Source organism: Phaenicophaeus curvirostris, chromosome 2, assembly GCF_032191515.1.
Source record: "Phaenicophaeus curvirostris isolate KB17595 chromosome 2, BPBGC_Pcur_1.0, whole genome shotgun sequence".
Lineage (NCBI taxonomy): Eukaryota > Metazoa > Chordata > Aves > Cuculiformes > Cuculidae > Phaenicophaeus > Phaenicophaeus curvirostris.
The window spans coordinates 127,236,504-127,521,750 of NC_091393.1; the positions used below are offsets into that span (position 1 = coordinate 127,236,504).

General features: G+C 51.4%; 2 protein-coding genes across 8 annotated transcripts; both read right to left on the reverse strand.

Annotated features, from left to right (window-relative positions):
• Window positions 1-253: 253 nt before the first annotated feature.
• On the reverse strand, window positions 254-58,337 carry CAPN13 (calpain 13). Of its 6 annotated transcripts, none has more exons than XM_069850847.1 (23): window positions 57,101-58,337; window positions 51,468-51,606; window positions 44,877-45,125; window positions 34,472-34,541; window positions 33,618-33,736; window positions 29,816-29,949; window positions 27,859-28,033; window positions 26,450-26,521; window positions 25,035-25,120; window positions 23,601-23,675; window positions 22,557-22,723; window positions 20,926-21,074; window positions 17,799-17,953; window positions 15,732-15,768; window positions 14,459-14,521; window positions 13,565-13,622; window positions 12,480-12,547; window positions 10,832-10,900; window positions 9,713-9,791; window positions 6,755-6,871; window positions 3,965-4,020; window positions 2,957-3,009; window positions 254-1,164 (listed from the first exon to the last, which is right to left on the reverse strand). In XM_069850847.1, exons 2-22 carry the CDS (start codon window positions 51,471-51,473, stop codon window positions 2,983-2,985), a joined length of 2,031 nt encoding a protein of 676 aa, XP_069706948.1. In that variant the 5' UTR covers window positions 51,474-51,606; window positions 57,101-58,337; the 3' UTR covers window positions 254-1,164; window positions 2,957-2,982. The 6 variants fall into 6 exon arrangements, 4 of the variants coding, with proteins under 4 accessions (XP_069706948.1, XP_069706949.1, XP_069706947.1 ...); XM_069850848.1 differs by lacking the exon at window positions 57,101-58,337 and adding an exon at window positions 49,979-50,127 and having other exon boundaries at window positions 51,468-51,811; XM_069850846.1 differs by lacking the exons at window positions 51,468-51,606; window positions 57,101-58,337 and having other exon boundaries at window positions 20,926-21,071; window positions 44,877-45,687.
• A 10,353-nt stretch (window positions 58,338-68,690) lies between these two features.
• On the reverse strand, window positions 68,691-165,289 carry GALNT14 (polypeptide N-acetylgalactosaminyltransferase 14). Of its 2 annotated transcripts, none has more exons than XM_069850850.1 (15): window positions 165,155-165,289; window positions 120,857-121,083; window positions 104,858-104,956; window positions 97,295-97,362; window positions 94,811-94,876; window positions 93,049-93,170; window positions 88,389-88,476; window positions 87,623-87,707; window positions 86,114-86,217; window positions 82,483-82,609; window positions 79,810-79,902; window positions 78,964-79,047; window positions 77,801-77,945; window positions 72,845-72,964; window positions 68,691-72,276 (listed from the first exon to the last, which is right to left on the reverse strand). In XM_069850850.1, exons 1-15 carry the CDS (start codon window positions 165,281-165,283, stop codon window positions 72,118-72,120), a joined length of 1,716 nt encoding a protein of 571 aa, XP_069706951.1. In that variant the 5' UTR covers window positions 165,284-165,289; the 3' UTR covers window positions 68,691-72,117. The 2 variants fall into 2 exon arrangements, with proteins under 2 accessions (XP_069706951.1, XP_069706952.1); XM_069850851.1 differs by having other exon boundaries at window positions 68,692-72,276; window positions 120,914-121,083.
• Between the last annotated feature and the right edge of the window lie 119,958 nt (window positions 165,290-285,247).

The following is a 285,247-nucleotide window of genomic DNA, read 5'->3' on the forward strand; positions in this document are numbered from 1 at the left end:
TGAGGAATGCTCCCCAGGCTGCAGGAGGAGACACTGACACAGACTGAACTCACAGTAACGAAGACGCAGGTTCCTTCTCTAAGTTGTGACGCAGTTGTTGCCCCAGCGTGCAACGTCTCGCTGCCAAACAAGTGAATCTGTTGCTGGCACAGGGATGCCTCGATGGAAACTTGTATGCAAGGTCTGGGTGAGGCACAGCGTGGATTGTATTGCCATGGCAACCCCGAACTACTTTCATCCATCGACATCCACATCCTTCTTTCTGACATTTAACAGAGTCTTCAAAGACTTTTTCCCTGACAGCTGTGTAGATTGTTAGATTTGCTTTTATCACCACAACAAACATGTATGAAAGCAGAATTTGTGTGGGGACTACAGAAATGTTACCATTATCTAGCAGATTTAATTAAAACTTTTGAGCAGGAATTTTATCAGAAGAAGCACAGTATTTTTAGACATTGGAACTGAGAAAGAGAAGGCAGGTCAGATAAACTTCTTTCCTGCTATAGATGATGAAAATCATGAAAACACACTGAGCAATCTGTCCTGCATCTCTAATATGCCTCTTTGTTACAGTAGCAAATAAAATGGGATCCCTACAGTTGATGAATTCAAATACACACAAGACTTTTTTTTATTAACAACAAGTAAAAACAATCACAAAACTCCTTGTGTTATTTATGAATTATGATTAATTCCTTCAACATTTTCTCTGGCATTTGAAAATGGCACACAAGCAAATTAAGAAATAATTCCTATAAAATAGTCTCTTATTGGTTTTGTAACCTAAGCGATAGTCATTCCTTACACACAGATTCTGCTCTTATTTGCAGTGGAGTTAATGGAGCTTTTCCTGACTCCTGTGCGTTAACCAGGAGAACCAGCCATGCTTTTTACAGGAAGATGAGAGGAGACTACAGTCCGCACTTCCAGCTCACTCTGACCAGTTTGCCCATGGATCTCCCACATTATCCCCTCTCCTTTCTCCGAAGCAACTCCACTTTTCCTGGAAATGACTCTCCTTCCAGACACCTGAGTACCGCCAAGCGTAAGCAAATGTCTGTAAGAAACCTGCCCTCACTCCTTCCCCGTGTTTCATTTTTCATGAACGGCTCTTGCATGTGTTTCCTTGGGCTGTGTCACACGGGGGAACAGAAAAGCCACCTAAAACAGAGGTGAAGAGACTCACTCAGAACACAGAGCGCCACCATCAGTCTTTAGAAATCACTAAAGAGAATATTTTCTTCAACAGAAATTTCCCACCAAGCCTTAAGTGCGTTTTCTCATGCGGCCCATGGTTTGCTGGGCTCTAGTCTAAAGAATTCCAGCCCTCTGAGGGGCCCCTACTGTGACCGCCCAGTCCCCAGCTCACAACTGTTTAAGCGAACTGCTTACGAACACCCTACGGGCAGAATTTCATTCAAAACCAGTAAGTGAAAATTATGATTAATGATATATTTGCAGAAGTTATCATCAGTTTATGAATGATTCATGAAAGGAAAAAGAAGACTAAATTGCCTATGAATATCATTGCAAGTAGTAATTTAAACAACTTCATCCCTCAAAGTGAGGTCCTTCCAGCCTTATGTTTATCTAACGACAGCCTGCGGAGCCAGGCGCGGGCGCTGTGCGGTGGATACCGGTCTGTCCGCACACATCACCACATCCATGACAAAGGGAAGGCGCACTGCCCAGAGCACCCCAAGTGCCCTGCAAACAAATAACTGCGTGTAGAACTCAGAGAGGTGAAGGAATCACTGTGCTGAGTTGTGAAGCCCAGCTCCTGCTGCAGATGGACACACAGGATGCAATTAGGAGCCAAGATAGAGGAGCAGCTGGGTACAAATACAGACATGATCTGCCCCTGCTTTAGGTATGATTCTCCCATGCTTCCTCCCTGGGAAGTGTAGTTTAACCCCTTATTGTACATTTTCTCTTTCAGGTTTTCACCAAAGCCAGCATCCAATGTCAACTGCCATCAGAAATGCGATGTGAGATACCAGAGATGCTGTTCATGTATTATTATTCTAATCCCCATCTGGATGCAGTCCCTGAATTTCAATGAAGGTTCTGTTTTGGGGGGCTTTTTTTCACTCAGTTTTTGAACAGGGCTGGTAAGGAAGCATGGGATTTCACCCAAGAATGCGCCATGAGTTCCTGGGGTCAACCAGAACACAAAGGCAAGAGGCTGCTGTCTCTCCACTAAACTTTTCTCTAAGGATTGAGTTTTTCCCTGTTTTCTCCTCAGCGCCAGCTGTCTGGGACCAGTGCTAACGCTTTACCCATCACAGCTGGGAACTGCTGCACGGTGGCTGAGATAGTTTATGGATGTTTAAACAGGACAAGCGTTGCAGGAAAAGGCACAGTTCCTCTCTAGAACCAAGTAGAATTGAAAGTCCAGGGAAACCTCAGGAGGAAAAAACCCCTCTCCAGGTCTGACATGAAGGAAGCAGGTATCACATGAAACAAGGTAGGTGCTATGGTTCAAACTGAATTACCTAATTCAGTTAAAAACATGAAAACAGACTGACCAAGAAATCTAAGTGACTTCATATCCCCACCCTCTACTTGGCATTACGTCTGCTGCAGCCATTTAAGATATGCAGGAGTGAATGCATCCTGTAGAAGACAAAAAAGACAAATTCTGCCAGCTGATCTACTGAAAAAGTATTACTGCAGGTGGGAACAGGGCCATGTGGCCAACTGAGCTGGTGGTGGTGTCAGCAACCAGTAAGGCCACCAGCAATTCCTCAGAAAAAAACTGTTCCAAGTCCGATTGATTCTGCATCCCCCCTCCCACCCTACTCACGCAGCAGTTCTCACCTTTTTTCCTTCTCTCCAAGCCCACCACAACCCCAGGGCTAGCTTTCTGCAAGTCTCCTTTCATGTTAATAGTGTCCACTGTAAGGGCAACTACCCTTTTGTCAGTATGTGAAGGACTAATGAGATTTCTTACCAGCCAGACTAAGCTCTGACAGCTCTTCAGGTGTACATGACAAGAGTCAGCCACTGGAAAAAGAAGAAAAGCTGCATTTAGGTAGTGACACTACACACAGTCTTCAGACACGTGTCTCAGTACCTGCAGGCTGTGACCATGGTTGTTTTGTCCTGCACAGGACAATTCGGGGAGGCTGGAACTGCCTTTCTCCCTTATTACAATTCAGACCCACAAACCCTTTCCATATGTTGCATTCCATGAAAAATTACTGCAGCAGCCGCAGCAGAAGCTGTTGCTGAGAAAGGACGGCACCTGTGTGACTGCAAGTGGACGGGATGACAGGCTCTAGGGAATGTGCTTATCCTATGGACCATCCCATGAAACGGGTTCAGGGCCCTGCTTGGAAACTCTGCTCAGTTCTTGGTGCAACAAAGATGTAAAGAACTGTGAGCCACTGAACTAGCACTAAACTCAACACAGTGTATGCAGGAGCCAGCAAGATTGTAAAAGTCTTTTTAAACCCTATCTTGTCAAATAACAGTCCCCAGACTGATAAACTGCAGCACTTGGGCATATCGCTGTGGAGCACAGCAGGATTTTTGCTTCAGACCAGCTGATAAGGAGCCTGATGTATCCCCATTTGGCCAGCTCTCCTTCAGGCTGTGCTTTTAAGACAAACAGCAGCAGCAAGCACATGTCTGCTTTCTTTTCTTAAAACAAAGATGTTTTGTGATTAAGAATTAACAGATGAGGCAGTAAGAAATGAGGGCATGGATTTCTTCTTGTCACATCCTCAAAGTCACTTTGAGCAATGTTTCCAACAGTGACAGGCTGGCAGCAGCACAGGAAGGTGCTGTGCTTTGGGTGTGATGGCCCCCACTGAGCTGTGCTCACCCCAGCCAGGCTGTGTGGCCAGCGCCAGAGAACCCCAGGACAATTCCTCCCACGGCCCATCAAGTACATCACATCATCTTTAACTTCACCCTTCTGCTAACAAACTCAGAGAAGAGAAAGAAGCATCCTCACCTCCATTGCTGTCATCGAAATTCGCGACTCGCCTTCTGCTAAGTTTTGAAATGCATCTGTGGGTAGAACACAGAAAAAGGTATTTCATGAGTAGGAAGCAAGAATGCAAGGCAGCCGTGAGGCTGTGGCAGCTGAGGAGCAGAGCTGTGGTCCCTGCACTGGGACGCTCTGCTTGGTTCAGGTGTCCACACACATCGTCCTGCCCAGCCACAGGGAGTGCTCAACGTGACTGCTTTTATCTGCTCTCGTAATTTGTTTCAACAGCTGCTCCTGCCTGCAGACTGACAGGAGGACAGGGAGCTAATGAAACACATCTTCCCACAGGGGAACTTCCCGTTGGTCCTCCTCCATCCTCCTGGCCGTAAGCGATCACAGCGTGCCCTAGAGTGAGTGCTTCTCTGAAAGTCATCAGTATGCCTTGCAAGCTTTCTCTGGGGAATATAAATGCAGATGCTGCTGTTATTCAGCTAGAGTTTGAAATTAACGTCGCTGGAAGTTTTCTGACAGAACACTTTGCCTTCAGAAAATTTAAATCCATTCAAATATTGATATTCTAAGTGCACATTTATATTGCAGTTTGTCTAGGAGAAGTGTTCAAACCCAAGTGTTTGGATGAAGTCAAACCACAGTATTTTGAGTTCTTTTTATTCATTTTGAAATTACTTCTTTTCTAGCAATGTGCCATCATAAAGAGTAATAAGAGGTTGAAACAAATTTAAGCCTGTCTATCCTTGAATGAGACATTTCTCCAGGAGCCTTTTCCCCACCCTGAATGGAAAAGGCACTGTAAGATCAGGAATGTTTTGAGACCTGCCCAGCTTGAGACCAAAGTGCGAGGCTGTTGGGGGAGCACAGGGACAGGGCACAAGGGCGTGCTGCTTGCCAGCCCTGCAGGAGGCAACCAGAGCTACCTGCGTGACCCAGGGCAGGGAGAAGGCAGGAGGGAAAGCCAAGCAAGGAAGCACATCTTGCCTATAGGGCTCGGTGTAGGAGAAAGGCACAGAACAACCAAAGCCCCGTGTTGTGTCCATCCCTTGATGAGGCTGCATTTGTGGGGCTGGGTTTGTGCCCAGCAGCCTTCCTAGGAACAAACAGCAGCTTTGATGTTCCCTCCTCTGGGCAGAGGTAAGTGCCCTTTACTGCTTCATTAATTCCAGTTAAATAGAGTTTGCAAAGAAGCTGCTGCTTTTAGCTTGGGTCTCATCTCTGGCTATCCTGAAAGGATAAGTAATGATTTAATAGAAGAGATTTTATCTTCCCTACTCCACTCACATCATCATAAAGGCGGACTGCCTTTTATTCCTGCTTGTCATCCTTATCCTCTCCTGTAAAAATCTTATTCACAATGATTTGAAATGTTTGAGAAGCATATTCCACATTAAACCCTCTGTAAGGCGATAACTCAAAGACTCAAGAGCATTTCAAGGTACTCATTACAGACAGCAATGAAGAGTTTTAGAGATTCTTTTCCGCACAGACGTAATGGAGCTGTCTTTACACCAGCACTAGAAGTGTAAGATGATCTTTTTTAAGATTTAAAAAAACACCAAAGTACAAATGTAGCCATAAGAATTTTCATTATGACATGTATAATCACAAAACATAGGTGTTTTATAAAAGTTGTCTGGTTTTCAATGAAAGCATTGAAATCAGGACACAATCTTGACTTCCTGAGCTGCTTCTCCTGTACTCCCTTGGACTGGGATTTTAGGCAGTGCCATCCAAGTGGATCTGCTGGCTTCTACTGGCCCACAAAACACCAGTGGCAAAAAATGAACATTCATTTCCATGCACTGTCAATACCCAGCTCATTCCAATGACGAACTAAACTGCTGTTCATGCACACAGGTCACAGTTGCTGGGTTTGTTTACCTACGAACATTTCCAGTCAAAATACTAAAAAAAAAAGTATCAGAAACTATGTTTTTGTAAAACAGAATTCTACTTACTTTCATGCAAAGGCTTATTTACAGACACTCCCTCCTTGCGGCTGCCAGACAACAGCCGGACACCACACAGGGCATGGGTTTGTTTATCTGCTGAGAAGGATCTCAGGCCTTCTCCTTACAGAAAGAACTTTGCTGAAGTTGGTGGGAACATCTCTCCATGAACAAACCCAACAAACACTCTCCTTGCTGTGGTTCAGACTTCTCCAAATATTAACCAAAAGGCCTTCCACTTGAGTTGAGCTGCCCCTTTCCTCTCCGCTGACCGCAATCGCGTGCAGCCTCCCCTCTGGTACTGGCTATGCCCCACACCGTCCCCAGGGAAGCTCTGCTGCAGATCAGGATGCACCTTGTTTTCAGAAAATGAGTCTGAGCACGCAGGGGCTCTAAGGACGAACCTGCAGAGGCTGAATTCAGGCAGCAAGGACTGGGAACAGAAGTTCTGGATATCCATTGCCATCACTCCTCGGCAGGGAAAAATACAGAGCAGCGTGGTGCTGCTGTGGCCCTCAGACACTCAAGAACTCTGACGGAAAATGGGGACTGACCTTCCTTCCAGCTCCTGTCAGGGAAGGCATCGCTGTATTCCCAGCTGCAGCTTCCTCCCAGCACTGAACTGTTGTCTACCTGCTGGTTGCTCCAAACAGGCTGCCCAGAGGGATGCCTGGACCACACTTGCACTGTGGACAGGCTTGGTCTTTCCAAGCTACACTGTTAGAAGTGGTTTATCGCGTCTAGCGGGGTGTCCCTCACCTCCTGCCATGCCCTCAGTCAGGCTTTGCAGGGTCCCCTAGAAAGGACACCGCTGCTACCCCCCCTGCCCGACCCTGTTCCCAGGACTCACGGGTCACGGTCTCAAGGCGCAGCATGCAGCAGATGAAGTCCGAGAAGCTGATTCTCCCGGCACCATCGCCATACCGCAGGGCCATCAGGCGCACAAGCTGCTCGTTGGCAACAAGACCTGCAAATGGAAGAGGAGCGAGAGCACTGGGGATGCACTGGGGGAGGATGGACCGGCTCTGCAGGCTTTGGGCACCCTGCAGAGAACCCAGACTCCCCCCCACCTCCACCCTGCCACGCTGGGTCTGCTCCACATCCCTGGGTGGAGCGCACCTTCCCTGGGTTTGTGCATAAGCCTTAGGCAGAGCAAGGGAAAAGGCAAATTTGTTTGTTCAACTGCTCCAATCGTGGCTGAGGCCAACAAGCAGGAAACATAGAGCTAACTAATCTTCTGTGATCTTGGCTTGCCTTTTTAGCTTTTATTTTCCATAAGAAAGGGTGTTTTCTTGCGCTCATAACTGTTAAAGTCTGAGCGAAGCATTTATTCTACAACACCACTGCACTTTCTGCTGAAGAGGGAGACACCGCACGCCCACGCTGTTATGCAGTTCAGCATGCCTGGGATTCTTAATTTTTACATTTTCTCTTCCATTAGAAAATGGTGAAGGGTGCATTTCTTTTTTATGAGCTGATTATTCAGTATTTGTGTCACAGTCTGTTCGGATGGAAATTGGTATTCAATTGAATGAACAAAAATTGCCTTTTTGAATGGTTCTTTTATTAGTTAAATAAAACTACCCTAAGTGCGCTGGCTACATAAGATAAATGATTTAAGTATATTTTGAACTAAAAGCCGATTTGCTAAACAAAAGAGATTTTTTTCTGCAGCAAGCTGGACTGATAGCTTGGGTTTAATGATTCTCCATGACTTCAGAGAAGTCTCATTTTCTCACTCCCAGCTTTTAGTGGCTCAGCTGGAAGAGACAGACCTTTCTTGCCTTTTCAACCAGCTCCAAACTCTCCTGATTTAAATGAACTCATCATGGAGCCAAATGAGTTGAATAAGCAGAAAAGAAGGAAATGATTTCCGTACACCTGTGCAGGGGAGAAAGCCAGTGCAAGGGGGTTAGGATGTCAGCACACTCTGGGTGCAAAAGCTGTGTTGGAGGAGGTCTCCAGCAGGAAACAGACACACAATTTTGAGCATATAAATAGTGGAAATACAGCTGGGTTTAAGATACATTTCAAAATTAAGATAAACCCAACTTCAGGGATTTTCCATGAGAAAAAATAATTTGAAAAAATCTAATTAACGAAATTCCTCTTTGATTCTGGTTTTAAATGACTGCCAAGAACAACTGTAGTAGTAAGCAATGAATCCTGTCTCACTTAACCTCTCAAAGGCAGTAGGAATTCAATCAAGCTCTCTCTGGAGAGCAGATTCCAGCAAGCACTGCAGTGCTGCTTATGAGATGCTATAACTGCGTCTCACACCAGTAAAACACTGACAGTTTGGCCTGGCCAGTGCAAGATATCCCTGCTCTGAAATCTTCTCACTTGCAATGCCTCTGTTAACCTCACTAACAGGATCAACATTCAGTGCTCTCTGTTCCTAAGATGTTTCAGTATGGGCTGCTGTTATTTGTAAAGTTACTCCTACACCTCTTGTCTGCTGGACTCCTCACTCAAGTTTCAGTCAAGCTTCATAACACAGACTTTATGTTTCCCTATTTTTTTTTAATTATCATGATGCATTTAATATTGAGAGTGAGGAGTTTGCACAGCCCCCAGGCCAACGCTCCCGCATGGCAGGCCAGCACTGCTGTGACAGCCGCCAGCCTGCTTTTCTCTGGCAGAAAATCTGCCCCTTAGTCTTGCTTTGAAGCATTAGGACAACACTCAAATTAAGCCCACATTTCAGTGTTTTGCTGGGGAAAGCACTAGACACTGCAGGGAACAGCTGGCTGGGAGCTGTGTTCAGACACATTAGTGCCATTCCCAGCAGCACCAACCTCCTGAACTTTTTATTAGGCTGTTCGCTCCCTCCTGCTCAAAACCTAGGACAGGGGTCATCCTAACGCAAAGCCAGACTCAAGCACAGCTGCCTGGCTTAGAAGGCAGCAAGAATGAACTTATAATTTTCTTTTTTCCCCCACTCAGAACTCCTATGGCCTAACGTGTATTGATTTTGCCATTTAATAGTGCCTTTTTATCCCTTCAAACAGCTGCACGGCTTTGGCTGCCAGGACTCCGCAATGTACGACTTTCCTCCCAGTTTTACCCTTTAGCACCTCTCTTACAGAATGGACCTGACAGCTTCCCATTTGGCATCTGGCACATCAAGGGCTGCGCTCCTCAGGCAGAGGCTAATCGCACCCTCCTCCCAGCGACAAAATCCTGCGTCTACATGCCCCACACTGACGGCTTCACAGACAGCACTTCTGTACCCGGTTCCCCCTGGGGATACCACACAAAGCTCCAGGCAGCTGAACAGGAATGTCTCTACCATCCGATCGCTGTCTCAGAGCTGTATTTCAGGCACAGAGCCTCTGGGGAGTTGTTCCAACCGAAACACCCTGCTCGCACGAGGGTCCCCCTGTGCAGCAAACTGAGTTCCATGCGAACTCGATAAACACCCATCACCGTGGCGTTCCCTTACAGACCCAGTCACTGCCCCCAGAGAAACCGCAGGAACTGGGGCAAGTGTGAGCATCGACCATTCCTTGCTCCTTTTCTCTGCTGGATGTTCTGTCCATGAGCAGGGGAGACCATGGATAAGCCGCTCTGTCCGGTGCTGCGCTTCTCTGCATCCCTGCCAGCAGCCCCGCTGCCGCACAGAGGGTTTCTCCCTGAAAGAAGCTTTCTGCCTCAATGGCCTAAAACAATGCAGACCCTGGAGCAGAGCTATGATCTAACTGGCACCTCTGTGCAATCCAGACTGCTTTCTCCCTGAAACTCTTTCATCCTTTCCTTCACTGCCACAGGAACAAGAAAGGGAGCTGCTCAGCACCTATGGACGTACCTGCTGTCTGTATTGCGCTCCTCAGTTCAGACACATCAAGAAAACCAGAATGATTTCTGTCTTCCTTGCTGAAGATATCCTAAATAAAAACAGTGTAGAAGCAGATTTTAAACTCCTATCAGCACTCTCCAAATTTACTGCTACATCTAATTATGTAGGATGTTTTCCCTCTTTAATAAACGGGCTGTGAGGAAGTTCAGGAGATGAGATGGGCAACTATAGTAAGAAATGTGTTTATAGCAGGCTCAGACAGTATATTACAGTGTAAGAAATCCCAGTTTGGGGCAGGTGGAAGACATTTTGCTCACTCTCCCTGGTTTACATGTGCAGGCAGCAATGGGAATACTCGTACCTCTACAGGCAAAAAAACCATTGTCTATGAGAACTGAAATAAGCCACAAGTCCCTGTGTCCCAGCCTGGTGTGGGGCCATCTCTCCCCATGCACTGCTGAGCCCTGCAGGCAATACTTGAGGTGCTGCCAGTGGGAAAAGCACTGTGGCTAGACGGGGAACTGGCACCCCATGCCCCAGGTGGCCTCAGACCATCTCCAGAGGGATGAAACAAAGGAGAGCCCATCCAGCTTCAAGGCCTCAGGAAATCTTCCCATTCTGCAGCAAGACTGGAGGGAGAAGGACCTGACACAGACACTGACTGAATTTAGGTGGGACCCTAAATACCAAGTTACTGTCCTCACTGCTTCCAGACCTAATGCTTATTCTGGAGCAGAGACATTTCTCCCAGGTTAATTTTCCTGTACATTTCCACTACAAACTGCAACAATGAGAAAGTGACATTTTTCAGATAATTCTGTTCAAGAACTTATTTGAGCTTAGAAACAAAAAGAGATTTTCATCAAATTCTAAGCCTACTTACCCTTCCTACCTTTTCCCGTGTATTCCTCAATATTCCCTGCTCCAGAAAAGCCTCGGCTTCTCGTTTGGAGCACTTCACACGCACCACTGCTTCCTGAGCTCCAGCCTTTGCCTGAGAGGATGGAGCTCTGACCCACTAAGCAAGCAACTGTGCAGTTTTTGCCCGTGGTGCTTTTCCCTCATGGAGCACCTGCACCCCACCAACGCGAAGCGTGAGAGCACAGCAGAGAGAGCAGCCCCATGTACCATGTACTTCGTGAGACTGCGCCAGAGAGTCCCAAATTCCTGCAGGGTGAGTCGTCCATTCGAGTTGAGCTGTGCATTTAGTTAAGAACCGAACAGTTAATGAGAGCAAAACCCGGCTGTCTGTGACGCTGAGGATGCTGCCTTCACACAACGGCCCAAGATGCAGTCTCTTAAATTTGTTACTTCGTGTTGAGAAAGCCAAGGGCTTTTCTGCTCTGTTACACTTACAGGTAAATTCACCTTCCTTGGCACATTTTACAGCTGCTTATACCTGTGCTCACAAACAAGAAGACATTTCCATTTATGTGGTGCCTTTAAGCATATGGGAACCTGCGGTGATCAGTTCAGCTGAGATTTGGTCACCGAGCACAGAGGCCCCTGTGGGTGAACACGACCCCGTGCTCCATGGGCACGAGGCACAGATCCTCCTGGAGGAACGGGAACCGGAGGAGCCAAGAGCTTGAGGAGCAGTAGCAGCCTTTGAGCCACACAAATGCCACAGGCAAGAAACTTTCCCACCATGAGCTGCAGAAACCCAGGGGTGCCAGCAGACATCTCCCAGGGGTGATCGAGGGACTGCTTGTGGGCCTGCTCCCCTCCCTACACCATCTAGGAGTCCTGACAATGCAGCAACTCAGCTAATGCAGCTGAGATGGCAAAAACTCCCTGAAAGCAAAACTCATCGCCAGTGAGATATAAGCAGAGAAGCACCACTGCTACGAAACCTGAATGAAAAAAGCTGATCCTGTCTTTACAGGGCACGACAGGTCACACTGTACACGGGTCGCATGCAGCCCAGAGAATGAAAAATCCATCTTGAATTAAAGCAGAGCAGTGGCTTTGTCAGTTCTTCACACGTGCCATGCATTCACAGCACTCACTTAGCCCACAAGGGGGTCTGGGAATGGAGGAAATTCTCTCACTGGTGAGACACAGAAACCTGGAAAGAGAGAAGGACTTCCAGTCATTTTTATTCATTCCCTGGCAGTTTGTAAGGGTCTCCAAATGTCTGAATGTTATTTGAAGGCATGGAAGAAAAGAGACAGTGAGCAAACAAGGGGGAGAAAACACACGGGGAGAATTTATGTCTTCATGAAGAAGCCCTCTTGTTCTACAACAGCCAGCAATGCACTTCCAGCATTGTCTTGTTATCAATAAAAAGACTGCATGATCCACCTAAATAAGGAAGGCACACTGGAAAGGATGAACAGCCTGCCAGGCAAGTGCCTGTGACTTGGCAGCGACAGGGCTTTTTCCCTTCACACCAGCTTTGCGGGCAGCCTGCTCCAGCTCCCAGCCCAGGCCAGCATGGCTGCAGCCGTGAGGCAAAAGCCAACCTTCCCCTGAGCTCTGTTACCTCCTCACCTTGAGCCCTGCCTGGGACCCTGCGCCCAAGGCTGAAGCTCAGCCAAGCCCCAGCCCTGCAGAGGGGAAAATGAGAGCAAGGAGTTAGCTGGTAGCAGGTAGTTGACCACAGAGTCAGGGAATGCATAGCAAAAGCCCTGCATAGATGCTGGGACATTTATTTACTGAGGACTGTGGATAATATTTACTTGCAGGTTCTCACACTGGGATGCTCAGCTCAGGCATAACTCAAGGCAAGGATGGGCAGCGCCAGGTAAGTTTATTGCTCCTGCTGAAAGGATACATCCATCAGAGCTAAAATGCCTCTGCATGAATCAAAGCTGAATCTTCCTCCCAGGCTGGTCATTTCATCTATAAGGATTGACAAAAGAGAAAGAATCGGCGTGAGCGAGGCGGGTGACAGAGGCACCAGGTCATGTTCAGAGGGCAGAAGAACACCAGCCTGAAGGCTTGTGCAGCTGAACTGCCACAGATCCAGCTCAGGCTCTCAGACAGCAGCAAGAGCTGTGCGTCAGGTCCACTAACAGAGTCTGACGTGTCTCAGCCTGCTCCCTTCCCCAGGGACTGTGCCCTCTTTGGGCTCACAGGCAACTACCGCACAGTCTCTGCCCACCTACCTGCCCCGATGGAAACTCTCCCCTCTTGAAATACAGGAAACGGCAGCAGCAAGAAAGGCCATTTATGCTGAATTAGTGAGTTCTAGGAGACTTGCACATGACTGAGTTGACTCAAGCACTCCAGCTGTGCCCCGTCTCACACCGTTTTCAAGGTGGGCAGGTTAGGAAGGCTGGGCCGTGCTGAAAGTCAGCGTGAGGCCTCGGCAGAGGAGCAGCGCAGGCCTGGGCTGAGCTGGGTGACAGCGAGGAGAGTGGGAGGCACAGCTCCCCAGGTCACTCACTGGTGCAGCCCAGCCAGAGACTGAATTCCTGCTGGAATTGGTGGGGTATGGAGCAGAAAGGGTGCTCGTAGGGGCTGCAGGGACACCCAGGGGAAGGGCAGCAAGGGGCATGGTAGGTCTGTAGGGCAGAGGCCATCCCGCAGCAGAACTGGGAAGGGAAGGTAAAATCTGGCTGTCAAACAGATTCCCAGTTTCGCTGACGGCCATGCATTAGAGTCTGTTAGCTGCTGGTCTAGGCTGCATCCCCTCCCTCATGTGAACACTACTTTGACTTAGAAAAAAATAAAGCCAAACTGTTCCAGAGAAACCCTGGTGGAGGCACTTCTCATTCTTCAAGATCCCACAGCGCAGTAAACCACACTTAGGGGGGGTTTAGGACCATCAGGACAGCACTAAATCCTCTGCTTAATTCACACTAGGCTAAGGACAGGGAAGCATCAAAGACATTAGCTGGGCTGTAAAAGCTTTACCTTGCAGGATCACTTCATTAAGGAGTTGTTGCAGCTGCGAGGCATCGATAACTGAGCCCTAGTGCAGAACAAAATGCAAAAGAGAGGTCTTTGAAAAAAAGCTTTGCTGTATCACTTCTGCCCCAAACTTCTTTTCTCACACACTTTGGCAACCAGGAAGGACCCCTGCCCATATGAGAGGAGCAGCAGCACCCCTGTGGGAGCACAACACGGACTTGAGCAGCCTCTAGCTGGGTGTAGCCACAGGGCAGGCACAGCAGAGTGGGCTGGGAGCACTGGTGCTGCTGGTGCTCGCTTCCCTCTGAGCCACTCAGCCCACCCGTGAACCTGACTCCTGCCCTCAGGCACCCGGCGCTCATTTTCACCTCCACACACTGTTATAAGGACTGACTGTGAGAGGCCCATCGTGCAGTGACTGCTGGCAGTGGTTTTTTTAACTCTTGACCAAGTCGAGGAGTTCTTTATAACAAATTATTAAACCATTAAAAGCATCTCCTGTGAACACAGAGTTTGGCTCAGAAAGAGCAGGAATCAATTACTCAAACACTGACTGATGTCTGGTCTCAAATGCAGCATGAGATGTGGATGAGAGGGGGGAATGCTCAAGGCTTTCTAATTGCTTTCAGTAAATAAACAAGCCAAAGCCAGAAAAAAAAAAAAAAAGAGTACACACTTAAGCCCATCACCAGAACATCTACCCCAGCTGAGTGTCCCATATTTCTGGAGGTTGGCAGGTCAATCAATACTGGTTTCAGGGTACCCACTTGAGGATGGAGCTACATTTCCATAAAACATTTTTTTAAATGGATTTGTATCGACATCATAGATCAGTTTCCTTTTTGCAAGTCCACATGCGTTTTTTATTTTCCCAGCAATACATTTTAGATAGGATACCTGTGTAGCGTATCGTAGGAAGGCAGCCTTATAGGAGCTGTCCCGGTTCTGCTTTGGTACTTCCTGCATCAAAGACAAAGGACGCACATAAATAATTCAGTTACAAGACAGCTGGAGGCACAAATCCACAGATCCAAGCAGCTCTTTAGAAAGGACAAGGAATGTGCACTACAGAGCTCAGTTTTAACCTCTCAAAATTCAAGTGGACTAGGAGCAAGGAACAGCTACTGAAATGAAGGAAGAAGCACGGTTTCGACGTTATAACTTAGAACAGGCAGAAAGGAGCAGCAGAGGCAGGGCCTGAGGAAGGGAACAGAACACATCCAAGGTGGGGACAACAAATCAATACATAAGCACAGAGATACAAAGCCAGACCCTTATTATGGCCCTTAGTTAAAACAGTGAAGATTCATGCGAATCACACAGATAAAGCAGGAATTGACTTTTCCTTTCTCTTGCACCTTCTCAACCCCAAGGCAGGCTTGGCTGTACCTGAGCAATTGCAAACCAATGGCTAAGTGATTACTTTCAATCTCGCGGTGAGGAGATCCATCAGGCACTCACAGGAGCTATCCTTAACATTATAAAGTTTCCCCAAAAAATCTAAGCCTAAGACCAAATGCTTTCAGCTCTGTGTGAGATAATTCACACCACCAAAGTCCAAATATCGGAACAAGAGCAAGAAGTGTGGGTCCCATCATTTGTCCAAGTCAAAACATCAGCTAAGATGATCTGATGGGTCTTTTCCAACCTGGTGATTCTATGATTCTATTCTATGATTCTATAATGACAACAGCCAAGTAAATTGACAGGCTTGTCAGCAGAGAGAAGCCACCATTTACACCACCCCTCCAACAGACCTTAACTGCAGGCTGGAAAATGAATCACAAGGACAGGACCCTGTTTTCTGTTCTCTTGAAGCAGCTTTACACCTCTGGCTTTGCAGGCCTGCGCCAAGTTTGTGCTGCTCTGGCTAACAGCCTCTCAGCAGCAGGATCACACAAGCAGACGGTGAGCCAGCAGCACAGCCAGCAGACACTCCGGCCTCTCCAGAAAGGCACCCCGGCAGGCACCTGCTCTCCCAGCAAGGTCACAAGGAGCCAGGACCCAACTCTGGGATAGGTACTGGGTAGAGAAAGGAGAGAAGAGCAGAGTAGTGTCCATTACGTAGAGAAGGAAGGAGACAAGTCAGCAGAGGTGGCTGCAGAACACTCAGCTCCCAGGAAACAATTCACCACCACTGGTATCTACATTTGTTTTCCCACACTCTTACCATTGGCAGCACTGGGCTGGGCAGGGAGTTTGAATTCCTAGAAAAGAGTTACAAGAGATAAACTGGGAGAGAAGGGGCCTTGTCAGGGTGTTGATTTGCAGATGTGACCAAAGAGAGGCACCAGCAGGAGAACACGTTCTGCTCGTGGCCCCACAAGATGCTCAGCATCCACCCCTCCCAGCTCCAGTTTAGCCAAGTCTGTGGCACTAGTCATGGGTCTCTCTGCACATCCAGGTTTGAGTCTATGGCTGCTCTTGGGCTGCTGCCACAGCCGAGCCAGTCCTGCTGGCACCAGCAGCAGAGACAAGGTAACTTGTCTGACTTGGAGCATGCCAGGACTAACCTTACCTCTGTTGAGGCTCTGGAGCGAGTCCAGAGAAGAGCAACGAAGCTGGTGAGGGGGCTGGAGAACAGGCCTTATGAGGAGCGGCTGAGAGAGCTGGGGTTGTTTAGCCTGGAGAAGAGGAGGCTGAGGGGTGACCTCATTGCTCTCTACAACTACCTGAAAGGAGGTTGTGGAGAGGAGGGAGCTGGGCTCTTCTCCCAAGGGACAGGGGACAGGACGAGAGGGAATGGCCTCAAGCTCCGCCAAGGGAGGTTCAGGCTGGACATTAGGAAAAAATATTTCACGGAAAGGGTCATTGGGCACTGGCAGAGGCTGCCCAGGGAGGTGGTTGAGTCACCTTCCCTGGAGGGGTTTAAAAGACAGGTGGATGAGGTGCTGAGGGACATGGTTTAGTGATTGATGGGAATGGTTGGACTCAATGATCCGGTGGGTCCTTTCCAACCTGGTGATTCTATGATTCTACCACACAGAAGACAGGGCTGCCCTGCCCTGAGCCACATGAAGCTTTCACCTGCTTCCTCTTTGCCTAGTTTAACAGTCAGAAATAAAAATAGCATCTGGACTATTAAAAGGTAGCATCTTTTAAATGTCTGCAGCCTGAAATTGGGCCGGGATCCCCACCGCTTCTGAGACTCACTTAGCAGTAACATTCAGAACCTGGGTTTTGCTTTTGGTACATAAATTAGGCAAGGCAGATGCTGGTTTTATTGCATCTGAGCTACTGGATAGGCACGTACTGCAGAGACCCACAGGAGGGGGATCCTCAAGCTTGGCCCAGCTCAGGAAGGGGTGCAAGGGTCACAGGCTCTTCTGGAGAGACCTGCATCCCAAGGCTGAGCCATCTCGTGTGTGACCCACCACGCCAAAGGCAGTGCAACCCAGAGCACACACTCTCATATTTGAGTTCTATAACTAAGGAGTCGCCTTAGTCAGTTCTGGGCTATTTTTGTCAAAGGCCAAAGCCCAGAAAGCAATCTCATTATTAAGAAAATAATGTGAGGTAGGAGCTGCGATCACCTCCTCTATAAGGCTTATGAAGGAGAGACACTGCATAGTTGATGTTTCAAGGTCACTCGGTAAGGCTGAATGTTGGGGCTTGCTCTTTATATAAAGCACAGCCAGGTATTTACATGAAAATGTGATAATAGCTGCCTCTGAATGAACTAAGATACCATTTTTCCACCAACTTATCTTCAAGGCCCCTCTCACATGTACAGGGAGCCCTGCCAGCCCACCTATGAGGCAGCGGGTGAAAGGTTCAAGGCCTTCTCTGCTCTTTGCTTCCCCAGGTTCTGCCCTGAGCAGAAAGGGACTTGATCCGTCTGGCACCCAGTGGCACAATACAAGAACCACTTATATATAACATATAACTTAACCACTGTTAAGAAAAACAAGCTATCAGTCCTCCATTCACCAGAGAGATTTCCCCACAATGAGGGCATATATCTCAATTACTGCTCGCTTGTGCAGCTCATTCTACCCAAGCTGGGACTCTCGCAGGCTACAGACAAGTTATCACCCTGTTCTGCCGTGGCCACCCCTACGCATCGCACCACACAGCTGATCCCCCCACACACGGTGCCCAACACTCAGCTGCGTCTTCCCAACACGCTCCTAGAGTATGTTAAAACCAAATTGCCCCATTAGTTATCTTGACACTAAACTGCTTAATCCTGGCATACTGTAAGTCTGGGGCCCGTGAGGAGTACTTATCATCTTACTCATTGTAGTCCTGAGTCTTCATGAAAACCCGCAAAAGAAATTCAAATTCTTGGTTTGCAGCAGGAACAATTGCGTAGGTTCCTGGGCTCAAGCTGAAGTAGTTGGTCACATCTCGAGCCATGGAAAAACTTTCTTTCAGAACTCTGGAGTTCTCCTGAAGGAAAAAAATATAGCTGGCTATCTCCACTTCATGTCGGGAACCAAAGTAAATCAGAAGTGCACCGCCAGCAGCCTTACAGTCCCTCAGCTCTCTAAACACACACTGCATCTAATGTGCCTTCCCCTCCCCAGTGGCTGGAAAAGCCCATCCAGGTGACAGACTTCGTTCAAGGACACATCAAAAATGCATAAGGGTGGAAGAACTGAAAGAAACAGAAGGCAAAATGCACACAAGTGGATTTGAAGAGAACTTCAATTAACACAGAGCCGACTGGGGTCTTTGAAGGAATCAAGGATGAACACTCTTATTATACTAAAACCTCCCTGAGAACTACTGGGACTTGGAGTGGTCAGAGAGCTCCCTAAGCAGCTCACCCAGATGAGAACGCTTCAAAAATCACAACCCAAACCTTCCAGAAAGTTTCATCAGAAAACAGAATAGTCTGATCTTTCTTCTGTTATTCCAGTATTTTTGCTGAGATGAAACAAATATAACGTGACAGCTATTACTGTGATGACATGTAAAGATAGCATAATAAAAACCCCTTACTAAACACATTCCCCAAAATACAGCAGCGTGTATAAATTCCATTTAGAATGGTTATACAGCGTGGCAGAGTTATTTATGAGCCATGCCTTTGGGAGAAAATAACATAAAACTGCTATTTCGGGAGAAAAAAAGATGACTACTGTTACAGACAGCTGGGAGCTACGCAGACTGCTGAGTGCTTTGGGCCAGGTCTCGAGCAGATGGAAGTGGGCAGTGCCACAAAGAAACAAATGGTGTGATCCTTTTTGCACTTTTTTGGTCTCATTCCACATTCCTTCTGGTAAAAAGTAGAAGCAGATTAATATCTCAATGGAGTCCAAACTGGTGTGAGATAAGAATCAGCCTCTGCCATAGAACATTCAAACTTCCCTCACAGCCACGAATTAGCACTCCACGTCTATATTAATCAAAGGCTTCCTAGAGCTATCAGATACATCCATTCCAGATGCACTGCATTCCCTCCCATCCTACCATGGGATAACACCCTTTTTTACTCCACAGCAACAATTTAATGCATCTCAAGAGGTACCGAACAATGAACGATGCTGCTAATGAGGAATGGCAATAAAAGCACTTGAGGGAGGCAGAGCAAAGCCACGTGAATCTTAGCGATTTCTCTCTCCCTGCACAAAGAAAACTGCCTGTAAATGTTCATGTGAAGCTGCCACCTGGGACTGCCCCCAGGCACTGAGGCTGGGAAACAAACCGAGGGAACAGTGCAGGACCCCTGGGCTTGGCTTTTGCCACTACCCAGGCAGGATGCTGGGCTGGTAAACCAGCTCTCAGGTTAAAGCACTTCGGCTGCATCTCTGGAGGAACATTTTCTGTGTAATCTGCTGTGTGGGTTTGTACCAGTATCATTACGCTACTAAAAGCTATGGTGTGACAGAGCAGCACGAAAGCTCCCTTCCCTTCTCCGGCCAGGTGCTCCACAGCAATCCAGTGCCCCTGGCAGTGGCCCTGGCCATGCCCTTCGGCTCCTGCACTGGAGATCATCTGGGATCAGCCTGAGTTGAGCCACAGACTGGCAGCCCACAGAGGCCACGTTTCACTGAGTGCCATTCAGCCTTGGAAATATGCCCAGAGACAGGAAAACTAAATGAAGATACCTGAGCATCAACTGGAGGGGAAGAAAGACATTTTAAATATAAAGCAAGAATAGAGCAAATCTGTCCTCTAGTTTACCTCCTGATTAAATGGCCTCTTTCCAAGGGACCCAGACCTGTGCCATCCCCTCCCAGTGAGGGTCCTGTCTGTCAGAGGTGTAACTACTCCAGGTGGGCATGCGTCATGCAAGAGCACACAGAGACCTCCATGTCTGGTGGCTGTTAGGGGACAGCTGATGAGAACGCTGAAGGAGCGAGTTCCCCATTTATCAGGAGAAGCAGCTGCTTCCAAGTGGCACAGCTGGCCCCATGGAATCCTGCAGAGATCCTGTCTGCAGTGGGCAGGGGATCTCCTTGCATAGGAGACAGAGTTCCACTTGCTGGAGGGATGCTCTTTTTATTACGTATTTTATTTCTCAGACACTGTTTTATATGAACTACAAAGCCCATGCTCTGCTTTACAAGGAGCTGTTAGACTTAAGACATCAATTTCTCAAAGTCTGGGACTAGGACAAGCTTCTCCAGGGATCAGTAGGGTGTAAAGTTAGGGTCATACCAATTGCTACTTCCTTTTGTTCTTCAGGTTAAGATCAATTCCTTCCCACCCCCTCAGCTGACAACAGAACCACTTTAGAACCAGCAACTGGGCTTTCCACAAGCCTGGCAATGCTCTGACAACAACTGTCCTTGAAATGGCAGCTCCTCAACAGTCACCAAGCAAAAAAAAAAAACAGGGAAACTGTAGTGGAATTCCAGGTATCTGAGGGAACTGCCAGTGCCAGTTAAAACTCCAGTCTTGAGCAAAGCCTTCCATGTATTTTGCAAATGGGTTTTCACAGCATTTCTGGGATGCAAAAGGGATGATGAGTAAGACAGGCCCACCTGGGGAACAGGAGGTCATTCTCTTCCCTCCCAGAGCTGGAGTACAGCTCAAACGCCGCGGTTAGCGCTGTCTGCTGTGTGTTGTGTCAGGCCAGCAGGAGTGTCACCAGCACTGCATGGCACACAGGACACCACCTTTGCATCTCCTGTAACCTGGGGACTCCCTGCACTTCCCAGGGCTGTTTTGGGATGCCACAGAACTGAAAGTTCAACATTTTCTCTTACATGACATGAATAAAGGAATGTAAGCCTGCTTAACTCTACTTGTCCTGTGATGTTCTAAGATAGATGGCATCCAGAAGTCTACTCCAATCACCAAAGGCTCTCCTTTTAAAGACCAAAAGGCAATTCAGTCTTTCATTTCCACATATGGGTACAATAAGCTGCACAAAAAGCAACCGTGCCTACAGGATACCCGGCTGTGCCTACCCCAGTGATCAAAAAGCCAATCTTCAGGGGTTTTGCATCCTGCTGATCCTCAGCATGTTTTCGCATGAGTGAAATGACGACATTATAGGTTTTGGAGTCATAATCTGGCACTTTGATGAAATACTGCATGTTCGTGGAAACTGCACCTGCTGAGAGAGTGTTAACAGATTAACAGCAGTGACAGAGATATCCCAGCAGTGGCCTGTTGTGTAAGATCTCACTTACATGGACCCCAAGGAATAGGTAGGTACTGCTTCAGGATCCTTCCAAAACAACAGAGCATTACAGTCTGTGCATTACCAACAGGAGCTGAGGCATCTAGAATTAAACTAATTGTGCATTAATCATTCTAGAAACCTCTGGCAAAGTCATAAAAGCCAGATAGATTTCTCCCCCTACCCTTTACATTCTGCTTCACCTATTCAGTACACTTCCCCGGGGGGCAGAAACGCAGTGATTCTTCATCAGCTGCTTGACGCAGTGGCCGAGCTGGAAAGGACTGCAGCTTGGAGCGCATGAACACGTAAAAGAAAAAGATGAAATGGTGCAAAGCAATCCTCCCCTTCCTCTCTGTTAGTGTTTGTGATGGACAAGACAGACTGGTGAGAACCAGAGAGAAGTCTTCTTCTTGGCCAAGGTTTTGTTTAGCAGGAAGGATTCCTGAAAAGAAAGCAGTAATATGCCCAGACTGGGGAAAAAAAGGCTGAGGTGGCAGCACCTGCTTATACTAGGCTAAACTTTAAGCCATGTAGCTCTGTTTGGTTGCCTTGAAAGCTGCAGTTTAGCCCAAGATTGGGCTTGTACAGGAATTTTTCTAGAGGGCTGGTGGGAAACACAGCTCCAAGGAAGACGGCTCTGCCCTCATGCTCTCAGTTCAGCCCCCACACCTCCTCGCTCAGTCCCAGTGCCTGTGAAGTGCAGCAGCACAGGCGTTGCTCTGCCACCACCCCTTGAGATGTGGCCATCAAGGTTAAGGGGGAGGAGGCTGACACCTGTAAGCCAAAACCTCTGTGCTGCTAAGTCAGGAGTCAGCATTGCAGAAAAAAGAAACCCCTTCACTGACCACATGACCATCTTAGATTAAAAACACAAAGCCCAAACAGTGATACAGCTGTAAAAAAAAAAGATAAGATAAAAAAAAAATTGACAAATACTACTAATAATCAGAGATTGCACTGCCAGAAGAGTCCTTGCAGAGTCAGTAAAACTAATGGTCTTGTCTGCTCAAAGGCCTTTCCACCTTTCAAAACAGAGCTTTACAGCTTTTGTTCCATATCCATTTAATTTCAGAGTATTTCTCACTCTGTAAAAGCATCTACGTACTTGCCAGACCAGGCTTTCTGATGAGCTCTCCAGTAACACCTACCGCAATTGGCTGAAAGGAGACAGACAAGCACACTTGGTTTAAGGAGTTCAGGTTTTCTAAATCACAAGTCTTCCATTTTAACCCAGCAGCCAGCGCTGATGCTTTGTTTCTGCCTCGTTAGCTGATAGGTGTGAAAATGGGAAAGGGCAGGCAGTAACAACTGGCAATCAGTGTTCCTGCCATTCGGAGCTCAGAGTGAACGTTTCATGGTGAGGACCAGCGGATAGGAGAAGAGGACAAGGTGACGGCAGTGAGTGTTGATTACCTGGGGAGTAGCTGTTCCTGCCTGTGACACGCACTGGACTACACAGGCTGACGTGCCTCTCCACAGACCATGTGGCACAGTGCTGATCTCCAAAGTTCAGAAACACTGGGGTGCTGTTACATATGTACAGCCAGGAAAACTGTTCCAGGAAGTTTTCACAGGACATCCTGCAAAGGAAGAAGAAACCTCACCCTTCAGGCTGAGATACTGGTCAGGGGGTTGGAAATGGATGATCTTTAAGGTCCCCTCCAACCCAAACCATTCCACAATATTATGTCTTTTAGAGGGGATTTGAGGGCACTACAGGCTGTAGCTGAGCTGGCTGACATCTTGCAGAGGAGGTCAGTTCTCAATGCATTTGGGCTGCCCTAACAGGAGATAAATCTCCAGGGAAATCACAGAGCAAGTTCAGTAGCACTTAGCTGTGCCATCTCCAGTATATCTCTGCCACTGCACCTTGCTTTGTCCCTCCACAGCATCCTGCCATACACTCATGCTTTGCTCAACCCCACCACGTTTCTCAGACCAGCCTGCTGCTCACCTGTGTTCCTCAGAGCCCTGTAATGCAAATGTGCACTTTCTGAACAAAACCAGCTTTTCTGAAGGATGACTTATGTATAGTGACATTGGATCTGAGGGTAATCACAGGCAGTGAAAAAATACAAGCACCTGTGCAGCAGCCAAGTGCACAAGCTCTATGCAGGGTCCCCTTCGAGCACCAGTCAGTCCACGGTTTGAGCCAGGCACTTTGTGGGGAAGGGCAGTGTGACAAAATGACTGGATCTTGGGGAGCTGGGTTGTTACTTCTCTCCTTTCTCATTTTTTTCACCAGTCTGTTACTTAATCTTGGCCAGTTCCATTTCTCCAGGTTTTGGTTTCTTTGAAACTATTGTGTCAGGACAATGCCCAATTTGCTTCTTGCTCACAGCTGACACAGGGAGCCAGGAGCCATTGCTAAGAGCAGAGAACTCCTAACTGACTCTTTTTCTTCATAATAAACACGAACAGAAAATCTAGTAGATGGAAGGATTTATAGGGACATACCAGAATTCTCCATCATCCTTATTCCTGAGGAGGGTTTCTCTGTATTTAGGCTCAACATGGTCCCACTGAGAAGAGCTGTAAAGAGGAACAAATCAACAAGCAGATATGAGGCACAGTTTTCCATCTTTCTGTCCAGCCCGTTCCCCTAAGCAGCCCGTCAAGCCATGAGGGATCAGGAGGGGTGAGCAAACTGCACATTGGGAACAGGGCTGAGCTCAACACCCTCACAGCCAGGGCCAGCAAACAGCCCTGTCCCCTTGTCTGTCTGAGCTGCCCACCCTGACACGGAGACTCCGGCCTCTCCTCCGAGCCCCACGCCGGGGGGGCAGTGATGCACGGAGGCTTTGCACCCTGGAGCGCTGACATTAACATCGATGTGTGGAAGGCGCGTTAGCCAGTCAAATGTGTTGCTTCCAAGCAGCATGTTTATAATTAAGTGATAACTGTAATTTCTGCTGAGCGTAAGATAAATAAACACAGCACGAATCAATAATTTATTGATTTATGCAGCTTACCTGTGAACACACTCCACTGACATTTCAATCATGGTTAGGATTACAGTGCAACCTTCCAAAAAGTGGGAGGAGGCTGGCTGAGCAGACAGATATTATCCCAACCTTAAACACGTCTGCACCACCCACCAAGCCATCCAGACGCAACACGCTAGCCTGGCTTTTCTCAGCAGAGAAATTATGAGTGTTCCTAGCAACAGGGAGAGGTGGGATGCTATTAAATCATGGAACAGTGACACTCAAATGTCTCTCTCTAGTCAGGAAAACACTGATGCAATCCCACCAGGAAAACTAACATCTACTTATTTAGAAAAACACTGTTGCAGTCCTCCTCTGCATCATTCCTTTCCTCGGGAAAGAGAAGTCAGCTTATACACACAGCAGCAAAGAGGTCCCTGCACCATCAAAGCTGCAAGTGGGATCCAGAAGAGCAGTTCAAGCCATCCAGCAACACTTTGCCTTTGCCATAATCAAGGATCCTTTTGGTCTCTCTGTGTTCCATACCGCATAAAACCACTGCCCCACTCTCAAGGACTCAGCTAACCATCCTCTTCCCAGATTCAGACCCATGGAGAGAAAGAAGGAGCAGAAATAGCTGTAGGAGAATTCAACAGAAGCAGCCAGAGAGTATCTGGGGGCATGGCCAGAGCTTATTCCACATAACTCTTCCATCCATGACTTACCTGGAATTATCCACTAGAATAGACAAAAAAAGATGGACCTGGTGAGGAGCATATATAAACCCAATGCTGCACTCAGTTTCCTTGGACTGGATTTCTGTGGGCAGCTGCTTTGCAAATGGAAGTAACTCTTATAATTCACTGATTTAGAAATGTCTGCTTCATTATAATGGGTGCAAGGCAGAGATCCTTTATAATAAGCCCATAAAAGAGTGGTTCTTCTTATGGCTTTAAAACCATACCCATCACTCCAGGGCCCCTTCCACTCTCCATGACCCCATGGATTCCAGATCCTGATTATGTGTTTCCAGCCATTCTTGTAGCGTATCTGGAAAGAGGAAAGAAAAATAAACCAGAACACTCAGTCACAGCTTCTCACAATTATGATATTTAGTGAGGAGAAAGGTAATAAAATGGATTTCCTTCTGCACCTCAGAGGCTTGGTTGGCCTTCTGATCTCACTTGACTGCAGCTAAACCCCAGTGTCTTTTGCTGGTTTGTAAAGGGATGATGTGTGGGAGAGAGTTGCACCCATTGTGCTTTCCTGAGGACAGTGAATAGCGGACAATGAGGAAAGCAGCAGCATTCCTGCCACACCAAGTGACTTCAATGGCCTCAGGAAAATCCAGTGCCTAATCCTGCACATCTGTGAGTCAGAAAGGCAGAAGCTTTGGGGAAACAGGTCACCAGACTGCCTGGAGTGAAAGTCAGCACAGAGGGATGATGACAAACAGAATCTCTGTGCTATGTCTGCAGAACTGTGGTTTCCAACAGCTAGAGCTCCTCCGAGACCCTGGCCAGCCTCAAATAATTCCCCACAGGACACCCTCTGGATGCCTCAACACTCCCACACGGGGGGGCAAGACTGCTCCTCCTCTCTGCACACACCATGAGCACAAGGAGCCAGAACAGCCTGCTTCCTCGACAACAGGATCCTTCCACTCCTTCTTGAGGACAGCCACCTGGGACCTTCTCTGGTGCTTGGCAACGCCCATTATCCCATTTCAGAGCCTCTTGGCCGCAAGCAAGAGTCCTCCAAGAAGCAGCATGCCAACTCTGACAATGGCACCAAGCATGTCATGGCCTAAGGGGCTGTGAGCCAAAGACAGGTGAGAGATGGGAGACTACTAAAGAGAGGGGGACAAAACAGCTCAGGGAGAATAACATCCTCTTTCCAAAGTACTTTAAGTTCCCAGATTAAAATGTGTTGTAGTTATTTGGCTTGACAGTGTAGCCATTGCTGGTTTCCAGCTTGGCCCTGCTCGCTGTTAATGCTCCCTGTGTGCGCCACAGCTTACTGCGGTAAGACACACTCTGACTTAGGGTGGGAAAAAAATCCTTAACTTCTTGTGATCTGCATGATACATTTGTCATGGTTTCAGCTCAGCAATACTAGTATCTAGCCAGGAGAAGTTCTGCATGACTAGAGCAACTTCAAAAGATGGAGAAATGCTGTTCTTGGACTAGTAAGTCATTTACTTTTCACACAGTGATTTCTCCCAGCTGATGACTGCACTGAACAAACGTGGATTTGCATTGTACAACAAATCCCAGAACTTCAGCTAATTAAAATCACTCTGAATGGAGAGCAACGTGACTGCCCTTTAGTGGATCACCAATACAAGATCACCAGGCAGGAACAAGTCCTTGACCTTACCTTCACGGCTCCTGTAATAGTGTAGGCATGACCCTGTACAATCCCATTCCTCAGCTCGATATTCCTCTTCAGCTGCAGAAGGGAGAAAGCACAGCTTTTAGCTCTCTGCCACACTGCCAAGATACAGCCATCAATGCCCAGAACTACCATTTGGTAGAGCAGAAAGAGAGACTTGTTTTGCCTACAGCAGGATCTCAGATACGATGGCTCCAAAGGAGCATGACTTTTGCTCCTACTCCAGCTATAAGTAGTCCAGTAAATTTGACAAGACTACAGGTCTTCAGATATTTGCAAGTTCTTTGGTCATCCAGTGCTGCAACAAACACAGACTGACCCAGAGTGTGCCACTGGGAAGATCAGAGCCCCAGAATCTCGCTGCCACACACAGCCCAGCAACAGCTGCTGGAGCTATGGGGAACAGGTACTACAGGAGCAAAGCCTCACGCTTCGCAGTCCTCCCTTATATGCTGTAAAGGAAGCATTGGCAGCTTTCTAGCAAGACACTTGCTGAGTATCACAAAGCCATAAGCAACTTCCCAGCATTAATATCAGTAGCCTACAAATAACACTATGGTAACAGCACCCTCTCACAGGACAGAGGTGCATTTTGGCCTTGCTAGAAATGATCACAGAGCTGTGAGACCAAAATTGGCCCTGCTGCAAGAGGATACCACTGGAATTAGCCAGGAAAGAAGCCACAGAGCACCCTCTGATAGACTAATCCATCTACATCTACCCAAAAGCCTTTACATTACTTACTGCATAATCTTATATACTTTCTGTTGCCAAGGCCTCTCCAGGCATCCATACACTGTAACTATGATGTTACACAGAGCAGTTATGTACTTCCTTTTTCATAGAATCATAGAACAGTTTGACCAGGAAGGGACCTTAAAGCCCATCCACTTCCACCCCCTTCCATGGGCAGGGACACCTCCCACTGGACCAGGTTGATCCAAGCCCCATCCAGCCTGGCCTTGAACACCTCCAGGGATGGGGCAGCCACCCCTGCTCTGGGCAACCTGGGACAGGGCCTCTCCAACCTCATAGTGAAGACTTTCTTCCTAATGCCTAATCTACACCTTCCCCTTCATCCTATCGTGACAGGCCCTTGTAAAAAGTCTCTCCCCAGCTTTTCCAGAGCCCCTTTCCATACTGGAAACTGTTCTAAGGTCTCTCCACAGCCTTCTCCTCTCCAAGCTGAACAATCCCAATTCTGTCAGCCTGTCCTCACAGCAGAGGGGCTCCATCCCTCTGATCATCCTCATGGCTCTCCTCTGGACCTGTTCCAACAGTTCCATACCCTTCTTATGCTGGGTATTCCAGAATCAAACACAGTACTCACTCAAAGAGCAACCTTTCTGCAAAGAAGGCAGCCAAGAAAAGCAAGCTTCTTGCCTGCAACTCACCTGGCTGGAGGTGCTACACCCCATCAGGCACTGGGATCTGTCAGCAGCTTTGAGTATCTCCTCCAGATCAGGAGGGGGATCCTTCAATGGAAACTGCACTTGGACTCCACCTGTGAAGTCAACTAAGGCATCCGAAAGGCAGCCTCCATGCAAGTTCTGGTAGGAGCCCCGTAACCTGGTGGGGGAGATGTCAGTTAGTCGTTACACCATGTTTAAATCAATGACATACAGGAACGGTTCCCAAAATGCAGGGGGTCTGCAGTGTGTAGACACCGCGGACGGGTAATGAAAGGAGATGGGACTGACAAACGTGTCCAGACACAGCACACACCCTGTGGAATGAATGAGAAAATAGCAACTTTCACCTGTGTATTCACTCACACCTGAGACAGCTGCCAAGTCATTTACAGACAGTGAACATAATAAGGTGCATCTGGTGCCAATGCAAACATTCTAGGGAGGTGACCTTCATCCCATCCCGAAATATCCAGCTTTCCTCTGCTGAAGAGGAAGGGAGCCAAGGGTGACAGGTTCAAATGGATGTTTCAGATCAAATAGAGCTGAACTGCTAGTTTCTACTCGTATCTTATCATGGCTCTTCAGGAAAATCCCTTTTGGAAACGAGAAATAGGAAGAAGAGAGAGGTGGAGGTGTTTGCCCATGCTCCCAAGGCAAGACAGAAAGAAGTTTTCAGCACCGTTCCAAATTCTCCCTGCTAGAGTGCAATAATAGGATAATAATTTAATATTGCCAACACAGTCCTCCTTGTTTTCATCGTGTGCTTTTTATGAGACAGCAAATAACCTGGAACACGCTGTATTTAGAGCAGGTAGAGCATGCTGTTAAACCCCACAACACACACTGTATTTAACAAACGTAATCAAATGAAGTCTCCTGGCTAATTATGTTTTGAAGGGTTGTCCTTGTCCTACATTGATGAAAAGAATTTGTCATGGGCACTGGGGAAAAAACCTTCTCAAATGGGAATCTCGTAAATAGTATCGATTGCAACTTCAATTTAATAGAGGTTTGGTTCGCTTTGTAATTAAAATCCTATGCAGCAAATTGATACTGAATCCTGAGTCAACTTCTCTGAGATATCTCAGGGCAAAATGTACCATATTCCTGAGTCACTCACATGCTGCTTTAGCATCAGATTATTCCTGACTAAATCTGCGAGAATAATTAACGCTCTTCCTCAGCTCCTCTTTACAGCATTGCGAACGTGACACCAGCTCAATGTAGAGCACACATACCAAGTTCCCCAGCCCTTCATGCTGCCCCAGCACTGTGATTTCTCTTCAGTGCTGGGCAATGTTTTACAGATGCTAAGGTAGCACACTCTGATCCCTCCACTCCTCAGGGGATTTTTTATTTTTAATTTTTATCTCTTTATTAATCATTATTAACCTTGCAATATTCTGGGGACACTGGCCAAGAGTCAGAGCTTGCTGCCTGCAGGGAGAGCTGACCAGAGCCATGGGAGCGCATGTGTTATGCCTGGGCGTGTTCTTCAGTTGTGCTTCCTCTCACTGCCTGCTTCAACAGTCTGCTTGATCTCTGATCAGTGGCTCCAAACAGAGGTAACACCTGCTCAGAGTCTGTGGCTTTAAACGGGGAAAATATGGAAAGGAAAATAGAGGCAAAGAAGTTTGAAGTAAGGAGGAGATGCCCAGTCCTTTTTGTGTCACCAGACACTGCCCTGTTCATTTTAATTCTCAGGCATCCAGATCCCAAACTTAAACCGGGCACCTATGGGTCCTCAGCCTGAGCTCAGCACCTCCAGGTTGTGTTGGTTCTGTGTCTGGATTTGGCCATGGCTCCTTACATGAGCACAGCACAGCTGACACTGCTGTTAGACCAAACTCCTCCCTGCGTGCTTTGCATACAGCAGCGGGTGAAACCGCTCAGAGAAAGCATTCAGCACAGGATGGGATAACAGACCAGGAATATTTACTTGGCATATGCTTTTTCCAGCAAGGATGGCCAGAACTCATTTGACGTTCGAGGGTGTACAGACAGGTATCTTCCATTCAGGAATGGCAGCCGGTCATCAATCACTACATCCACCCAGTCTCCGTACTGCCAGAACTGGAAAGGAAAAACCCAAAAGAGGAGAGAAAAGAATGAGCCTCTTTTAAGAGTTAATATTCATGCCAAGCAACAGCTTCCTGAAATAGCACAGGAATTAATCGAAAGCCTGGATATGTGCAAGTTCCCTCCCAGACTGCTTCAGGGTAATGGTCCACGTTGTCAAACAAGCTACTGAGAGGCTGGATGTCCCAGTGTCAGGTGAAGTCACTTGCAAATATAAATAGTCCTGCAGTCACGGGGAGGAAGGATTCAACATGGGAAATATGCTAATTTTATTTGGCAACAGCAAGCATTCAAGATGATAAAGAACAATCATGCAGATGGTTCAGTGAACCTCACTTTCCAGCTGCACTTGGATTTTCCCCGGCAGCACAGCTCTTGGCCTGGGACCCAAGATACAGTCTCTACCTTTTCTTTCCTCTGTGTTTCAGTTAAGAAAGACTGCGGTTCTGTCATGGACAGAGACAGCATAGTGACTAAAGACTGCTTTGAGGCGCTATCCTTGTCCTTGATAGATGAGGAGGACGCAGGCAGTCTCTCCAGCATGTGGACAGAGCAGGTGTTTCTCCAGCTGATCCAGCTGATGAAGCCTTTCAAGGGAAAAGACAGGGAAAGAGATCTGTGGGGATGAACTAAAGGAGCCATTTCCAGAGTCATTAGCAGATTAATGTAGCTTAGCACAATTCACAATCATAAGAGGCCAAGCTCTCATTTCCAGTACTGCTAAGGACTCCAGTGGAAGTGTGCCAGCAATAGATTTAGTCTGGCGTGATTTTATTTCAATGGCTTTGGTCAATGAAAAGTACCAAAATGAGCTGTTCTGTTAGAAAAGCACAGGACCAGACCTGCCCAGCTGCAAAGCAGCTTACAGCCTGCTGAGCTGAAACCAGGCTTGATCCTCCTTACATTCTGCCTCTCACTTTCTACAGTAGCGGAGGCAGAAGGTGGCAGGGTTGGCCTCCCCAAATCTGAGCTCCAGGAGTGGTTTGAGTCTTCCACATGATTTAGTCAAGATGGGGTTTGGGGAAAAGCCTGCCACCAGCTGTACTCTGCCCGAAAGAGAGACGGGCAAAGGATAGTCAGAGAGGAGCTGGAGCTGTCCTTTCAGTCACCCAACGCGCTCCTGTCACCAGTCCACACCTGTCAGCAGGCCCTTACGCAGAGAAGGTGTGACATCCACCACACCTCCCCATGGTGCTTCATGTGGAAACACCACAGGTAAACAAGGGGCGGCCACAGGGATAAACCCAGTCCAAACCCAGAGAGTGATAATTTTTCAGAAGCCAAGTTCCTTGGCCATCATTGCTAGGGAGCTCCCTCTTGGAGGCCTTCTGAACACAGCACCGTATTTTTTTTTCAGCTGGATAAAGAACTGCTTTGACCTGGTTGCCTCAGACTTCCAGATCGTGGTCTCATCTGAGCTCACAAGGACAGGAAAAGAAACAATGGGAATTAGGAGCCTCATGGAAAGCCCTAGGATTCTCTGGGAGTGCAAGAGCAGCACATGAGAAGCCTAACTCCCCCATACACCTTCAGAGAGGGCCAGTGCCTTCACTCTTCAGCTTGAGAGCCTGGCTCCACGACATTTCTTTACACACTCAGGATTTAAAGTACTGCAGCTGGGAATATGACAGTAAATGCAACAAAGAATCCCTCCTTAGGCAGGCTGCAAAGAGGGAAGTTCTTCATTTCCACATTTGTGGTGAGCCTTTTAAATAGGTACCTTATTTCCCTGGGTTAGAAGAGGAGGAAAAAGAAATGGACAATTGCAAGTGCTGCTGGCCGAAGCAGAATGCTGCGTGGTTATTTTCCTTCCTTTTTTTCCCTTAAATAAAGGATCTTAAAGAAATCCAGTTCTGGAAATGATCAAGGTGAAAATGCTATGCCCTTCACCCCTCTTTTTTGCATGTTGTTAGAAGGCACCTTTTGGATGTGTCCTGAAACTGACATCTCAACCACTTATGGCTTTTAAAGATTCCATCAGTTTCTTCCCGAGAAAGTTCCTTCCAGGGACATTAACACTCAGGGAAGATCCTCCATCTGGAGTGTAACCCCCGGTAGTCTCTGAGGAATATTCCTGTTTTTTCAGGAGCTGCGGCTACCTGTCCCAGCACAAACTGCCTCTCAGGTATCTGTATCCATGGCAGAGGTACCAATTCCTATACAAACACAGGACTAACTGAATTCCTGGTGAAATTATGCCATTGTAATTATTCCCTAAATAAGTGTTATCTATACTAACCACAGCTGAATAAGTGCTTCAACACCCTTGACTCTTGCTACCGAACAGCTGGTGTTGTGCAGGAGGACTGAGGCAGCCCTTTGTAATTCCTGAGAGGCAAAGTGCACCAGATCCAAGAGGTGAAAACAAGCTGTAAGAGGCATTTTTGTATTAGCATATGATATGGCTTGTTGCAATTCTTCACTGAACCGAGGACTGGTATCTTAGCCTGTGGATGGCAGTAAAATATCTTTGATGGAATAATTGAAAGGCATTGCCAAGAAGCATTTCCACCCAGAGCAGCTTTCTCAGGGGTTTATTGCTCATGGAAAGCCAGAAACAGTTGCATTGATTTGCAGATGAGATGACAGGGAAAACATTTTCAAATACTGTGAGGTACTTATACTGCTTAGATTTAAGGATTGCTCCTAACTAATCTTTTCAAAGCTTTCATGAAAGACAATCTAGCCTGGATACTTTCAGCGTGTTCTAAGCAGACCGGCGTCCCCTTGGCTGGTTTATCTCATGCAGTGCACCTCTGCATGCCACAAATGGGCCAAGACAGACACATCTGATATTCCAAGGAGCAAAGGAACAGTGCAGAATTTAGCCTGCCCACAAGATAATCCTCCTGCTGCTGCTCCATGAGAGCTCCAGGGGATCAGAGAAGCCTTGCTGTTAGGGCTTTTCGCTTGGTGCTGAACTGCACATGACAAAAAAGATGTGTGAAAAAAGGGAGGTGGTCAATTGCCAAGTATTTATAGATCCTCTCTACATCCAGTTTAACTTCTGCAGCTAAATGGTACAGCAAATGCTTCTAATCCCACAAGGTATTTGGTTGACTCAGCTACAAGCAAGCAGGGCCTGCCAGTTACTATACCAGCTACTCTCCTGAGAGATCCAAAGAATTTGAAGACTTGGTAGAAAGTGGGATTTACTAAAAAGCCTTGCTCTTCTCTCCAAAGCAAATCTCTCTTCAAAATATCAAAAGCTCATCCCTCTGATCTGTCTCCCAACAATTTGTATCTTCAAGTCATCTCCACAAGCTGGGAGAGCAAGGTGAAGTCTATGGGGAAACAGAAAATGATCCAAACAGATATGGAGCACGGGTGTGCTGACAGCCATAACAGAGCGTCCATATCACTGCAGGCACCAGCATGCCTCCCAAAACACATACGTACACAAATCCACCTGAACAGACAGCATCCCCACCTCAGGAGTTATACCTTTCAGAAAAGGGATTCACATTCCCTGAAGAGTGATTGCAGCACCTGGAGCACAGGGAATCATTAGAAAATCTGGGGTTTTCTGCAAAATTCTGAACCGGGAGTCAGCACCAAAGAACCAAAACACTCAGGGCTGTTGAAATGTGGGACTGCAGTTTGGACCCCTATGTAAACACAGTCAGCTGAGCCCAAGCAGTACCAATACAGAGAAGACATACCCGAAAATGAAAAATCCCAGCATAATTGTCCTGGAATCCTTGGTCCTTTGGTAAAACATTTTCTAAAAATTGCTTCTGCAGTGTCAGGGAGCCCAGGGCAGCCAGCATCCAGCAGTCACCTGAAGGGAGGGGAGAGACCAGTGCATTCAGTCAGTTACTCACTGTTGCAGGCCATAACTAACTCTTAAAGAGAGTGGACTTCAAAATCTGAGACGTCTAAGAAACACCTTAGTAAAAGAAGCCAACATCATAGAATCATAGAACAGTTAGGGTTGGAAGAGACCTTAAAGATCATCTAGTTCCACCCCCCTGCCATGGGCAGGGACACCTCACTAGGTCAGGCTGCCCAAGGCCCATCCAACCTGGCCTTGAACACCTCCAGGGACGGGGCAGCCACAAATTCCTTTGGCAACTTGTTCCAGTGTCTCACCGCTCTCATGGTGACTCGTACCTCCTGCCTCTCCTCCCCAAAAACGCTGAGCTGCTACTCAGTATCCACCCATGTCCTTTGGGAATTCTGATGCCACCCAGCCATCTTTTTCCTTTTTCATGCTCCTCCTCTTTTTTTTTGGTCATGTTGTGACTTGCAGTCTGGAAAGTCATAGAGGAAACCTTCAAACCTCTCAGTGGGGTGAAAGATGGGAAGACATTTCCTTCTATATGTGAGCAGAGCTGCCCCCAAAGGCAAACGTGGTTATGGAACAGGATAAAAAAGATGGAACCAATACAAGGTGCAGACATGTCTGGGTAAGTATCAGAGCACATGGATAGAATTATACATAGGCAAAAAATTCACCAAGAGGCAGATGAAGATATTTGTGCCAATCTTTTCTAAAACAGGAATTTAAACTTACCTATTTCTCCCTGCATTATATCAAATCTGCTGATTCCATCAACAACCAAACAGGGATTTCTCTGAAGTTCCTGGAGGGAAAAAAATGCAAAGAGCACTGTGAATACCCAGCCTTTGTCAGCAGTGCATTCCTGTCCCTTGAAGATCTTTGCTTCCCTACCTTTTCCAGAGCAGAAATCTATTTCTCTTGAGCCCTGATGCTTTGTTGCCACTCCCCATTAAAAACAGAGATGATACTCAGGTAGCTCTCCTTTATCCTGCTCAGCTGTTCCTAGGGATAGGGACTTGTGGTTGAGTGCTCATTGAGCTTTCATTTGGGTTTCTCTAATGCTACCAACCCTTTTGGAGAGGGCTCGGGGCCCAGCTGCGAAATCATGCATTTTCCTGAGGGACAGTAAGGCAGAGTCATAGAGGTTTCCAAGCAAAGCAGAGCACAGTCTGTAGTTCGGCTCAGCACCAGGTCTGGAAATGCTTTACTCTTTCCGCCTTTTGTGTTTCCATGCAGGACTAAAACGGGTCAGCCCGGGCTTTCATCACTCTGGTGAGGAAGCTATAGAGAGTGCTTAATCTCTGATTTAAAACCCCACAGGCCTGCATAACTTATTTTTAATTCAGGGAGAATTTTCCTCGTGTTCCTTGAGACTCTTGCTTGTGCAGCAAAGGGGAAACACTTCAGAGCCCAGCTTCACACACAGAAACATGAACCATTCTTCCGCCTGCGTCTGCTATTGGTCTGGGATATCCAAGTGCTCAGGCAGGAACGGACCGAGCATCCCCGCAAGTGACCCCTGGCACACCCCAGCTGGGTACGGCTCCGTTTTGAAAGAGCAACCAGCCTTATACAGGAAACTCACCACACACCTAGGAAAATGAAGAGATAAAAGACAGAAAAAAACATCTGAGTAAGAAAAATAATACAGCAGCTCTTCCTTAAGCAGGCCCTGGCATTTCTTCTCCCCAGCTAATCTGACACACTGCACAAAAACAAGACCAGTGCACAACGTGACTCATGACTCGCACGGCTGCACAAGCTCAGCATTAGCAAAGTCTGTCAGTTTACTGAAACAGGTTTGATGTGATCAAACCCCTCTAAGAAGTTTCCCTGTCAGAAGAAGGTGCTACACAAAGTCACTGCTCCAGGCTAGTGGACAGCTCATGCTCCTGCAGCACGGCTGACACTGGGGAGAGCAGCCTGGGCAGGCACCTTCCTTGACAGATGCTTTCATGCAGCCATCCACACCCATCCCAGGACTTTAGGGATCTGCAGTAAGAGACTGACCCGTAGCATGGGAGCAGGTCTAAGAATTGTGCTCACCACCAGCAGTCGTTGGCCATCGTGCAGGGAACCAGCCTTTCTCCCTTCCCCTCTACCTCGGTCCCAACTTTGCCTTCTCATTGCTGCTGTTTGCCTCCCTCATCTGTGTGAACTCAAAACCTCCCACAAGCAGGAAAGAGCAGCTTTTGTGCCTTTGCGTGTGTGCAAATTGCCATTAGCCAACCCAGAAAACCAAAGGCATAAAAGAACTGCCATTTTTCTCCCCAATCCTTTCTGAGGCTGTTGCAGTCCCGCTTGCTCCAGGTAGGGTGGCTGTGCTCTTACAAATGTGCTACAGCTCACAGCTGCTATGGGGGCAACCACCCTACAGAAATACAAGCCTTAAACTAATGAGAAGGCAGTTGTGTCCTATGGGATTCACAAGGAAAGAGCAGATGCTCTGCTCTGTGTTGGGATGACAAACCTCTTAAGTACACTGCAGATCCTGTCAGCCTGTTACAGAGAACGGCTGAAAAGCCAACCCATCAGATGCCTCAGCAGATACTCTACTGTCCACCAAGATGCTTGACTCCCCCATAAGCAAATGGTGATGAATTGAGTCATTAAGTAGGTCTCTTGCTGAAAGAAACCAGCTATTCTGTCTAAAAAGAGAAAAAAACACCTGGAGTCAGCCCCAGCCAATGTGCCTCGGATGGGCTCACAGACAAGTTTGTGCCTATCAGAAAGAACAAAAGCTGAATCAAACCCTCTGACTGTAATCCCCATTCACAACACGCTACGGTCTGCTTCCACTGGCAGGCACTCCCTACAGACTTAGGGGGCAATACTTGGAAAGCAACGCAGAATGTGCGACTAGCCCTGGAGAAGGGGCCGCTCAGCGGCCGGCCCTCGGCAGAAACCCCACGGCAAAGGCAAGGTGGGTTCCCATGGAGCTGAGGCCAGTGCCCCCAGCTGGAACAGCAGCAGTCCTTGCTGTGGGCACTGCAGCCAGAAACAGCAGAGCAGGTTTTAACAAGAGGTTCGTGCTGCTGGGTGAAGTCACCCCTCTGTGTGCTGGAGGAAACGGGGCAGTGTGGGCATGCTTCATGCTTCAAAAGGACGTGGTGCACAGAGCACCGGCCTTTGCACAACGGTGGGTGTGAGCCAAGGACGGGCAGGGGACAAACAGAAGCTGAACCAAAGGCAGGAGTGGGCAGTGTGGGGAACTGCAAGAACAGATACTCAAAAGACTGTGACCCCTGAAGCCTGAGGTGGAATGGCCATTTCCTTGAAGGATGCTGTGTGGAGCCTGAACTGACCGTATGGTGTTTCCAAGGGGCTTAAAGGACATAATCACGATGGCTGCAGCACATCAGAAATCTTGGTCTTCTCAAGCGGAAGAAAAGGAAGGCTCCAATTAGCTCCTCTGCTTTCAAAGGCAGGAGTACATCAGTCAAAAACACCAGAAACCATCATCTATTGTTGCAAAATAGTTATGCACGTATTCACTGCGACACAGAATGCACAATCCTCCCTATTTGCCAGTGCTTGAACTGTGACAAACAGAGAAACTGGAGATACAACTGCCAGGATGCCCAGAAGCAGTGAGAGTTTTCAGTTTTAGCTGGAGGGGTAAAGAAGAGGTAGCTCAAGGAGGCACATGATCTGTTCTCAGAGCATCTAGCGTGCAGCAGTGAAGGCAGCCATATGGGCTGTGAGTCAAGCGCTCCACCTGAGCTCATCCCCCAGGACAAAGCTCCCATCCCTCACTCTCCCTGGCCCGCTGAACGCTTCATTACGTATTCAAAATAAAAGAGAAGTTCAAGTTCAAACAAGTTCATCCTCTAGACAATGGCCTTACCACAGAAATACTGCTTACCCAAGGGGCAGGATGGAGAAGTAATTCGAGAGGTGGAAGAAGAGCACGTGTACCTGCATTTGGCTCTAAGTTTCCTTTCATAATCACTCAGAATTTTTAAGGCAGAACAAGTGCCCAGAAGAAGCTGGAGGAGAGTGGTGTAGATCACATGCAGACACATGCAAGGGACGCAGTTGGACATTTTGAGGGAAAACTGGACACATGACGTGGGACTCCAAAGGCAGCAAATGCCCAGCCTGCTGCTCACCCAGCACTCTGGCCGGGGCCACTTTGCCACAGGTTTCCCACTGGCCCAGTACAATCCGGAGCGCAGGCACTGGGCACTGAGGGGAAAGAAGCAGAGATGGCTCCTTGCAGAACCACCTCCCAAACAGTTCACCTTAGCCCTGTGGTAAAATCTTGGCCCTGCTCCTGTTCCTGCCACAGCACCATATCCTTCCCTTCTGGCTGTGCTTGTTTCCCCCCTGCTCCAGCTCCACGTTCCCGAGGTGTCCTGCCATCACGCTCCACAGTGCTTCCAGCTCAACACACCAATTAACAAAAGCTAAAAGGCTGCTATTGACTGAAAGCCAAACTCTGCTCTCAGCTGGCCAAATCTTAACACAGCATCACCGCTGTGCCTGTAGTGGTGTTGCTCTGGGTTAAGAAGCAAACATGGAATCAGTTCATACACCCCGTAACCACAGGAAACCTCTGCAGAAGAGCTGACACAGGAATAAGAGAGCTGGAGCAAGGGGGGAGGACAGAACAAAGGATAAGTTGTGCTGGGTCACACTGAGGGGCTGCCTGTTGCAGTGCCTCATCCCTGACAGCTTGGAGAGGGAGCAGTAGAACTGAGCAAGTTGAAAACAATGCTCCTGCACATATTCTCCCACTCCCCATCAACAGGTGGCTAAGGGACTTCCTAGGCTAGAGGCTCCATCCACAGGTTTGTGTTTAAAGGGAATCAGTTTCCTTGAATCTGTCTATTTTTAACTCATATTCTGCTTTTCTTTGACATTTTCGGACATGGGAAAGCCCAGGCTAACCTTTCTTGCGCCACCAGAACTCAATTCCCTGCTATAAAGCAGAACAGCTCAATTCCTTATTTCAGGTTTCCCACACAAATGCCTCAGTCAGTTGGACAAACCTTCCTCTGCTCCTGCTCCCACTCCTGCTCTCTCTCACAACAGAGGAACGAGAGCATCAGACTCAGTGCAGGTCAAGAGCCCACAAGTGCGAGAGTAAAATCCTGCTGGAGGATGGGCTGGTGTTCAACATCAGCAGAAACAGAAACCAGCTCAGATTTTACCTGCAACCTATTTGCTTTGCATGGCACAGTACTAAAAAAACCCAACGACAATAGCAAAGACAGTGAGGAAATACAAGGGGTAAACCAGGGAGGTGGCCCTGCCTTCACCAGGCAGCTTCCTCAGGGCTCTGGAAACCTCCCACTTGGTGCAAGCGTTCAAAGGGCACAGTGTCACGAGCGATTCCTCAGGGGCCACCACAGCCGTATTAAATCCATACACAACCCTGCTGGCTGACTCCTCAGCCCGAAGAACAGGGGAGGTGGCGAGACAATGGATCATCATAGGAGCTGCTTTCCCCTCTATGTCAGCATTCGCCCCCATAACCAGCTGTTTCCAAAAGCAATGGAGCCAGAGGTACTGTGCAAGTAAACCCTCCTCATCCAAAGCCTGTGTAGAAAGCCAGATGTAACAAATAGTGATGCACTGCAGATTCCTCGGCCCCGAGATACAGAATCTGATGTCGAGGTCAGGCGCAATCAGCTGAGTAGGCAAGAGCTGAGACAACAGCAGCCTGGGAATGCTGCTCCCGTTCAATTACACTGATTGCATGCATAAACTCAAAAATAAGGTGAATTCATTCTGATTTTCATCACGATGAAACACTGAACAGGATCCAAGGACCTCATGGCCCCTGGGAAATGCTGGAGCTGTGAACTCCACCGTGAGCAGCTGGCAAGCAGCACTGGCTCAGGCCGAGAACGGCCCCGCAGAGCCGGACTCGCAGGTCATGCAGGACAGTGCTCTCCCTCAGCACCACACACCTCCCGTAATTCACTTGATTAAAGCAGCTCACCTGACAATCCACATTTCATTTTCTCTTTATTTGATGTTTTTTTCTTTATTCCCCCGCTACACTATTAGAGCTCAGTTCTCAGGTTAACATCAAGCTGCTGTCTGGTTTCTTGCCTGAATAAAATCCATCTTTTCTCCCCCTCCAGCTACAGACAGGTGAAGGCTGGTGCAGGAGGAACTCTAGTTCAGCTTATCTGCCTGGAAGGATTGATTCAACATGATTTTTTTAAAGGGTCCCAGTTTTGTTCAGTCAGCTCCTGTGTTGAAAATTCCTTAACATTGATGTTAACTTCTGGGAATTACATGAAATGCCAGCAAACAGTTAATCACCGAAAGCAATGCAGAATCGCAATAGGCACTCTGTTGCTGAAAGGTCACATCTGCTTTGGGAAGGGACAGCAGAAGAGAGGAAAAAATGTGAGGAAGTTCTTTTGCGAAATTACCAAGTCAAATGACAAATTCCTTTTCCCAGCAAACAACTCAAACAACAGACTCAAACTGCGCCATTTCCCCCAAGGCCTTTTAGATACTAAGTGCAGTAGCACAGCTCCCTGAGTCTCTGCTAAGGGAACAAGGCATCCACTTTGCTCAAGTTCATATTAGAGCAGCCTCTCTATGGCTTCTATCCAAGGACTCTTCCCTGACGCTGGAAACGCAAGGCCAGCACCCAAGAAGCCCATGCCCTGATGCTATGGACAGACTGTAGTGACGCAGAGGAAAACCCACACTGGCTGTTTCAGAACACCCTTCCACCACCCCCTCCTACAAGTGAGAAGAGGCATGCAGGGATTTCACTCACACTGACCCTCAAACCTCCGCTGGCCACTTTGCAGCATTTCCCTCTCCTCTGGCTGCCTCCCACACATCCCACAGCTCGTGTTAAGCAGGGGATGGACCCTCCTACGCCAGCTCCTGCTCACCAACCCCTCACTCCACAAGGCAACTACAGGGTCCCCCAAGAGACAAAGCGTGGGTTGCTGCAGCAGCAGTAGCCTGTGACCTTGAAGATCCTTTGGGAAAACTTTCAGCAGCATCGTCCTCTGCCCGTTTCAGCCTCACAAAGCACTAGCACTGAAGATCAGGGACTACCCCTAACAACGTCTGTAATGAGAATCGTATCCAGCACTGCTGGGCGATCCCTGGTGCAAGGCCAATGCACTGCCACCAACATGGTAACCTCCCTCCCCTCACACGCACTGTGTTTGAAAATATAACTGATGTTATCAAAATTAGACATTCAGAATTCAGCCCCACCACAATTCACCTTGTCTGGATGACCCCAATTCAGTTTCCTTTTCCATCTGTAGAGTACGATGCATTATGATCAGAACAGAGTGAAATCTTTAGCTAAAACATCAATTAAAAACTCTGCTTCAAAACAAATAATACACATATTACATTTTAGCTAAAGCTTTCTCTCTGCTCTGATCATATGTCAGATTTTAAAGATGCTCCCTTAAACAATGCTCAGAACTCATTCTGTCATGGTTTGGTGCTTTTGCTTCACACAAGAAACTGAGTGGAACAGAGGAAGTCACAGCATATAATTTAAAATCTGACAGGACTCTTCCAGAAGAGCTTCCCTTTGTCTGATCTTTAGAAAGGCATGCCTATAGAAAACACTTTGTTCAGTCTAAAATGGAACATTTTCCCATTTCTCCCAACTGGGGGTGAACCAAAAGGCCAATGAATTGCAGAGCTCCTGCTATATCTGGTACCCCCAACTCCACCTCCAGTAATGCTTGAAGCACCACACACAAAACCACCATTAGGAACTGCACACATTCCAGTGGACATGGACCAAGGGCCAGAGGTGAAAACACAGCCTGGGAGCACTCCTCACCTGATGTGAAACTGCAGCTACTGCACCATTAAGGAAAAGTGACATTTCCAAGGATATCTTCGTGCTCCTAATCCACCTCCCCCTCATCGGGGACTCCTATATTACATTAGCTCACTTTATAAGTCAAAATCAATTGTTTCTGATTGTTGCTACCAACTATTTCTGTCTGAAAATCAAGCTGTTTTTTCTCTACTGTAAACATTACCCCCAGATAGGAAGACTCCAAACTCTGAACATAGTTGGCAATTCTCTTGACAACATGCAAGGTAAAACAGGAGCAGCATGTTGCTCAGCTGCTCAGTCAGATCTGGAACAATGACAGCAGTTGTAATTGCTACCTACCACTTAAATAACCAGATACTGTGTGACTTGGAGGATGGAGGCGAAGAGATTAATAGGACCAAGATGCCGTTTCTGTCACATGCACATTTCAGAGGGAGCTAATGGCAGAGGCTGCAAAAAACACACAGGTAGTTTAAATCAGCCACACTACCAGCAGGATGCAACTACACTTGCTCGTGGGAAACGTGGTCAGATAGGAACAGCCTCCCTTTGGGAAATTACAGGTATCTTTGCCAAGTGGTTAGGTAGCTTAAACACCTGGGATCACGTATCCTTACAGCTAACATCACAACAACCTCAGAGCAAAGAGTCTATGAACATTTCTGCATGGGTGAAAGGTGCCCAGTGGAAACACTTCAGGTTCAGGACACCGACTCCTAACACTGCAGCCTTCCCTCTTCATTCCTGGGGACCAAGTCCCAGGGGCAGCGGGACACAGCACTGGCCTCTTAGGACTTAGGAAACGCATGTACCATTTAATTTACTTTCTGACCCTTGGCTCAAAACACTTGCAGCGCTCTCAAAAAGCAACCACTGCTCTTCAGCAGCTTCTTCCACCTCTGCTTAATTCTGCCAGGAGACACAGGCCATACTTTGATGTCACCGTGACACACATTGGTGTTATGGTGAAGCCTGGGAACTTCTGGCTGGGCTTCCCAGGCAGCTGGTATCATTGCCTTTCATCTTGCATCTTGTCTAGTAGGATGAAGCCTGAAAATGGCTACAAGTGGAAATCTTGGTCAAACTGAGAAAAAAAAAAATTAAAACAGAGCCGTCTTCAGCACTGACGCCCTGTGTTTCTGTTCCAGACAGACCAGTTAGGTCATCAGTCTCTCTTTCGTCCCTTGTTGTTGTAGAAGAGCAGCTGGTGATGCTGCCTTAACCTCTATAATAAAGGAAAATGCTTTTCAATGTTCACATCAGAAGCATATGGTTTTTGAAGAACTCTAGCAAAGCCAATGACTTTTATCCCACTTCTTCCTAAAACAGCCTCTGGAAAATTGTTGGAAGCAATTTGGTGAAGTGGTGCTGGAAACTGTGTAGTGATCACTGAAAAAAAATCTTCAAATAGGAAATGCTGGGAAGAAGAGGACCTCTGTAAATGTTTTAAACTGATTCCATGAAAACTGTTCCTCATCCGCTTAATCTTCATGGATTCAGCAAAATGGAAGGGGATTCTCCAGCACTTGCCTCACCTGAAAATCTGAAGCTCCAGCATCAACAAGTTCTGCTTTTGGCAAGACTAGTCAGTCTCTTTGTACATGAAAAAACTCTCAGGATATTCAAGTAGCATAGGTGTTCTTCCCATAGTGTGGTGCCTCCAAATCAGTGGGATTTGGGTTTCTGAATTGGTTTGTATGCTTTTGAAGTCCTGTGCTCCTCTGCTGCTCCCAAATGGCAAAAACACCAGGGTGGTCACCACCTAACAGAACTGTGCTCTAACGTTTTATTCCAGTTTATTAATCTTAAAAATGCCCCTGAAAACCCTTTCCAATATCCATGTTTGTCTTCTGTGACTCTAATGCTTAGTTCTCTTTGTCTTTCTCAATCTGGAGTGGTGGCAACTAACTCCTCTCCTTTACATTTTGAGTTACTCTTCTACTATAAGCCCCACTTAAAGAGCGATAATCCCCACCTGCTACCAACCTGTGTGGAGTGCTGGTACTAAAAACCTGGTACTAGCTGCATTCTCATTGCACCTGAATTTGGAGGAAGAACACTTGAGGAGAAGCTGAGATGTTCGGCCAGCAGCAGGAGCTACTCCTGCAGAGAATGATCCCTTCAGGGCAGCCCCACAGAGAACACCCAGATATCCGCACCCAGCACTTCCACACCTACAAAGCCCTGTGACTCAGCACTGACCCAGACTGGAAGTGCTGCACCTCTGCAGACATGATTCCTCTGACACTTGCAGGCCCTGCTGCAGCAGAGGGCAGTGAGAAGTTGGAGCCTCAGGTCCCATCCCTATCACCACAACACTACAACCACAGCCCTGCTGATGTCCAGGCTGCAGCTTCTGCTCCATCTGATACTTCACCACATTCCTTTTATACCAGCGCTTGGGCTTCTCACCTTTCCATTCTGGCATCCACATCTGGCAGCCACACAGGCTCCCCAGGCCAGCCTCCTTCCCTTCTGTGAGCTGTGGCTTCCAACGTCCATGCTGGCAGCAGCCTCTGCCGTTGCAATGCCAAGGCCACCACACTGCCAAGCTCCAGCACACCCTCATTGCCCTGCTTGCATCTGCTGCCCAAATAAATCCTTCCTAGTTGCCTTGTCCTGTCTCCACAGCCTTGCAGTTGCAGTCTCTGCACCCCAAGAGGCTGCGGCTGCCTTCAGGGAGATGGACAGGTCTGCTCCAACCCAGGGAAGCCAAAGACCCCAGGCACTGGCACTCAACTCGGGAAAAGGGCCGTGCACAGCAAATTCACCAGCAGCAAATGGCACACAGCACCACTACCCAGCACAGTTGGACCCTGGAAAGCTTCCCCGAGTTAGGTCCTAGGATAAAAGAGCCAAGTATGCGATTCTGCCTCCCAATTTAAACGTCCATATGTCAGATGGTGACAACTGCCTATTAAACTGCAACTGGGAATCAGCAAACAAACATTCTGCATCTCATGCCTTGTCCCAATTACTTTAAAATAGGCATTGCTGACTGAGTGGCTTGCATTACAGAAACTGGAGATCTTTAATGGCATCTGACAGCTTTTTGGGTCTGCACAAAGCCCTCTGGAAGTAGATCAAACTGCAAACACTTGCTCTAGTCAGGTTCACAGGTGGAAACAAACTTCCTACAAAAATGTACCCAATGAAACCGTTACTGTTACAGAGCTTATCTTCCCTACACACATTCTCCAGCAAGGATCCCGCCTTACAGCATCGTGCTCCTAGTGTTCCCTCAGGGCCTCCTTCCCTGCCCGGCACAGATCTCCTCCCCCGTGGTGAAGGCCTTTAGCCCCCAGCCATCAGCAGGGCCACAGAACCTGGCTGATAACTCACAGTTGGCCTCTTCCACTGTATCCGACGCAGCTTGTCCTCTGGGAGCAGGTTGGGACCAACGGAGCTGACTTGCGCGGGGAAGGTGGCATCCTCAAAAAGTAGCCCTTGGCTCAGACACTGGGCTCGCAGGCGACTGAAGTCCTGATTATTAAGTTTCTTCAGGTTCTGGAGGCTTTCTGCTGCCCGTGCTGTTTGCCAGCCCCGTTCCAGCGTCAGAGCCGAACCAGGGGCGAGCATTGTGCCTCTTTCCTGTGAAGGACAGACAAGGATTGCTATTAGTTTTCCCAGCCCAAAGCGATGCCCTAAGAGCGTGTGGGAAGCCCAACTCCTGTCCCTCTTTGCTGAAGGGATTGTGGAGCAGCGTGCAGAGCCGAGGGCAGTCACAGCATCAAAATCCATATTGGCTGGAAATGCCAACGGAAAGAGCAGACATCAAATCCCAACTGGTTTTTCTTAAACCAGTGCTGTCACGGCTACAAATTCAATTGTGAGTCTTCCCTGAGGACATAGAGGGAAGCTGTCAGCGAGCCACTGCATTAGCACTGAGGCACATCTGAAACATCAGTGAGCACAGGGAGCAGAGTGGGAGCAGCAGATGCAGGGAAGGAGGGAGGCAATGCAAGCTCGGGGGCTGTCCAGAGCTCCCAGGACTCTTCTGGCCATGGATCACACCTGTATCCAGGGTAATCTTTTGAGTTATTTACTTCATTTCAATTCTGCAAAGCAGCACCTGATGGTCTCTCTCTGTGAGACCCAATGAAGGCAGAAATTTGCCTTTCCTTAGGATCTGTTCCAAAGGCTCCAGATAGATTGGGGGTGGCTTCCTACCAGCTCCCACAGACAACCCAGCAGACTTCCCACAGCTGCAATGCCAAGATAGGACCCAGCTGCAATATCCCGGACCCCACTGGCGCTGTCTTCTCACATGAGAGTGCACCAAGGTTTGGGGTTTTGGGACTCGGGAGTTCATTCAGAGGCCAGTGTTTAAATAGATCCGAATTGCAAATTCATGTTTAAACTGGGAAGTCTTTATTCGGCATGTATAGGTATTCCTGTCTGGAGCGTGTTTGAACTCCTCTTCATTAACATGTCTAGAGGAAAAGGGCCATTCCCTGAGGAAAAGCAAGCATTTTGGACATGCAGTGAAAGCCTGGACTGGGCAGACCTGCCAGTACACCTGCTGACACAGCTAGGGAAGGATGCAGGAGCTGAAGCCTCCTGCTGTGGACTCCATCCCTTTTACAGTTATCAAAAAGCGCAGCAGCACTCTTGCCATCAAAGATCTGCCTTAGTTATAAGGGAGGTAGCGCATCTTCCACTGAGATGCTTGACTGAGGGGTGGGAGGGCTTTAAGGACAGGGGTGGAAGAAGGACATGGGAAGGTGGAAAACTTGCATATTTGGAGGGCCAGTGATACCAGAGCTACAAAGAGGAATTTGTGTGAGTCTAACCAGAGCACAGGCTTTCAGGTGGTTCCCCAGAGCCACGTGGGCGTAGAGACACACACATGCGCACCACCACTCCCCCAACCATCCCCCCGGGATCTTCTTCCACCTAAAAATCCCTGTTGTGGATTTTGGGGTTCAGGGAAGTAGCAGGAAGGTTGAGCAGCCTGCCCTGCCTCCTGTTCCTCCAGCACATTTCACCACACAGAATTACACATTGCTGGAACAAACTAACTCCAGGGCCACATCAGTTTTTACCCTTCACTCACACCTGCCCTCACAAAATAAAAGTTTTAATTGTCCTGAGCTATAATTCCCCGTCATTCCCCTTTCCTACGGACAGAGAAGCCCCTGGTGAAGCCCTGTATTAGCAGATCTTTAAGGTCAGGAGGGATTGCTGTGATCACCTCCTCTGGCTCCTTGCATGACAGATGCCACTGCCCTCAACCCAGCGATCCCTGCCCCTGCCTTCCACTTAAGATGCACCTTCTCATCAACAAGCGCAGGGAAACCCTCCACTGCGCCCTGTGTGCTAATTCCTAGCCTGAAGTCACCCAGTTTCCCTTTCAAGCCACTGGATGCCACAGTTGCGTGGGGTTTTTTTTATTTTTAGTAGATGAAAGGGCTCCTTCCTAGCAAACAAATTTATCTACGGATCCGTTGCCTTCCTGGTGCCATACAGAGAGCAGATGGCTCCAGTAAGAGCAAAGCCTCAGATTTTTATTGGGAACCGTTCACACGGGAAACAGACCAACCAGTCATGCCGAAGGGATGATGCAGCCATGCACACACACACACACTTTTTACTCGGTGTCATCACCTTCTCGGTGCTTCACCCACTTGGTCTCCTGGTGTTGTAACAACGCCAGGAAAAATAAGGGGGTTTGCATCTCATTGTTTTAATTAAAAGCCCCACAAAAAATCCAATGGGATTTGGAAATCACCCTCAGCCAACATGAAGAAAGAACATTCCCCTTGGGCTTGCATTTTTTAATACAATGGAAATAAATCTCATGTAATGTACCATAACACGACAAGGGAATGGCTTCTTCTTAACAAATACTCATTTGAAACTGTGCCCAGGCCCCATGCGTGCTAACATCTATTTCTTGCAACAGTGTTCCAGCAAAACTGATTACTAATTCCAAAACTCAAATTAAAACTAACAGAGCTTGAAGGTTCGGTCTGACACACGTTCCCTCTCTTCTGACAGAGAACAAGAGTTTCCAAGTGTGTGTGTGTATGTTTAATTACGTTGTTTTACATATCCGGAATAAATTAGCAACAAGACGGAGGAAAATAATACACTTAACCACTTTTCCCTTGCAGGAATAGCTTCATCAGTGTTGCGTCTGGGGCACACACAGAGCTCTATGTCCATCCACACCACTGCGCAGGCAGCCCGCAGGGTCACACGTGCCTGATGAGCACCGTCCACAGCCGCTTGTTGCCTCCTTCGGAGCAGCATCCCGAGCCGTGGTCACAGGCTGGTTCTCACAGGTGCACCAGCAACAACAGAGATCACAACAGCCTTCAAAAGCAGGATATTGCTTGTCTGGCCAGGGAGCTTCTTACCCTTCATACACCCCGAGGCACAGAGACTTTGGAGGGACAAACCTACAATGCAACGGGTCTCAAGAGGTGTTGCCCTCGGGCTGCTTTCTGCCACAAGACATGGGGAGAGAGGGAAGGATTTCAAACACCCCCAAATGCTGATTCAGATGGATTATGAAACACTGGAGAAAAACAAGAGACTGACTCTCAACAAGAGAAGGAAATTATTATTTAGAAGGGGTTAAACATACATTTACTCAGTCCTGGGATCTCCTCCAACACATTTACTTATCTGAAATGGAGAAGAATCACACCCAACTTTGCATCTACTGCCCTTTTCTGATCCCTCTTCCTTCTGCTTGTTGTCTGTCTCAAAAAAAAAGTTGGTGACCCCCACAGTACCTCACCTGGGAACCCCAAGCACCCCCCATTTTCTGCATTAAACTGCTTAAAAGCCAGCAGCACAGGGTGTGCCTCATCTCCCTCTGGCACTCATTCACGAGAGATGTCAAGCAGCTACTATAATCAGGTACTCAATGGTGGCACATGCAACTGACAGCTAATTACACTTTGCATAAAGATTTATGTCAGGGTACAGACATAATTTCCCTCAATGGCTTCTGATACTTTTCACTAAGTAGGACGTGGAAACAGACAATTAGAAACACACATCTACTTCACAGCTTAACTGTCCCCCTTTTCCTCTCCACCTGTTCTCTCAAAGCATTTCCACGGCACGTTGACTCAGCTGGGTTTCTGTACTTCAGCAAGAGCAGCTGAATTTTCTCAAACACTACAAAGAATACCAGAAGAGCCAAAAAGACGGCAGCCCTTCTTCCCGTTTCCCTCTCACGCACACACAACTATCAACGTACATTTTATCTCACCCATAGCATTCGATACATGCTACTGCAACACAAGCACTCTTTTCCTCTAAGACCCTGATATTCGTGTATTTCAAGCATTGCAGAAACCTCAAGGAGACAAATCCAGAACTGCCTTGCGAGGAAGGAATTCATGGGTTTACAAGCTCTCCTTGCATCCAGAGAAGAAAAAAAATGGGAGAGTGGTGCTTTCCAGCAGCTTGCCCACAGCAACAGCAAACTGCAGAGGCTTGAACCTGGGCACTCCAAACCTCAGACAGACAGTGGCTCCTTGTACGTACCATGTGTGAGTGCCTTGAGTACCTCCAAAAACCAAAAGCAAGACAAGGCACTTTGGCAACCCTCCACGAGACTACTTTCCCAGTGGCATCGTGTGTAATGCCGTGCTCCAAGCGGTCCACAAAGTACTCCCTTCCAGCTATTTATTAAGCCAATTTTCTTCTCATTTTCCATACACAGCATAGGAGAGTTCCAGATACCTTTTTTCTACCTCATTTAACAACAGGATGCAGTAACTATGGAGTCCTCCTCCTCTTAGGATCTCCACTCCCATTTGATCCAATTACTTCTGACAACTTACCGTTTTATTGTAAGGTCCTTCCTAAGGACAGCAAATTCATCTTTTCTTTCCCTCCAGGTCACATTAAGGACAGGGACTCTAATTTATTCTACCTCCTCAGGACAAACCCCTCTCAATGTGTCTGCAGTGCTTTTCCAGCGCTGTTACTTGTATTTCACCTGCTTCATTTTTTACTAAGTAAAACAGCAAAGCGACGTTTTACCTGCAATGCCTCCCGTGTAATGCTCCAGCCAACACCAACAGAGCGACAGACAGGCTGGCACTATCCCCATTCTCCTTTATAAGGCAACTTCTGCCACACCTTAAGTAAACGTAACAAGTTGAAATCAAGTTCAACGCCAAACGTAAGCAATCTGACTCAGGCATAATGGTTTCGTACAGATACCATGACACGGAGATATATACATAAATACATGTGTATATGTACACATTCCTATTAGCCATCCATAATGAAGTATCTATTGACCTATGCTGTCCAGTCATTCCCTGTGGGCAACTGCAGCTTCAGCTGCAGTTATTCTTCTAAGAAAACAGCATTTGTTTGCACCTCCCACATTTCCACATTATCTATTTTCCTCCTCACACCACCAGGAAATGCAGCAATCATCCTAGATCCAGGCACAGCCTGACAGGACTCACCATCAGCCAAGTTATCAGAGCTGTGCGTCATCCAATCTATAAAAGCAGCAGACACTTTTAGGCCAACACCTGACAGCACTTACACTGGGCTCTTACTAACATACCATAGGAGCTCACTCACTTGCATGGTTTGTTTCTTCCAGGATTGCCTGCAGAAGCAAGAGCTAACCATGAATTTAGGAGATCTAGGGGACTGGTCCCTTATCATAGAAGCACAAAGACAAATAATTAAGGAATACGTAGCAAAAGTATAGGAAGGAGGAGGTTATTCCATTCTTGGAAGGCCAAACTGAGACAGCCTAAAGAGGCCCAAAATTCAGGGGAATGGGTGCAGCACACCCTCAGGGACATGTTCCCTAGCAGCAGCCCCAAGTGTATTTCTACAGCCTGCAAACGTGTCTGTGAAGTGTCCTGGTGGGCAGCAAGCTCCACCAGAGTCAACAACACACCCTTGCAATGGGCAAACCAATAGCACCCTGAGCTGCACGAGCTGCAGCAATGCCAGCGGGTCGCAGCAGGGGATCTGGGATCCATTCCCTTTCCACAGGCCTTATCTGCAATACTGCATGTCATTTCAAGCTGTCCAGTGTAAGAAGGACACTGAAAGTACAACAAGCCCAGCAGAAACCCACCAGGATGGTCAGGGGGCTGGAGTACCTGCCTGAGAGAAGAGGCTCACAGCATAGTTGCAGAAACCTAAAGGGGCCTTGTTACAGTCTTCCTCTGACAAAAAAAGCAGTTACAGAACAGGTGGAGCCAAACTATTCCAAAGGTGCACAGCAGAAGAGCAGAGGCAACAGGCACAAGCAGCAGGAAGTAAAATTTCACACGTGAGAGAGAAAAAACTGTTAAGGGAGCTTCAGCCGAGGTAGGAACAGATGCCTGGAGAGACTGGAGCATCTCCAGCCTTGGAGACATTCAGCTGGATGAGGCTGTGAGCAACACCATCGGCCTCAGAAGTCACAGAATCATAGAACAGTCAGGTTTGGAAGGGACCTTAAAGACCATCTAGTTCCAACCCCCCTGCCATGGGCAGGGACATCCCACTAGATCAGGTTACCCAAGGCCCATCCAACCCAGCCTTAAACACCACCAGGGATGTTTTTAAGTCAACCCTGCTTTGAGCAGGAGTGGGACTCAAAGACCTCCAGAGGTCCTTTCTCAGAGAAATATCTCCATGCTTCACTGTTTCTGGAGCTGTAGCTCATGTGGGACATGGCCACAGCAGCATCAAATTCCACTGTGGCTGCAAAGGTGCCTGCAGACCTCACAGTGCACTGAAAGCATTGTGATACGGCATCACTGCTGTCAACACCTGAGCTAGCAGCTCAGGTTTATGCATACACACACAGAACAGGCTACAACTTATCCCAATAAATCATCCTCTCTTTTTCAAGCTACCACAGCTCATTCATCAAGAGAAAAGTTACTCTGTGATGAACACCATGAAGTTTTGCCCGGCGCTTAACAGTTAAAGCAAAAAACTTACCAACATGTAGTTCTTTCTTTACCCAAAGTAACAGAATCACGTGGGTTCAGAAACTCCTTCAGAACAAGGCTCTCGATTTGGATTGCAGTCTCTTTGAGGTGGGATGTCAGTAGTTCCCATAGCAGCTGGTCCCTTGGAGCTTAGGGAGATGAGAACATAAAAAGCACTCATGAAAAAGCCAGTTCAGTCTTTTCAGTTAATTTAATTCTGTAGGTTTCCAGAACTGGATCTTCAAAAGCTGTGCACTGCATCCTACCTGCACACATTTTAGGACTCTTATTTCTGCATGAAAACTCAACTTCTGGTGCTTGCAGCCCAGAAAACCACGTGTATCCTGGGCTGCATCAGAAGTGTGATCAGCAGGGCAAGGGAGGGGATTCTCCCTTTCTACTTGGCTCTGGTGAGACTTCACCTGGAGCCTTGTGTCCAGCTCTGGAGTCCTCGGCACAGGAAGGACGTGGATCTGTTGGAGTGAGTCCAGAGGAGATCACAAAAATTATCCAAGAGCTGGTGCACTTCCCATATGAGGACAGGCTGAGAGAGTTGGGAGTTGTTCAGCCTGGCAAACAGAAGGCTCTGGGAGACCTTAAAGCAGCACATTTAGCAGACTCTAATAGGAAATGTATCTGTGTAAACCAGAGCAAAACCTGTCCCAGACAGCAAAACAGGTGCAGTTTTCCTTTAAGAGTCATTTTCCACAACCACTACATAAATAAAAGCTGATTTTACTAGAAGCAGGGAGCAAAGATTTCCTTCATCATGGGAAAGGAGCTCTGGGGTGATAAATGCCAGCGCAGCTAGCTCATCTGACAGCACGCATGCTGTTAATCGCCTCCTCTCTGGGGAAACTGCAGGTATATTCCCCTCCAGGTACAGTGATTCATTGTCTGGAACTGATATCTCTGCTTAAATGGTGGATTAACATGATTTAAGGAATATTCATTGCAAAGTTGATTAGAAAGCACCATCACCAGCCTGGCAGGAGACTTCAGTTATTGCAGCATGACACCATTCTGAGATTGTCAGCTTTTCTGCGGAAGCCTGTATTGATGTGTCCATTTTCACAGCGGCTCCAGAGCAGGAAACCCAAAAGGCTGAGGGATTCATGCACAGTAATAAGCCTTTGGATTATTTGCTCTCTTAAGTGTTTGTGGAATCCTGCAAGAAAAAAAAAGAAGATGGTTTGAGTGAAAAGCAGAGGGCTGTGCGTGGGGAGAGCAGAGGAGTTTGCTGCTGCTGGCACCCTGCAATACCGTGGCGGATGCAATTCTGCCCCGACCCGAGGTTTGCTTTTGCAGAGCAGGGACATGAATCCACCCCCGCAGCAGCTATGCAGTCTAATCCACTCATGAGCAAAAGGTGCTGAGGAAACTCAAACCTGCCTCTATGCTGCCAGCTGCCACCCTAGGGCTGCCCAAAGCACAGGTAAAGGACAGCCTCACGCTCAGGGCCAGCGGCTACAGCACATTCCTTCCTCTGGTCCAGCAGGCACCAGCCTCTAAAGGGCAAACAGCAAAAAGCACCCTTGAACCCATTTTCTGTGAAGTTAGCACAGCTTGAGAGGTCCCACGTGGCACCACAGGATTTCATGTATTCTGGGATTTAATGAACCTTTATTCCTCTCTGCCCTGGAACAAAAATACAGAGAAAATACACAACCCCAGGGCTGTTTTTACAAGATATTTTAATCCAACTATATTTATCTACTCTTTGCCCAGCTTTCCCGAGAGCAGATGCTGCTTTGTGTAGCCAGCAGCCTCTCTGAAGCAGCAAGCTTTGTATCATCTTTCGGGAAGGGGTGGAGGAGAACAGCATCATTTTCCAAGCACTTGGTGAAAACTCTGGCATTAAGAAAGGCAACTCTCCTCACTCCACCCACAGAGCTTCTGTGCCGAGGTATTAACCCTGCTATCTGCTGCAACATTTCAGACGTATGTCTTCGTTTCTTCCTTCTGCCACTTTTGCCCCTGTGAAGAGCACAGTCTTTTTAGCAGAAGTACTCCTAATTTACACCATGGTAATGAAGAGAAACAGGCTGCACATTTTTACAGGGCAGTGAACACAATTACATTTGTGTAAAGGTGGCATCTCCCTTCCACCTTCGCCTCTGCAGCACAGGTCGGGTGTCCCACTGCTGTGGCACTGCAGGACCGACGGAAGAATATCAACCCTCATTTCCTCATTCATAGTTCTGTACATAGGTCAAGTGTTAGTTTTTATTTGCTTCTCTTGGACACAATGCAGGGAGGCTATGAATAATGTTATTCACAGACCATCTCCTCTGCCCCGTGTTTATGCATTCCTATTTCTGGCAGGACCTGCCCTTCTGGAGCACAATCTTTTACAACCATATAAACTATCAGGCAAACAGCAAAATCCTGCACATCCATTTTTACCCTGTCCTCAACCAGGATTTGCCCCAGCGCAAACTTGCCATGAGCTGCAGCACTTTGCCACATTCAAGCATGAATCATTTGCTGGTAACTAAAATAGGACTGCTGCTGGAGAGAGATGTGGGAGCTGCTTAGCAGCACATAAGGAATCCACACAGCTAGATCCTAGTGCCACTTGAGGGAGGGGGGATGTGATGTGAAAAATATCTCTCTCTGGAGCCCCATTTTCAAAAGAAATATCCTCCAACTTCAGACGACAGTGGGAATTCTTCAGGAATAAAAATAAGAAGAATGAAAAACCCAGGCAGCCTGCTGCTGACACCCACATTAGCACTAGAATTTCCCACTGGAATATTTTTCCTTCACAAAAACGCCTATCTGTCAAACATGAAAGCCGCTAAAAATGAATTTTCACCATGAGAAAGACACAATACATTTCAATAATACCACTAGGCTCCATTTTGATTTTGGAATAGCCTCATTTTTTGCTTATGAAAACCCATCACTTCAGGATCCTCTCTGTATTATCCGAAAGGCTTAACACTGCAACATAGAAAAGATTCCAAGTGTTATTGCAATAGCCCGCTACATTCAGTCTGACATTATTTTTCAGAAGATGGTTCCCCAGGTAGTGTCTGACTTTGATTTTCATTTGAAAGAGAAATGGAATACGAAAGCACTTCAAATGCACTGACCGCCAGAAAACTGAAAGCCCCGTTCAGCCCCATGCCAGCCAGCACTGAAACTCTCCCTGCCCATGAGCCCATCCCCTCACCGTGAGCAACAGCTAAGCGCACTCTAAACAGGACTGTCACTGCGTTATGCTTCCAAGTGGCATGGACTCACTTCGATCTGGTCACAGCACTGCCAATTTGCTTTAACAAAGTGGGCTCTAACAGCTCAGTTAAGGTACACTAAGAAAGTGAAGGAGCACTTCTGCCTTTCTTACCATTGTGTCCATCATCTACCTCTTCATAAACAGGGACTGGGATCCACAAAACAGCAGGGACTCCGGTAGAGCCAGACCTTTGGGGAGAGCACATCCAAGTGTTGTTCTTGTTTTCATCAGCATATCAGCCCTTGTTTGGCATTCCTACGCCCAGCCCTTGTTAAAGCCCTGCAAGCACAAAATCATTTATTTCACGCTTTTTGCTTTGTTTTTCTTGGTGTGAACAGATTGTGACAGTCTCACATTTGTCTGTTTTTCAGAAACATTCTTGTCATTCCCTAATGAAGAATCCTTGGCCTGCAGATCGTTCACTGACAATTTACTTGAAACACATCCAGTTCTCAGTCCTCGACGCAGTCTTTGCTGTGGACAGAGGCTGTCACATCCCCCACATCCCACCTGATGAAAAAAGTCTTGTCCTTCTCCAGCCATCTAATTCCCTCCAGTCGCTCTGATGCTGGTGAGCCATGTGGGAATGCAGAAAGGGAGCAAGTATAGAGCAGGGCTCAGTGAAGCAGCGCTCCTGGCTCACTAATGTAAAAGGCAACACCAACCCAGCAGCTCCCTCCCGCAAGCAAATCAGGGACCTTGACTCTACCACAGGGAGACATCAGAAGTTTGTTCTCTAGGGCAAGAAGATGAGACACTCTGAACTTAAAAACAATCAATCAACACTGACTCCACTATCCCCTTTTTGTTCCCTACTGTGGGATCCGGCCACAAGGCAATACTGAATCAAGCCCCTTGTTTACCACATCCAAGAGAAAACTCTGTACAAGCCTGTGCACAAATTGCTGAAATGAAGACTAAGCTGTTCCTCTCCTGCAGTCTGAATTTCAATTACTGTGCTTGTTGCAGCACACTGAAAGTTGGCCTCGGTAGCTGGAGAATCAGACTGTAGCGTGTCTGACCCAATGCACATCTTAGTGAGTGACAGACTGTGGCATGGAGGAAGAAACACTGCAGACTGATGAATCAGGCTTCTGGAACAAAGAATTACCTTCCTCTTCTTTTTCCTTCATTTCCTCCTGCAAAGCACTGGGGATGTCCTGTTAACAAAGGACAACAGCGAGCACTGTGGCATCAGGCAGGGAAGTCACAGAGGGGTTCCATACTAAATCACTAGGTTGTCAGGGAGAGACAGAGAGAGAAGAGGACGCTGCGCTGATGAAGACAGACTGACAGCAGCATCCTGCACATTCTCTGGGGCCGCAGGGTGAGATTTATTATGTGCTTACAGTGCCTTGTACAATAAGACTTTGATCCCCGATTGAAGCTTTTAGGAACTCTAATCCAAAGAGCAATAACAATTTTTCCATTTCAGAATCATGAGTGGTTAAAAACATTTTATTGTGTTTTAACAACTGGGTATATAAAAAAAAACACAAGGAAGTTTCAGAACAGTTAATCTTTAATTGTGTTTTTATTAACCGAACTGGCTTAGTAAACCTCTGGGCATTTTGTTAATGAGCACAGTTACGTGCTGTGGAAAAGCCAAGTGATTATCATAAAAATTATTTTTTATGGAGATTTCCACGCTGTTTTTCTTGCTGTGTTACCAGGCCTGCAGCACAGAGCTACATTGTGGTATACAGTCACTTTTCAACCCTCCTCCTGTTAGGGCACACACTCTTCGCCCTGTTTGCCACCAATACTGGTGGCGGTTCAGAGGCTGGTCAGACTCTGATCTCATCCAACACTGAGCAGTAAGTGAAGAGCAGAGTCCAGCAGCTCCTCATCACCACTCGAGGCAGACAACACTGAAGGTGGTGGCCAGGACTGCCACGGCTGTGCCCTGCTGGCACTGCTGCGTGCTTTACACCCTTTTATATTTATCAGAACTCCAGAGAGAACATTTTACTGGGGAAACAGCCACAGAGAGACAATCTAAAGCAAAATCAGAAAGCTTGCAGCTGGAAAATGAATTCTCATTTACTTTAGCTCAAACCAGAAGAGTCCACCTCAGAAAGAAACCTGAAATTCTTGTTTCCCAAACCAGGGATTAGCTCAAGGCCTGGATTTCTGAATAAAACCATGCACAACTGCCTGCTGCTTTCAGGATCTAACCTGAACACCACCAGCTGGTAAAATGCTTCAGCAACTTCAGAACACCTTGGAGCATATCTTTTGGGACAAGGCAGCTGCACCCTAGCCCTGCCTGGAGTCAACAGCCACATCACAAACGAGCCATGGACACAGAGACTTCATCCCTGCTGTTAAATACCACGGGAGATGCCAACGGCCTGAGTCTGGCCCTAGGGCCAAGCAGCACATGCCCATTCCAGACTTACCTTTTCCCTGAATGAAGACAGTCTGATCCAGGCTGGCAGTGGATTGGCAGCTGCAAACTGCCATCCAGAAAATAACAGTGCTTTTTTCTGGACAGTGAAAACAACCTTTTTGGGTCTGTTTCAGATCTGAAGAAAAGCTAGTATGCCTGAATGTTTCCCCACTTCTTTTTTACCCCAGCTGTATCAATAAGTCCAACACAAGATGCCACATCTCCCTGCCAGCCTGACCTTGCTCTTCATTTTCACCACTCCTGTACAGCACCTCTCTAACGCTTGCCCTCGTACCTGCATCCGCACAAAGCCATTTGATAAAGCTTGGGCCAAAAGCGCTTGAAAAGTAAATATTTGCAGGGAGCAGGTTCACTGACTCTACCTGCTGATTATTACCTGGGGTTGCGCTCCCGGTGAACAGCGAGCCAAGTGTCACTGCAGCACAGGGGAGTTGTTGTGCGTTGCTGTCATTGTCTACAAGAGGTAAGAGAGCCTGCAACATAGTGCCTGAAGAGGAATTTCAGCTAATGCAACACCCAGAAAGCCTCATTAACACCAAACTGAACACCTGGCTTCAGCCTGAGCTTGGGTTTGACTCACACATGGATCTGTTTATTCTTGATTGAGTAAACCAAACACCTTCAGCCAGCCCTGTGTCCTGGAGAGCAGGGCTGGGCCACACGGTGTCCCGCCCCAAAGTCACACCAAGTCTGAGCTCCACTCTGGCACATAATCAGGCATCTCCCATTCATTTTTCCATCCTTTTCCCCAGTGACCAACAGGACACATTGCCAGGAGGTGCCTGAGGGCAGTCTGAGAATGCCTTTCAGCATGGCAGCAGCAGGGTAGCTCAGCAAGGCTGTGCACATCCCCACCTGAAAGAAAGGTCAATGAACTGGAATTCAATGAAAGTGACTTAAAATCTCCCTGTTTTTCTGAGAAATTATCTTTCCTCCTTTCCAAAGGCTTTGTTTTTTTTCCAGGTTCCTACTAGTTTCTTGTTACTTTTCTGCAGATAATTTCACTAGCAAGAATATATTAAAAAATTGTATTCCAAGCAAGTCTTTCAGTCTTAGAAAAGAGTCACAAAAAATAGACTGAGCATTGTGTCGATTGAGTCACTGAAAAAAGACTGGGCTTCCATAATTTGGGTGAAAATACACAGAATTTCCACATCAACAGACCAGTGCAGTGTCCAGTCTCTAGCTAACGAGATTCAGCAAACAGTCCTTATTAGAGAAGGCATCCACACCAAAAACATGTCATCCTCTTCCACCTGGTTCTTTTCCTGGGAAAAGGAACGACGTAACACATGACAGATGCTGATAACTTTGCTCAAGGCACTTCTGCAAGATGCTCGGATATAGCAAGGCAATGCACAGCACAAAAAGCCATCCCTGGGGAAAGCAGCTGGAGCAAAGTCCACTGCTCCCATTTGTCAGTAGGCAGCCCACAGCTGTCTCTTGCTAACACTGGATCATACTCTTAAGGCACAGGCCAACTACTAAGGAGTTAATGACTTATTATTTTTTGTAGTGCAAAACATTTAAAGGTCACACTCATTTTAGTCAGAAAATAGAAACACATCGAGATCCTTAATGCATTCAGACCAGTTAATCAACACATCAGCACAGCCAGGATTTTGAATCTCAAATATCCTATTTTGAGCTGCTCACGGGCATAAAGATTCATAAATCAGAAATGACTAATGGCCGTATTCAAGCAAATCATTTCAGACAGTGAATACATTTTAGAAGCCCTCAATCTGTCTGTAGGAAGATCAGAAATCATAACAAGAAGTGATTTGGGCCATCCTTCTCTGGGAAATTACTTACTCACAGGAGACACTGGTTATTTGGCTCCCAAACTCCAGCCCTGAGGAGCTGGGCAAGCCTGGATGCAGCTCAGGTCACGGTCTTGGCAGTGACAGCAGATGCCTTACGGAAACCCTCTGGAAAAAGCCTGCAGAAGCAATCATATTTATTTTTAAAAAAACAAAGACTTCTACTGCCCCATCTCCTGCGTTGTCTCAATCCATCAGGAAAAACAACATATGCTCCCGCAGCGGCTGGCTGATCTCTCCACTGTACCACACACAGGGAACAAGCAAAACATTGCAAGGTTTAAAACTAAGTTTACTATGGGACAGAACCTGGGATGCTCAGCAGCAGCTGTGAAGCTGTATCCGCCCGGGAACAGCCAGGCTGCAGGCAGCCGCCACACAGGCACCGCAAAGCAACTCCAAACCCTCTGGCCCAGCATTCCTGGACTGCAAGGCAGTGCCTGTTCAGGGAGATCACATACAAGCTAGAGCACAGAGCACAGACATCCATCTACGCCATTCCCAGGGAACCTGCCTCTTCCCGCAAGGGAGACCTCGTGTGTGAGAACAGGGGAGAGCCAGATCACATGAGCACACAAGGACCACAGCACAGCCACAAGTGCAAGATCCAAATGCCTTACCTCACACGAAAGCACGTGCCAGACCTGCTCACTTCCCCCCTGCACTGCTCTAATTAAAATGAGAAGAAGCCAGCAGATCAGGCCCCACCAGCTGTGCGCTTCGGTGCCAGGTACAGGCATTGCGGTCAGACATACGCATAAGCTGAGCAGCTTTGCAGGATGCTTTTTTTGCTCCCCCTTTTTGTGGCGGCTTTGTTTAGGGCTTCACAGCGCTGGCAGAGTCCTGCCAGGCTCCTGGGCAAATCTGTCACACCAGTCAGTGCTGCCACAGACAGAGGGTTTCCACTGGAGTTCAATGTAACTGCTAGCATTTATCACTTTAATAGCCTAATGAAGGTGAGATGTAATTAGAAACGGTGTCAACTAGAATATGGAGTTTGTTTTACAATTATCTGTACTGTGGGTAACCACTGGCACAGAACAGTGCCTTTTAAAATGCTGGTAATACGTGACATAAATGTTCATCACCAGGTGACTTCAACTGACCCAAAACCACATTCTGTACCTGCTGCTTTTCTTCCTGAGTGCTTGAAAGCAAGTGCAAAAATACCGAGCCCCTCTCAAGGCATCTTTTCCAACACATGAAAATGGTTTATATCCACAACTGAGCCCATACAACTGTCACCTCAACATCATTCCCACTTGCAGAGCAATCAGCAGTGACTTTGCTTGAGTGATTTTTGTCTGTGTAAGCAAACTCAAATGAATGCAACAATATTAAGAACTCCCGGCAAAGCCATTGCAAAAAGTCTCCATAGACACGGCCTTCTTGTCATACACACCAAAAAAAGAAAAAAAAAGAAACAAAAAAATCACTGAGGATTAAAAGCAGTTCATGAAGTTGCATTTCTTTATGTCTTACTCAAAATAAGCGTTCATACGGAGGGTAATGCGAGTTTTATGGAGTCTGCAGGATGGCTGACCCTTATTTAAGGAAGAATGTCTAGAGGCACAAGGAACGCTTCTCCTGGATAAGGAACTCCTGCTGCTAGATAATTACCAGGGTTTGTTGCTTGCTGGCTATTGTGCAGTAAAGTAACGATGGCTGATGGTGCTGTTAGCCGACAGCTTAACACTGAGCAGGAGGGAGATTCAGACAGGCAGAAGCCTCCTGAGCACAACCACATTACAAAGCATGACTCTCCTTAAAGAGCTAATCTTGTTTCTGAATAACAGAGTGTAGTTTTAATTTGCATCATCTCTTCAGGGCTGGTGGCATTACTGGAAGCACAAGCCCTTTTCTCCACAGAATGGAAGGATGGACTTTGGTACTTAGCTGGTATCACGAGTGTACTCTAGCCTAGGCAGCTTTCCCCAGCTGTTACAGCTGTAGGATTAATAACCTGTTGTACTGGCATCCCTCTGACATTATCTAAAATGGATTTTAATTTAGTGCAGAAGACTGACAAGAGGTAATATTGAAAATTTTTATTCAAAAAGCCAGAAACAGTGAAGTCGTAGCCTGCAGCAGTAATAGTTTAGGCATCACTGCTTAAACTATGGGCACTGGAACAGGCTGCCCAGGGAGGGGATTGAGTCACCTTCCCTGGAGGGGTTTAAGGCACGGGTGGATGAGGTGCTGAGGGACATGGTTTAGTGTTTGATAGGAATGGTTGGACTCGATGATCCCGTGGGTCTCTTCCAACCTGGTCATTCTATGATTCTATGATCACTCAGCTCTGCTGCGAGACACAGGCAGAGTCCTGTGCCTGCCTATAAGACGCTTCCATTCTGCTCATCACAACAGGTTCCCCCGGGTCTTACAAACCCACAGCTGGCTCTGCACGGATCCTCCCCACTGCAGAAGCAGCAGCACGTTAGACGAGGCTAGATCCCTAAAGCACTCGCAGACAACAACAGAAGTGTTTCTGGTGACACTCCTATCGCTAGTCCTCATGCAACATTTTCACCACAGAGCAGGAAGCACCTAGGCCTTGCAGAGCATCATCCTAACAGCTATGAACTGAACCCTTTCTGCTTTACGTGACGTGCTATGAGTGCCTCTGAAGAGCGCAGTCACATTAACTAAGAATCCGTCTGCCCCCAGTACCCAGTCCCAACAGCTCCTAAGCAACATGCATTGCACTGCCAGGCGGAACTTACTGGCATCTCTCAAGTGGACGTGGTACAGCAAGTCGAGTCTATGAGGATCCTTAAAACTCAACTGGACACCCAGCTTCCCTGTACTTTCTGTAGGTGTCTCAAGCTACACAGAGGACCTGAAAGATGATTTTCAGAGAGAAGCACACTTCTGCACTTGCCTTGTAGAGGTTTGGGCACCTTTGTAAAGAACAGACTGCGGCTCAGACACACTTTCTTTTGGTCAATTGAACACAATTCTTTGATATCCTCAGAAGAAAGTCGTCCTGCATACATTTACACTGCTGCAGACATGTAGACTGGTCGTTTGGGTTTCATGTAATCATTTTCCACGTGGACACCCCATACATGACAACCAGCACAGAATGCCCCTGCAGAAGTGACAGCCTGCTATAATGTGGAGGCCACATTATGGTAGTGATGGCTCAGAGAAAGTGATGCTGCTAATTGCAGCAATTAAACAGTAATGATATAATTAATGCAAAAACTATGCATGGCTTAAATCCAAGCTATTGGAGTGCAAGAAGTATTCATCACACCTAGATGAAAATCATGCCTGTTGAGATGGTATCAAATCCGCTTTTATGACTTGATCATGGATAACGGTTGTGAGGAATTCAGGGAACAGCAACAGGCTATGTTCACAAAAGGAAACACAAAAGGACTTGAATTTTGATTGGAAAAAATCAAGGACCGAAGGTGAGGAGAACTGACAAAGTCTTTCTATAGCAAGACCCTTCAGATCCACGTTCTAGATCAACAGCGGATATAATGCCTCACATAGCCAGATGCAAAGACTGACTTCAATTTCCAACACATTCAAATGGACATTTGGCACATCTCTTTACAAACGAACGGTAAGAAACAGGACCAGAAAAGTCAACTGGTTCATTTCACTTTTTACAAAGCAACTTTTGGTGAAGAACAGATTTAAAAGACCAGCATTAACTCTGCATAACCCACATCCCGCATTTCCAGTCAATACAGTCACAAATCCCTGTTTTGAGAGATGAAGGAAATTAACTTATACAATGAAATTTTAAGAAACATATATGATATTGCTTAAACTTCAGAAATCAGGTATTCCCAGACAGCTGGCAAAGAAAAGGTGAAAGTTAAAAAGAGTCTGTTATGTTTGCTCCATGCCTGCCCCAGGTCTCACCTTACACTGTGGTTTGGCTCCTAAATTTTGAAAATCCACGTTGTTGTATTTTAAGGTGTCTCCCATCAGGGCCGTTACAGGGACACAGAACGGTTTGGTTGGAAAAGAGCTTTGAGATCATCAAGTCCAACCATACCTACCCACTACTAAACCATATCCCGAAGCACCTCATCTACCCGGCATTTAGACCCCTCCAGGGACAGGGAATCCACCACCTCCCTGGGCAGCCTCTGCCGGGGCCCAAGAACCCTTTCAGTGAAGATGTATTTCCTGATGTCCAACCTGAACCTGCCCTGGCACAACTTGAGGCCATTTCCCCTTGTCCCATTGCCTGTCACTTGGAGAAGAGACTAGCACCCACCTTGCTACAACCTCCTCTCAGGCAGCTGTAGACAGTGACAAGGTCTCTCCTCAGCCTCCTTTTCTCTAGACTAATCAGCCTCAGGTCCCTCAGCCGCCTCTCAAAAGGCTTGTTCTCCAGCCCCTTCCCCAGCGTTGTTGCTCTTCAAGGCAATGAGAACAGTCTACTTGTCAGTACAGAGTTTTCTTGCATGCTTTTCGTGCTGTGGCCCACACGCAGTCACTTCTAACCAACTGCTCTGCGATGAGCTCAGACCAATCTCTCTGGTTTCTTGACAGGTCACTGGGGTGAGGTCACTCAGGAGTCCCGAGAGTCAGAATTAGCATAGGGTGTACAGCTTTTTCCCCCCAGTAGCTTAAAACAGTTTGGTTTATTTGTCTGTAGCTAAACAGAGAAAGCTCCAAGGCCCAGTAAAGCGGAACCAGCATTTGTTCTCATGCAAGCACACAATATATTGGTTATTTGGCTTTATGAACACACCTTGTTTGGTGTCTAAGGAGGAGTAATGGCTCTCCATTTAGACTGTGGAGCCTACTGCTTAATAATAAATACACTCCTGACAGTGTTAAATGATAGCCTGCTTCTAATAAACCCCATGCTGATCCATGTGTTGGTTAGAGTGGGTAATTCATCTTCCTGGGCTGTTAAAACTTTAGCTGGGATTATAGAGACAACATGAATCAGACACGATCAGCATGTCCCCTGCTGCTTTGCTCATTTTCTCCCCGTAACAAAACACTGGCTAGTTTTCTCTCATGCCTTGCAGATCCTGTTATTAGCTGATTTTGTTATTAATTGCTCCTAAGGCTTGGGAGGCCGTTTCAAGGCACGCACATAAGGGATTTGCACAGTCTACAGCAAAAGACCACTACATGCTCACACTCGCACTTCTCCCAGGTTACTTGGTTGTAATCCCTTTGTGTTACTGAGTAGAGGGCCCGCAGCCATGCTCTGACTCCACAAGAACCAACCAAGTGTTCAGATTTTTTCCTTTATTTGCTACCAGAAAGAAACAAAGAAGGGGGACAAAAAGAGGAAAAAGCACCATATTATCCTCAAATCTAATTACGGCCTTAATAGCTCCTGAGGCTTGGCTTTAAGAACTGGCTCATAAAAGCCATCCTGGTCACCCTGCCCCCTAATACCCTTTGGTCTCACATGCTGATAAGGGCTTAGTTTGAGCTGTTTTAAACCAGCTGATAACACGCTGACAAGCGGGCTGCAGGATGCGCCAGGCAGCCAAGCGCCCCAGAAAGAGCAGCCCCGTGGGAACAACATGCAGCTGCCTGAGCAGACCTGGCTTCTCACTCCATCAGAGACTCACCAATGGTAACTGGGCTCCTGCTCCCCAAGGAGCAGCCATGGTGTCCCAGGACAGTGTGGCATTCCCAGGCACGCATGCTCGCCACCACGTGCTCCACAGCCCATCTCTGCAATCCTGGGGAGAAAGGACGCCCCAAGCCCCAGCACAGCCCTGCATGCTGCATACACAGGACCCAAGGAGCAGGAAAAGTGGAGCTTTTAGCTCCCTGTTGCCTCACATTAAAAAAGGTCACGGATGACCTTTTAAATCAGGCTGGATAGTGCACAGTCCCTTCGCACCCACCTACAGCTGCTGCTATTAGCATTTGCCACAGAAAACTGAAGTCAGGTTAAGAACATGATCTCTTTCTTTCCCCAGTCCTGTTACTTCTTACAAAATCCAGTTGGGGCACCATGATTTTCCCTTTCCATACTGGATGCTTATGCTCTTAGGCAGCTTTTGACAACTACCATTAATCACAACGATACACGAACATGGGGCCTCCCACTTCCACAGCTGCACACACGCAAGCCAACAGCAGGTTTGCTCGCTGCCACTGAGGGCAACAAGCTCGGCCATAAGCATCACCCCCGTGCCCAGGGGGAGTCAGCCAGGGCCGTGCCTCCCTGCTGTCTCGGGGACAACTCGAGTTGGCACCTATTGCTAGGAGTCCAGTTGCTCCTGCCTGGGGATAATTGCTCAGTGTTCAGGAGCCAGCCTCTTCAGCCCAGCCCCAACACTCTGGACCAGGGGAAAAGGCAAGACATGACCTACAAAACATTCCCAGCTCGGGCACAACTGCAGCAGGCAGCCGTGTGCCGAGGGAAGAGGATGACTCTAGACAGGAGCTGTGCTGTAAATCCATCCATATTTCCAGTACCAAAGTAGCATCCCAACTCCAAATTCCTCTCAGGTGTCCTAAAAATTAGATAATAGCAGACACCAGGAACACCTGTTACAAAAGGCCAAAAGAAATAAAGAGGTGGGGGCAGGTAGCACAACATTTTTTCCCCATTTAAAGCATCCTTTCTGTCCTGCTGGTCTCTGTAGCTGCAGAGTTCCTGAACAGACAGGCACCAGCTGAGGACCAGGCTAGGAGGACAGAATAAGCCAGAAGAGGGGAGAAGAGATTCAAGACACCGAATCAACCCAGAAAGAAAAGCAAGCTACACATGTGACCCTCCAGGGCTCCACTCACCGACTGGCAGCCCAGGCAGAATCTCACAGACCCGCCTCAGCCTGGTGCTTCCTGAAAACAATTGCAGCAGCCCAGCATCTTATTTGCAAGTCAGCTCCCTCAAAGCAGACAGAGCTGCCTCGCTCACACTGGTAACATGCACTGGGTTACACACCCAGGCCTCAGCAGGTTCTGTAATATGGCTGGGGAATACAATACACCTGTCCCGAATTAGAGTACTTAGGTTTATCTCATTTCAGAACCAACTCACAGATGGGTAGAGAACAGATCAGCTGTAAGAAATTCCTTTTATTGTACAACTTGTTATTCATGGTCGGGTGAAACTGGCTTCAAAGGTGATCCCGTGCACTCTAAGGGATATCTTCTTCTATCTAATGTAGTTTATACAAACCAAATTGGTTTTTGCTTCCAACATCTCTTTGCAGAAGAAAATCAATTTTAAGATGCAGTGGCTGTGATCTTTCAAGCTAAGGCTCCATTGCAAACACAGGAAATGTTTGGCAATGCAAAGCTGCAGACAGGACAAGTAATGCACGTTATCAGCACACGTGCTGTGTCCAGATCAAGGTTTCACTTCTGAGGCACTGAATAATCCACTGCCTCTCTAATAATGCTTTCACTAACAGAAGCAAAAATATGTAGTGACCAGATAAGCAAATTTAACTCCTCTAGCATTCAGAGGCAGATATTTCAAGTCACCTGATCAGCTGTCAGTCAAAATAAAATCTCCTAGAAGTGCAGGGTGCCGACCCAATGCCCACCCAGGCTCTCTGCACCCCTGGAAGCAGGTGGTTTCAAATCCTTCTCAGAGGATTTGTAACATCTCTGATTGCTTCCCAGCCTCAACATCTCCACAACTCACTGTGCATCTTGAGAACTTTACCCACCTCTCCCTCCATCAGCTCCTGTGTCTGTCAGACCACCTGCCAGTGCTTCCCACCACCGCCAAACCTCCATAAAAACTCCCTTTCACCTCAGCTTGTGCACAGCCTCCCCAGATCAACTCCACAATGATTAGTAAGGAGGTGAGAGCAGCTTCACAATGAGGAGCCCTCTCTCCCAACACCGCACACTCTTCTGTGAAATGACTGTTGTTGTCAGTGGCACCAAGCAGCTAAAATCCAGTAAAACTTCATAGAATCATTATGTTGGAAAAGACCTTTGAGATCATCAAGCCCGAACTTGTAACAGCCACCTAAATCCTGTTGGCTTACCCAATACTCAGAGTTAACACCCTTGGATCAGGCTGTGTTTGGAGAAAACAATCTTCTCTGGTAGTGAAATCAGGCTGGATGTCCATGTGACCCAGAAATTGTCAGCAGGACCAGACCTCATGAAAATTGTTCCAAACGTGTCTAACACAGACTCCTCTAAACCCACTTCAAATGCCACAGCAGCATTACAGTACCGGGATGCAGATCTCCATTAAAATAGGCTCAGGCAGCCTTACCAAAGCTGAGAGGAGGCAGCATGGCATTGTATCCATCTGCTCCACAGCTACACAAATAGAGAGGTGGGTTGCTGTGTCTCTCCATGGTCAGAGCTGGCTGGGAGCACACGATGTGTGTTTAATACCCAGTACAAGTGCGGCTGTACTGAAGGGCCCCAACAGCACCGCGGAGTTGCACACTCTTCACTTTGCTCTGGTGCTGTTACAAACCTGAGCCGACGGCGCAGCTCTGAGTCACGGGGGCTGAACATGCAGCTCATCCAGGCACAGCACAGCCACAGCAGCACACAGGCAGGAGGCAAGGCTGCCTGCCTCGTGCTCCCTGAGCATCCTGGCAGAGGACTCCAGCTGCAGCAGACAGCCACTACCCTACATGAAAGGCAACCCTCTCCCTCACACAGAGTAGGTAAAACTAAGACATTTTAAAACTAGGAAGACTTTTATCAACTTGACCTTTAGATGGGAGTTTACTTCTTCCCACTTCTCTCAGTTTGAGCGTCGGGAACAGGCCTGCCAGGACACTTCTGTCTGCAATCATCTCACAGCCCAAGACATGAAAGCTTGGGTCCAGAAACTGCAGGGAAAAGTACGTTTACAATCAGTAAATTTGCTCACATGGAAGATCCCTTCTTTTCCACTTTTCTCTTAAAAATTACTTTAAACACATTTCTACTGGCTTGCAGACTCCAAAACCTTTCAGCCAGAGAACAGCTCTGATATTGCAATTTCCTCCTTTCATTAAATGTATCAGGTTACATATAAGCTTTCAAAGCAACTTTTCCTTTCCCCCTTGGTTGATTGGTTGGTTTTACAATTGAATTTAACCCTGTATAGTAGCAACATGTTGTTTGGACACTTCTTTCTTATAAATCACAGGAAAGCAAGAGCCAACAGTCACTGCAATGGGTAGTTGAAAGAGAATTGCTAGACGAGCACTAATGCAAAACCCAGCCTTGAAATTCAGTCATGTTTTCTTCTGCATATCACACACTATCAGGTGGAATTTCCTTAGTGACCAAGGAATACCAGAGAAAACAGAGTAGCCCCTACGTCACAAAAGTGGCACATCTATATGCCACTTTTCACCAGCTCTAAGCTAAAATGCAGCCTAATTAAAAATTTAATTAGATCCAATTGGAGAGGCAGTAGCTTAGAACAGGTTTTTATTCTTACAGGATTCCGAAGGCACTTCCAGAGATAACAGAACAGTGGACATACAGAAAACATCCATAAACCTGGAATAATTCTGCTGGGTTTCAGCCCTTATGTCAAAACGTAAGCTGGACATGTGTATCAGACTTCCTTAAACTTCCCTGCCAATCGGGGAGGGGGAAAAGAATCAGAAGAAGGGGAAAAGCGAGCAAAACTCATGGGTTGAGATAAAGACAGCTTAATAAGTGAAGGAAAACGGAAGAAGAAAACCAGCTAAGCAATGCACAGGCAGTCGCTCACCACTGCAGACCGATGCCTGGCCAGTATCTGAGCACACCTACCATGGAAGAATCTCCTCTCCAGTTTTATTATTAACTGCACCGTTATATGGCATGCAGCGTCCCTTTGGGTCTGCTGCCCCAGCTGTGCCCCCTTCCCAGCCTCTTGCTCAGCCCCAGCCTCCCCACTGGGACAGCAGAGTGAGACAGAGAAGGCCTCGATATTGTACAAGTAACTACAGTAACTACAACATCACTGCATATTATCACCAGTCTAAACCACAGCACCACAGCAGCTGCGCGAAAGAAAGTGAACTCCACCAGAACCAGACCCTGCGCAGGCAGGCAGCAAGGTCCCATGGGGATAACTTCAAAGGCTGCTAGTCCTTCACCGGTCCAGGACTACAGGTATGGCATGAAACAAAAACTAATACTCAGTCTTCACTAGAAGTTCAGGAAACTGAGACAAGGAGCTGAACTAAGCTATCCCAAGTCACTCCCAGAGGCAGAAAAAGGGATTAGCACTCAGGGCTGGTGCTTGTCATGAACCACCATCGTTCAGACTTCACGCCCCCAGCCCCATTTTCCTATGGTCTCACTGGATAACCTTCTGGCTGCTCACAGCATGATAATAAATGTCTAGGCAAGTAACAAACACAAAGCAAAAAAGGTTCATCTGTCATCAGTGTATTTTAATAAAATACAAAATAAACCTAAAGTTATAAGTTGGATTTCAGCAGCAGTTAACCTTTTGCCAACAAGATGCAAGCAGAAGACTTGCTAAATGCCACATTGGGACTAACTCTGAAGACTGCCGGCCCATTGAGCTTCCCAGGAGCCAGGCTAGTACCCTCTCCAAAAGCACTGCTGATCCATAGGGCTCATCTCATTTCTTGGACCATGAAACAAGCTGCAGTCCAAGAGTTACAGCCAACCACCAGATTGTCAAGTGGCTGCTGCTCCCAGTTCTGTTCAGTACCTGGTGGCTTTGGGGCCTGCAAGAGACTTAGCCAAGTGGTGCTTACTCTCATGGAGGGGCCAGTCTGCCTGCTGTCACCTTCCCCACTGCCTGCCTTCCACTCCCCCCAGACAAGCTCACAGGGATCACTTTAGCACATGCTTTAGAACAGGAGGGGGCTGGCACAGCTTTTGGATTTCACAAAATGCAATAAGATGAGAAGTTGGTCAAATAACTTCTTCCTAGAACACACCCCTGCAGGTCCCACAGGTCCGTGTGCTCAAGCACACACACGTATAGCGAGGTAGCTGTTTCTGTTAAGACAAAGAAGAGCACTAGCTGCTTAGAGAGCTTTGGCTGTCAGCAGAATAGATACTTTTGGCTTAGGAGGATGACAACAATGCTAGATAGGTCTGAGGTCCTGGTACACCCGCTGGGCACTGAACTTCACAACTGATGCAAAGTTGTTCCTCTCTAAGTTCTCAGGACTGAAGTGCCAGCAGCTGGACAGCCCCAGCTGCAAGCTGGTATCGGTGTGGACACGTTAAGCTGCAAGCCCTTGGGAGCCGCCTTCCCTTTGAGACTAGATCAGGAATTACTACTGCTGGCCTGTCATCACCACTGTGAAAACAAGGTTTGATATTTCCCAGCAGGAGCCCAAGGTCACTACCCTTTTTGGTGAAATATTCCATTCTCACACTTCCCTTTGTTTCCTGTGCGAAGTGGTGGTGTGGAAACAATGCCACCACAAAATGACAGCTTTCTCCAGCCCGCCCTAACAGCAGTCCTTGAGGTCTGCACCGAGGGAACCTGATTCGGTTAGAAATCACTGCAGCACACGGAAAGCGCTTAGACCCTGTGACCTTTTGTAAATAAAGAGTTATATTGGCTCTGCCTCTAAAGCCAGGGAGATTTACACAGACAGCTTCCTCCCAGCACTGAGGGAGGAGAAGCAGAGGCAGTAAAATCCTGAAAGCCAGCAATTTACTCGAGGGATGCTGAGAGCACTTGAAGGCTCAAAGCTTGCGGTATTTTACCTACAGTTTAGAGCACAGGGAACAAGGAGGAGGATTTTCATTTAACCCTACATTTTTAGAGACACAAACTGTATTTTTTTGAAGTCACGTTGATGGCCCTGCAGAAGTTCTCTTTGCAAGTTGTTCCTGCAGAAGTGCTGTGTGTGCAGCTCTTGGTGATTCACTGCCTGCTCCCCACACTGTGGTGAGATCCGCTCTGAAGGACAGGCTGGAAAGGACCCTCTGGTCTTCTCCTGTTCCCAAGACCCCTTTGAGGCCTCCTGCCCCATTCTGCATTGGCAGTCACCTCACTCCCACGTACCAATAGTACCTGACCCAACCTCTGGTTAATCACTGATCTCAAAAACCTCGGGAAATTATTTCTACCAAGTCTGCATGCATGCAAAGACTTTGGGAGAGAGCTGTTCTGTGACCTAGGGCTCCCTGTTTACAGGCGTGACTGGGGGATTCCCAAAACTTTCTTCAGTACTTCACATCTTGGGCCACAGGACACCTGGGAAGCAAAACCAGGGCATATCCCCTTTCCTTCCTCAGAGTAGTCTGTAGTTCTAAGTGCCGTCTCCATTCTGGCAGCAGCAGGGCTTCCTCGGAGTCCCCTCTTCTGTAGTCAGGAAATTGGGAAACACAAATATGACACAATTACCTTCAATTACCAAAAATATTAATTGTATGGAAGAGAAGTGAAAATTGGACTTATTCCAGATCTGAAGCAGTGAGAGACACAGTGAGATTATAGGGCAGTTTTCAGTGACCAAAGCTGGCTCGTGGCCTCCAGAGAGGAGAACTAATCACGTTACTGCCTTTTCTACCAGCTTCACAGCAATTTACATCCTTTAATTCCACACACTGAATGCTCTGTTTGCTTGGGCTTTGGAGAATCAACAGCCCCCTGTGCAGCTGGCACTGAGCAGGACTGCCCCATTACTTGCTGTTTTGACCCTGGCTGCAGCTGTAAATGACTGCTCTGCCTCTGTACACACGACAGGGATCAGGCAGGAATTCAAACGTGCAGCATGGCTCGACCCCCACTGTCTGCAGAAGTCAAGTTCATCCACAGCTGTGAAAGTGCAAAGATAATCCAGTGTTTTCCACTTGATCCCAGGCAATGTTCCTTGGCACATCCCTCCTTGCACACTGACCTGACCCCACAAAAGCTATCGAGATGCTTATTTTGCTAAGTCCAAGTTTCCTTTTGGTCCCCAAGGCTCTTCTGCCTGTGTTTCCAGAGAGATTAATAAATACTGTGCATACTGGACTGTTGCAGGGCCCACAGCAGGAGCCCTGGTATCTCCCTAAAACATTTCAAGTTTGGTTTTCTGCCATCCTTCTCTGAATGCATGAGCCTTGACAAGTCAATACCAGCTGCAAGCCTTGCAAACGATATCCCGATATCCGTTTTTCAACCTGGAGCGCCACGTCCTTACTTTTGTTTGAATGATTCTTCTCCTGTCCCATGATACACAAGGACTCTCAGTAGTTTTTCGTTTCAGCTCCACTGAGTGTATCCTGGCTGTATGTGGCTACATCTCCGTGCTCATCCCGATGGTGTAAGTTCTCCAGCAGGTCAAGACATCACCATGTCCCAGCGCTGACTCATGGCGGTGCTCTCACAAGGGTTGATGACAAGCTCTTTGGTGCTCTCATTTGTGTCCCCAATCGTCTCAGTGTCCAAACAAAAGCGTGAGGCTATGTGCTCAATGTGTGACCCAACCTTACCCCATCGCTGAGGAGAGACAGACACAAGAGGAGAAACAGGTGAACAAGTTTGCTCCTTCTTATGTTTTTGCTATACTGGTCCAGCATCACAAGGACAGTCACCACAAAGCCCTTGTGGCCTGGCACACACTGAGTCCTCTATCCCACAACCAAAGCATGCGCCAAGTGTTTCTCTGATCAGGAGCGCGCTCTTTTAAGCTCAGCCTCTGCCTGGCTTCAGGGAGATAATGTACTACTAACAGCTTTTCCCCAGGTCACTGGTTCAAATGCCAGCTCGATGATTAACTGCAGGGAGACGTTAGCATCTGCTGGCTGACTGGCAGCCCATGTGAACTAAATTGCCAGTTCGGGTTTGCCCTCTGTAGATAAGTATCCAGATCACCACCCGCGCTAATAGACACCCTTATCAACACACTCATTTATGAGGCAAAGGGCTGAACAGACCAGAGCCCGTACTCCCAGACAGACGGCGCTTCACAGACGAAGTCAGAGCACGCATCTGGCTTGATGTGCAGCGATACTGTGTTGAGAGAAAGGTAATTGCAAAGAAAATGGGGATCAGTGAAAGGGCTCACCTGCTTGTTGTCACCTTCTCTGCAAGGCGAGAGCACGACCTGGGAGCCAGGGAAGAGGGTGTACACGGACAAGCAGAGCTGCTGCTGACGGACCTGGTGGTTGTACGTGTATGTCCATTCCTGCAAAGAGGGGAGAGGGGAGAGATCAGGATCGATTCTTGGTGCTCTTTCACCTGGAAAGCAACCACTTGGATCTTGCCCCTTCGGAAACCAAGCACAAACCTCACTGACTTCAGGAGGCACCAGGACACGTCACTAGGATGTTTCAAGCCTGCCCCAAAACTGCAGCCATCAGTGGGGATTGCAGGTACCAAAGAAAATATCCACAAAAGCTGCTTGGAGAAAATGGCTCACAAGGGAAAGGAATTCATAGACAGATCTGTGCTGTGGGTAGGGAACAGGAAGTGGAAAAACAGCAGAAGAGACAGAAACGTACAGCACATAATGTGCAATTCTCTTATTCCCAGCAAGAACAGCAAAAATGTTTTTGTGGTCAGCAGCAGGAGAGAGGAAGTGATACATAGCAAATGTTTGCAATTCCCAGGATTCTGTTCCCAAATATCACAAAATCCAGGGAATCTCTCTTTACTACAGAAGAGGGGGCCCTCATGAAGGGCTGCCACTGAAGGAATAGAGGAGACACTTGTATCGAAGGAGAAGGACCAAACTCCAAACGTTTGCTTTCCTGACTTGCTATGACCTGCAGGAGCTATTCCTGCTCCCCTGGGCTGGCCTGGAGCTGTTCATCTCATGCTGCTTTTCATATTCAGCTGCTCTTTATCAGTTCCTCAGCCCAAGAAATAATCTTTGTCCTGTGTAAAGCTTACCATACAACAGGGGCGCTCTCTTGGATTCTCTCTCCCACCCGTGGATAGGTTTTTTTGGGAGAAAAGGAGAAGAGGCTGACCAGGATTTCCAAATCTACTGGACAAAGCATTATATACATACAGATACACAGCTTAGCCCAGGGGCATTTTACAGAAATTTATTCCAATGTTTATTCAAGTTGTACATTTTCTGTCATCCACCTGTGCTCCTATTACCCGAGAGCACCTCCTGAGGCTGTCCAGGCAGGGTCATCTTCCTGCTATTTCTGTGTGGACACAAGCAGGAGAGCCGCTTTGGCTGCTTGTGCATAATCCCAGGGAGTGACTTCTGGAACAAGTTTCTTGCTTAGAACTTAAGCTGGGTCTGGAAAAAGGAAAGGTAAAAACTGCTCTTGGGAGACTGAAACCCTTTCTGGGTGCCAGGGGGGGAAGCAGAGAACGGCTGCCCTGATCTCAGAGCCAGAATGCCTACAGCACCCTCCAAAGCAGAGGCTTTGGGTTGCATTAGCATGAGTTATTAGAGTAGGATAACGCGTCCATCCCTGCATTTGTCACCATCAGCAGCTGTAACGCTTCTCCTTGACTTCACAATAGACACCTATAGGCATTTAATTCCTGGGAATATAAGTCCTACTTCATTCAGTTTCTTAGCCACTAGAAGGGAAAACACGCTTTTGCACAACAGGGCCAGATCCCCAGGACTTCACGCTGTGACCCTCACACCCCATGTTTCCTAGCCTACTCCTTCCCACTATCTAATGGAAATTGAACCTGGCTTCTGCACAGCCTGCCTGCAGGCTTCTGAGCAGGAGTTGCCAGGATGTCGGCACGTAACCAGCATACATTTCCAAAGCCGCAGCCTGCACGCAAAGTGCTTCTGGCAAACCCTTCTTGTCAGATGGAGTAGAGTTTACCTGATCCGATAGCAAACATGTTCCAGACATCCCAACCATGCTCACTGCCAGCTGCTCTCCAAACCACCAGCCTGGGAAATCAGGTGCCAAATTAGCCCTCTGTCCGTGAGGAACCAAGACATGTAGGGCAAGCTCCAACACCTTTTCTCAGTGTCCGCACTTCTACAAGCTGCTTTGAAAACATGCTTTATGTTTTTAACCAATTGTTTGTCATTTTAGCTCAGGACAAGGCCTGAGCTACACCCGTGAGGCTCCTCAGCAGCAGCGAGCTGATCCTGACTAATCCTGCAACTCCTGCACACAACGGATCCCCCAGCTAATGCAGAGAGTAGGACTTATTGACCTCTCTGCCCCCTTGCTTTGCAGGAATGCTGCTCCCAGAGCTTCTCCATGTTCTTTCTCCAGGCCAGGTTCTGTCCGAGCCTTTCCAGGATTCACATCCTCTTAAGGCAGGACCACCCCCTCACCTAACAAAGCACCATGGGATGGACAGGGTGGTGGCAACCATCTCTTCAAAGCTGCTCTTCATTACTGGAATCTAGGCCTACAGGGCCAGACACACGTGTCGTCAGTTCGACAGTGGATACTGGATCTCCCCTCCTACTCCCAGGCTGTCTGGCTACTGTCTTCATCCAACCTGACTGATTTCCACATAGCTCTTCTGTTTTGCTGGAATGGCTTTTAATGGAAGCCAGTCCTGTTGGAAATGTTTTATCCAGTTCTAACCATTTTTTGCTTCCTTTCAGCCCCAGAAGAAAGCCAAAGAAAATGATGCAAAAAACAAAGAAATTCTGAGAGGAAAAAAAGGTCATCAGAACCCAACAGAATCCACTAAAAGCTCTAAGTTAAAATACAGGCAAATGGCCACGCAAGTATTTCTTTTAGTCAATCTCATCCCTCATTTGTATCAGTCAGGATGAAAATTCCTGGGTTTTTTTTCCCCAAGAAACTCCCTAATCATCTGCACGCTGAGCGCTCCCATGGCCAGACAGAGCAGCAACAGCAGCAGCCTGTCCTCACACAGGGTGACGGGCGACAGCTCGGATCTCACATCTGGCCCCAGGATCTCATGCGGGTAGTGCTGGTAAAGGGCCAGGGCAGCCTAGCAGGGAAGCAGCTACAGAAGGGCAAATACTACCAGATTAGTGCTGCTAACACCAGTAATAAAGGACCAGGATGGGCAGGGTATTTCTGCAGCACTTACTGAATGCCAGGAAGCCACAGCTTCGATTTAGCTAAGCCTGTTTCTCAAATAATGAAGCTGAGGGCAAACGAGATGTGACTTCAGTATGTTAAAACTTCCAGGGAAGCTGTGGCTGCCCCATTCCTGGAGGCGTTCAAGGCCAGGCTGGATGGGGCCTTGGGCAGCCTGATCCAGAGGGACACGTCCCTGCTCATCACAGGGGGGTTGGAACCAGACAATCTTTAAGGTCCCCTCCAACCCAAACTATTCTATGATTATTGCTCTATTCTGGTATTCCAAATACAAACTCAAGCAGTATTCAGGACTGCTGCATCATGTCTCCTACACAGCCTGGTGATTACACCCCCCAGGTCATCCACAAGTTCAGGCAGTCTTGTAACACCCGTGTAGTTAAAATATAAAACTAAAATACATGAAAATTCCAATATCCCGCTTTCATCTGAAATATTCTCCATGGGTACGAGTAACAGAGAAGGATACTAGAAAGACAAAGAAAGATAAAAGGAAAGGTTTCTCTGCCTGTGCACCAAGTGTAGCAGTTCAGCAATCTGTTTGCAGTACATTTTTCCACTCCCCTGCAGAGCTACCTCTGGATGCACACAAGAAATGGAGCTGCCCCCAGTGGGAAGCGCTGACCCATTGCAAACTGCTGCAGAGTCAGAACAGGAAGATGAAAAGTTTGTGGCATGAAAAACTCCAAAAAAAACTACTGCGCAAAAATGTCAAAACAAAATGCATTTGATGGGAACGAAACAACCCAACTAGATGGTGTGACATTTTTCATTTTAAAACATCGCATCAAATTGATGTCTCAGAAAGACCAACGTCATTTCATTTTGAAACGCCAGCTTGCAGCAGCGTTTTCCATTCTGCTTTTCCCAGATTTTCTTCAAAGCATCCGATTCATTCAAAGTTGCAATTGTCACTGAAACAGTTTTTTTTTTCCCTTTGGCAGAGTTGGCCCTGCAAAACATGATGACCAGCTCTCACCAGCTCGCTTCTCTTGCTGGGTGCATAAAAAGTCCAGGCAGCGGTGGAAGACAGAAAACGAATTCTAAAACCTGGAAGCCAGTTAAATTGTAAGAACTATAAGTATGTGGTGTAAACATTATAACTACGTGGTGCTTGCATTTATATTTATTATATTTTCTGAAAGGACAAAACCCAAATGATGCTTCGTTTGCACACACAGATCAGGGACACTTCCAGCAGCACCTCCAGGCTGGGCCTGTCACCTGTGTAGTGACCTGATTCCAGTGTGTAACCGTGAGGGTTAAGGATGCACAGTCAAGTGGAAGCAAGCACACACTGCCTACTAAATCACTTCACAGCAGCCTGGAGAAGCGAATGATAGTTATCTCCCTGCTTTACAGACGGGAACAGCGAGAGAACTTTCTGACAGGCCCAAAATCACAAAGGCAGCCTGACACAAAGGCAAGTTTTGAAGCCCTGGCTTCAGGGTCTTGCTCCAGTGACTCCACTGCAAGGCACGTGTGCCTGCTCCTGGCTCTAACATTTCCTAGAACACCAATTCACACAGCTTTTTCTCATCACAATGAGACTGAAAAAAACAAGACCATCCTCATTAAATTCTCACTAGCTTAATGGGCAATCTAATATTGAGAGAACGCAGATGACAAAGTTACAAATACCACTGCGGTTCAGTGCATTCTGAAACAAATAAGGCTGAAAGATGAGATGAAATTACAGCTCTCTGCCTTTCCTTCACCTCCGTAGAAAACAGCGCTTGGCATTCCTGAGCAGCAGTAAGGGCTCAGCACAGAGAACCCGTCAGCCCTGTGCTGTGGCTCCTGCACCCACTCCCACTGCTGCCCTGGGCTCCACCAAAGTGAGGAGGACTTATCACGGTTCAGTTACATTCTGCCTCAGGGAACAGGCTGGCAGAACACATAACCCTCCAACAAAGCTTTAGAAAACCTAAGAAATCATCCTAAATCCACCCCAGACCCTCCTCTTCAGCCAGCATCACGGGATACACAACACAACTTACCTGTGCCGATGCTGCAGTGCCTTTGCTGCTGATACAATGATTTAAGCTCAGGACAGGGAAGTCTTGGGCTTCAGACTTGTGCGACTCTAGGCAGTTCTGCCTTTGCTTGATCATCCCAGTCTGGTAGAGTGATTCCTCAGGAATCCTGCGGGAACAGCATAGAAACATCACCCCTACTGCCCCAGGCACACAGAATACTCCAAGGAAGGGTCAGTGGGTGAGGATGTTGCAGTCCCACCATTTCACCTTCAGAAAACAAGAGTGGGGAGATCTGTTACAGCACCAAACCACTGAGAGCAGGACAGAGGTGCCACAGAAGAAGCACTCAGAGATGGGCAGAGGGGAAAAAATAGCACTGCACAAGGCAATCAGAGGAGCAGGAAGAGATTGTGAGCAGGCTGAAGGTCAGCCTTCAGCTTGCAGGAGTAGGGAACTTTATCACAAACTGCCAGAGTCCTGGCATTCCCTGTGAGTGCTGCTGTGCAATGCCACATGCAACAAAAAAAAGCAAGAAAACAGCTATAAATCATTTTCGCTCTACAATTCTCCACTCAGCCATCGCACTAGCAGATCCTTGGAGGCTTCTCCAGAATTCCACACCCTGAGGATGGCTCCTGATAGCAACCCACAGAGTGGGTGCAATGGTTTCTGGAGTAATTTTGGTGACTAAAAGGGATCTATGCAAGAGCAGCTGTGGAAGCCCTGGACTGGTTGGACTCGATGATCACGGAGGCCTTTTCCAACCTACTGATTAAGTGATTCTGTGAAGCGCACATTAAGGAAAACATCAGGCTATGAGTAGGGCAGAGCCACGTGGATACAGGTCACGAGCTCCTAGAGGGGATGGTTTCACAACAGAGCAGCCTTGAGTGTCACAGAACAGTGTGAAGAGACTGGAACTAGGTGCTACCTTTGTAAGCAAGAGTCATTCAGTACTACAACAACCCACCACAAGCGACAGGGGATTTTCCACCTTGGGATACTTCTGTAAGGAAAACTGGCTGTTTCCCTATGCCACGTGTCCTGCAGTGTGGGCAGGTGGACACCTGAGAAAGCCCCGAGAAGCAAGAGAAATAACTCTCTAAGAGGAAAGCTCCGTGGGGCAGGAGGGATGGGGCATCCCATTGGCCTGCTACAGACACGTAGAGATCATGCATGCATACCGAAGCTCAGGATAAACGTTTTCCAGGTACCACTTGAAACTGTGGCATTTCAACGTCTTCCGCAGCTCCACTCTGCTCTGGATGCTGTGGGAACACAACATCATAGAAATATAATAGAAATCATGAAGGTGAGATCCAGTGCCCCAGAAAAGGGAGGCTGAGAGAAACCAAACAGATACGCCCAGAGACCAAACACAGGAGCATCAGCAGGTCGGTTTTCTGCACCCTTCTGCCTGAGCTTGGGTGGCCTTTTCGATCTCTGTCTCTGGAGGGCTCACTTGGTACACTAGTACAATGACATATTATCGTTTTAACATGGAGCTTGCGGTCTCGTGGATGAAACGGTTCATGGAGAAGTACCGTCATTTAAAAATTATAGCAAAAAAAGGTGTGCTAACTGCTACAAGAACCTCTGAAACACTTACAGTGCTCCTGACAGGGAAGATATTTCTGACTGTGCACAGAACGAATGGCAAACTCCATGCACACAAAGCACTTGCTCCTTTCCAACAGAGCTTTAGTGGACCCAACATTTGATTGTTTTCCTGCCCCTCAGCTGCCAGAAAGACCTCTGAGCTCTTCCCACCAAGCTCCATGCTGGGACCAGAAGTACTTGTGCATAACACCAAGTGCAGGACACAGGCAGAGGGGGTGCACATGGTACAGCCATGGAGTGTATAAATGAGCTGTGTTTCATTGCTGCGCTGACAGTGTCTGCCCACCATCAGCATTTCACTGAGTGTTACTACAGACACAGCGCAGGTGGGTTTCTGCAGGGCGACATCAGCGTGAGCACCACAGCAGCAGGCAGGGTGCAGGCAGGGCGCAGGCAGCAGAGATACTTACTTTCCAAAAGGCCTCCCTTGGGCCGCGGGACGAGCCGCGTAGTAGTACCTCTTGAACTCGTCCATCCACACCTCTGCAGTGCGCTTGGTGTTCCTGAGGCAATGGAAGATAGGTGGAACCAAGGAAGACCCCGAAGTGACATCGTATACAATGCATCCACTAATCCATTCTGCTCTTCTCCCACCCTCAGCCTGTTCTTTGGCTTTGCCCAAACCACCGTTGAGCCAGCCAACCGCCCACTACTGGAGAAGATACTCCTCCTCCCCATTACGCCAGGGACCAAATACAACAGGCCAAAGCTCGGGTGAAGAATTCACCGCTCCAAACTCAGCTGCATGCTTTGCATCCACCAGGCTCAGAACTGAAGCTCCCCTCAAGCATCATCTCCCAGGCAGGCATGCCTAGGGTTTTATTTAGAGGTGAAGATGAAGCTCCAAAAAATGGTGCAAAATCTGCCAAAGACTGAAGGCAAATATTTCCTTTATGTCAATCCTGTATGGACCTTCTTGCTTCACACTCCTGGATGTCACAGAGGCAAATTTCAGCATTCAAAACTTGAGAGAAACCACCTTGGCCACAGTGCTGTAGCATAAATGTCCATCTTCCACACCAGCCAGGTGTCTGCGGAAGGTTTATGAACCTTAGGAAATCTTCTGTTGGCCTCAGACAGCTCTAATTCTCCTTGCAAACAGCTTTGTTGCTCCATGCCTGTCCCTGCCTGGGTCAGAGGAGTCCTCCAAGCTCCTGCTCCAGGGCAGGCCAGTGCCTCCAAGCTACTGCTACACCATGAAGCTGCCAGTGCCACAGGACAGGCTCTGGATCCAGCCAGGTCCCACACGGCCAAAAACAGAGAGAGCCTGCATGTGAAGCCAGCACAGCACGGGAGCCCGAGCTGTCTCGTGCTGAAGCAGAGGCTGCGTGAAGAAAAATCAATATCTGGCTAGAAAGGTGGAGATATTTTTTTGCTAACATCTCTGTTTAAAACAGAAGTGCCATAAAGCATCAGGTTGCCAGAAGCTGCTTCTCCTCTCAGCCTATATACCACAACATTACCTTTAAGACTGATAGATACTGTAAGGTCAAAAAAATCCCAGCTCCTAACACCTACAGATAAATTTCTCCAGACAGCTTTTCAGTCCCTTGCTGATTCATGGTGCTTCTTCCTCTTGCCTTAAAACCACCACGTTAGTCTACAGACTCTTGTTCAAGAGATGCACAAGTCACAGTGCCTACCATCTGTACCTAACCTTCCCCAGAATGCAGGGCTTTTCTGTCGGGCTTCCTGATCTCTTTGGGTTTTAGAAGAGAAACAGGGCTAGATGTCAAGGCTCACATTGAGGCGTTGACCCAGACCTCCCTAAGGTCACCAAGTGCCTGTGCCCAAGGTGCTGCCAGAAAAGCTGTTCCCATTCAAGCTCCCCTTCCTCCTCCTGCGTGTGACGCAACGCCAACGCTGCCTTTTCATGCAGGTTTGCACAACTCTGACAACGGAGTTTCCTACATCCCAGCCTCTTCTGTACAAGTCTTATTTCACTACTAAAAGAAGAGCCCTCGTCAAGATTCTCGCATTTGCGCTTGCCTCCTTGATGTCAGCAACGCCCTGTGCCCCTCACCACCACTGTTTTGAAGCAAGAGCACAAGGTCCCCTTCCTTTCCACACACTGCATGGCTGGAAATCACACATCAGCTGTAACCAAGAGATGCAATCTGCACTCCCATTTGCTGTCTCCTGCACAGTATGGGGAAGCTGCAGAGAGCTGGGATAGCGGTAACTCCGCTGCAGGCGGCTGGGTCTTCACAAACACTGCCGGCTCTCCCCAGCACTGTGGAAGCCACACTAAATGGAATGCCTGGTGTGTAAACACACAGATGCAGTTTAGCTGAGAAACAACCCTGCATTAAGTGTAACAGCCCTTGGCGTTTTTCTTTGTCATTTACTTAACTAACAACCTTCAGCCTCATGCTGTGAAAGAGGAGGGAACCCTTTTCCTAGCTTCACAAGCTCCTCCCGTCACCCTTCCCATGCCGATTCTCACTTCTGGTCTACCTCCTTCCTTGCCTGCTGTTCCCAAGACCTTGGCCCATTTCAGGCAGATGTTCTGATTTGGTCTCTCTTCTTGCCTGCGAGGACAGACCCCCTTCAGCCGGTTCCCCCGCAGGCAAGGGACAGTCCATCACCGCCCCCGCTCCACTGTCAGCCCGGAGGCAAAGCTGCCCACTCAGGAACACTGCTCAGCTCCTCTCTCCAAGAGGCACTGGGAAACAAATTTTCTGGTTCAGCTGAGGCATGCTCAGCGCTCAGCTAAGGCCGCTGGGTGCTGCCAGCCACTGCTGGCAGCCTGGATTCAGGTCCTTACAAAGACATTCTGACCTCAGGGTCAAACCCATCGGCTGTTGCGGTCACTACCGTCCAGGGAGACACTGGGGCTGCCCCTCCAGTGCTGCGCTGACACACGGTACTACACAAGTGTCCTACTTCTGTCATATTCTTGACAGTAAGAAATCCTAAGGGAGAGACGTACTGACTTGCATTTTCTTCAGCTCAGGAGATTCCTGCCTAGGGATATTTCAATTTTTTCCTAACAAACTTCCCTTCTTGTCTTCTCAGCTCCCTCCTCCCGAGGCAGAACTTCATTCCGCTTCACAAAAACTAAGCAAGCATGAAATACCTACCTAATGTATGTATTGGCGTTTCCCTCTGGAAAGACATATGGATGCTTCTTCCGGAAGACATGTCCAACGCGGCTGCAGGGGATGATTTCCAGGCTCCCTCCACACATCCACACACGGAAAGAGATTTCTACAAGAAAAGGAGCTTCAGCATTTTGTCTTTCTGTCCTAGAGCAGGCTGGATCCTGGTGTTGCCTCTCACTTCATTTTCTGCAGGGGTGAATCAATTACCAGATGGGCTTTCCTAGGCACGACTCCCTTAAAAGCACATTTCAAAGTTTCTTGCAATCTGTTTGAAGTCAGTGCACTTCAAACCTACCTACAACACAGCAGGTGCCAGCACAATGGCAGGAGCAAGACAGTAAAGAGGTCCCATTTCATGCAACCCCGCTTACACTGTAGAATCATCCTGCCAGTTTTGTGCTCCTGTAATTACTTCTGCACTGCCTGTTGCAGAGTCACTTCCCACTAAAGGGCTGTCAAGTTGACCAGAAGAGACCATGAATTCTGTTTATTAATGACTGTAACTGTCAGTATTGCTATGAACCCACCATTCATGCTGCAAAGCTAACTGAGAGCTGCGCATCCATCACCTGTCCCAAATCGACAGGCGCTTACCCTGCCCAGGACGTGCTCTGACCGCGAGTGCCAGTGCTGTGCTTTAACATGGCACACGCCTTCATGCAAAGGTCAGTGGTGGGAGGGATTATCTCAAAAAGATCCAGATAAGATGTCAGGATGGAAAACATCTCCCTGCTGTCCCCAGCTACTCTCTGGCTGGTCCACCAGGCCCTTCTGGAGGAAAACGAGCCTGTGGCACAACTGACGGCTGAAGTTACAGGACTCCTGGCAGGGAGCTGGATGAAATCCTAGCTGGTGAGGCAGGATGGGTGAGCAGAATGGCCAATCTAATGGCTCCATCTGCTCCCAGTGCCTGCGACGCTATGAGCCTGCAGCTCTGTTGTCAGAAAGTCACGTTTAGACAGAACCAGCATGGAAAAGAAATGACGTTAAAAAGAAAAGGCTCCTGCGGTTCTTTGCATCCCATTTTATCATTTGTTAACAGTACAGAACTATGTGTAGTGTATATTTACTCCCAAACTACAAGTTCCTTTTCGCTTCCCCCCACTTTTAACTACAGAAGTCAGGCAGGAAGCCACCCACCGGCTCTGCTGGCTCCTACTCGCAGCCACCTCCCCACGTACACCACGTACAAGGATGACTTGTCCCCAGGCTGGATGTGGGCAAAGTGCCTGAACCAGGAAGGCCATTTGGGCAGTATGGACAGGAGTACTCCTCCTCCTTTGCGAACCTGCAAAGCTGCCACCTCTGCAGAAACAACTCACAGCTTCAAGAAGCAAAGGAGAACTGGAGGCCGGACCTCTAAAGCCACATCCTCTTGACATACTCAGCTCAGCCATGAGGTGCACGTTGCTGCAGAGGTGCGAGCCACCTGCACAGCACTCCTGTCCCTGCTCCCAGCACACCTGCCTGCTCCTGAGCTGATGGAAACAGGAGGCTGGATAGCCACAAAGCCCTCTCTCCTTGATGCCCAGGTACAAAAATGCAGGGCCTGAGCCCATCCTCAACAGCTGCCCTGGCAGTAGGGGCCAGCAAAGGCTGGGATGGGAAAACACAGCACAGAAACGTATTGTTTTCCAGAAATCCCTTCCTTCCCTGCTATGTTTACAGGAAAGAGCTGCAACAGCAGCTGGAGCCTCAACACCTTCCCCAGCACTGAGTATACAGAGGCAACTAAAACGTGCCCTTGTGCCATGTCCTGGTGCTATATTGGGAGCAACCTTAATCGCAGCTGCAGGGAGAGGAGATTATAGCAGGATGCGGCCACTCGAAGCTGCTGTGCTTGTTCCCCTCGCACGGGGCTGCTGCTCTCGTTGCTTGTGTCACAGCGTTGGCCACGCCGTGGTGGTGCTCAATGAAAGTGAACACTGAGCCCAGTGGCTGCAAACCACAGCGCGGCTGCTGCTTTGTGCTCTCCCCTCTGGTCCTTCTGCTCAGCCTGGGAGAAGAGCAGCTCTGAAGCACTGTAAGGGCAGGACCTGCAACGCTCAGACCCTGATGAGTGAGACGGGATCTGCCCAGCTGCTCAAACAGACCTGCACTTTCTCATTGCTGCATTAACTTGCCCAGCCCATTGTTGGCCTTTTCCCTTCGTGTCACACCAGCACCTGTTTTTTGGGACCAGCCTCGCGGGGCAAAGTGCCAGTAAGGGAAACATTGTACTCTGTAGGTCAGGCCATAACCCAGGGCTTGGAGCACAACGCCTGCCCTTGCAGAGCCCTGGAGAGGCTGCCAGGATGGAGCTTCCCCAGAGGGCAGACAGGCTGCCCTTTCACTGCTCCTCTCCCAGGAGCATCTCTGCTGGCTGCTGGTGGTGAATAGCGACAAGCAGAAACGGACAGCGGCTCAGGCGCAGTGCGGTAGCCCCTTTCCTGTTTCGTTCCCTTTCCAAATCCTTTGTTTGGGCTGTTGGCCCAGCAGGGTAGGTGGGAGGCCTGCTGCTCCCTCTGAGGTGTTGGAGACACCCCGCTCAGAGGAGCAGATGCTTCAGGTCAGAAGGGCAGTAAGACATCCACCCGCAGAGAGAAAGCACAAGGGCAAGAGATCCCACTGCACAGCAAGATACAAATAAATAAAATAGGGTAGAGGAAAAAGGGATATAAAGGAAGCAACAGTGCTAGGCAGTGATGGGTCACAGCAAGGCAGCAGCATCCCTTCCCTTGGATGACTGACAGCACCGCTTTATGCATTAAGACACAAGATCCTTCCTTCCTTGCCAGCCACACTCCCCAGAGGTGTGAGCTATTAATGCCAGGTTCTCATCTATCTTCCTGATATCAAGTGCCTCCCTCTTCTGTCACAGATACAGACAATTCCTCTGATCTGCAGCATTGCTGCAGCTTCAAAGTGAGAACAGTCCAGGCTGATCCAGCTCCATCTGACACAGGGAACACAGGACAGGCTGTTACCACTTTCATGTGCCCTCTCCAGTTTGCACGCAGGAGATTTCTCAAAGCCTGTCCTGCCCAGTGATAACGGGCAGAAGCGACTGAATTTAGGTCAGCTCTCAATCTTCTTTTTGTGTGCAGGATAAATGATAGCGTGAAGGAGAGCCTGGCAGCGCTCGGCCATCTTGTGACACAGGAATGGGGAAGCAGCCTGGTTACTTTGCCACCTGCCTGCAGCTCACCCATGGAGCTACTGTTCCAAGCACTCTCCACATTCTGTGAGGCGCCGATGCCACAGTACACAGCTCTGAAATGCTGTCATCAGACTATGGAGTGAGATACATCCTTGTATATGAGAAAATAAGATCAGGAAGGAATAGGATGATGTGTGTGATGTTCTCTCATCTCTTGGTAGCACCAAAGCTGAAAACTCTGGGTTTCCAGCTGTTTATCTACAGAAAATGAACACAGCATGGAAGGTAGCAAGTACCAGCAATTGCTCAGCTCCCATTATTTGGGGCTGTTAGATCCCTTACTCACCTGAGACCATAACCTATGAATGCAGAGCATTCAAAGCAAAGTCCAAAATGACTTTGTCTCCATCTGGCATGACACAGCAAGAGAAGCCAACACAGCAAGGTGCAGGAGGAAGCAGAGTGACTCACCAAAGTTCTCACCGCCCCATATGTCCATGGCACTGTCGTACTTCCCCAGGTGGTTGAACCAGGCTTTGTCAATCACAAACAGCCCTCCAGCAATGATGGGAGTCCTGCGGAATGGGTAAGGGAAGAGGAGACACACTCTCAAACACGGCTACAGCACCTGGATGTACAGAAGCAGTCCTTCCCTTTGCCTCCTTTTCCATCATCAGGACACTACCTGCTTATCTCCTTCTAGCCAAATAAGGACAACTCACCTCTGAAAGCATCGGAGGCTTTCTTTCAGCTGCCTTTGTATTTTGCTGTCGCTCATAAATCGCCCAGCACTTAGTGACTGGCTAATGCACTCATCAGCACAACTCCTGCAAGCTCAAAGTTCACAGCACTGATTGTAGGCTTCTGCATCAAAAATGCACTTAGCGCTGGGGGGGTTATTCACTCAGGCGGGCTTTTTGCCTGGAGCCAGCCTATTAAGAGCTACATTCCACTGGGGAGGGGAAGGCAGAGCCAGTTCAGAAGGGCTTTTTAAAAGCCATCTCTAGCTGTGTGATCTTTATTTCAAAACAGGGTTATTTTTCATTCTTAGGGTGAGCTAAGAAAACTGTACAGAGAAGGTCCATGGAGGAGGGGAGGGCAAGCACAGAAGACAGCATGAGGAGACTCGCCATTTCCTGCACAAATCCTGTCTCCATTCAACTGCGGCCACTGTGGATGCCTTGGCAGAGGCTCAGGAGGAGTTGTGGGGTGACTGCTGCGCTCAGGCAAGTCTCCATAGTGCTCTGTGTGCGAGGAGGATCGGGAACACGAGCCTTCAGGAAGCCAGCGAGTGCTCCTGTTAACAGCAGCATCCTAAGAAGCAGCTGTGGTTTGCTCCTCTGTGAGCTTCCCGAGGACCTGAGTTTCCCCTAGAGCACTTGGTCTCCTCCATCCTGCAGAGCCCAGCGCTTCATGGCTGGGTACGCAGATGCCAGCACTCGGCGTACTGCCAGGGAAAGATTTCAGCAGCAGGAAGGACTCCCTCCATCCCATTGAACAGGACAGACAGCATTTCTCCCACTCAGCTTTGCTGTCTCTCCTGCACATCCTGAATTTCTGAGGCTCCTTCAGTGAGGTCCAGAAGAGCCATGCTGAGCTGGAAAGGCTCAACTAGACACCATGTTTGACCCAACTGATTGAGGACACTGCCTAATTTGTAAGCGATAGCTGAGGTGAGAGAAGCAGGAGTCCAGAGCACTGAGATTTTCCTTTAACCATATTCAGCCTCCTCAAAAATAGCAGATCACAACCATAAATACACCACCTTCTATCTTTGCAGCACCTCCAGGCTCCACTGCTGGGAGGTGAAGCGGCACTGTTAAACCCAAGCTAGCCAGGAGCACACTGTAGAAGTATTAGAAGTTCAGGGCTGTCCTAGAAGGAACTGCACCGCTGCAGTGCATGGTGACACGTGAGGTCAGATGAGATGCCCACCCTGCCCCACATTCCTCAGGTGCCTCTTTCCCCCTCTTCACTTACTTAATGGGTTCAGTGGGATCAAGCCGTTTGGCTTTCTGCTCCGGGGAAAGCTGCTCCCATTTGAAATGCAGACTCCAGTCAAAACCTAAGACCAAAGCAGAGAAGTACCACTGGGAAATTAGAACTGGGTATGGATTAGAGGGCAAGGCAGGCTGTAGAAGCTGTTTTTGCTGGAGTATTTTGCCCAATTTTCAAATGCCTTAAGCCACGGCGATGCAGCTCTTGAGAGAAGAGACCAATAACTAACATATTTTACTACTGCATATGAACAAGAACCAACGTATTGCATTACAATTGCAAAGTCAAGCACTCCAAAGGCAGGAAAGCCAGAATTAAAACTGCTGCTGACGCCTCACTTTGCCCCCTTGTGCACACAGATACACGCTCCAATGGATATTGCGTGCTACAAATAGCACAGCCCTACTAATAAGCACTACAGCTGCATCCTCCATTTGTTGCCTAGACACCCCTCACTGCCGTTCTTTGGCAGCCTGGCTTTCCATGCTGCCAAGGGTAGCTTTGACATGACCCTTCTTTCCTGCTTGACTGCCTTATCCACTGTAGCACACACCATTCCTCACGCCACGCTTACCTGTCTCTAAAACAGCCTGGAAACAGCCAGCGGGGAGCACTGAGCAGGGCTAATGTGCTTTTAGCAAGACAGCAGGAGCCAGCCGTGCGGTGCAGAGCCACCAGCTCCTTGGGCCAGCGCACGCTGACACCACAAGATGGATGCCCACGGGGTATGCGCATGGGGTGGACTTACCTCCTCTGAGGTCCGAGGAAGCCGCCACGTAGGCAAAAGTGTCCAGGTTGATGATGTCGATAACGGGGCTGACCACTCGGGTGGGATCCTGGAAAGCAAAAGCAAAATGACCCATAACTTCAGATCACACCATTCAAACTGGCCAAGGGATGCTCTGAACTCCTGGGGATACCAGGTGCCTTAAAATCTCGCAGTCATTCAGGTTTGTGAGGGAAAAGCACCCATCGCTGGCTCCTCCTCAGGCATCACATCAGTTCAAGCAAGGAATTAGTGGCAGAGGTATGGCTGGGAGCCTGGGAAGGCAGGCACTGCCTCTCCTGGGAAAGAGGGCTGCGTGCTGCTGGGCCATGGAGCACCTCTCACCGGCTCTGACTTCACCCACAGTCTCTCCCTGTGCGTGCAGTCAGCACCGAACTCAGCTGGAAGCAAAGCTCTGCCTGTCTTTTGCAAATTCACCAATGCATCCCCCTTTCACTTCCTTAAATCTTTTTGACTGGATTTCAGAAGTCAGGCACAGGCAGTTGAAACACAGGCGGAAAACACAGGCAGTCAAGCAGCTTAGTTCCGGGCATTTTTTAAATGTACAAATGGTGGGGATACAGATAGAGATCTGCCAAAGGTGTGGAAGGGTTAAAAAAAGAGACCTGAATTATTTTAAATCCTTAGTGGCAATTTAATTAACATCTTGTTATGGGCAAAGAGATTACCAACAGTTACCAACAAAAATATCTACAGGAGGAAGAGACTCTGATAGCTCTGACTGGTCTCTTATCTCCCTTTTTCTTCTCAAAAATCCCAAACTCCAATTATAGCTCAAACTTCCAAGCTTTTACCCTCACCAGATCAAATCGCTTTTCACAGCCGTGCAAAAAGAAAGCATCTGAGCACATGTAGGCTTGATGTCTCACTTGGAAAACACTTTGGTTTAGAAATTTAGTCCTAACAAAGAAGTATTGAAATGCAGCTGTCAAGGAGCAACCAAAGGCCAAGAGCTGGAAGCTGCTCTACAGCTCAGATTTTCCAAATGAGCATGACAAATACTTGCTATTTCCATAACAACTCAAGTCAGGAGCCTTAACCTGGCTTTGTGTGAGTCAAACATCCCAGTGAAAGGGCAGGGCCTGACTCGAGTCAGTCCAGGCATAATGACCCTTTCCAGCTCATGGTTCTTCATGATGAGGGTGATGAAGAGCTGGAACAGGTTGCCCAGAGAAGCGGTGGCTGCCCCATCCCTGGAGGAGTTCAAGGCCAGGTTGGATGGGGCTTTGAACTCCCTGATCCAGTGGGAGGTGTCCCTGCCCATGGCAGGGGGTGGAACTGGACCCAGTACACCCAAGCATCCTTTACCTGTCTGAGGGTAGGAGACATGTTTTAAGCAAAGCATCTGCTTTGCCTGCCAAACACTGCAGGGAAAGGATCATATCCACTCATTTAAAACTTACCCCCTTAAGCACCTTACTGGCGAGTGCTAACAATGAGCCCACATGCACCCCAGTTTCCATTCTGCCTCTATACTCACTGCACAGTATAACTCCTTGCAAGAAACTCCCTTCTGCCTCTCGGCTGAATGCATTACTGCAGAGCACTGGCAGCTTTCTGCAGTGCTGCCTTCTCCCTGTCACGGCACAAGGACATTTGTATATACTCAGCTTTCACGATGGTCTCGCTGACCCTCAGCAGCAGAGGATGGCTCGAGAGCACAGCGCTGCTGCTAGAGTTTATTTTGGGTTGAGCACCAGATCTCATTATAGGCAACTTCACCCTTCTGGTTTGTTGACATCCTTCCACGCTAGGGCATGTCAACACTAAGAATGCACAAATCTTCATTCCTCTTTCACATTAAACTCTCAAAAACCTGAGAATGTTTCTCCCACACACTTATCAAACAAATTATATTATGGAACTAAACCACAAAGAGGAAACTCTGAAAACAGCCCTGAGGACAACCATTTCAATGTTGCTGAAGGACCTCGATTGCAGCTCATCTCCCAGCATCCACATCATGACCTTGTAATGGTCAGCAACAAGAGCCAGAGGTGCTCCTCCAGCCCCTCAGCAGCTTCAAGTCAGGCTGCCCCTCGCTGGCCTCTCCCTGCCTCAGGAGAGCATCAGACTGGGAGGATGCTTGAGCTGGAAGTGGGGGCTCACCATCCACTGGTTCATCCCAGTGCAATCTGCAAACCTAGACTTCGGGTGAGCTCATTGATCTATACTGCAAAAGCACCCTGGGGTGGAATATCATATTTTCAGTTGAAATGCTCCATAATGGGTTTTGAGATATTTGTTCCATAAGTAAAGATAAAAGCCTGTGCCCATATGCTCGCAGACACGCTGGTGCAGAACGTTGCTGTCACTGCCACTCCCGGATACCCTTCCCTTCCCCTCTTACCCCTGCTCTTAGACTTTCCAAACCCGCGTGCCAGGCAGGTATGGCCCAGCCCTGACAGCAACCACGGGCCTGGGGAGGAGAGGCCATCGGCTGCTGGGAAAGCTCAACTTGGGGCTTGAAGAGGCACCTGCACGTGTGTCCATGGCCATGCATGGTGGCACACACGGGCTCTGGCACTTCTCACTGTGGAAAGCTGCAGGAAGAGCTGCTCTGCCCAGGAAAGAAAAGAGAAGCAACCCAAAGGGTGGCTGGTGGTGGCCGAAGCACGGGATGTACTTCGAGGCACGTGCCATTCCTTTGCTGGAAACTTAGGTCACATCAGCTCAAATCAAACTGCTCCTAGGAGTAATGCAGTAATAAAAGGCTCTTTCTAGGTGGCTAAACTTCCCCAGAGCTGTCAGATGGGGATGCCTCTTTAGCACAGACTGAAGGTGGCAGCAGTAACATTTCATACACCTCCCTGATCAATATTTTAACCCTGATGGAAACAACAGGAACGGTGAGCCTGGAAGAAGGAAACCCAGGATCCTTGCCCTTATCCTGCAACTTTCGTGAGCAATTAAAAAGCAAGCACACCACTTGGTGTGCAAGCCCTCCAATGCTCTTCATAGTACATCTCCCTTGCTACCCTACATCTGGGCTCAAAGACAACCTGTGGCCGGGGCAGGGTAAGACCAGCAGGAGCAACAATGCAGGCTTACAGACGGCCTTCCTTCTAGCCAGAGAATCACTCAACCCAGGAGAGCAAATAAACAGAAGTTCACGGAGTCAACGTGTGCATTTGATGCTAATTCAGACCAAAACACAGGGAAACTCTTACAGTGATGCCGCACAACGTGCCACATCCAGAGTCACCTACCGAACGCGGGGCACAGTCTCAGAGCTGCACCCAAAAGCAGCTCTGTCTGCCCCCTTCCTGCTGCCACTGCCACCCTTCCTCTGCCAAAACGCACCAAAAACTCTGCCTGGGAGAGAGGCAATTGCTCTGCACATCCCTCACTGAAATCCAGCAGGGCTCTGGCAAGGAATGAGGAAATCCTGTCCTAAAAACACGCAAAGAATCATAGAATCACCAGGTTGGAAAAGACCTCTCAGATCATTGAGTCCAACCATTCCCATCAAAACAGAAACAGCAATGCAGTGAAGTTCCGTGGTGCCCCCACCCTGGGGCAGGCTGGCTGCAAGGAGTGAGTGGTGTTTCACAGTACGTGTTCTCCTAATTCTACCAGAGCGGCAATCAGTAAAGTGAAAAGGCTTTTTATGCATTACACCGTTTTTCTGCAGCTCCATAGCCCAGCCTGGGACCTGCCTGGCGCCGGCCGCATAGAGTGCCAGCACCACCCACTGCCCCTGCCCACACGGAGAAACCCAACCTGCTGTCCCCTCTCCCCTGCCCCAACACTGCCGTGCACGGGGCACACACAGCCCGGCCGGCACAGCTCCCACGGGCACAGGCGCACAGAGCAGGACGTCCTGGATGAGGGCACTGCGAGCAGCAGCCAAGCAGGTCTGTCCATAACCCACCGCTCAGCCTCCCCTCGCTCCTCGCTGCCCCTATTCCAACACCACTCAGTAGTTTTAAAATTACCAAGTAATGAATTCCAGCACTCAGAGGTGCAGTGAGGGTGGAGGAACGAAGCACGGTGAAAGGCAAGGACCTTGCACCCATGACGGAGCCAAAGGTTTCATTGCCCATACCGTGCCAGCAGGACACCGGCACAGCACTCCTGGCATCCCCAGGGACAGGGCACTGGGAGCCTCTCTGCACACGTGTGGCGAGAGCCGCCGGCAGCTGAAGGCGAATGACATTGTCTGCTCCAAAATCAGCAGAACTTAAATCCTATTAAATCAATTTATTAGCGCTTAATTTGCATGAAATTAAATTCGGGCCCTCTTCAAGGAGCCGTCAACTCCCTTAAATCATCAGCACCCAGCATTTTACATGAGCCTAATTAAAAACTCTGCTGGAACACTGCCCACCTATTCCACTTTCCCCCCTCAACTCGTGCTGGGCGGCTGGAGCCCCACTGCCCAGAGGCACCTCATCCCACCACACACCTGCTCTCCCACTCACAGAGATGACCCCACCTGCCTGACCGGTGGAGGAAGACCAGGAAAGGCCGCTTCGCACCCTAGAAGCTCATGGCTTAATTACTCTGACGCCTGCGCACAGACAGTTAGGGCTGGGTGGCTGTGCTCGTTGAGGGGGAAGACAAGGTGGGCATTCGTGACACGTGCCCAGTGCAGCCATGGTCTCTTGGGAGCACCCACCTCCTTGATGCGCTGCAGCAGAGGGAGCAGCCAGTCCTTGTTCACCTCGCAATGGCTGTCCAGGAAGGTCAGCACTCCCGCGTGCGCCGCATCTGCCCCTCGGATTCGGGACCGGATCAGGCCTGTGCAGAGACATGCCATGTCAGCTGCCGGGCAACGTCCCCTGGCCCCTCCAGCACCGCCTCCTGCACTCACACATCTCCTGGGGTCTGATCCCCCCAGATCCCATTCAGACAAAGCGTGGCTCAGGTTCACTGCCTCCTTCCCGGTGCTGCAAGGCACACCAACCATTTCTCAAGCAATAAATGCCTCCACCTGCATTAATGATTTATGACATTTCTGCCAATTCCTAATTTATGCAATTATTCCTGCTGTCACCTTCTGGGGCAAAATAGGACCTGAAATGCTTCCATAGCCCCCAGAAGGCAATAAATCTAATGGAGACCTAATTCAGCAGGCAATGGGCCAGGGGAGCTTAGGGTGGGTCTTCTGTGGGAAACCACCTACGTAGGCAGAAGTCGGCAGCTGAGGCGCAAGGGAACTGCAGCGTAAGGAGGGAGATGGTCTGTTGGGAGAGGGGGACAGGCAGGCTGCTCAAGCGCAGCAGAGCTTCTTGATGAATGAGAAACAGTGGAAATACAAGGGGAGACAGGGGCAGATAATGAGGGACCGGAGGGTTTCGGGAAGTAGCCACACATCAGGTCCACACAGAAGGAGGTTACTGATTTCATATTAAAAAGGGACAAGAGAAAGAAGAGTGGAGCAGAGAAGGAAGCCAAAGTCACCTCCTGCAATGCAGGTCATCCTTGTATCTCTCTCTGCAACTTGCAAGACCCTGTGGGTAGGAAAGGTCTGCTGCATCCACCCCAGCCCCGCCAGATCCTAGCAGGTCCTGAGGGACAGCTTCAGTGATGCATTAAGTGATGCCATCCCTCCAGGCAGGGTTCCCAAATCCCAACTGCTTTACAGAGCACCAACTCCTCCAGGCCCACACAGTGCTAAGGGCGAGCAGATACAACCCCCACTAATGGAGGGAAGAAAGGCCGGGAGGAGGTGCAGAGCTATGAAGACCTCCTCTACCCTCCTGCCAGCATGGATGTGTCCTATATCCACAGGGGTGATGCCACCCTGGCAGGTGACTTGGAGCTGAAACCTTCTGCAGGAAGAATCCACAAACCCCCTCTGCTCCTCGGCCTCCCCAGCCTGAAGCGTGCTTGGACTCATACCTTTGATTTGCAGCATGAAAAAACTTCTTTGTTTTTCATTCTCCTAATACTGCAAAACAGAACTCGAGAACACCCATTCCAACCATGGGGAGTCTCCAAAGGTTGCCAGCAGAAGCCCAGAAGGGCACATACCCATCCTCCACACTTTCCTTCTAAATCTTTTAAACATAATTAATTAAGTTTTTTTTAAAAAACCCCACAGAAGCAGCAGAAGCCGATCTCCTCTCTTTCATTAGAGCAAACATCTTTAAAAATAAGACCCGGGGCTTTGTTTTGCCTGTTCCAATTTTCTGGCTAATAAGCTACAGCTGAGCCTCATTGGATATCTTAATAGTCGCCTCTTTTTCAGCAAGATGGGGGTGGAAATCCGTATCAACTCTCATCCCTTTACTGAGCCTCCTTTCATCAGGGCCCCTGCTCCCCAGCAGCCACCAGCCTCCCTTGTCACCCACTTCATGAGGTCCCCCTCACTCCATCACTCCCATGCCTGCTGAAATTGGGGTTTCCCACCTGGGCCATGGGCTGGCAGCTCTTACCTTCTCGACGACCGTTCCGCAGACACTTCACCTTGGGGAGCCTGCCCAGCAAGCGGCAGTCGTCAGCTTAGGAAATACAAAAGGAGTATGCGTTACCCTCAGCCCTCACAGTGGCTCTGGCAGCAGAAGTGGCACCAGGGAAAGTTGGGAGCAGGCACAAGACCCTGTCATAGACTAGCCAATGTCTGGTTAGGGGGGTGGCACTCCTAGGGTCCAACAACAGCACTCGCACGGCATAAATCAGGGCTGGCAGAGAAGCAGTTTTCACAAAAGGTGCAAACCCAGTGTATTTGCACCGAGAACAGCTGCATTATGCTGTAAAGTCAGTACGGAAGAGTGGCAGTTGGGGTCAGAATCTGACTTTTTGCCCATTAGTAACTATTTGAGGTAGCTACAAAGCAACACATTAGCTGTTTCATGCATTTCTGCCTGGTGGGCAGGAACCCCCCAGGGTGACCTGTGAGCCCTGAGCGATGGGAAAGAGATGGTCAGAGAGCCCTGTGGAGCAGCTGGGGGTTCCCGGTGCCCTGGACAGCAGAAGCTCCACGGGGCAGAGGCCCTGCAGCTGCCCACATCCCAGCTGGGGAGGCCCTGCGATCCTGTGTGCAGTTGCTGCCACTCCTCTCGCCCTGGTGCTGCCTGCAGCCCCAGCATCTTCCTGGCGAGAGCTGGATCTGCTGGCAGACGCAGCCAGCACAGCCCCTCTACCTCTGCACGCCCACGCCGTGACCCCACAGCCCCTTCGTGCCTCTCACTGCTCTGCCTCCTCTTCGTCGGCACTAAAACCACACGCGTGCCCCAGCCCTGCCACCCACCCCGTGCACCTACAGCACCTCCGAGCGCTTCTGTCCCCTCCAGCAATCCTTGCTGACAAGAGGAATCTCCATACCCCTATCGACTCAGCACATGCCAGAGGAGCAGAAGTGGCAGGGGTTGGCTACGGACCTACAGCAGAGACGTGCTGGGAAGAGGGGGAACCTGCACACAGAACAACTGCATCCCAGCCAATACAATGTCAGCAGGCAGAGAGGTGAGAAATGAGACACAGCTGGGCACGAGATAAAAGCACCAATTGCTTTGGTGGGCTGCAGGGGGAAAATTGACCATGTGTGTGTAGCGTATTATGCAAATGCATGTATTTTATGTAAATGCATGCAGCCCAGATGCCAGCAGGCTCAGGGTATCACAGGAAAGGGGACATAAGACAGCTGAGAAGTGCTGGCTTAGAGTAGCTGAGGTGCTGCTCTAAGTTAGGTGGGAACCAGGCTCCCACCGAGCTCCCTGGGATGAGCGGAACCCCAGCCCTGCTCCCTCTCCCAGTTCAGGGCACTGGGCACACTGCGACAGGGGAGCTGCAGTTCTGCAAACCTTTCTCCTTTCAGGAAGACAAGTGCTTTGCCTCTTTAGACAAACAACCAGCATTTACCTCCTGCACCCTTGAAAAAGCTTGCTCAGCTCTATGCCAGGGCAGCTCAAGTCCTTGCACCTCCGTCGTAACTGCTGTCACCCAGCCTGGCCCTGGGCACTGGAGTAACTCTCAAGCCCACCATAAGCCCTGCAAACCTTCCCCCTACTTTCTGCCACTGCCCAGGGAACCTAGAAGCGGGTCTCATCTGAGATCTGCACTGCACTCTGAGGCAGTACCTGTTTATAACATCCAAGAGCACAGATCCTATTTTTTTAAACCTCCCTGGCTTTGTTTTCACGTTTCCCAGGAAGCAGATGCATTTTGCAGCTCCTTGAAATCCACATGCCATGGGCTGCTCAGCTGAGGTGTAGTCTATCATAATTTTTATGCCCAAGACAGCTGTTGAGCAGACTCAGCACCTAAATCTTCCACTCGTCCATCCCACCAGGCAAGGTCTTTAGCTGGGGTGGTTCTCTGGTAGCCCCTGGGGCTTCACCTGCCGACTCCTGCTGGGGGTCATACCCGGTCACACTGTGTACCCGGAGGGAGCAACAGGAGGATGCGGGCTGTTGTGGCATACAGTGCCATTTACGAGGCATCTCAGAAATGGGCAGCCCAAGCAGAAATCCTCTTTGCATGGATGAAAAAGATGGTGAAAAAAATCAATCAAGAGCTGCTGGCCACCTCCATAAATACGCAGACATCAGGAGGGTCAGACTATCCTTATCCTGTCAATCCCAGTGATGTCACTCCAGAGTTGCTCCTGGCTGCAGCTGAGAGCCAGATTAACCACACCATGGCTGCAGTAGGATACAACCAGGTAAGGACTGTATTCATGTCTACTGGGCACAAAAAATATTTCCCACGTGCCTTCCTTGTATTACTTTCATGAGAAGAGGTTTGATCATTTGGAATTTGAATTCTCCACACAGCAATGCAGAACTGGCACAGTGGGGTTTGCTCTCCGCAATCATTTAAATTTCCTTCCACTTGGACAAACTCTTCTCCCTTCTCTGCATAAATCCCAGCCTCTTTTGGTTTGGCCCCTCACTTTTAACATAGAAATGGTCACTTACGATCGTCACTGAAGTCATCCACGAGTATGATTTCATGGACGAGACGCACTGGGGTGCGGTTCAGCACGCTGAAGAATGAAGAGAGAAAATCCATGACAGCTCTCAACCAACTCAACAACCTAACAAACATGGTGGGAAAGCCTGAGATCTGATCCCTGCCAAAGCACAAAAGAGCAGGCTTGGATTTCCAGAAAGCGCACGCTAGATAAGACCCAGAAACCATCCCCCAACGCCGCAATAACCTGCAGGGCCCAGCTATTGGCTCCTGTAATCTAAGAGCCAAGTGCCTGGTATTCCTGGGAAATGGCAGAGATTCACCCTTACCACCTCAGACAGAAAGCAGAGCACCACATAAAGCCAGGAGAAACAGGCTCTTCAGCAACACGCACATTACACCAATTCCCTAACGGGGGCTTACAGCAATGCTGCCATCACCCCGACACCCCTCCCTGGGTAATGACACGGTGTTTGCCAGCAGCAGGACCTGCACCGAGAAAATTACACAGCTCAAACCCATCTTCACAGAGCTCGCAGCCATGCCAGGACAACTCCTGTTTTCATTCATGAGCTGCCTGCGTTCTGGAGGCTGCCAGGAGGACAAGGGCAGGGTTGAGCCTGCCTGCTTAATAACAGAGAGAGGCTGGAGGATGTGGTTCCTGGCTCCCTCCAGGTGGACAGACGCTGTGAAATGTGGCTGAAAACTACTATCTTCTCTGAATCACATCACCAAGCGTATTATTAACGAGTCTAGACCTGTTCTTCCCCTTTCTCACATGGCAGAGGTCAGCAGAATTACACGTGCTTAAAATCCTGCCCCAGCAAATTGTCAAGGCTGACTTCTTGAAACAGAAACCCTAGGGCATCCCCAAAACCTCCTAAGTGCTTGACCTGGGCTTTGATAACACCAATGCAGTAATATGGCTTTTTCCAGTATTTAAACTTCTTTGCCTTCATCCTGAATGCAGTTTCTTCTTCACACAGGGTTTAAAATCTCAGGGTTTAAAAGGTAGAGGAGAGGTAGGTGTTGGTTTCTTCTCCCAAGCAGCAAGCAATAGGATGAGAGGAAATGGCCTCAAGTTGTACCAGGGGAGGTTCAGATTGGATATTAGGAAAAATTTCTTTACTGAAAGAATGGTGAAGCACTTGCAGAGGCTGCCCAGGGCAGTTGTGGAGTCTCCACTCCAGGAGGCATTAAAAAACATGTAGACGTGGCACTTCAGGACATAGTTGAGTAGCCACAGTGGGGTTGGGTTGATGGTTGGACTGGATGAGCACACAGCCCTCTCCCATCTCCTCACCTGTGGGACTCGCCTAATGCACAACATCTTCCCAGACCTCAAACCAACAAAGCCTTGGTTAGGGTGGTCCGAAGACTGTCTCTCACAGCTCTAAGGGAACCAATGTCCACTGATTTCAGTGGGCTTTGAGCTCATCACCACCCTTGCAATCCTGTGCACAGACACCTGCAAGTCCAAAACTGCTGCTGAGCCAAGGGCTGCTTGATGCAGGCACACAGATCCAGGGAAAAGTCTGCAGCGCCATGGCCACATCCTGCTTCCCAATGCAGCTGGGAGCAAGCGCACCAGCTCTGCACCAAAATCAAATTTGTCACCAACACATCTTCTACCTGTGCTCTCTATTGACACAGCAATGCAGCCAGCTGCTGGAAACACAGATTATAAACACTGCACCTTGGCTGTCATCAGGAAACAGCAGCACATTTGATGTTACGGGGACTTTTTTTTTCCCCAGACAGACTACAAAAGCGCTTTTAAAAATTCAAAGCCAGCTTTTCTACTGCTTGTGCCTTTCCTCAGCTTTGATTCTTTTTATACTTTCTTCTCTTTCTTTCTGTGTGGCTTTTCTTTCCCTTTGCATGATCAAAATCAGCAGAAAATATTGTTGTGCTTTGAAGTCCCTGTTATAGATTTTCGCCCCTGAAATCAAACACAGGTAGGTACAGTGCAGTGATGGGCATATCTTAACAAATCAAAACAGCTTTTCAGTTCTGTTGAGCCAGAGACGACAACGCCTTCTCCCTTAAATCACCAAAAGACCCGCTACTATCAAAATGAAAACTCATGCCTCCAGCTCACTCAACCCATCGCAACCAGATTCGCTACTGAATTATCTGGGAACATTAACGCTGAGAAGTTCATTGTTTCAATGGATTTAGCAGACATTATGCAGATGCAGCCATGGAGAATCATAGAACCATAGAATGGTTTGGGTTGGAAAGGACCTCAAAGCCCATCCAGTTCCAAGCCCCCTGCCATGGGCAGGACACCTCCCACTGGATCAGGGTGTGCAAAACCTCATCCCATCTGGCCTTGGAGAATTTAATCTAAGTTTTCATCATAGGATCTTCTGTTCTCAATGGTTTCCTGGGATCCTTTTCCATCTACCCAGACTTAAGTACTGGATCCAATAATTTCATCTCCAAATAAACACTAGTGCAGAAGTCACCCTGACACAAAAGACAGGGAGGAGTTCAAAGGTCAGTCTGGTTGTGCTCATCACCCAGAAGAGCAGACATTGGTGACTGTGGACATTGAACCTGAGGAACTCATGAATCCATTAATTCTCCTCAAGGCAACACATTGGGACTCATTAGGGGGAAAAAAACCACCTTGGTGAGCATAATGAAGTATTGAAAGGGGCATGGGTCACAATTATTGAAATCAGACCTGGAGCACAGAGAGAAAATGCCCGCCAAAATGAACTGCTTCAACAACCCGAAATGGCTAATTACGTAGGAAGAGAGACATCACACCAAGAATAACCATAATGAGCTTTGATTACACTGCGGCTCTTGCATTTTATTCTTTCAAATACCCACCGAGCTCTTTGAAATTCAAGAGTTCTCTTGTGTTAACATCAAAAGGTAAGAGCGTGTGGAGGGCTGTGTGCTTAGGCACCACGAGAAATGATTAGCAAACTGGGGAAGAAACGTCCAGGGTTTAAGCAAAAAGCAGAATAAAAAAAAGAATAAAGAAATAGTCAGCACAAAGTGCTAAATATACAGTTTCTGTGTGATACCTGGCTTGTTTTTGTTTCTCTAATCAGGCTCATTTCAGTTACGGCACAGACTCTATACGGTGCCACTGCTGCCTAAGGAAGCAGGCACAGCTCTGTCATTCCCCTGCCTCAGAGGAGTCTTGATGCGGCACAAGGGGAAGTGCGAGGTGCTGGCTGTCCAGGACATCACTGCTCTTATTTATGAGCACTGGAAAACGAAAGGTGCAATATTTTATCCACTAATTAATGATCTGAATATTTCATGCAGTGTTTGCAGCACTCGCATCAGGACTTTTGCCAAAGGATGTGTTTTGGTTTGTCAGCAAGGCGTAAATAATTAAGTTTCATTATTCCTGTTCTGAGCTCCCCAGCTGCAAGTTTGAAGAATGACTAAATGAAGACCACTCAGCAGAGCCAACGAGGCTGTCTCGCCCCCAGCCCCACAGGTTGCCAGCACAACAGCCATCTCGGCTCCTCCCCTGCCCAACCCACACCAGCACCGACAGGCCACGCAGCTCCCAAACCCACCGCACTGGAGACATCGCAGCACAGCGGTCACCAATGGTCTGGGAGCGGAGACTGTGCCTCCCCAGCCCTGCCTCCAGGGCAGGCGGCATTCCTCTCCCTGTTGCTTCCAGGGACAGGGAACACAGCAAGCCTTGCTCCTTGTAGACCTTGGCAAGGGATGGCACATCACATCAAGCCCTAAAAGCACAACTGATTCCCCAGCAGTGGCCACATCTCAGCACATGGGCATGCCAATGCCCGCAGGGGTGGAACGGCAAAGGGAAGGGGACGGCGTTCTCCTAAGCAAGCCATGCAGTCCCCCTCACTCCATGGGGTTCATGACAGGGAGGCATTGTTACCCAGCATTGCTCAGAGCCCAGCACCAGTGATGAGGAGTCATGTCCTTCCCTGGCCATGTTGCTCCTTGCCATCCAGTGACTGCTGTGACCTCGGGACACCCTTAGGCTCTCACTCTGGAGAAGCTGGGCAATGAGCTGTTTTCCCTTCCTAAATTCAGGCCAGCACAGGATGGGAAGAGAGGAAAGAAGAGACAGAATTATTTTTTAAAAAAGCTTCCATACTGCTTATTTTCCCTCTCGTTCCTGCCTTCTCTCCATGGGTTTACGCACATGTTTCCATCCCTGTGCTGCTGGAGACTCAGATCTTAACACACCAAGCCTTAGAGCTTGGAATATGGGAAATCAAACCATAGGGGAAAGAGAAACCTGCCCAAGGTCATTCAAGCACTGAGTGGCTGAAGCAACCGCCCAACGGCAGCTTTGTCACTGTCTGCGCAGTGAAAAACAACACAAACCAAAATCCTCCAGAGCTTCTTTGCTGTTCCTCATCTCCTCCTCTTTCCTATTTCCCTTTCTCATTAAACCCTTCCTCTGCTGCCTGGACACTCACACATATTCACAAGCACAGTTACACTTGCATTTACAAATGCTGGCTGCATCATTTGCAGAGATTCAGGCATTTGATTAATTTAGCTTTTCTTTTTTTTCCCTCCTTTTCTTCCAGCTGGCAAACAGTCAGAAAAAGATAATGAAACTTTTAAACTGATTCATTATTCAACACAGTCCACTAGCTCTTCTCCATAGCTTTGACAACGTAAGCTATTCGTAACAAATTGTCCCAAACACCCACAACATGACGCGCACAAGGGCTGCCGTGAAGGACACCTGTTAGTGCCTCTGCTTCATGGGTCCAAGCACTCGCATCCTCCTTGAGAGCCACACACACACATGAGCCTGCAATTCAGCTCAGCGCCGGCACTTTGAGCATTAAAGCTCTCAGGCACCGTGGAAAAGCACAGAAGACCAAAATCCCTCCTGCTCATCCACGGAAGCTGAGTTGCTCCTCTGCCAAAGCATGCCTTCACCAGCGTTTCCATTTGCCACTCGTCTGTGCCTACGAGGGGTCCTGTAAGAAGTGCACCTGTTAGGTGGACAGTGCCCCATTACCTATGGCTTTAGACAGGCCAAGCAATGTCTTTTTGCCCTCTTTCTTGTTCCTGCCTCAACAGTTAACTGAGAACATCCATTTTGCAATGAGGCTGGAAAATCCAACTTGCTGGAACTCAGGAAACCAGGTTTGCAACCTAAAATCTTGTACCAGCCACAGACAAATGGTGTCAGTGTTCCTTAGTCTGTCCATTCATCACCCAGGTTATACCAAGAGCACATCACAGAGACCATGGGGAGAACAGGGCAGGAAAGACGCCCATTTCACCCACCACTGTGCTCAAAGTGCTTGGAGACTCCTGGCCACAGACTGCTCCAACAGGCATGAAGCAATGTCAGGACAGGGTTTGATTTGAATGGCAATGGGAAATGATCCATGGTGTTACAGCCACCATGGGATGGAGTTATCTGAAAGATCTAATTAAACTAAGCATTTGCTGAGCAAGGGGAAGAAACACAGAGCGGTCAAAAGGCACAGCAAATGAACCTACAGAGACTGCAAAGACAGATGAACCCTTGGCTGAGTCCAAGAACAGGCAGGGAGGAGGCAGTACACACACAATCATGGCCGGAGAGGAACAGAGCAGGAGCTACATTGCCAGCACAACTCTCCACCAAGGGCTGGTATCTCTAGGGCCAGTTGGATTAAAGCAAGCCTCCAAGTACTGCATCCAGGAGGAAAACTGTAAATCCCAATGCCAGGAGGCCACCTTCAAAACATGGGACTACAAAAAGAAGTGTGAGCTCAGGATCCCAGCTCAGGGACAGGTGGGTAGACAGGGACCCAAGGCTGTCATCTTGGTTCCTCGCTGCACAGGCTTGCCTCTGCCATGCAGCTCAGGGGGATGCTCTGCAGGGCTCCAGCTCTGCTTGGAGATCAGTCAATAGGAAAGAGGGCTCAGAAGGAGCCCCAGAGCTGGGGAAATCTCCCCACAGGCAAAACATGAGCACTGGAATCACCAGGGAGGAGCAGTGCACGGGGGCAAAGCTGCAGTGGAAATCACACACAGCTGGGTAAGGAAGGCAGTAAAGCCAACAATTCAAGTCAGCAAAGAAAAGATAAGGAAGGAAGTCTTTTTATAGCTGGAAATCAAACTTCAGAAGACAATATCCCAGAGGAAGACGGGAAAATTCAAACTGTTTGCATTTCTAACTTTGCTATTGCTGCAATGAACAGCTCGCTAGTGAATCCAGACATGGGGGATCCAGTCATGAGAGCCGTATTGTGAGTCCAACATCCCTCATGCGACAGCATCGCTCATGAACGTACCTGCCACAACAGTCAAGTGCTGATTTATGTGGAGAAATGAGAAAGTCCATCCCTGCACTTTACATGTTATATGCATCCTATAACTCACGGGCTAGAGGACTGCCCTTGGCTTTGCCTTGCTGTCTCTGTTACCATGGGTTCTGGAGAACAGTAAACCTACACAAGGCACTGTAAAGACACAAGAGAGAGTCCAGGAGAAAAGAGGTGGTGCACAGCATCAAGTGTCAGTGCTATGCATGCCTAAAATCCGCACATTCTGGAGATAAAGTGGTGATAGATTGTTAAATGTGAAGTGAAGGAGATGGGATTGGGCATGAAACCATAAAGCAAAGCAGGAATTCAATTTCAGGACTGTCAAACTCACTCGTGGCACAGGGCGCACCCACTGAGGAAGGGCGCTGCTGTCAGAGAAGAGCCCAACGAGGATGTGGCAGTGAATAGGGCACAGCTGAAGCCTCCCCACAGCCGGCAACCCCAGTCTGATCAGTACCAACAATGGCAGAGGGTCCCAGTGGATGCCAGGGTTTAACTGGTAAAGCTCATAGCAGGGCACAGACCTTCACTACGTGGGCACAGGACAGGCCTGCAGACCACCTGCAGCTGGCACCGAGCAGAACACAACCAGGTCACTACAGACGAACCCCTCAGCAGAGACCAGGGACGGACCCCTTGGACACACCTCACAAGATCTTCCCACAGAAGAACATGAAGATTCAAGGTACACGTTGGGATTAAACACGGATTTTAAAACCCTGCAGTAAAAACAAAGCCCTTGGTCTCTCTGCCACAGCAGAACACAGCCAAGAACAAAATGACAAATGAAGGAATGACCACATGCCCAGAGCGCTCCACCATGCATCCAGCGTACAGAAATCGTCCTGGAAAAGCCAGTCTGCATGTGCACCATTAGGGCTGCTCAATTAGCAAGCCTTTCTGGCACTCGGCGGGTCACTGGAGAAGCTCAAACAGCAGCACCAGAGTACACGTACACAACAGCTGTGCACTGACACAGACAAAATACAGCTGTGCCAGCTGTAGAAACCCTATGATCGCAGACTCCATCTCATCTGCCGCTGTCCCCAGAGCGTTCCGTGCTACAGCCTGCAGAGGGAGCACAGCTACTCCCTTCCCTGAGCATCCCACTGTAAAACCTACTCCTCAGAGACCAGCCTTCATCCTAATTTCTCCCAGTGATCGTTTGAGGTAAGTCTGGTCCCTTTGCTGGAGCAAACAGATCCTGTGTTCATTCACCCAACCTTTAGATCCCTCACCCTTTCTTAAGAGCAGCTGGAGAGCTCTTACCTCCGAATGGTCCTTAGCAGGGCTGACCTGGCCTCATTGTGGAAGGTGATGATGACACTGGTCGGAGGGAGGTCCTGGTGATAGTGCAGAGTCGTACACCTGGGGAGGGAGGAAGAGGGAAAGGGAGTTCAGGCACTGGAATTCCACGTGGGAGCTCACTTCCCTAACACAGGCAGAATCCATAAGCTGATGGCCTTCCAGCCACCACTGAAGAAAAAGAAACCAAAAAGGTTTTTCTCTGTGAACCCTTTCTGAAGAAGCCCAGAAACTGATGAGTAAGTCACTGAGGATTAAAGTAACAAAAAGATCTTAACTGTCATTATCGGAAGACAGAGACACACAGCTCGCAGTCCCTTCTCCAATCACCGATCGCCAGCCAGCACAACCTCCTGGTGCCAGCAGCCCTCCCCAACTTTTTGTGTTAGTTAAAGCAAAGGCACCATCAGCAGATACTCCTCACCGATGTGAGCACGAAGGGGTCAGGAACAGGTCCTTAGCACCAAGTCAAGGCACAGCTGAGGTGCTTGGACAGCTCCAAGTCCCGCGCTGCCTCGGTGGCTCTGTGAGCTGCACGGAGCTCTCAGCACCATTCCAGAAGTATTTGTAACCATGCTGAGGGTTTTTCTTTCTTAAATGCAGGCAGCAGCCCAAGCACTCTCACACCAGTGGCACAGGCAGAGGCAAGAACATCCCTGCAGCTCCCATTCCAAGCTGGCTCACTCCCACCTCCTGAGGCAGCTGGCTGCAAGGTAAGCCGAGTCCCATTTCTAAATTGATTCGTTTCCTTATTCATTCTTCCTTAACTGCATAACCTGACTAGACGGAAGTTTTGGATTTAAATCTCTCCAAGCTAGCCTGCAGAAGGTGAAAACCCACAACTGCAACCACAGCCCCTGCATTTCCCAGGAGGAAATGTCACAGACTCTGTAATTACTTTGACCTTTAGCTGATGAAATTTGTGGCTTTCATAGACCAAGACCAACATGTCCCTAGCTCATGAAATCCAGAGTCATCTCTTACATCTGTGCTGCTCTTTCCAGGTTCCTGTCAGCCCTGTGACGGACTGAGGATGATGAGGATGAGACAGCAGTAGCAGGAGGGCACCTTGTGCCCAGCCTGAGGAGCTGCAGTTACAGCCCTCATGCCCCTGGTGCTACCACGACCGCCATACAGTGAAGCAGGAAAGAAAGCTGAGCAACCACTTTTTCAAGAAACCATCAGTTTGCTGCCTCAAAGCTCTGGACCACGGCATCTGCAAGGGGAATTGAAAACATATGGTAATATTAAGGTGGGGCTGTGGAAGAGAAAACAAGTTACAGCAGCCAGATATTGCTGGTTTATGCTATTAGCATGACATGTTGCACCTCAGAAATGCCAAATGCTAGATATAGTCTTCCTAATGAGGTATTTCACCTTTTCATTCTGAAATAGCATTTCTGATTATTTACAAAGTGACCTAAATGAAAGACAAGAGTGCACACCCCATCCCCGGAGGTGTTCCAGGCCCGGTTAGATGGGGCTTCAAGCCCCCTGATCCAGTGGGAGGTGTGTCTGCCCCTGGCAGGGGGTGGAACTGGATGGGTTTTGCGGTCCTTTCCAACCCAAACCATTCCACGATTCAGGGAGGTTCTTCTCCCCCTGTACTCAGCACTGGTGAGACCGCTCCTCGAATCCTGTGTTCAGTTCTGGGCCCCTCACCACAAGAAGGATGTTGAGGCTCTGGAGCGAGTCCAGAGAAGAGCAACAAAGCTGGTGAGGGGGCTGGAGAGCAGGTCTTATGAGGAGCAGCTGAGAGAGCTGGGAGTGTTTAGCCTGGAGAAGAGGAGGCTGAGGGGAGACCTCATTGCTCTCTACAACTACCTGAAAGGAGGTTGTGGAGAGGAGGGAGCTGGGCTCTTCTCCCAAGTGACAGGGGACAGGACGAGAGGGAATGGCCTCAAGCTCCACCAGGGGAGGTTCAGGCTGGACATTAGGAAAAAATTTTCACGGAAAGGGTCATTGGGCACTGGCAGAGGCTGCCCAGGGAGGGGGTTGAGTCACCTTCCCTAGAGGTGTTTAAGGCACGGGTGGACGAGGTGCTGAGGGACATGGTTTAGTGTTTGATAGGAATGGTTGGACTCGATGACCCGGTGGGTCTCTTCCAACCCGGTTATTCTATGATTATCTCCCAATCACTCCCAGATGTGGGTCCTTCAACCCACTTCCAGCGTGGCATCATAGGGGGTCTGTGAAGAAAAAGAGGGAAACTGTTTCTGGAAAAGAATGAAAGAGGGTGGAAAATACAAAGTCATCAATACTTTACTTAGGGTATTATGATAATTAGGGAGCCAATAAGTAATGCTGCAGTGGACAAGTGCTGTGCCACCCACCCACAGGGGTGCCAACGATCCTGCATGCTGGACGAGCCAGCTCCTTGTCCATAACAACAACTTGTTTTTAAATTCCAGATGCCTGCGCACCACAGCAGCCCAACCAGAGCGTGCACGCGGGAAACACCGAAATTCCATGTATAAGCACCTCGAGAGCTTGGTCTGGATCTGCCCCTCACCCCTGACTTTAGTCTAACAAGGCTCACCACATCCAGAGATGGGACCGATGCCTGCGCTGCTTCAGTGGAGCGGGCAAAGACCAGGCAGCACTCCAGCCTCCCCTCGCGCACAGCACTGCACCACAGGCAGGACTCGCTCTGCACAAACCAGCCCAGAATGGGTTCAGCCGAGCTGCTGCATCCACCAGGGCTCCTTTGGGGCTGCCATACGGGCCTGGCTCAGCCCTTGCCCAGGATTGTACCCCCAGGCCCTTCTTCCAGGAGGCCTCCCAAAGTTTCCTCCCATCAGTCCCGTATTTTTTTGTCTTCATCCCCTGGTGCAAGGGTAGCTGAGCGTCCTCACACCCCAGAAGGCAGATTTCAGCTTAAATTGTTGACTACAAGTGGTTTTTTGGCACTTGCTTGGGTAATAAAAACCACAGCTTGGAAAAGCATTAAATCCAGCATGTCCAGAATTATTTTGTGTGACAATTACATCTGGGGTAATTTCAATTTAATACCTCACTGCAAGTGAAAATTGCAGCATGCAGTCCTAAAATTGCTGTAATAATGAAAATAAACCCACTAAGAGCCGCCTGTGCTACCTCAGGCTGTCACTGGGTAAACGCTCTGTGCTGCTTATGGCATTTCATCCGTCACCCAACTGCCAACAAGGAAAATCCAAAACCACCACGCACAGCATTTTCAGGAAACCAATGGAAGTTTGAGGGTTGGGGGGTAGGGGGGGTGGGGTTTGCTCCAAAACAAGAATTCTCATTGAATTTTGAAACAATGTCAGAATCAGAAAGTTATGAAAGGGTCACCCTAGCTACACTGTTTAGACTTGGACACTTCACCAGAAGCAGCGAACTTGGTGGAGAAAGGGGAAAACCCATAAAAAGCCCTTTTAGCTCATGAAAAAGTGAACTAAATTACACAGACCTCCACAGCCACTTTGAGGAAGGGTTAATACTAACATTAAAGTTCCCTGCTCACGCCCAAGCTGGAAGAAATCTCGCCAGCCTGGTGCACACCAGCAATGAGTCTGAAGGGACTCGGCCAGCCAGGACCGCAGCAAGCCCCTGCTCCAGCCTAGCCCTGGTCTGGCCCAAGTAATCCACGCCTGAGAGAAGCCTTCACAGCTCTGCTCAGGCTACATGGTGGTCAGCCAACAACTGCTTCCCAGGGATCTGGCTGTCTCTCCACACCCAGTCAGAGAGACAGACCAGCAGGCAAGGAGACCAGAAGTGCTGGAAACTCATCTACACCTTAGCAAAGGGACAGGAGCCAGTCTGCTTCTGGAAACTGGTGGTGGTCCAAGGAAGAAAAACAAGGAAAGCCTTCCTCTATCACTTTTCCTTCTTACCATGAAGTCCAGCTCAGCTCTCTCTAGGTTAAGCTGCTTCACCTGAAGCCAGTTGTCCTGGGTGTAGTTGCTGCAATTCCACCCTCCAGGACCCCAAAGGAAACTGGAGTAATCTTGATAGACAACCAGGTATGAAAAATCACTCCCTCAAAGGAAAACGAAAATTACTTCCTCAGGGAGTAAGGAAGCCGCCCAGCATAGGCAAGCAAGCAGTCACTGGTGGGAAGGGAGGGATCAGAGCCCCAGTTGCCTCTCCCAAGCCAGCAGCGGATGCACCCAGTCTCTGCATCTGACCGCACGACATGCAGGCACCTTGGTCATAGTCTCAGGATAAGCTCTCAGGGTGCGAGAGCCCCCAGGCCCTGGGAAGTCATAATGCCTAAACCCCATCTGCGATGAAGCAGAATTACAGGCAACTCCCAGAAGCCACGTTAAAAACAGGGACCCCATATGCGTTGTGGTTCAGAACAATAAAGCAACATATGTGCCCACGCCTATGGAAGCTAGTGAGTCACAGAGCTTGCTGCTGGGCAGGACCACACACTATCTGCCCCAATGTTGGGGTAACATGGTCTCTGGCATTTTCCCCACTTATCCGTGCATTTCTCAGTTACCACACTCTGAGTCCAGAGACTCGTGTCTGACTGAAGAGCACCTCTCAAAAATCAGTACTTCATGCCCTTCCAAAATGGAAAATCTAAGAAGCACTGTTCATATTATGGTCAATATACCAGCCTCACATGACAGTATAAATGGGATATGACAATTCTGTATTGGCACACAACACTGGAGCAGATAGAGGGGTCGTGCCCTTCCTAACACTGACCTCCCACCACTGCCCTCAGCTCTTGGCTCTCCCCGTGCCTTCCTTTCTGCACGTAACCTCACAGTATTTCGTCACCCAGCTTTGAGAGACCTTTGAAATCCTGCTTTATTTTCCTGAGATATGCCAGTATCATCTTCTTTTTCTATCCATCAGGAGGAGGCTGCCCAACGGAGGGCAACACCGTGGTTTGACTGGGACTGTGCAATGGGATGGCTGCTCCCAGCAAGCAGGCTGCTTGCACGTCCTGTGCTCCAGGTCAGGTTGTCTTTGCCCTACCAAGAAAGCTCTGAGGTCTCTGCTGTAACACCAAGAGCTTCGATGCTAAGTGCTCCACCAGGACACAGCACAATCTGAGCACTAACATCACTTCCCAGAGCACATCCATGACCTTAATGGCACGACAGGAAGAGCAGCAGCTGCAGGATAGCTGCCATGTACGGAGCCTCTTGCTTCTGTCCTGGTCCTGCAGGTCGACCTCACGCTGGCCAGATCGCAGGGAGGCTGGTGCAACCAGAACACCAAAAGGCCTGGAGCAAAGAAGGGCTGAAAAAGACAGCCGGAAGGCAGAGGGCTCTGGAAAGCAGTCGTGCCAAAAGGAAAGAAGGAAGGATGAGAAGTCAGGTGTAAGCAATGCCACATGATTGCTGGGAATACCAGCTCAAGTCTGGCTTGCCAAGCTGAAAAAATACCCCTGAGAAAGGCCAATAGGATTTCTCTGCACTGGACTGGCACACACTCCAGGCCTGTATTCCCAAAAAGGGACACAGAAATCCCCAGGGTGGTGCACAACAGCATGAGCAGCTGCTGGGGCTGGGAGGAAACAGGAGGCATTCAAAGAGAGGAAATCCCAGTTAGGCAGACAGCTTAGGGGTGTGCAAGGGCTTGAGCAAGAGTGAGGAGGCATCTGCAACAAACACTGAGTGGTGATCAGCACCAGAGCTGATAAAAAATTATTCGGCAGCCTTGAAATAGTCTTAACTGGATAAAAGGACAAGGAAGACCATCAGAAAAACACTGTCAGGGCACTGAACCACCTCTGGCTGTAGACAAGACTTCCACAGGAACCTGCCCGGGTCCCCATCTCTAGCCTCCCCAGCAAATCTTACCAAAAAATACCAGTAAATGGGCGAATGGAAACAGCCCTTCTGAGGACAGGAGAAAACGACAGAGGTCTGCTCAGCCTCCATGATGTTCTGAAGTCGAGGTGCTACTGTGAGTACGACAGCCATGGGCAGTGCTGTCGTGAAGGCAAGCAGCTCTGAGCCTTGGCAGGGAATCACCTCCAGTGCTGCTCACCTGGACAAGGACCTGGGAACTGGAACCTGGGTTCAGCTCAGCCAGTTGACCTGAGAAGATCAATACGCTTGGATTGACCGAGGAGGATGTTCCCCTACACAGGTTCTTCAAACTAAAGCAGTGCTGTATTCAGCTCGCATGCAATTAGCATTACCTCTAACTTGCTGCCTCTTTTGCTCTCTTTCTTTCTTTCCTTCTTTCTTTTCCCTGCAAGTATCTAAAAAATTAACTGATCAGTTTTTGAAGAAAGGGGGAAATGCAAGAAGGCAAAAATAACCTTCTGTGCACACGATGTGCTGCTGCCTGCGAACCTCAAAATGATGAGATGATGCATTCATAATTTATTAAAAACTTGCTGGATTTTTGTTTCTGGAAAAGGGGGCTGGAGGGGGAAGAACCTGCTAAAAAGGAAGGAGGGAATAGCATGGCTGCATTTAAAAACAAGTTAAAGCAGATTGTGTGTCTTGATTTTCAAAGCAGCTCATGAATGATTCAGACTTCCAAGGCTCTCTCCAGACTCAGGGTCTGTCTGGCATCGAGTCCCCTGACCCCTCCTTCCTCAGAACTGAGGCAAAGACAAAAAAGAAGCCAACAAAAGTGAAGAAAAAAAAAATAAAAGACAACCTCAAAAAAAACACCTCCTTTGTTTTCAGCGGAATTTTAAATCCTGCCTGGCCAAATTCTGGTTCCAGTTTTACTGTAATGCCAGACCTGATGTCAAAGATTTTCACCTGGTGAAATTAAAAATAAAAGCTGGCACCTTGCACCGTCCTAAAAAGGCATCAATCCTTTAATGGAGATCTTCAGAAGCCAGGACAACCTCAAACTACACATCAGAGGGTCAAAACCATGGTGGTGAAGACCCATTAGGGAGGACACTTTCTGACCAGAGCTTCCTGGCACCACATGGTGAATCAAAGCAGAGAACATCCCCTTCCCTGCAGCAACTCCTTGGCCACAGCAGGGGAAGCACAAACCCAACTCCACGCCATGACAGCTCAAAACCACTTTGAGCATGCAGGGATCTGCAGCACTTACAGTAAAAATCCAGCCAAATAGCCCCAAAGATTGCCTGGCATTGTCCTTTCACTACAGCCGATGGAGTAGGACCTTAAGGTGCTGGGTAGCTGAAAAAACAAACAAGAGTTTGATGGAAGAAACTGTCTCATGGCCTTAATTATCACTAGTAGCGAGCCTAGGAGAATTAGTTCCATCACTTACTGATACTCGACTTCGATTTCAGCCTACACAAACATATTGGGTCAATAGCAACACCAAGACAAGCGTGAAAGTTAAACAAACAACTTCATCCTGTCAGAATTACTGGGAGCAAGTTATCAAAGTAATCGATGGCACATAATAACTATAAGACAAGTGGTCAATAAGTTACAGCAGTCAAAGGCGGAGGATGGCTCTAGCAAGGAGTGATCAATGGCACTCCGGGAACGCTGACGCACTTGGTGATGAAGCAGCGTCCATCACACAGCCATCTGCAGGCCCCGGTATGGTCCAGGTGGGTGCTGCATCAGTCCCAGTGAAGGGCACCAAGGCGAGCAAGGCTTCCTCTTTCCTATAAAAACACAGAAGGATCCTCTCTGCCCACTGCAGGGAAGGAGGCACATGGAGTTTGAAAAGGAGAGCTGACGCCTCCATGGACTGACCAGTGTTGGTGCCCCCATCCTGAGGGACACAGGTGGGGCAGCAGTAGATCCTGATCTACTGGAGACCCCTATCCCTCCCTGCAGTGGGAAGAAGGCCTCTCCCTGGTGCAGCGAGCACGGCAGCAGTGCCACGTCCTCCCACTGGTGGCTCCTGCAGCAACAACGTGCAGCATGGCTTCACTTCCACACTATTTGTACCAGAGGAGCCCAACCTGTCCTGTTCACCTGATATGGAAAATCACTTGCTTTTAAACACAGCCTGCCATTTCTAGATGACTACAGGCGCCACAAACATTTGAGATCTACATGATTTTTTTTCTTTTCAGGATGTGAAACAACAGATCCCTCCGGCCTTGAGTTTCCCTGTATTTTTACTTTGAGATTCACTGGGAGTTTTGCTTTTGGTTTACCCTGAAATTGCTGACTCCTGGCTTTTCTTTTTCTTAAAAAACCAAAGAACCAAACCACAGTTATTCACTCAGCTCTACCAAGCCCTGTGCACCAGTACAGCCCCCACATTCAGGCTCTGGAGATGCGGCACTCACAGCATGGACATAACCCAGGCACGGGGAGTGAAGTGGATCCCACCACCCACTCGGCTTCCATTTCCAGCTTCAGCCTCTCGAATGGAGGCAGCAGTGCCCATGCCCAGACACTGCTAACCTTGAAACGGAGCATTTCATTGTCAGGACGCAGCAACTGGCAGGTCACTGTCCTTTATTAAATTCTCCATCATGACAGGGACATGCAGAGAGATCCTCGTGCCACAGACAGATCATCTAGGGAATGAGCTTTTATCTCTAGGCGAATGTGTCACAGAAGTGGAGCTCATTAACTGGGGCTCTGTTTTTGAAAAAGATTAATATTTTATCACACGTCTTCTGTCTTGAGGAATAATTAGCCCTGGCAGCAATAGCTCTGCTCTTTCCCAGGGGACTGAGCCAGAGGCCGGAGGGATACATATGGGACTGATGGACAGACAACATCCCAGCTGTGGGCTAACAGTACATCTAACCAGAGGTTACTTCTCAGCACAAACCCACCTGCCGTGGAGTATTAATGGACGCTAACCCTTCTCCAAAAGCTGTGCATATTCTGCTCATCCTGCCCTATGTCCTCTGGTGCAGGAGATGCTTTAAAGCAAGGCACTGCAACTCAGCCAAGAGCTTTGCAGCCACATTCGTGGCACAAGAGCTCCAATCCAAGCCGCTTCTCCCTGGACACCACGTCAGGCCAAGCTCTGCGGCAGGCTCTTCCCTCACTGTCCTGATGCCAGGGTCTACACAACAAGAGGAAAATCCCACGGGCTTCCCCAGCCCTTTCACCCCAACAACAAACCTGTTCTCATGGGGCTAACTGAGCACCACAGCCAATTCCCACAGCAACAGCGGAGAATAAGGCCTCCTCAGAGCTTCCACAGAAGTCCCCAGCACCCAACATCTCCCCATGAGGCTGCTCAGAACAGGGCCAGGACGCAGGCAGGGTAAACGGCAGGACTGTAAAAGGATGAGGGAAGAACCACTTCAGAGCAACCCAAAATTATTTTGTGCATGTGATTTCCTTGGCAAAATGCAATGGATGAGTGGGTGGAGAATGTCCAAAATAAATTCAAAACTGTCTCACAGGGAAACAACACAATTCAGGTGAAGGAAATCTATCACCCAGAGAGTGGGGGGGAACTGTTTTCAGCATTTCTTTCACTCAAGAGAGCAATTTTTGGCAAGCAAGACATTAGTCTAACCAAAATAAAGCTGTTCTCCAGGGAAGACACAGCTGGGATGGAGGCTGTGCGGGCTCCTAAGTGAGCTCCTCTGTTCCCTGGGGATGCTACACCGTGGTGTTTGCTGAACAGTCTCCAGTCACCCCACTGTAGGAGCCGGGCTCCGAGACAACAGGTCCAGCGAGCTTCCCCGGTATTGCACTGCCGATTCCCTTTGCCTTGCAGACACCTTTCAGCCGAGAGCACAGCCTGGGAATCATTTCTGCTCACTGCAAGAACAGGAGCCATAACTCACCCTCCTGGCACAGCTCTTTCAGCATTAACTAGCTTTGTCTTCCAGAAAAAAATGAGTATGCAGTTGACACAACCTCCTGCCTTCAAACCTCTCACTGACTTTCAGCTGCCTAGCTGCATTAGGAGAAGCTACAAAGCATATTAAGACACTCCCCTTCACACCACTGACCTGTGCTGGCTACTTCTGACTCCTCCTGAAGGGTTACCAGGTTGCACAGAAGGGGAGGTAGGACCAATTCTCTCTCCTAAGATGTTGCCCAGCCTGTGAAAGTTTCAACCCTGGGCTACAAAAGGCAGCTGATCGACAGCAGAAACAAAATTAAGGCCACTTAAGGCAGCTCCAGTTTATCCCAACACACACGCCAGCCCCTCTCTGCCTGACAGACTGTTCTCATACCGGCACCCCCAGAGACTGCAGACAAGGAGGTGATGGAAAAACACCATGATAAGCACTAACCTCTTGAGGTCTGGTGTCCAGGAAACAAAAGCAATCACAATGTTTCCTAATGGAATTACTTTGATCTCAAATGAGTTTTCCGTTCATTTGTGTAACTGTTCGCCTGCAGAGTCATGCTGTGCTCTTGCCTGTAGTTAGGCATAAGAAGGATGCAAAAACCGAAGGCACAGGGATCGCAGATGTCCTCTTACCCAGCTAATTCAACCTCAGAGTAACCTCCACTGGCAGAATATCCAGGGACAGCCATCACCCATTGGGATTTTGCCCAACTGTGATAAACCTGATTTTGTAATGAAACAACAAATGCCCTCATTTTGCCCAAAAACAGTGGAACAGCTGGAAAAACAGATCGAGGGACATCTTGGGATACTGCTGGCAGTCATGCAGCAGCCAATGACAAGCCCCAAGAGCAAGCAGATACCCGTACCCACTTGTATCCAGCCCCCTCCAGCACACACAAGGTGCTGCCAGCCCATCCTCCCCAGGGCATCACACCCCAGGCAGATGCACCCAGCAGCATCAGGCTCAGGGAAACCACGTGCACACACACCCATACCCGCATTTCTTGCCCTGGTCCACAATGCAGCATGTTCAGCATCAGCAACTTGCAAGGCACTGCCTGAATAAGCAGATTTTTAAAATAACAATCCCTTGGGACCTCGCCTGCATTACTCAGGAAACTGGATCAGCTCAGCCAGAACCCAGAGGCTACAGCAAGAAGTGTACAGAGTCAGCAAACGGAAGGGCTACAGCAGACCAGGAAAACCTCCAGGTTCAGTTCCACTCTCAGTTATCCCATATAACATCCCTACAAGCTTTCCCTCGAATTCAAAGGGGGTTCAGCCACCTGCTGGATACCAACTGCCTTCAGGCGCTACTGAGGATGGCAGAGCCCCATGCCCATCCTGCCTGTGGAGCAAGGTGGGCTTTGCCACACATATTCTCAAGATATTTAAGTTCCTTCTTCGGGGACTCTCAAGTAACCAGGCAAGGAACACAAGATGCCTAAATCCCTACGTGGGGTACAAAATACATTTCTAGCTGCCAAGACCCAGCATTCACCACGATTCATCTCAAAGTGGTTTTGGTCTTGCAGTCGATGTTCAAAGAAGACAAAGCAATGTGAGAAGTCCAAGGGGACCATAAACACGCTAATGTAAAGGCAATGCTGTCAAACTCTACATTTCTCCTCTTCAGTTCCTCACTTCCAAAAAGAAATTACAATATTCTTGGTACACTTGACTGCCTGCCACTCCTGGGTTGCAATCATCAACTCAGCCAAAACCAAAGCCACTTCAAAACCCGTATGTGACACAGCTGCTCTCACGCAATGCACACAGACACCCATACATGCTTCCACGTGCCCACGAGCAGGTACCACAGCTGGCAGAGGCAGTATGCCATGGAGACACCAGGTTCCTCCTGCTCAACCCCATGCACAACACAACCAGGCATTCTCAAGCATCCCGACCAGATCTGCTCACACGTAACACTGAAGGCCCAGGCTTTGCTCCCCTGGGATGCACGCTGCAATTCACGGGTCAAAATAGCTCTGCAGCACGTAGTGCTGCTGCTCCAGGGCTGAAACCCTGACATTTCTGGACCTTGAGAACTCCAGACAGCAGCCCTCTGTCCCAGGAGGAATGTCACAGTAATCTCCTCTTCCCACCCCTCCATGAGCAGAGCCACCAACCCTGTGCAATGCTCCCACCTGACGAACCCTCTCCAGCTGGCATCGCGTGGGGATTTGAGCCAGAAAGCCAGGAGGCAGCCTTACAGTGTGTGCTCTCCTGCAAAGGAACATGACAGACTACAAGTGCAGAGCTTTTCTAGGAGATGTGAGATGGCGCAACCAGGCCACCAGGCTGCCAAGATGCCCTCATTTCCAGCAAACAACGATCTTCACCTCTGCCACTATCCCTGCCAGCCTCATAATTCAAGCACAACTTGATCTCAGCAGCTGCTTTCTCTTTCCCAGACATGCACATATGCACACAAATGTATCCCTTCAAGCAGCTTTAAAACTCAAGCTCAGCTGGGTTAGCAGGACCTCTTATAAAGCACTTGGGACTTGGAGAGGAAGGGAACTTCTAAAATTCAGATGATTATTGTGTTACACCAGGATCTGAAAGGGCTTCATTCCTGCCCTCCAAATTCTACCAGCTCTTGAGACAGGACTACTAGACTCATATCGGCACTGTAGAGGAAAAAAAGCAAGACAAATACAGAAGAGGCAGCGGGCATGCCTGAGGCTGGCTGACGTGATCCGCAGTAGCTAGCAAAGTCTGATGAAGGCTCTCACCTCTATTGTCTACTCTCCTCATCCCTGATTTCACTTCCCTGCTTCACCATCATCCGTGAGTGCAACCCCCAGCTCGGGCTGGTGCTGGTCGCACCCTGTTGTCCTAGCCTGGCCTGAGAGCCACAACAGCATCTACACATCTATTAAACCCAAAAGAGCATTCCAGAGGCAGAGGTCATCCTAAGCAGCATGTGGAGCATACGTGTGGCGAATACCAGCTTCCCTGGGAGCTGCCTGCTGCAGATGGAAAATGCCCAGGAGCCGTCAAGTCTCCTCCCTCTGGCTGGTGGCAACACATCCTCCCTGTTAGCTTTCCAAGCCGCTGAGCAGTACTGGAAACCTCAGTTCCTGTCCCCGTGCTCGCATCCCTGGCACTGAGTCACTCTCCCCCCATTCTGGTCCTGCGGTTTGCCGGTGGGAGGTTTAGAAGGCGGGATGTGTCAATGAGGTAATCCCAAGACCAGCACAGCACGACTGGCCACCCATGGACATGCCACTGAGAGCTGGGTCCAGTTTGCTGCTGCAGCCGTGGGGATTGTTTAACACTGGCTCTTGGTGAGGACACTGTACACCACCATGGGACTGTATGTGGTCCTCTTCCAGTGAAAGACACCTCTTCACACGGTCTGAGGGCTTAGGCAACACCCAACGAGGAACGCAGTCAGCAGTAGGGAACTGTAGGCAGGTCAGCAAGAGCAATGCTTCAGTTGTGAGATCTTCCAGGCTGAGGGACATGACACAGTCCACGGCATTTCCCTGGCTGAAACCACCCACAAACTGAGCACGAGGTTTGCAGCCCTGCGCTGGCCAGAAGAAGGCAAGGAGAGCCACTGTGGTTTCTCCAGATCCAATTCCTAGGAGCACTGTGATTCTTCTCCATCTGAAACTATTCCACTGGCTGCAATTTAAACTCAAAATCAATCCAGCACACACTGTTAAGCAACTGGCTGTCAATGTTATACCCACGCTGCTGAAAGTATTTGCTCTCTCCAGGACCTTCTGGCAACAACCTTGCTGCTCAGCCCTTGCCAGCTATTGTTGGCAAGCCTGGCTGGATTAGCAAAGAGAACTCCAGGAAATCTTCTACAACTATCCTGGTGAAAAACTCCCCACAGAGAGGCAGTAAGGAGCAATATTCCCACGTCCCAGGCATCGGGATCAGGACTGCAAAGTGCTGATCTCCAGGCATTACCATGGCCCACAGATCTGTGTGTCTTGGTGCTCCCATCGCACTGAGGGAAGAGGAGATGGAGAGCAAGCATGCTGAAAACCTGGTCAGAGAGCAGAGCAGAGCTTCAGGCAACAACATCTGGCTGAATGGCTGAAGGAGAGCCTGTCTGCCCATAAGAACACGTTCAAGACCTCTTCCAGAGCCTCCTGCCTCTTATGGGAAGTTTTTCAGGAACAGCAGCTGGGTTGGAGCACCTGGCACAGTGGAGCCTTTCAACACAGGGCCCAAGCTAAGATGTACCTTCCTCCAGGGTCATCTGGGGCAGAATCGAGGTCCAATTCTTTGGCTTTGTTGTCACACGAGAGAGCCTGAGCACTTCCAGTCTGATGCTCACAAAGCCTCCTAAGCCAGGTTTGCCGTCACAACCCAGTTCCTAAGTCCAGCGGGTCACATAGCACAAGCCCTAGGTTTTCCCCATCTCCCACAGCAACCCAGTCTGCAGTTCTCCGCTCTCCCCATCACAGGAAGGACCTCTCCCAGTCAGCTCCAGATGGGACTCTCTTTGCACGCACTTCATGCACAGCCACTAGCAATTTCTCCCTGCTCCAAGAGCAGGTCTTGCCCATTCACACTTTCCCATCCAGCTCCACGGCGCAGCTCAGGACCCACTCCCAGGTTGCACAGTGGTGCCGGAGCATCGCCTGTGGCAGCTCCCCAAACACCTGTACCACAAGCAAGGATTTCTTTCCAGAGAGAGCTCTGCAAACTCTACACGTTCCTCTGCCTGTCGATCCTCATGCCCAGACCTTTCTCCTTCCTCCACTGCCCCCACCAGTGCCTGCCTCCCGCAGGCCTCCCACCAGCCCCACTTCCTCCACAGCTGTTCCAATGCTCAGCTAATGGCACATCATCCGCTGCATTGTTCAAAAATATTCAATAAATCAGAACCCAATTACCGGGTTAAGGAAATTGGAAGCAAATGCAATTAGCCCCAGCCCCTCCTATATGCTGTGCCCTCGCTTTCTCCTTAATGAGAACTCTTCCTTTTGCAGGAGCACTCGGCATTGCACCCGCCTGCCCTGGAACAAGGTGGCTGCCACCGCGCAGCAGGGGTACAGCAAGGGGGCAGCTGAGGTGATCCTCCCTTTTAATAGGGCAGATGGCTAATATCCCTGGCATTAGTTCTCTCTAAGGATAGCACACTCACGCCCTGCTCGGCTATAACAGGCATCCGTCAGGGCTGGCAGCTCCTCTCTGGAGAAAGAAGCATCTGGTCCTTACTACAAAAAGGAGCTAAAAGAATAAATAAACACTGCTTGCTGTAGAGCTCGAAAAGTGGTGCTGTTCAAGCATTTCAGCCTAAATACTGCATTTGGGCCAGACTGAGGGAAATTCAGAGTTGGGTTAGATGCTGAGAGTTGATTCACTCAGACCTGGGAGCAAGAAGCAGCATGGGCAACATGGTGCTGTGGCTGGGTCTGGCACAGGGCTTCCCCGCAAAGGTCTCCCAGGAAAAGGCAGAAGAGGATAGCTGTTGCCAGGGACATGGAATGTAATACCAAGCACAGCTCCCTGGGAAGGGCTTCCATGGCTGTGGGCCAGGCATATGCTGTGCCCTCAGAGGACAAGGAGCAACAATGCCTCCAGGGGAGCTGCATCACTGGAGACTAACAATTAACCCCACCAACCATCAGCAAACTCGGCTCTTCGGTGATGGGTTTAGAGAGGCGATGGGAGGGAGGCTATAGCTGCACTCACTGCAAGCAAGAGTGCGCGAAACCTCCCACGCTGATCTCACACTGACAGCAGCAACAGAGTGCGGGTCTCACAAGGTGCCCCTGGCTGTAGTCCTCCTTGCCTCCCTCCAGAGGTCCTTTGGCAGCCAAAGTACTTCTGGCCCTGATGGTGCTGGAGCTGTAAGTAATCCAACGAGTATTTACCCTCCTCTCCCAGTCCCTCGGCAACAGTCCCTTATTCCCCACATTAAGTTCTCTCTTCGCAGAGCAAATTAAGTGCTCAACAATTATTGTATCCCTCTTGCACTGTCCCACTGCATCTTCCACGGAGCAGGAGTCCCCAGAACCATTGAAGACTTTGCCCATCCTGGAGATGCATTCTTGTGCACTCGTTACCTTCCTGAAGGGAAAAGAAACCCTTTTCCTTTCTTTCCCAATGGTCTTGGAATAACTTCTACAGGTTTTAATTAATAGGTTTAGGACTCTCAGACATGCCAAGAAATCAAGCAAAGTGAAAGATTCAATCCTAAAAATACAATCCAGGCAGAACCAACCCCAAGCACACCCACAAGGCGTGGGTGAAAGGCCTAGACCTGCCTAGCATCCCACAACCACAGCCCCCAAGAGGAACAGGACCATCCACCCACATAATGCTGTTCCATGAGGAAGATCAGGAGAAACCGCGGCGGGGAGACAGAACCTGTGGTGGCGAGTGTCACGGACAGCACGGTCACTGGGGATCCTCTCGCTCTCCCGCTGGTTAAAGGCATGGAGCCGGTACGGGTCCTCGCCGCCCTTCCACCTCCGGGCGCTCAGGTACCTCCGCTCTTCAAACTCATCCCAGAGGTCGTCCCAATCCACGTCCAAGCCCTGTGCGCACAAAGTCAGCCCCATTAGAGACAGCAGAGACCAGAGGACACTGACCCTGCGCTGGAGTTCTCCCAGTCCCACTGGAGGTTGGCTGGACCTGCAGCATGGGGAAGCATCACACGGGCAAACTAACAAGGAGTCTCATCAGGTCTTCAGGTTTGTTTTTTCCCCAAAATCTTGCAACAGGATGTGAGAAAGCCTGCCAACTGGAATTAAAAACGGTTAACGTGACACCAAAGACAGGCCTCTCAAACAGCATCATCTCAAGAAATATAAAAGATAGCACAAACATCTTGTCAGGGTTTCCATTTCTCTCCATCCAAAACCCAAAGGTATTTTATACCGTGTTTGTCCTTTAGCCCCTCAAGCACCAAAGGGCCATCAGGAGTGGTTTCATCAATCCCATGTTTCCACAGCCACACACTGGCCCCAGGGCCAGTGCCACCAAGACAACCCTGGAAGAAGGGGGCTGTGGTCCTTGCAGCCCAGTTTTGATCCATCTGCGCATCAACATGTCTTCCACCAAGGACTTCAGCCCTGTCACTAGGACAGGAGTGGGCAAGAACATGCCCATGCAGACCCACACCTCCAAAAGGATGAAGGAGCTGTGTTCCGAGACTACCTGACAAATACTGAGGGAGGGGTCTCAGCACACCCCAGCACTGGAGCTGTTGGGGGTATAAGCATCCCTCAGCAGTGCTGCTGAGCAAAATGCAGCACTGATAAGGTCCCATCGCTGCAGCAGCACAGCCTCTTTGATCTCAGCCTACACGTAACAGAGAGAGATGCAAACATTTACAGACATCTCAGCCCTAAAGAAAATTGTGATCTTATCCAATAATTGATCTGTTCTTCTCCTTTTCTTTTTTAACTCCTCTCCTCAGTTCACACCATCTCAAAGCCGATTTTGCCTGCTAATAGTGCAAAATGAAGCTTTTGAAACAGGCGATTTTTATCCTATAATTGATTTTACTTACAGCTGGCAGCATATTTTCTCCAGTTGTAGGAAAGCGAGGAGGGAGCACCGGCTCCTGCAAGCAAACCATGGCAGGACCAAGCTGGGCACCTCCAGCCATATGATGCCCCACATCTCCCAAGTCACAGCAACACAAGCAGCCCCAAAACAGGGTAATCGGGTGATCCTGGGTGCTATCATGAAGCACATGCAAGAGAACCAGGTGATCAGGCCCAGTCAACACGGGTTCACAAAAGGCAGGTCTTGCCAAACTAACCTGGTCGCCTCCTATGACAAAGTGACCCGCATACTGGACAAGGGAAAGGCTGTGGATGTATCTTCTTGGACTTCAGTAAAGCCTTTAAGAAAGTTTCTCACAGCATCCTGCTTCGGAAACTGTCAGCCTCTGGCCTGGACAGGCACACACTCTCACAGAATCACAGCATCACAGAATAACCGGGTTGGAAGAGACCCACCAGATCATCGAGTCCAACCATTCCCATCAAACACTAAACCATGCCCCTTAGCACCTCGTCCACCCGTGCCTTAAACCCCTCCAGGGAAGGTGACTCAACTCCCTCCCTGGGCAGCCTCTGCCAGTGCCCAATGACCCTTGCTGTGAAAAATTTTTTCCCAATGTCCAGCCTAAATCTCCCCTGGTGGAGCTTGAGGCCATTTCCTCTTGTCCTGTCCCCTGTCCCTTGGGAGAAGAGGCCAGCTCCCTCCTCTCTACAACCTCCTCTCAGGGAGTTGGAGAGAGCAATGAGGTCTCCCCTCAGCCTCCTCTTCTCCAGGCTAAACACCCCCAGCTCTCTCAGCTGTTCCTCATAAGGCCTGTTCTCCAGCCCCTTCACCAGCTTTGTTGCTCTTCTCTGGACTCGCTCCAGAGCCTCAACATCCTTCTTGTGGTGAGGGGCCCAGAACTGAACACAGGATTCGAGGAGCGGTCTCACCAGTGCCAAGTCCAGAGGGAGAAGAACCTCCCTGGACATGCTGGTCACGCCTTTTCTGATCCAAGCCAAGATGCCATTGGCCTTCTTGGCCACCTGGGCCCCTGCTGGCTCATGTTCAGTCGCTGTCAACCAACACCCCCAGGTCCCGCTCCTCCAGCTGAGCCCTGGGGAACCCCACTTGTCCCTGGCCTCCAGCTGGAGTTAACTCCATTTCCCACCACTCTCTGGGCCCTCCAGCCAACCAGTTTTCCACCCAGGAGAGTGTGTGCCTGTCCAGGCCAGAGGTGACAGTTTCTCAAGCAGAATGCTGTGAGAAACTGTGTCAAAGGCTTTACTGAAGTCCAAGAAGATACATCCACAGCCTTTCCCTCGTCCAGTAGCCGAGTCACTTTGTCATAGAAGGCGATCAGGTTAGTTTGGCAAGACCTGCCTTTTGTGAACCCATGTTGACTGGGCCTGATCACCTGGTTCTCCTGCATGTGCTTCACGATAGCACTCAAGATCACCTGTTCCGTGACTTTTCCCAGCACTGACGTCAGACTGACAGGCCTGTAGTTCCCTGGATCCTCCCCGCAACCCTGCTTGTAGATGGGCACATCATCAGCCTCCAGTCCAGCGGAACTTCCCCAGTCAGCCAGGACTGTTGGAAGATGATGTAAAGGGGTTTGGCCAGCACATCTGCCAGCTCCTTCAATACCCTTGGATGAATCCCATCTGGCCCCATAGACTTGTGGGTGTCTAGTCGGGCTAGCAAGGCTCTGACCACCTCCTCTTGGATCATGGGAGCCTCATTATGCTCCTCTAGCTCCTGGGTTTGTACACAGATGGAATGACTTTCTTTACAATTAAAGACTGAGGCAAAGAAGGCATTAAGTACCTCAGCCTTTTCCTCATTCCCTGTCACTGTTGTTCCTTCTGCATCCAATAGGGACTATATGGTCTCCTTAGTCCTCCTTTTATTATTTATATATTTATAGAAGGATTTTTTGTTATCTTTCACTGACTTGGCCAATCTGATTTCTAGCTGAGCCTTAGCCCTTCTGATTTTTTCCCTACACAATCTCACTTCCCTCCTGTAGTCCACCCAAGAGGCCTGTCCCCTCTTCCAGAGCCCATAAACGTTTCTCTTCTTGATATCACTCAAGATCTCTCTGTTCAACCAAGCTGGTTTTCTCCCCTGCCGGCTTTTTTTCCGGAACATGGAGATGGCTTTCTCCTGAGCTGCTAGGATTTCCTGGGTGGAAAACTGGTTGGATGGCCGGGCCGAGCGGTGGGAAATGGAGTTAACTCCAGCTGGAGGCCAGTTACAAGTGGGGTTCCCCAGGGCTCAGTGCTGGGTCCAGCCCTGTTCAATGTCTTTATCAATGACCTGGATGAAGGTATCGAGTGTACCCTTAGCAATTTGTAGATGACACTAAGCTGGGTGGAAGTTATGATCTGCTGGAGGGTCGGGAGGCTCTGCAAAGGGATCTGAACAGGCTGGACCGCTGGGCTGAGACCGATGGGATGAGGTTTAACAAGGCCAAATGCCGGGTCCTGCACTTGGGGCACAACAACCCTGAGCAGCTACAGACTAGGAGAAGTCTGGCTGGAAACTGCCTGGAGGAGAGGGACCTGGGGGTGTTGGTTGACAGCGGCTGAACATGAGCCAGCAGGGGCCCAGGTGGCCAAGAAGGCCAATGGCATCTTGGCTTGGATCAGAAACAGCATGGCCAGCATGTCCAGGGAGGTTATTCTCCCTCTGGACTCGGCACTGGTGAGACCGCTCCTCGAATCCTGTGTTCAGTTCTGGGCCCCTTACCACAAGAAGGATGTTGAGGCTCTGAAGTGAGGCCAGAGAAGAGCAACAAAGCTCATAAAGCTTTAAGAACAAGTCTTACGAGGAATGGCTGAGGGAGCTGGGGGTGTTTAGCCTGGAGAAGAGGAGGCTGAAGAGAGACTTTATTGCTCTCTACAACTACCTGAAAGGAGGTTGTTGAGAGGAGGGAGCTGGGCTCTTCTCCCAAGGGACAGGGGACAGGACAAGAGGAAATGGCCTCAAGCTCCACCAGGGGAGGTTCAGGCTGGACATTAGAAAAAATTTTTCACAGCAAGGGTCATTGGGCACTGGCAGAGGCTGCCCAGGGAGGGAGTTGAGTCACCTTCCCTGGAGGTGTTTAAGAGATGGGTGGATGAGGTGCTGAGGGACATGGTTTAGTGATTGATAGGAACGGTTGGACCCAATGATCCTGTGGGTCTTTTCCAACCTAGTGATTCTGTGACTCTGTAAAAATCCCAACAGACCATAGGGCTGTAGGGGCTTCCACAAACAGAGTTGCATCCATCCTCCCCTATGGCCCTCCAAGAAGCTCCTCCAGCAACCAGCCCAGTGCAGGGGAGACCCCTGAGCCACCACCTAGACTGCAAGAAAGTTATTCAGGACTGGGAGAAGGTTATGAAACCAGTAAGGTCACCACAGGAGGTGTAGGAGGAGGATGTAGTAACCCTTCCTGCAGGCTTTTGGGAGGACCGACATACACGGGGCAATAAATATTGTTTATGGCTTTTTTAAGGCATCTTGCAAAACGTGATTTACCACCACTGTAAAAGATCAGCGTATTGCATTGCGGAGCAGCTGACAGCTTGACGTTTACAAGGTCTCACGATGACCCCAGGGGGGCTGGCGCTGTTAACACAGACACCACACAGCTGCAGTCCCTAAATTTTAATGCTGTGAAGAAAAGTAAAAGTTAGTTATATCCAACTTGGCAAGAAGAGAAATGGCTTTTAAAAGCAGCCACATAGTACTTAAGGTTGCTGGATGTAGGTATATACATGTATATGTCAGTTAAACCCAGTAGCCTTGGATCAACTAGAAGGTGCTGTCGCACCAGCATCCAACAACTCAAGCTGACAGATCTCTGCGGGCAGCCACAGCTCCAGGAAAACTGGAGCTCCTGCACATGCTGCAGGGCAGCAAGGCTCTGATCAGGCCAGCAGAAGCAGGGGGTTGGAGCCAGGCACGTGCTTCAACGCCTGGGATGGCATCTCCCCAGCTTCCATCTAACCACATCACTGTCCTGTTACTGGGGGATCCCAGTGGTAGATGGATACATGGACAAACACCGATGCCTTATCCCATGGCATTTGCTGCTCCTCCTGCCCTGGATACACCTTGCATCCAAGGATGGCATTTGCGGTTTCCACTGCAGTGAACCACTAACACCCTCGTGAAATCTCCACCTGTAAGACATCAACCCAGCTTGATTTACCCAGGCTCTCCTTTTTGGGTCAAGGAAAGTTATTGGTAGGATGGTTCCTAAACATCAAACAGCTAAACACAGATCTGAGATCAAGAGCAAACGATGTCAAATAGAGATTAATTTTAACCTCTGCCCGGCCACAAAAAAAAAAACAGGACTGAGTTAACTTTCTTGGCCAGAAGTAAACACCCAGGTTTGGTCACACACTTTAAATCCACACCTCCTGTCCAAACCTTATGGGTGTGTTCAGCTTTCCATCCAGAGGCCCTCAGAAGGCCAACTGCAATCGAAGCAGGACACATGCACCCAAACCTCTGCAAAAAGCTCCCACACACAGCAGTGAAGGAACATGAGGCAGCGCTCTCTGACGAAAACCTCCCAGCTGTGCAAGCAGTGGGAGGCAGGAGACCTCTCGACATGCACACAGGGACTCACCTGTTCCTTGGTGCCTGATCAGGGATGAGGAAAGTGAGTTAGAACAGAAGGAGGAATCCCCTTAATTCACCCAGGGACAGCACATCAGTTGCAGGTTACAGGGTAAGGTCCCATTATAATACTCCAGCCTGGTGTTATCACCTCTTCCTCACACCAGAACTCTGTCTTGGGAGTTATTTAACTGATGTGCAGAAATCTAAATTTAATATATTACAATCTAACTCACTTTAGACACCAAATTACCCTGCACTAGAAAAGGATCAAGTCAATAGTCCACTTGCCTTTCTATTTATCTTCTACAGCGCTCCTCTCTCCAAGTTTCATATTCATTTTCTCTCATGTACTAGTAATAAATTTTCATTTTTTTCTTGGAATTAGGTAATTTCTCTTTCAACATTGCAGTTTAATGGCTGGTATTAATTACAGGAAACACAGTTTATGCTCTCAAAAGAGTTTGAGAGACTTGAGGCTGCACGAAAGACAGAAAAAAAAATACCCAAGGGGTTTCTCGCTGCTCTCAGCAAACAAGTGCTGCCCCTCAACACTGCACTGGGGGAGTCAGTGACAGGGAGTCCTCCCAGCAGAGACATGCAGAGATCTCATTGTGGAGAAGAGCTCCCACCTCACACAAGCACCCAGCCAAGTACAGGTGCTCATCCAGACCCTTCTCCTTCACCAGCTGGCTGAAAGCACCCCCCAAATCCACCTGACACCTCACCAGCACCACCCTACACACAAGCAGGCAGCTCCACACAACTGTACATGGAAAACTGAAAGCCTTGCAGTGCAAGGATGTAATTCATCATCTGCCTCTCAAATTGTGGCTTGGAAACAAAAAACAAAGGGAAAAAGTAATATGTAAAAAAAAAAAGGAAGGATGCTGCGGGGGGAGAATGGGTCGTTAGCAGCAAAACTACAATTTTCTGGCAACTGCTAATGACTTGTTTATGTGGATTTCTGCAAATACGACATTTTAATGGCATAATAATTGTGCGATTATAGTACAGCAGGGATCACTAGAGCAGGAAGGAGGAACAGCATCCAAGCCAGCCGCAGCTGTGGGCCCGCAGCATTCTCACGGGATGCTCCATTCCCTCCGACCTACAGCCACAGGCAGCACCCGGCACCCCTTGCAGGCACAGGAAGCTGAACTGGGTTGGCACGTGGCAGCAGCACGATGGCAGGGAACGGCTATTTCGGGTGAAAAACCTGGCCCAAGTGGAGCTGGCAGGGAGCAGGGTTGTCAAGGCAGGGCACACTGGTCCCCAGGGCAAGCCACCAGCCACCCAGGAGGAAAAGGAATGGGCAGCATGAGCCAATAGCTGGCTCTGATTCACTTTCTTCTATTGTCATGTTTCGTTAGAATAGACAACTTAAGCCTTTTCTAAAATTAAAGCTGTTTCCCTTTTAGGGTTGCTTAGTGTTGCTGTTCGGCCAAGATGAACTGGACTGGCTCTGGAAGCATCCTTCCAGGAGGTGGCAAACCCATGCCAGCCCAGTGGGCACTTGCCAGGAGGCCCAGGTGTTGCCCAGGCGAAGGGGATTTGCCTGTGCCGGTGCCACAATGACCTAAGGGGGTCTGGTAGCTGCCTAATGTGCCTCTGCCCGTCTTTTAAACACCTTCAGGGATGGTGACTCAATCACCTCCCTGGGCAGCCTCTGCCAGTGCCCAAGGACTCTTTCTGTGAACTTTTTCCTAATGTCCAGTCTGAACCTCCCCTGGTGCAGCTTAAGGCCGTTCCCTCTCATCCTTTCACCTGTCACTTGGGAGAAGAGACCAACACCCACCTCTCTACAAACTCCTTTCAGGCAGTTGGACACAGTGATAAGGCCTCCCCTCAGCCTTCTCTCTTCTAGCCTAAAGAATCCTTCATCAAGCACTCACCACTGAGCCTCCATCCTGCCTTTCCTGGGACTCGGACATTAAAAACAAGAAGGGGAAAGGGAAATTAAAAAAAAAACCAAACCAAAAATACCACATCAGCGTAGCACAAGCTCCAACAAACAAGTGAGAACTCCAGGAATTCGGATGCTCCACAGCACATCGCTGCCCAGCCGCTCCTCTGCCTGCTGAGGGTTGAGCACGTGTGTGTTCAGTGCAGCTCAGGGCACTGGAGGCGGAGGGCAATCCTTCAGCAGGAATTGCAACCAGGCATTATACAAATGAGATTTACATGTCCTGCTGAAGCACACGGCCCCTGCAAGCAAGGGGTTCAACTATAGAGCTGTTACTGGCCCAAGCGCTAATGCCATCCAAAAGGATTATAATACTTCAAACAGGGCAGAGCTCATCCCTCCTCATCTCTTAGTGCCAGGGTGCATGCTAAGAGGGACAGCAGCCCCAGAGCAGAAAGAAGTGGGGCAGCATCATGCGGCCTCTGACCTCTTTCTTCTCTGTCTCCCTGAACAAGCCAGAGGGACTATCAAGATACAAGATGCTTCTGTCGAGCTCTGGTGTCATTTTCCCAACACCAGAGACTAGCACGCGGCTTAGCCCTGCACACACAGTGCTGTGCATCCTGGCAGCCTCAACCCCGGGATACAAGGGGGAGGCAGATGGAGCACCATGGCCACACACCGCCCAGCTGAAACCAGGATGTGGGTCTCTGGAGAATTGGGTCCATTTCCATCCTGCAGCGCGTTCTCCACTGCTGCAGGCACCACTCAGCAGCAAACCAGCATAGATCCTGGATGGGTCACATTCTGCACCTTCTTTTTCTCGTCCCTCTTTCCCAAACTGCACAGCCTCCACGCCACACAAACACTTACCTACAAATTTCAGGGACTCCAGGCATTTGGAGGAGCCAACAGAAATCCCAGTTTAAATGCCTGTAGTTAAGCACTTGCTTAAGTGCTTCACTGGCTCAGTGCCACCTTCTCCAGCTTTGTGCTGACACCAAGCACGCAGCGGAAGCGGAGGCAGCTCTGGCCCCGGCTATCCTTCATTAGACTTCTGCCCCATGGGGATTTGAGCTTCAATTCTTTTATTTGAGGGCTGTGAAGCTTTTCTTTCTCTTGCACCAGCACCTGGGCACAATACTCCAGGGCACCTGGGTGGCAGCTACTCTGGGATCCCGCAGGGATGCAGAGCAGACCCATCTGCCAGGATCCACCAAGGAGGAACAGCATCTCCCACTCCTGGGAGGCCATTTATGGCCCCTCAAGGGAGACTCGCAGACCTGAGTCTGCTCTGACGCCGCCTCCTAGGGGAAGAAAGAACAACAGAAAACTAGAATAAAATACTTATACAGATCCCTAATTAAAGGAAAGCACTTCTCCAGCACAGCCCATCCTGCAGCTGGGGTCCCTGGAGAAGCTCTGAGCATTCCCCATTAAGCTTCTCACTGCCAGTGACCTTTCCCCACTTGCGCACACCCACAGGCATGATGCTCCATCTTCAAAGGATAGAGCGCTGCCTCCTCCTCTGCCAGCCTGGCAGGGAACACAAGTCCCAGAGGACCTTCCAGCAAGCGTCTCACTTCCTTGGCTCTGAGGCCTAGACTGCGCTGCAACCACCTCTGCTGCCCGGTTCCCTTCACCACCTCTTCCCAATCCACCCTCCAACATCCACTGGGCAGTGTCTGGACCTCTCCCGTGTCACACACCGTTCACATAACAAATACAGCCACTGCCTCAGGCAACAGGACTGACCAGGGCTGGAAAGTGGCCGTCAAGGAAGGCCCAACCTCCAAGCAGAATGGCTGTGACTTTGGCCTGGATGGAAACATTCACACTTCAGCTCTGGAGAAAGCTCCCCATTGTCCTCCTCTAACTGTCCCCATGCTCAGACAGCACCCCACAGGCTGTTGGCTGCTGATTCTGTGCCAGGAACCATCCCAGGACTTGGCCATCAGTAAGCTGATCACAGAACCACTTCTTTGTGCATCTTGTCTGTATCGGTGCCAAATTACACACGGGGTCCAAAACACCCTTCAGAGGCTTAAATCTGCTCAAGTCTCTGGCCAAATTCAAAGGCATGAAAAGCCACCAGAGAATTATTGATGCTTTTTTCAGTAGGGCACCAAAGCTTTCATTTTAAGACAGATGCGACGGCCAGGACAGCCACCAAAATGGGGAATTTATTTGCAAATCAGGAGCATGGACCTCTGAGCTGCAAGAAGGGAAAGATGACAGAGTCATTGCTTTGATGAAAGGCCAAATTTTGTTTCCTGGGCTTCCCTGAGGAGAAGCGAGCCAGCTCAGAGTTCACACCACACTTATCAGTAAGCTCTGGCCACGCCAGCAGTGATGCCAAGTTAAAATATATCCCCACCCCCTGCAGGCAGCCTGGGCCTGGGCTTCAGCATGGACGATGCCTCTGCCTGATGGTTCTAGCACCAGACCACCCACCTGCCTCCGCAGGCAGAGAGCAACGCATGCTGCCAGCCAGCACCCCATGCCCCAGCCATATCCCAAGGAATCCCTATGGAGACCCCCATCATCTCCAGACACTGAGGAACCTCCTGCCTCCTGGGTACAGGACCAGGACACTGATCTCTAGGAAAAAAAAAATGCAACTACAAAATTCCCTGTGTTCTCCTTGGAAAGATGCTATTCTTCCTTGGACCCAAAATCCAGGTGCATACAGAAGCGCCTCATTGCACAAAGAGCAGAGACTTTAATTCTTTAAAAAAATAAATTAGCCTATAGGATACCCTGACACATGAAGACAAATCCTGTATAATTAAAAAGGAAAGGAAGCCGATTATACCCTCCTGGAGAATATTGCTGCCTGCTTCTGGTTTATTTATACATTACACTGTATAATGAGCTGAATATTTAGGAGGTCAGCACAAACCAAGCTGCTGACTGGAGAAAAGAGGAGACCCAGCTCTGTCTGTGCCAGGAGCCAAGCAGGAGGGTGGGGAGGATTTTGGTCACCTCCTCCTCCTGCTCGCAACTCCCCTGAGATGTTGCGGGACTGGTTGGCTCAACTGCTCTCTCCCAACAGCTTGCGCTCGGGCTGCACTCCCCTTCCTAGGCCTCCGTCAGAAAACGATGGCCGAGGTCAGCCAAGCCTGTGGCTACCTGTGAACTCCTCTAATGGGTCTGAAAACAGTCATTCTGGATGGCAAACAAGGCCAAGTGGGCTTGAAGAGTCTACAAAAGAGTCTCTGCTTCCATTGAGATTTTTGGGTTTTTTAAGATTTCAGCTATACAAACAAAAAGAAGGAGGAAGACTGCTGCTCTGGTGGCAGCTCTACTCCATGGCGAGCCCCTGGGGGGACAGCAACGGTTCCTGCCAGCAGCAGGAGCCCCACAGCTTCCCCTGTGCCCTCTCCATCCTTTCCTGATCCCACCTCCTCTGAGCATCCTTTCTCCTCCCAGAGGGCCTCCCCTCAGGATCCCACTCCTGGCTCGCCATGGCACTGGGAGATGGCAGAAAGCATCCCAACAGACACTGTGTCATGCTAACCAGAGCGCCACAGGCAGCCCCTCCATAGCTCATTGCCACTGTTCTGTGTCACCATCCACTAGCAGCACAGTGTGGGACAGCCCCAGAGCTGCATCCCTGAGTGCAAGCAGCAATTACACAAGGCAATAACTAGGAAAGAAAGGAAGGCAGCATCCCATGTGCCCCCATGCCAGCCAGGTTCAGCTTATTCCCAGGACCATAGAATCATAGAATGGTTTGGGCTGGAAGGGACCTCAAAGCCCATCCAGTTTCAATCCCCGCCATGGGAAGGAACACCTCCCAACTGGATCAGGGTCCTCAAAGCCCCATCCAATCTGGCCCTGAACACCGCCAGGGATGGGGCAGCCACGACTTCCCCAGGCAACCTGAGCCAGGGCCTCCCCACCCTCACAGGAAAACATTTCTTCATAATATTTCATCTAAATCTCCCCTCTTTCATCTTAAAACCATGTCCTCTTGTCCTGTCCATGCACTCCCTGACAGAGAGCCCCTCCCCAGCTTTCCTGGAGCCCCTTTAAGAACTCATCAGATGTCAACAGGCATCTGGGGAGAGCCCAGATCACGGCAGGTGAATACAGTGGCAAAAGGGAGCACCTGCATGGACAGACAGGATTTTGCTTTCCTTTTGCATCTTTTCAGGACAGACACGAGCTGCTTCCCAGCCATGAAGGTCAAACCAGCCTCCAGCAGGAGCAGCAGATGATTTAGTACCCAGGCGCCCATTGCTGTGCTCAATCTCCAGCTGAGCTCTGTTCATCCTTCTGCTTAAAAGCCAAAGCACCTACCAAAACACAGACTTTGAACATCACAGAGGACAAAGAAGGTCTTCCTCTTCCCTGTGGAGCTGCAGGTCCCACATGCCCGAGGACAGCCTGGGATGAGGCAGAACAGGGGGAAAGGGAGGGGTAAAGAGGAGCAGGGAGGGAAGGGTAGAAGAGCCAGCAGCTGGAGTCCTGCTCTGTAAAAGCAGGCAGCTAATCCGAACCACACCTCCCGAGCGCCGATCGTGCTGTTAATACACTCAGCATCCTCGACCCAACGTGGCCTTTTCGCAGCAGCAAAGCCAGGGGTAATCCATCTGGTAATTGCTTCCATGGGGATCTTTACACAGCTTAGAAACTAATGCTACTATCCTTCCTCGAGCAGCCACCCTTCCAAACCGAGCAGCAGTGAGGAGTGATGGATAACAGCAGCGTGTTAATGCTAAAGGGAAAAGCGCCTCTAAGGGAAAACTCAACCTTTGTTTTATCTTGGTTTATTCTGACATGGGGGGGGCGAGAACACAGATATTACAAAAACAGATATTCAAGCAAAACAAAATCATGGCAAATACACATGGCAATAACATGCACGGCTTTAGCTGTCATCAGGAAGCCATCAGCTCACTGCTATGGAGGAGCAGAACTTTCCCACGGTGGCACCAAGGCACAACGGGCTCCAAGAAAGGAGCTCAGCAAGGACAAGAAATGCTGTCAGTCCAAACTCCACACTCCTGCACTCCATTTTCAGCTCTTCCCTGGACATCCCAGGAGCTATGCCTCAGCTTGTCTGCTCCTACAATGAACTGACAAGGCTCCTGCTTGGCAGGAGGCTCCCCTGTAGGCATCGCCTGCATGGAGCGGCTCCGGCGCAAGGGCTTTTTTGTCTCTTCCCATCTTTCACTCTTTGCGGAGTGGCACAAGCAGATGGGCCCAAAAAATGATCCGAGGGCTGGAGCACCTCCTGTACAAGGACAGGCTAGGAGAGCTGGGGTTGTTCAGCCTGGAGAAGAGAAGGTTCTGGGGAAACCTTAGAGAAGCTTCCAGTACTGAAAGGGGCTACAGGAAAGCTGGGAAGGGCTGTTGATCAGGAAGTGCGGGGACAGGATGAGGCAGAATGTTTTTAAGCTAAGAGAGGGGAAATTCAGACCACATATAAGGAAGAAATTGTTTTACACTGAGGATAGTGAGGTCCTGGCCCAGGTCGCCCTCAGCAGTGGTGGATGCTCCATCCCTGGGAACGTTCCAGGTCAGGTTGGACGGGTCTCAGAGCAATATGAGGGTAAAGAGGTCCCTGCTCCTCCACAGGGGTTGGACTGGATGGGCTTTAAAGGTCCCTTCCCACCCAAACCATTCTGCAATTCCATGGGAATCACTGCTGGTGACTAAACGTCCCAAGCCCTCTTGGAGAGCTTTCCTGGCAGACGCATGCCATGTGGTGACATGCCACAGGCCAGCCCAGCCCAAACCACACCGAGCAGCTGCCCTGGTACTGGCAGAGAAAATTCCAGTCAGAGGACAACCTCTCCAACACATTTAAAAGCACCACTTGGAAATGCAGGGGCTGCCCTACCTCACACCGAGGGGATGGAGAAGACGGGGACAGGTTTTCTGCAGCTGGCAGGGGCCACATGGGCTGTGGGGCACTGGCCCACAGGACATCCTGCCAACCCTCCGTGCACAGCCGGAGCGTAGGACTCAACGGTGCCCGCCTGTTACATGCTGTACCTCCATATACGACTCATATAACCTCCATGTACGACTCATATAACTGGAGTACGACTATGGTGGGGTATAAGCTTTTCAGGCGGGACAGGAAGGGTAGGAGAGGAGGTGGGGTAGCCCTCTTTGTAAGGGAGGACTTGGACATCACTGAGATGGATTGTGGAGATGAGGAGGTTGAGTGCCTGTGGGTCAAAATCAGAGGAGCCCACCAGAAGGTAGATTTTGTGATGGGAGTCTGTTACAGACCACCCAACCAAGGAGAAGCAGCTGATGAGCTCTTCTATAAACAGCTGGGGTTAATCTCTAGATCGATGCCTCTCGTTCTGGTGGGAGACTTCAATCTGCCTGATATCTGCTGGGTGTACAACACAACAGAAAGGAAGCAGTCTAGGAGGTTCCTGGAGTGCGTGGGAGATAACTTCCTTGCACAGTTGGTGAATGAACCAACCAGGGAAGGTGCCCTCCTGGACCTCCTGTTGGTGAACAGAGAAGGCCTTGTAGGGGATGTGGCGGTAGGTGGACGCCTAGGACTAAGCGACCATGAGATTATAAAATTTTCTGTTCTAGGTGAAGTGAAGAGGGTGGTTAGCAAGACGGTAACATTAAATTTCCAGAGGGCAGACTTTGATCTCTTCAGCAGGCTGGTTGGTGAAGTCTCATGGGAGACAGTACTCAAGGGCAAGGGAGCCCAGGAGGGCTGGGAGCTCTTCAAAGGGGTGGTCCTAGCAGCTCAGGAGAAAGCCATCCCCGTGGTCCGGAAAAAAAGCCGGCAGGGGAGAAAGCCAGCTTGGTTAAATAGAGAGATCTTGAGGGATATCAAGAAGAAAAGAAATGTTTATGGCCTCTGGAAGAAGGGACAGGCCTCTTGGGTGGACTACAGGAGGGAAGTGAGATTGTGTAGGGAAAAAATCAGAAGGGCTAAGGCTCAGCTAGAAATTGGATTGGCCAAGTCAGTGAAAGATAACAAAAAATCTTTCTACAAATATATAAATAATAAAAGGCGGACTAGGGAGACCATACAGTCCCTATTGGACACAGAAGGGACAACAGTAACAGGGGATGAGGAAAAGGCTGAGGTACTTAATGCCTTCTTTGCCTCAGTCTTTAGTCGTAAGGAGGGTCGTTCCGCCTGTGTACAAACCCAGGAGCTAGAGGAGCATAATGAGGCTCCCATGATCCAAGAGGAGGTGGTCAGAGCCTTGCTAGCCCGACTGGACAGTCACAAGTCTATGGGGCCGGACGGGATTCACCCTAGGGTACTGAAGGAGCTGGCGGATGTGCTGGCCAAACCCCTTTCCATCATCTTCCAACAGTCCTGGAAGACTGGGGAAGTCCCACTGGACTGGAGGCTGGCTGATGTTGTGCCCATCTACAAAAAGGGCCGCAGGGAGGACCCAGGAAACTACAGGCCTGTCAGTCTGACCTCAGTGCCAGGGAAAGTCATGGAGCAGGTGATCTTGAGTGCTATCATGAAGCACATGCAAGAGAACCGGGTGATCAGGCCCAGTCAACATGGGTTCACAAAAGGCAGGTCTTGCCAGACTAACCTGATCACCTTCTATGACAAAGTGACCCGGCTACTGGACGAGGGAAAGGCTGTGGATGTGGTCTTCCTGGACTTCAGCAAAGCCTTTGACACAGTTTCTCACAGCGTTCTGCTTGAGAAACTGTCAGCCTCTGGGCTGGACAGGCGCACACTCTCCTGGGTGGAAAACTGGTTGGATGGCCGGGCCCAGAGAGTGGTGGGAAATGGTGTGAAATCCAGCTGGAGGCCAGGGACAAGTGGGGTTCCCCAGGGCTCAGTGCTGGGTCCAGCCCTGTTCAATGTCTTCATCAATGACCTGGATGAAGGCATCGAATGCACCCTTAGCAAGTTTGCGGACGACACTAAGCTGGGTGGAAGTGTCGATCTGCTGGAGGGTCGGGAGGCTCTGCAAAGGGATCTGAACAGGCTGGACCGCTGGGCAGAGTCCAATGGCATGAGGTTTAACAAGGCCAAATGCCGGGTCCTGCACTTGGGGCACAACAACCCTATGCAGTGCTACAGACTGGGAGAAGTCTGTCTAGAAAGCTGCCTGGAGGAGAGGGACCTGGGGGTGTTGGTTGACAGCCGACTGAATATGAGCCAGCAGTGTGCCCAGGTGGCCAAGAAGGCCAATGGCATCTTGGCTTGTATCAGAAACGGCGTGACCAGCAGGTCCAGGGAGGTTATCCTCCCTCTGTACTCGGCACTGGTGAGACCGCTCCTCGAATACTGTGTTCAGTTCTGGGCCCCTCACCACAAGAAGGATGTTGAGGCTCTGGAGAGAGTACAGAGAAGAGCAACAAAGCTGGTGAAAGGGCTGGAGAACAGGCCTTATGAGGAGCGGCTGAGAGAGCTGGGGTTGTTTAGCCTGGAGAAGAGGAGGCTGAGGGGTGACCTCATTGCTCTCTACAACTACCTGAAAGGACGTTGTGGAGAGGAGGGTGCTGGCTTCTTCTCCCAAGTGACAGGGGACAGGACAAGAGGGAATGGCCTCAAGCTCCGACAGGGGAGGTTTAGGCTAGACGTTAGGAAAAAATTCTTTACAGAAAGGGTCATTGGGCACTGGAACAGGCTGCCCAGGGAGGTGGTTGAGTCACCTTCCCTGGAGGTGTTTAAGGCACGGGTGGACGAGGTGCCGAGGGATATGGTTTAGTGTTTGGTAGGAACGGTTGGACTCGGTGATCCGGTGGGTCTCTTCCAACCTGGTTATTCTGTGATTCTGCGATTCTGTGATTCCAGCAAAAAGCATCAGGCAGGCACTGTGACCCACATCACCTCACATACGCATGTTTTGCAGATGCAGGTGATCCCGTAACCAGGAGCTGGTCCCGTACACACAGGCAGAGGGAGATGAAGCTCAGGTCACAATGATGATGCTCTGGGGCATCTGTACTCCCCCACCACCAGCCCAGCCTCCTCCCCTGCTCTGCTCAAGGAAAAATCAGATATAAAACATCTGTGACAGCAACAACTGATGTAAACCTTTGATCCTTCAGTACCTGCTGCTGGAGCATCTGCAAGATTCTGGGCCTGGAAGCAACGTGACTGACAGCACCGGAGATACAGCAGCATAATTCAGAGTGTATGTGTCAGCCCAGCCTTCTCCCATCTCAGCTCAGTAACAGGGATAAAAAAGCAACCCTGGATAGTGGGAAATGGACTGTAGCAGGGCATGGTGAGCTAGAAAATATATAAGCCACGTGAGAAAGGACTGCAAGTCCCTGCTGGCCACAAGCATGGTCACTGCGGGAGCCTCAGGAAAGGCTCTGTACCTTGGGATGATGGAGACTTAGCTTGGGACTGGGGAAATCAGAAGCAGGGCACAGCTGGTGTGACCTGGCCAGCAGACCCTAGGCCGCACCAGGACCTGGCCACCTACCAGCAGCGCAATGCCACTGCTTGCACCAGCAAACCCTCAGCTGAGCTGCAGCCGGGCACGGGAACAGCAGCAAGGGATGCAGCAAGTCCACATAGCAGGGACAGCTTGAGGACAATGCAAAGCTGGCAACAGGGGCCAAAGCTTGCAGTGAGGGCTGAGCAGTGTTTCAGGGTGCATTTGCCTCAAAAATCATTTCCGCTACGAGAGAAGAGATGGTGCTGGGAAGATAAAGCACAGCTTCTTCTAGAGCAAACTCCTTCTGCCACTCCAAAAGCCACCTGCCTCACCTGAGGGACAGGCTCAAGCAGCACTGAGCCTTTTCCAAAAAGAAACAGGCAGATGAGCATGGAGACGCAGCCCCTCATGCCCCTCCGCTGTGCTCAGGCAAAGGCACACACACAGCTCCCACATCGCCAGATCAAGGATGCAAATCGAAAACAGAAGGGGCTGGAGTGGAAAACAAAATCAAAGCTGTAGTTGGACTTGTAGCAAACGACAATAGCCACATGAGCGCTCAACACAGCCATGGCTTTACTGGAGGTGGAGAAAGAGCATCCCACTCTGGAGTCTGGCAACCCACCGGCTCCACTCCAGCGACTCAGTCCTCAAGCACCTCAAACCCATAAGAAGGAATCCAGGTAGAGACAAGGTCTGCAACATCTCTGCAGCTCTCTAACATCATTGCATTTTCTCTCCCTTCCTTTGCCTTCGCACGTAATGGGGAGGCAAACACACGAACACAGGGAGAGAAGCAAAGCTGGAGTTTCATCACAGGCATTTCTAAGCGTCAGGTCCTCACCTGTGACACTAAATGCCAGCCACAGAGGAGAAAACAAATCACAGAATCAGAATCACAGAATAACCAGGTCGGAAGAGACCCACCGGATCACCGAGTCCAACCGTTCCTACCAAACACTAAACCATATCCCTCAGCACCTCGTCCACCCGTGCCTTAAACACCTCCAGGGAAGGTGACTCAACCCCCTCCCTGGGCAGCCTGTTCCAGTGCCCAATGACCCTTTCTGTAAAGAATTTTTTCCTAACGTCTAGCCTAAACCTCCCCTGTCGGAGCTTGAGGCCATTCCCTCTTGTCCTGTCCCCTGTCACTTGGGAGAAGAGGCCAGCACCCTCCTCTCTACAACGTCCTTTCAGGTAGTTGTAGAGAGCAATGAGGTCACCCCTCAGCCTCCTCTTCTCCAGGCTAAACAACCCCAGCTCTCTCAGCCGCTCCTCATAAGGCCTGTTCTCCAGCCCTTTCACCAGCTTTGTTGCTCTTCTCTGTACTCTCTCCAGAGCCTCAACATCCTTCTTGTGGTGAGGGGCCCAGAACTGAACACAGTATTCGAGGAGCGGTCTCACCAGTGCCGAGTACAGAGGGAGGATAACCTCCCTGGACCTGCTGGTCACGCCGTTTCTGATACAAGCCAAGATGCCATTGGCCTTCTTGGCCACCTGGGCACACTGCTGGCTCATATTCAGTCGGCTGTCAACCAACACCCCCAGGTCCCTCTCCTCCAGGCAGCTTTCTAGACAGACTTCTCCCTGTCTGTAGCACTGCATAGGGTTGTTGTGCCCCAAGTGCAGGACCCGGCATTTGGCCTTGTTAAACCTCATGCCATTGGACTCTGCCCAGCGGTCCAGCCTGTTCAGATCCCTTTGCAGAGCCTCCCGACCCTCCAGCAGATCGACACTTCCACCCAGCTTAGTGTCATCCGCAAACTTGCTAAGGGTGCAAATGGGGACATGGAGGCTTTCTGGCCACTGCTCTGCAATGGAAATGCATGAAACCAGAGGCCTGACACACCTCTGTGGCGTGGAGTACAGCTGTGTTACCCACCCTGTGTTACCCACTGCTGGAGCTTGCGCAGGCAGGAGGACGCGGGTTCAAAAACTCTCCTTTGTCACAGCCAGGAGATACCGCACCAGCTTTCCCTTCCCATTCCGTAACACACTGGCAACAGCCAATCAATGTTTCTGTACATTTCTAGGAGCCAGAAATAAAAAACTGAAAAAACCCCCACTCAAAATAAAAATAAACCCCAAACTCACTGCTAAGTCACCTGCTGCAGCAAACTCAGAACGCCGCCCACGAGCACAGGGATCTGGATGAGAATCAGCAACCGGGCACCACGCCCTGTTGTTACACTGCTGGCAGCGGCTGCAAAAGAACTGGGAGCCAGAGAGAAAGGAGGTGGTGGAAACTTTTCTGCCCACAGGTTTGGACACACCACTACACTATCCGAAAGCCCACAGGCACTCTGCCTGCAGAGGAGCCACATCTCCAGCCAGGCTTCCCAGTGGAACCTAGGGGAGGTGGGGAGTGGACACAGCAGGAAGGCTCTCCGTGGCTGGAGGGAAGCCTCCTGCACCACCCCTGCACAGTCCGTGTATCAAACAAAACCCTGTGATCACCTGGCTCCTTTTGAAAGCACATGCGGTTAATCCCCAAATTGGTGAAGCTGTTTCCCTCAATGCTGGGCATCCACTAGCTCATTCCTCCACCCGCACCTCCTCCTCCATCCCTCAGCAGCTGCCTCCTGCCAGCCACAGGCATGGTTCCTCCTGCCCTTGCTCCCAAGCCCTTGGCACCAGCCACGGCGTGACTTCAAACAGAGGCGAGAAGGTGGCAATACAAAGTGCTCAGGGGGCACGTTCAGACTTTGACAGGGACACTGGAGTGAGCAAGAGTCACACCACCTCGGTGAAGGAAGGGTGGAGAGCAGAAATCCCTTGAATGGAGACCTGCTGAGGGGAGCAGATGTGCTATTCCAGGGATGCTTCCTGAAAACACAGCAGTCAGAGCAGACATCCTACAAGCCGCAGGACAGACAGGCTTCACCATCTCAACCAGCACTGGTCTTAAGGGCTCTAAAACAAAAAACCACCTGGCTGCATTTATATTTGATTTACTGCTTGTCAAGGCACCTCCAGAGCACATGCTCCAGCTGAGCACTTTCATATTCCTTCTGCCTTTGCTGGAGCCCAAAGGAGAAGAAACTTCCATGAGACATGAAAAGCTCTGGACATGCCACTGCAGGTCCCCAGCTCCAAGCTGGACGACCGGCTCAGCATGGTGCTGGGAACAGCAGGGACACAGAGCCCTAGCCGCAGCGCCCACCCCAGCCCCAGCGGCTCTGTGTGCAGAGGGCGCCGGGACCGGTCCCTCTGCAGCCGGCAACATATGCTGCTGCTGCCCACAACAACGCGGATGCCTAGAGAGACGCATCAGAAATAACTGGTTACACAAGCCAACACTTTTTCTCCTATGCAAGCAGAGAGAGTTGTAATCGCAAAATAGCAAGTACAGCTGAGCATTTGAATGCATCTGCTCTTTCTGCAGCAGAGTAACAGCATCTCAAGGGCAACAAAATGGACTTGAAGAAGTGCAGAGAAAAAAAGGCAGCTAGCAGGAGGTATTGGTAGCTGGTGAACACCTGTACGGCAGGGAGTTCAGACTCTTGGTCTGCCAGCAACCTTTATGTCTGTTTATGTTCTGTATAGGGGCAATAATGCTCACTTGGAGCCTCATGCTGAATTAATCATTGCAAAGTGCTCTACAGTTCAGCAGCAAGAGACAAGTACACAGCGCCAAGCACGATCACAGCCACACTCAACACAACTAGCGGTCTGTTGTGTGACAGTTGCCAGAAAGCCTCCCTAACACCAGTTACTGCTTCAGGGCAGGACACATGGCAACCCAGTGGCAGGACTGCGCCCTCCTCCCTGCCCCGGGCAGGCACCAGCAGCATCCGTCCCGCTCCCAGTGCTAGCCAGGACCTCATCCCAGCCAGGCACAGCCGCAGTGGCTGTAACCCACTGACCATCCAGCTCCAAAACCACTGGGCTGGGGAACACTGTGTTCAGAGAAGTGGAGAAAAGGGAAACAAGTTATTTTAAAAGGCTTCCTTCCCTCCGCCAACGCCTGACCTCCTCCTGGGCTCTCTGCCCAGCAGGCAGGATCAGTGGGCGAGGTACAGGCAGGGCACGGTGTGGGTCCAGCACACGCAGCAGTGCCTCTCCAGGGCCGGCATTCCCTGAGCAAGGGCCAGTATGGCATAACGCAGCCAGCCAACGGGGCACAGAGCAGCAGCTGCAGGGATGAAGGTTTGGGTTTTCACCCTGCCCCATGGCAGACCTCCCTCCTGTGCAGGTGCCCATAGCTCCCTTCCTGCTGAGCTCCACATCCCCACACTCAGCCCCACCTTTCCACAGGTCGGTTCCCTTACAAGCATGTGGTAAATTAAATATATCAGTGTACATGCATGTACATGCCCGCACGCCGTATTCTTCCTGCTCATTTACACACCCCTGCAAAAATCCCCCAAGCTGAGTGGCTACAGCTGCCATGGAGATGTGCTGCTGGCACTGAGCGGGAAACCTGGCCTGGGGGAGCAGGGCGACAGCCACACACAGAAAGGCTGCTCAGAAGGGAAGCAGTGCTGGGTCACCCCTGCCTCCATGCTCCATCTCTGATGGGAGCCTTGACATCAAAGCCTGGGGAGAACCACAGGCAAGTGAGCACCACGACACCTCCTGGAGCACCGTTCCGCTGCCAGCACACTCCCATCTTCACATTTAGTGCGTGCCCAGACCTTCCTCCCATGTGTTTGTCCAGTCACTGCCGAACCCGCGCAGGCTTTCAATGCCCACAAGATGCTGTTGCAAGATGCTCCATGAACACCATGTATCCATCCGCATTGAACCTGCTCCCAGTCAATCTCCTCTTTGATCCCAGATTTTGTCCAGGAGGAGACAGGAGGTACTTTCCATTCACCCTCTCTCTGCCATGAATGATCCTCCAGATCTCCCACAGATCCCTTTTCCCCTATCCCAGGTTACACAACCCAATCCTACTTCTCACACAGAAGCCAAACCAAAGCCTCCATCAGCCCATGTGCCCCTGCTCTGCACCATTTCCAGCTCTCCAAGGCAGCAGGGAGCAGACAGCAGGCAGGATCCATACAGTGGCGCCCCATACACCCTCGCCCCTTACTCCCCTGCGGGTCCCTGGTGAGGCAGCCAGCCTGCCCTCAATGCTCTCTGTGGGGCTGGCTGCACTCCCGAGCATCGCTCATCTTTGCCAGCAGCACGGTAAAACTCAGCACCAGTCACCAGAGAGACATTGTTCAACAGCACCGTCCTCTGCCTCACTACTTAAATACCTATAAAAAGACAAACAGCGAAAGCCTCATTATTCCAAACTACAACTTCAGGCTGCCAAAAGGCACAAGGGCTGCGGGAGTGAGGTACGTCAGGATGAGATGCTCTTCCACACTGAGATAGGAAACAAAACCGTGGGGCACTTGGCAGGGGCTCTGCTATTTCCAGTGCCACAGCTGAGCTCCAGCAGGCTCGCTTTGGCTTATCCCTCACCCTCGCCCAGCAGCAGGAACACTGAAGAGGAATGAGCAAACAGCACTGTCGGAGCGGGGCTCTGCTGCCAGCACCAGGCCAACCCCAGTGGCCCCTTCCTTTCCGAGAGAAAGTGGTGAACATGATGAATGAAATTTAAATTCTTCTGTATGTTTCGGTTTAACATTCTATCAGTATTGGAAGCAGCAGGGAAAACACGTGAGAAATGCGAAGCGAGGAACCACTCCAGCTCAATAGCAGAAGCCAGAAGAAACACTAGGGCATCTCCGGCAAGCTCTGCAAAACTCATTTTAAAATGTTCTCTCCGCCAACACGGATAAATATTTGAGCAAAAAATATTACAGGAAAATTCAGTTGACTCATGAAGAGCAAGTGCATTAAATATAGAAAATAAATTAAATAAATAAAGGGCAAAAGAGATGGGATTTTAGCCCTGCTTTGAGCATAATTTTCATTACAGCCTTACATGTGGAGCTAGCAAGCTGCTTTTAACTCCTGGAATGGGTGAAGCAGGTGGCAAAGCAAGCTTTCTCTGCGCTCCCAGGCTGTGTTTCCCCACGTTGGGAAGCACAAAGCAGAGGGACTGGTGTGGGGCAATCCCCTCAGCCGCCACTCCATGCTCTCGAGGCACAGCCATCCCTTCTCCACATTCTGACGGGGCAGCTGCCGTGTAGAGACAGCACCTGCTTTGCCCACAGTGGCCCAGAAACTCTCTGTGGGATGTAAGTTCACTGGAAATGTGCTGTAAGCTGTGAGCCCAGCCGCTGGGCTCACCCAGAACTGCAGGTGCATGTGCTAGCTCTTCAGGTACAGTCCAATCCAAGCTATAAATAAACAAATAAATAAATCCTAGCTTCAAATAGACTCAAAGATCTTGGGACAGCCTGAACTTCGCCCCTGCTGCACTCCTCAATTACACACAGCAAAAAGGGCACGCTCTGCACAGCTTCTGGCAGCTCATCGCTGACCTGGCTTACCAAGGCTCTGACCAGTGCCCAGGCAGAGCAGGGGAGCTCCTCGCTCAGATCTCAAGGAAGCCTGGGGCTGCCCAAGAATGAAAGCACCATGTGCTCCTCCGCTCCCCGAAAATATTTCCCACTATTAAAGCAGGAAAAATTTGTGGGAAGGCTGTGCTGTGCCGGCTGTGGCTGGGAGAACGGTGAGGCTGTTGGTCACATGCTGCCATCCACCCACCCCACAGAGTAAGAGCCAGGGAGAGGACAAGCTCAGAGCCAGGCTCTTTGATTAACATCCCTCTCCTTTCTTCCACTATACCCCTAGAAAAGGCCCTTTCCTCCATCTGGAGCGACATCCTCAGAATCTGCGCTGCTACAACAAGGTCAGGCCCAACACAGGGGCAACCTGGACGGCGCATGGAGGAGAAACGGGAGAAATGACTAGAAGAGACATTTCTGTGTCTGCGATCAGGAGGCTGAAAACCAGCAGCATCAGCTCCCAAAATAACACACAGCATCTAAGGCTGCACTGCTGATCCTGGCAACAATCCCCTCCCTCTCAGCTACAGATAACCTATACATAGGAAAACGGACATATATAGATAGATACATAACTTTCATGTTGTTTTGCCTTTTCTGAACTGTCTAGAAAGCATCAAGGACTCTTTCCCCAAGCAGAAGACAACCACACCCCTGACTGAGCAGTGTACCCCGCTCACTGTGCCAGACTCCTCTCCATTCTAAGCCCCAAGTGCCTTCTCTTCTCTACCAGTGCTGGTGGAAGTTGCAGATTAAATTGCTATGGCAAACTAACTGAAATGGACCAGATGTATTCCTAATCTTCACCAGGCCACCCTCTTTGCACTTATCCTGGCCATCAGCTCTACAAGGATGGAAAAGGAAATGCCTAGCACAGTCCAATGAGTGACCAAAACAAACAGTTAATTACAGGGTTGCGATTAATAGTTGGCAAACACTTTATCAATCAGCTTGCATCTTCCTCAGTCATAAGTGATGGATGCCTGTTGCTCACAACAGGTTCAGCATTCCTATCGCAGCCACCAGTGCAACCAACTGCTCCTTCAATACATCTGTAACACACCAAGCTTGCAGCAGGACTAGAGGGAAAAGAAGGCATGCCAGCTGCTCCAAGTCCCTCATAAGCATCTTCTTGGTTCCCAGGGCAGCCGTATTCCATTTGAAGCATTAAATTCACACGCCCTTCCCCAGGCTGCAAAGTGACCCATAGAAAACCCTGTAATACTAAAAGTGTCAGCCTGTTGCTTTTTCTGCCTTGCTTCGCCATGTGCAGCTCCATTTTGGTTTTAGTGGCAAAGTCCCCGCATTCTGGAAATCAAATGAAGCTGGAACAGAAATTGAGACATGAAACCATCTATGAACAAAAATGAAAGAACTGCACTGCCAAAACGGAGCAAGAGGCACAAAGCAGGGAGCTTCAATAGGGAGGAGAGAACATGGAAATTACAATAGTAGCATCCTTACATTCGCAATAATCCAAGACATTGGTAATGACACTGGAAGGTGAGCTATCCCCAGCCCAAGGAGTCGTGGCTATTTATGAAACCATCTGTCTGTCAGCTGCTTGGGCACTGTGCGAAAGCAAGATGTGATCAGTCCCTGCAGTCCATTACCTTGCCAGCTCAGTCAGGCTAGAGCCAGGCTGGCAGCAGCCCTCTGAGTGCAGAGAGGAGAAAGAACTCCAGGAATCCCCTGTATTATAGGGAGGAATAGCAGTCTGTGGCACACAGGGCACTTTTTCATTGTCTGTAACTTGTTTATTTAGGAAGAGGGTTATAAATCATTCCTTTCTCAAGAGAGCACCAAGTAACAGCTACAGGAGAGTATTCCTTTATTTAAGAAAGCACTGCACTAAATAATTAGATCTTTTGGATGGGTTGTTGAAACAGTGTAATGCCAGCCTCTTCTGTTATCCTGGTTCCCAATCATTTTATTAGCCAAAGAACGCAAAGGAGACTGACTTGGCGTTCCTGGCCCCGGCAATTACATTCTTCTCAGACACAAGCAGGTACTACAGCTGAACAGCAACAACCAGGATGATATTTAATGCCCACCTCTGTAACTCGACATTGTCTGGTTTGAAATAGAGTCCTTGTGCCATTTACTGGCAGTGAAACTAATAGGATTCTGTAAAAATCAATCCATAAATGCAGACACTAAAATGAATGGTTTTCTTTCTGTTCTGTTTACAGGAGGGCTCTTTTACAGATATCTATATGCCAGCATAAAAATTGCAGGAACAACTTTTCCAAGTCTTCATCAAATTCAAGGGGACTTTTGTAAGAAGACCACTTCAAAAGGAACTGCTATTTCACACTGCACCTCATTATTACTCTCAAGCCTAAAGCACTACATTCCTGAGAGCCACCCTGATCACACCATGCTCCCACAGGCAAGCAGGAGCTGAGAGGTAAAACAGGGCTGAGGTTAGGATGGGACACTGAGCCCCATGCCTAGCACAGGGCCATCATCCACCAAGATCCCCATCCATTTCACAGCAACCACCACACCTACAAAAACCCACTGCCGATGGCAAAACGTTGCCTGAACTCATCCCCGGGACCCCAGGAAAGCTGCAAGACTGGGGGCTGCCCAGCTGGCACAGCGACAGCTCTCAGAGGGCTGCCAGACAGGAGAAATAAAGCTATCAACTGAAATCGAGTGCTTTGGCAGGACAAGGTGAATGCTTCTTAATAAAATATTTAATGAAAGTGAATGAAAAAAAGGAAGTATTTCTTCCTTGTCCTACCAGCTTTGTTAAAGGCAGGGGGTGGGTTTGGGGGTTGTGGTTTTGAGGAATCAAAAAGACTGTGTGACCTGTTTCTCACTTCTAAAAACAAAAGTTTATCAGAGCCGCCTGCAAACTGACAGATTATTAATATCTCTGCCTCCACAAGGGTATTTCACAACGGTATTTCTTCCAAGACCACTTTCCCAAAAGCACCCAGAGGTGAGGTGGAGATGGGGTCAAACCCCTGCATTACTCACCCCATCCATTCTGCACTCACTCCTCACCTCCCAGAGGTACAGGACAGGCTCTGATCAGCTTCAAGTCCTATTATGCAGTGTCCAGCCCCTAGCTGCAGGCAGGGATGCTGCCACAGGGCCTCCCCTGGCATCAGGCGACCCAACTCCGATTTCATCAGCACCACACAGCTGCAACAGCTCTGCCAGCACCGAGGGCTGAAAACAGATGAGTGGATAAGAGCCAGGTCAGGCACGTATAGTCCACACAACCACGTCTCCAGTCCTTCCTGATCCACAAGGGACATCAGCTCCCCAGTTCTCCTCAGCAGAGAACGAGAAGACAGCAACCGTATGCACCGGCTTCAGCACTGCTGGCCAGTAACACGGACACTCCTTGTCCACTGGGACCGCCTCTGGGAAAAGCCAAAAGGCAGAAAGCCAAAAGCACACTGCCAGACTCTCTACCAGGAGTAATCTTCCATGGGGGTTATAACCATGTCAAAAATAAATTGGGATAAAAGGAAAACCATACATCCCTTTGTACACCTGCAATGATCCATCTTGTTTCTGGCAGCCTAACACCTCCAGAGACATGTGGCTCTGCTGTAGGACAAATAGCTCCCAAGCGCTCCCTGTCATGACAGATTCAAGGCACACAGAAGGTCACCACAGCTTCCTGGCCAGCAGCCAGCCACACCAGACTGAATTTCGCCTCACCCCCTTTCACCTCCTCCTTCAGCCAGAGCTTTTCTTCATCTTTCTTTCTTCAACAGCACAGGACTACAACAGCACTGGTTTTTCTCCATATGCAACCTCAAAAAACAAGTAATTCCCAAACTGTCCAACCAGACCTTGCCTCTGACAGCAGCGAGGAAGATGCAAACCTCCTCGTAGTTCCCTGACAAGTGATGCTTTTCCCATTTTCCACCAGCATCAGACCATCCCAAACCAGAAAACTTATTTTTGCTGTCATTTTTCTCCCCTTTTAAAAGCTGTGGCTGAGGATGGCCACATAGGCACCAAATCCTCCTGCTGCCAGCCATCAAGTGCCCGACCCCATAGGAGTCTAGCACCAGCAAGGACCACCAGTTAAATCACTCTCCCTGCAGAGAACTTCCCACCATCCACCTGAACCTCTTCCAACCCAGGACCCATCCCAGTGAGGCACCCAAGGCTCAGCAGCACCCTCAAGACAGGGGCACACACCTGAACCACCACCCAGTGCAACATAGAATCACTAGGTTGGAAAAGACCCATCAGATCATCGAGTCCAACCATTCTTATCAAACACTAAATCATGCCCCCCAGCACCTCGTCCACCCGTCTCTTAAACCCCTCCAGGGAAGGTGAATCAACCACCTCCTTGGGCAGCCTCTGCCAGTGCCCAATGACCCTTGCTGTGAAAAATTTTTTCCTAATGTTGAGCCTGACCCTCCCCTGGCAGAGCTTGAGGCCATTCCCTCTTGTCCTGTCCCCTGTCACTTGGGAGAAGAGCCCAGCTCCCTCCTCTCCACAACCTCCTTTCAGGTAGTTGTAGAGAGCAATGAGGTCTCCCCTCAGCCTCCTCTTCTCCAGGTTAAACACCCCCAGCTCTCTCAGCCGTTCCTCATAAGGCCTGTTCTCCAGCCCCCTCACCAGCTTTGTTGCTCTTCTCTGGACTCGCTCCAGAGCCTCAACATCCTCCTTGTGGGGAGGGGCCCAGAACTGAACACAGGATTCGAGGAGCGGTCTCACCAGTGCTGAGTACAGGGGGAGAAGAACCTCCCTGAATCGTGGAATGGTTTGGGTTGGAAAGGACCGCAAAACCCATCCAGTTCCACCCCCTGCCAGGGGCAGACACACCTCCCACTGGATCAGGGGGCTTGAAGCCCCATCTAACCGGGCCTGGAACACCTCCGGGGATGGGGCAGCCACCGCTTCCCTGGGCAACCTGGGCCAGGGCCTCCCCACCCTCATCGTGAAGAAATTCTTCCTAATGTCTGGTCTAAACCTTCCCCCTTCCAATTCAAAGCCATCCCCCCTCACCCTGTCACTCCAGGCCCTCGTAAACAGCCCCTCCCCAGCTTTCCCGGAGCCCCTTTCCGTACTGGAAGCTGCTCTGAGGTCTCCGGGCAGCCTTCTCCTCTCCAGAGGGGCTCCAGCCCTCACACCAGCCCCGTGGCCGCCTCTGGGCCCGCTCCAGCACCTCCACGGGGTTGGGGGGCTCCTCACGGAGCGGGGGGCGGGCGGACGGAGGGCCCCGCCCGGCACGCGGGGCGCCCCTCGGCCCTTCGCTGCGGGCGCCTCCCACAGACACCCCGCACCTGCCCGCAGGGGCGCCCCGCGTCTCCTACCAACACCCCGATATCCACCCAAAGGCGCACCTAGAACACCCCGGCTTCTGCTCGAGGATGTCAGAAAACAATGAACTCTGTAGCTAATTGACCCAAGGTTGAGAAGGCGTGATGAAACGAGGAAAGGGCAGAGAGGGAGAACTCATGATTGTTTAAGGAATGCCTGAAGGGCATCCTTATCCTAACTAACGATGTGGAAAGGAAATAAATTGCTTCTGGGGAGATTCCAATTGTATTCCAGAAGATGCTCCACTGTGAGAACAGTTAAACGTTGGAATAACCTCCCCGGGGAGGTGGCACCTCCTCTGCACCGGGCACCTTTAAAGCTGAGCTGGACAGGGTGCTGGGCAGTCTCATTGGAGCTGTAGATCACCTAAAAGGTTGGACCAGATGACCCTTGAGGTCCCTTCCAACTTCACATTCTGTGATTCTTTGAATTTTGTGTTAGTAGAATTGTGTAACCTAATGAATATTTGCATTATCTAGGTGTAATGTATTAGCTAGGTGGGATGTAGAGCATCGGCTTTGTATCAGTAGGTCTTCGGGGTCTTCAGTAGCTGTGCTAATTTTGTGGAAGATCTTCCACCTAGCACCCTGTGCAGAATAAAAGCAATGTCTCGTCTCTAAACAAATTATTTTGTTTGGGGAGTTTCTTGCTTCTGTTGATTTCAGGTAGCACTGCTGCTGCCACTGACAAGCAGAGAAGGCGCAAACAAACTAATCAACCCTCACACAACTTCACCATTAGCTCTTCACGTTCCTCTCAGATTTCTGCTTTTTCCCCATCAGAATGACAATTCCTCTCACGATTGGAGCTGAATTTAGCTTTTTTTTCGTTAATTTGGCTAAGATTTTGCTAAACTTAGCTAAGCAGTTGGTTGTACAGAGCATCCCCCACCGAATCTTCCCATGCCTCAAAGTCCTGTCTATTAAAAGGGAACCATTATCATTCATTTGTCTCGGGATGACAAGCACTAAATCACAGTCACCCAGCATCTGGTTTGTATCCCATGGAGAGCCGCCAGGCTCCATGCAGCTCCAGTGGATAATTACCCACCACTGCCTGCATTCCAAACACCCTCCCCATCCCCAGAGCACGGGCCAGGCAGCCCAGTGACCCAGATACCACCGCTGCCTACTTCTGCTGAAACCAGAAGACTGAAGCCTTGGGGGCCATGAGCCTTTCACCAGTGAGGAAAGCACGTTAAAATTGAAAAAGAAAGAACATAGCTAAATCGGCAGCAAATGGAGAGGTTGCAACCTTAAGAGCTGCAGAAACACTCAAACAACAGGATCTCAGCTCAAGCCTTCCTGCAGCTGCAGACAGCGAGACTATAAATTGGCATATGATTTAGCTCCATTTGATGCCCTCTATTCAGCCCCTTGCCACAGCACACGCCGCGGATACAGGCTTTCATCCTTATCTCTGCCATCCACTAGCTGCTGTCAGTAAGTGAGGGGGGCGGCGGGTGCCAGCGTGGTTCTGCTGTCCCATCAGGTTGCCTGCCTGGTGGGCAGCATGCACACATGGGAACCCCCTCTTCCCTCCCCAGCAAGTCCCATCGCAGCTCCTCAAGTCGTCACTGGGACCGCGCTGCTGTGCAGAGGGGCTTTGATCGAGGCAGAGATTTCATTTCATAGCTCATCTATTGTTGAGCACACTATTATTTTTCCATTTTTTCCTCCTTTTCCAAATTTTTCCTTTTTTTTCTGTTTTTCTTCCCCCTCACCTTTTCTTTTTGTCTGCTCCCCCTCAGTTGACATTACAGCCACCATTTATCTCCAGAGCACCAGCAAGCTGATTTACTGCCTCGATCAGTGTGGCTCCAGCATGAGCTGTGTGACAAAAGGAGGCATCAAACCCAGCTAACAGGAGCCTGGCAGGACAAGAGGGAGGGACAGGGCAGAAAAACATCCCATGAACCAAGAGCACCAATGGTGCCATTTTCTTCACTCTCCCTCATCGAGGCAAATCTGCAAAGATGTGGCAATGCCAGGACAGACAGATGTCCTGCCAAGCACTCCTGGAAGACTAGAGGCTTGAGGCCGAGTGCTCTACAAGAAGAGGAGATTTGGGCAAGACAATTCCCTCCTGCCCCCCAGCCAGGCAGCAGAGAAACCTGCTCCATCAGGATCGACTTGGAGCACTCCTGCTAAGCACCTAATTTTCTCTCCCTCTCCTAATGAACAGTGTGACGAGCTCAGAAATCGATGGAGGCTCAGTGAACCCTGAGCAAAGCCTCCTGCCAGCGCCCAGCCAGGCATCCCTGCCACGCTGCTCTCTCTAACCGAAACCGACTGGGGAGTGATTAACAGACAGGTTCATTAACAGCCACCTTGTTGGGATGCTCATCTCCAAGATCCTGTGAAAGCAAGCCATGGAAAGGAGTCATTTGTGGAGATGCCAGCCTCTCCCTAGCAACACCGGCACAGAAAAGAGGGTCTGCGGAGGCCAGCACCTCCAGGACCTGGCCTTGAAAAGGCCCCAGTGCTTCCCCACAGGCAAGGATGCTCAGCTCAGCAGTCCTCTCCCAAACACCCATGGGCCTTTCAAAGCCCTCATCCCCACAGCTCAATCTGACTCTTTATGGGCAGATGGATGCAGCACATTTTGGGGCCGAGCAGGAAGCACCAGGACACCTCTGAGACAAGCCACCCGCTTGCAATCCTGGCAGCTGGGCAGGGAGGCAGGCAGGGGAGAGAGAAGACCTCAAGGGGACCAGGAGGGATGGGGAGCAGACCAACAAGAGAGGCAGAGTACCAAGAAACCGCTTTTGGCTCTTTTTGCTGGCAGGCTGAAGTCCCCCCCTGCGGTGGCTGAGGCTGCGTGCAAGGGATGAGGCTTTGGAGAGAGGGAGCCAAGAAAACCCAGGAACTGGGACAACGGCAGACATGGCAGGGAATGGACACTCCCCAAACCAACACCAACTGATCCACAGACAAAAACCAACGGGGAACATCTTCCACCCAGCACCCAGAAGAGATTACGGTGAATTGGGTCCTTTTTATGATCAGCAGCTGCTGGCTTCAGCTCAAAAAGCCTCCCCACGCCCGTGACACAGCATCCTGTGCCACTCCCCCATTTGCACTATCCAGTATATGTCAGTATATATGTACATAAACATATATCTCTCTCTCTCATTCAGCACGCTGCTTTTCCCATCCACATTTGAAAGACGTACGAGGAGAAGCAGTGCATATGGCAGCGTTGCATCCTGCACATGTGCCCCTGACCCCCCAGCTCCTCTGCCTCACAGCGTTTGTGTACTCTTCTCTTAACCTCTCCACAAGGGGCTCATTCCCCATCTCATTTCATGGCTCTGGACCTGAACTGTTCCCTCTATGTTTTGTTTGCTTAAAAAAAACCAGTCACTTAAGAGAGAGAGAGAGGAAAAAAAGGAGGCAGGAAAATGGGAGAGATTTAACTCTGCCTTTGAATCTCCTGGCTGGAGGGGCCTCACACGCTGCTCAATGCGGCACCGGTGATTTAATCATCGGCGTGATGCTACTGCAAACAGCATCAGACAGCAGAGCCTGCAGGAGTAACGCTAGCTCTAACAGCAGGAATATTAAGGGCATTTAACAGCCCTTGTAATCACACTGTGGCTCTGTGCATGAGCACAGCCAGACAGCACGAGGAAAGGCACTAAACCACGCTGCTGAGTTATCAAACTTCGCTGTACTCCTTATGGCACGCAAAGTCAGCCCCACTTACAGAAAAGCCAGCGCTGGCTCCCAGTGCTTTCTCTCAAAACCTAATCCCATGCAGCAAAAGCCCTTAAGCACATGCTGGGATGAACTGAGCAGCTTTAAAGCCTCCTCCAGTCAAAGCTGGCCCCATGTGGAATTTTGGTCCTTGTAACATGGAGCCAATATTAAGACCTTCAGCAAATTAATCTGTACCTGTGTTTGATGCCCTAGGAAAGGATTACTAGGGGAGGAAAAGAACTTCTGAGCAAAGCATGAGTTTAGCTGCACCTCGGAAACAGATGTGTAACACTTTTGAGGTCAAGCGTTAGTCCAGTCTCAAAAGAAAAAGATTCCCAGCTTTTACACTCTAAAAAATTCTGAAAAAAATCCTGTGATTTTGATTCAGAAATGGCCAGTTCTCTGTTTTAACTTACTGCAAGGAAATGCCTGTAAAACAGAGACACTCCTGGCCTTCAGACTTGAAACACAGCTTCTGGAAATAAAGAAAAAAGTGAGAATTCATTTGTTTTATCTTTCAGATACAGTAATGGCTGCTAGTTCTGGCTGAAGATGGGGAGAACATCTTAAGCCCCAAGCTTGCATTCAGAGAGACACTGACTGCCCAGGGCCATACATACAGCTGGTGCTAATGTCCAAAACAGCGTTAATACCAGGAGATCTGCATCAAAAATTAGTTAATCCCAGCAGATATTTACCTCTAGAGACTCAAAATTGTACAGCTGTGAGACAGTGCAGGTATGTTTCAGCTGGACTGAACACTTGCGTTGCTGGGTGCTCCCACCCCCATGCTTATCTCAGCACAGCCTGTGCACCCGTGGGAATGGAAATAACTACCTGACCTTTTACTCACACCTTTAATTATTCAGCTCATATTGATATAAAATTAATTGAAGCAGTATAAGCTTCTATCCCAAATATGGGTGCCGCACACAGGCATCACCGAGACTAAAAAGCACAAATGACACTTTACTTAATGAGATCATTTCCAGCTATCACACAAGCAAACCTCTGCATGGAACCTGCACGCACTGCTCCACCTGCAGCAAATGCCTTCACACCAGCTTCTGCCCCAGTTCAACAAACTGCGGTCTGAGTACAATGCTCTGACTAAACAGCAGATGTACCAGGGCCCAGTTAAGCAGTAGAGATCCTCTTCGCTTCCAGGACACATCCAGTGTCAGGATTTAGGCACAACGCCAGCAGCGGGATCAGATCTCCAAAGGATGCAAGAAAGCACCAAGAGTGAAGAAATTCAGTTTTGCGGAACACCACTCGTGCCTGTTGGGGAAGGTCGACCGCACTTCAGCTCCCAACAGCCAGTGCCCTGAGGTGCTGACACATTTTCCTGCTGCCTCACACACGCTAGTGGAGCTTCTGCTTGCAAAGGCCAAATTGGAGCTGACTTCCCTTCACTGATGTTGCCTCCAGAAGGGAAGGTGTCCTCACCTCCCAAGCCCTGTGGTGCCTTAGAAGAAGAATAACATCTGAATGACCTTTCCCAGTATTCGGGTGCCTGCCAGAGCTCACTCTCACGCTGGAAGTTAGGCTGTGTCTGTATTTTTCGTTTGGTTGTGTTTTTCGTTTTGTTGTGTTTGTGTCGTGTTTCTTGAGCACACAGTGCATCCAGGAGGCCCTTGTTGAGGAGACACATCTATATCTGGGCACAGTAACACAGGCCACATCACCAGCAGCAGCAGGAACCACCAGTGTACTGCTCTTATCACACAATTCTCTTCTTTTGCCACTTGCAAGTCTAATTTCAAATTTCAGCTATTTCACCTGAAAACATCCTGGCTGGTTTTCTGCCTCAGGAGGGTTGAGGGCTGGGTGGGGAGAACTAGACTTCCTTTCAAATAACAAAAGCAGGAAAGAAAAAAGTTGGTTTTGTCCCATTACAATACCCTGGTGAACTCTGTTTTGAGACATTCCTCCTTCTTCAAGCTCCGGGCTGGGACTTCAAACCAGGCAGCTGACAGCCTCTCCATGGGTTCAGATATTCCACTGTCCCCCTGAGAATGCCACCAAAGGAGGTGAAGCTAGAAGCCTTTGCAAAGCCTGATTGTGCACAAATTTATGATGCTTCCTAAGACCACAGAAGCTGAAGTCTCAGCAGATTTCAGGCTGTAGGCTTGATCTTCTCACCATTTCTAGCAATGACCAAATCCTTCACGTCACCTCTGCCAGGGGGATGTACGTCGTTATTTATCCAGGAGCTGTGCAAATACAATTGTTACTCCTTGTGAAGCCCTTGGCTGCACAAGCATCGAGCATGACCGAAAAGTCTGCGTCGAAGTGCATAACATTGTCCTGTATCTTTGGGCTCTGAGCTCAGCAGGGAGCAGCAGGGAATAAAATAGAAAAGCTGCTTGAAAAGGGAGCAGAGGCCATGCAGCTGCATGGATGCTCTTGTGCATCATCACATTGGGGAGGATTCAAACTACACCAGGTTCAGGGGATTGAATTAACGCAGTGATGTGTACACCAGCACACTTTGCTTTGAAACCTCTGTCCCACTCTTTGAACTCACAGTAGAGTGTCTCTGTGGGTACTTAAATATACGGAAGAAATGTCAAAACTGCAGAAAAAGAAGGGAAATTGATTTTCCTTCTTGCTTCCTGGGAATTTCAGCCCCATAGCAGAATGGCTGCTAATGTTTTCCCATGATGCGTGCCAGCCCTCTGCCACTGCATGCTGTTCGCCTGTCCCTCCCTTGCCCCATGGCAGCAGGGCAGGGAGAGCTGGTGCTGCCTGGGCCCAGGCAACATTTGTCATCTCCTTCACCCCAAAATCAGCTCCTGCCACACCATGGCCAGCAGACAGAACTGCCAGGGCATGGCCGGACTAAGCACCCATTCCCGAGGGCTGCATGGTGGTGGGGTTCTTCTTCTTTTAAGAGATGTAAACCAGAGATCTTCCTGCAGCAGAGAAAAGCAGGATGGGAGGGTGCTTCACCAAGTATTTTGCAACACCACAAGGCGCATGCCATGTGCAGCCTACACAGCATACACGGACGGTTTAACTCTGAGCGTTATATGGCTATTCAACTGTTTTGATCCCAGTCACAGGAGCAGATGGCTAGTTAATGCATGTTTGAGTCTCTCTCTCCCCAAATTACACCTTATTATCGCACCAGGAACACAACAGGCATTATAAACACCAGAGCTCTTCCCCACTCCCTCCCCATCCAGCTCTGCACTTGCTGAAAGGCAGGACTGAGCAACACAACTGCTTCCCTCCCCGTTTGGCTCCCAAACACCAGCTCCAGCAGCCCCTCTGCATCTTCCTGCTGGCCACTCCACTGGAAAAAACACTCATCTTGCCCAGCAGATCCCGAGTTTTGCATTTCAGCTGGGCAAGGTTAAAGTGCAAAGGGGCTGTATGCCAAACGTCCCCCAGGACAGATTTCAAGGGGTATTAGAGAACATTGCTTCATCCTGAAGGACCTCAAATCAACCCATCGGGTAGAACAGATTGCCCTGGCTCAGAATAAAAAAAAAAAATCCTCTCTAAAAACAAAAATCAAAAAAAATGAATGTTTAATAAAAAGAACTGACCTGAGCCATTGAAAAGGGATCTTCTGTCACCTGTAACTCCTCCCTCCCATCTTTTCTTCATCTCACCTAATGACAAGCAACTAAAAATGCAATGCACAAGAAGAAAAAAAGATGCGCACGAACTCTTTTAGGCCCAGGGGGGCTGCAACTGAGGCCCGCGCCACTGAACATAGTCGTGTCTTATTTGCGAGCCATAATGTGTTATGAGGTGTGTTTGTAACTGGCGGATGCCGACAGTGGTCCTTGAGGAGGCAATGGTGTGTGTCTAAATGCAGACAAAGCTATTTAGAAAGCTGGGACAAAGCAGACTTGCTCCCTTTGCTTTGGCCAAATTACATTCTTTGGACTTACTCCTTCAGTGGCTTAACAAAAAAAAAAAAAAGAGAAAAATAATCCGTCTCAATTTCCTTGGCTCTGTGAAAAATATTTAGAGAACAGAAAGTGATTTCAGAGCTCGTTTGAAGCTGGTGAAGGGGCTGGAGAACAGGCCTTATGAGGAACGGCTGAGGGAGCTGGGGGTGTTTAGCCTGGAGAAGAGGAGGCTGAGGGGAGACCTCATTGCTCTCTACAACTACCTGAAAGGAGGTTGTGGAGAGGTGGGAGCTGGGCTCTTCTCCCAAGTGACAGGGGACAGGACTAGAGGGAATGGCCTCAAGCTCCGCCAGGGGAGGTTTAGGCTGGACGTTAGGAAAAAATTTTTCACAGCAAGGGTCATTGGGCACTGGCAGAGGCTGCCCAGGGAGGGGGTTGAGTCACCTTCCCTGGAGGGGTTTAAGGCACGGGTGGACGAGGTGCTGAGGGACATGGTTTAGTGATTGATTGGAATGGTTGGACTCGATGATCCGGTGGGTATCTTCCAACCTGATGATTCTATGATTCATGGTATCACTTTCCCATCAGGTTTATTGTTGGCGTTTCCACTAGAAAACCAAGGAGGGAAAGGCTAAAAGCCTCAGTTGCACATGAAATGAAGGGGGAAAAAGAAACCACAAAAAATATCTATCTTTCCCTTGTCTTTCAGCCTGATCTGAAAATGAACCTAGTTTGTTTCTGAATCAATTCTCTTCTGGCAGCGCACTTCCCCTGGTCCTTTCCAAGACAAGATGCTCGCTTACCCCTCCAAATAATATCCCAAAGCCAGAGCTTGAGCTGCTTTGTGGTGAATCATCTCCAATTTCTGCCCGCATGCAGCAAGGCAGAGTTTAGGGTGACACAGCCCCCCTACCGCATGGGTGACATTGCCAACGTCTCCGTGTCCCATCCAGCTGGGGACAGTCCCTAACCCAGCACATCACCCTACGGAGAAGTGAAATCAGCACACTGTCCCTTCCCAAAACACTTCTCCATGACATGCGAAGGACCCTCACACATCTCCCATTCCCTCAGGGCTGCACTAAGGGTTAATTAAGGCTCATAAGAAGTTCCAAACAGCAGCATTAAAGGCAAACTGTTAGTAGGACTAATGCTGCCTCCATAAACAAAGCGGTGAACCCCTGCTGAACCTGTCACCACGGATCATTTTCTGAAAGCGCTGGTTAATGATGAGAAATCCTCCTCCTCCCAGCACCTCCTGTCACAGGCCCCTAGGACACCCAACGCCCATCCCGCAGTGGGAGCTCCCCACGGTGCCCTACAGCCAGCTCCCCAGGCTCTGATGGAAATACACAGCAAGTGAAGCAATGCCAATCTAGATGAGCAGAGGATGGGGCCCAAGATCTCCTCCTTGGCTCAGTCTTCCCTTAGCACTGACTCCTGCTGAGATTTTGGAAGCAAAAAGGGGAAAGAGGGTGGGAAATCAATTTAATTGCAGCTTAGTAAGCAACTGTGCTAAGTGGCACTGGCAAAATCTGAACGTTTCACTGTGAGAGAAAAGGGGGGGGAAATAGCTTTTTCATTGCATGGGAAAGTGAATTGAGAGCAAACACCCCTCCACACACACCCCCAGCCCCAATCATCTGCTCCTCCTCAACCCTTCTTTCTTTAAACAGGAGGAAGCCAGCAAGAAACACGCAGCTAATGCCAGCAATCTCCTGCTCACGCTACTCCGCTACTCCAATTAATAGTCAATCCTCTGCACCCTTTGTCATTAGGCTACACTTAATTACCCTTTCACACAAACGTCTTTCTTAAACAGATCCTACTTTTGCTTCCTCTGCAGATACATTCCCTGTAATTGCTTTTATTGCACCAAATGCTGGGCTGCCCTCGCAGAAGGGAACAGTTATAAACGTCTCTCTCTCTCCCAACTGCAGTAGGCTGCATTTCACAACTTCTCCCAAGCTTGCTTTTCCCACCAGCAGAGACCAGAGCAGAGGCAAACGCACCCAGAACCAGAGTGGCATCCCATGGGCCGTGCACACCACACACATACATTCACAGACCCAAGAAAAGCACTTGGCTCACAACACTTCAGCTCAAATCCGCCCTTCAGCTACCCAGGGATTTGCCAGCCTGGGACAGTGATGCTGCACCCGCTTGCAAGATGCTGTGATTTGCAAGGCTGCCTGTCCCAGCACTGCCCAGCTCACGCCTGCTCCACCACAGCAGTTCAGCTGAGCGAGCCCTGCGTGCTCTGCCCTGATCTCTACGCCTACAACCAACCTCTCCGCTTCAGCAGGAACAGAAACACTCTGGCCCTGGTACCATAAAACCTTTGCCAGACCTGCTTTCCCCAGGCACAGGGTGGCTGTTTGCAGTCCTTACCCTGCACACTTAGGCTTACGCTGCACAGCCAGGGTCAGGAGACCTCTTGGCAGAGCAGGAGGAAGCAAAGCCAGCCAAGACAGACCCTGGGCCATGAGCATATCAAAAGAAATCAGGATGATATTCTCCTGAAGAGCCAGGAGGAGAAAACAGCCTCGTTTTTTTCAGTAAATAATCCACCTCTGTTATGCATCTGAGGTGGCGAGAGGATAAACGGGAACACCTTCTCTGATAGTCAGCATCTTTCTCAAGCATCGAGACACTTCACAAACACACACTGCATCTGCAGTGCCTCAGCATCCCGAGGCAGAGCCGGTTTCCCTGCCCAAAGGCAGGACTTTATTTTGTCAGGCCCTCCCCTAAGGGTCACTAAGGGCTCAAGGCCACAAGCCAGCACTGAGCCCTCCTAAAAACCCGGCTGCAGGGGTGAGGGCTCAGGCCCTTCCCCATCACTTAGAGAGGCAATGCCAGCAAGGGATGCTGCAGCCCAGAGCAACCCCACTGGCAGCACGCAGGGCATGCTGAAAGGACCTTCCCAGGAGAAGCAGATTGCAAGAGGGACCATGAGACCCTGAGCCCAGAGCATCACCCCGGAGTATCACCACCACCAAAACACCTCCTCAGAGTGCCGCAGCAGGAATTTCCAGTTCTGTCTATCTTTCCAGAACAGAATAAAAAGTATTTTTCTTCTTCTGGTGCTGAACATCTCTTGTCAGCAAGACATATGTCAGCAGCATAGACATTAATTTAGCATCTTATCAGCAAAGAAGCATAATCCTTGCATTCTCTCCCTCCTTCCCAGATATTTTTTAAAAGCCCTGAACCAGGAAAGGCACCTGGATGTCCTGATGCTCACTGTTTTGCAAAGCAAACAGGTCTTGTTCAATCAATATTTATGCCCCTATCAGTCACAGTTGCAACACAGAGCTCCACCAGAATATAATGGGGTAAAATTCATCCATTGCAATTAACAGTGAAAAATTAACAGGGTTTTCATTGACTGCTTATTGTTTTGCAGGTGTCTCGGAGAGTGCCTTGACGTGCAGTCAGTAGATCAATTAAATGAGACGTGCCAGGCAGGCTGTTCACCATTTGTCCACGGCTGGTTTAGTGCCTGAGGTGACTGAGTGCCGACTCTGGCAGGACTTCCCGCCTCGCTCCTCCTTCACGAGGACACAGACTTTTGTACAAAGAGGCAGCCGTCCTGAGCAAACCCCTTTCCCAAGCCTTCCAGAAGGAGGGCGAGCACCTGAGAAACAGCACCCACTCATGCACCAGACCTGTCCTGTCCAGCCCCACAGACGAGGACAGCTGGGGCACAGTTTTGTGGGTTTTATTTCCATCAGGAGACTGTAACTGGACTCCACCCCACCTCCCGCACCAGCAAAGCTCTGGACGTACTAGAAAGCTTGGCTTTGCTCCTAGAGATTTCAGGGTGGGATTTCACCAACAAGGCACGGCAGAAGTTTCCCATCCTGCACCTACCCGTGACCTCAGCTGAGCCCCCCAGCCAGCACAACCATCCCTATCTTTTTGTTCCCAACAGCTTTGCCACTTCAATCCCTTAATTGTTAAGATCTGAATTTTTGCAGGATATGCAGATATTTTAATCTGTTAAGTGGCTGTGCTGCCATAAAACTGACAGGAATTTAATATCTGGAAACTGTGAACCGAGCTCCAGTTGCTGAGGCTTTCTGGGCAGCGACAGTGCAGAAGGGAGCGCAGGCTGGTGAGGGACACAGGCGCAAAGCCGGCAAGCATCCCTTTGCATTGAGGTCTGATCCTGTGGTGTGCCAAGCACCACAGAGCACTTCAAGCAGGCAGCAAGGGTACTGAGCACCACTGTGGCTGATGCACATCACCTCAATGCCCCCCAGACTGCATTTGAACACGCTTAAAAAGGAGTTGTTGAATCGTGAACACTAGTACAAGTATATCAGGTCACTTATTTTGATAAGGGGAACCTTTCCTCTACAGATTTTCTCCTGCAATCCAGCCCGTAATGGAGCCACTTTCCCTCTGCAGGCTGCCAGCTTTGCTTCAGGGGGAGTAAGCAGGCACACAGGAGAGAATGAAAAGAAATAAAGCCCTCTAATCCAACAACAAAGTCTTCCTGCCCCTCCTGCAGGCACTGCTGGTCCCAAGCACAGGAGCCCAAAACCACCACAAGCCCCTCATTGCAACAGGGCTCTGCTGTACTGTCACCTCCCCGCTCTGCTCCATTATGGATTCACGGGGTGAAGGAGATGAGATGACCAAGGGGTTGTCCCCTACGCCCCTCCTGCTCCCTTCGTAGCAGCTGCCGCCTCACACAGGGCACAGGCACCAGCACGAGCCGTGGGAGCCAGCACGCTACAAAACATCCCTGCACAGCCAGCTACACGTAGTCCTCACAAATCAGTTTGGGAATTTGGTTGTAATTAATCCCGCGCATCAGTTCCTCTCATTATTTCTTAATGTAATTAAGTTATTAATTTGTATGTTCCCCCCCTCACCCCTTTCCAAAGCCAAGCAAAGGGCCAGATCAGAGAGAGGCAGGGGAGATGCTGCGCAGCAGCGCAGGGACCTGAGCCTGGATTACCAGAGCATGTGCCAAACCCCAACAACGCCTCCCTCTGCAGCTTCAGGTGCTTCACCGGCAGCCTCATTTTCCAAGAAGGTTGAATTACTCCAGTTCCTCCAGTGTCAATGAGAGCCAGAAAGATACAAAGTTCAATTAACCTGTCTGAGTTCCAGCTTATCCAGCTGGAAAACTGCTGGGGCAGGGAGACAGGCCGAAACTAATTAATGCACAGAGGGCAGGAGGCATTCACAAGTCTCAGTTGATGTGTAACCCCGAGCAGCCCCATCTCCTTACACTGCCATCCATCAGACTCGGTTTTCCTGAGGACTGAGCCCCAGCTGCTAATCGGGTTCCCAACCAGGGCTTGCAGGCAATGCAATCGGACAGAGGCAGGTGCGCCACTACAGGTGCCCTTCTCAGCCGACTGGCTGGAATTTATAAATGGTGGGGAAAGAGCAAGGGCAGGTTTCACTCACTGCACCAACAGGGCTTACTCTGCCCTTTGGAAAAGAAAAAAACCCACAAATGCCAAGTGACAGCAGCAGTAACAGCACTGGAAGGACTCAGAGGCTTGTCCCGGGAACAACTTCATGGTCCTAAGCAGAGCAGGTTATGTTCTTCTACGTGCTACCAGCACTGCAAGGTTACTACACCCCACAGCCAGGAGGGAGCCCCGCGCCCTGCAATCCAGCCTCGGGCTGCTCCCGCTGCCCCAGCTCGTGCTGCCAGGGGCTGCGAGCCGCACGGGGGCAACAGGGGAGCAAGGGCTGGCAAGAAGGGAAGCCCTCTGAGCCTGCCTGCCAGCGGGGAGCACCAAGACCCACACAGATGGGATTAGAGGGGAAATCAGATAAAAGAAAAGAGGAGGTGAAGCCAACTTAAATCACAGATGGCTGCACCCACCTCTTTGGGCACAAGAAGCTCAGGAAAGCTCAGCTACCACTGTCAGACCTGCCCCAAGCGCCTGCCTCTGTCAGGGCTGCAAGAGGCAGAGCCAGCAGCACTTTTTGGGGTAGGTAGGACTGGAGGACCACAGCGGAACCCTCACAGCGAGGACCCACCCCTCTGAGACCTTGCCAACCCCAATACAGCTAGAGGAAAAGCCTCACGCACTTTCCTTTGGAAAGCTCAGCGCTTGATCTGGCGCAGGGTTTGGGGTAAAGGAGGAGAAGGACCAAAGACTTCAATAACAGTGGTGGAGGGGCAAGTCCTGCGCGCAGCCGCGGGCAGCAGCTCCACAGCAGCAGCTTGTGGCCCTTGGCCAGCAACCAAGATGCCAGAGCCAGCCAGCGAGCTCGGGCACCGCGGCCTCCGACGTCAGACACGGGCTGCAAGCCCTGCCAGGAGACACGCGCCGGCAGGAGGAGGCAGCACCAGCTGGAGCCTAACTAGAAGGGTCTAAAGGTTAAATCCACATGAGGCACGATATATGGTGTGCATATGGCTGCAGAAACGAAGCAGACTGAGAGAGGAGCTAGAAAGTCGAGCGAGGCCATAAAATACTAGCACATCAGAAAACACCGCCAGGAAACTTGATATGGATTTGCTCCATTTCTGCACCACAGCTCTGTTACAAAGTTTGCACTGCTGTTAGCAACCTAGTACTTCCAGTTTCTCAAGAAATTTGGGAAGACAACCCTAGCTGCTCAAGTTTTGGCCATGGGCAGCCAGTCCCAGTGGCCAGGGTGACAGCAGCCCGGCTGCCGCCCCAGTCAGCTCCGCAGCCGTTCAGAGGGACTGACTGAACATCACATCCCCGTGTCTGCAACCAGCTTACAATTCATCCTGCTCAAAGGCAGTTTCCAAAGCCAAAAAAGTGTAATTAATTGAAGAAAAAAAAAAAAAGAATCTGCACTGTATGGATCTCAAGAGGACACAACTGTTTTGAAGGAAAATTCATAGGAAATGATGGAGAGACAATTTCAGCAGTAAAACTGCTGGCGTTTTGGCAACTTGGCAGTTGCAGCTTTGGACCTCAGGGCCTGCTCCTCCGTGACAGCAGAAGTTTGCTTTGCCCAGCTGAGTCCCCGCAGCATCAGGAACCCACACCTGGGGGAAGGGGAGCGCGGAGCCCAGACTGGCTGCAAAGCGAGGCAGCTATGCAGCTGCAGCTACGCGAGAGGCAAGGTTCATTTCAAGGAGAGCACAGGAGCTCAGACAGACAGGGGAGGTCTCATTTTGCATTTTTAGGAAGGCAGTTCTGATAGAAACCTTTCAACACCAAAGTACAGCTACAGTTAAGAAAGCCCTTGCCTTCTAGCTCTGTTTGCAGTGACTTACTGCCTTCTCCTGCTTAAATAAATAAATATATATCATTATTTACTTTGGGGCCTGAAATTGCATAGATTCATTCCCCTCTGCCAGGATTGAAAGATTTCTGAAAGCCTGAAATAAGCTCCTCAATCATTTTTATTTAAAAAACACGGAAAACCAATAATTCCTCAGGATGAAAAAATCAAAGCAAGTTTTATGAGTTCCGGCTTTCTTTTCCCCCGGCGGGGTGGTCGATCCACCGCAGAGGGGCCGCTCCGAGCCCCCCGCGCCGTTCGGAGCCCCCCGGGGAGCGGGCCCCTCTGCCGCCACAGCCCCTCGGGACCCGGGCTCTGCCCCCGGCTGCTTTAGTCGAGATTTACAGCAGCGCAACGGAGAGCGGCGTCTCCTCGGCGTCCTTCGGAAAGTTACTCCCCGGGCGAGCTCCGGCCGCGGGGGAGGGCGCGGAGCTCGTTCAGACCCGCCGCTCGCGGCTCCCGGGCGGAGCGGGTGACCGCGGCGCCGCTCCCGGCTCTCGCTCGCCGCCCGGTTCCCTCGGCGCGGGGCCGTCCCGCCCCCCCGGGCAGAGCGCGGCTCGGCGGCGCTGCGACTCCGCACCCCGCGGGGCCCCGAGGCGAGCGGGGCGCGATGCTCGGCGGGGCGCGATGCTCGGTGCTCGGGGCGACACGGAGGGACGGGGACCCGAGGGCGCCGGGGTCGCGCTCCATCCTTACCTCGGGCGTGCGCCCCGCGGCGCCCGGCGCCTCTCGCCGCCGCCTGGCCCCGAGGAAGAGGAGGAGGAGGGCGGCGAGGCAGAGCCCCCCCAGCACCGACAGCGCCAGGCGCCGCGGCGGCCGCCGCATCCTCGGGCGAGCAGCGGCTCCCGCCGCCCCGCAGCCGGCGGGGAGCAGGGGGAGGCGCCGGCAGGAGGGGGCTGAGCCGGGGCCGGGCGGCCCCCGGGATGCCCGCCCCGCGGGGGCCGCGGCGGGACCGGGGCCGGGGGGCGGTGACCGCCACCTCCCGTTCCTCTCACCCTCTCTCCGGGCCGCTTCCCGGGGACCCCGAGCGGCCCCGGGGCTCGGCAGCGCGCCGAGGAGCCTCAGACAGGACGGGAAGATTAATTTATCCAATTGAAACAGCAGGGGGAATTCAGGTAGGTGGAATTTAATTACTGGGTTTGGAAGAGAAGACGCGAGTATTCGGAGCTGTCAAGAGTACTTAAAAAATAAAATCATCATCAGCGGCGGCTCAGGGCGGCTGCGGGAAGGCTGGCGGCAGCCCCGCGCGAGGCCCCGGCCCGCGGGCATCGCCCCGACCCCGACCCCGGCACCGGGGGCTGCGGACGCCGCCGGGGGGAGGAACCCCGGAGCGCGACTGGAGGAGAGCGGCCCCCGGGCCCCCCGGGCCCCCGGCCCCGGCACGAGCCCAGCAGCCCCTCGCAGGAGACGTGAGAGAATAAATTAGCTGTTGGAGCAGATGGGAATCGTTCATGCTAGAACAAAAACTATACAACAAGCCCCATAAAGGCAGGAATCCATGCGTAAAGTCACATATGGAATGAATCAAAGATAAGATGTCAGACACTGGAAAGTCCGATGCACATCTTGTAAACAACCTCCACTGTGCATTTCTCTCACACTCCTTCTGCATTTATTATTTCCTGCGCTTTTCTGTTACTTGCTAATTTATCATTTGTGATCTTTATCCTCTGTCCTCCTCTGATTTATTTTCAGGGCTCGGTAAGCCCTTCTCTCCTAACATAATCCATGCCTCTCAGGCTCAGCATTCACAAAAAGATGCCCAGATAAAAATTTCATTAGCATCCACAAAAAGGGACGGTTTTGTTTGTTTTAAGGCCATCTGACTTTGAAATACCTTTACCAGAAGAAAGAAATCCAGGTCCAGCAGGCAGGCATGGGTCGGACTTTGTTTTACAGTAGCCGCAGCAGCACAGCCGAGGCAGAGCAGAGCTGACCAGGTGGGAAGGCAGCAGAAAGCCCTCATGCTGCGCTGAGCCACCAGCCTCACTCTGTATGGGAGGCCTGTGCCACGGACTTTCCACCTCTTCCCATGGCTTCACAGCCTTAGTCACACCAATTCACCACCCTCAGACCCACTCTCAGGGTAGCTCGACCATTGCCCTCCAGCTCTTTCACGAGGAAACATCTGCACAGCCTGGAAGAGAGCTGCAAGTGGCTGCAGGAGGTGGTGTCCTCACCTAACTGTTGGTTTATGCTTTCTTCTGAAGGCTAAGGTGAAGCACCTGAGCAATTTTTAGCAGCTGAGGCACATCAGTGGTGGCTTTTCACGTGGCTTATGATAGTGTTCTTACCTCAAGCCTGCCCCAGCTATTGGCACAGGCTGGGTGTTGCCTCTTCCCTGCCTCACTTTAATCCCTTTTGGTCAGAAAGCCATTTCTGTCCCAAAAGATCATCTTGCCACAAGTAGAAAGTAGTCACTGGTGTTTTCCTGGCTGAGACGAAGTGACCTCACCTGCTGTAACACAACATTCCCAGTATGTTTGCATAGGGTGCTGAGGATTTTCCTGCCAGACCTTACTCTGTGCCAGGAGAGCTTTTGCAGAGAGAGGCACCTGGGTGTTATCATTCAAAGCTGGATTTAAAACCTTGTCTTTTTTTGTAGGTTAGACTTTCAGTACAAGTTATTACAAAATAACAAATAGGGGGGGTATGGAAAATATCAGGGAAGTACATTACAAATTAGATTACAGGTAAGGTAATAAATAGGACAGACCTGACAAAAATGCAATCAGATAATGCTATCTTATTACCTTGAGAAACAACTCCCTCTGCCGAGGGAAAGCTTTATTGGAGGGCTCGGCGCTGCCAGGAACAACCCGCTGTGCCTGGCAGAGAGCGGGCAAAGGCCGGACTCTTCCCACAGACACAGACCTTGTGCCAGCAAGGAGGTACAAATCCCTGCCTGCTGGAGCACTGCAGGGGCGCTCTGCAGGGGCCCCGTGATGAGATGGGAGATCCCAGGAGATGCATGCAGTCTCCAAGGAATTATGTTCCTCCTGGCCGTGTGTGTGTGCTGGGATGGATCATTTATTGATCAGAGGATGGCAACAACTATTTAAACAAGAAGGAGGCAAGGGTACAAAATGTAGGTTCAGAGTTAGCTGAAGTCATACTTGCATAAAAATCCTTCTGCAATGCCATTAATAACATGGCAATAAAAGAAAAAAATATCTTCGGTTGCAGTATCAATACCCTTGTCTTCCCATTTTTTCTGGGTTTTCATGCAGAGTCTCTGCTGCTGCACCAGCAAGGCCCACACCATACTACGCATTTCCGAGAGAGCGAAATCTAAGTCCAGCACTGCAAGCAGAGACAGAAGGAAGTCTGGAAAATGGGTATTTATCATTTGTTGGTATCAGCACTGCAAAGCTGATGAAAGTGACTGTTCTATAAGAAAAATAAAAGGAACATAACTTCTGAGTGGAAGGAGGGTGCTTCACAACCACAGCCTCGGGCGATGGCCCTTCAGGGTCCTGACTTTAAGGAAAGGGTAGAAAGTAACTCTCCTTGCTATTTCTGTAAAGCACATTTCAAAGGAATTTCATCTCACCAGGTCTACAAACCAGCTGGGCACTGCTTCAGTGCAGTTTGTGCTAGGAAAACTCCTGAGCTGGAGTTCAGTTTACGTCTGAGATCCCAAAGCTAATGCAACTTTCCCTCCCTGCCCCTGGAAAAGGGTGTGCTGCTCCTGCTGACCTTAAACATGCTAAGGACTGGGCCGGGGAAGGAGGGAAAGCACGTCCAGCCGCTCCAAACAGCTGTTTGGCAAGTGCTGAGCATTGGCATGTTTCACAAGAAGCCCGATTGTCCCATGTCACCCAGCAGCTGAGGCACCAGACTGGATGTAGGATCTCTGAGAAAGGGAGCCCACGCGCGCCCCTGGCCACACAGCCCGGACCCGTGCCCAGGGGACGGCTCAGAATCCACTCACTGCTTGTCTAGGTGTTTGGAGCTGCGTTTGGACTGTGAAGTCATGCCAGTGACTCTTCGAGGTTTGTATTTAATACAGGAATAAAAATCCATTTGTGGATCTGCAGCTGTTCAAAAGCCTCCAGGCCACTTGGTCTGTTCCTAATCCTGTCAGTGTGGGCAGAAGAAGGGGAGAAGCCAGCAAGTCCATTGCACAAGTTGCTTTGCTGTGGGGATCCACCAGCTCCACAGCACTCGTCACCACCACGGCTCAGCCCGGCGCTTGTTGCTGCAAGGGTGTGTGTGTCCTGAGCTGGTGGTTCCAGGCCACAGCCACCACCACGTACGGCCCCCAGGCCTGGGAACAGTGGCAGGGGCTCTCTGCCACCTCAGACAGTGCTCTGCTATCTCAAAAAGCAGCTTCCATGAAAGCTGTTGAAGCTACCATGAAGATTGTCCTACAGTGTTGTGGCAGGTGAGCTCAGCCTTTGCTTTTATGTGTAATGGGAGCCCCCAAAAAAACCAAAACAAACCCAGTGCTTATGCTGAACAATGTTCTCCCTGCATGCCCTCAGAAAATACCACGTTAGAGACGGCTCTGGCCTAATACCAGGAGAATTGTAAGTTAAACCTCTTCTAAAAATGATGTAAAAGTGTTATAGTCCCTTTCCCTCACTGCAGTAACAGAACCGTAGCTTGTCCTACACCTGCAGCCTAAACTGAAGCTGCAAAGCACTCGCCTCCTCCCCTTGGGCGACATCGGTCTGCATCTGCCCCACTGCTGCAGCCAGGAAGGGAGATGGAGGAATTCCTAAAGGCTTTTGGCAACTAGAATGCAGGCACTTCTTTTTCAGTAACTAAAGGATTTTTTTCTTTGTAATCAAACTGCAAGTGTTCTTCTCTAGCAAACTTTCCACGATGTCATCTCCATTTAATTAAAGGTTTAAGCTGTCAGGAAATGCTATGCATAAAACAAAAAAATAAAGGAGAGCTAGTTTAAAAGCATTTTTTAATTGAAGTTCTCCAGTCAGCTGCAGGAACACAAGCTGTTCCTCAAACAGATTGGAACCAGCACACATCCAGACGTTCACCTGCAGTTCCTACAAGTCAGGCTCCCACCTTCAGCCGAGCTCGTGTGGCACCTACAGTTGAGGCAGCGCTGAGCTCCCTCACCTTTGGGACAAATGCAGAGTCTTCTCTGTAGCAGGACTGGGGGAGATTGGGGAGAATTCTTGCCTACCACAAAGTATTGCATCTCACATTTTTAACAACTGCAAGCAAACAAGCACCCACTTGCACTGTGTTTAATTGACACACTCTCCAGTCTTTGGCTCCATTTGCTGCAGCACAGTTTTCCACGTTAGATGCAGCCTTTCTACAGGTGCCCAGTGGTGCCAGCACAAGGTGTGGGGAGGAGGAGAGCCAGAGCAGTGGGACCTTTGAAGGGAGATACACTGACTTCAGCACGTGGCTGAGGGACGTATTAGGGAGCACAAGAACGGATCCCTTGGGCAGTGATTTTCCCCTGTGAACACCTTCAATAGTGTTCACCGGCTGCTTTTGACCGGCCCTGCTTTTGCATAGCTTATTGCCATAACAGTTGTCTTCTGGATCCTGCCTGTCTACAGGTGTCTCTGGTGGTTGACAGTCACTCCTGGTATTCCCTGGGAAAAGCCCACGGATGTTTTTCCAGTGTTGTGGCCAGGGGGAAGCTGTCCAGCTCCAGGTCACTGCATCAACACTGGGGCGGCCAGGGCAAATAGCCACAAAAAAACCATTCGAGACAAGAGGCAGCAGGCAGCTTCATGGGCCAGGTTGCAGCAAACAATCAATAAGCAAAGGTAGCACAGGGCAGACCTTTACCTGCAGCACTTGAGCCTGCCTCTCTCACTTTACCAGCAGCACAGGGTCCTGTAAGGTGCTGGGCTCCCCGCAGTGCTCAGCACAGCTCTGGCAGGCACCGCGCCCCAGCGGACCCGGTGCTGCTGCTGTTCTGCGGGTGCAGCCGAGCTCTTCGGGTGCCACCTGAGATGATGTGCACCTGTATGTAAGGCACAGGTGGATGAGGTACTAAGGGGAATGGTTTAGTGTTTGATAGGAATGGTTGGACTCGATGATCCCGTGGGTCTCTTCCAACCTGGTTATTCTATGATTCTATGCATGCACAGGTGTGCGCCTGTATGCGTGGCACAGGTGTACACAGCCCCCCCCCCCCCCCAATCCGTTCGAGGAAAGCAGAGAACACCGCTGGAGCTCAGACCAAGCCCTTTTGTTCCTTTGGGTGTCCTAAATCAGGCTTTTAGCCACCTGCAGGACCACGTCCCTGAGACACATTTAAGCCCGTAATTGCAGTTTGGATGGGTGACACTCAATAGCATAAAGAGCGTGTCAGGTGATGGGTGAGAGAACACAGTAGCCAAAAGAAAGCTTTGTCCTTAAAGCACCTTGCAGCCTCATCCTTTTGCAGGCAGGTGTTAAGCAGAGCCAAATCTCTCCTTCCGTGATGTGTAAGTGTGGACCAGCACAAACTGGGATGGAGGTATCTATTAACACAGCTGGTAATATGTAATATTGCACCAGACGTTTTGTGGAAAGGAGCATTTTCACAGCGGGATGAAAAGGTTTACGCTCTTCTTTCTCCTAGAAAATTTTCATAGAAAAATTCTCGACTATTCACCCCTTCCCCCTCCTGAGGGATGAAAAAACTGAAGAGAGCAAGCCACATAGCACCTAACTTCTTAAGATTTCAATACCATTATTTATGAGAAGTACCTCAAAATAGACATTTCTTCCATATACGATAAAATGCTTTAAGTATAAAGGAGGAGTGATTTATATGTGATCAGGTAATCTCCTGCTCTCACCACTAAAGCTCCAAGGGTCTGACAACTCAACCTGCATCTCCTTGAAAAACAGTTAAGGGCAAGCAGTTGCTCTGTGCAAAAACAGTGCATAACCTCAAGGTCTACACTTTCTCAACATCAATCTTTTCATGGGATCCACTGTGTTCTCCTACAGGAGCACACACACAGCACTACAAATCCTACCTACCTACTAGGGACAAATATTCTACCCTGAACATCCTCAGGTGGATTAACATCTCATTCCCATCACCAAATCATTGTTGTTGGTAGGAAGGCAAAGCAGCAGCTTTATTTCCCCACTAGCAGGAAAAAATTTTCAAGGCTGCTGTTTAGAAAACAAAACTAATGCTTAATTGCACACATTTGTTTTGCTGTTATTGAGAAAGAACAAGTTAGAAGCCCAACAGCATTATTTTTCCTTCCCTGTGTAATACCTCATTAATGCATTCAAATCTGCTAGAATCTGTGAGTCCCAGAGGCCCTTGTTGCACCACAGTGATCAATAAATGCAAACAGAGCAGGTAGAGAGAAAGTCGGGCTCCTAAAAAGTTGAAATATCTCCCATTAGGACACCAAAATAACTTTTTCTGAACAAGCATTCCAACAGCAGGTGAGATGAGCAAGGGGACATCCCTGGTAGGGGCTACCCAGACAAGCCACGTGAAGGAAGAGGCACATGCCAGATGCGCTCCAGACAGCTTGGTCTGTCCTGCACAGGAGAGGTATTCTGCAGAAAATTGTGTAAGGGAGGTAATTGGAGGAAACCACGCCAACGTTTCAGGTTCTGATCTCGCTGTAATAAGCACACAAGCAGACAATGCATATGCATGTGAACATAATTAGGAGTGGTAAAACCCGGAAGATTTTCAACCTCCATGGCAATTACCAATTTAAACACACAAAAAAATTAAGATAGCCTTATACTCGAAGGAAAGTTATTATTCAAAGTGCCTTGCCTCATTATGGTTAGCTTGAGCTCAAACATTAGGCTAGCAGGCAGCAGAGAGCTGCCTTCCATTAGCAGCAGGTGCTCACCCCGGGACAGAGGCAGGATGCTGATATCCTCCTGCTCTTGCAGAGACATCTCAAACAGCCTTGAAACATTTTATCAGAACAAAAATTGAAAACTGAAGGCACACAGGACAGGCAGCTTGGGCTCCCCTGTTGCTCTTTGGGCTTCTCTGGTGAAGAGCATTCATGGACAGAGAGCTACCCTGTGTAAATAGATTCACTAAATAAATGTGGTAATTACACAGAATATTATTCTCAGCAGAAGCAACAGCAGGGAAATGATTTGCATAAGAAATGTGGATTATTCATGTAAATGAATGTGTTATTTATAGAAAAGATCAAGTCTGGTCTAAAGACCTAGAACTCAGCTATATGTAAGAGCTAACCCTTAGCCAGCATCTCATGCTTTCACCAAGCTCTGGCCACCTTTATTGAATTCATCTTTGCGGGACTAGCTACGTTTTTCTCATAAGTTGATTTTTCTAAAGCCCAAACTCCCCTCAGTCCAGGGGATAGTTAATCTTTATGGAGCCTGGTTTGCCTGCCATCAAAGCACCTTAACAGGAATTCAAGCTTTTAATCTTTGTTTCAGCAAGCTGAGACGTGCCAAGAGAAAGAGGAGCAGCTTCTGGGTTTGAAGAGCTGAGCAAAAAGCCTGTCCTAGGAGGGAACTTCCTTTCTCCTTGTGCTGGATGGAAGGAGGGACTCAGCTCCCAGTTCTGCCCTGTGCAATCTAGAAGCAGCCAGGAGTACCCTCAGTTTTGGGGGACAATAATAGCTCAGAGCAGGCTAGCGTAGCCTTGCAGCCCCCCAAGAGTTGGGCTACTGAAGAAGACACTGTGTGCCCACCTCCCACCATCTGTGCAACCCCACAGCACGCTCACACTACTTTCACCCTGTGATCTGAGCAACACAGAAGGGGATGATCTCATTTTAACCTCCTATTGATATCAGGACAGCCCACAGTTATTCAGCAAGGGAGACAGGACAGCCCCCAAGCCCACAGTTATTCAGCAAGGGAGAAACACTGACATAACACAAAAAGCAGAAAGGCAGCCTTAGCTGATGCTGCAGCACCTTCACCCTGCACTCGTACCTGCAGAACAGCCAGCTCAGCTCATGGACCTGCATTGGTCAGGGCTCAAAGCACCCACCACAGCCTCTTCAGGAGAGAAAAAGAGAAAGAGAAAAAGAAAAAGAAAAAGAAAAAGAAAAAGAAAAAGAAAAAGAAAAAGAAAAAGAAAAAGAAAAAGAAAAAGAAAAAGAAAAAGAAAAAGAAAAAGAAAAAGAAGCAGCACCAATACCAAAAGACATCCTCAGTGTGGCTCTTCTTACAGGCCAAGTCATTGAGGCAAAAACTCTCAGCTGGTCCTAACTTTCAGGACGATGTAACGTGGGCCACCTGGGCATCTGCTGATTCCAGTTGCTTTAAATAATTTGGGAACGGGTGTCTGCCTTTCTTACAGTGAGAAGGATTTCACTTACCTTCGTGGCAAGATCTCACTTGCAGCTCGTGTTCTGGCACTTTAATTCGGTATTGCTGCGTGGACTTCTCGGCTCACTCTAGCTGTTTCAGGTAGGTGCAGCTGATAGAAGCTCTCTGATGTTTTTCAAATTTATTGAGAGGTTGTACATAATCTAAGAGTAGTGTTGGGCAATGGCACCTCTGTGCAGCCTGTCCCCCAAGTTCCTACTGAGATTTTGTATTTCCAAGTACTTGTGCACCATTAAAAGAAAAAAAAAAGTTAATTCATTCCCTAAGTCCTTTATGTGCTTAGCTATGTGTTAGTTTGATAGAGTGTCCCTTTCTTTTTGCATTTGATACAATTAAAGTTCTGCAAAACTCAGCGATTTAAACTCTTGGAAACGTGTACTTTGGAAGATATTGATCCAGATGATGGCTGAGGAGTGCTCAGCCCTTACTTCTGTGCCCTGCCTCGCACAGAGCAGGCTGAAGTAGAAACTGAGTTTTCAGTAACTCACATCTCAGCTGTTGAGAAACCGTGAGCCCTTCAGATCAAACTGCTTGGGAGGCGCTCAGCGTAATTTCTGTTGTCCCATGAGCATTGGGATGCCGGAGTCACGGCTCTCTGCAGTCCCCAAGGACACGCATCTTAGTGTCAGGCAAACATTTCTCTAGCATCCCTGGCAGGCAGTTGGCCCAGTGCTGGTACAAGTTGGCCACAACCACCGCGCTCAGCACAGGCATCGCCTAGCCGTCAGAGAAGGGCCCTGGCAACGGGGCTCCATGTTAAAAGGAGACCTCCAGTGTCCCACCACTTCTACGGATGCAGTCAGACCCCAGCGCTGAGACACGGTCCAGCCTGAGTCAGTTCCTGCACGGCTTCATTCTCTTCAGCCCAGAGAGCTGCAGCTCAGGCTGTTCCCAGGAGCCAGGGGGACACTGCAGCCCATCAGGTTTAATCGGTTGGCACACGTGCACCCGTGCCCCAAGAGCAGGAGGCAGCATTTAAGACTAAGGCTTTCTGAGCTGTGGGTAAGACTAAGGAGCAGGTAGGAAGAGCATGTTATAGTTTTGTTTTCTTTTTCTTCTAAAGAAGAAACACGATAAATGACACTAAACACCCGGGTTACAGAGAAGGGGTAACATGAAATCTCATGCCAAAGATGTGCAATCCTTCAAGATTTTCCCTGCACCCAAAATGGACCACGGCTGAGTTCACGACCATTACTTTGGAAGGGGGGTGCTTGCCGTGTGCTCCAGAGCCCTGTGCTGCCCAGGGACTGGATCTAGAGCCTTGCAGAGCAGGCATGGCCACAATTTCTGGAGTGTACTCCCATCTAACACTTTGGCTTTGAAGGGGGCAGCAGCAAGAGGGAGACAGTGGTAACAAAGTGCTCGCGGAGATAACCCCGCTCCTCGCATATTCTGGAATCCCGGTGTTTGGCTGCAAACGCAGGAATATTCTGCTCCTCAGCCCAAGCAAAAAGCAGCCAGCCTGAGAGCACCCGGGTCAGGGTTGCTTGAGACCAAATTTCTCACTCCTGAGCTTCAGCTCTTCAGCAGCACAGAGTTGCTTTCAAGCAGTAAGTGGTTTATGTCTGGCTATGGTGTATTTAGGAGAAAGAAATCCTGCTTTTACCTGAGGAAAAAAAGCTAATTTAGCGAAACTACCTCTTTCATTTTGTCTCGCTTAATGAGCACCAGCTACAGACGCCCTTCTCGTAGCCCTGTTTTCAGAAGCACGAGGATCTCCACATGTTTCTGGAAGGCGCTTGCCTCTTAACCCTCCCCCCTAGATGTGAATATGACTTGTTAGGAAAAAAAACGGGTCTTTTAAAAATATGACTATTCATAGCAATACACATTCTGGGACTTTTGAATCTGAAAATGCAATTTCTACATTTATATGTTGTTCACTAAGTATTTCATCAACATGAGTTTCAGAAGAAAACTGGAATTTTAACTGAATGCTTTCTTAATGAGCATCCCATGTGCTGGATCATGGGTGCAAATTTTCATAGAAAAAAATGTTCCCTGCAACAGTAGCAGCAAAGTTCAGTTCCACTGTCTGACAAAACAGCTGGAAATTTCTACAAAATCCAGGTTTTCAACCTCACCCTCACTATGAATGTGGACTGCAAGGACTGACCTGACCGTCCAGCTATAAAATTATTAGTGGCAAAGGGGTCATGTAATTCACCTTAGAATCATTTTCTATGACCAAAAAAATAGATTAGGAGATAAGCCCTGGTGGAGAGCACTTCTGCCTGATATCTGCAGCTATCCTTGCGCTGGGCAGGTGCTTTGCAAGTGGCATCAATCTTGGCACTGCCAGGCTGGATAGAATTAGTCAGGATTTTGTAGGTTTTTTCCTTTATCTGTGGAAAGTCAGCTTCCTACACTACATGGCTGATCTGAGCAAAACAAAGGTCTGCTGCGTTGGAAGGGAGCACGATGGAGACATTCATTTCCCTAGAATAGGTAGTGTAACAAATCAATCCTGACTGCACTGATAAATTGAACTTCAAGCTTGGTGATACTGCTTTTCAGGTCTAATCCAGTGTAAGGCACAGCAGGAAGGAAAGGCAAAGGTGCTCACTAGCATTTAATTCTGCAAGGAGCTGCTCCTTGAGCAGGGGGAAAAAAAAGAAGATCATATTTTTCCCTTCTTTTTCAGCATAATATTGCAACTATTTTTGAGGAAGGTGACATGGGGCGTGTAGACACGTGTGGTGCTGTGTGTACAGATAAAAAGGCATAGAACTGACTAGCAACCGCTGGCTTCTTGCTAAGCCCCAAACCTTAGGATGGGATCATAACTCAAGCTCCTGCGTGCCAGTGAGAAAGAGGGGTTGCTTGTGGGACAACCTGGCTCACAGCAGTAGGGGGATTATACAGCAGCAACACTCTGGTATGCAGAAGGAAGGCGAGATGATGGGCTGGTTTCAGGAGACTGAGGTTCAGATTAAATCTTGACTGCAGAGCCCTACATTGAATGCAGACCGATCGCTTTCCATCCCAGGCACTGCAGAAATACTTCTTTTTCTAAATAGATGGCAAGTTCTGCTGTCTGGGTCATAGAGCAGCCAGCACCCCGGGGGCCCGATCTTCCTTCCCTTCGCATTGTGGCACTGTAAATAACAAAACAAAGGTGATTTTTGCTCTTAATTCTCCTAAGTCTGTGTGTAAACATCATACCTGCAGGAAACTCCAGCTTTTCGCCCTCCTTCCATGCTGGAGCACAGGGCTGTGTTCAGCCAGAGTCTAGCAGGACTCGTGCTGAGAGAAAAGTCTCTCCATCCCTCCTTGTTTGGGCAGAAAGCTGGAAACATTGGCCTGGAAAGGTCACAGAGGAAATTAAAATAGACCCGAGATTTGCAAATTTTGAAATTAAATTCTATTAATTGAGTCTGTTGGAAGGGTTGCAGGACAGGGCAGGGGGGGAGTGAGGTCTGGTGGACACTTAGATTTGGCAGTTGCTTTGATTCCATGTTCCCATGCTGTCTCTTCATTCTCATCGCTGCTCTGAGCAAAGTCTCCACTGCTGGGACACCTTGCACTCACTCTGCTCAGCAGCCCACCTTTGGGTACTGCCTGCCCTGGGAAACGAGCTTTTCCTTCCAAAAGCTTCGAAGTCCTTGTTTTTATGGCTACAGTGCAATGGCAACTTGCCCTTTAGAGGTCATTTTTGTGGGCTACAGAGTTAGTATTACATCTGCTGCTTAATAATTAAAATCAAAGCAACATTATTCACACTACACAGCATCTCGTGGTATGGTCCAAGTCCACTGGCACAGCCTGGCCAGCAATGACGGTAGCTGCTTACCTGAGTGTAATACCTTCCAGCAAAGGATTGTAACATGCTTTTCAATAAGGCAGTACTGTTGTTGGTCCTGCTATAAAACTGGTGAAAAGAAGAGATGTGACCACAGATGAAGCACTACACTGCAGTGTCTGAGCATGTAGACCTTCAAATTTTAATTGATGGCCCAGAAATAAATACACAGATAGGCAGAAATACTCAGACCTCAAACTTGGACTAGCCTGGCCTCTCTCCAGTGGTGGTTATACCTAGATGTTGAAGGGCAAAGGCATCATCTTCTGGGGGGGATTTGACCCCAGAGAGCAGCTCTTTGCCTTTTGCCTGAAGTCAGATTTCAGGCCTCTGCCACCGCCTTTCACCGAGGCCAGGACCACACCAGCCATGAGTGTTGTTGCCCATTTTGAGTCCTATGAGGCTCAGGAGTACAGGAGAAGCCCTGACTATGTGGAACGCATGCAGTGAGGCTGACAGGTACCTGCTGTAGCCTGACTGTGTGCTAAAAATGTGTACCACCTCTAACCTGGAAACCTGAAATGCTTCCAGTGTGTGTATCTTGTAGGAATAAGCTCTAGCTGAATCCTTTGTTTGCAAAGAGTTGATTGGTTCCTTTCATCTCAGTCTTATGGTTACAGTACACCTCATTATCCAGGTCCTTCTCGCACTCCAGCCACTATTCACTGTTTGTCTTATTTGCATGTGCCTTTTGCAAAAAGCACCTGTATTAGCAGTGCTGCTCTCAAGCCACAGCCCCACTTCTTTCATTTCTGCCAGAGCAATGCCACCCTCTGCAAAGCTCAGCATCTCTATAAACACTGTGGTTACAAACGAATGCATCCTTCAGCAGCCTTTTAGACCATTTTTTCCACAATGCACATTGTAAATGAAGAGTAATATATCTTCAGAATTGCCCAGAAAATGTTATTCTGTTAGCAATTTGAAAGCCTCACAGTATCCAAGTAGGTGTCCTTGCCAGAAACATTTTATTGTGAGCCAGATAAATCCAACTGAATTGTACACAGTTTGGTCTAATCATTCCGGTAAAGCGCTCTTTACAATTCTGTAACAGCAAGTCACATGGCTCAATACAGTTTACTGCTGCAAATGCTTAGTTATTCATGGCAAGGATGAATTCTGCTTCTTTCCTGGATGAAGTAATAGCAAAATAATCTCCCTGCAATTACATTGTTCTGCATTAAAGAGGTATGAAGTAAATAAGTGCAAAATCTGATACTAAAACCAACATGTGCAACATTATATGAACTGCAGCTTGAAAGTGGGTGCCCTGCACCACAGTTTTGCACATGGCTTGAGGCAAAGCCACATCCAGCACACTCCTGGGCTTCAATGGTTCTTGCTCAGCTGATTACACATATTGTGCAACAAACCTAACTGGGACTGGCAGATTTCATCCCATCCTGCCCAAGACAGTCCTGCTGTGAACACTACTCTTGCACAATCCCCCAGCCATCCCCACGGGCGCTGGGCACCACCTTGCTCAGAGTGTGCTGAAGAAGCAAGACCTAAGCTCTCTCTCCATCGGCCTTTTCGGTTCTTCCATTGCTGCTCCTGCACACAGTAAACCAGTGTTTATAATATCCCCTGCTGAGTTGAGTGTAAATTAAATTAGGCTAATTTAGTTTGCACTGTCGTGTTCAGCTGCAGATCACAAAAGGAAACAGAGGCACGGCAGCTGGGGGGACGTGCTTTGTGGTGGGAGCTGCAAACAGAGCCCCTTCGGGAGCCCCGCAGGACGGCAGCTCTGTGATACCCCTGCTCAAGGGCCCTGGGTGCCCCTGCTCCCCCTAACATGCCCTGCTTTGCAGATCTGAGCTCCATGGCTCCAGAGATGCCATGGCAGGCCACTCACAACAGATGAGAGATCTGTCATCTGTAATAAACAAGTACAAATGTAGCTGTCTATTTATCTGATTCTAACAGCTTTCTTATAAAAACAGTATGAAAATTACACTGTTTAGAAACAGGCTGTTCTGGGGAATAAAGCACACTGTTGTTGTTACTGTTTAATACCTCCTGAATAGGAACACTTAGATGTGATGGGGTTTCTTTCTAAATATGCTTATGCTGTTGCATAGGCTTCAATGCAGTGGTAAGCACATCTCTGAGACTGGTCTTTTGCTTGTGTTTACATTCTCGTCCACAGTCCACCTCATTCCTGAATCTCATACACAGTCTAAAAGGCAATCCCTACTTTGTGACCTTGCCACTGCCAGCTGTAGCAGCAGCATCAAGGCTAGGGCTTAGCTGGGCAGCCCGACCTGCCTGGCCAGCCACAAAGCGCCTGCCTCACGTCCCATCATCTCCACTCAAAGCACGAAGCGCACAAAGCTCTCAAAGCTGATTCTTGAGTCAGGGTCACCATATCTGATTGCCATCAAATTACAGACTTCATTGCTGAGCGAAATGCCTTCAGGAAAAAAAAGGGAAAATGGAATTGGACAGCAACTCCCAGCTCTAGGCACAGCACAGCTATGGGTGTGCGCACAACTGAGTGGTCTTCAGCGCTTCTCCCACAGCTTGGTTTTTCAAGCCTCCCCTAAGATTATCAAACATCAGCCAGCCCAAACCAGACCACCGTGTGGACATACCTCCTCCAAATTCGAAAGGGATCAGATCTGAAGTAGCAATTTAGTGCGAGCTAGATCTGGCTTCCTGCATGCATACACACAACCCCGCACACTCTATTAAAATTAAACTAGCAACCAACAGGAAAGGGTTTAAAAGCTGGGTGTAAAGTAGGCAGATGCTTCTGTTACAAAGAACCATCAGCATGAGACCACACTGGGGCAAGGATTAAGGCGCCCTTCCCACAGCAAAATTATTTTCAGATATGTTTACCCAGCTAAAGAGGGAAGCAGAGGTGGCTAAGGCAATGCAATCTGTGATGTTTTCCACTCCTCCTGGGCTCTGCCTGCAATTCTCAAGATGTTTCCCAGCCCTGGGCTTTTTCCAGCCTTTATGAGGAAGAGGATGAGACTTGCTGAGATGTGCTGTAGGCTCATCTGTCTCCTATACAGCTGCATACAGTTCCACAAGATAAAACTTTCCTGATGTGCTAGCATCTCTTTTCTGGAAAACTTCCAGGAGGGGGTGAGGAATAACATTTTTAAACAAAATGAACCCTCCAAAAACCAAGACAACGCCAATGGGATTGTGAGCAGAGACGTATTGCAAGGGGACACAGAAATTATCACTGTACCAAACAGAAAAGTAGTCTTTTCCATAGGAGTTTGAACTCCTGCATACTCAGTGTGCTGGAGGTGTTCAGCTTTGTGGGAGAATTGAGGTTGGAACATCTCAATTAAACACCAGAGAGTACTCATTACATAAAAAAAACCAAGCAAACTGAAACCTCATAGCCACTCTAATATTCACACAATTACTGTATGAGGATAATGATTTCTTAGCCCATAAGCCTGTCTATGGGCTTGATCCTCCTCTCACTAAAGTAAATGGAAGCCTGGCTGCTGATTTCAGAGGCAGCAGGAATCAACCTTTTCCCAAACCAAATCCATTCTGTCACAATTGAATTGTTATTATGGAGGGTGAGAAGTTCAATAAGCAGAGCCATGTCCCGGTGGTAAAGAAATCACATTAACACCCAGTCTGCCCTAAGAAATAATGCTCTGGTGGAGTATTGTGAGTCAGAACTATCACCCATGCCAAGGATATGTCTAGGAGTGCCAAGATACCCTGGCAGACATCCAGACTGAAAGTCAAGCAAAAACCCTGAAAATCCAGAAAGAAAAAGAAGAGAAGGAAAAGAAAAAAAAAGATGGACAAGTCATTGAGCATCTCAGAAAAATGGACTTTCACAAAATTCCCCCTCATTTGAGAGGGCTCAGGGCCCAAAGCCTTTGTGAAACTTCACATCAACATGAGAAGATGTATCATTTATGATGATAAAAATATGAGACAACAGGACAAATTCTACAAGTCTCAGAAAACCCAATATGAGCTCCCTGCAGGCATGTAATATGGAATGAAATATGATGCACTACCTCCAGCTATTAGAGAAAATGGAAGGAAAAGGACATCCAAAGCTCTGATGCCAAACAGAATTTACTGCATGACCTTGAGCAAAGTCACTTGACCTGAAGAGCTTTGGGGAGCAGCACTACAGATTAACTGAAACTCTTATGTTAAATATCTCCCTCTCTCTTTCAAAGACACTCTGCAAGCCCTCTTAATACAATTAAAAGTACAGGCATCACTGAAAATACGATGCTGCATCAAAGTTTAGCATTCCTGGTTCATACATAAATTACATGAAAGGGACATGAAAAATTACATTAACAGAAATAGACCTTAATCTCACTGCAAATCATGATTATAGATTGTGTGTAGACTTCCACTGAGCAAGGGCAGAACAATAATTCACCACTCCCTTTTCTGCAGAAAGCGAAGATGGTTTAATCTTGTAATAGCCCTACTTAGTAAATATCAATCAAGTGCTGTAAAGTTTTTAAATGAATGTTTTAAATTCAATCTCTTCGGAAAAATAAAGACTCTGTTCAACAGTCTTCTCGCAGATAAGACAGTGCCAGGTGGGTCACTTTGCAAAGACAGAAGAGATATCCTTGTCCACCTTTGTAGAAAAGGAAGTAAAATCAAATTCAGCTCAAGTAGAAAAGGCATTACTTCAGTCTTTTGTTCATCTTTGGTGGCTGTAGTGGCTGTGTGGTGTATTTTTCATGTTGCGTATCAGTTGTTACCAGTGAAGAAACTGGGAAGGAAAACTGGATTCATCATCGTATCTGTAACTTCCATGCTGCTGTTCAGAGAAAACAGTCACTGCAACATCTCGCTGCTGTCCAGGCAGCATTATTTATAACTAGGGACCAAATTAGGACCTTGCAGAGTGCTCTGGGCTGCCACTGGCAGCACGGATGTCTCAGTCCTTGCACAAGAGAGCACTGCAGGGCTCACCAGGCTGTCACAAGCAGAAGTTACACAGGCTCCCTGCACCTCCATCCTGCCTCTCAAACAAAAACAGGGGAAGAGCAAATAGGAATAGCAGGTGTGAACCAGGTATATCAAGGTAAAGACAAGACCTGCATCCCACACACAACTGCCCACAGGTGAGGCAAACTTTCTACACCTGCCAGCAGCGGCACTGCCGATACCGTGACAGTGGAACAGGGTGGAATAAGAGGCAGTTTCACAATCAAGACTGAGGTCAAGCTGGGCTGAGAGGTCGGATTTAGAGTCAGCATTCACACACAGCACCTGTGCTTGTTCTTTCCACTCATTCTTTCAGTTGCTGAAATTCAAACTAGATTAACTTAGCTTGCAACATTCCTACCATATTGATTCACAACCCAGCAAATCCTTTCTTTCTGGGAATCTAACTTGACATCAGGTGAGTCAGTTCAGTCAGATGCAAGCCAGTTTGTCTTCCCAGAAGTCACAAAATAGATAAAGGAGCTGAGGCTTTTCTCTAAGAGAGTTTACCTTACAGAAACATCACTGATATTATTCAGGATCCTCTGGAGCTGAACAGCATTTATTTCAGGATTCTGTAATATGGAAGAGTTGGGGTTTTTTAAGTATTAAATCACTTTTCTCTTTTTTGTTTTCCCAGCATGTCCCATCTTCACTCTCTGCACTTCTGGCCCCACTCCAGACACTGTGGAAATTAATAGAAAAGAATCACTTTGAACATGACAAGATCCTCAGCCTGCAGGAGCTGCTCTCTGCTCTGGGCTAACTTACCAGATCAAGGCGCTCCGGAGCCCTTCGCTTTGGTGGCTTCACTGCACTCTCTCACCCAGCATCCTCAGAAGGACCTCAGCCTCCTGTTGCAGCACATACTTTTTCCCCAGCGTTACAGCTGTCATGAGGAAAGCACTCATGTGCATACAGCTCTCCAGGGGCTGCTGCCCTCTGAAATCTCCAAAGCACCGTTTCTGCAGAAGCAGCCATCCTAGCGCTACCAGCAGGGTCTCCTGGCAAACTGACAGTGCATTAGAAACTGTTGAACTTCTCCACAGTCTCAAGCATAAGCAAGCTACAAGAATCCCTTGTGTGGGCCTTGCTCAACGCTTCTTGAAAGGATAAGGCCAAAACCAGTGCTTCAGTCACTGAGCATACTAAGGTGGGTGAAACTCTCAGCCAGCCTCTCCAAAAGACATCGTACTGCTTTCTGCAGAGCAAAGCCTTTATGTTGCCCCATCAGACCAGAAAGACCAGACCATTCCAACATCCCAGAGAAATAGGTGCTGGAGGAGGGGTTGCAGCATCTCACCTGAGAACATGCTTCCCAGGAAGACCTGCAGGATGAATTCAGACTCCTTCTGAGGCTCCAGGGTGAATGGAACAATCACATAGACACTGGGCTCTGGGTGGAAGTCAGGAGTCACTTCCCTCTCATCAAGGAAGACTTGGTGCTTGCTCACAGGTAGATACCAGGTGAAGAAAGCTGAGGGCAGTTTTCTGTTGCTTTCCTGGTAATGTTTAGGGAAAAAAAAAAAACCAGAAGAAAAATATGTTTTGCATTAGCCGAACAAACAGACAGAAGGCACGTGGAGAATTTACAAGCACAGCATGGACAGTCTGCCTTCACACCTTAGCACAAGCAGGTAACAGGGCTCAAAGGACTTAATCTCCTGCCAGGACATAGTGGTTCTTGCTACGCACCGACCCTGCCCAATACTAACATGACAAAGAACAGGGCTTACTGCAGCCTTATCAACACTGTGATAGTACTTGCCAAGAACAGCAGCAAGGACTGGGGAGAAGTGGCTTCTGTCAAAGTAGCTACTGCAAAAGCCATTTCCATGCTGACAGAAATTACTCCAGGCAGGAACTGCTCTAGGAAACACCCCTCCTATCCCGTAGGTACCACATGCTTTGTTACCTCAGCTTGTCCTTTGCACTAGGAGTCTGGTAGCAGAAGATTTTTTGGAGCATCTGCGATCCAAGCATGCTACAGGAGCAACCTGATCCCTGGCCTTGACTTCATGCATGTGCCCTTGATCTTCCTGCCACTCTTGGCTTTTACAGATGTTTTGCTCGACAGGCACTTTTCAGCAATAGGAGGATGGATAAAGTGTTGATCCAGGCAACACTGAACTCCTTTTTAATGACACTGAGTGCTCAGTACACAAGCCAAACAGATAATCCTGCTAGCCAAACCACTGTCACCTTCTGTTCTTGGCTGTTCCTCAAAACATTTAACCATTTTACTCTGCAGCCACATAGTTGAGATGCTATTCTTCCTTTGCCAGTATTTTGCTTACTAACAGAGCAATTTTTCTTCTGAAGGGGTCAGGGTTACTCTTCCTCGTGTCCCTTATGTTAAATTCAAGTTTTTATATTCCAGTCCATACTTTCTTGACTGCAGTTCCAATACTTAAGGTGCTCTTGGCTTGCCCTCTCCCTGCATTGATCTTGGCAACCACCACAAACCTGAAATTAAAGTCCTGGCTGCCACTGTTCCACCTCGGGTGGGGCAACAGTGTGCTGGGACCACACTCAGACCCCTCTGGCAGGATGTTTAACTCACTTATAACCACGATTGTGCACAAAATATTTGTCAGGAAGGGGCGGCATCTTACCTCAGGGTTACTATGCTGGAAATACTGTAACTGGGAGCACAGTTGTGCTGCCCTGACCATACAGTGGAACTAGTTTGGGCTAGTCAGCCCAAATTCAAAGGGACTCTCATTTAAGAGGTGTTCTGAGTAGTAACAGAGTGAAAGACAGGCCCTATTAAGATAAAAGAAGCTAAACTTTTCCCTGTTTTAAATAGCCTGTCATCAGACTGAATAGGTCACTGGTTGTCTGGACCTCCAGATCCCACAGGGATTTGATCTGAGAGTGCAGGTTACAAGTTTAGCAGTGCAACCGCTAAGTAAGACAGGAAGAAGGGTCAGAAACAAAGAGGTACATTTCTGCTTACCTGAGACTAAGGGCCAATTTTGTTTATTAATTTATCACTATTCCTCTACCACCTCCAGTGCACCAGCTAGCGGACTTCAGATCCCACCCACTCTATTCCCTGAAGGACTGAGCCTCTGCATTTCCCATTCGCTTTACTTAAAATACCACTCCCTGGAGATGCTGAGGATGCAAATTTTAAGACAAGTCTAATGCCCTGAAGAAGCTCCATGTTGGCATCAAGGACTCCTGCAGTTCAGTTTGTGCCACGACCAGCTCACTGCCCCGTGTTTGCAAGTGATGCCTTCTGTGACAGCAGAAGCTAGTTGAAGTCATTCAGCTGCTTGTCTGATGTTTGGGCAGGGGTGTATAGAGCAGGAATATCATGTTTCTGTTGTCGGTTTTGTGTTAATGGGTATAAGGTGCCAGTAACTGAGTCAGCAGAGCAGTGTTACCCCAGAGTCACTGTTACAGAATCCCAGACATTCTGCTGCTGTGCTTCCTTTAACACCATCTCCCATTTCTCAGGGGGTAAATCCACTTCTTCCCATCTTCCTGGCTGATCAGATCTGGAGCTAATTTACAGATCATGAGATCTACAAAATTAATCTAGAAAATCTTGCACAGATATCCTTAGAGTGCCAAGAGACATCTTGTCAGCAGTTTAGTTTAATCCATATGGCTCATAAAAAGGGAAAGGGAGCAGGGAATGTTGAAACTGCACCATTCTGTGTTACATATGGTAATGTTCATATTTTATTAGGCAGTCGAGAAAAGAGCGTTTGCTCCAACAGCGGCATCTAGCAGTAGCAAATGCTCAACAAAAGTTTCAACAAAGGAAAACAGCAGAGATTAAAATAATATTTCCACCAAAGAGAACAAGGTGAAATGACACAGGTGACAACATTGCCACCTTGGGGCAGAAGCTGTGGAGAAACCACGAACAAACTTCAGGCAAGCAAGAGCTTCCAAAAGCTACCTTCAAAATAAAAGGGAGGACAAAAGCTCCTGAAAGCTGCCTGTTTCCAGCAGCCCTGGGAGACCTGGCTGTGCCCTTCACTCTTGTCGCTGAAGCACAGTGCATCTCTTCTGTGTCAGCACAGCTACTGCTTCTCACATCATCAAGCAGTAAAGGAGAACAAGAAAGCAAGCCAGGCCTGTTATAAAGCAGATCATATATGCCTCAGCCTAGGTGGCAATGTGCTGCTTCATCTCCAGGTGCGACCCCAGAGCTACTGGCAGAGAGGGGAGGTGAGACCGTGCCATTAACAGAATTCTCCATCCTCCTTTCTTTTCCTCAGCAAAACCTTCTCCTCTGGGCTCAGCAGCTCCCATTTGTAAGAGTTAAAGGCAAAACATGAGGTGACTAACCAAATGTGGCCTCAAATTCAAGGCAGAGCACACAGCTTTCCTCTATATAGAGGCCAAATCCCTGTCCCCACATATCTCCACATTTATCCTCCCCTAAACACAGGCTCCGGTACACCTTTAGCCATGGGGACTCTCTACAAGCATTGTGGGTCCCATAAGATATAGCTAAATGGCTCCAGTTTTCTCCAACAGAAGCCAGAAGTGCTCCATTTCCATCAGCCAGTCCACTCACTTGCACACGCAGCTTCCAAGTACTTAAAATATAAAAATCTAGACCCATTTTGTTGGTTATTTTCTGTCAAAGGTATAAGAGGAAGAGCATTTGGCATAATGAGTGAATGACTAGGACAGCAGAAGAGGCAGTTGGGAGTCGTACAAAATGGAATGGCCTCTAGCTCCACCAGGGGAGGTTCAGGCTGAATATTAGGAAAAAATTTTTCATGGGAAGTGTCATTGGTCCCTGTCAGAGGCTGGCCAGGGAGGGGGTTGAGTCACCTTCCCTGGAGGGGTTTAAGGGACAGGTGGACAAGATGCTGAGGGACATGGTTTAGTGATTGATGGGAATGGTTGGACTCGATGATCCGGTGGGTCTCTTCCAACCTGGTTATTCTATGACCCTGTGAAAAGGCAGGCCCACAGTATGTTGCTCATTTTGCTTTTCAACAGGAACAGCTGGTGTGCTGCCACTGTGTGACAGACGCATCGGAGAAGTCACTGCTCCGCAGACAAGGTGAAAGTCACTCGCGTTCTCAGCACTCCCCTGTCCTCCTCCCTATCCCCAGCTTCGCCAAACAGGTCCCATTCTGCCAGAGGAAAATGTATTCAGTCAGACCAACTTGGCCACCAAGGGCAGGCGTGAGGCTGCTGTGACAGGGAGGAGCCGGCCTCGCGCGGCAGCACCTCTTGTCATCGCAAGGCCGGAGCTGAGCCAGGGAGCACACAAGAACCGGGGTGCAGGCTGCAACAACGCCTGGGGATTAACCCGCAAGGGCTGCCCGCGGCCCTGCAGCAAACGACAGAAATGGTGCATCAGTCCCCGCTCAACCTGGAGCGCACAGACACCCCCACAGGTGCTAAACCGAACGCATGCGCAGGGGCTCCAAGTGGGCGCCGCCATGTTGTACGGCACGCATGCGCACTGGCTCCAAATGGGCGTCGCCATATTGTAAGTTACGCATGCGCAATGGCTCCGGCTGGGCGCCGCCATGTTGTACGGCACGCATGCACAGCGGCTACACAATGGGCACCGCCATCTTGTACGACACGCATGCGCAGTAGCTGCAAGCTGGGCGCCGCCATGTTGTACAGCACGCATGCGCAGTGCCTACACCGCTTAGCGACGCCAGCCAGTCAGCGCCCGCAGATCTGCCATGGGGCGGGCCTTGCAGCGAGCGCTCACATTGGCCGGGAGCCAATACGCTCCCTGCGCTCGGGGAGAATGAGGGGGGACTCAGTGTCAGCACGGCGTGTCGGTATCGCCGCCATATTGAGTGAGGGCACGAGGAAGGAGACGGGCAGGCCCGCCGCAATCTTGAGTGAGGTAATGGCGTGTCGGTTTCGCCGCCATCTTTAGTGAGGGCACGGGGGCGGGATGGGGGGGGGGGTCCTCGCCGCCATGCTGAGTGAGGGCATGGCGTGTCGGTGTCGCCGCCAGCTTGAGTGAGGGCACGAGGAGGGAAACAAGCGGTCACGACGCCATCTTGAGTGAGGACACTGGGGGGAAGACGGACGGGCCGGCCGCCATCTTGAGTGAGGCAACCGCCAATTGACCAGAACAGGGCAAAGTGACCATAGGAGGGAAAATTGACCATAAAGGGAAAATTGACCGTATAAAGGCAAACGGGGCCAATATCCATAAAAACGCAACTTGACTATAAAAGGGCAAATTTACCATAAAAGGGCAAATTCGCCATATAAGGCGATAAGGAACGACACGGAAACACGGAACAACACAACACGGAACGACACTCGTGCCCCAACCCCCCCACGCGTACCCTGAGTTATAGAGTTTGATTCCGCAAAACGCAGCGAGGGGTTAAAGATCCTCCCCCCCTCCCCGCCCCGTCGGCTTTCAAACGCCGCACCTCCCCCCGGCTTCCTCCCCCCGTTGGCTGAGCCGATCGTCACTCGGAGCGCGGCGGCCAATCAGCGCCGGGAGAGCGCCCGGGGGGCGGGCCGAGGCGGAGCGCGGGCGGGTTGTTCCTCTCCGTACGGGGCCCGCGGCCGCAGCGGCACCGCTCGGGAGCGGCTCGAACGGGGCCGGCTCGGGTGAGTCAGAGGCGCCCGGAGAGGCGCGGGGGAGCGCTCTGTGGCCGGCGGCGCCGCTCCGGGCTCGCTGTCCGTGAGCCGCGGCCCTCCCGGGGCCGGCTCGGGCTCAGGGGCGGTTGGGGCCTTCGGGGCTGCGTCTGCGCTCGGCGTGCGGCCCCGCGGGGGAGATCCCCGCTCGGGAGGGGGAGGAGGGAGCGGGGGAAGGGAAGGAGGGGAGAGAGGGGGAAAGCAGGGGGGGAGTATGGGGCAAAATGGGAGGAGAAGGGGGGAGAGAAGGAGGTGGGGAGGAGGGTAAGAGGGGAAGGAGCGGAAAAGGGAGGTTTGGAAAGCGCTTTTGTGTTGTCGGTCTAGAGAGAGCGGGGGGGGGTGTCGCTTTTTTGGGGTGTCATGCGCGGTGGCGAGAGCTGCAGGGGCAGGGGGGGTCATTTCAAGCACGGTTACTTGGAGTCTTTTTCCCTAACAGCTCGTTCCTTTTGCTTTGATACAGGATTATGGGGAGGAGGGGACTGAGTGCCCGTGGGTTGAAATCAGGGGAGCCCACAAGAAGGCTGATGTTGTGATGGAGTCTGTTACAGACCAGCCAGCCGAGAAGAAGCAGCTGATGAGCTCTTCTATCAACAACTGGGGATAGTCTCAAGATCGCTCCCTCTGGTCCTCGTGGGAGACTTCAATCTTCCAGATATCTGCTGGAAGTACAATACAGGGAGAGGAAGCAGCCTAGGAGGTTCCTGGAGTGCGTGGGAGACAACTTCCTCACACGGCTGGTGAGTGAACTGACAGGGGAAGGTGCCCTCGTGGACCCGCTGTTCATGAACAGAGAAGGCCTGTGGGGGATGTGGTAGGAGGACACCTGGGACAAAGCGATCACGAGATGATGGGGTTTTCAGTTCTAGGTGAGGTGAAGAGGGAGATTAGCACAACAGTCGCATTAAACTTCCAGAGGGCAGACTTTGGACCGTTCAGAAGGCTGGTTGGCAAAGTTCTGTGGGAGAGAGTCCTTAAGGGCAGGGGAGCCCACGAGGGCTGGGAGCTCTTCAAAAAGGAAATCCTAGCAGCTCAGCAGCAAGCCATCGCCATGCTCCGGAAAAGGAGCCGGCAGGGGAGAAAACCAGCTTGTTTGACTAGGGAGATCTTGAGAGACATCAAAAAGAAGAGGAGGGTCTATGAGCTTTGGAAGAAGGGACAGGCATCTTGGGTGAACTACAGGGAGGAAGTGAGATCGTGCAGGGAAAAAATGAGGGGGGCTGAGGCCCAACTAGAAATCAGATTGGCTAAGTCTGTGAAAGATAACAGAAAATCTTCCTATAAATACATTAACAATAAAAGGAGGACTAGGGAGAGTGTTCAGTTCCTATTGGGTGCAGAAGGAACAACCGTGACAGGGGATGAGGGCAAGGCTGAGGTACTTAATGCCTTCTTTGCCTCAGTCTTTAATAGTAAGGAAGTAAGTGCCCTCTGTACTCGGCACTGGTGAGACCGCTACTCGAATGCTGTGTTCAGTTCTGGGCCCCTCACCACAAGAAAGATGTTGAGGCTCTGGAACGAGTCCAGAGAAGAGCAACAAAGCTGGTGAGGGGGCTGGAGAGCAGGTCTTATGAGGAGCGGCTGAGAGAGCTGGGGGTGTTTAGCCTGGAGAAGAGGAGGCTGAGGAGAGACCTCATTGCTCTCTAGAACTCCCTGAAAGGAGGTTGTGGAGAGGAGGGTGCTGGCCTCTGGAAAAAATTTTTCACAGAAAGGGTCATTGGGCACTGGCAGAGGCTGCCCAGGGAGAGGGTTGAGTCACCTTCCCTGGAGGGGCTTAAGGGACTGGTGAAGGAGGTGCTGAGGGATGTGGTTTAGTGATTGATGGGAATGGTTGGACTCGATAGCCCCGTGAGTCCTTTCCAACTTAGTGATTCTATGATTGTTTTTGCTTTGTCAGCAGAGACAATCTGACGGAAGTGTTGGCGATGAGAGAGCCCCTGCAGGATCCCGACCCCTCCTCAGGGAGAGGGGGAGAAGTGATGTGGCGGTGCCCTCCAGGCCAGCAGCTTTCGGGTACGTGGCTTTCTCGGGACTCGTTCCTCTTTGCTAATCACCGTCGATCGAGTTGACGGCACTAGCTGGAGCGTTCTCCACTTTGGGTTAGCATGTGACGGCATCGCGTTTAGTGAACGCTGGATCGAGACAACAATACTAGGGTGCCAGGGGCTTTGCCAGCCGAACCTGTGCACGCCACACAGCATGAACATGCAACACACACGCCAGGCCCACGCCCCACACATGCAATTCACCCCCCATGCACATTGTGCTGCCCCCATGCACATGCCAGGCTAGCGCTGCAACCACCCCGTGCACATGCTTTGAACATGCAAGTGGCATGCCACACGCGCCACAGAGCCCTTGTACACATCGCAACATGTCACACAGGCCACGTGCATGTTATGTGCATGCTGTGTACGTGCCATCCACAGGCAATGCATATGCTAGCAATGCACCATGAAGATGACACACCTGCCCCGCACACACCTTGCACACACAAGCAACATACCACATACCGCACGCATGTATTGCACACGCAGGCAACATGCCACGCATGCCGTGCATGTGTTGTGTACATGCCACACACTCCACACACACGGCACTGCTTCCATGCACATTCCAGGCTCATGCCACAACAGTCAAGCACATGTCACGCACACGCCTTCCACACGCAGGCAGCATGCCACGCATGCCACACACTCCATGCGTATGTTATGTACGGGCCATGTACATACCATACACATGCCATGGACATGCTAGCACACACCATGAAGATGACACGCCAGCCACACTGCAAGCACGCTGCACACACGCGTAGAGGGAAAGGAGGAGAAGGGGAGCTTTGGAAAGCGCTTTTATGTTGTTAGTGTAGAGAGTGCCAGGAGGGAGGTCGCTTCTTTGATTCTCTTCTACAACCTTCTTTTTAGTGTTTGTGTTAAACTATGTCCCGTAACAGTGGTACGGAAGGGGAGTTGTTGCGTTTTTAACGGTAACTGTAGAGTTAAGGTACCTCAAGTACCTTGGGGAAATGCAGATGCACCTCTTAGAGGTCCCTCATCTTTGCAGAGCGCTATGGAGCCTTCCCATCTCTCTCATACACTCGTGGCGGAAGAAGAGGAGGGCGCCCACGGGTGAAAGGGAAGCGGTTGCCATTCAGGTGAGAGGAGAAACGTCCGCTTTGCAGCCCTGAGTGAGGGTGACGTTTGTGATGCTGACTCCTGGTTCGGGAAGCAGCTTCTGGCTCCTCCGTTTGTTTCTCTGTGGATGAGGGCTCGGTGTATCGGCCTGGCTTCTGCGCCAGTGGCGTGGTCCTGTCGTTGACCACATCGTCGTTCATCGTGCGTGGGGGTGGGGGGCTTTGTCTGTTTTCTTACTTAAGCTCCGATTGTCACCTGTAACTGGACAAATGACTCTGTTAGCATCGTGATGGTATTCCGAGGTGGCGTTAGAAATTCCTTAACGTATCATGCACGTCTCTCTTTCCTCGCAGCTCAAAAAGCCAGTCCAGAGAATGTCCTTGCTGCAGAAAACTTGGCGAAAGTCTCGCAGAACTTCCCTGCTCTTTCAAAGCCCGATATTCTTCCACCTTCCGTCCCGTCGTGAGGAGTAACGGTGAGTGAGCTGGCACGGCACGGGGGGAGGAGGAGGATGAACTTTATCTGCTCTCCGCTGGCTAAACGAAAGGGCTGTGGGACCATCTTCATGGCATCGTTGCCGAGCGAGGCCTCGTGTTGTTGCCCTTTAGCGTTCCTTTGCACGTGTGTACGTGTGCGCTTACGCACGAGTCGATGTTGCGTCATGGCTGTTGGGTGAAAGCCCCAGGGAAGGCGATGGCCGAGCAGAATGCGCGCAGGCCGTCCGACGCTGTTCAGAAGGCGGTTGGATCCCTGACGAGCCTGCAGAGGCACCTCAGGGCCCCGCGAGGGTGGAATGTTCATGTTCACTTGGCGTGGAGACGGATGGTGGTGTAACTAAGCGGGTAGCTTCGCTGTTGGGATCCTCAGCTGGAAGCTGTTGTGGGGTCGTCCCATGGGTCTGAATTTTTCCAGTGCGGAGGCCGTGTGCTGGGGCCGCCGATCTGCTTGCTAAGCCAGAGGGACCAGCTCTAGGGGTGGAAAGGTGACGCGGTGTTGGCCGTCCTCGCCACACGAGAGCCGGCAGCACTGGGAGCCTCCTTAGCGTGAGGGTGTCTGCAGCTGAAGTGGCTTCTGTTGCCTCTCTCTGCCCCAATTGGGCAGATCTCATCCTTCAAGCGAACGCAGAAGGCTCCGTATGCTCCCAGGTCCCGTAGAAAGGGAAGTTTGTGAATTCCCCGACTGCAGTAACCCCTGCTGCTGCCTGCGGATTGTTGTGCCAAAGACACCCTTCGTGCAGGGAGGGGGCACATGGGAGATGGGTGACGCGCTTACGTAAAGAGTGTCCTGCGGGCGGTGTGTCTCCTCGGAGCCGTGTGAAAGCCGACCTCCGCTTTCTCTTCCCCTCTAGAGCGGGCCGAGGATGGGCTGCAAGGCCGAGAAAACCAGAGCGAGGCAAGCGGCCAGCTAGACTCAAAGTGGGGAGAAACGCTGATGCCTGGTGAACAAAGGAGTTTCCACTGCTGAAACGGATGAGAACGGACGTCACAAGCATCCTTCTGTTGGGGGCCGGCAAGGGAACTAGAGCCGCTTCTCTGGGGAGAACTTGCACACGGCCAGGGGGTTCTGTCATGGGAGGTGACTGAAACCCGATTCCCGATCCTGGTTTTGTGAAGGAGAAGAAAAGACCTGAAGGCAGGGCTCTGCTTCGAGGCAAAGGTGAGTGCCCCATGCACACGCCATACGCATTCTAGGCTCACACTATACTCACTCCATGCACACACCACGCACATGCCTTGCACGTGCAAGCAACGTGTCACACACCATGTCCATGTTATGCCAATGCCATGTACACACCATTCATACACCACGGACAAGTCTTGCACACAGAAGCAACATGCCACACACATGCCTTGGACACAGAAGCAACATGCCACACCATATTCATGTTATGTACATGCTGCGTACACACCATCTACATGCCTTGCACACGCTAGCACACACCATCAAGATGATGGATTAGCCATGCACACACCACACACATGCCACGCATACGCCACTCCACCCATGCACACGCTGTGCACATGCCAGGCTCATGCCACAACCACCCCATCCACATGACATGCACACGCCTTGCACACACAGGCAACATGTCGCTCACACCACACATGCCACGTGCTTGTTATGTTTATGCCTCGTACATGCTCACACGCACCACAGACACGGCAGCACGCTGCCCTCCCGCTGGCTGCGGCCAATGAGATGCAGGCTGGGACCGGGAGAGGGACAGCGCCCTGTGTCCCTCCCGTCCCCCCGAAACCCTCCTGTCCTGGCCCGGGGATACACAGCCTTTCCTCTTATGTCTGCTCTCTTTTTTAGTTTCTCTAAGACAGCTTTATGGGACTTGAGTTTTAGCCTCGTGATTACGCGTAAGATGTGGCTGAATGTGACGGGAAGACTGCTGGGAAAATGGCAAGAAGAGGATTGACAAGAAACAGTGGAACACGCCCTTTAGAGTTTGCTGCTTGTCCCGCTGCTGAGAAATGGGAGTGTCCCTGAATTTGCTACTGCATGAGACAGATTGAAGAAGTTTAATAGAAGTTCAGTTCTATCTAAATGGTAGATGGGACTGTGCTTATGTAAAGCATATTGTGTGTAACTGTTACCAATACGCTTCAACGCACTGTATCTCAGCAGCTACAACATGGAAGGGATCTTTTAATCTGTACAGTTTTTTAACAATGATAATTGACGTTTGGTGGCTTAATAACATATATCATTTTATATCATTTCAATCAAGCGTGGCTGTCATACACTGAACTTTCAGTAAACCACCACCATTTTATACTTAGGAGTAATTTCCTATTACCCATCCTAAGTGGGATGCTGTAGTTATGCTGTTAAAAGGGTGGGTCTTGTTCAAAACCTCTGAAGGTCATAGTTGGGTTGGTTAAGTCTGTGCCACACCTGTGGTCAGCAACTAGGTACAGGTGAGGAGTTTGCCCCTTAAAAGGCCTCATGATTTAGAGCTGGCTCTCCCCTGCAGCTCGAGCATTCAGTGAAGGAAGGGGCTACAGAAGCCTGCCTTTCTTCCTTTCTTTGCTGGGTTTTGAACAGTCGTGTGGTTTTCTTCATGGTGCATTTGAGCCTCCAGTCATCGTTTCTTCTGTGAGTTTCAGGTAATGCTTTTGCTTGTGGGTTTGCTTTTTAGTCTTAGAGTAAAATTGGTTTGCAATGTGGCAGCTTCAGAGAAATGTTACCACAAACGTTTGCCCAGAACTTTTTGACGAAATGCCCAAGAAAACTGTTAGCTTGCCTCTTCCTAGCCAAGCTGGTTTTTTTTTTCATATTTTATGTATTTGATTTCAGACTGTAATGCCGAACAAAACTGCTACAATTTTACTGTAAATAGAGCTCAGCCCTAAGTCGGTCTCTGCTGTTTCTAGAAGTTGTTCCAAAACCATCACGTGGCTTGGCACAGTTAGATACAATTGGCAGTCTCTGCTCCGTAAAGGTACTTGATGGAGCCATTGTGCAGGTTGAACTGGTTTTCACATTGGGATGCAGTGAGGTTTATGCGAGTTAGCGCAGAGGGCACTGCCAGCCCTGTCCACATCGTGTCTCTCTCAGCTGGAGTTGCTGTGTGTTGCTTGGAAAACGCCCTCGGTTTGGTTCTGGCTTCTGCAGGACATCCTCATGTAAAATTTCACACAGGGAGTAACCGAAGCAATTGTATAACTGGAGGGAATGGATAATGCAAGCGCCTTCCCATGGAGCTAGGGAACTCCCTCTGTTAAACAGGCTCTGTTTTCCTCCCCCCCATAGTGGGGAGGGCTTGCTGCTGTGCCTGACTCCTTTATTGATGTGAGGCCAGAGATTATCATAAGATCAGAAAGGGACTGTCTGCAGAAGCAAGAATGATAATTAGGACCTGATATGGATCATCTGCCCGTGTCTTGCATCTTTAGTCACTGAGGAAATGCCAATCCAAAAATTCCTACTTGCAGGTCCATAGGAAGAAGAATATTTTGTCTGTAATAATGACAAATTGTGAAGTGTGGAATTCAGTGGCTGTATTAATATCAAGTGCATCTTTTCTTCTTCATTGAATTTTAAGGCAAAGCTTCTGGAATCCATACAAACAGTTGGGAGGGGAAGGGTTTCAAAGTCCTTTCACACTCAAAGTGCATAAATGCTCTGTGCATTTCATAACATTTCTCAATATCCCTTTTATGGGTACAGCTTTTTACTGTTTGAGCATTCATCAGTTTGGCTTAAATTGCAGGCATTAAAGGGCTTAGGCCAGAAGTTCTCTTCTGGAAGCTTAGTGTCGGGCATCCCCTAGTCCTGTAAGTGCAGTGCAGCTCAAAGTAATAGTTATCTGAGTGATGAATGCTGTACAAGGCAGTTACTCTGATGGTGCTTTGCTGTCCCTGGAATGCCATCCGCCTCTGGCTTAGGTAAGCAAAGCCCCCACTGTGACTTGCTTTTGTCTTTCTCACTAAGTTGTTTTGTGGAATCAGACTCTATAACTCCGTTAAGGGTTATAAAGCAGGTATGTGTTTATTCGCCGGCGGGTGCGAGGGGCTGATCCTCCTAACTCGCACGCCATATGGTCTGACAAGCAGATAGTTATAGTGTAAAGACGGGCCTATTCGTAAGCGCCTGTTACATCTTCATGACCTTTCCCTGTTTCTTATTATAATTAGATTCGAGAAGCTTCTCCCGTCCTTGCACAAGCGCAGGGTCGTGGTCTGGGGCTCAGGGCTGAAGTCGCCTCCATCTTCCTCGTGAATCGTCCGTGAGCCCAGTCTGTGCGCAGGCGCCTTCTCGTCCTGGTCGAGCTCCGAGTCCGCAGAGCAGGAGGCACTCGGCTTCCCCTTGTCAGTGACTGAGCTCCTCCCTTGTCACCATCCAGGGTCTTGGAGGCCTTTGCTAGCAGACAGTGCCTATTTCAGTGAGCGAAGCCCTCTAAGTTTTTCGAGCTTTTCCCCCGTCTCATATGCCCGCACATCACACACACCTGCTTCCTAACCCTTAACAGAGTGAGAGAGGGTGATTCCCCAAAACAATAGGAGGACGAGCTGACCCTCTAAGGGCAAATCGACCATATAAGGCAAACTGGGAAAACGCCTTAAAAGGGCGAACTGGGCGAATTACCGAAAACTCTTGAGTGAAGAGACGGTGAGAGACTCGGGGCGGGCCCCCCGCCGTCTTGAGTGAGGGCAGGGCGTGTCGGTGTCGCCGCCATCTTGAGTGAGGGCACGGGGGAGTGAGAATGCGCGGGTTCGCCGCCATCTTGAGTGAGGGTATGGCGTATTGGCATCGCCGCCATCTTGAGTGAGGGCAGGGGGAGAGAGAAGGGTGGGCTCGCCACAATCTTCAGTGAGGGCATGGTGTGTTGTATTCTCCGCAATCTTGAGGGTACGGGGGAGGGAGACTGGCAGACCCACCTCTATCTTTAGTGAGGCCACGATGTTCCGGTGTCACGGCCCTCTTGAGGGAGGGGACGGTTTCCGCCGCCATCTTTAGTGAGGGCAAGGGGGGGCTCACCGCCATCTATAGTGAGGGCACGGGGACTTCTCGCCGCCATCTTGCGTGAGGGCATGGGTGTCGGTGTTGCCGCCTTCTTGAATGAGGGCCCGGCGTGTCTGTATTGCTCCCATCTTTAGTGAGGGCGCGGGAGGGGGCGGGGGGGTGTCCTCGCTGCCATCCTGAGTGAGGACGTGACGTGTCGGTGTCGCTGCGATCTTGAGTGAGGGCACGAGGCAACTGCCGCCATCCTGAGTGAGGGCAAGGGCGAGTGAGAATGCGCGGGCACGCCGCCATCTTGAGTGTGGGTATGGCGTATTGGTGTCGCCGCCATCTTGAGTAAGGGCACGAGGGGAGAGACGGGTGGGCTCGCCACCATCTTCAGTGAGGGCACGGCGTGTTATATTCTCCGCAATCTTGAGGGCACGGGGGAGGGAGACTGGCAGGCCCATCTCTATCTTTAGTGAGTCCACGACGTTCCGGTGTCGCCGCCCTCATGAGGTAGGGCACGGTTACCGCCGCCATCTTGAATGAGGTAAAGGCGTGTCGTCTTTGCCGCCATCTTGAGTGAGGGTAAGGGGGGGGGGGGGGGGGAAAACTCTCTCCGCCATCTTTAGTGAGGGCACAGGGTTTCCCCGCCATCTTGAGTGAGGGCATGGCGTCTCGGTGTCGCCGCCATCATGATTGAGGGCATGGCGTGTTGGTGTCGCCGCCATATTTAGTGAGGGCACGGGTGCGGAAGGGGGTGTTCTCGCCGCCATCCTGAGTGAGGGCATGGCGTGTCGGTGTCGCTGCCATCTTGAGTGAGGGTAATGAGAGGTCACGACGCCATCTTGAGTGAGGACACTGGGAAGAAGACGGATGGGACCGCCGCCATCTTGAGTGAGGCAACCGCCAATAGAAGGGAAAATTGACCATAAAAGGGCAAATTGACCATAAAGGAAAAATTGACCGTATAAAGGCCAATATCCATAAAAAGGTAACTTGACCATAAAAGGGCAAATTCACCATAAAAGGGTAAATTCGCCATATAAGACGATAAGGAGCTACACGGAACGACATGGAAACACGGAACAACACAACACGGAGCGACACTCGTGCCCCAACCCCCCCCGCGCACCCTGAGTTATAGAGTTTGATTGCGCAAAACACAGCGAGGGGTTCAAGATCCTCCCCCCCTCCCCGCCCCGTCGGCTTTCAAAGGCCGCGCCTCCCCCCGGCTTCCTCCCCCCGTTGGCTGAGCCGCTCGGAGCGCGGCGGCCAACCAGCGGCGGCAGCGCGGCCGGGGGCGGGATCCCTGCGCTCGGGGAGAACGGGGGGGACTCAGTGCTGCCGCGCCGTGGCCGGGGAGTGGTACTGCAGCCGGGGGGATTGGGCGGGCGCACAGGGTCCCTGTCATTGACCGTGTAAGGGCAAACTACTTTAATTGCCCTAAAAGAGCAAATTGACCATATAAGGGAAAACTGGGCCAATTGGCATAAAAGGTGACATTAACAGTATAAGGGCAAGTTGAGCATGTAAGGAAAACTGGGAAAATTGCTCTTGAAATGGCAAATTTACCATATAAGACAAACAGGGCAAATTGCCTTAAAAGGACAAATAAATCATAAAAGGGCAAATTGCAATAAAAGGGCAAATTGAAAATAAAAGGGCGAATTGATCATACAAGGGCAAACTTGGCCAATTGCCGTAAAAGGATAGATTGACCGTTAAAAAGGAAATTGAGACTATAAGGGCAAACCGGGACAATGGCCGTCACAGGGCAATATGACCATAAAAGGGCCCAAACCAATCAGAACGCGGCACAGACAGAGCAGGATCGAGAAGCGACCAGTCAGAGCGCGGTATCTACAGCCAATCAGAACATGGCACAGGCAAGGTGGGATCAAGAAAGGACCAATCACAGCGCGGTTCATGCAGCCAATCAGAAGATACCGCTGGCGAATTGGGATTGAGAAGTGACCAATCAGAGCGCGGAAAGCATAGCCAATCAGAAGACAGCGCTAGCAAAGTGGTATCGAGAATTGACCAGTCAGCGCTTGGAACGCTCAGCCAATCAGAACACGGCACAAGCAAAGTGGAATCCAGAAAGAACCAATCAGAGCGCGGAACTCACAGCCCTTCGATGCCCTTTGAAATGAATGGGGTGTGCCAAGTGCTGCCGCGCCGTGGCCGCGGAGCGGTACTGCAGCCCGGGGCGGGGGAACGGGACGGCCCCCAGGGGCGGGGCGCGGAGAGCCGGGCGGGGAGCGGGGCGGTTCGCAGAGCGGCTCGGATCCGCTCGGCTGCTGTCGGCTCCGCGCGGCGCCGTTCGGGACGGCTCGGCTCTGCTCTCCGCTGCCCTCCCGCCCGCCGCCGGCTGCGGCCAACGGGGTGCGGGCTGGGAGAGGGCCAGGGCCCCCGTGCCCCCACCCCGTCCTCCCCGAGCCCCGCGTGTCCCCTGTCCCTGCCCGGGGTGCCCGCGTCCCCTGTGTGCCCTGACAGCCTCGCGTGCCCCGGCTCCGCGTGTTTCTGCAGCGCTCGGCTCGGTGCGGCGGCGCTCGGCTGCCCCTGGGCAGGGCCCCGCACAGAGCGCTCCCATTGGCTGCGCCGCGCGTCACTCAGCGAGCGGCGGCCAATCAGCGCCGGGAGAGCGCCCGGGGGGCGGGCCGAGGCGGAGCGCGGGCGGGTGGTTCGAGCTCCGCACGGGGCCCGGGCGCCGCCCGCCCTCGCTGCCCGCCCTCGCTGCCCGCCGGGGCCCGCGGCCGCAGCGGCACCGCTCGGGAGCGGCTCGAACGGGGCCGGGCTCGGGTGAGTCAGAGGCGCCCGGAGAGGCGCGGGGGAGCGCTCTGTGGCCGGCGGCGCCGCTCCGGGCTCGCTGTCCGTGAGCCGCGGCCCTCCCGGGGCCGGCTCGGGCTCAGGGGCGGTCGGGGCCTTCGGGGCTGCGTCTGCGCTCGGCGTGCGGCCCCGCGGGGGAGATCCCCGCTCGGGAGGGGGAGGAGGGAGCGGGGGAAGGGAAGGAGGGGAGAGAGGGGGAAAGCAGCGGGGGAGTATGGGGCAAAATGGGAGGAGAAGGGGGGAGAGAAGGAGGTGGGGAGGAGGGTAAGAGGGGAAGGAGCGGAAAGGGAGGTTTGGAAAGCGCTTTTGTGTTGTCGGTCTAGAGAGAGCGGGGGGGGTGTCGCTTTTCTGGGGTGTCGTGCGCGGTGGCGAGAGCTGCAGGGGCAGGAGGGGTCATTTCAAGCACGGTTACTTGGAGTCTTTTGCTGTAACAGCTCCTTCCTATTGCTCTGTCAGCAGAGAGAGTCTGACAACTGATGATGAGAGAGCCCCTGCGGGATCCCGACCCCTCCCCAGGGCGAGGGGGGAAGCGACGTGGCGGTGCCCTCCAGGCCAGCAGCGTTCAGGTACGTGGCTTTCTCGGGGCTCACTCCTCTTTGCTAATCACTGTCGATCGAGTTGACGGTGCGAGCCGGACTGTTCTCCGCTTTGGGTTAGCAAGTGATGGCATCGTGTTTGGTGAATGCCGGATTGAGGTGACAATACCAGGGTGCCGTGGGCTTTGCCAGCCGACCCTGCGCACACCACGCACAAGCCATTGTCCCCACGCACACGCCGTGCACGTGCCAGGCTAGCGCCACAACCACCCCACGCACACTCCACGCACGTGCTTTGAACATGCAAGCAACACGTCACACAGGCCATGCGTGTTTTGTGCGTGAAGTGTACATGCCATCCCCAGGCAGTGCATACGCTAGCACACACCATGAAGATGAAACATCAGCCACGCACACGCCCTGCACACACAAGCAACATGCCATGCATGCCATGCAACGCAACACTGCAAGCACGCCGCACACGTGCCAAGAGGGGAAGGCGGAGAAGGGGAGCTTTGGAAAGCACTTTTATGTTGTCAGTATAGAGAGAGCCAGGAGGGAGGTCGCTTCTTTGATTCCCTTCTATAAGCAGGCTTCTTTGCATTTAAAACTCTTCTGTGTCACAGAGTTTTACAACACTGCAACATCCGTTACGCTTGCTGCAGATGCTCTCGGTTCAGACATTTCTCTGTTTCCAGTTACACTGAATACCTGTTTAGCCTTCTTGTCTGTTTTGAAGCTTAATGTCTTTTTAGACTTCTTTTTAGTATTTGTGTTAAAATACGTCTGGTAACAGAGGCGTGTAAGGGGAGTTGTCGCATTCTTAATGGTAACTGTAGAGTTAAGGTACCTCGAGTGCCTTGGGGAAATGCAGACGCACCTCTTAGATGTCCCTCATCCTTGCAGAGCACTATGGAGCCTTCCCATCTCTCTTGTACGCTCGCGGCGGAAGAAGAGGAGGGCGCCCATGGTGAAACAGAAGCGATTGCCATTCAGGTGAGAGGAGAAACATCCAGTCAGCACAGGTTCATGAAAGGCAGGTCTCGCCAAACTAATCTGGTCGCCTTCTATGACGAAGTGACTTGCTTACTGGATGAGGGAAAGGCTGTGGATGTGGTCTTCCTGGACTTCAGTAAAGCCTTTGACATGGTTTCTCACAGCATTCTGCTTGAGAAACTGTCACGTCTGGCTTGGACAGGTGCGCGCTCTCCTGGGTGGAAAACTGGTTGGATGGCCGGGCCCAGAGAGTGGTGGGAAATGGAGTTAACTCCAGCTGGAGGCCAGTGACAAGTGGGGTTTCCCAGGGCCCAGTCCTGTTCAGTGTCTTTATCAATGACCTGGATGAAGGCATTGAGTTCACCCTTAGCAACTTTTGAGGATGATGCTAAGCTGGGTGGAAGTGTGGATCTGCTGGGAGGTAGGGAGGCTCCAAAGGGATCTGAACAGGCTGGACCGCTGGGCAGAGTCCAATGGCAGTCCAGCGACTGAACCTGAGCCAGCAGTGGCCCAGGTGGCCAAGAAGGCCAATGGCATCTTGGCTTGGATCAGAAACGGCGTGTCCAGCAGGTCCAGGGAGGTTATTCTCTGTCTGTGCTCGGCACAGGTGAGACCTCACCTTGAATCCTGTGTTCAGTTCTGGGCCCCTCGTCACAAGAAGGATGTTGAGGCTCTAGAGCGAGGTTTTTTTTTATGGAAAGGGTCCGTACGGAACAGGCTGCCCAGGGAGGTGGTTGAGTCGTCTTCCCTGAAGGTGTTTAAAGGACGGGTGGGTGAGGTGCTGAGAGGTATGGACTTAATGATCCTGGGGTCTTTTACAACCTAATGATTCTGTGATTCTGTCTCTTTCCTGACAGCCCAAAAAGCCAGTCCAGAGAATGCCCTTGTTGCAGAAAACCTGGCAAAAGTCTCGCAGAACAGCCCTGCTTTTTCAAAGCCCCGTATTCTTCTGTCCCGTCGCGAGGAGTAACGGTGATTTTCTCGTGCTTATTGCTGCCCCCTCAGCGTCTGTCCTCTACTTTAAGTGTGGCTGAACGGGTGCCTCAGGGGGTCACCGAGTGGGAAAGAGCGGCTGCTAAAATATTTTTCCTGTTAGCTCAAGGGCTAAGGTATCCCATGGCGCTGAGCTCGGGGCGATGAGATGGAAGCGCGGCCTTTCAGAGGCTGCTGTACCTGCGTCAACCGCAGTACGCCTGCCTCCTTTGAGGAGAGCCTCTGTTTGGAAAACTCGGTCGCTTGTCCTCCGTCCGGCTGCATCGGAGTGGCAGGAAGAGCTAGAGGAGCGTGGTGGGCTCGGGCCCGTCTGGCACAGCTCAGAGGATACCGGGTGCTGGGGTGTCGTGTGTGGTGGCAAGAGCTGCAGGGGTAGGAGGTGGTTCGTTTCAAGCACGCTTACTTGGAGTACTTTGCTGTAACAGCTCCTTCCTTTTGCTCTGTCAGCAGAGAGAACCTGGCAGAAGTGTTGGCGATGAGAGAGCCCCTGCGGGATCCCGACCCCTCCCCAGGGAGATGGGGGGAAGCGACATGGCGGTGCCCTCCAGGCCAGCAGCGTTCAGGTACGTGGCTTTCTTGGGACTCACTCCTCTTTGCTAATCACCGTCGATCGAGTTGACGGCACGAGCTGGAGTGTTCTCTACGTCGAGTTAGCGTGTGACGGCATCACATTTGAGTCTGTGCCAGATCGAGACGACAGTACTAGGGTGCGATGTGCTTCGCCAGGCGAACCTGTGCGAAGGGAAGCGTTGCTTTCAACGTGAGGAACAAAATTGTTCCTTGTGCCGGCAACAAAAAGGGAGCTGTGAAGTAACCCCAAGAGGGATTATGCAAGAGCATACTAAAGTAGCCAGTGTCGCTGTTGAGCTGCCTTCAGACTGTCTTTTCCAGTTTCCCTGTTGCAAACTGACTCCTCGTTAACTTTACAGTTGCTCTGAAAAGAGGCTCCCAAAGCCAGCCCCGCAAACGACAGAGGCAGCTCTGCCGAGCTGGCTGGGTTTCCAAGCTCTACAAGCGTGGTTGTGGAAGTGGAATGATCTCTGTAAAATCCACAACCTCGAAGCGTGCCTCGCGTCTTCCTGGTGGCTCACGCACGTGCCCGAGGCAGCGAGCGCACTTGCAGACAGGTGCCTCCTGCCTTCTTCACACCGATGATCCCCCCCCAACCAACTCCCCTGCTGCCAGTTTCACCCTCGTCAAAACTGCAAGTGTTTGCTTCCTTTCGGCTTTGATTGCTGTTTTCACAGGTTCACGTGGCAAACCCGGTGCGCGAATAAATACCGCAGCGTAGGAGTGAAGCCGGCGACCAGCCACTGACCGTGCCGAAGCCTCCCGACGTCTCAGGTAGTTGCTGGCGTGGTTGGGCTTGCATGTGATCATAGGAGGGAGGTCTCATTGCTCTCCGCTCTCTTGACAGGCGGAGAGGAGTGGGAGCGGTTGCTTTTGTGTGGCTGCTCAGCCTCAAACCTACACTCGGTTCTGTTCTTGTTATGCTTGATGTGTGGGTGGGGGTGAGCTGCGTCTGAGGCACGGCACGCGGGCAGTGCCGTGTGGTCTCCGTGGCCTCGCTTCGCATCCAGGCATCTTGTCCTCTGGAGGCCAAACCAGGCTTTGTTCCTTCCTACAACTGTCGCGTGCCTGAACTAAACCAAAATGCCTCATCCGATCGCTGCCCCTCTCTGCTGGGCTGAGTCCCTTTCCTGCAGAGGCTTTGGTGACAGGCGCTTGCTGAACGGGTGCCGACGCGTGTGTCTGGAAGAGCTGCCTCGCCGTCGCACCTCTCGCCTCCGCGCGCGTGTTTCTCAGGCCTGTAGTCTGGGCCAAGCTCGAGTTGCGTGCAGTGACGTGGTTCCTGCCAGCCGGCGCGTTGCAGGTCTGACCCCGGCAAGAGAAGAGGCGTGCCGGGGGGAGCCTTCTGTGCCTCTGGAGGAGGATAAATAGCAGGGTGCCCGGGCTGCTTTGCTACGCTGGGCTGTCACGCGGGCGTGATTTAGAACATCTTAGTGTAACGAGTTTACACGGGGTAAGGCTCGGTTTGGTTTTGTTTCTCTTTTTGACCAAGTTCGTCTAACAGAATAACTGTTAAAACGAATCACGTTCTCTATGGACTTCTCTGAAACTTGGTCCGGTGACACTGCTTTCCGTCTGGCGAGTCCTCCTGTTCCTTGCGGTTTCCTTTCTGGGGTATGAGTGAAACCCTTGGCTGTTCTTTTGAAGGAGATTCTCTTCTCGGCTTGCTTTGGGTGGGCTGTAGAGCAGGGGCTGCGGGAGTTGGAAGGTCAGAGAAGGAAACGTGGGTGAAGGAGGAAAGCGTTTTTGTCCTGGGGCCGAGGGCCGCCTCGTCTCATCGCCCTGCTAACGATCCTTTCTGTGCATTCCCTCCTGCAGGTCTCTCTCCTCTGTGCAGCGTAGGAAGTGGATTCCTCTCCTCCTGCGCACGCCCAGCTGGAAGACGCGGCCTCGTCCAGACCCTCTGTCCCGGTCGCGCTGCCGCCACCTTTGCTGCGTGGCTGGGAAGAGCGTGTCTGTCTCCAAGGATCCTTCGGCCTCTTCTGCCCAGGTGTGGGGAAGCCAGAGGACCCCCGTGGAAACCAGTGGTGTCCACATTAAAGCTTTTGATCGGTCGCCGACTGCCGTACGCGTTTTGCTTATTCAGTGTTGGAAATGAAGAAAGAAGGTGGTGGAGGCCGTTCGGGGCGCGTGGCGATGGCGCTGCGAGCCACAGTCCGGCACGGGGAGCGCTGTGCTGCGCAGGCTCCGAGTTGGCAGCCGGCTGCACGCTGTACGGGCGGCCGATGGGCTCGGACGGGCTCGCTGGCGGCCGGGGGCACGTGCCGGATCGCGATGGCGTGCCGATGTTCGGCAGGGAAGTGTTCTCGCTGTCGATGCGTCTGCCGCTTCCAAAGTCCCCTCGTGTCGGACTGGAATTCCGCGTCCTTTCCCGCAGCGGGTCAGTTGTTCCTTTCCAGCCTGCCCGTATGGCACAGCCGCAGGGCCTCCCGTCGGAACGGCGTCCGTCATCCAGAGACGGCGTGCGGGAGCGGGGAAAGCCGCGGCCTTTCCCCTGGAGGCGCCACCTCTCCCTTTCAGCCGCCGCTCGGAGGTTTCCCGGCCGCAGAGGGCTCGGAGAGCGGCCCCTCGGCAGGGAGAGCGGAGCCCGCGGCCACCGCGGTGCCCGTGAGCGCAGCCCTGCTCGCCGCGGGACCGGAGCGAAGGGGCGGCCCGGGGGAAGGCAGGCGCGGTCTGCGCTGCTGCGGAGCCCGGCAGCGGGGGAGGGTGTGCGGGCAGCGCCGCGGGAGCTGCTGCTCGGGATCGAACCCGCGACGGGAGAAAACGGTAAAAACGGAATCGACGGCAAAAAGAGCTTCGCCCGGCTCGGTGCTGCCGCGTTGTGGCCGCGGGGCGGTACTGCAGCCCGGGGACGTGTTGCGACTCAGTGCTGCCGTGCCGTGGCCGCGGGCGGTACTGCAGCCCCGGGCGGGGGGGGGGCGCACAGGGGCCCGATCATTGACCATATAAGGGCAAACCGGGCCAAGTGCCATAAAAACGAAAATTGCCATAAAGGGGCAAATTGAGTATATGAGGGCGAACTTGGCCAACTGCCGTAAAAGAGCAAAGTGACCATATACGGGCAAATTGCCATAAGAGAGAAAAGTGACCCTGTAAGGGAAAACTGGGCCAATTGCCATAAAAGGTCAAATTAACAATATAAGGGCAAATTGAGCACATAAGGCAAACTGAGAAAATTGCCCATAAAAGGGCAAATTGAGCAAATAAAGGCAAACTGGGCCAATTACCATAAAAGGGCAAATTGAGCATATAAGTGCAAACTGGCCAAATTGACAATAAGAGGGCAAATCGTCCATCAAACGGGCACAGGACACGGCACAGGCAAAGCGGGATCCAGAGGCGACCAATCAGAGTGCGGAGTCCCCAGCCAATCGGAACACAAAGCTGGCAAAGTGGGATTGAGAATCGACCAATCAGAGCCGGAGGAACAGCCAATCAGAAGGCAGCGCTGTCAAGGTGGGATCGAGAAGCGACCAATCAGAGCGCGGAACGCACAGCCCTTCGATGCCCAAGGTAATGAATGGGGGGTGCCAAGTGCTGCCGCGCCGTGGCCGCAGAGCGGTACTGCAGCCCGGGGCTGAGGGGGACGGGACGGCCCACAGGGGCGGGGCGGGGAGCAGGGCGGGGCGCGGGGAGGGGAGCGGTGCAGAACGGAGAGGGACAACGTCCCGCATCCCCCTCTGAAGCCCCCCCCGCCCCTGTCCACGGTGCACGAGTCCCCTCGGCTCGGCCCCGCGCGGCTCGCTCAGGCTGCGTTGGGTTCCGCTCGGTGCCGGCAGGCTGCCGTTGAAACGGGCCCCGCGGGGACAGCGGGCGCCATGCTAAACGGAACGCAGTAGCTCCATGAGGTGAGCCGCCATGTTCTACGGCACGCATGCGCAGTGAGTCCTAAGGGACGTCGTCATGTTGCATGGCACGCATGCGCAGTGACTGCATTTGGGCGCCACCATGTTGTACGGCACGCATGCGCAGTGACTGCATATGGGCGCCGCCATGTTGTACGGCACGCATGCGCAGTGACTGCATATGGGCGCCGCCATGTTGTACGGCACGCATGCGCAGTGACTGCATATGGGCGCCGCCATGTTGTACGGCACGCATGCGCATTGACTGCTTATGGGCGCCGCCATGTTGTACGGCACCCATGCGCATTGACTGCATATGGGCGCAGCCATATTGGACTACACGCATGCGCAGTGACTGCACATGGGCGCCGCCATGTTGGACTGCACGCATGCGCGATGATTGCAGATGGGCGCCGCCATGTTGTACGGCACGCATGCGCAGTGACTGCATATGGGCGCCGCCATGTTGTACTCTACGCATGCGCATTGGCTACATTGTAGGTGCCGCCATGTTGTAGGGCACGCATGCGCAGTGGCTACATTATAAGCACCATCATGTCGTGCGGCACGCATGCGCAGTGGATCCTCCGCTCAGCCACCGCCAGCCAATCAACGCCCGTAGAGCAGCTGTAGGGCGGGCCCTACAGCGAGCGCTCCCATTGGCCGGAATCCCTGCGCTCGGGATGAATGGGGCGGGGACTCAGTGCTGCCGCGTCGTGGCCGCGGAGCGGTACTGCAGCCCGGGGCGGGGGAACGGGACGGCCCACAGGGGCGGGCGAGCCGGGAGGGGCGGGGCGGGGAGAGAGGCGGAGAGCGGCTTGCAGCCGCGCGGCGCCGTTCGGGACGGCTCGGCTCTGCTCTCCGCTGCCCTTCCGCCCGCCGCCACTGCGGCCAACGGGGTGCGGGCTGGGGCAGGGACAGCGCCCCCAGGGCCCCCGTGTCCCCCCCAGGTCGTGAACGGCCCGAACGGGGCCGGGTCTTGCGTGAGGGCACGAGGGGAGAGACGGGTGGGCTCGCCACCATCTTCAGTGAGGGCACGGCGTGTTGTATTCTCCGCAATCTTGAGGGCACGGGGGAGGGAGACTGCCAGGCCCATCTCTATCTTTAGTGAGGCCACGATGTTCCGGTGTCGCCGCCCTCATGAGGTAGGGCACGGTTACCGCCGCCATCTTGAATGAGGTAAAGGCGTGTCGTCTTTGCCGCCATCTTGAGTGAGGGCAAGGGGGGGGGGGGGGGGGGGGGGAAGAAAAATCTCTCCGCCATCTTTAGTGAGGGCACGGGGGTTTCCCCGCCATCTTGAGTGAGGGCATGGCGTGTTGGTGTCGCCGCCATATTTAGTGAGGGCACGGGTGCGGAAGGGGGTGTTCTCGCCGCCATCCTGAGTGAGGGCATGGCGTGTCGGTGTCGCCGCCATCTTGAGTGAGGGTAATGAGAGGTCACGACGCCATCTTGAGTGAGGACACTGGGAAGAAGACGGATGGGACCGCCGCCATCTTGAGTGAGGCAACCGCCAATAGAAGGGAAAATTGACCATAAAAGGGCAAATTGACCATAAAGGAAAAATTGACCGTATAAAGGCCAATATCCATAAAAAGGTAACTTGACCATAAAAGGGCAAATTCACCATAAAAGGGTAAATTCGCCATATAAGACGATAAGGAGCGACACGGAACGACATGGAAACACAGAACAACACAACACGGAGCGACACTCGTGCCCCAACCCCCCCCGCGCACCCTGAGTTATAGAGTTTGATTGCGCAAAACACAGCGAGGGGTTCAAGATCCTCCCCCCCTCCCCGCCCCGTCGGCTTTCAAAGGCCGCGCCTCCCCCCGGCTTCCTCCCCCCGTTGGCTGAGTCGCTCGGAGCGCGGTGGCCAACCAGCGGCGGCAGCGCGGCCGGGGGCGGGATCCCTGCGCTCGGGGAGAACGGGGGGGACTCAGTGCTGCCGCGCCGTGGCCGGGGAGCGGTACTGCAGCCGGGGGGATTGGGCGGGCGCACAGGGTCCCTGTCATTGACCGTGTAAGGGCAAACTACTTTAATTGCCCTAAAAGAGCAAATTGACCATATAAGGGAAAACTGGGCCAATTGGCATAAAAGGTGACATTAACAGTATAAGGGCAAGTTGAGCATGTAAGGAAAACTGGGAAAATTGCTCTTGAAATGGCAAATTTACCATATAAGACAAACAGGGCAAATTGCCTTAAAAGGACAAATAAATCATAAAAGGGCAAATTGCAATAAAAGGGCAAATTGAAAATAAAAGGGCGAATTGATCATACAAGGGCAAACTTGGCCAATTGCCGTAAAAGGATAGATTGACCGTTAAAAAGGAAATTGAGACTATAAGGGCAAACTGGGACAATGGCCGTCACAGGGCAATATGACCATAAAAGGGCCCAAACCAATCCGAACCCGGCACAGACAGAGCAGGATCGAGAAGCGACCAGTCAGAGCGCGGTATCTACAGCCAATCAGAACATGGCACAGGCAAGGTGGGATCAAGAAACGACTAATCACAGCGCGGTCAGTGCAGCCAATCAGAAGATACCGCTGGCGAATTGGGATTGAGAAGTGACCAATCAGAGCGCGGAAAGCATAGCCAATCAGAAGACAGCGCTAGCAAAGTGGTATCGAGAATTGACCAGTCAGCGCTTGGAACGCTCAGCCAATCAGAACACGGCACAAGCAAAGTGGAATCCAGAAAGAACCAATCAGAGCGCGGAACTCACAGCCCTTCGATGCCCTTTGAAATGAATGGGGTGTGCCAAGTGCTGCCGCGCCGTGGCCGCGGAGCGGTACTGCAGCCCGGGGCGGGGGAACGGGACGGCCCCCAGGGGCGGGGCGCGGAGAGCCGGGCGGGGAGCGGGGCGGTTCGCAGAGCGGCTCGGATCCGCTCGGCTGCTGTCGGCTCCGCGCGGCGCCGTTCGGGACGGCTCGGCTCTGCTCTCCGCTGCCCTCCCGCCCGCCGCCGGCTGCGGCCAACGGGGTGCGGGCTGGGAGAGGGCCAGGGCCCCCGTGCCCCCACCCCGTCCTCCCCGAGCCCCGCGTGTCCCCTGTCCCTGCCCGGGGTGCCCGCGTCCCCTGTGTGCCCTGACAGCCTCGCGTGCCCCGGCTCCGCGTGTTTCTGCAGCGCTCGGCTCGGTGCGGCGGCGCTCGGCTGCCCCTGGGCAGGGCCCCGCACAGAGCGCTCCCATTGGCTGCGCCGCGCGTCACTCAGCGAGCGGCGGCCAATCAGCGCCGGGAGAGCGCCCGGGGGGCGGGCCGAGGCGGAGCGCGGGCGGGTGGTTCGAGCTCCGCACGGGGCCCGGGCGCCGCCCGCCCTCGCTGCCCGCCGGGGCCCGCGGCCGCAGCGGCACCGCTCGGGAGCGGCTCGAACGGGGCCGGGCTCGGGTGAGTCAGAGGCGCCCGGAGAGGCGCGGGGGAGCGCTCTGTGGCCGGCGGCGCCGCTCCGGGCTCGCTGTCCGTGAGCCGCGGCCCTCCCGGGGCCGGCTCGGGCTCAGGGGCGGTCGGGGCCTTCGGGGCTGCGTCTGCGCTCGGCGTGCGGCCCCGCGGGGGAGATCCCCGCTCGGGAGGGGGAGGAGGGAGCGGGGGAAGGGAAGGAGGGGAGAGAGGGGGAAAGCAGCGGGGGAGTATGGGGCAAAATGGGAGGAGAAGGGGGGAGAGAAGGAGGTGGGGAGGAGGGTAAGAGGGGAAGGAGCGGAAAGGGAGGTTTGGAAAGCGCTTTTGTGTTGTCGGTCTAGAGAGAGCGGGGGGGGTGTCGCTTTTCTGGGGTGTCGTGCGCGGTGGCGAGAGCTGCAGGGGCAGGAGGGGTCATTTCAAGCACGGTTACTTGGAGTCTTTTGCTGTAACAGCTCCTTCCTATTGCTCTGTCAGCAGAGAGAGTCTGACAACTGATGATGAGAGAGCCCCTGCGGGATCCCGACCCCTCCCCAGGGCGAGGGGGGAAGCGACGTGGCGGTGCCCTCCAGGCCAGCAGCGTTCAGGTACGTGGCTTTCTCGGGGCTCACTCCTCTTTGCTAATCACTGTCGATCGAGTTGACGGTGCGAGCCGGACTGTTCTCCGCTTTGGGTTAGCAAGTGATGGCATCGTGTTTGGTGAATGCCGGATTGAGGTGACAATACCAGGGTGCCGTGGGCTTTGCCAGCCGACCCTGCGCACACCACGCACAAGCCATTGTCCCCACGCACACGCCGTGCACGTGCCAGGCTAGCGCCACAACCACCCCACGCACACTCCACGCACGTGCTTTGAACATGCAAGCAACACGTCACACAGGCCATGCGTGTTTTGTGCGTGAAGTGTACATGCCATCCCCAGGCAGTGCATACGCTAGCACACACCATGAAGATGAAACATCAGCCACGCACACGCCCTGCACACACAAGCAACATGCCATGCATGCCATGCAACGCAACACTGCAAGCACGCCGCACACGTGCCAAGAGGGGAAGGCGGAGAAGGGGAGCTTTGGAAAGCACTTTTATGTTGTCAGTATAGAGAGAGCCAGGAGGGAGGTCGCTTCTTTGATTCCCTTCTATAAGCAGGCTTCTTTGCATTTAAAACTCTTCTGTGTCACAGAGTTTTACAACACTGCAACATCCGTTACGCTTGCTGCAGATGCTCTCGGTTCAGACATTTCTCTGTTTCCAGTTACACTGAATACCTGTTTAGCCTTCTTGTCTGTTTTGAAGCTTAATGTCTTTTTAGACTTCTTTTTAGTATTTGTGTTAAAATACGTCTGGTAACAGAGGCGTGTAAGGGGAGTTGTCGCATTCTTAATGGTAACTGTAGAGTTAAGGTACCTCGAGTGCCTTGGGGAAATGCAGACGCACCTCTTAGATGTCCCTCATCCTTGCAGAGCACTATGGAGCCTTCCCATCTCTCTTGTACGCTCGCGGCGGAAGAAGAGGAGGGCGCCCATGGTGAAACAGAAGCGATTGCCATTCAGGTGAGAGGAGAAACATCCAGTCAGCACAGGTTCATGAAAGGCAGGTCTCGCCAAACTAATCTGGTCGCCTTCTATGACGAAGTGACTTGCTTACTGGATGAGGGAAAGGCTGTGGATGTGGTCTTCCTGGACTTCAGTAAAGCCTTTGACATGGTTTCTCACAGCATTCTGCTTGAGAAACTGTCACGTCTGGCTTGGACAGGTGCGCGCTCTCCTGGGTGGAAAACTGGTTGGATGGCCGGGCCCAGAGAGTGGTGGGAAATGGAGTTAACTCCAGCTGGAGGCCAGTGACAAGTGGGGTTTCCCAGGGCCCAGTCCTGTTCAGTGTCTTTATCAATGACCTGGATGAAGGCATTGAGTTCACCCTTAGCAACTTTTGAGGATGATGCTAAGCTGGGTGGAAGTGTGGATCTGCTGGGAGGTAGGGAGGCTCCAAAGGGATCTGAACAGGCTGGACCGCTGGGCAGAGTCCAATGGCAGTCCAGCGACTGAACCTGAGCCAGCAGTGGCCCAGGTGGCCAAGAAGGCCAATGGCATCTTGGCTTGGATCAGAAACGGCGTGTCCAGCAGGTCCAGGGAGGTTATTCTCTGTCTGTGCTCGGCACAGGTGAGACCTCACCTTGAATCCTGTGTTCAGTTCTGGGCCCCTCGTCACAAGAAGGATGTTGAGGCTCTAGAGCGAGGTTTTTTTTTATGGAAAGGGTCCGTACGGAACAGGCTGCCCAGGGAGGTGGTTGAGTCGTCTTCCCTGAAGGTGTTTAAAGGACGGGTGGGTGAGGTGCTGAGAGGTATGGACTTAATGATCCTGGGGTCTTTTACAACCTAATGATTCTGTGATTCTGTCTCTTTCCTGACAGCCCAAAAAGCCAGTCCAGAGAATGCCCTTGTTGCAGAAAACCTGGCAAAAGTCTCGCAGAACAGCCCTGCTTTTTCAAAGCCCCGTATTCTTCTGTCCCGTCGCGAGGAGTAACGGTGATTTTCTCGTGCTTATTGCTGCCCCCTCAGCGTCTGTCCTCTACTTTAAGTGTGGCTGAACGGGTGCCTCAGGGGGTCACCGAGTGGGAAAGAGCGGCTGCTAAAATATTTTTCCTGTTAGCTCAAGGGCTAAGGTATCCCATGGCGCTGAGCTCGGGGCGATGAGATGGAAGCGCGGCCTTTCAGAGGCTGCTGTACCTGCGTCAACCGCAGTACGCCTGCCTCCTTTGAGGAGAGCCTCTGTTTGGAAAACTCGGTCGCTTGTCCTCCGTCCGGCTGCATCGGAGTGGCAGGAAGAGCTAGAGGAGCGTGGTGGGCTCGGGCCCGTCTGGCACAGCTCAGAGGATACCGGGTGCTGGGGTGTCGTGTGTGGTGGCAAGAGCTGCAGGGGTAGGAGGTGGTTCGTTTCAAGCACGCTTACTTGGAGTACTTTGCTGTAACAGCTCCTTCCTTTTGCTCTGTCAGCAGAGAGAACCTGGCAGAAGTGTTGGCGATGAGAGAGCCCCTGCGGGATCCCGACCCCTCCCCAGGGAGATGGGGGGAAGCGACATGGCGGTGCCCTCCAGGCCAGCAGCGTTCAGGTACGTGGCTTTCTTGGGACTCACTCCTCTTTGCTAATCACCGTCGATCGAGTTGACGGCACGAGCTGGAGTGTTCTCTACGTCGAGTTAGCGTGTGACGGCATCACATTTGAGTCTGTGCCAGATCGAGACGACAGTACTAGGGTGCGATGTGCTTCGCCAGGCGAACCTGTGCGAAGGGAAGCGTTGCTTTCAACGTGAGGAACAAAATTGTTCCTTGTGCCGGCAACAAAAAGGGAGCTGTGAAGTAACCCCAAGAGGGATTATGCAAGAGCATACTAAAGTAGCCAGTGTCGCTGTTGAGCTGCCTTCAGACTGTCTTTTCCAGTTTCCCTGTTGCAAACTGACTCCTCGTTAACTTTACAGTTGCTCTGAAAAGAGGCTCCCAAAGCCAGCCCCGCAAACGACAGAGGCAGCTCTGCCGAGCTGGCTGGGTTTCCAAGCTCTACAAGCGTGGTTGTGGAAGTGGAATGATCTCTGTAAAATCCACAACCTCGAAGCGTGCCTCGCGTCTTCCTGGTGGCTCACGCACGTGCCCGAGGCAGCGAGCGCACTTGCAGACAGGTGCCTCCTGCCTTCTTCACACCGATGATCCCCCCCCAACCAACTCCCCTGCTGCCAGTTTCACCCTCGTCAAAACTGCAAGTGTTTGCTTCCTTTCGGCTTTGATTGCTGTTTTCACAGGTTCACGTGGCAAACCCGGTGCGCGAATAAATACCGCAGCGTAGGAGTGAAGCCGGCGACCAGCCACTGACCGTGCCGAAGCCTCCCGACGTCTCAGGTAGTTGCTGGCGTGGTTGGGCTTGCATGTGATCATAGGAGGGAGGTCTCATTGCTCTCCGCTCTCTTGACAGGCGGAGAGGAGTGGGAGCGGTTGCTTTTGTGTGGCTGCTCAGCCTCAAACCTACACTCGGTTCTGTTCTTGTTATGCTTGATGTGTGGGTGGGGGTGAGCTGCGTCTGAGGCACGGCACGCGGGCAGTGCCGTGTGGTCTCCGTGGCCTCGCTTCGCATCCAGGCATCTTGTCCTCTGGAGGCCAAACCAGGCTTTGTTCCTTCCTACAACTGTCGCGTGCCTGAACTAAACCAAAATGCCTCATCCGATCGCTGCCCCTCTCTGCTGGGCTGAGTCCCTTTCCTGCAGAGGCTTTGGTGACAGGCGCTTGCTGAACGGGTGCCGACGCGTGTGTCTGGAAGAGCTGCCTCGCCGTCGCACCTCTCGCCTCCGCGCGCGTGTTTCTCAGGCCTGTAGTCTGGGCCAAGCTCGAGTTGCGTGCAGTGACGTGGTTCCTGCCAGCCGGCGCGTTGCAGGTCTGACCCCGGCAAGAGAAGAGGCGTGCCGGGGGGAGCCTTCTGTGCCTCTGGAGGAGGATAAATAGCAGGGTGCCCGGGCTGCTTTGCTACGCTGGGCTGTCACGCGGGCGTGATTTAGAACATCTTAGTGTAACGAGTTTACACGGGGTAAGGCTCGGTTTGGTTTTGTTTCTCTTTTTGACCAAGTTCGTCTAACAGAATAACTGTTAAAACGAATCACGTTCTCTATGGACTTCTCTGAAACTTGGTCCGGTGACACTGCTTTCCGTCTGGCGAGTCCTCCTGTTCCTTGCGGTTTCCTTTCTGGGGTATGAGTGAAACCCTTGGCTGTTCTTTTGAAGGAGATTCTCTTCTCGGCTTGCTTTGGGTGGGCTGTAGAGCAGGGGCTGCGGGAGTTGGAAGGTCAGAGAAGGAAACGTGGGTGAAGGAGGAAAGCGTTTTTGTCCTGGGGCCGAGGGCCGCCTCGTCTCATCGCCCTGCTAACGATCCTTTCTGTGCATTCCCTCCTGCAGGTCTCTCTCCTCTGTGCAGCGTAGGAAGTGGATTCCTCTCCTCCTGCGCACGCCCAGCTGGAAGACGCGGCCTCGTCCAGACCCTCTGTCCCGGTCGCGCTGCCGCCACCTTTGCTGCGTGGCTGGGAAGAGCGTGTCTGTCTCCAAGGATCCTTCGGCCTCTTCTGCCCAGGTGTGGGGAAGCCAGAGGACCCCCGTGGAAACCAGTGGTGTCCACATTAAAGCTTTGCCAGAGGACCCCCGTGGAAACCAGTGGTGTCCACATTAAAGCTTTTGATCGGTCGCCGACTGCCGTACGCGTTTTGCTTATTCAGTGTTGGAAATGAAGAAAGAAGGTGGTGGAGGCCGTTCGGGGCGCGTGGCGATGGCGCTGCGAGCCACAGTCCGGCACGGGGAGCGCTGTGCTGCGCAGGCTCCGAGTTGGCAGCCGGCTGCACGCTGTACGGGCGGCCGATGGGCTCGGACGGGCTCGCTGGCGGCCGGGGGCACGTGCCGGATCGCGATGGCGTGCCGATGTTCGGCAGGGAAGTGTTCTCGCTGTCGATGCGTCTGCCGCTTCCAAAGTCCCCTCGTGTCGGACTGGAATTCCGCGTCCTTTCCCGCAGCGGGTCAGTTGTTCCTTTCCAGCCTGCCCGTATGGCACAGCCGCAGGGCCTCCCGTCGGAACGGCGTCCGTCATCCAGAGACGGCGTGCGGGAGCGGGGAAAGCCGCGGCCTTTCCCCTGGAGGCGCCACCTCTCCCTTTCAGCCGCCGCTCGGAGGTTTCCCGGCCGCAGAGGGCTCGGAGAGCGGCCCCTCGGCAGGGAGAGCGGAGCCCGCGGCCGCCGCGGTGCCCGTGAGCGCAGCCCTGCTCGCCGCGGGACCGGAGCGAAGGGGCGGCCCGGGGGAAGGCAGGCGCGGTCTGCGCTGCTGCGGAGCCCGGCAGCGGGGGAGGGTGTGCGGGCAGCGCCGCGGGAGCTGCTGCTCGGGATCGAACCCGCGACGGGAGAAAACGGTAAAAACGGAATCGACGGCAAAAAGAGCTTCGCCCGGCTCGGTGCTGCCGCGTTGTGGCCGCGGGGCGGTACTGCAGCCCGGGGACGTGTTGCGACTCAGTGCTGCCGTGCCGTGGCCGCGGGCGGTACTGCAGCCCCGGGCGGGGGGGGGGCGCACAGGGGCCCGATCATTGACCATATAAGGGCAAACCGGGCCAAGTGCCATAAAAACGAAAATTGCCATAAAGGGGCAAATTGAGTATATGAGGGCGAACTTGGCCAACTGCCGTAAAAGAGCAAAGTGACCATATACGGGCAAATTGCCATAAGAGAGAAAAGTGACCCTGTAAGGGAAAACTGGGCCAATTGCCATAAAAGGTCAAATTAACAATATAAGGGCAAATTGAGCACATAAGGCAAACTGAGAAAATTGCCCATAAAAGGGCAAATTGAGCAAATAAAGGCAAACTGGGCCAATTACCATAAAAGGGCAAATTGAGCATATAAGTGCAAACTGGCCAAATTGACAATAAGAGGGCAAATCGTCCATCAAACGGGCACAGGACACGGCACAGGCAAAGCGGGATCCAGAGGCGACCAATCAGAGTGCGGAGTCCCCAGCCAATCGGAACACAAAGCTGGCAAAGTGGGATTGAGAATCGACCAATCAGAGCCGGAGGAACAGCCAATCAGAAGGCAGCGCTGTCAAGGTGGGATCGAGAAGCGACCAATCAGAGCGCGGAACGCACAGCCCTTCGATGCCCAAGGTAATGAATGGGGGGTGCCAAGTGCTGCCGCGCCGTGGCCGCAGAGCGGTACTGCAGCCCGGGGCTGAGGGGGACGGGACGGCCCACAGGGGCGGGGCGGGGAGCAGGGCGGGGCGCGGGGAGGGGAGCGGTGCAGAACGGAGAGGGACAACGTCCCGCATCCCCCTCTGAAGCCCCCCCCGCCCCTGTCCACGGTGCACGAGTCCCCTCGGCTCGGCCCCGCGCGGCTCGCTCAGGCTGCGTTGGGTTCCGCTCGGTGCCGGCAGGCTGCCGTTGAAACGGGCCCCGCGGGGACAGCGGGCGCCATGCTAAACGGAACGCAGTAGCTCCATGAGGTGAGCCGCCATGTTCTACGGCACGCATGCGCAGTGAGTCCTAAGGGACGTCGTCATGTTGCATGGCACGCATGCGCAGTGACTGCATTTGGGCGCCACCATGTTGTACGGCACGCATGCGCAGTGACTGCATATGGGCGCCGCCATGTTGTACGGCACGCATGCGCAGTGACTGCATATGGGCGCCGCCATGTTGTACGGCACGCATGCGCAGTGACTGCATATGGGCGCCGCCATGTTGTACGGCACGCATGCGCATTGACTGCTTATGGGCGCCGCCATGTTGTACGGCACCCATGCGCATTGACTGCATATGGGCGCAGCCATATTGGACTACACGCATGCGCAGTGACTGCACATGGGTGCCGCCATGTTGTACTCTACGCATGCGCATTGACTGCATATGGGCGCCGCCATGTTGGACTGCACGCATGCGCGATGATTGCAGATGGGCGCCGCCATGTTGTACGGCACGCATGCGCAGTGACTGCATATGGGCGCCGCCATGTTGTACTCTACGCATGCGCAGTGGCTACATTATAAGCACCATCATGTCGTGCGGCACGCATGCGCAGTGGATCCTCCGCTCAGCCACCGCCAGCCAATCAACGCCCGTAGAGCAGCTGTAGGGCGGGCCCTACAGCGAGCGCTCCCATTGGCCGGAATCCCTGCGCTCGGGATGAATGGGGCGGGGACTCAGTGCTGCCGCGTCGTGGCCGCGGAGCGGTACTGCAGCCCGGGGCGGGGGAACGGGACGGCCCACAGGGGCGGGCGAGCCGGGAGGGGCGGGGCGGGGAGAGAGGCGGAGAGCGGCTTGCAGCCGCGCGGCGCCGTTCGGGACGGCTCGGCTCTGCTCTCCGCTGCCCTTCCGCCCGCCGCCACTGCGGCCAACGGGGTGCGGGCTGGGGCAGGGACAGCGCCCCCAGGGCCCCCGTGTCCCCCCCAGGTCGTGAACGGCCCGAACGGGGCCGGGTCTTGCGTGAGGGCACGAGGGGAGAGACGGGTGGGCTCGCCACCATCTTCAGTGAGGGCACGGCGTGTTGTATTCTCCGCAATCTTGAGGGCACGGGGGAGGGAGACTGCCAGGCCCATCTCTATCTTTAGTGAGGCCACGATGTTCCGGTGTCGCCGCCCTCATGAGGTAGGGCACGGTTACCGCCGCCATCTTGAATGAGGTAAAGGCGTGTCGTCTTTGCCGCCATCTTGAGTGAGGGCAAGGGGGGGGGGGGGGGGGGGGGAAGAAAAATCTCTCCGCCATCTTTAGTGAGGGCACGGGGGTTTCCCCGCCATCTTGAGTGAGGGCATGGCGTGTTGGTGTCGCCGCCATATTTAGTGAGGGCACGGGTGCGGAAGGGGGTGTTCTCGCCGCCATCCTGAGTGAGGGCATGGCGTGTCGGTGTCGCCGCCATCTTGAGTGAGGGTAATGAGAGGTCACGACGCCATCTTGAGTGAGGACACTGGGAAGAAGACGGATGGGACCGCCGCCATCTTGAGTGAGGCAACCGCCAATAGAAGGGAAAATTGACCATAAAAGGGCAAATTGACCATAAAGGAAAAATTGACCGTATAAAGGCCAATATCCATAAAAAGGTAACTTGACCATAAAAGGGCAAATTCACCATAAAAGGGTAAATTCGCCATATAAGACGATAAGGAGCGACACGGAACGACATGGAAACACAGAACAACACAACACGGAGCGACACTCGTGCCCCAACCCCCCCCGCGCACCCTGAGTTATAGAGTTTGATTGCGCAAAACACAGCGAGGGGTTCAAGATCCTCCCCCCCTCCCCGCCCCGTCGGCTTTCAAAGGCCGCGCCTCCCCCCGGCTTCCTCCCCCCGTTGGCTGAGTCGCTCGGAGCGCGGCGGCCAACCAGCGGCGGCAGCGCGGCCGGGGGCGGGATCCCTGCGCTCGGGGAGAACGGGGGGGACTCAGTGCTGCCGCGCCGTGGCCGGGGAGCGGTACTGCAGCCGGGGGGATTGGGCGGGCGCACAGGGTCCCTGTCATTGACCGTGTAAGGGCAAACTACTTTAATTGCCCTAAAAGAGCAAATTGACCATATAAGGGAAAACTGGGCCAATTGGCATAAAAGGTGACATTAACAGTATAAGGGCAAGTTGAGCATGTAAGGAAAACTGGGAAAATTGCTCTTGAAATGGCAAATTTACCATATAAGACAAACAGGGCAAATTGCCTTAAAAGGACAAATAAATCATAAAAGGGCAAATTGCAATAAAAGGGCAAATTGAAAATAAAAGGGCGAATTGATCATACAAGGGCAAACTTGGCCAATTGCCGTAAAAGGATAGATTGACCGTTAAAAAGGAAATTGAGACTATAAGGGCAAACTGGGACAATGGCCGTCACAGGGCAATATGACCATAAAAGGGCCCAAACCAATCCGAACCCGGCACAGACAGAGCAGGATCGAGAAGCGACCAGTCAGAGCGCGGTATCTACAGCCAATCAGAACATGGCACAGGCAAGGTGGGATCAAGAAACGACTAATCACAGCGCGGTCAGTGCAGCCAATCAGAAGATACCGCTGGCGAATTGGGATTGAGAAGTGACCAATCAGAGCGCGGAAAGCATAGCCAATCAGAAGACAGCGCTAGCAAAGTGGTATCGAGAATTGACCAGTCAGCGCTTGGAACGCTCAGCCAATCAGAACACGGCACAAGCAAAGTGGAATCCAGAAAGAACCAATCAGAGCGCGGAACTCACAGCCCTTCGATGCCCTTTGAAATGAATGGGGTGTGCCAAGTGCTGCCGCGCCGTGGCCGCGGAGCGGTACTGCAGCCCGGGGCGGGGGAACGGGACGGCCCCCAGGGGCGGGGCGCGGAGAGCCGGGCGGGGAGCGGGGCGGTTCGCAGAGCGGCTCGGATCCGCTCGGCTGCTGTCGGCTCCGCGCGGCGCCGTTCGGGACGGCTCGGCTCTGCTCTCCGCTGCCCTCCCGCCCGCCGCCGGCTGCGGCCAACGGGGTGCGGGCTGGGAGAGGGCCAGGGCCCCCGTGCCCCCACCCCGTCCTCCCCGAGCCCCGCGTGTCCCCTGTCCCTGCCCGGGGTGCCCGCGTCCCCTGTGTGCCCTGACAGCCTCGCGTGCCCCGGCTCCGCGTGTTTCTGCAGCGCTCGGCTCGGTGCGGCGGCGCTCGGCTGCCCCTGGGCAGGGCCCCGCACAGAGCGCTCCCATTGGCTGCGCCGCGCGTCACTCAGCGAGCGGCGGCCAATCAGCGCCGGGAGAGCGCCCGGGGGGCGGGCCGAGGCGGAGCGCGGGCGGGTGGTTCGAGCTCCGCACGGGGCCCGGGCGCCGCCCGCCCTCGCTGCCCGCCGGGGCCCGCGGCCGCAGCGGCACCGCTCGGGAGCGGCTCGAACGGGGCCGGGCTCGGGTGAGTCAGAGGCGCCCGGAGAGGCGCGGGGGAGCGCTCTGTGGCCGGCGGCGCCGCTCCGGGCTCGCTGTCCGTGAGCCGCGGCCCTCCCGGGGCCGGCTCGGGCTCAGGGGCGGTCGGGGCCTTCGGGGCTGCGTCTGCGCTCGGCGTGCGGCCCCGCGGGGGAGATCCCCGCTCGGGAGGGGGAGGAGGGAGCGGGGGAAGGGAAGGAGGGGAGAGAGGGGGAAAGCAGCGGGGGAGTATGGGGCAAAATGGGAGGAGAAGGGGGGAGAGAAGGAGGTGGGGAGGAGGGTAAGAGGGGAAGGAGCGGAAAGGGAGGTTTGGAAAGCGCTTTTGTGTTGTCGGTCTAGAGAGAGCGGGGGGGGTGTCGCTTTTCTGGGGTGTCGTGCGCGGTGGCGAGAGCTGCAGGGGCAGGAGGGGTCATTTCAAGCACGGTTACTTGGAGTCTTTTGCTGTAACAGCTCCTTCCTATTGCTCTGTCAGCAGAGAGAGTCTGACAACTGATGATGAGAGAGCCCCTGCGGGATCCCGACCCCTCCCCAGGGCGAGGGGGGAAGCGACGTGGCGGTGCCCTCCAGGCCAGCAGCGTTCAGGTACGTGGCTTTCTCGGGGCTCACTCCTCTTTGCTAATCACTGTCGATCGAGTTGACGGTGCGAGCCGGACTGTTCTCCGCTTTGGGTTAGCAAGTGATGGCATCGTGTTTGGTGAATGCCGGATTGAGGTGACAATACCAGGGTGCCGTGGGCTTTGCCAGCCGACCCTGCGCACACCACGCACAAGCCATTGTCCCCACGCACACGCCGTGCACGTGCCAGGCTAGCGCCACAACCACCCCACGCACACTCCACGCACGTGCTTTGAACATGCAAGCAACACGTCACACAGGCCATGCGTGTTTTGTGCGTGAAGTGTACATGCCATCCCCAGGCAGTGCATACGCTAGCACACACCATGAAGATGAAACATCAGCCACGCACACGCCCTGCACACACAAGCAACATGCCATGCATGCCATGCAACGCAACACTGCAAGCACGCCGCACACGTGCCAAGAGGGGAAGGCGGAGAAGGGGAGCTTTGGAAAGCACTTTTATGTTGTCAGTATAGAGAGAGCCAGGAGGGAGGTCGCTTCTTTGATTCCCTTCTATAAGCAGGCTTCTTTGCATTTAAAACTCTTCTGTGTCACAGAGTTTTACAACACTGCAACATCCGTTACGCTTGCTGCAGATGCTCTCGGTTCAGACATTTCTCTGTTTCCAGTTACACTGAATACCTGTTTAGCCTTCTTGTCTGTTTTGAAGCTTAATGTCTTTTTAGACTTCTTTTTAGTATTTGTGTTAAAATACGTCTGGTAACAGAGGCGTGTAAGGGGAGTTGTCGCATTCTTAATGGTAACTGTAGAGTTAAGGTACCTCGAGTGCCTTGGGGAAATGCAGACGCACCTCTTAGATGTCCCTCATCCTTGCAGAGCACTATGGAGCCTTCCCATCTCTCTTGTACGCTCGCGGCGGAAGAAGAGGAGGGCGCCCATGGTGAAACAGAAGCGATTGCCATTCAGGTGAGAGGAGAAACATCCAGTCAGCACAGGTTCATGAAAGGCAGGTCTCGCCAAACTAATCTGGTCGCCTTCTATGACGAAGTGACTTGCTTACTGGATGAGGGAAAGGCTGTGGATGTGGTCTTCCTGGACTTCAGTAAAGCCTTTGACATGGTTTCTCACAGCATTCTGCTTGAGAAACTGTCACGTCTGGCTTGGACAGGTGCGCGCTCTCCTGGGTGGAAAACTGGTTGGATGGCCGGGCCCAGAGAGTGGTGGGAAATGGAGTTAACTCCAGCTGGAGGCCAGTGACAAGTGGGGTTTCCCAGGGCCCAGTCCTGTTCAGTGTCTTTATCAATGACCTGGATGAAGGCATTGAGTTCACCCTTAGCAACTTTTGAGGATGATGCTAAGCTGGGTGGAAGTGTGGATCTGCTGGGAGGTAGGGAGGCTCCAAAGGGATCTGAACAGGCTGGACCGCTGGGCAGAGTCCAATGGCAGTCCAGCGACTGAACCTGAGCCAGCAGTGGCCCAGGTGGCCAAGAAGGCCAATGGCATCTTGGCTTGGATCAGAAACGGCGTGTCCAGCAGGTCCAGGGAGGTTATTCTCTGTCTGTGCTCGGCACAGGTGAGACCTCACCTTGAATCCTGTGTTCAGTTCTGGGCCCCTCGTCACAAGAAGGATGTTGAGGCTCTAGAGCGAGGTTTTTTTTTATGGAAAGGGTCCGTACGGAACAGGCTGCCCAGGGAGGTGGTTGAGTCGTCTTCCCTGAAGGTGTTTAAAGGACGGGTGGGTGAGGTGCTGAGAGGTATGGACTTAATGATCCTGGGGTCTTTTACAACCTAATGATTCTGTGATTCTGTCTCTTTCCTGACAGCCCAAAAAGCCAGTCCAGAGAATGCCCTTGTTGCAGAAAACCTGGCAAAAGTCTCGCAGAACAGCCCTGCTTTTTCAAAGCCCCGTATTCTTCTGTCCCGTCGCGAGGAGTAACGGTGATTTTCTCGTGCTTATTGCTGCCCCCTCAGCGTCTGTCCTCTACTTTAAGTGTGGCTGAACGGGTGCCTCAGGGGGTCACCGAGTGGGAAAGAGCGGCTGCTAAAATATTTTTCCTGTTAGCTCAAGGGCTAAGGTATCCCATGGCGCTGAGCTCGGGGCGATGAGATGGAAGCGCGGCCTTTCAGAGGCTGCTGTACCTGCGTCAACCGCAGTACGCCTGCCTCCTTTGAGGAGAGCCTCTGTTTGGAAAACTCGGTCGCTTGTCCTCCGTCCGGCTGCATCGGAGTGGCAGGAAGAGCTAGAGGAGCGTGGTGGGCTCGGGCCCGTCTGGCACAGCTCAGAGGATACCGGGTGCTGGGGTGTCGTGTGTGGTGGCAAGAGCTGCAGGGGTAGGAGGTGGTTCGTTTCAAGCACGCTTACTTGGAGTACTTTGCTGTAACAGCTCCTTCCTTTTGCTCTGTCAGCAGAGAGAACCTGGCAGAAGTGTTGGCGATGAGAGAGCCCCTGCGGGATCCCGACCCCTCCCCAGGGAGATGGGGGGAAGCGACATGGCGGTGCCCTCCAGGCCAGCAGCGTTCAGGTACGTGGCTTTCTTGGGACTCACTCCTCTTTGCTAATCACCGTCGATCGAGTTGACGGCACGAGCTGGAGTGTTCTCTACGTCGAGTTAGCGTGTGACGGCATCACATTTGAGTCTGTGCCAGATCGAGACGACAGTACTAGGGTGCGATGTGCTTCGCCAGGCGAACCTGTGCGAAGGGAAGCGTTGCTTTCAACGTGAGGAACAAAATTGTTCCTTGTGCCGGCAACAAAAAGGGAGCTGTGAAGTAACCCCAAGAGGGATTATGCAAGAGCATACTAAAGTAGCCAGTGTCGCTGTTGAGCTGCCTTCAGACTGTCTTTTCCAGTTTCCCTGTTGCAAACTGACTCCTCGTTAACTTTACAGTTGCTCTGAAAAGAGGCTCCCAAAGCCAGCCCCGCAAACGACAGAGGCAGCTCTGCCGAGCTGGCTGGGTTTCCAAGCTCTACAAGCGTGGTTGTGGAAGTGGAATGATCTCTGTAAAATCCACAACCTCGAAGCGTGCCTCGCGTCTTCCTGGTGGCTCACGCACGTGCCCGAGGCAGCGAGCGCACTTGCAGACAGGTGCCTCCTGCCTTCTTCACACCGATGATCCCCCCCCAACCAACTCCCCTGCTGCCAGTTTCACCCTCGTCAAAACTGCAAGTGTTTGCTTCCTTTCGGCTTTGATTGCTGTTTTCACAGGTTCACGTGGCAAACCCGGTGCGCGAATAAATACCGCAGCGTAGGAGTGAAGCCGGCGACCAGCCACTGACCGTGCCGAAGCCTCCCGACGTCTCAGGTAGTTGCTGGCGTGGTTGGGCTTGCATGTGATCATAGGAGGGAGGTCTCATTGCTCTCCGCTCTCTTGACAGGCGGAGAGGAGTGGGAGCGGTTGCTTTTGTGTGGCTGCTCAGCCTCAAACCTACACTCGGTTCTGTTCTTGTTATGCTTGATGTGTGGGTGGGGGTGAGCTGCGTCTGAGGCACGGCACGCGGGCAGTGCCGTGTGGTCTCCGTGGCCTCGCTTCGCATCCAGGCATCTTGTCCTCTGGAGGCCAAACCAGGCTTTGTTCCTTCCTACAACTGTCGCGTGCCTGAACTAAACCAAAATGCCTCATCCGATCGCTGCCCCTCTCTGCTGGGCTGAGTCCCTTTCCTGCAGAGGCTTTGGTGACAGGCGCTTGCTGAACGGGTGCCGACGCGTGTGTCTGGAAGAGCTGCCTCGCCGTCGCACCTCTCGCCTCCGCGCGCGTGTTTCTCAGGCCTGTAGTCTGGGCCAAGCTCGAGTTGCGTGCAGTGACGTGGTTCCTGCCAGCCGGCGCGTTGCAGGTCTGACCCCGGCAAGAGAAGAGGCGTGCCGGGGGGAGCCTTCTGTGCCTCTGGAGGAGGATAAATAGCAGGGTGCCCGGGCTGCTTTGCTACGCTGGGCTGTCACGCGGGCGTGATTTAGAACATCTTAGTGTAACGAGTTTACACGGGGTAAGGCTCGGTTTGGTTTTGTTTCTCTTTTTGACCAAGTTCGTCTAACAGAATAACTGTTAAAACGAATCACGTTCTCTATGGACTTCTCTGAAACTTGGTCCGGTGACACTGCTTTCCGTCTGGCGAGTCCTCCTGTTCCTTGCGGTTTCCTTTCTGGGGTATGAGTGAAACCCTTGGCTGTTCTTTTGAAGGAGATTCTCTTCTCGGCTTGCTTTGGGTGGGCTGTAGAGCAGGGGCTGCGGGAGTTGGAAGGTCAGAGAAGGAAACGTGGGTGAAGGAGGAAAGCGTTTTTGTCCTGGGGCCGAGGGCCGCCTCGTCTCATCGCCCTGCTAACGATCCTTTCTGTGCATTCCCTCCTGCAGGTCTCTCTCCTCTGTGCAGCGTAGGAAGTGGATTCCTCTCCTCCTGCGCACGCCCAGCTGGAAGACGCGGCCTCGTCCAGACCCTCTGTCCCGGTCGCGCTGCCGCCACCTTTGCTGCGTGGCTGGGAAGAGCGTGTCTGTCTCCAAGGATCCTTCGGCCTCTTCTGCCCAGGTGTGGGGAAGCCAGAGGACCCCCGTGGAAACCAGTGGTGTCCACATTAAAGCTTTTGATCGGTCGCCGACTGCCGTACGCGTTTTGCTTATTCAGTGTTGGAAATGAAGAAAGAAGGTGGTGGAGGCCGTTCGGGGCGCGTGGCGATGGCGCTGCGAGCCACAGTCCGGCACGGGGAGCGCTGTGCTGCGCAGGCTCCGAGTTGGCAGCCGGCTGCACGCTGTACGGGCGGCCGATGGGCTCGGACGGGCTCGCTGGCGGCCGGGGGCACGTGCCGGATCGCGATGGCGTGCCGATGTTCGGCAGGGAAGTGTTCTCGCTGTCGATGCGTCTGCCGCTTCCAAAGTCCCCTCGTGTCGGACTGGAATTCCGCGTCCTTTCCCGCAGCGGGTCAGTTGTTCCTTTCCAGCCTGCCCGTATGGCACAGCCGCAGGGCCTCCCGTCGGAACGGCGTCCGTCATCCAGGGACGGCGTGCGGGAGCGGGGAAAGCCGCGGCCTTTCCCCTGGAGGCGCCACCTCTCCCTTTCAGCCGCCGCTCGGAGGTTTCCCGGCCGCAGAGGGCTCGGAGAGCGGCCCCTCGGCAGGGAGAGCGGAGCCCGCGGCCGCCGCGGTGCCCGTGAGCGCAGCCCTGCTCGCCGCGGGACCGGAGCGAAGGGGCGGCCCGGGGGAAGGCAGGCGCGGTCTGCGCTGCTGCGGAGCCCGGCAGCGGGGGAGGGTGTGCGGGCAGCGCCGCGGGAGCTGCTGCTCGGGATCGAACCCGCGACGGGAGAAAACGGTAAAAACGGAATCGACGGCAAAAAGAGCTTCGCCCGGCTCGGTGCTGCCGCGTTGTGGCCGCGGGGCGGTACTGCAGCCCGGGGACGTGTTGCGACTCAGTGCTGCCGTGCCGTGGCCGCGGGCGGTACTGCAGCCCCGGGCGGGGGGGGGGCGCACAGGGGCCCGATCATTGACCATATAAGGGCAAACCGGGCCAAGTGCCATAAAAACGAAAATTGCCATAAAGGGGCAAATTGAGTATATGAGGGCGAACTTGGCCAACTGCCGTAAAAGAGCAAAGTGACCATATACGGGCAAATTGCCATAAGAGAGAAAAGTGACCCTGTAAGGGAAAACTGGGCCAATTGCCATAAAAGGTCAAATTAACAATATAAGGGCAAATTGAGCACATAAGGCAAACTGAGAAAATTGCCCATAAAAGGGCAAATTGAGCAAATAAAGGCAAACTGGGCCAATTACCATAAAAGGGCAAATTGAGCATATAAGTGCAAACTGGCCAAATTGACAATAAGAGGGCAAATCGTCCATCAAACGGGCACAGGACACGGCACGGGCAAAGCGGGATCCAGAGGCGACCAATCAGAGTGCGGAGTCCCCAGCCAATCGGAACACAAAGCTGGCAAAGTGGGATTGAGAATCGACCAATCAGAGCCGGAGGAACAGCCAATCAGAAGGCAGCGCTGTCAAGGTGGGATCGAGAAGCGACCAACCAGAGCGCGGAACGCACAGCCCTTCGATGCCCAAGGTAATGAATGGGGGGTGCCAAGTGCTGCCGCGCCGTGGCCGCGGAGCGGTACTGCAGCCCGGGGCTGAGGGGGACGGGACGGCCCACAGGGGCGGGGCGGGCAGCAGGGCGGGGCGCGGGGAGGGGAGCGGTGCAGAACGGAGAGGGACAACGTCCCGCATCCCCCTCTGAAGCCCCCCCCGCCCCTGTCCACGGTGCACGAGTCCCCTCGGCTCGGCCCCGCGCGGCTCGCTCAGGCTGCGTTGGGTTCCGCTCGGTGCCGGCAGGCTGCCGTTGAAACGGGCCCCGCGGGGACAGCGGGCGCCATGCTAAACGGAACGCAGTAGCTCCATGAGGTGAGCCGCCATGTTCTACGGCACGCATGCGCAGTGAGTCCTAAGGGACGTCGTCATGTTGCATGGCACGCATGCGCAGTGACTGCATTTGGACGCCACCATGTTGTACGGCACGCATGCGCATTGACTGCTTATGGGCGCCGCCATGTTGTACGGCACGCATGCGCATTGACTGCATATGGGCGCAGCCATATTGGACTACACGCATGCGCAGTGACTGCACATGGGCGCCGCCATGTTGTACTCTACGCATGCGCATTGACTGCATATGGGCGCCGCCATGTTGTACGGCACGCATGCGCAGTGACTGCATTGTAGGTGCCGCCATGTTGTAGGGCACGCATGCGCAGTGGCTACATTATAAGCACCATCACGTCGTACGGCACGCATGCGCAGTGGATCCTCCGCTCAGCCACCGCCAGCCAATCAACGCCCGTAGAGCGGCTGTAGGGCGGTCCCTACAGCGAGCGCTCCCATTGGCCGGAATCCCTGCGCTCGGGATGAATGGGGCGGGGACTCAGTGCTGCCGCGTCGTGGCCGCGGAGCGGTACTGCAGCCCGGGGCGGGGGAACGGGACGGCCCACAGGGGCGGGCGAGCCGGGAGGGGCGGGGCGGGGAGAGAGGCGGAGAGCGGCTTGCAGCCGCGCGGCGCCGTTCGGGACGGCTCGGCTCTGCTCTCCGCTGCCCTTCCGCCCGCCGCCACTGCGGCCAACGGGGTGCGGGCTGGGGCAGGGACAGCGCCCCCAGGGCCCCCGTGTCCCCCCCAGGTCGTGAACGGCCCGAACGGGGCCGGGTCTTGCGTGAGGGCACGAGGGGAGAGACGGGTGGGCTCGCCACCATCTTCAGTGAGGGCACGGCGTGTTGTATTCTCCGCAATCTTGAGGGCACGGGGGAGGGAGACTGGCAGGCCCATCTCTATCTTTAGTGAGTCCACGACGTTCCGGTGTCGCCGCCCTCATGAGGTAGGGCACGGTTACCGCCACCATCTTGAATGAGGTAAAGGCGTGTCGTCTTTGCCGCCATCTTGAGTGAGGGCAAGGGGGTGGGGGGAAGAAAAATCTCTCCGTCATCTTTAGTGAGTGCACGGGGGTTTCCCCGCCATCTTGAGTGAGGGCATGGCGTGTTGGTGTCGCCGCCATATTTAGTGAGGGCACGGGTGCGGAAGGGGGTGTTCTCGCCGCCATCCTGAGTGAGGGCATGGCGTGTCGGTGTCGCCGCCATTTTGAGTGAGGGTTATGAGAGGTCACGACGCCATCTTGAGTGAGGACACTGGGAAGAAGACGGATGGGACCGCCGCCATCTTGAGTGAGGCAACCGCCAATAGAAGGGAAAATTGACCATAAAAGGGCAAATTGACCATAAAGGAAAAATTGACCGTATAAAGGCCAATATCCATAAAAAGGTAACTTGACCATAAAAGGGCAAATTCACCATAAAAGGGTAAATTCGCCATATAAGACGATAAGGAGCGACACGGAACGACATGGAAACACGGAACAACACAACACGGAGCGACACTCGTGCCCCAACCCCCCCCGCGCACCCTGAGTTATAGAGTTTGATTGCGCAAAACACAGCGAGGGGTTCAAGATCCTCCCCCCCTCCCCGCCCCGTCGGCTTTCAAAGGCCGCGCCTCCCCCCGGCTTCCTCCCCCCGTTGGCTGAGCCGCTCGGAGCGCGGCGGCCAATCAGCGGCGGCAGCGCGGCCGGGGGCGGGATCCCTGCGCTCGGGGAGAACGGGGGGGACTCAGTGCTGCCGCGCCGTGGCCGGGGAGCGGTACTGCAGCCGGGGGGATTGGGCGGGCGCACAGGGTCCCTGTCATTGACCGTGTAAGGGCAAACTACTTTAATTGCCCTAAAAGAGCAAATTGACCATATAAGGGAAAACTGGGCCAATTGGCATAAAAGGTGACATTAACAGTATAAGGGCAAGTTGAGCATATAAGGCAAACTGGGAAAATTGCTCTTGAAATGGCAAATTTACCATATAAGACAAACAGGGCAAATTGCCATAAAAGGACAAATAAATCATAAAAGGGCAAATTGCAATAAAAGGGCAAATTGAAAATAAAAGGGCAAATTGATCATACAAGGGCAAACTTGGCCAATTGCCGTAAAAGGATAGATTGACCGTTAAAAAGGAAATTGAGACTATAAGGGCAAACCGGGACAATGGCCGTCACAGGGCAATATGACCATAAAAGGGCCCAAACCAATCCGAACCCGGCACAGACAGAGCAGGATCGAGAAGCGACCAGTCAGAGCGCGGTATCTACAGCCAATCAGAACATGGCACAGGCAAGGTGGGATCAAGAAACGACTAATCACAGCGCGGTCAGTGCAGCCAATCAGAAGATACCGCTGGCGAATTGGGATTGAGAAGTGACCAATCAGAGCGCGGAAAGCACAGCCAATCAGAAGACAGCGCTAGCAAAGTGGTATCGAGAATTGACCAGTCAGCGCTTGGAACGCTCAGCCAATCAGAACACGGCACAAGCAAAGTGGAATCCAGAAAGAACCAATCAGAGCGCGGAACTCACAGCCCTTCGATGCCCTTTGAAATGAATGGGGTGTGCCAAGTGCTGCCGCGCCGTGGCCGCGGAGCGGTACTGCAGCCCGGGGCGGGGGAACGGGACGGCCCCCAGGGGCGGGCGAGCCGGGCGGGGAGCGGGGCGGTTCGCAGAGCGGCTCGGATCCGCTCGGCTGCTGTCGGCTCCGCGCGGCGCCGTTCGGGACGGCTCGGCTCTGCTCTCCGCTGCCCTCCCGCCCGCCGCCACTGCGGCCAACGGGGTGCGGGCTGGGGCAGGGACAGCGCCCCCAGGGCCCCCGTGTCCCCCCCAGGTCGGGAGCGGCTCGAACGGGGCCGGCTCGGGTGAGTCAGAGGCGCCCGGAGAGGCGCGGGGGAGCGCTCTGTGGCCGGCGGCGCCGCTCCGGGCTCGCTGTCCGTGAGCCGCGGCCCTCCCGGGGCCGGCTCGGGCTCAGGGGCGGTCGGGGCCTTCGGGGCTGCGTCTGCGCTCGGCGTGCGGCCCCGCGGGGGAGATCCCCGCTCGGGAGGGGGAGGAGGGAGCGGGGGAAGGGAAGGAGGGGAGAGAGGGGGAAAGCAGCGGGGGAGTATGGGGCAAAATGGGAGGAGAAGGGGGGAGAGAAGGAGGTGGGGAGGAGGGTAAGAGGGGAAGGAGCGGAAAAGGGAGGTTTGGAAAGCGCTTTTGTGTTGTCGGTCTAGAGAGAGCGGGGGGGGGGTGTCGCTTTTTTGGGGTGTCATGCGCGGTGGCGAGAGCTGCAGGGGCAGGGGGGGTCATTTCAAGCACGGTTACTTGGAGTCTTTTTCCCTAACAGCTCGTTCCTTTTGCTTTGATACAGGATTATGGGGAGGAGGGGACTGAGTGCCCGTGGTTTGAAATCAGGGGAGCCCACAAGAAGGCTGATGTTGTGATGGAGTCTGTTACAGACCAGCCAGCCGAGAAGAAGCAGCTGATGAGCTCTTCTATCAACAACTGGGGATAGTCTCAAGATCGCTCCCTCTGGTCCTCGTGGGAGACTTCAATCTTCCAGATATCTGCTGGAAGTACAATACAGGGAGAGGAAGCAGCCTAGGAGGTTCCTGGAGTGCGTGGGAGACAACTTCCTCACACGGCTGGTGAGTGAACTGACAGGGGAAGGTGCCCTCGTGGACCCGCTGTTCATGAACAGAGAAGGCCTGTGGGGGATGTGGTAGGAGGACACCTGGGACAAAGCGATCACGAGATGATGGGGTTTTCAGTTCTAGGTGAGGTGAAGAGGGAGATTAGCACAACAGTCGCATTAAACTTCCAGAGGGCAGACTTTGGACCGTTCAGAAGGCTGGTTGGCAAAGTTCTGTGGGAGAGAGTCCTTAAGGGCAGGGGAGCCCACGAGGGCTGGGAGCTCTTCAAAAAGGAAATCCTAGCAGCTCAGCAGCAAGCCATCGCCATGCTCCGGAAAAGGAGCCGGCAGGGGAGAAAACCAGCTTGTTTGACTAGGGAGATCTTGAGAGACATCAAAAAGAAGAGGAGGGTCTATGAGCTTTGGAAGAAGGGACAGGCATCTTGGGTGAACTACAGGGAGGAAGTGAGATCGTGCAGGGAAAAAATGAGGGGGGCTGGGGCCCAACTAGAAATCAGATTGGCTAAGTCTGTGAAAGATAACAGAAAATCTTCCTATAAATACATTAACAATAAAAGGAGGACTAGGGAGAGTGTTCAGTTCCTATTGGGTGCAGAAGGAACAACCGTGACAGGGGATGAGGGCAAGGCTGAGGTACTTAATGCCTTCTTTGCCTCAGTCTTTAATAGTAAGGAAGTAAGTGCCCTCTGTACTCGGCACTGGTGAGACCGCTACTCGAATGCTGTGTTCAGTTCTGGGCCCCTCACCACAAGAAAGATGTTGAGGCTCTGGAACGAGTCCAGAGAAGAGCAACAAAGCTGGTGAGGGGGCTGGAGAGCAGGTCTTATGAGGAGCGGCTGAGAGAGCTGGGGGTGTTTAGCCTGGAGAAGAGGAGGCTGAGGAGAGACCTCATTGCTCTCTAGAACTCCCTGAAAGGAGGTTGTGGAGAGGAGGGTGCTGGCCTCTGGAAAAAATTTTTCACAGAAAGGGTCATTGGGTACTGGCAGAGGCTGCCCAGGGAGAGGGTTGAGTCACCTTCCCTGGAGGGGCTTAAGGGACCGGTGAAGGAGGTGCTGAGGGATGTGGTTTAGTGATTGATGGGAATGGTTGGACTCGATAGCCCCGTGAGTCCTTTCCAACTTAGTGATTCTATGATTCTTTTTGCTTTGTCAGCAGAGACAATCTGACGGAAGTGTTGGCGATGAGAGAGCCCCTGCAGGATCCCGACCCCTCCTCAGGGAGAGGGGGAGAAGTGATGTGGCGGTGCCCTCCAGGCCAGCAGCTTTCGGGTACGTGGCTTTCTCGGGACTCGTTCCTCTTTGCTAATCACCGTCGATCGAGTTGACGGCACTAGCTGGAGCGTTCTCCACTTTGGGTTAGCATGTGGCGGCATCGCGTTTAGTGAACGCTGGATCGAGACAACAATACTAGGGTGCCAGGGGCTTTGCCAGCCGAACCTGTGCACGCCACACAGCATGAACATGCAACACACATGCCAGGCCCACGCCCCACACATGCAATTCACCCCCCATGCACATTGTGCTGCCCCCATGCACATGCCAGGCTAGCGCTGCAACCACCCCGTGCACATGCTTTGAACATGCAAGTGGCATGCCACACGCGCCACAGAGCCCTTGTACACATCGCAACATGTCACACAGGCCACGTGCATGTTATGTGCATTCTGTGTACGTGCCATCCACAGGCAATGCATATGCTAGCAATGCACCATGAAGATGACACACCTGCCCCGCACACACCTTGCACACGCAAGCAACATACCACATACCGCACGCATGTATTGCACACGCAGGCAACATGCCACGCATGCCGTGCATGTGTTGTGTACATGCCACACACTCCACACACACGGCACTGCTTCCGTGCACATTCCAGGCTCATGCCACAACAGTCAAGCACATGTCACGCACACGCCTTCCACACGCAGGCAGCATGCCACGCATGCCACACACTCCATGCGTATGTTATGTACGGGCCATGTACATACCATACACATGCCATGGACATGCTAGCACACACCATGAAGATGACACGCCAGCCACACTGCAAGCACGCTGCACACACGCGTAGAGGGAAAGGAGGAGAAGGGGAGCTTTGGAAAGCGCTTTTATGTTGTTAGTGTAGAGAGTGCCAGGAGGGAGGTCGCTTCTTTGATTCTCTTCTACAACCTTCTTTTTAGTGTTTGTGTTAAACTATGTCCCGTAACAGTGGTACGGAAGGGGAGTTGTTGCGTTTTTAACGGTAACTGTAGAGTTAAGGTACCTCAAGTACCTTGGGGAAATGCAGACGCACCTCTTAGAGGTCCCTCATCTTTGCAGAGCGCTATGGAGCCTTCCCATCTCTCTCATACACTCGTGGCGGAAGAAGAGGAGGGCGCCCACGGGTGAAAGGGAAGCGGTTGCCATTCAGGTGAGAGGAGAAACGTCCGCTTTGCAGCCCTGAGTGAGGGTGACGTTTGTGATGCTGACTCCTGGTTCGGGAAGCAGCTTCTGGCTCCTCCGTTTGTTTCTCTGTGGATGAGGGCTCGGTGTATCGGCCTGGCTTCTGCGCCAGTGGCGTGGTCCTGTCGTTGACCACATCGTCGTTCATCGTGCGTGGGGGTGGGGGGCTTTGTCTGTTTTCTTACTTAAGCTCCGATTGTCACCTGTAACTGGACAAATGACTCTGTTAGCATCGTGATGGTATTCCGAGGTGGCGTTAGAAATTCCTTAACGTATCATGCACGTCTCTCTTTCCTCGCAGCCCAAAAAGCCAGTCCAGAGAATGTCCTTGCTGCAGAAAACTTGGCGAAAGTCTCGCAGAACTTCCCTGCTCTTTCAAAGCCCGATATTCTTCCACCTTCCGTCCCGTCGTGAGGAGTAACGGTGAGTGAGCTGGCACGGCACGGGGGGAGGAGGAGGATGAACTTTATCTGCTCTCCGCTGGCTAAACGAAAGGGCTGTGGGACCATCTTCATGGCATCGTTGCCGAGCGAGGCCTCGTGTTGTTGCCCTTTAGCGTTCCTTTGCACGTGTGTACGTGTGCGCTTACGCACGAGTCGATGTTGCGTCATGGCTGTTGGGTGAAAGCCCCAGGGAAGGCGATGGCCGAGCAGAATGCGCGCAGGCCGTCCGACGCTGTTCAGAAGGCGGTTGGATCCCTGACGAGCCTGCAGAGGCACCTCAGGGCCCCGCGAGGGTGGAATGTTCATGTTCACTTGGCGTGGAGACGGATGGTGGTGTAACTAAGCGGGTAGCTTCGCTGTTGGGATCCTCAGCTGGAAGCTGTTGTGGGGTCGTCCCATGGGTCTGAATTTTTCCAGTGCGGAGGCCGTGTGCTGGGGCCGCCGATCTGCTTGCTAAGCCAGAGGGACCAGCTCTAGGGGTGGAAAGGTGACGCGGTGTTGGCCGTCCTCGCCACACGAGAGCCGGCAGCACTGGGAGCCTCCTTAGCGTGAGGGTGTCTGCAGCTGAAGTGGCTTCTGTTGCCTCTCTCTGCCCCAATTGGGCAGATCTCATCCTTCAAGCGAACGCAGAAGGCTACGTATGCTCCCAGGTCCCGTAGAAAGGGAAGTTTGTGAATTCCCCGACTGCAGTAACCCCTGCTGCTGCCTGCGGATTGTTGTGCCAAAGACACCCTTCGTGCAGGGAGGGGGCACATGGGAGATGGGTGACGCGCTTACGTAAAGAGTGTCCTGCGGGCGGTGTGTCTCCTCGGAGCCGTGTGAAAGCCGACCTCTGCTTTCTCTTCCCCTCTAGAGCGGGCCGAGGATGGGCTGCAAGGCCGAGAAAACCAGAGCGAGGCAAGCGGCCAGCTAGACTCAAAGTGGGGAGAAACGCTGATGCCTGGTGAACAAAGGAGTTTCCACTGCTGAAACGGATGAGAACGGACGTCACAAGCATCCTTCTGTTGGGGGCCGGCAAGGGAACTAGAGCCGCTTCTCTGGGGAGAACTTGCACACGGCCAGGGGGTTCTGTCATGGGAGGTGACTGAAACCCGATTCCCGATCCTGGTTTTGTGAAGGAGAAGAAAAGACCTGAAGGCAGGGCTCTGCTTCGAGGCAAAGGTGAGTGCCCCATGCACACGCCATACGCATTCTAGGCTCACACTATACTCACTCCATGCACACACCACGCACATGCCTTGCACGTGCAAGCAACGTGTCACACACCATGTCCATGTTATGCCAATGCCATGTACACACCATTCATACACCACGGACAAGTCTTGCACACAGAAGCAACATGCCACACACATGCCTTGGACACAGAAGCAACATGCCACACCATATTCATGTTATGTACATGCTGCGTACACACCATCTACATGCCTTGCACACGCTAGCACACACCATCAAGATGATGGATTAGCCATGCACACACCACACACATGCCACGCATACGCCACTCCACCCATGCACACGCTGTGCACATGCCAGGCTCATGCCACAACCACCCCATCCACATGACACGCACACGCCTTGCACACACAGGCAACATGTCGCTCACACCACACATGCCACGTGCTTGTTATGTTTATGCCTCGTACATGCTCACACGCACCACAGACACGGCAGCACGCTGCCCTCCCGCTGGCTGCGGCCAATGAGATGCAGGCTGGGACCGGGAGAGGGACAGCGCCCTGTGTCCCTCCCGTCCCCCCGAAACCCTCCTGTCCTGGCCCGGGGATACACAGCCTTTCCTCTTATGTCTGCTCTCTTTTTTAGTTTCTCTAAGACAGCTTTATGGGACTTGAGTTTTAGCCTCGTGATTACGCGTAAGATGTGGCTGAATGTGACGGGAAGACTGCTGGGAAAATGGCAAGAAGAGGATTGACAAGAAACAGTGGAACACGCCCTTTAGAGTTTGCTGCTCGTCCCGCTGCTGAGAAATGGGAGTGTCCCTGAATTTGCTACTGCATGAGACAGATTGAAGAAGTTTAATAGAAGTTCAGTTCTATCTAAATGGTAGATGGGACTGTGCTTATGTAAAGCATATTGTGTGTAACTGTTACCAATACGCTTCAACGCACTGTATCTCAGCAGCTACAACATGGAAGGGATCTTTTAATCTGTACAGTTTTTTAACAATGATAATTGACGTTTGGTGGCTTAATAACATATATCATTTTATATCATTTCAATCAAGCGTGGCTGTCATACACTGAACTTTCAGTAAACCACCAACATTTCATACTTAGGAGTAATTTCTTATTACCCATCCTAAGTGGGATGCTGTAGTTTTGCTGTTAAAAGGGTGGGTCTTGTTCAAAAACCTCTGAAGGTCATAGTTGGGTTGGTTAAGTCTGTGCCACACCTGTGGTCAGCAGTTAGGTACAGGTGAAGAGTTTGCCCCTTAAAAGGCCTCTTGATTTAGAGCTGGCTCTCCCCTGCAGCTAGAGCATTCAGTGAAGAAAGGGGCTACAGAAGCCTGCCTTTCTTCCTTTCTTTGCTAGGTTTTGAACAGTCGTGTGGTTTTCTTCGTGGTGCATTTGAGCCTACAGTCATCGTTTCTTCTGTGAGTTTCAGGTAATGCTTTTGCTTGTGGGTTTGCTTTTTAGTCTTAGAGTAAAATTGGTTTGCAATGTGGCAGCTTCAGAGAAATGTTACCACAAACGTTTGCCCAGAACTTTTTGACGAAATGCCCAAGAAAACTGTTAGCTTGCCTCTTCCTAGCCAAGCTGGTTTTTTTTTTCATATTTTATGTATTTGATTTCAGACTGTAATGCCGAACAAAACTGCTACAATTTTACTGTGAATAGAGCTCAGCCCTAAGTCGGTCTCTGCTGTTTCTAGAAGTTGTTCCAAAACCATCACGTGGCTTGGCACAGTTAAATACAATTGGCAGTCTCTGCTCCGTAAAGGTACTTGATGGAGCCATTGTGCAGGTTGAACTGGTTTTCACATTGGGATGCAGTGAGGTTTATGCGAGTTAGCGCAGAGGGCACTGCCAGCCCTGTCCACATCGTGTCTCTCTCAGCTGGAGTTGCTGTGTGTTGCTTGGAAAACGCCCTCGGTTTGGTTCTGGCTTCTGCAGGACATCCTCATGTAAAATTTCACACAGGGAGTAACCGAAGCAATTGTATAACTGGAGGGAATGGATAATGCAAGCGCCTTCCCATGGAGCTAGGGAACTCCCTCTGTTAAACAGGCTCTGTTTTCCTCCCCCCCATAGTGGGGAGGGCTTGCTGCTGTGCCTGACTCCTTTATTGATGTGAGGCCAGAGATTATCATAAGATCAGAAAGGGACTGTCTGCAGAAGCAAGAATGATAATTAGGACCTGATATGGATCATCTGCCCGTGTCTTGCATCTTTAGTCACTGAGGAAATGCCAATCCAAAAATTCCTACTTGCAGGTCCATAGGAAGAAGAATATTTTGTCTGTAATAATGACAAATTGTGAAGTGTGGAATTCAGTGGCTGTATTAATATCAAGTGCATCTTTTCTTCTTCATTGAATTTTAAGGCAAAGCTTCTGGAATCCGTACAAACAGTTGGGAGGGGAAGGGTTTCAAAGTCCTTTCACACTCAAAGTGCATAAATGCTCTGTGCATTTCATAACATTTCTCAATATCCCTTTTATGGGTACAGCTTTTTACTGTTTGAGCATTCATCAGTTTGGCTTAAATTGCAGGCATTAAAGGGCTTAGGCCAGAAGTTCTCTTCTGGAAGCTTAGTGTCGGGCATCCCCTAGTCCTGTAAGTGCAGTGCAGCTCAAAGTAATAGTTATCTGAGTGATGAATGCTGTACAAGGCAGTTACTCTGATGGTGCTTTGCTGTCCCTGGAATGCCATCCGCCTCTGGCTTAGGTAAGCAAAGCCCCCACTGTGACTTGCTTTTGTCTTTCTCACTAAGTTGTTTTGTGGAATCAGACTCTATAACTCCGTTAAGGGTTATAAAGCAGGTATGTGTTTATTCGCCGGCGGGTGCGAGGGGCTGATCCTCCTAACTCGCACGCCATATGGTCTGACAAGCAGATAGTTATAGTGTAAAGACGGGCCTATTCGTAAGCGCCTGTTACATCTTCATGACCTTTCCCTGTTTCTTATTATAATTAGATTCGAGAAGCTTCTCCCGTCCTTGCACAAGCGCAGGGTCGTGGTCTGGGGCTCAGGGCTGAAGTCGCCTCCATCTTCCTCGTGAATCGTCCGTGAGCCCAGTCTGTGCGCAGGCGCCTTCTCGTCCTGGTCGAGCTCCGAGTCCGCAGAGCAGGAGGCACTCGGCTTCCCCTTGTCAGTGACTGAGCTCCTCCCTTGTCACCATCCAGGGTCTTGGAGGCCTTTGCTAGCAGACAGTGCCTATTTCAGTGAGCGAAGCCCTCTAAGTTTTTCGAGCTTTTCCCCCGTCTCATATGCCCGCACATCACACACACCTGCTTCCTAACCCTTAACAGAGTGAGAGAGGGTGATTCCCCAAAACAATAGGAGGACGAGCTGACCCTCTAAGGGCAAATCGACCATATAAGGCAAACTGGGAAAACGCCTTAAAAGGGCGAACTGGGCGAATTACCGAAAACTCTTGAGTGAAGAGACGGTGAGAGACTCGGGGCGGGCCCCCCGCCGTCTTGAGTGAGGGCAGGGCGTGTCGGTGTCGCCGCCATCTTGAGTGAGGGCACGGGGGAGTGAGAATGCGCGGGTTCGCCGCCATCTTGAGTGAGGGTATGGCGTATTGGCATCGCCGCCATCTTGAGTGAGGGCAGGGGGAGAGAGAAGGGTGGGCTCGCCACAATCTTCAGTGAGGGCATGGTGTGTTGTATTCTCCGCAATCTTGAGGGTACGGGGGAGGGAGACTGGCAGACCCACCTCTATCTTTAGTGAGGCCACGATGTTCCGGTGTCACGGCCCTCTTGAGGGAGGGGACGGTTTCCGCCGCCATCTTTAGTGAGGGCAAGGGGGGGCTCACCGCCATCTATAGTGAGGGCACGGGGACTTCTCGCCGCCATCTTGCGTGAGGGCATGGGTGTCGGTGTTGCCGCCTTCTTGAATGAGGGCCCGGCGTGTCTGTATTGCTCCCATCTTTAGTGAGGGCGCGGGAGGGGGCGGGGGGGTGTCCTCGCTGCCATCCTGAGTGAGGACGTGACGTGTCGGTGTCGCTGCGATCTTGAGTGAGGGCACGAGGCAACTGCCGCCATCCTGAGTGAGGGCAAGGGCGAGTGAGAATGCGCGGGCACGCCGCCATCTTGAGTGTGGGTATGGCGTATTGGTGTCGCCGCCATCTTGAGTGAGGGCACGAGGGGAGAGACGGGTGGGCTCGCCACCATCTTCAGTGAGGGCACGGCGTGTTATATTCTCCGCAATCTTGAGGGCACGGGGGAGGGAGACTGGCAGGCCCATCTCTATCTTTAGTGAGTCCACGACGTTCCGGTGTCGCCGCCCTCATGAGGTAGGGCACGGTTACCGCCGCCATCTTGAATGAGGTAAAGGCGTGTCGTCTTTGCCGCCATCTTGAGTGAGGGTAAGGGGGGGGGGGGGGGGAAACTCTCTCCGCCATCTTTAGTGAGGGCACAGGGTTTCCCCGCCATCTTGAGTGAGGGCATGGCGTCTCGGTGTCGCCGCCATCATGATTGAGGGCATGGCGTGTTGGTGTCGCCGCCATATTTAGTGAGGGCACGGGTGCGGAAGGGGGTGTTCTCGCCGCCATCCTGAGTGAGGGCATGGCGTGTCGGTGTCGCTGCCATCTTGAGTGAGGGTAATGAGAGGTCACGACGCCATCTTGAGTGAGGACACTGGGAAGAAGACGGATGGGACCGCCGCCATCTTGAGTGAGGCAACCGCCAATAGAAGGGAAAATTGACCATAAAAGGGCAAATTGACCATAAAGGAAAAATTGACCGTATAAAGGCCAATATCCATAAAAAGGTAACTTGACCATAAAAGGGCAAATTCACCATAAAAGGGTAAATTCGCCATATAAGACGATAAGGAGCGACACGGAACGACATGGAAACACAGAACAACACAACACGGAGCGACACTCGTGCCCCAACCCCCCCCGCGCACCCTGAGTTATAGAGTTTGATTGCGCAAAACACAGCGAGGGGTTCAAGATCCTCCCCCCCTCCCCGCCCCGTCGGCTTTCAAAGGCCGCGCCTCCCCCCGGCTTCCTCCCCCCGTTGGCTGAGTCGCTCGGAGCGCGGTGGCCAACCAGCGGCGGCAGCGCGGCCGGGGGCGGGATCCCTGCGCTCGGGGAGAACGGGGGGGACTCAGTGCTGCCGCGCCGTGGCCGGGGAGCGGTACTGCAGCCGGGGGGATTGGGCGGGCGCACAGGGTCCCTGTCATTGACCGTGTAAGGGCAAACTACTTTAATTGCCCTAAAAGAGCAAATTGACCATATAAGGGAAAACTGGGCCAATTGGCATAAAAGGTGACATTAACAGTATAAGGGCAAGTTGAGCATGTAAGGAAAACTGGGAAAATTGCTCTTGAAATGGCAAATTTACCATATAAGACAAACAGGGCAAATTGCCATAAAAGGACAAATAAATCATAAAAGGGCAAATTGCAATAAAAGGGCAAATTGAAAATAAAAGGGCGAATTGATCATACAAGGGCAAACTTGGCCAATTGCCGTAAAAGGATAGATTGACCGTTAAAAAGGAAATTGAGACTATAAGGGCAAACTGGGACAATGGCCGTCACAGGGCAATATGACCATAAAAGGGCCCAAACCAATCCGAACCCGGCACAGACAGAGCAGGATCGAGAAGCGACCAGTCAGAGCGCGGTATCTACAGCCAATCAGAACATGGCACAGGCAAGGTGGGATCAAGAAACGACTAATCACAGCGCGGTCAGTGCAGCCAATCAGAAGATACCGCTGGCGAATTGGGATTGAGAAGTGACCAATCAGAGCGCGGAAAGCATAGCCAATCAGAAGACAGCGCTAGCAAAGTGGTATCGAGAATTGACCAGTCAGCGCTTGGAACGCTCAGCCAATCAGAACACGGCACAAGCAAAGTGGAATCCAGAAAGAACCAATCAGAGCGCGGAACTCACAGCCCTTCGATGCCCTTTGAAATGAATGGGGTGTGCCAAGTGCTGCCGCGCCGTGGCCGCGGAGCGGTACTGCAGCCTGGGGCGGGGGAACGGGACGGCCCCCAGGGGCGGGGCGCGGAGAGCCGGGCGGGGAGCGGGGCGGTTCGCAGAGCGGCTCGGATCCGCTCGGCTGCTGTCGGCTCCGCGCGGCGCCGTTCGGGACGGCTCGGCTCTGCTCTCCGCTGCCCTCCCGCCCGCCGCCGGCTGCGGCCAACGGGGTGCGGGCTGGGAGAGGGCCAGGGCCCCCGTGCCCCCACCCCGTCCTCCCCGAGCCCCGCGTGTCCCCTGTCCCTGCCCGGGGTGCCCGCGTCCCCTGTGTGCCCTGACAGCCTCGCGTGCCCCGGCTCCGCGTGTTTCTGCAGCGCTCGGCTCGGTGCGGCGGCGCTCGGCTGCCCCTGGGCAGGGCCCCGCACAGAGCGCTCCCATTGGCTGCGCCGCGCGTCACTCAGCGAGCGGCGGCCAATCAGCGCCGGGAGAGCGCCCGGGGGGCGGGCCGAGGCGGAGCGCGGGCGGGTGGTTCGAGCTCCGCACGGGGCCCGGGCGCCGCCCGCCCTCGCTGCCCGCCGGGGCCCGCGGCCGCAGCGGCACCGCTCGGGAGCGGCTCGAACGGGGCCGGGCTCGGGTGAGTCAGAGGCGCCCGGAGAGGCGCGGGGGAGCGCTCTGTGGCCGGCGGCGCCGCTCCGGGCTCGCTGTCCGTGAGCCGCGGCCCTCCCGGGGCCGGCTCGGGCTCAGGGGCGGTCGGGGCCTTCGGGGCTGCGTCTGCGCTCGGCGTGCGGCCCCGCGGGGGAGATCCCCGCTCGGGAGGGGGAGGAGGGAGCGGGGGAAGGGAAGGAGGGGAGAGAGGGGGAAAGCAGCGGGGGAGTATGGGGCAAAATGGGAGGAGAAGGGGGGAGAGAAGGAGGTGGGGAGGAGGGTAAGAGGGGAAGGAGCGGAAAGGGAGGTTTGGAAAGCGCTTTTGTGTTGTCGGTCTAGAGAGAGCGGGGGGGGGTGTCGCTTTTCTGGGGTGTCGTGCGCGGTGGCGAGAGCTGCAGGGGCAGAAGGGGTCATTTCAAGCACGGTTACTTGGAGTCTTTTGCTGTAACAGCTCCTTCCTATTGCTCTGTCAGCAGAGAGAGTCTGACAACTGATGATGAGAGAGCCCCTGCGGGATCCCGACCCCTCCCCAGGGCGAGGGGGGAAGCGACGTGGCGGTGCCCTCCAGGCCAGCAGCGTTCAGGTACGTGGCTTTCTCGGGGCTCACTCCTCTTTGCTAATCACTGTCGATCGAGTTGACGGTGCGAGCCGGACTGTTCTCCGCTTTGGGTTAGCAAGTGATGGCATCGTGTTTGGTGAATGCCGGATTGAGGTGACAATACCAGGGTGCCGTGGGCTTTGCCAGCCGACCCTGCGCACACCACGCACAAGCCATTGTCCCCACGCACACGCCGTGCACGTGCCAGGCTAGCGCCACAACCACCCCACGCACACTCCACGCACGTGCTTTGAACATGCAAGCAACACGTCACACAGGCCATGCGTGTTTTGTGCGTGAAGTGTACATGCCATCCCCAGGCAGTGCATACGCTAGCACACACCATGAAGATGAAACATCAGCCACGCACACGCCCTGCACACACAAGCAACATGCCATGCATGCCATGCAACGCAACACTGCAAGCACGCCGCACACGTGCCAAGAGGGGAAGGCGGAGAAGGGGAGCTTTGGAAAGCACTTTTATGTTGTCAGTATAGAGAGAGCCAGGAGGGAGGTCGCTTCTTTGATTCCCTTCTATAAGCAGGCTTCTTTGCATTTAAAACTCTTCTGTGTCACAGAGTTTTACAACACTGCAACATCCGTTACGCTTGCTGCAGATGCTCTCGGTTCAGACATTTCTCTGTTTCCAGTTACACTGAATACCTGTTTAGCCTTCTTGTCTGTTTTGAAGCTTAATGTCTTTTTAGACTTCTTTTTAGTATTTGTGTTAAAATACGTCTGGTAACAGTGGCGTGTAAGGGGAGTTGTCGCGTTCTTAATGGTAACTGTAGAGTTAAGGTACCTCGAGTGCCTTGGGGAAATGCAGACGCACCTCTTAGATGTCCCTCATCCTTGCAGAGCACTATGGAGCCTTCCCATCTCTCTTGTACGCTCGCGGCGGAAGAAGAGGAGGGCGCCCATGGTGAAACAGAAGCGATTGCCATTCAGGTGAGAGGAGAAACATCCAGTCAGCACAGGTTCATGAAAGGCAGGTCTCGCCAAACTAATCTGGTCGCCTTCTATGACGAAGTGACTTGCTTACTGGATGAGGGAAAGGCTGTGGATGTGGTCTTCCTGGACTTCAGTAAAGCCTTTGACATGGTTTCTCACAGCATTCTGCTTGAGAAACTGTCACGTCTGGCTTGGACAGGTGCGCGCTCTCCTGGGTGGAAAACTGGTTGGATGGCCGGGCCCAGAGAGTGGTGGGAAATGGAGTTAACTCCAGCTGGAGGCCAGTGACAAGTGGGGTTTCCCAGGGCCCAGTCCTGTTCAGTGTCTTTATCAATGACCTGGATGAAGGCATTGAGTTCACCCTTAGCAACTTTTGAGGATGATGCTAAGCTGGGTGGAAGTGTGGATCTGCTGGGAGGTAGGGAGGCTCCAAAGGGATCTGAACAGGCTGGACCGCTGGGCAGAGTCCAATGGCAGTCCAGCGACTGAACCTGAGCCAGCAGTGGCCCAGGTGGCCAAGAAGGCCAATGGCATCTTGGCTTGGATCAGAAACGGCGTGTCCAGCAGGTCCAGGGAGGTTATTCTCTGTCTGTGCTCGGCACAGGTGAGACCTCACCTTGAATCCTGTGTTCAGTTCTGGGCCCCTCGTCACAAGAAGGATGTTGAGGCTCTAGAGCGAGGTTTTTTTTTATGGAAAGGGTCCGTACGGAACAGGCTGCCCAGGGAGGTGGTTGAGTCGTCTTCCCTGAAGGTGTTTAAAGGACGGGTGGGTGAGGTGCTGAGAGGTATGGACTTAATGATCCTGGGGTCTTTTACAACCTAATGATTCTGTGATTCTGTCTCTTTCCTGACAGCCCAAAAAGCCAGTCCAGAGAATGCCCTTGTTGCAGAAAACCTGGCAAAAGTCTCGCAGAACAGCCCTGCTTTTTCAAAGCCCCGTATTCTTCTGTCCCGTCGCGAGGAGTAACGGTGATTTTCTCGTGCTTATTGCTGCCCCCTCAGCGTCTGTCCTCTACTTTAAGTGTGGCTGAACGGGTGCCTCAGGGGGTCACCGAGTGGGAAAGAGCGGCTGCTAAAATATTTTTCCTGTTAGCTCAAGGGCTAAGGTATCCCATGGCGCTGAGCTCGGGGCGATGAGATGGAAGCGCGGCCTTTCAGAGGCTGCTGTACCTGCGTCAACCGCAGTACGCCTGCCTCCTTTGAGGAGAGCCTCTGTTTGGAAAACTCGGTCGCTTGTCCTCCGTCCGGCTGCATCGGAGTGGCAGGAAGAGCTAGAGGAGCGTGGTGGGCTCGGGCCCGTCTGGCACAGCTCAGAGGATACCGGGTGCTGGGGTGTCGTGTGTGGTGGCAAGAGCTGCAGGGGTAGGAGGTGGTTCGTTTCAAGCACGCTTACTTGGAGTACTTTGCTGTAACAGCTCCTTCCTTTTGCTCTGTCAGCAGAGAGAACCTGGCAGAAGTGTTGGCGATGAGAGAGCCCCTGCGGGATCCCGACCCCTCCCCAGGGAGATGGGGGGAAGCGACATGGCGGTGCCCTCCAGGCCAGCAGCGTTCAGGTACGTGGCTTTCTTGGGACTCACTCCTCTTTGCTAATCACCGTCGATCGAGTTGACGGCACGAGCTGGAGTGTTCTCTACGTCGAGTTAGCGTGTGACGGCATCACATTTGAGTCTGTGCCAGATCGAGACGACAGTACTAGGGTGCGATGTGCTTCGCCAGGCGAACCTGTGCGAAGGGAAGCGTTGCTTTCAACGTGAGGAACAAAATTGTTCCTTGTGCCGGCAACAAAAAGGGAGCTGTGAAGTAACCCCAAGAGGGATTATGCAAGAGCATACTAAAGTAGCCAGTGTCGCTGTTGAGCTGCCTTCAGACTGTCTTTTCCAGTTTCCCTGTTGCAAACTGACTCCTCGTTAACTTTACAGTTGCTCTGAAAAGAGGCTCCCAAAGCCAGCCCCGCAAACGACAGAGGCAGCTCTGCCGAGCTGGCTGGGTTTCCAAGCTCTACAAGCGTGGTTGTGGAAGTGGAATGATCTCTGTAAAATCCACAACCTCGAAGCGTGCCTCGCGTCTTCCTGGTGGCTCACGCACGTGCCCGAGGCAGCGAGCGCACTTGCAGACAGGTGCCTCCTGCCTTCTTCACACCGATGATCCCCCCCCAACCAACTCCCCTGCTGCCAGTTTCACCCTCGTCAAAACTGCAAGTGTTTGCTTCCTTTCGGCTTTGATTGCTGTTTTCACAGGTTCACGTGGCAAACCCGGTGCGCGAATAAATACCGCAGCGTAGGAGTGAAGCCGGCGACCAGCCACTGACCGTGCCGAAGCCTCCCGACGTCTCAGGTAGTTGCTGGCGTGGTTGGGCTTGCATGTGATCATAGGAGGGAGGTCTCATTGCTCTCCGCTCTCTTGACAGGCGGAGAGGAGTGGGAGCGGTTGCTTTTGTGTGGCTGCTCAGCCTCAAACCTACACTCGGTTCTGTTCTTGTTATGCTTGATGTGTGGGTGGGGGTGAGCTGCGTCTGAGGCACGGCACGCGGGCAGTGCCGTGTGGTCTCCGTGGCCTCGCTTCGCATCCAGGCATCTTGTCCTCTGGAGGCCAAACCAGGCTTTGTTCCTTCCTACAACTGTCGCGTGCCTGAACTAAACCAAAATGCCTCATCCGATCGCTGCCCCTCTCTGCTGGGCTGAGTCCCTTTCCTGCAGAGGCTTTGGTGACAGGCGCTTGCTGAACGGGTGCCGACGCGTGTGTCTGGAAGAGCTGCCTCGCCGTCGCACCTCTCGCCTCCGCGCGCGTGTTTCTCAGGCCTGTAGTCTGGGCCAAGCTCGAGTTGCGTGCAGTGACGTGGTTCCTGCCAGCCGGCGCGTTGCAGGTCTGACCCCGGCAAGAGAAGAGGCGTGCCGGGGGGAGCCTTCTGTGCCTCTGGAGGAGGATAAATAGCAGGGTGCCCGGGCTGCTTTGCTACGCTGGGCTGTCACGCGGGCGTGATTTAGAACATCTTAGTGTAACGAGTTTACACGGGGTAAGGCTCGGTTTGGTTTTGTTTCTCTTTTTGACCAAGTTCGTCTAACAGAATAACTGTTAAAACGAATCACGTTCTCTATGGACTTCTCTGAAACTTGGTCCGGTGACACTGCTTTCCGTCTGGCGAGTCCTCCTGTTCCTTGCGGTTTCCTTTCTGGGGTATGAGTGAAACCCTTGGCTGTTCTTTTGAAGGAGATTCTCTTCTCGGCTTGCTTTGGGTGGGCTGTAGAGCAGGGGCTGCGGGAGTTGGAAGGTCAGAGAAGGAAACGTGGGTGAAGGAGGAAAGCGTTTTTGTCCTGGGGCCGAGGGCCGCCTCGTCTCATCGCCCTGCTAACGATCCTTTCTGTGCATTCCCTCCTGCAGGTCTCTCTCCTCTGTGCAGCGTAGGAAGTGGATTCCTCTCCTCCTGCGCACGCCCAGCTGGAAGACGCGGCCTCGTCCAGACCCTCTGTCCCGGTCGCGCTGCCGCCACCTTTGCTGCGTGGCTGGGAAGAGCGTGTCTGTCTCCAAGGATCCTTCGGCCTCTTCTGCCCAGGTGTGGGGAAGCCAGAGGACCCCCGTGGAAACCAGTGGTGTCCACATTAAAGCTTTTGATCGGTCGCCGACTGCCGTACGCGTTTTGCTTATTCAGTGTTGGAAATGAAGAAAGAAGGTGGTGGAGGCCGTTCGGGGCGCGTGGCGATGGCGCTGCGAGCCACAGTCCGGCACGGGGAGCGCTGTGCTGCGCAGGCTCCGAGTTGGCAGCCGGCTGCACGCTGTACGGGCGGCCGATGGGCTCGGACGGGCTCGCTGGCGGCCGGGGGCACGTGCCGGATCGCGATGGCGTGCCGATGTTCGGCAGGGAAGTGTTCTCGCTGTCGATGCGTCTGCCGCTTCCAAAGTCCCCTCGTGTCGGACTGGAATTCCGCGTCCTTTCCCGCAGCGGGTCAGTTGTTCCTTTCCAGCCTGCCCGTATGGCACAGCCGCAGGGCCTCCCGTCGGAACGGCGTCCGTCATCCAGAGACGGCGTGCGGGAGCGGGGAAAGCCGCGGCCTTTCCCCTGGAGGCGCCACCTCTCCCTTTCAGCCGCCGCTCGGAGGTTTCCCGGCCGCAGAGGGCTCGGAGAGCGGCCCCTCGGCAGGGAGAGCGGAGCCCGCGGCCGCCGCGGTGCCCGTGAGCGCAGCCCTGCTCGCCGCGGGACCGGAGCGAAGGGGCGGCCCGGGGGAAGGCAGGCGCGGTCTGCGCTGCTGCGGAGCCCGGCAGCGGGGGAGGGTGTGCGGGCAGCGCCGCGGGAGCTGCTGCTCGGGATCGAACCCGCGACGGGAGAAAACGGTAAAAACGGAATCGACGGCAAAAAGAGCTTCGCCCGGCTCGGTGCTGCCGCGTTGTGGCCGCGGGGCGGTACTGCAGCCCGGGGACGTGTTGCGACTCAGTGCTGCCGTGCCGTGGCCGCGGGCGGTACTGCAGCCCCGGGCGGGGGGGGGGCGCACAGGGGCCCGATCATTGACCATATAAGGGCAAACCGGGCCAAGTGCCATAAAAACGAAAATTGCCATAAAGGGGCAAATTGAGTATATGAGGGCGAACTTGGCCAACTGCCGTAAAAGAGCAAAGTGACCATATACGGGCAAATTGCCATAAGAGAGAAAAGTGACCCTGTAAGGGAAAACTGGGCCAATTGCCATAAAAGGTCAAATTAACAATATAAGGGCAAATTGAGCACATAAGGCAAACTGAGAAAATTGCCCATAAAAGGGCAAATTGAGCAAATAAAGGCAAACTGGGCCAATTACCATAAAAGGGCAAATTGAGCATATAAGTGCAAACTGGCCAAATTGACAATAAGAGGGCAAATCGTCCATCAAACGGGCACAGGACACGGCACGGGCAAAGCGGGATCCAGAGGCGACCAATCAGAGTGCGGAGTCCCCAGCCAATCGGAACACAAAGCTGGCAAAGTGGGATTGAGAATCGACCAATCAGAGCCGGAGGAACAGCCAATCAGAAGGCAGCGCTGTCAAGGTGGGATCGAGAAGCGACCAACCAGAGCGCGGAACGCACAGCCCTTCGATGCCCAAGGTAATGAATGGGGGGTGCCAAGTGCTGCCGCGCCGTGGCCGCGGAGCGGTACTGCAGCCCGGGGCTGAGGGGGACGGGACGGCCCACAGGGGCGGGGCGGGGAGCAGGGCGGGGCGCGGGGAGGGGAGCGGTGCAGAACGGAGAGGGACAACGTCCCGCATCCCCCTCTGAAGCCCCCCCCGCCCCTGTCCACGGTGCACGAGTCCCCTCGGCTCGGCCCCGCGCGGCTCGCTCAGGCTGCGTTGGGTTCCGCTCGGTGCCGGCAGGCTGCCGTTGAAACGGGCCCCGCGGGGACAGCGGGCGCCATGCTAAACGGAACGCAGTAGCTCCATGAGGTGAGCCGCCATGTTCTACGGCACGCATGCGCAGTGAGTCCTAAGGGACGTCGTCATGTTGCATGGCACGCATGCGCAGTGACTGCATTTGGACGCCACCATGTTGTACGGCACGCATGCGCATTGACTGCTTATGGGCGCCGCCATGTTGTACGGCACGCATGCGCATTGACTGCATATGGGCGCAGCCATATTGGACTACACGCATGCGCAGTGACTGCACATGGGCGCCGCCATGTTGTACTCTACGCATGCGCATTGACTGCTTATGGGCGCCGCCATGTTGTACGGCACGCATGCGCAGTGACTGCATTGTAGGTGCCGCCATGTTGTAGGGCACGCATGCGCAGTGGCTACATTATAAGCACCATCACGTCGTACGGCACGCATGCGCAGTGGATCCTCCGCTCAGCCACCGCCAGCCAATCAACGCCCGTAGAGCGGCTGTAGGGCGGTCCCTACAGCGAGCGCTCCCATTGGCCGGAATCCCTGCGCTCGGGATGAATGGGGCGGGGACTCAGTGCTGCCGCGTCGTGGCCGCGGAGCGGTACTGCAGCCCGGGGCGGGGGAACGGGACGGCCCACAGGGGCGGGCGAGCCGGGAGGGGCGGGGCGGGGAGAGAGGCGGAGAGCGGCTTGCAGCCGCGCGGCGCCGTTCGGGACGGCTCGGCTCTGCTCTCCGCTGCCCTCCCGCCCGCCGCCACTGCGGCCAACGGGGTGCGGGCTGGGGCAGGGACAGCGCCCCCAGGGCCCCCGTGTCCCCCCCAGGTCGTGAACGGCCCGAACGGGGCCGGGTCTTGCGTGAGGGCACGAGGGGAGAGACGGGTGGGCTCGCCACCATCTTCAGTGAGGGCACGGCGTGTTGTATTCTCCGCAATCTTGAGGGCACGGGGGAGGGAGACTGGCAGGCCCATCTCTATCTTTAGTGAGTCCACGACGTTCCGGTGTCGCCGCCCTCATGAGGTAGGGCACGGTTACCGCCACCATCTTGAATGAGGTAAAGGCGTGTCGTCTTTGCCGCCATCTTGAGTGAGGGCAAGGGGGTGGGGGGAAGAAAAATCTCTCCGTCATCTTTAGTGAGTGCACGGGGGTTTCCCCGCCATCTTGAGTGAGGGCATGGCGTGTTGGTGTCGCCGCCATATTTAGTGAGGGCACGGGTGCGGAAGGGGGTGTTCTCGCCGCCATCCTGAGTGAGGGCATGGCGTGTCGGTGTCGCCGCCATTTTGAGTGAGGGTTATGAGAGGTCACGACGCCATCTTGAGTGAGGACACTGGGAAGAAGACGGATGGGACCGCCGCCATCTTGAGTGAGGCAACCGCCAATAGAAGGGAAAATTGACCATAAAAGGGCAAATTGACCATAAAGGAAAAATTGACCGTATAAAGGCCAATATCCATAAAAAGGTAACTTGACCATAAAAGGGCAAATTCACCATAAAAGGGTAAATTCGCCATATAAGACGATAAGGAGCGACACGGAACGACATGGAAACACGGAACAACACAACACGGAGCGACACTCGTGCCCCAACCCCCCCCGCGCACCCTGAGTTATAGAGTTTGATTGCGCAAAACACAGCGAGGGGTTCAAGATCCTCCCCCCCTCCCCGCCCCGTCGGCTTTCAAAGGCCGCGCCTCCCCCCGGCTTCCTCCCCCCGTTGGCTGAGCCGCTCGGAGCGCGGCGGCCAATCAGCGGCGGCAGCGCGGCCGGGGGCGGGATCCCTGCGCTCGGGGAGAACGGGCGGGACTCAGTGCTGCCGCGCCGTGGCCGGGGAGCGGTACTGCAGCCGGGGGGATTGGGCGGGCGCACAGGGTCCCTGTCATTGACCGTGTAAGGGCAAACTACTTTAATTGCCCTAAAAGAGCAAATTGACCATATAAGGGAAAACTGGGCCAATTGGCATAAAAGGTGACATTAACAGTATAAGGGCAAGTTGAGCATATAAGGCAAACTGGGAAAATTGCTCTTGAAATGGCAAATTTACCATATAAGACAAACAGGGCAAATTGCCATAAAAGGACAAATAAATCATAAAAGGGCAAATTGCAATAAAAGGGCAAATTGAAAATAAAAGGGCAAATTGATCATACAAGGGCAAACTTGGCCAATTGCCGTAAAAGGATAGATTGACCGTTAAAAAGGAAATTGAGACTATAAGGGCAAACCGGGACAATGGCCGTCACAGGGCAATATGACCATAAAAGGGCCCAAACCAATCCGAACCCGGCACAGACAGAGCAGGATCGAGAAGCGACCAGTCAGAGCGCGGTATCTACAGCCAATCAGAACATGGCACAGGCAAGGTGGGATCAAGAAACGACTAATCACAGCGCGGTCAGTGCAGCCAATCAGAAGATACCGCTGGCGAATTGGGATTGAGAAGTGACCAATCAGAGCGCGGAAAGCACAGCCAATCAGAAGACAGCGCTAGCAAAGTGGTATCGAGAATTGACCAGTCAGCGCTTGGAACGCTCAGCCAATCAGAACACGGCACAAGCAAAGTGGAATCCAGAAAGAACCAATCAGAGCGCGGAACTCACAGCCCTTCGATGCCCTTTGAAATGAATGGGGTGTGCCAAGTGCTGCCGCGCCGTGGCCGCGGAGCGGTACTGCAGCCCGGGGCGGGGGAACGGGACGGCCCCCAGGGGCGGGCGAGCCGGGCGGGGAGCGGGGCGGTTCGCAGAGCGGCTCGGATCCGCTCGGCTGCTGTCGGCTCCGCGCGGCGCCGTTCGGGACGGCTCGGCTCTGCTCTCCGCTGCCCTCCCGCCCGCCGCCACTGCGGCCAACGGGGTGCGGGCTGGGGCAGGGACAGCGCCCCCAGGGCCCCCGTGTCCCCCCCAGGTCGGGAGCGGCTCGAACGGGGCCGGCTCGGGTGAGTCAGAGGCGCCCGGAGAGGCGCGGGGGAGCGCTCTGTGGCCGGCGGCGCCGCTCCGGGCTCGCTGTCCGTGAGCCGCGGCCCTCCCGGGGCCGGCTCGGGCTCAGGGGCGGTCGGGGCCTTCGGGGCTGCGTCTGCGCTCGGCGTGCGGCCCCGCGGGGGAGATCCCCGCTCGGGAGGGGGAGGAGGGAGCGGGGGAAGGGAAGGAGGGGAGAGAGGGGGAAAGCAGCGGGGGAGTATGGGGCAAAATGGGAGGAGAAGGGGGGAGAGAAGGAGGTGGGGAGGAGGGTAAGAGGGGAAGGAGCGGAAAAGGGAGGTTTGGAAAGCGCTTTTGTGTTGTCGGTCTAGAGAGAGCGGGGGGGGGGTGTCGCTTTTTTGGGGTGTCATGCGCGGTGGCGAGAGCTGCAGGGGCAGGGGGGGTCATTTCAAGCACGGTTACTTGGAGTCTTTTTCCCTAACAGCTCGTTCCTTTTGCTTTGATACAGGATTATGGGGAGGAGGGGACTGAGTGCCCGTGGTTTGAAATCAGGGGAGCCCACAAGAAGGCTGATGTTGTGATGGAGTCTGTTACAGACCAGCCAGCCGAGAAGAAGCAGCTGATGAGCTCTTCTATCAACAACTGGGGATAGTCTCAAGATCGCTCCCTCTGGTCCTCGTGGGAGACTTCAATCTTCCAGATATCTGCTGGAAGTACAATACAGGGAGAGGAAGCAGCCTAGGAGGTTCCTGGAGTGCGTGGGAGACAACTTCCTCACACGGCTGGTGAGTGAACTGACAGGGGAAGGTGCCCTCGTGGACCCGCTGTTCATGAACAGAGAAGGCCTGTGGGGGATATGGTAGGAGGACACCTGGGACAAAGCGATCACGAGATGATGGGGTGTTCAGTTCTAGGTGAGGTGAAGAGGGAGATTAGCACAACAGTCGCATTAAACTTCCAGAGGGCAGACTTTGGACCGTTCAGAAGGCTGGTTGGCAAAGTTCTGTGGGAGAGAGTCCTTAAGGGCAGGGGAGCCCACGAGGGCTGGGAGCTCTTCAAAAAGGAAATCCTAGCAGCTCAGCAGCAAGCCATCGCCATGCTCCGGAAAAGGAGCCGGCAGGGGAGAAAACCAGCTTGTTTGACTAGGGAGATCTTGAGAGACATCAAAAAGAAGAGGAGGGTCTATGAGCTTTGGAAGAAGGGACAGGCATCTTGGGTGAACTACAGGGAGGAAGTGAGATCGTGCAGGGAAAAAATGAGGGGGGCTGGGGCCCAACTAGAAATCAGATTGGCTAAGTCTGTGAAAGATAACAGAAAATCTTCCTATAAATACATTAACAATAAAAGGAGGACTAGGGAGAGTGTTCAGTTCCTATTGGGTGCAGAAGGAACAACCGTGGCAGGGGATGAGGGCAAGGCTGAGGTACTTAATGCCTTCTTTGCTTCAGTCTTTAATAGTAAGGAAGTAAGTGCCCTCTGTACTCGGCACTGGTGAGACCGCTACTCGAATGCTGTGTTCAGTTCTGGGCCCCTCACCACAAGAAAGATGTTGAGGCTCTGGAACGAGTCCAGAGAAGAGCAACAAAGCTGGTGAGGGGGCTGGAGAGCAGGTCTTATGAGGAGCGGCTGAGAGAGCTGGGGGTGTTTAGCCTGGAGAAGAGGAGGCTGAGGAGAGACCTCATTGCTCTCTAGAACTCCCTGAAAGGAGGTTGTGGAGAGGAGGGTGCTGGCCTCTGGAAAAAATTTTTCACAGAAAGGGTCATTGGGCACTGGCAGAGGCTGCCCAGGGAGAGGGTTGAGTCACCTTCCCTGGAGGGGCTTAAGGGACCGGTGAAGGAGGTGCTGAGGGATGTGGTTTAGTGATTGATGGGAATGGTTGGACTCGATAGCCCCGTGAGTCCTTTCCAACTTAGTGATTCTATGATTCTTTTTGCTTTGTCAGCAGAGACAATCTGACGGAAGTGTTGGCGATGAGAGAGCCCCTGCAGGATCCCGACCCCTCCTCAGGGAGAGGGGGAGAAGTGATGTGGCGGTGCCCTCCAGGCCAGCAGCTTTCGGGTACGTGGCTTTCTCGGGACTCGTTCCTCTTTGCTAATCACCGTCGATCGAGTTGACGGCACTAGCTGGAGCGTTCTCCACTTTGGGTTAGCATGTGGCGGCATCGCGTTTAGTGAACGCTGGATCGAGACAACAATACTAGGGTGCCAGGGGCTTTGCCAGCCAAACCTGTGCACGCCACACAGCATGAACATGCAACACACATGCCAGGCCCACGCCCCACACATGCAATTCACCCCCCATGCACATTGTGCTGCCCCCATGCACATGCCAGGCTAGCGCTGCAACCACCCCGTGCACATGCTTTGAACATGCAAGTGGCATGCCACACGCGCCACAGAGCCCTTGTACACATCGCAACATGTCACACAGGCCACGTGCATGTTATGTGCATGCTGTGTACGTGCCATCCACAGGCAATGCATATGCTAGCAATGCACCATGAAGATGACACACCTGCCCCGCACACACCTTGCACACGCAAGCAACATACCACATACCGCACGCATGTATTGCACACGCAGGCAACATGCCACGCATGCCGTGCATGTGTTGTGTACATGCCACACACTCCACACACACGGCACTGCTTCCGTGCACATTCCAGGCTCATGCCACAACAGTCAAGCACATGTCACGCACACGCCTTCCACACGCAGGCAGCATGCCACGCATGCCACACACTCCATGCGTATGTTATGTACGGGCCATGTACATACCATACACATGCCATGGACATGCTAGCACACACCATGAAGATGACACGCCAGCCACACTGCAAGCACGCTGCACACACGCGTAGAGGGAAAGGAGGAGAAGGGGAGCTTTGGAAAGCGCTTTTATGTTGTTAGTGTAGAGAGTGCCAGGAGGGAGGTCGCTTCTTTGATTCTCTTCTACAACCTTCTTTTTAGTGTTTGTGTTAAACTATGTCCCGTAACAGTGGTACGGAAGGGGAGTTGTTGCGTTTTTAACGGTAACTGTAGAGTTAAGGTACCTCAAGTACCTTGGGGAAATGCAGACGCACCTCTTAGAGGTCCCTCATCTTTGCAGAGCGCTATGGAGCCTTCCCATCTCTCTCATACACTCGTGGCGGAAGAAGAGGAGGGCGCCCACGGGTGAAAGGGAAGCGGTTGCCATTCAGGTGAGAGGAGAAACGTCCGCTTTGCAGCCCTGAGTGAGGGTGACGTTTGTGATGCTGACTCCTGGTTTGGGAAGCAGCTTCTGGCTCCTCCGTTTGTTTCTCTGTGGATGAGGGCTCGGTGTATCGGCCTGGCTTCTGCGCCAGTGGCGTGGTCCTGTCGTTGACCACATCGTCGTTCATCGTGCGTGGGGGTGGGGGGCTTTGTCTGTTTTCTTACTTAAGCTCCGATTGTCACCTGTAACTGGACAAATGACTCTGTTAGCATCGTGATGGTATTCCGAGGTGGCGTTAGAAATTCCTTAACGTATCATGCACGTCTCTCTTTCCTCGCAGCTCAAAAAGCCAGTCCAGAGAATGTCCTTGCTGCAGAAAACTTGGCGAAAGTCTCGCAGAACTTCCCTGCTCTTTCAAAGCCCGATATTCTTCCACCTTCCGTCCCGTCGTGAGGAGTAACGGTGAGTGAGCTGGCACGGCACGGGGGGAGGAGGAGGATGAACTTTATCTGCTCTCCGCTGGCTAAACGAAAGGGCTGTGGGACCATCTTCATGGCATCGTTGCCGAGCGAGGCCTCGTGTTGTTGCCCTTTAGCGTTCCTTTGCACGTGTGTACGTGTGCGCTTACGCACGAGTCGATGTTGCGTCATGGCTGTTGGGTGAAAGCCCCAGGGAAGGCGATGGCCGAGCAGAATGCGCGCAGGCCGTCCGACGCTGTTCAGAAGGCGGTTGGATCCCTGACGAGCCTGCAGAGGCACCTCAGGGCCCCGCGAGGGTGGAATGTTCATGTTCACTTGGCGTGGAGACGGATGGTGGTGTAACTAAGCGGGTAGCTTCGCTGTTGGGATCCTCAGCTGGAAGCTGTTGTGGGGTCGTCCCATGGGTCTGAATTTTTCCAGTGCGGAGGCCGTGTGCTGGGGCCGCCGATCTGCTTGCTAAGCCAGAGGGACCAGCTCTAGGGGTGGAAAGGTGACGCGGTGTTGGCCGTCCTCGCCACACGAGAGCCGGCAGCACTGGGAGCCTCCTTAGCGTGAGGGTGTCTGCAGCTGAAGTGGCTTCTGTTGCCTCTCTCTGCCCCAATTGGGCAGATCTCATCCTTCAAGCGAACGCAGAAGGCTACGTATGCTCCCAGGTCCCGTAGAAAGGGAAGTTTGTGAATTCCCCGACTGCAGTAACCCCTGCTGCTGCCTGCGGATTGTTGTGCCAAAGACACCCTTCGTGCAGGGAGGGGGCACATGGGAGATGGGTGACGCGCTTACGTAAAGAGTGTCCTGCGGGCGGTGTGTCTCCTCGGAGCCGTGTGAAAGCCGACCTCCGCTTTCTCTTCCCCTCTAGAGCGGGCCGAGGATGGGCTGCAAGGCCGAGAAAACCAGAGCGAGGCAAGCGGCCAGCTAGACTCAAAGTGGGGAGAAACGCTGATGCCTGGTGAACAAAGGAGTTTCCACTGCTGAAACGGATGAGAACGGACGTCACAAGCATCCTTCTGTTGGGGGCCGGCAAGGGAACTAGAGCCGCTTCTCTGGGGAGAACTTGCACACGGCCAGGGGGTTCTGTCATGGGAGGTGACTGAAACCCGATTCCCGATCCTGGTTTTGTGAAGGAGAAGAAAAGACCTGAAGGCAGGGCTCTGCTTCGAGGCAAAGGTGAGTGCCCCATGCACACGCCATACGCATTCTAGGCTCACACTATACTCACTCCATGCACACACCACGCACATGCCTTGCACGTGCAAGCAACGTGTCACACACCATGTCCATGTTATGCCAATGCCATGTACACACCATTCATACACCACGGACAAGTCTTGCACACAGAAGCAACATGCCACACACATGCCTTGGACACAGAAGCAACATGCCACACCATATTCATGTTATGTACATGCTGCGTACACACCATCTACATGCCTTGCACACGCTAGCACACACCATCAAGATGATGGATTAGCCATGCACACACCACACACATGCCACGCATACGCCACTCCACCCATGCACACGCTGTGCACATGCCAGGCTCATGCCACAACCACCCCATCCACATGACACGCACACGCCTTGCACACACAGGCAACATGTCGCTCACACCACACATGCCACGTGCTTGTTATGTTTATGCCTCGTACATGCTCACACGCACCACAGACACGGCAGCACGCTGCCCTCCCGCTGGCTGCGGCCAATGAGATGCAGGCTGGGACCGGGAGAGGGACAGCGCCCTGTGTCCCTCCCGTCCCCCCGAAACCCTCCTGTCCTGGCCCGGGGATACACAGCCTTTCCTCTTATGTCTGCTCTCTTTTTTAGTTTCTCTAAGACAGCTTTATGGGACTTGAGTTTTAGCCTCGTGATTACGCGTAAGATGTGGCTGAATGTGACGGGAAGACTGCTGGGAAAATGGCAAGAAGAGGATTGACAAGAAACAGTGGAACACGCCCTTTAGAGTTTGCTGCTCGTCCCGCTGCTGAGAAATGGGAGTGTCCCTGAATTTGCTACTGCATGAGACAGATTGAAGAAGTTTAATAGAAGTTCAGTTCTATCTAAATGGTAGATGGGACTGTGCTTATGTAAAGCATATTGTGTGTAACTGTTACCAATACGCTTCAACGCACTGTATCTCAGCAGCTACAACATGGAAGGGATCTTTTAATCTGTACAGTTTTTTAACAATGATAATTGACGTTTGGTGGCTTAATAACATATATCATTTTATATCATTTCAATCAAGCGTGGCTGTCATACACTGAACTTTCAGTAAACCACCAACATTTCATACTTAGGAGTAATTTCTTATTACCCATCCTAAGTGGGATGCTGTAGTTTTGCTGTTAAAAGGGTGGGTCTTGTTCAAAAACCTCTGAAGGTCATAGTTGGGTTGGTTAAGTCTGTGCCACACCTGTGGTCAGCAGTTAGGTACAGGTGAAGAGTTTGCCCCTTAAAAGGCCTCTTGATTTAGAGCTGGCTCTCCCCTGCAGCTAGAGCATTCAGTGAAGAAAGGGGCTACAGAAGCCTGCCTTTCTTCCTTTCTTTGCTAGGTTTTGAACAGTCGTGTGGTTTTCTTCGTGGTGCATTTGAGCCTACAGTCATCGTTTCTTCTGTGAGTTTCAGGTAATGCTTTTGCTTGTGGATTTGCTTTTTAGTCTTAGAGTAAAACTGGCTTGCCATGTGGCAGCTTCAGAGAAATGTTACCACAAACGTTTGTAGTCAATGTCATCTTTCTTTGTTCTTGTTTTATTAGTAGAAGTAGGGATTATTTTTTTTTTAGCTTTTTTTTTTTTTTTAATCTATTGGGGCCCTAAGGATTTAGGCTCAGCCTAAATAAGATTTCCAGATTTCCAGTGTGGTTTTAGTGATAGCTGTTACTGTTTTTCCCAGAGGTGGTTTGTTTAATTTGGGGTTTGTGTCGTAAGCAGTTGAAAATTATGTTTGCCCAGAACTTTTTGACGAAATGCCCAAGAAAAGTGTTAGCTTGCCTCTTCCTAGCCAAGCTGGGTTTTTTTTTCATATTTTATGTATTTTATTTCAGACTGTTATGCCGAACAAAACTGCTACAATTTTACTGTAAATAGAGCTCAGCCCTAACTCGGTCTCTGCCGTTTCTAGAAGTTGTTCCAAAACCATCCCGTGGCTTGGCACAGTTAAATACAATTGGCAGTCTCTGCTCCGTAAAGGTACTTAATGGAGCCATTGTGCAGGGTGAGCTGGTTTTCACATTGGGATGTGGTGAGGTTTATGTGAGTTAGCGCAGAGGGCACTGCCAGCCCTGCCCGCGTTGTGTCTCTCTCAGCTGGAGTTGCTGTGTGTTGCTTGGACAATGCCCTCGGTTTGGTTCTGGCTTCTGCAGTACATCCTCACATAGAATTTCACACAGTGAGTAACTGAAACAATTGTATAACTGGAGGGAAAGGATAATGCAAGCGCCTTCCCATGGAGCTAGGGAACTCCCTCTGTTAAACAGGCTCTGTTTTCCTCCCCCCCATAGTGGGGAGGGCTTGCTGCCGTGCCTGACTCCTTTATTGATGTGAGGCCGGAGATTATCATGAGATCAGAAAGGGACTGTCTGCAGAAGCAAGAATGATAATTAGGACCCGATATTGATCATCTGCCCGTGTCTTGTGTCTTTAGTCACTGAGGAAATGCCAATCCAAAATTTCCTACTTGCCAGTCCATAGGAAGAAGAGTATTTTCTCCGTAATGATGACAAATTGTGAAGTCTGGAGTTCAGTGGCTGTATTAATATCAAGTGCATCTTTTTTTCTTCATTGAATTTTAATGCAAAGCTTCTGGAATCCATACAAACAGTTGGGAGGGGAAGGAGCCCTCTGTCTGACCAAATATATGCATCTGCTTGATCTAGGTGTGTTTCAAACTCCTTTTCCACCCAAAGTGCATAAAGGCTCTGTGCATTTCATAACATTTCTCAATATCCCTTTTATGGGTACAGCTTTTTACTGTTTGATTATTCATCAGTTTGGCTTAAATTGCAGGCATTAAAGGGCTTAAGCCAGAAGTTCTCTTCTGGAAGCTTAGTGTCGGGCATCCCCTAGTCCTGTAAGTGCAGTGCAACTTCAAGTAATAGTTATCTGAGTGATGAATGCTGTACAAGGCAGTTATTCTGATGGTGCTTCCCCGTCCCTGGAATGCCATCCACTTCTGGCTTAGGTAAGCAAAGCCCCAACCGTGACTTGCTTTTGTCTTTCTCACTAAGTGCTGTCTTGAAAACGAATCAAAAAAATAATCTTGAGGGGAAAAAACATCTACTGCTATTGATGTTGTTTATGAAATGCTTATGATGCTGAAAAGGCAGCACACGTGAGCGTTAGGCATACCTGAATACTCTAAGCAGTCACTACAGAAGCTTAAAATACTTGAATGTATAAAAGTAGTAGGAGCCACTGGGAAATGTCTATTTTTTAATTGTGTATTTAGATTTGTGAAACTTGTTTTATGGATTTAATGATTCTGTACAGTTCAGTAGATCTTACTCTTATAATGACTTTTGAATGGTGCAAGGTATAGCCCATGTGATTTAAAGAAAGAAGAGGGGAGGGAGAATACATTCACAAAACCCCTAGCACTGAAATATGAACCCATTAAAACTATTTTTGTGAATTAGTCCTTTCTGCAGTGCTTTCTGCGACGGTACTTCTCTAAGGAATGTAATTAATATTATTCCACAGAGAATTAAAGGTCCATCTGATTATTTCTGACCTGATGAACTGTTTTCTGAAGCAATGCTTGCTCAGGGGTCGAGGTTCACAGCTTGCAATATGTTAGTAACTCCAGTGGAAAGACAGACTTTATGGTTGTGCACTTCTAGCTGTATAGCATGTTTTATAAACAAAATACTTGCAAATACTGTGGCCTTAACTCTAGTGTGACTAAGTGCAGTGAAGAATATGACTTTGCAATTTCAGTCATGGTATTTCTTGTTTAAAAAACCCAATTATGTCACCATAAAATAAATATTTTCTGTCTGTATTTTCAATGTCTTTTTACTTTTTACTTTATACTCTAACTTACTTCAACATACACAGAAAAAAACCACTTAAGCACTTAGGAAAAGCAAATAAAAATCTTATTTCAAAGGAAAGTCTCAACTGACTTGCAAACTTCAAAGTTCATTACTGTTTTTTTCTCATCATTACTGACATAATGAAAATAAAATAATTGAATTCATATCATAGAATCATTTGGTTGGGAAAAAACCTTTGAGATCAGAGTCCAAATGTACCCATCCACCACTAAACCATATCCCTCAGCACCTCATTTTCCCTGAGTGACTTCTTCTGGTGCCTGATAACCCTTTCCATGAAAGAAGTTTTCCCGATATCTAATCTGAAACTCCCCTGGTGCGACTCGAGGCCATTTCCTCCTGTCCTGTCTTTAGGTACATCTGCCTTGATCCAACCTCCTTTCAGGGAACTGCAGAGCAGGATGAGGTCTCCCCTCAGCCCTCTTTTCTCTAAGCTAAAGAAGTTCCCTTAGCCACCTCTCCTAAGACGGGTTCTCCAGCCCCTTCACCAGCCTCATTGCCCTGCTCTGGACACGCTCCAGCTCCTCAATGCCTGTCTTGTAGCGAGAGGGCCAACACTGACTCTAAGCCCAAGTGTGCCCAAGAAGGCCAATGGCTTCCTGACCTCTATCAGAAACTGCTTGACCAGCAGGACCAGGGAAGCGATTATGCCCCTCTACTCAGCACTGGTGAGGTTGCACCTCAAACACTTTGTTCAGTTTTGGGGCCCAGGAGGGCTGAAGAACCTTAAACAGGAACCATATGATACAAAAACTTAATGTGTAACTTCTATTTTTCTTTAGAAACTTCTGCAGGCTCTATAAATTACAGAGCGCCTTCTCACTACTACTTAGAAATTCAGAGGTGTGGACGTAGTAAGATGGATGAGGTAGGAGCTCATCAGTGACACTGAGATCGGGGGCAGCCTGGACTGTGGTGATCGCTCATTGGTGCAGTTCAAAGTGCTGAGGGTTATGGGGCAGGTAATGAGTATAGTCAGGACCCTAAATTTTGGGAAAGCAAACTACCAGCTCTTCAAGGAGTTAGTCAGTAGGACCCCCTGAGATACTGCCCTCAGGAACAAGAAAGAAGAACAGAGCTGGCAAATATTTAAGGATACTTTCCATAAAGTGCAAGAGTGCTCGTTCCACATTGTAGGAAATTGGGCAGGGAAGGGAAGAGACCAGCATCACTGGGTTGGGACCTGCTGGTCAAACTGAAGAACAAGAGGCAACTGCACTGGCGGTGCAAGCAGGATCGGGGAACTTGGGAAGAGTAGAGGGTTGCTGCCCGTTTGTGTGGGGATGGGGTCAGGAAGGACAAGGCACAGCCGGAGCAGAACGTGGCAAGGGAAGGGGTTCTACAGGTATGTCAACCAGAAAAGGAAGGTTAAAAGAAGCATAACTCCCCGACTGATGGATGAAAATTGTGACTTCATATCAAAAGATGAGGAGAAGGCTGAGGTACTCAACAACTACCCCTCCCACTGTAGGGGATGATGAGATTTGTGACCACCTGAGGAACCTGAACATATCTAAGTCTATGGGACCTGACGAGATGCATCTATATTTAAGATATTGGGCCAGCAGACCCACAACAGTTGTCATCTGTGTAGCTCTGCTATAGTTAATGAAGCTTTCCTGAGATGGCTGACATGTCAATATGTGTGTGCATCTGAGCTGGTATGATGTTTCACTCCTTCCCCAAGTGCAGCTCACGTTCTTCCCTGTCTGCTTGGTTAAGACTAAAAATGTTTTAATAATTGTAAGTTGCAACATGGTTGGGTGTTTTAGGTTCATGAAATAATTACTATACCTTGAGATAAATGAGCTCAAATGCCAAAGGTCAAGGAGTCCATTATCCCAGGATAAAGGTATTACCATATTTAAGAGAACACTGGTAGTTTTTTTCCAAAAGATTATACTTGCGCTCGCCATCTTCCTCTGTTAGCTACTAAAACTTTTCTACTCTGCGTGTGGACAGGTTTTAAAAAACTGCTTATCCATATTTCTTCAAATATGGCTTTACCTAAGTTCACCTTGTCTTTCTGCTTTGTCAGTTCAGCTAATATATATACTTATTTCCTTACCTTTAAATCCTTTTTTTCACGGAGTAAAAAAAAATGCCGTTTCTTCACTTTGAGAACTTAAATTCAATGAAGATTTCAATTGCTTTTGTATCTCAAGAAAGATAATTTCCATATGCTCGCAATATGGGTAGGATGCCCCCTTATTTGTTAGCTTTGACAGATTGACCGCTTGTATGAAGCTTTAGTGCAACTGTTCGGACTTAGACTAACTTCTGGATGCTTTTCAGGTAATGTGATTTTTATCCCTTGGGAATATAGCAGAGTTAACTGAAAGAAGTGACTCAATAGCTTAGCGGAAGAGAAAATAAAAAGCCTTATCTTGCTGTAAGCTGTAAGCAGCCTCTGACAGCAGAGGAAAACTTTTTCTGCAATAGCTAAGTAACTAATTGGGCAATAACATAGTCTCTCAAATACACACAGAGAAATGTTTTCTTCAGTCAATTCATGCCAAAAGATTTTTCTTTCGAAGCTTATGATTTTGATCTAAGCAAAAAGATTTGGATCTAAACAAAAAGATGAACAAAACCCCTCCAGCTGCTCTGAATTCTCTTGTAATGGTAGATATCCTGCCTAGAAATCCACTCTCAGGCCTTGCAGTATATGGCACTTGGTTTCCCATCAGTCTCAAAGTTTTCTGAAATCTCTAGAATATTTCAGGCAGCTGCTGTAGGCCTGGAGCAGTGAAGGTAATCATACCAAGTCACAGCTTGCAGTTTTCAATTCCTTCTTAGTCTGTTTTCCCAGCAGGAAAGATCTCATTGGCTGCTCTTTTTCTTCTCTTTTTTTTTTTTTTTCCCTTTAGCTGTTAACTGATGCACTACTTGAACAATCTTTTGCTGCTCGTAGCCCTAAAATGTGGATGTATTATTGAATTATTTGTATGTGGCATCAAGATTCAGTCTGCACTCTAAAATAAATAATCTATTTTGTTAGTATGGTATTAAGTCCACGTACTGAGGGACCCGTACTTTTCCACTTGGCCAATTGCAAATAGCTGTAGCGTTAGACCAGTCCTCGGTACTGGTACTTTGGTTCTTGGCCCAAAGACCTATCAGTTGCAATTCTGGAGCTCAACTGATTCTGGAACGGGTCCTAGTAACTTGGATGCAAGGACCCAGTCTGTGAAGCCACGTGGATTCAGCAGCAGTACGTGTGACTGTACCAGTCGACTACTGGAGCCATTTTGTTTACTACTACAGATGTCAACTAGTGAAGGTTTACTCCAAGTTGGGGCTAAAGCCCATTTCTTTCTCACTCTTAGCAGAGACAACTTCAGCTCCGTCTCCGTTGCTAGACTTCAGAAATCACCTAATCATTAGATTCACAGCCAAGCAGTTGCATGAAGGGGGAAGTTCAGGCAACATATTAGTAATATTGGGGTAAGAATTCCTCCAGATTGCTGGGAGATGATACAAAGAGGTTTGGCAAGCACCTCCGCCAGCTCTCATTACCCTTGGGCTGAATCCTAAAGACTGAGGCAAAGGTGGTCTTAAGCACCTTACCCATCCTCATCCTTGGTCACTATTTTTACCCTTGCATCCGGTGAAGGATGGAGATTCTCTTTGGTTCCTTCCTTCATTATCAATATATTTTAAGGATTTTTTATTATCATTCAGAGAATGGGCCAATCTGAATTCTAATTTGTCTTTAATCCTTCAGATTCTTTTCTCTACACGATCCCACTTTGTCTTTGTAGTCCTCAGGAGTTACCTGTCTCTTCTACCAGAGTTTGTATATTTTTCTCTTTTTTTTTTCCTGATTTCCAGCCAGAGCTCTTTACTCAGCCAGGCCTACGATTAATACAGCATGTGGGGGGACACCTGCACAGAGAGCACAAAAATAGGAGTAGAGACACAAAGAAAGAGCACAGACACCCATGAAACAAGGCCAGAGACAACAAAAATGGGCACAGAAATGCCAAAAACAAGTCTGGAGACCCAAACCCCAAACTTAAGACCCCCCAAAATGGGCTCAGAGATCCAAAAAACAAGTCCCCCAAATAGGCACAGACTCAAACAATGGGCACAGAGACTCCCAAGAGAAGCCTCAGGATCCCAAAAATGGGACCACAGCCCCTCCAAATGCACAAAGATGTTGACAGGAGCATGGAATCAAAATGCAGAGATCAATGTGATCAGTGAATGTTCACTTTATTGAGCTTAGCTGTTTCTTTATAAACCTTTTTCGGTTACATAACTGGGTGCCCAGCCCCTTCACCAGCTTTGTTCAGTTCTGGGACCCTCACCACAAGAAGGATGTTGAGGCTCTGGAGCGAGTCCAGAGAAGAGCAACGAAGCTGGTGAGGGGGCTGGAGAACAGGCCTTATGAGGAGCGGCTGAGAGAGCTGGGGGTGTTTAGCCTGGAGAAGAGGAGGCTGAGGGGAGACCTCATTGCTCTCTACAACTACCTGAAAGGAGGTTGTAGAGAGGAGGGTGCTGGCCTCTTCTCCCAAGTGACAGGGGACAGGACAAGAGGGAATGGCCTCTAGCTCCGCCAGGGGAGGTTTAGGCTGGACATTAGGAAAAAATTTTTCACAGAAAGGGTCATTGGGCACTGGAACAGGCTGCCCAGGGAGGGGGTTGATTCACCTTCCCTGGAGGGGTTTAAGGCACGGGTGGACAAGGTGCTAAGGGGCATGGTTTAGTGTTTGATAGGAATGGTTGGACTCGATGATCCGGTGGGTCTCTTCCAACCTGGTTATTCTATGATTCTATGATTCTATGATTGTTGCTCTTCTCTGGACTCTCTCCAGAGCCTCAACATCCTTGTGGTGGGGGGCCCAGAACTGAACACAGGATTCGAGGAGTGGTCTCACCAGTGCTGACTACAGAGGGAGAATAACCTCCCTGGATCTGCTGGTCACGCCGTTTCTGATCCAAGCCAAGATGCCATTGGCCTTCTTGGCCACCTGGGCACACTGCTGGCTCATTTTCAGTTGGCTGTCAACCAACACCCCCAGGTCCCTCTCCTCCAGGCAGCTTTCTAGCCAGACTTCTCCTAGTCTGTAGCACTGCATAGGGTTGTTGTGCCCCAAGTGCAGGACCCACCATTTGGCCTTGATAAACCTCATGCCGTTGGACTCAGCCCAGCAGTCCAGCCTGTTCAGATCCCTTTGCAGAGCCTCCCTGCCCTCCAGCAGATCGACACTTCCACCCAGATTAGCATCATCCGCAAAAGCTGCTAAGGGTGCACTCAATGCCTTCATCCAGGTCATTGATAAAGACATTGAACAGGGCTGGACCCAGCACTGAGCCCTGGGGAACCCCACTTGTCCCTGGCCTCCAGCTGGATTTCACACCATTTCCCACCACTCCCTGGGCCCTCCATCCAACCAGTTTTCCACCTAGGAGAGTGTGCGCCTGTCCAGACCAGAGGTGACAGTTTCTCAAGCAGAATTCTGTGAGAAAGTGTGTCAAAGGCTTTACTGAAGTCCAGGAAGACCACATCCACAGCCTTTCCCTCATCCAGCAGCCCAGTCACTTTGTCATAGAAGGCGATCAGGTTTGTTTAGCAAGACCTGCCTTTTGTGAACCTGTCTGGACTGGGCCTGATCACCTGGTTCTCTTGCATGTGCTTCATGATAGCACTCAAGATCATCTGTTCCAGTTGGGCACTGGAACAGGCTGCCCAGGGAGGTGGTTGAGTCACCTTCCCTGGAGGTGTTTAAGGCACAGGTGGACAAGGTGCTAAGGGCATGGTTTAGTGTTTGATAGGAATGGTTGGACTCGATGATCCGGTGGGTCTCTTCCAACCTGGTTATTCTATGATTCTATGGTTCCATGACTTTCCCTGGCACTGAGGTCAGACTGACAGGCCTGTAGTTCCCTGGGTCCTCCCTGCGACCCTTCTTGTAGATGGGCACAACATCAGCCAGCCTCCAGTCCAGTGGGACTTCCCCAGTCTTCCAGGACTGTTGGAAGATTATGGAAAGGGTTTGGCCAGCACATCTGCCAGCTCTTTCAATATCCTTGGGTGGATCCCATCCGGCCGCAGAGACTTGTGGGTGTCTAGTCGGGCTAGCAAGGCTCTGACCACCTCCTCTTGGATCACGGGAGCCTCATTATGCTCCTCTAGCTCCTGGGTTTGTACACAGATGGAACGACCCTCCTTACAACTAAAGACTGAGGCAAAGAAGGCACTAAGTACCTCAGCATTTTCCTCATCCCCTGTCACTGTTGTTCCTTCTGCGTCCAATAGGGACTGTATGGTCTCCCTAGTCCTCCTTTTATTATTTATGTATTTGTAGAAAGATTTTTTGTTATCTTTCACAGACTTGGCCAATCTGATTTCTAGCTGAGCCTTAGCCCTTCTGATTATTTCCCTACGCGATCTCACTTCGCTCCTCTAGTCCACCCAAGAGGCCTGTCCCCTCTTCCAGAGCCCATAAACATTTCTCCTCTTCTTGATATCACTCACGATCTCTCTATTCAACCAAGCTGGCTTTCTCCCCTGCTGGCTTTTTTTCCGGAACACAGGGATGGCTTTCTGCTGAGCTGCTAGGACTTCCTTTTTGAAGAGCTTATTGAGCTCATAGAGCTCATCATTATGATTAAGTATCAATAATCCTTGTTAAAAACTTGTCCAGAGTACAGTGAATATTTTACTCTCTGAGATTCGATTTTAAGAAGCATATCAACAAGTTCGATACAACACGGGTTTACGAAAAGCACGTCTTGCCAAACAAACCTGATCGCCTTCTATGACAAAGTGACCCGCATACTGGACGAGGGAAAGTCTGTGGATGTATCTTCTTGGACTTTGGTAAAGCCTTTGACACAGTTTCTGACAGCATCCAGCTTGAGAAACTGTCAGCTTCTGGCCTGGACAGGCGAACGCTCTCCTAGGTGGAAAACTGGTTGGATGGAGGGCCCAGGGAGTGGTGGGAAATGGTGTGAAATCCAGCTGGAGGCCAGGGACAAGTGGGGTTCCCCAGGGCTCAGTGCTGGGTCCAGCCCTGTTCAATGTCTTTATCAATGACCTGGATGAAGGCATTGAGTGCACCCTTAGCAAGTTTGCGGATGACACTAAGCTGGGTGGAAGTGTCGATCTGCTGGAGGGTAGGGAGGCTCTGCAAAGGGATCTGAAAAGGCTGGACCGCTGGGCTGAGTCCAACGGCATGAGGTTTATCAAGGCCAAATTGTGGGTCTTGCACTTGGGGCACAACAACCCTATGCAGTGCTACAGACTAGGAGAAGTCTGTCTAGAAAGCTGCCTGGAGGAGAGGGACCTGTGGGTGTTGGTTGACAGCCAACTGAACATGAGCCAGCAGTGTGCCCAGGTGGCCAAGAAGGCCGATGGCATCTTGGCTTGGATCAGAAACGGCGTGACCAGCAGATCCAGGGAGGTTATTCTCCCTCTGTAGTCAGCACTGGTGAGACCGCTCCTCGAATCCTGTGTTCAGTTCTGGGCCCCCCACCACAAGGATGTTGAGGCTCTGGACTGAGGCCAGAGAAGAGCAACAAAGCTGGTGAGGGGGCTGGAGAACAGGCCTTATGAGGAACAGCTGAGAGAGCTGGGGTTGTTTAGCCTGGAGAAGAGAAGGCTGAGAGGAGACCTTATTGCTCTCTACAACTACCTGAAAGGAAGTTGTGGAGGGGAGGGGGCTGGGGTCTTCTCCTAAGTGACAGGGGACAGGACAAGAGGGAACGGCCTCAAGGTCCACCACGGAATGTTTAGGCTGAACATTAGAAAAAAATATTTCACAGAAAGGGTCACTGGGCACTGGCAGAGGCTGCCCAGGGAGGTAGTTGTGTCACATTCCCTGGAGGTGTTTAAAGGATGGGTGGATGAGGTGCTGAGGGACATGGTTTAGTATTTGATAGGAATAGTTGGACTCAATGATCCAATGGGTCTTTCCCAACCTGGTGATTCTATGCATTACATAATCATATTCTCATGCACCATTTAGATAGAATTGAGCATTGATTAAGCATCTTTGATCTGTCTCATACAGTAGCAAAATCACAGAGACTGTGCTATTTCTCAGCAGCCAACGAAGCAACAAACTCTAAAGGGCCTTTTCAACTCTTTGTTATTGATCCTCTTCTTGCCCTTCTCCCAACAGCCTTACCATTGCATACAGCCACATCTTTTGTGTAGTCATCAGGCTAAAATGTCCAGGCCGAGAAGAACAATAAAGCTGTCACAGAGACGCTAACTGTAATAACAGACCCTAGACATAAGAGGAAAGGCTGTGAAACTCCTATATTTACATCAAGGACAGAGACAGCCTGTGCTTTTATCAGCTGAGTTGTGGCCCTTCCTCTCACAGAACTAAGTCAATACAGTCACTGCTGCAACATCATTAGTCAGGCTCCAGTTGCAGGGGTCTGTGAATCCCAGGCATGTACAAAAAGCAAGTCAGCTAGGGTCCCATGCCTCTAAGTTACGGAGCGCTGGGGTGGGGAGAGGGAGAGGGGAAGAAAATGTCCTAAAGCTCTACTACTTCAGACATCTTGAAGATATCAACACACGGATCTTTTCAGCAGCAGTTCTCTGAGCAGGAGCTTAGAGGAACATTTCAGCCTAGGGGTCTTGTAAAGCCACGTGTGTACATAAAGAAGAGCTGACGTGTTTGAGAGGAACTAGGAGCCCTACAGACAGACAGAGGACTATAAAAAAGGGCAGGGACTAGCACAAAGATTCAGAAACAGCAAGAGGAACAAAGAGGAGTGTCAAGATACAGAGTGAATTTAAAAACTGGAACAGCAACAGTGAACAATACAAAGGGATAGAGAAAGAAAGAGAGAGATGAAAAGAGAAAAAAAGAGAGAAAGAAAAACAAGGCATTTGTAGGTGCAGAGAAAGAACAAACTGCAAGGATCAAGCCAGTCAAATTGTGGAGGAAAAGACTGAGAAATGCAAATTAGGACAAAGATGGAAAAGGAGTAAAAATGTATGGGCACAGAACAGATGCTGAAGACTGGGGAAAAAAAAAAGAAAGAGAAAACAGCACAGAAAGATAAAAGAGTACGTGTACAGGGATACCAGAAAACAAAAATTATAGTAGCACAATAAACAAAAGGAACCAAAAAGTCTAGCTCTAAAGTGTTTGCTAATTAGTCCCATTGCTGTCACAACAAGCAATGTCACAGTGAAAGCGCGCATACCACTATTTCTTGTAAAAACACTTTCAAGCATGTAGTAGTGTTGTTCTAGCTGAGAATGTAAAGCAGAGTTAATAAGACACAGCTGCTCCCCAGGACCTATTTATACCTGTGAGGGGGTTTACCACACCCCATTCACAGGTGGTGCGTGGGAAGCCCAGAGTGTATATAAGCCACAGGCCTTGCCTCAGGAGGTCTCTTAGGGTCTGGTTTTCCTTGAGGTTAGAGCTTTGCTGCTGTTTCAATTCATTATAGCTTTTGAGCCGATTAAGCTAGCTTGATAAGCTTTTTTTTTTTTTTGTCTTGTAAAGAAGCAGAGGCATCTACTGGCAGTATGAGTTTTGGAAGAGTCCGGGCTAAACAGCACATGCAGCTGCAACTATGGGGTTTTTTGTCAGTAATTTTTGATTGGGTGTTGGAGGGAGCAAAATGTTTTAACAGTTTGATTTCCTTCTTTGTTTTTTTTTTCTGTGTGTTTTGCTTAGAGTTTCTGGTTATGGAATGATCTGTTTTTGTTCCTCATTCTGTGTGGGATGATGCATTGGTCCTAGGGACTTTGCAGTTTGTAACAGGCACCTTGTGGGTGATAATAATCTGGAGTTAAGTTTGTCGGCTTACGGTAGGAAGTTGAGTTTGTGGGCTGGTGGAAGATAGAAGGGGCCAGGGGAACCTTGGGAAGGGCTCAGAAGCACAGCTCTCAAGGAACAGCAACACAGAAGGCTCAGGAGGGTTAAAATATAGGGCAAGTCCTGTTAGGAAGAGGTAGGGTTCCTTCTTTGATACTTCAGGGGTGGAAAAGGGCTTGAATGATTTGGGGAAAGGCAGATAGGTTCATTAGTCTTTCTTGGGTCAGTTTTGCAGTCAGATGCAAGTGCCATTCAGGTTTCTGTTGTTCTAGTCTCTCTGCAGCAGATGGGAGGTAACGATGAGGTTGAGACACAAGTTGAAAAGTCGTAGTTACCCTAAAAAACGTAGTCTCTAGGGCTCTGAGATCTCTGCTCCCTTATACCTTCCACTTATTGTGTTCCTCAGCTAACTTCTTTGTGTCCATCCTGTCTCCATCCATCTGAATGTCCAGAGAAGAGTAATGTAGCTGGTGAGGGGGATGGTGAACAAGCCTTATGAGGAGTGGCTGAGAGAGCTGGGGGTGTTTAGAGTGAGAGGGAATGGCCTCAAGCTCTGCCAGGAGAGGTTCAGGCTGGACATCAGGAAAAAGTATTTCACTGAAAGGGTTACTGGGGACTGGCAAAGGCTGCCCAAGGAGGTGGTTGAGTCACCTTCCCTGGAGGTGTTTAAAGAATGGATGAGCAAGGTGCTGAGGGGCATTGCTTAGTGATCGATAGAAATGGTGGGACTTAATGATCCAGGGGGTCTTTTCCAATCTGATGAATCTATGAATATCAGAGACCTTGCTACTTAAAGGTATGGACTTGCTGCCTATCTACAGTGCAGGATTCTGCCCTTCGTTTCCCTTGAATTTCTCAGGGAAGAGATTAGATATTATTTTGGCTTGTAACAGTTAGCAGCTGAGCAACTCTTCTTCATCTGGTCTGTGTGTATGACAAGCCTCCCTTATTTAGTAGTTCTGGATTTTTCCTGAACTTACCAATGAGGTTTGCTCTATGATTGCTCACAGCAGTTGTTACCTTGTCCATGTTATCCACTGTGTTTTTTTTACTGTCACTGAGTTTCCAATTTAGGTCTTAGAGTAGTCAAATCCCACTGTTGCAAGTTTTTCATTGGCTGACCGCCTCTGTAATTCCATTGCTGTGTGGTGAGTGTCCTGTGTTTTTAGGTCTTCTGTGTTAATTATCTTTACTGGTTTTCGATAAGAATATTTTTTCAAGTTCTTTTTGTTCACTCCTGTGACTAAAGTCTGGTAACTTCCTAGAATTTCGACCTCCATGGCTCGTCTTTCTTTTGTCCTGGGTATCACCACTACCGGTCCTACAACCTAAGTGGTGAGGAGGAGAGGAAAGCAGACGGCACAGAATTTTGGGGCACCAGTGCGGTAGTCAGGCTTATTCTCATCACTGTGGGGCTGAAGGTGAGCAGGAAGTTAAGTATGTCTAGAAGAGCAAAGTATTATTTGGCAACTTAGTATTTACTTTTGGTTTGGCAGGCACTGTAAGGGCCACTTTGGGAATGGGAAGAGCATTTGAGATCAGCTGGGTAGTAGGGAGAAGGAGCATGGGACAGATGTGACAGTAATTCTCTTAATTTAATTACCCTGCGTGATAACAGCTGCAGCATCTGACATTGGAACTGCTGTGGAGCAAGTGAGTGGAAGAACATGCCAGTTAGGCAGAGCAAGTTGTCATGTAAGATGCTGACATTGATCCGTGCAATGCTGGCTGTTGGCACTATTTTAGTTTTATCTTTGGTTTTCTTGCAGATGGCAAAGCGGAACCTGGCAACTGTAGGATCATCCCGGAGAGCTGATGTTCTTGGAGTTCTTTTTCTGCTGAGGATGTCTCCTGGTGGTCTGAAAGTTAAGTTGAGGGATGGGGGCAGGGGTGGGGTGTGACAGAGGGGAGAAGGCTGGGAATGGCAGGGAGGGGTTTTAAAAGTAGCTTAGTGGAGTGGGCTGTGCGGGAAGTGTCCCCTTTGGGCAGGGAGAGCTGGAGGGTGTTACTTCTCAGCCCAAAGCTAGCATGTTCCAGGCAGGGCCGTTCCAGCTTGTCTGTGCCGTGTACTTTATATTCTGTTTCTCTTGCGTGTTTCTTAAGCCTTGATGTCCCCTTTGCTTTAAAGGAATGCAGCATATGACTTTAGCAGCAACTCGAGGGCCTTGAATGTGTGCACTCATGGGTAAAATACCAATTAGGCACCGTTCTTCTTGCATCATAACCTAAGTGTGGATTGGCTTCACATTTTCAAAGCTTCTAGTCAGCCATCATTTCCTGTGCCCTTGCAGACTGTGTTGGAAGCCACAATCGCTAGTTGTAAATTTTCAAGGATCCCAGTTAACCAGAGACTTCTTCCATACATCTTGTGTCTTTAGGCATTTAAAAGGTGATTCCTTCATGTAAAACGTCCCAGTTATGGCCACATCCCATTGTAATGAGGAATACGTTATAGCATGCCAGACATGCCTCGAGTGCCATATCTACGGTCCTGAAATCTTGTACTCATAAATGCAGTGTTGACCAGGCACTGCTTTTCTTGCATCGTGATCCTAAAGCCAGGAATGGTCTTGCGTTTTGGCACTGATTTTCTGTTGGTTTCCTCTTGCAGATGCTAAAGAGGAACCCCGTGACTGCAGGATTATTTCCGTTAGCTGCTGTGATTTGAGCGGCTTTGGCCCAGGACAGCTTGAGTCGTGGCCCCCTGCAAGCTAAGTTGAGGGAGCAGAGGTGGGAAGCGGGAGGCGGGTTGGGGCTAGCAGGGAGGGGTTTTGAAGGTAGCCTAGGCTGTGCAGGGAGAGTCGTCTTTGGGCCGGTGAAGGCAGAGGGGCGTACTTGTGAGCCCAAACCCTGCATGGGCAGGGCAGTTCCAGCCTGTATCTGTTGGGGTCTAGTCTGTCTAGTCACCGTGCCGCGTCTGAAATTTTCTGCAGGTCTTGATGTCCTCTTTTGTGGTCAAGGCACGCCGGGCTTTTGCTGCGGCCTTGCAGCCCGCCTCGCCATCCGGAAGAGGTACTCTTCCGTTTTCTTGGATCCCTGTTGTGGGACTCGTTCCGCGCATCCTCTGCATCTTTAGGCCTTTAAAAGGGGCTTCTTGCCCGTCCATTTAGCCAGTTGCGGCCACATCTCTTTGGAACCCTGCACGGTTCATGGCTTTTCCAGGGCTGCCGTAGGTTCTCCCTCAGAGCCCTGTCCATTGCCTTGCCCATTGGCAGGGGTGGTCCCGGAGTCCTCTTTGTCGCTGTGAGTCTTCATTTGTCCCCGGTTCGCGACGTTGGTCTTGTGTGCTGGTGTTCTGTGTGTATTTGTGTCTGGTTGGAGCTGCTCTGCCTGGTGCGTAGAGGAATTGCTAAGAGTCAGCCGAGGTAGAGTGGCCTGATTGCGGTCTTAAGGTTTTGACGAGACTAGACGTTGCAGTCTAGGGGCGTCCATTACTTTGCAGTCTTGGGGCGTCCATTACTTTGCAGAAGTAGCAGCCCTTGGTGTGGCGGCTGAGGAGGGTAGTTTCTGCTCTTCTCTGGAGCCACGGAAGGGACGACCAAAACTGCGTGGGAGAAGGCAGTGGGAGCGGAGGCGAAGGGGTTTGTACGTGAAGGGAGCGGCAATTCATGTTTGGGTTTGGTTGTGGACCAGCTTTGCTTGGCTGTAAGGCCCAGTAGAGGCGGCCTCAGTAAAAGCAAGCGAGAGGCTTGGATTTCTTAGGGCGTTGCTGAGCGTCAGGGTGATGTCTTTGCTGTTGTGTTTTTCAGATGTAGAGGCCGGACCTGTGCGCCGAGAGGCACGGACGGAGATGCGTGCGGGTCGAGTGCCATAGCGAGGTGGGTCTGCTGCGGTGTCGGTGGGAAGATGTGGCCGGGGGCTGTGCGACTAGATAATGGGTTTTGGTTTTGCTTTGAAGGTACGGGGCCGTGGGCAAAGCAGTAGAGTGGCAGAGGAGCTGGCTTGGGTGAAGAGAGCAACGGTGAGTTGCGTGAAGCAGCAGTTGTTGTTCATGTGTCCTCGAGTCCGTGAAGGTACAGCCGTCCTTGACTGCTTGTGGATTGCAGGTGGAGCGCGTCCTCGACGTGTCAGCCCAAGGTGATGGAGGTTCGGTGGCCGAGCGCTGAAGGTAACGCAGCGGGAGATGGGATTCGCTGGGAGCTGCCTGTCTATTTGGGTTGTGTCTAAGCAGGTCTCTTCTTGCAGGTTCAGCCTGCGGCGTCAGAGGGTCCCAGCTTGGTGTCGGCAAACGGCGTGGGAAGGTGAGGTGGTTGTCCGAGGTGGTGTCTAAGATCCAAGTGCTATGTAGCAACTCAGCTGAGCGTTTTTGGTTTTGGCAGGTGCTGTTCGGGGAGCGTCTGGAAGAGGGTGAGCGCCTGAGGGGAGACTGGGTCGTCGTGAGGAGGAGCGTGGGAGTGTAGATTTCTCGTGGTCACAAAAGGAGCTTTTGGTCTTGGAACTGCAGGTGCCCCAGGCCGTGTCAGCTGCCGGTTCTGACGTTTGAGCGAGCAAGGGGCAGGTGAGCAGAATGCCCGTGTGGTTTTGCGATGGGTGATGGGGCGTAGTAGAAGATGTTGGCGGCGAGCGGTGTGGTGCCGACGGCTGGCACTGTGTTTTCCTCTTTGTTTTTTTCTTGCAGATGCTGAAGAGGAACCCCGTGACTGCAGGATTATTACCGTTATCCGCTGTGGTTTGAGGTGCTTTGGCCCAGGACAGCTTGAGTCGTGGCCCCCTGCAAGCTAAGTTGAGGGAGCAGAGGTGGGAAGCGGGAGGCGGGTTGGGGCTAGCAGGGAGGGGTTTTGAAGGTAGCCTAGGCTGTGCAGGGAGAGTCGTCTTTGGGCCGGTGAAGGCAGAGGGGCGTACTTGTGAGCCCAAACCCTGCATGGGCAGGGCAGTTCCAGCCTGTATCTGTTGGGGTCTAGTCTGTCTAGTCACCGTGCCGCGTCTGAAATTTTCTGCAGGTCTTGACGTCCTCTTTTGTGGTCAAGGCACGCCGGGCTTTTGCTGCGGCCTTGCAGCCCGCCTCGCCATCCGGAAGAGGTACTCTTCCGTTTTCTTGGATCCCTGTTGTGGGACTCGTTCCGCGCATCCTCTGCATCTTTAGGCCTTTAAAAGGGGCTTCTTGCCCGTCCATTTAGCCAGTTGCGGCCACATCTCTTTGGAACCCTGCACGGTTCATGGCTTTTCCAGGGCTGCCGTAGGTTCTCCCTCGGAGCCCTGTCCATTGCCTTGCCCATTGGCAGGGGTGGTCCCGGAGTCCTCTTTGTCGCTGTGAGTCTTCTTTTGTCCCCGGTTCGCGACGTTGGTCTTGTGTGCTGGTGTTCTGTGTGTATTTGTGTCTGGTTGGAGCTGCTCTGCCTGGTGCGTAGAGGAATTGCTAAGAGTCAGCCGAGGTAGAGTGGCCTGATTGCGGGCTTAAGGTTTTGACGAGACTAGACGTTGCAGTCTAGGGGCGTCCATTACTTTGCAGTCTTGGGGCGTCCATTACTTTGCAGAAGTAGCAGCCCTTGGTGTGGCGGCTGAGGAGGGTAGTTTCTGCTCTTCTCTGGAGCCACGGAAGGGACGACCAAAACTGCGTGGGAGAAGGCAGTGGGAGCGGAGGCGAAGGGGTTTGTACGTGAAGGGAGCGGCAATTCATGTTTGGGTTTGGTTGTGGACCAGCTTTGCTTGGCTGTAAGGCCCAGTAGAGGCGGCCTCAGTAAAAGCAAGCGAGAGGCTTGGATTTCTTAGGGCGTTGCTGAGCGTCAGGGTGATGTCTTTGCTGTTGTGTTTTTCAGATGTAGAGGCCGGACCTGTGCGCCGAGAGGCACGGACGGAGATGCGTGCGGGTCGAGTGCCATAGCGAGGTGGGTCTGCTGCGGTGTCGGTGGGAAGATGTGGCCGGGGGCTGTGCGACTAGATAATGGGTTTTGGTTTTGCTTTGAAGGTACGGGGCCGTGGGCAAAGCAGTAGAGTGGCAGAGGAGCTGGCTTGGGTGAAGAGAGCAACGGTGAGTTGCGTGAAGCAGCAGTTGTGGTTCATGTGTCCTCGAGTCCGTGAAGGTACAGCCGTCCTTGACTGCTTGTGGATTGCAGGTGGAGCGCGTCCTCGACGTGTCAGCCCAAGGTGATGGAGGTTCGGTGGCCGAGCGCTGAAGGTAACGCAGCGGGAGATGGGATTCGCTGGGAGCTGCCTGTCTATTTGGGTTGTGTCTAAGCAGGTCTCTTCTTGCAGGTTCAGCCTGCGGCGTCAGAGGGGCCCAGCTTGGTGTCAGCAAACGGCATGAGAAGGTGAGGCGGTTGTCCGAGGTGGTGTCTAAGAGCCAAGTGCTATGTAGCAACTCAGCTGAGCGTTTTTGGTTTTGGCAGGTGCTGTTCGGGGAGCGTCTGGAAGAGGGTGAGCGCCTGAGGGGAGACTGGGTCGTCGTGAGGAGGAGCGTGGGAGTGTAGATTTCTCGTGGTCACAAAAGGAGGTTTTGGTCTTGGAACTGCAGGTGCCCCAGGCCGTGTCAGCTGCCGGTTCTGACGTTTGAGCGAGCAAGGGGCAGGTGAGCAGAATGCCCGTGTGGTTTTGCGATGGGTGATGGGGCGTAGTAGAAGATGTTGGCGGCGAGCGGTGTGGTGCCGACGGCTGGCACTGTGTTTTCCTCTTTGTTTTTTTCTTGCAGATGCTGAAGAGGAACCCCGTGACTGCAGGATTATTACCGTTATCCGCTGTGGTTTGAGGTGCTTTGGCCCAGGACAGCTTGAGTCGTGGCCCCCTGCAAGCTAAGTTGAGGGAGCAGAGGTGGGAAGCGGGAGGCGGGTTGGGGCTAGCAGGGAGGGGTTTTGAAGGTAGCCTAGGCTGTGCAGGGAGAGTCGTCTTTGGGCCGGTGAAGGCAGAGGGGCGTACTTGTGAGCCCAAACCCTGCATGGGCAGGGCAGTTCCAGCCTGTATCTGTTGGGGTCTAGTCTGTCTAGTCACCGTGCCGCGTCTGAAATTTTCTGCAGGTCTTGATGTCCTCTTTTGTGGTCAAGGCACGCCGGGCTTTTGCTGCGGCCTTGCAGCCCGCCTCGCCATCCGGAAGAGGTACTCTTCCGTTTTCTTGGATCCCTGTTGTGGGACTCGTTCCGCGCATCCTCTGCATCTTTAGGCCTTTAAAAGGGGCTTCTTGCCCGTCCATTTAGCCAGTTGCGGCCACATCTCTTTGGAACCCTGCACGGTTCATGGCTTTTCCAGGGCTGCCGTAGGTTCTCCCTCGGAGCCCTGTCCATTGCCTTGCCCATTGGCAGGGGTGGTCCCGGAGTCCTCTTTGTCGCTGTGAGTCTTCTTTTGTCCCCGGTTCGCGACGTTGGTCTTGTGTGCTGGTGTTCTGTGTGTATTTGTGTCTGGTTGGAGCTGCTCTGCCTGGTGCGTAGAGGAATTGCTAAGAGTCAGCCGAGGTAGAGTGGCCTGATTGCGGGCTTAAGGTTTTGACGAGACTAGACGTTGCAGTCTAGGGGCGTCCATTACTTTGCAGTCTTGGGGCGTCCATTACTTTGCAGAAGTAGCAGCCCTTGGTGTGGCGGCTGAGGAGGGTAGTTTCTGCTCTTCTCTGGAGCCACGGAAGGGACGACCAAAACTGCGTGGGAGAAGGCAGTGGGAGCGGAGGCGAAGGGGTTTGTACGTGAAGGGAGCGGCAATTCATGTTTGGGTTTGGTTGTGGACCAGCTTTGCTTGGCTGTAAGGCCCAGTAGAGGCGGCCTCAGTAAAAGCAAGCGAGAGGCTTGGATTTCTTAGGGCGTTGCTGAGCGTCAGGGTGATGTCTTTGCTGTTGTGTTTTTCAGATGTAGAGGCCGGACCTGTGCGCCGAGAGGCACGGACGGAGATGCGTGCGGGTCGAGTGCCATAGCGAGGTGGGTCTGCTGCGGTGTCGGTGGGAAGATGTGGCCGGGGGCTGTGCGACTAGATAATGGGTTTTGGTTTTGCTTTGAAGGTACGGGGCCGTGGGCAAAGCAGTAGAGTGGCAGAGGAGCTGGCTTGGGTGAAGAGAGCAACGGTGAGTTGCGTGAAGCAGCAGTTGTTGTTCATGTGTCCTCGAGTCCGTGAAGGTACAGCCGTCCTTGACTGCTTGTGGATTGCAGGTGGAGCGCGTCCTCGACGTGTCAGCCCAAGGTGATGGAGGTTCGGTGGCCGAGCGCTGAAGGTAACGCAGCGGGAGATGGGATTCGCTGGGAGCTGCCTGTCTATTTGGGTTGTGTCTAAGCAGGTCTCTTCTTGCAGGTTCAGCCTGCGGCTTCAGAGGGGCCCAGCTTGGTGTCGGCAAACGGCGTGAGAAGGTGAGGCGGTTGTCCGAGGTGGTGTCTAAGAGCCAAGTGCTATGTAGCAACTCAGCTGAGCGTTTTTGGTTTTGGCAGGTGCTGTTCGGGGAGCGTCTGGAAGAGGGTGAGCGCCTGAGGGGAGACTGGGTCGTCGTGAGGAGGAGCGTGGGAGTGTAGATTTCTCGTGGTCACAAAAGGAGCTTTTGGTCTTGGAACTGCAGGTGCCCCAGGCCGTGTCAGCTGCCGGTTCTGACGTTTGAGCGAGCAAGGGGCAGGTGAGCAGAATGCCCGTGTGGTTTTGCGATGGGTGATGGGGCGTAGTAGAAGATGTTGGCGGCGAGCGGTGTGGTGCCGACGGCTGGCACTGTGTTTTCCTCTTTGTTTTTTTCTTGCAGATGCTGAAGAGGAACCCCGTGACTGCAGGATTATTACCGTTATCCGCTGTGATTTGAGGTGCTTTGGCCCAGGACAGCTTGAGTCGTGGCCCCCTGCAAGCTAAGTTGAGGGAGCAGAGGTGGGAAGCGGGAGGCGGGTTGGGGCTAGCAGGGAGGGGTTTTGAAGGTAGCCTAGGCTGTGCAGGGAGAGTCGTCTTTGGGCCGGTGAAGGCAGAGGGGCGTACTTGTGAGCCCAAACCCTGCATGGGCAGGGCAGTTCCAGCCTGTATCTGTTGGGGTCTAGTCTGTCTAGTCACCGTGCCGCGTCTGAAATTTTCTGCAGGTCTTGATGTCCTCTTTTGTGGTCAAGGCACGCCGGGCTTTTGCTGCGGCCTTGCAGCCCGCCTCGCCATCCGGAAGAGGTACTCTTCCGTTTTCTTGGATCCCTGTTGTGGGACTCGTTCCGCGCATCCTCTGCATCTTTAGGCCTTTAAAAGGGGCTTCTTGCCCGTCCATCTAGCCAGTTGCGGCCACATCTCTTTGGAACCCTGCACGGTTTATGGCTTTTCCAGGGCTGCCGTAGGTTCTCCCTCGGAGCCCTGTCCATTGCCTTGCCCATTGGCAGGGATGGTCCCGGAGTCCTCTTTGTCGCTGTGAGTCTTCATTTGTCCCCGGTTCGCGACGTTGGTCTTGTGTGCTGGTGTTCTGTGTGTATTTGTGTCTGGTTGGAGCTGCTCTGCCTGGTGCGTAGAGGAATTGCTAAGAGTCAGCCGAGGTAGAGTGGCCTGATTGCGGTCTTAAGGTTTTGACGAGACTAGACGTTGCAGTCTAGGGGCGTCCATTACTTTGCAGTCTTGGGGCGTCCATTACTTTGCAGAAGTAGCAGCCCTTGGTGTGGCGGCTGAGGAGGGTAGTTTCTGCTCTTCTCTGGAGCCACGGAAGGGACGACCAAAACTGCGTGGGAGAAGGCAGTGGGAGCGGAGGCGAAGGGGTTTGTACGTGAAGGGAGCGGCAATTCATGTTTGGGTTTGGTTGTGGACCAGCTTTGCTTGGCTGTAAGGCCCAGTAGAGGCGGCCTCAGTAAAAGCAAGCGAGAGGCTTGGATTTCTTAGGGCATTGCTGAGCGTCAGGGTGATGTCTTTGCTGTTGTGTTTTTCAGATGTAGAGGCCGGACCTGTGCGCCGAGAGGCACGGACGGAGATGCATGCGGGTCGAGTGCCATAGCGAGGTGGGTCTGCTGCGGTGTCGGTGGGAAGATGTGGCCGGGGGCTGTGCGACTAGATAATGGGTTTTGGTTTTGCTTTGAAGGTACGGGGCCGTGGGCAAAGCAGTAGAGTGGCAGAGGAGCTGGCTTGGGTGAAGAGAGCAACGGTGAGTTGCGTGAAGCAGCAGTTGTTGTTCATGTGTCCTCGAGTCCGTGAAGGTACAGCCGTCCTTGACTGCTTGTGGATTGCAGGTGGAGCGCGTCCTCGACGTGTCAGCCCAAGGTGATGGAGGTTCGGTGGCCGAGCGCTGAAGGTAACGCAGCGGGAGATGGGATTCGCTGGGAGCTGCCTGTCTATTTGGGTTGTGTCTAAGCAGGTCTCTTCTTGCAGGTTCAGCCTGCGGCTTCAGAGGGTCCCAGCTTGGTGTCGGCAAACGGCGTGGGAAGGTGAGGTGGTTGTCCGAGGTGGTGTCTAAGAGCCAAGTGCTATGTAGCAACTCAGCTGAGCGTTTTTGGTTTTGGCAGGTGCTGTTCGGGGAGCGTCTGGAAGAGGGTGAGCGCCTGAGGGGAGACTGGGTCGTCGTGAGGAGGAGCGTGGGAGTGTAGATTTCTCGTGGTCACAAAAGGAGCTTTTGGTCTTGGAACTGCAGGTGCCCCAGGCCGTGTCAGCTGCCGGTTCTGACGTTTGAGCGAGCAAGGGGCAGGTGAGCAGAATGCCCGTGTGGTTTTGCGATGGGTGATGGGGCGTAGTAGAAGATGTTGGCGGCGAGCGGTGTGGTGCCGACGGCTGGCACTGTGTTTTCCTCTTTGTTTTTTTCTTGCAGATGCTGAAGAGGAACCCCGTGACTGCAGGATTATTACCGTTATCCGCTGTGGTTTGAGGTGCTTTGGCCCAGGACAGCTTGAGTCGTGGCCCCCTGCAAGCTAAGTTGAGGGAGCAGAGGTGGGAAGCGGGAGGCGGGTTGGGGCTAGCAGGGAGGGGTTTTGAAGGTAGCCTAGGCTGTGCAGGGAGAGTCGTCTTTGGGCCGGTGAAGGCAGAGGGACGTACTTGTGAGCCCAAACCCTGCATGGGCAGGGCAGTTCCAGCCTGTATCTGTTGGGGTCTAGTCTGTCTAGTCACCGTGCCGCGTCTGAAATTTTCTGCAGGTCTTGATGTCCTCTTTTGTGGTCAAGGCACGCCGGGCTTTTGCTGCGGCCTTGCAGCCCGCCTCGCCATCCGGAAGAGGTACTCTTCCGTTTTCTTGGATCCCTGTTGTGGGACTCGTTCCGCGCATCCTCTGCATCTTTAGGCCTTTAAAAGGGGCTTCTTGCCCGTCCATCTAGCCAGTTGCGGCCACATCTCTTTGGAACCCTGCACGGTTCATGGCTTTTCCAGGGCTGCCGTAGGTTCTCCCTCGGAGCCCTGTCCATTGCCTTGCCCATTGGCAGGGATGGTCCCGGAGTCCTCTTTGTCGCTGTGAGTCTTCATTTGTCCCCGGTTCGCGACGTTGGTCTTGTGTGCTGGTGTTCTGTGTGTATTTGTGTCTGGTTGGAGCTGCTCTGCCTGGTGCGTAGAGGAATTGCTAAGAGTCAGCCGAGGTAGAGTGGCCTGATTGCGGTCTTAAGGTTTTGACGAGACTAGACGTTGCAGTCTAGGGGCGTCCATTACTTTGCAGTCTTGGGGCGTCCATTACTTTGCAGAAGTAGCAGCCCTTGGTGTGGCGGCTGAGGAGGGTAGTTTCTGCTCTTCTCTGGAGCCACGGAAGGGACGACCAAAACTGCGTGGGAGAAGGCAGTGGGAGCGGAGGCGAAGGGGTTTGTACGTGAAGGGAGCGGCAATTCATGTTTGGGTTTGGTTGTGGACCAGCTTTGCTTGGCTGTAAGGCCCAGTAGAGGCGGCCTCAGTAAAAGCAAGCGAGAGGCTTGGATTTCTTAGGGCGTTGCTGAGCGTCAGGGTGATGTCTTTGCTGTTGTGTTTTTCAGATGTAGAGGCCGGACCTGTGCGCCGAGAGGCACGGACGGAGATGCGTGTGGGTCGAGTGCCATAGCGAGGTGGGTCTGCTGCGGTGTCGGTGGGAAGATGTGGCCGGGGGCTGTGCGACTAGATAATGGGTTTTGGTTTTGCTTTGAAGGTACGGGGCCGTGGGCAAAGCAGTAGAGTGGCAGAGGAGCTGGCTTGGGTGAAGAGAGCAACGGTGAGTTGCGTGAAGCAGCAGTTGTTGTTCATGTGTCCTCGAGTCCGTGAAGGTACAGCCGTCCTTGACTGCTTGTGGATTGCAGGTGGAGCGCGTCCTCGACGTGTCAGCCCAAGGTGATGGAGGTTCGGTGGCCGAGCGCTGAAGGTAACGCAGCGGGAGATGGGATTCGCTGGGAGCTGCCTGTCTATTTGGGTTGTGTCTAAGCAGGTCTCTTCTTGCAGGTTCAGCCTGCGGCTTCAGAGGGTCCCAGCTTGGTGTCGGCAAACGGCGTGGGAAGGTGAGGTGGTTGTCCGAGGTGGTGTCTAAGAGCCAAGTGCTATGTAGCAACTCAGCTGAGCGTTTTTGGTTTTGGCAGGTGCTGTTCGGGGAGCGTCTGGAAGAGGGTGAGCGCCTGAGGGGAGACTGGGTCGTCGTGAGGAGGAGCGTGGGAGTGTAGATTTCTCGTGGTCACAAAAGGAGCTTTTGGTCTTGGAACTGCAGGTGCCCCAGGCCGTGTCAGCTGCCGGTTCTGACGTTTGAGCGAGCAAGGGGCAGGTGAGCAGAATGCCCGTGTGGTTTTGCGATGGGTGATGGGGCGTAGTAGAAGATGTTGGCGGCGAGCGGTGTGGTGCTGACGGCTGGCACTGTGTTTTCCTCTTTGTTTTTTTCTTGCAGATGCTGAAGAGGAACCCCGTGACTGCAGGATTATTACCGTTATCCGCTGTGATTTGAGGTGCTTTGGCCCAGGACAGCTTGAGTCGTGGCCCCCTGCAAGCTAAGTTGAGGGAGCAGAGGTGGGAAGCGAGAGGCGGGTTGGGGCTAGCAGGGAGGGGTTTTGAAGGTAGCCTAGGCTGTGCAGGGAGAGTCGTCTTTGGGCCGGTGAAGGCAGAGGGGCGTACTTCTGAGCCCAAACCCTGCATGGGCAGGGCAGTTCCAGCCTGTATCTGTTGGGGTCTAGTCTGTCTAGTCACCGTGCCGCGTCTGAAATTTTCTGCAGGTCTTGATGTCCTCTTTTGTGGTCAAGGCACGCCGGGCTTTTGCTGCGGCCTTGCAGCCCGCCTCGCCATCCGGAAGAGGTACTCTTCCGTTTTCTTGGATCCCTGTTGTGGGACTCGTTCCGCGCATCCTCTGCATCTTTAGGCCTTTAAAAGGGGCTTCTTGCCCGTCCATTTAGCCAGTTGCGGCCACATCTCTTTGGAACCCTGCACGGTTCATGGCTTTTCCAGGGCTGCCGTAGGTTCTCCCTCGGAGCCCTGTCCATTGCCTTGCCCATTGGCAGGAATGGTCCCGGAGTCCTCTTTGTCGCTGTGAGTCTTCATTTGTCCCCGGTTCGCGACGTTGGTCTTGTGTGCTGGTGTTCTGTGTGTATTTGTGTCTGGTTGGAGCTGCTCTGCCTGGTGCGTAGAGGAATTGCTAAGAGTCAGCCGAGGTAGAGTGGCCTGATTGCGGTCTTAAGGTTTTGATGAGACTAGACGTTGCAGTCTAGGGGCGTCCATTACTTTGCAGTCTAGGGGCGTCCATTACTTTGCAGAAGTAGCAGCCCTTGGTGTGGCGGCTGAGGAGGGTAGTTTCTGCTCTTCTCTGGAGCCACGGAGGGGACGACCAAAACTGCGCGGGAGAAGGCAGTGGGAGCGGAGGCGAAGGGGTTTGTACGTGAAGGGAGCGGCAATTCATGTTTGGGTTTGGTTGTGGACCAGCTTTGCTTGGCTGTAAGGCCCAGTAGAGGCGGCCTCAGTAAAAGCAAGCGAGAGGCTTGGATTTCTTAGGGCGTTGCTGAGCGTCAGGGTGATGTCTTTGCTGTTGTGTTTTTCAGATGTAGAGGCCGGACCTGTGCGCCGAGAGGCACGGACGGAGATGCGTGCGGGTCGAGTGCCATAGCGAGGTGGGTCTGCTGCGGTGTCGGTGGGAAGATGTGGCCGGGGGCTGTGCGACTAGATAATGGGTTTTGGTTTTGCTTTGAAGGTACGGGGCCGTGGGCAAAGCAGTAGAGTGGCAGAGGAGCTGGCTTGGGTGAAGAGAGCAACGGTGAGTTGCGTGAAGCAGCAGTTGTTGTTCATGTGTCCTCGAGTCCGTGAAGGTACAGCCGTCCTTGACTGCTTGTGGATTGCAGGTGGAGCGCGTCCTCGACGTGTCAGCCCAAGGTGATGGAGGTTCGGTGGCCGAGCGCTGAAGGTAACGCAGCGGGAGATGGGATTCGCTGGGAGCTGCCTGTCTATTTGGGTTGTGTCTAAGCAGGTCTCTTCTTGCAGGTTCAGCCTGCGGCTTCAGAGGGTCCCAGCTTGGTGTCGGCAAACGGCGTGAGAAGGTGAGGCGGTTGTCCGAGGTGGTGTCTAAGAGCCAAGTGCTATGTAGCAACTCAGCTGAGCGTTTTTGGTTTTGGCAGGTGCTGTTCGGGGAGCGTCTGGAAGAGGGTGAGCGCCTGAGGGGAGACTG

What these genes read in the sequence shown, in the direction of transcription:
- CAPN13 (XM_069850845.1), bottom strand. Translation starts at nt 45,275, where the DNA reads ATGGATTTTGATGCTGTGACTGCCCTCGGCTCTGCACGCTGCTCCACA. An exon ending in AAGGGGCCCTGGAGTGATGG is followed by an intron (nt 23,676 to 25,034) that starts GTATGGTTTTAA and finishes TCCTCTTTACAG; the next exon opens with CTCTTCTCAGTGGGACCATG. An exon ending in CAGGAACAGCTACTCCCCAG is followed by an intron (nt 21,075 to 22,556) that starts GTAATCAACACT and finishes ACACTCTCTCAG; the next exon opens with CAGGTGCAGTTTCCACGAAC.
- GALNT14 (XM_069850850.1), bottom strand. Translation starts at nt 165,283, where the DNA reads ATGCGGCGGCCGCCGCGGCGCCTGGCGCTGTCGGTGCTGGGGGGGCTC. An exon ending in AACGCCAATACATACATTAG is followed by an intron (nt 79,903 to 82,482) that starts GTAGGTATTTCA and finishes CCATTGCCTCAG; the next exon opens with GAACACCAAGCGCACTGCAG. An exon ending in CAAGGGAGGCCTTTTGGAAA is followed by an intron (nt 79,048 to 79,809) that starts GTAAGTATCTCT and finishes GTGTTCCCACAG; the next exon opens with CATCCAGAGCAGAGTGGAGC.